At 51.4% G+C, this 267426-nt stretch overlaps 5 protein-coding genes, 3 long non-coding RNA genes and 1 other non-coding gene across 23 annotated transcripts; 4 read left to right on the top strand and 5 right to left on the bottom strand.

Annotated features, from left to right (window-relative positions):
- Nucleotides 1-4158: 4158 nt before the first annotated feature.
- KPNA6 (karyopherin subunit alpha 6) lies at nucleotides 4159-35132 on the bottom strand. Of its 3 annotated transcripts, none has more exons than XM_029080606.2 (14): nucleotides 35061-35132; nucleotides 18438-18571; nucleotides 17720-17812; nucleotides 16775-16877; nucleotides 16028-16122; nucleotides 15580-15711; nucleotides 15173-15261; nucleotides 14510-14609; nucleotides 13964-14127; nucleotides 13321-13399; nucleotides 12525-12650; nucleotides 12211-12338; nucleotides 11626-11804; nucleotides 4159-10594 (listed from the first exon to the last, which is right to left on the bottom strand). In XM_029080606.2, the coding sequence occupies exons 1-14, from the start codon at nucleotides 35062-35064 to the stop codon at nucleotides 10401-10403; spliced, it is 1620 nt and encodes a 539-aa protein (XP_028936439.1). In that variant the 5' UTR covers nucleotides 35065-35132; the 3' UTR covers nucleotides 4159-10400. The 3 variants fall into 3 exon arrangements, with proteins under 3 accessions (XP_028936439.1, XP_028936440.1, XP_028936441.1); XM_029080607.2 differs by having other exon boundaries at nucleotides 16775-16874; XM_029080608.2 differs by lacking the exon at nucleotides 35061-35132 and adding an exon at nucleotides 25400-25524.
- Nucleotides 35133-40330: 5198 nt separating this feature from the next.
- On the bottom strand, nucleotides 40331-49346 carry TMEM39B (transmembrane protein 39B). 3 transcript variants are annotated; one of them, XM_029081565.2, is made up of 9 exons: nucleotides 49243-49346; nucleotides 46474-46663; nucleotides 45273-45492; nucleotides 43507-43590; nucleotides 42886-43040; nucleotides 42311-42647; nucleotides 41886-42073; nucleotides 41519-41639; nucleotides 40331-40787 (listed from the first exon to the last, which is right to left on the bottom strand). In XM_029081565.2, the coding sequence occupies exons 2-9, from the start codon at nucleotides 46599-46601 to the stop codon at nucleotides 40551-40553; spliced, it is 1470 nt and encodes a 489-aa protein (XP_028937398.1). In that variant the 5' UTR covers nucleotides 46602-46663; nucleotides 49243-49346; the 3' UTR covers nucleotides 40331-40550. The 3 variants fall into 3 exon arrangements, with proteins under 3 accessions (XP_028937398.1, XP_028937400.1, XP_028937399.1); XM_029081567.2 differs by having other exon boundaries at nucleotides 46474-46594; XM_029081566.2 differs by lacking the exon at nucleotides 49243-49346 and adding an exon at nucleotides 48890-48910.
- Nucleotides 49347-60212: 10866 nt separating this feature from the next.
- LOC120638878 lies at nucleotides 60213-63909 on the bottom strand. The gene is made up of 2 exons (XR_005660900.1): nucleotides 63777-63909; nucleotides 60213-60992 (listed from the first exon to the last, which is right to left on the bottom strand). It is a non-coding gene; the product is annotated as an uncharacterized LOC120638878 (long non-coding RNA).
- Nucleotides 63910-70317: 6408 nt separating this feature from the next.
- Nucleotides 70318-104193, bottom strand: KHDRBS1 (KH RNA binding domain containing, signal transduction associated 1). Of its 2 annotated transcripts, XM_029080744.2 has the most exons (10): nucleotides 103762-104193; nucleotides 83448-83572; nucleotides 80946-81062; nucleotides 79209-79355; nucleotides 76935-77068; nucleotides 75694-75895; nucleotides 75154-75213; nucleotides 74629-74696; nucleotides 74176-74234; nucleotides 70318-71738 (listed from the first exon to the last, which is right to left on the bottom strand). In XM_029080744.2, the coding sequence occupies exons 1-10, from the start codon at nucleotides 104156-104158 to the stop codon at nucleotides 71641-71643; spliced, it is 1407 nt and encodes a 468-aa protein (XP_028936577.1). In that variant the 5' UTR covers nucleotides 104159-104193; the 3' UTR covers nucleotides 70318-71640. The 2 variants fall into 2 exon arrangements, with proteins under 2 accessions (XP_028936577.1, XP_028936578.1); XM_029080745.2 differs by lacking the exon at nucleotides 75154-75213 and having other exon boundaries at nucleotides 103762-104191.
- LOC114817234 lies at nucleotides 103723-123421 on the top strand. Its single transcript, XR_003765081.2, has 4 exons — nucleotides 103723-103834; nucleotides 111192-111373; nucleotides 122799-122925; nucleotides 123285-123421. It is a non-coding gene; the product is annotated as an uncharacterized LOC114817234 (long non-coding RNA).
- A 12365-nt stretch (nucleotides 123422-135786) lies between these two features.
- Nucleotides 135787-164410, top strand: PTP4A2 (protein tyrosine phosphatase 4A2). 2 transcript variants are annotated; one of them, XM_001506653.3, is made up of 6 exons: nucleotides 135787-135882; nucleotides 149675-150375; nucleotides 152572-152664; nucleotides 158909-159039; nucleotides 160676-160750; nucleotides 161905-164410. In XM_001506653.3, exons 2-6 carry the CDS (start codon nucleotides 150280-150282, stop codon nucleotides 162011-162013), a joined length of 504 nt encoding a protein of 167 aa, XP_001506703.1. In that variant the 5' UTR covers nucleotides 135787-135882; nucleotides 149675-150279; the 3' UTR covers nucleotides 162014-164410. The 2 variants fall into 2 exon arrangements, with proteins under 2 accessions (XP_001506703.1, XP_028936383.1); XM_029080550.1 differs by lacking the exons at nucleotides 135787-135882; nucleotides 149675-150375 and adding an exon at nucleotides 155094-155227 and having other exon boundaries at nucleotides 152578-152664.
- Nucleotides 164411-176778: 12368 nt separating this feature from the next.
- LOC114817318 lies at nucleotides 176779-256387 on the bottom strand. The gene is made up of 4 exons (XR_003765178.2): nucleotides 256225-256387; nucleotides 197568-197752; nucleotides 183495-183630; nucleotides 176779-177007 (listed from the first exon to the last, which is right to left on the bottom strand). It is a non-coding gene; the product is annotated as an uncharacterized LOC114817318 (long non-coding RNA).
- On the top strand, nucleotides 180352-212327 carry SPOCD1 (SPOC domain containing 1). 9 transcript variants are annotated; one of them, XM_039914299.1, is made up of 16 exons: nucleotides 180352-180470; nucleotides 180827-182571; nucleotides 190027-190080; nucleotides 193792-193914; nucleotides 197752-197808; nucleotides 199008-199104; nucleotides 201364-201505; nucleotides 202274-202433; nucleotides 202819-202935; nucleotides 203893-204018; nucleotides 204299-204410; nucleotides 204891-205068; nucleotides 205636-205795; nucleotides 206895-206984; nucleotides 208116-208302; nucleotides 209940-212327. In XM_039914299.1, the coding sequence occupies exons 2-16, from the start codon at nucleotides 180874-180876 to the stop codon at nucleotides 211376-211378; spliced, it is 4740 nt and encodes a 1579-aa protein (XP_039770233.1). In that variant the 5' UTR covers nucleotides 180352-180470; nucleotides 180827-180873; the 3' UTR covers nucleotides 211379-212327. The 9 variants fall into 9 exon arrangements, with proteins under 9 accessions (XP_039770233.1, XP_028936727.1, XP_007668675.2 ...); XM_029080894.2 differs by having other exon boundaries at nucleotides 180352-180571; nucleotides 180827-181929; XM_007670485.4 differs by having other exon boundaries at nucleotides 180352-180571.
- On the top strand, nucleotides 239267-239404 carry LOC114817599. The gene has a single exon (XR_003765460.1). It is a non-coding gene; the product is annotated as a small nucleolar RNA SNORA7 (small nucleolar RNA).
- Nucleotides 256388-267426: the final 11039 nt, after the last annotated feature.

The following is a 267426-nucleotide window of genomic DNA, read 5'->3' as shown; positions in this document are numbered from 1 at the left end:
ATTCGAACCCATGACCTCTGACTCCCAAGCCCAGGCTCTTTCCACTGAGCCACGCTGCTGCTCCCTGCCCAATGACGGGCTTACAGTCTCCTTCACCGTGTGACCTTGGAAAAGTTACGAAGGCCGACCATCTTCCCCTCAGTAGAAGGGAGATGGTAGCCGATACATCGGTGAATAACCTTTATTGGGCACCTGTGGACCGAACACCACACTGGGTGCTAGGGTCGGTACCGAAGGATTAGTAGAGAAGTAGTATGAGAAGCAGCATGACTCAGTGGAAAGAGCCCGGGCTTGGGAGTCGGAGGTCATGGGTTTGAATCCCAGCTCTGCCACTTGTCAGCTGTGTGACTGTGGGCAAGTCACTTAACTTCTCTGTGCCTCAGTTACCTCATCTGTAAAATGGGGATTAACTGTGAGCCTCACGTGGGACAACCTCATTACGCTGTATCTACCCCAGCACTTAGAACAGTGCTCTTCACATAGTAAGCGCTTAACAAATACCAACATTATTATTATTATTATTATTAGACGTGATTGCCGGCCTCAAGAATTTTAAAATCTAGCAGGGGAGACAGACACTAAAACAAATCACAAATAGAATTACTAGCCGTTGCTTCACTAGAGTTGCGGATCCAGGCCCAGTGTCCCTATATTATTTTTCTCCTAGCTTAGAAACTCTATGAAGATGGGGACCGTGGCTTCTGGCTAATCCATCTACCCTATAGGTCTTGCCCAGGGGTACCGTAGATGTGTTATAGGGGGAGTAAGAATTGCTCTTTAAGCATCTGTAAATCGTTTGTCCAGTTCCCCACTATAGATTATAAACTCCTTAAGAGCTGGGAATGTAGATCTATCTACTGTTGTACTTTCACGATAATAAATATCATTAATATTTAAACATTAATATTATTAAATTGTTTAACTTAGTAAATATGATTCAACTGTGGATTTGTTAAAGCGCATACTAGACCACCAAACCCTGGTCCAACTTCTGGGGTAGAAGCTGCACAATCGGAGAAGCTCCACGGTGTCCCCGCCGGGCTAGGCCACGTCCACCGGGGTGGCGTTTTCGTGGAAGGGACCCCCACTATCGTCTCCTGCCCCCTTACCCTCTTCCACCGTCCACCGTCATCGGTCGGAGCCCCCCGCCGGGGCAGCCCGTAGGGGCGAGCTCCAGCCCAGGCCTCGGGCCTCCGGTCGGCCAGTCCGCAGCTCGACCCAAACCCTCCCGTCCCGGCGCCGCCAGCCCGGGGCTTGGCTTGGCTCCTCCAGCGCACTTACCCAAAAGGCTCACGAACGTCCGGTCAGTTTTCGGAGGCCCAGACCTCCTCTGGGGCCCCCCGGGCAGCTCCTCCCGTGCTCGCTCCCTCCCCCATTTGCGTGTGCCGCTGAAGAGCCGTAGCTACAAGTGGCGATTGTTCTCTTCTGTGGTGAGGTTGCCTCATGGAATCTGCATCGGGACAAACCTCACCCCGGTAGTAAGTTTGTTGCAATTCCCTACACACAGGCAGTCTCTGTGTTCTCAAGGGGTGGGAGGCGGCGGGGCTTGTTCACCGAGGGAGGGGTGCAGATCGACTTGGCTCCCGATCGCCCGGCCCCCGCCTTACCTCACTGGGCTCCCTCCAGGCCGGCTTCTGCTCTGCCCACCTCTCCAACAAATACTACTATTACTGAAGACAGACTTCTTCTAGACTGAGCCTGTTGTTGGGTAGGGATAGTCTCTAGCTGTTGCCGAATTGTACTTTCCAAGCGCTTAGTACAGTGCTCTGCACACAGTAAGCGCTCAATAAATACGATTGAATGAAGACAGTGTTTACTAAGCGCCATGTACCAAGAGGAGAAACGGAGTGATCTACTGGTTAGAACACGGGTCTGGGAGTCAAAATGGCCTGAGTTCCAGGACCAGTTCCACCACTTCTCTGCTGTGTGACCTTGGGCAAGTCATTTCACTTCTCTGGGCCTGTTATATCATCTGCAAAACCGCGATTAAGACTGTCAGTCCCACGTGGGACAACCTGATTACCTTGTATCTACCCCAGCGCTTAGAACAGTACTGGGCACATAGTAAGCGTTTAACAAATACCATCATTATTATGGATTGTGCCCAACCTGATTACCTGATGATGATAATACATAATGATGGTATTTATTAAGCACTATATGTCAAGCGCTGTTCTAAGCTCTGGGGTAGATAGAAGCTAATCAGGTTAGACACAGTCCCTGTACCACATGGGGATCACAGTCTTAATCCCCATTTTACAGATGAGGTAACGGGCAAGTGACTTGCCCAAGGTCACAGAGCAAACGTGGTGGAGGATTAGAACCCAAGTCCTTCTGACTCCCAGGTCCATGCTTTATCCTCTAGGCCGTGCTGCTTACCTTGCATCTACCCAGTGCTTAGAACAGTGCCTGGCACAAGGTAAAAACTTAAAAAATACCATTAAAAGAAAAGTGCTAGGCTACATCCAAGATTATCAGATCAGAGTTAGTCCCTGTCTCCCCTGGGGCTCCTAGTCGGAGAGGGAGGGATAACAGGTAACTGATTCATCATAGCTCCACGAGACACAGTGAAGAGTTGATTGTGCTGACTTGCAGGGATGGGGGAAGCCCCACAGCCCAGGAGCCAGATCTTATGGGCCATGGTTTCTAATCCCAGCTCCGCCACCTGTCAGCTGTGTGACTTCGGGCAAGTCATTTGACTTCTCGGTGCCTCAGTGCCCTCAGCTGTAAAATGGGGATTAAGACTGTGAGCCTCAAGTGGGACAACCTGATTACCCTGTTCCTGCCCCAGCGCTTAGAACAGTGCTCGGCACATGGTAAACACTCGATACCAACATTATTATTATTATGATGGGTCTCGGCTTCCGGGTCACCTATCTTGGATAAAGCAGGACTTTGGGCCGGAGCAAGGCTCGTCGATGTTCGGTGGGCCTGGCACCCCCGCCTGCCCCGGCCTTCGGGGGGGGGGGGGGGGGGGGGTGTTGTTACACCAAGGAGAATGGGCCACGTGTGTTTTGACAAAAAAAAAAAGCCCAAATCTAATCTTGGCGGGCCACCTGTAACCAATCGATCGTATTTATTGAACACTTACTGTGTGCAGGGTACTGTACTAAGCACTTGGGAGAGTACAGTATAACAGAGTTGGTAGATACATTCCCGGTCCACAAGGTGCTTAGTCATTAATCTAAATAAATGATTACAAATATATACATAAGTGCTGTGGGGCTCGGGATGGGGTGAATAAAAGGAGTAAATCTAAGTGCCAGGGTGACAGAAGGAGAAGCAGCGAGGCCTAGTGGATAGAGCACGGGCCTGGGAGTCAGAAGGTCCTGGGTTCTAATCCCAGTTCCATCACTTCCCTGCTGGGTGACCTTGGACGAGTCACTTCACTTCTCTGTGCCTCAGTTACCTCATCCGTAAAATGGGGATGAAGACTGAGAGCCCTAGGTGGGATGGGGACGTGTTCATCCCGACTTGCTTGTATCTCCCCCAGAGCTTAGTACAGTGCCTGGCACATAGTAATTGCTCAACAATACCACCATTATTAGTTATTAGAAGGGAGCGGGAGAAGAAGAAATTAGGGTTTGGTCGGGGAAGGGCTCTTGGAGGAGATACGCTTTCATCTTGCCCCAAGTCACACAGCCGACGAGTGGCGGAGCCGGGATGAGAACCCACCTCTGATTCCCGAGCCCACGCTCTTTCCACTTAACCACGCTGCTTCTCATGGAAAGACCACGGGCCTGAGTGTCATGGGACCTGGTTTCTCAGTTCGGTTCTACCACTTCCCAACTGTGTGACCTTGGGCAGGTCATTTAATTTCCCTTGGCTTCAGTTCCCCATTCTCCCTCCTACTTAGACTGCGAGCGCCATGCGGGACAGGTACTGGGTCCACTCTATACATACCGTATCCACCTCACTCCTTAGTAGACAGTCGGGCGCAAATACCAGTTATTACTCATTAGGACGGGTTCAACTATAGCACTTCATTCTCCAGAGAAAAAGGGACACAGACACGGGGACCTACTCACCCAGAAGCACCCAGTCATACGAGGATACGTGGGGAGAACCCAGGGAGACCCCCGGGGCTGTGTGAACCCCCCGCTGAGACCCTTCCGCCGTCTCAGCCTCTCAGAAAGGATCCGGGCCAGAGAGCCAGAGAACTTTGCAAACAGGTTTTTTATTTTTGCATTATATCAGTTACAGTGTTCGAACCCTAAAGAAATACATTTCTCTCTCTTCAAATCTGGATGTGTATATAAATATCATTTCTGTTAAGTCTGCTCCAGTCTCACTCCGCCCCCGCTGTCTCTCGGGGCCTGTGGGCACCTACTCCAGCTATGCCAAGTGATGGCAAATGTCCTCCCCAGGACCCCCAAGAACACTGGAAAAAAATAGCCAGAATTGTTTTAATTCATAGAAAAAAATAAACATCTCCCCTCCCCCCCAAAAAAGGAAAAAAAAAAGTGAAATTAGCCAACATACCCAGGCAGGGGCCTGGGCATCCAGACCTGGGCCCGAGGGAGAAGCTGAAAGGGGAGGGGGCCCTTGGCCTCTCTCCCCTCTAGTGGTTTAGGAGCCGACCCCCACGGAAACTGGTTCAGTAAACAAAATCAGGCTGGGGCCACGGGACCGGGCCCCGTCCCCTCCCGTTCTGTTTTTAGGTTTCTGCCTTGACATCCACAGCACAGTTGAGTTCGGAGGGGAGCTGACCAGAGAGGTCCGGTTCAGGATGCCGGCCTACCCGCCCCAGCCGCTGAGCACTCCAGCCATTAGGTCAACACCAAGAGGATTCTTCCCAGGTGAGTCTCCCATGTTGGGTGAGGCCACCTCGACAGAGGGCAGTTGGGTGCCGGCTGAGGAGACGGGGCCGCTCGGGGAATGGGGGACGGGGCAGGGCCAGTTTTAGCTCGCCCCCGCTTGAGGCTTCGGGTACCCTCTCCTCCGCGGAGCTGACGGGGAAAGGGGTTGAGCCCAGCCCTAATCAGGGTCGCTTCCCGCCCGACCCGAGTGGAAATCTCTCCCTCAAATCCTCTCCACCGTCCCAGATGGCCGGGCCTGGAGACGGAAGCTGGAGGCCGTGGGGAAACAGGAGGAAACCGTCCTCGTGGATCAGGCTCTGACTGCCAGGATTCCATCTTGACTTGTCTAAGCCCCCCGACTCTAAATTCTGGAGGAAGCTAAGGGGGTGGGAGGGAAGGGAGGAAAGAGGACGGGGTGGACACAGAGTATGCCATGAATTGAGTCCAGGCTGAAGCTTGGAGGAGAGCAGGAGACACACGTACACAAGCACACCCACGCATACCAACACAGACACACACTTCCCTCACGCCCCCTCCCCCTAATCCATCCATGGAGGGTCAGAGTTGGGAGCTCGTTCCAGTCTGCTTGTTGAGTGACATCTCAAACCAAAAGCCAAAACACCCAGGGATTCTGGCTGTGTTTGTCTGGTATGCTGTGCCCTAAAATGGATATTCTTGGATCATTCCAAAGGAGCAGTCCTGGGCCAACTTGCTTTCCTGCCTGAACCGCGCCCCCATACACACACACACACACACACACACACACACACACACACACACACACCCCACCCCCCCGCACTCTCTCTCTCTCCTTCCCCTGCAGGAGCTCAGGTCTGAATGCAGTTACAGCCCACCACTGCGCTCAGGAATGCAAATGCGCTACCATGTTGGCAAAGCAGGCTGTACACCAAGGCTCCGGGGAAGGAGAGTGCCGACAAAACAAACACACACACACCTCCCCCTCTCCACCTCCTGCCGCTACCTTCCAAGCCTCCAAGGAACCTGCTTCTAGGCTGGTCAAGCTCTAGCTTGACTTCCCCGCCTGAGCCAAGAACGTTTCCACGAGACGCTCGCAGAGATGCAGAGGAAGCCGCCGTGTGGCCTTCCGAGCAAGGATTCGGGAATCTTACCCGTGAGAAGGGCCCGCCTGGGAGGGGCCGCAGTGGAGGCGAAGCAGACGCCCGGGAAGTCAAAGGGGATGACGGGGGGGTGGGGGGTGCCGGGGAAGGTAAGAAAAAGGAGCTGGAAAATAAACTAAGAGTTGAGGGCGGGAGAGATGGGTGCAGAGGGTCTGCAAGTCAGACAGTACTCATTGAACATCTGATCTCTCGACTCTGCTGGCTAGGGTGGGGAGTGAGGAGTGAGGGAGGAAGAGGTAGGAAAGGCGAGAGGACAGTGAGATCCCACCAGCTGCTGGTATGACACCTACAACCCCGCGGAAAGCAGAGCTGCAGGTCAGTATCTTCGGAGCCAGGACCCTCTCAGCACGTCACCGATCCCTGACATCTGATGCCCTCCTGGGCCAGTGTTCTGGCTCCACATTCCTGCCCCACCCAAGGCAGCTCTCTAAGGGTGAGGCCCGAGAGGGCTAGCACTTATACAAGGGAATTGAGGCTGCTGGGCCCTGGAAGATGGCAGATGCGTGGGAATCCTTTATAGCCAGAAAGGCCACAATCCCCCAGGGTTCAGCAAAGATTGTGAGCACGGTGGAAGGAAAGAGAGTGAGACATAGAGGGAGAAGCAGAGACAGAGGAGGAGAAGGAAAGAGAAACACCGAGAGAGATAGAGAAGAGGGAGGAAGAAGCAGAGGGAGACAGAGGAAGAGGGAAAGGGAATGCAAGCACGGGCTTGATCTGAAATAGAATTCAGAACCAAAGTTCTTAGGGACGACTGAACCACAGCCCGGCTTCCCCGCCACCCCCAGGGTTCGTGGGCCCTTTGAAGTAGCCCCAGAAACCCAGGCAGCGTGGCCCGCTGACCACCTGCTTGCTGATGAAAGACGTCACCAGCTTTGGATCTCGGGAAGGCCGACGGTGAGGCCGGAGCTGGGCCCGGGCTAGGAGTGGGCACCAACCCAAACGGGGAGCCACCGTGCTGCCGACTCAAAGGGACAGCGCGGGACCAGGGAAGACGCGAGCCAACACTGGGAGGATAAGATAGCTTTGCTGGTCCGGTTGAAAATCCCAGAACCGCAGGCTGGACCGGCAGCGCCCCACAGAGCCTCTGTAGGAGGTCAAAAAAATCATTTTGCTCTCCTCCCTGCCCCGGGGCCAAGCGGGCAGGGACACTTCCAAGTGGAGGCTTGGGCGTGCGCCTGCCCGCTATGAGGTCAATCAAATGTTACGAGAAAGGCCCATTTGAGGTTGGCACGTGGGCATCACCTGGCCAGTGGGTCCGTCTGCTGGTATCCCCGAGCAGAGGGGCACTCTCTAAAGCAGAGTGGGAAGTCAGAGAAGAATCTTCTGACCCCTGGGAGTTTTACCGTCGGCCGGTTTGGCCGGAGGGGCGGGGTGGGGATCAGTCCAGGACTCCTGCTGATCCTGGAAAGGCCGAAATTGGGCTATGGGCTGGGCGAAGGATGTGGGGAAGCAGATAGGTGTGAGCCCTGCCTCCACGGGGCCCCGAGGGGGCCCGCTCTGGCCGGAAGACCCTCCCTGCCTGTGGTTGATGGGGAGGAAGGGGGAGGGGAGCAGCTCAGATGCAGCTTCCCCTGGAGCGCAGAGTCACAGTTTGACTCCGGTCCTTTGCCATTCGATCTCGAGGCACTACTCGTCCCAGGCCTCTGCCTCCCCCACCCTCACCGATACCCCTCTCAAAACCCCAATGGCCTGAAGGGAAGCCGGCGAGAGGGCAACACCCCCCCAAACCCAAAACCCAGCTGTGGTGCCTAGATTCCTTTTCCCAGATCCAGGTGGGAGGAGAGGGGGAAAACACGGTGCCCAGTGCCCCTTGGCATCTTTAGATCTCACGCTACCGCCCCGTCTGATATCTATTTTGCCTGCCTTCCCGCCTTTCTGCACCTAGGTGACGGCAGAATGGGTCCTCTCTCAAACAATCAGCGATGGGAGGCTTCCATTTGGCTACAGGTCAGACCTCCCCTCCACCCCCCGCTTCCCTGCCTCATTTCAGACTGTCGAAGGCTCACCTCTCTTCCCAACCCGACACACTCAGCCTGCGTGTTTCCATGGAGACACGCGTCGCTTCAGTGGTTCCCGGCAGCAGCCGCAGCGGCGGCCTCTTAAGATAGCTCGGTGGCTCTCCAGAACCAAGCCCCAGAGCACTGGGACCCACCGCTTTCTCATTCTCCCTGGGGGGAGAGGGCCTCGTGCCGCAGGGATGCTGAGGGGGAAAGGACAAGGACAGAGCCCACACTGGATAAATACGACTGATGGATAATTCTGGCCCCAGGGCCGGCAGGCCACACTCCCACCCTTACAGTCAAAAGGCTCGGGTTTCCAAGAGGGGGAGGGGGAGAAAAGGAGCAGCAATTCGGAGGCAGAAGTCTCCTCTGCTCTGACCCTCCGAAAAGGGCAAGAGGCCAGCCTCGTTCTTTCCCCGGAGATTTCAAGTGAAACTAGTCAACCGCTTTCTCTAGGAAGCGCCAACCTCGAGGGGGCAGATGGAGCTCCGCGCTGGCTCGGTCTCCCCTCTGGAACCTCATCCTAGGGCGGGGCAAGACTCGCCAACGGCAGCCGCCTTTCCTCCCCCGAGGGTCCCCTTCCAGGCACCCAGACAGATGGAAAACAAAGAGAAAGATGTCCCTGCACACCCCACAGTTTGCCCCAGTTTGACAGGCTTCCCAGATGAGAGGACGGTTTCTGGAGATTGGGTCCCCGCTGCTCCTACTTGCCAGCGCCTTGGTGTTCCCCCCCGAAGTCAGGGGTTGCGGGGAGAGCGAGACAGGGTGGCCCAGGGCATGACTACATTGAGACTTCCATGGGTGGGAAGGGGAAGACCTAAGAGAAGAAAGGAGCCAAAAGGACGCCACCTACCCTAACCCGACATCTTAACCAGGCTGTGGTGACCCAGGGGTCCCGGCTGGCCCCTCTGGCTGCCCAGCGCTTCCTCTGCTCTCTCCCTTCCCACCACCAGGCTGGCTCAGCACCGGCGGCTCCGGGACTCTGTGGCACGGCGAGGGATGGGGGACGGGGATGGACTGGAGGTGAACCGGTGCAAAGCCTGGGAAGGGAGAGGAAGAATGGGAGGGGAGGTTTCTCCTACTTCCGCCAGGCCCAGAGCCTTTGTGCTTCCTCCTTGCTCCTCTGTGCCATCCCCAAAAGAGAGTGCCCAGATCAGGGGGAAGAAGGCAGCAATGGGTATGTTACCCTCTGCCTGCCCTACGGGATCCTATTAAAACAAGTCAGAGTCGCTCCTCAGCTAGATCTCCCCTGGGAGCCCAGTTCAGACCGACCGACCGACCGAACACAACGTAGAAGACGCAGAGCTCTGCCATTCTCCCCTGGGGGTGGCAAATGTACCCGGCCCAGCTGTGAGTTGGAAGGCGGCTGCATGGCCAGACCTCTAACTTTCCCGACTCCCACCCCTCATCACGGGTCAGCAGATGGGAGGCCTGTTCCCGTTCCCCCCGAGAAAGGTAGAGGTCATTTAGCTCTCCAGGCTGTTGCTGGGTGCCCAGGAGAAAAAAAAGGGGAAAAAAAAATGCGATTAAAAAACCGTCTCCGCTGTGTGGGCGGCCAAGGGAAACTTCAAGTAATCAATGGAGCCCGGGGACATGGGATCAGTAGCGATGTCTGGGGAGGGCGTGTGGGAGCGGGGCATGACTCCACCCTCTTCCTTCTCGGACCAAAACCTTAGGAAACCTTGAATGACTCCCCCAACGGGGTCCGGGCGTGAGGGGTGAAGCAGAGCGGCCGCACCCCTTCCAACCAGACTGCCGGGCCGACCGTTCCCCAAGAGACCCCCGGCGGCTCCAACGGGGCTTGGGGCGCTTCCCGAAACCTCAGCGCTCCCGGCTCCCGGGAGACTCCTCTCAGTCCGAGTTCGATGTGCAAAAGGAAAATTAAAAAAAAAAAAAAAAAGAAAAAAATTGGTTTCTTTTTTAAAAAGAGGAAATTAAATAAATTGATCCAAGCTTCCATGATGAATATTCTATCGGAGCAAGAACATATTTTGGATTCCACCCCGTCCCTCACTGGAATATTTCAGTCTGCTTGATACCCTAGGTAAGAATTAGAGAGATCGGGGCTGGGGTGTAGAGGCTGAGGGGAGAGGGAGGGCAAGGGCAGGAAATCACCACAAAAAAAAAAAAAAAGAAAAAAAGATTGGGATGGGGAAGGTGCAAATTGATTACCTCTGTCCTCCTTTTACCACCCCTGGCTCCTGGGACAAAGACAAGTAATGCAGCAAAAATATAAAGTGGGTAAGGAGAAACAAACCCTCAACAAGTCCCCTTCTTTCCATGAAAGCAAAGCGTTAGCGTCTGTCTGTCCTGGGTTGGGTGGGGAGGAGGAGGGTGGGTCCCATCAGGGGGTGTAGGTCCCGGAGGGGAGGGGGGAGCGGGCCCTGGCCAGTTTGTGGTGCCCTCCGCTGCCCCGCGCCACCTCTCCCCCGCCCCTCCCCGCGCCCCCCGGGGGGCGGGCACTATAGCTGAAAGCCCTCCATGGGGGCCTCGGGCTGCTGGAAGATGAATTGCTGCTGGTTGGCGTCCACCTGGGGTGCCAGGCTGGCGGCGGCGGCGTCATCCTCCACGCCGAAGTAGTGCTCGATGAGGTCAAAGGCCTTCTGGTAGATCTCCTGGTTCTCGTGGCTCTGCAGGAACTCGATCTTGTCCAGGCCTGAGGCACGGGAGGCCGGGGAGCGGTCAGGGGGCCGGGCCGGCCGCCCCTCCGCCCGAGCCCTTCCCGGGCGCTGGCTGTGAGCCTCCCCCTCCTCCAGGAGGCCTCGCCCCGCACCCACCGACACTTCCTTTAACCCACGCCCTAAGCGTGTGCGCGCCTGGACGTGTGTCTCCGATGTGACAAGCTACTCATCCCCACGGCATCAGGGAGCTGAACTGAGCTAGAAAGAACTAAAAATCAGCCTCACGCTTCTCCAGACTCCATTTCCTCAATCGCCCCCCGCGGCCCAAAGAGTCTGGGTAAACGACAGGCTGTCTTTTATTTTGACTGTGGCTTTGATCGCCCTACTGCCCCTCATCCTCAAGCTTCTAGAGAATGTGGGGCCGGGAGTCAGGAGACCCAAGTTTTAGTCTCAGCTCTGCCACCTTGGGCAAGTCACAATCTCTCCGGTCCTCAGTTTCCTCAACTGTAAAATGTGGATAAGAAACCAACTCTCCCTCTCTCTTAGGTGGTGGGCCCCGTTTAGGGCAGGGACTGTGTCTGATCCAACTATCCTGAATCGACCCCAGTGCCTGGCACAAAGTAAGGGCTCGGAAAATACAACAGCAACGACACCTCATGATGACGACGATGACGTGAGCCCCTTAAGCAGGACAGGGACTGCGTGCAACTCAATTGGCTTGTATCCACCCCAGCGCTTAGGACAGTGACCGGCATATAATAAGCGCTTAACAACCACCTCAATTATTATTAGTAGTAATAATACTATTAAGCCCTTACTTTGTACGGAGCACCACATTAAGAGTCGGAAGAGAAGATACGGGGGGAAACCTATGTGAGGAACGGATGTGACTGCCAACTCTGTTGCACTGTATTCGCCCACTGCTCAGACCACAGTAAGTGCTCAATAAATTCTACTCATTGGGGAACGAGAGTCCGACAGACCCAGAACCAGGCAAGCCTAGGTTGGGGGTAGAGGTGGGGTGGGGGAGGAGGAACGGTCCAGTGAACCGCCGGTGGCCACGTACCGTAGGCTTCCTCGATGAGGCCGCAGTAGGGGTTGGCCCCGTTGCCCGTCCGCTTGGCCTCCTGCTCCCCGAGCCGCAGGATGTTCTCCAGCCCGTTGAGGGCCACCTGGACGATCTTCGAGTCCATGACGGTCAGCAGGTCACACAGGGGTTTGATGCAGCCCAGCGAGACCAGGTACCTGGAGGGCAACGAGGAGAGGGTCAGTCTCCTAACAGGTCCACCCCACGTGCCCCCAGGCACCCGCCCGACGCTTGGCCTGGGGTGGACAAACGTGGGTCACACCCACGACCAATGCTCTTGGAAAGGCTGGGCGAGGTGGATTCCTGTGGATAACCGCAGCCGGCAGGAATCCAGCACCCGGTGCCCTCCGGGACAGGGAAGACCTTCCCGGCCTAGCCCTGCCCTGAACGCTCAGCCTCCGGCCCAGCCTTCCTCCATTCCCCTCGGTGGTGTCATCGAGCACCTCCTGGGAGCAGGGTCGGTCTTCTGCCCGCGGGGAACGGCTGGGAGGGAAGTCGAACTGAGGTGGTAGTTCTCCGGGGCCCCCAGCCGGCGAGCCCGGGGTGGGCAGCGTCACGTGGTACCTGATCTGTTCCGGGGTGCCCCCTGACGTGGCGTTGGTGATGGCCCAGGCCGCCTCTTTCCGCGTACGGAACTCGGCCTTCTGCAGGATCTCGATCAACACGGGGAAAATGTTTGCGTCGATGACCGCCTGGAGGAGAGGAGGACGGCGGAGAGCCGGGAGAGGCGGGTGGGGGTTGGGTCCCACAGTCTTCCCCACATCTGGGAGACGCGACCAGGGGGTGCCGCTGGCTTCTGTGGGGAGAGGGCGACACCCCTGCCTCCAGCCCGGCTCTAAGCCCCCCAACCTCCCCCAGAGGCTCCCGGGGGCCTCTACCTGTATCTGAGCCCTATTTCCAGCTGTGATGTTTGAGATGGTCCAGCAGGCTTCCTTGCGGATCGATTCCTTGGGGCTGCTGAGCAGGTGCAGGAGACACGGCAGGGCTGAGCAGTTGAGGATCACCTGGATGGGGAAGAACCCGCGATTCAGTTCCGCACCTGGCTTGGGGCCGAGTGCCAACGGCATGCTGGGGGCCATCGAGGATTCACCCTGAGCCCTCTGGAAGTCAATGCTCAAGGTGGGATTTTCCCGTCCCGGCAAACCAGGAGAGCCACACAAGAAGGAAGCTTTGGCTCCGTCTGTTCCCCGCAGGTGTGGGCTGCTGGTATGGATGCCCGGCTGGACAAGGTGGGGTGGTCTTCCCCCACCCCGAGCCCGAAAGCTGACTTCTGCCGGGGCCGAGCGGCAATAGCCCTGCCTTGCCCCAAGCCTCCCTAGGGGGCATCTGGGCTGACGGCCTGGGAGAAGGGGATTCCCGTGGCCTCTCCCAGCCTGGTTCTGTCCACCTGGAGAGCAGGAAGAACCCACCCAGTTCCACACCTATGGGGCAGATGGGAAGACCCTGGGAAATTCAGGGAAGGGACGGGGACAGGATGAGTTCCGAAAGGGTGGCCTCCCCAGAACCCCCCAGGGCTACGGAGCCATTTATCTCCCAAACTGGAGATGGTGGTGGGGCTAAGGGGTCTCATCACGACAGGCTCTCATGGTGGCGGAGGCTACAATGGAGTCCTGTTTAGGGAAAATGTTTGGCTGAGAGGGCTCCGCAGACACCCCTCCCGCCCCTTAGGTTCACCTGGGTCTGGATGTCGTCACCGGTCACGATGTTGCCCACGGCTCTTAGGGCGGGAGATGCCACCTTGTAATCATTATGCCTGCAGGGAGAGAGGGGAGGCCCCAGCGTGGGCAACAGTGGGATTGGTCAAGGCTGCTCGCCCCCAGGACGTTCCCATCCCCATCTCCCGGAGGAGGAATCCAACATAATAACAATGTTACGTGGTTACAACCTGCCAAGCAATGTACTGAGCCCTGGGGAAAATCAGAGTATATGCAGACCGGACATAATCCCTGTCCCACATGGCTCACAGTCTCAGGTACTGAGCCTCATTTTATAGGTGAGGAAACTGAGGCAAAAAGAAATGACTTGCTTGAGGTCATGTAGTAGACAAGTGGCAGAGCCGAGATTAGAACCCAGGCCCTCTGCCTCCCAGGCCCATACTCTTTCCGTTAGGCCCCGCTGCTTCTCTTCACATCAGAAGGCACTGAGCACCCCAGAGTGTGATGCTGGCGAAACCCCACCTAGCCCCACAGCGAGACCAGAATCTGTCCCCGAAGCCACCGAACGAGGCGGGGAGGCCACCAAACCAACCAGCCTCACTCCCCGACAACCCCCCGACTCGGAGGCACGCCGGCCCGTCCGGCCCGAACCGGGCACTCACATCAACAGCTCCACCAGCCGCCGACACACCCCGGAGTCGATGACGGCCTGGATTTTCTCGTTGGGGCCATCCGACAGGTAGGACAGGGCCCAGCAGGCATCCGCGAGCAAGTCTGAGTCGCTGCTGAACAGCAGACGCGACAGCACCGGCAAACAGGGAGACACCTGTTCGGGGCCGAGGGGAAGCCCCGGCGGAGTGGTCAGGGGTGTACGGCGGGGCTTCGCAACCACTCGCCCCTGCTCCATCGCCTTCTGACTCAGCTTGTCTCTAACCGTGAAAAACCCACTCTCCTTCCTCTCGAGGTCCGGACCCAAGGGGCGCTGAGCGCGAGAGAGCAGTTCAGCTCAAGGCCCGGCTGCCAGGACGGGTTGGCCCTTCGGTGGCCCTGCAACTGCGGCACTGCTGGACCCCGGCCGGGCACTTCACGCCCCGCTGGGATCCCGGGCCCCCGTTATATAGACCCCCCAACTCTGAGAGCTGGTCACGGCTCTTTGGGACCCTCCGGCCCCCCACTCACCCAACTGGAGGGGCACAGGCAGCTCTTACCTTCCCAAACTCGGGGGACGGGTTTTTCCCCCGGCACAGGTTGGACAGTGCCCAGACGGCGTTCCGTGTCATGGTCAGCCTCATCGACTTGGTGAGGAGCCTGCGGAGAGCCAGCAGGCGGGTCAGGCGCTGGTCCCTTTCAACAGCTGGCACATTACCAGGGTCACGCTCACCCCCAACCCATCCTTCTCAGCCTGGGCCTGGCACACCACACCTTAAACTCTCTTCCCTTCCCAACTTTTCCTCTTTCCCAATCCTGAGATGCGCCAGGATCTCAAGGGCCGAGGAGCCTGGCTAAATTAGCCCATCTCCCCATGTCTGCAGAGGGCCTGCCTCCCTGCTTCTTCTCTCCAAAGGGCATAGCACGAGGTGAGGAAGGCAGGCATAGTTCCTGGGCTAGGCTGACGGAGAAGCCGGGGAGTTCCTTGACTGAAAACTGGAGGAGAGGTTCATCTACTCGGATGGGAGTAAATGATGCCTCTTTGGTGGGGGGGAGGGCGGGGATGCTAAGATGAACTCTCCAGGGTCACCTCGACCTTTCAGGGCTCACGGTGATGTGATGTCGAGCTACTCTGGCTCCCGGTTCCCGAGGTGCCAGCCCTCCACACCTGTTCCCGCCCCCGAACCACCCACGGACATGCCCAGAGGCCGAGGGTCACTCACGTTAACAACGGGGGGAGGATGTTGCAGCTCAGCACGTAGTCTCGGCAGACGGCACTGTCACCGGCAATGTTCCCCAGCGCCCACACGGCCTGAGAGGACAACGGTGGCAAAGTGCCCACCTGCACGTCGGCACAGCCCGCCGCCCCCCCATTCTGCCCTCCCTCATCTCCCATGCCAGGTTGAGGGGGCTTGCCCCGCTTACGACTCTCCCCGTCTCCCAGAACTCTCTGTGACTCGCCAAGCAGGTTCGGGGACGCCGGGGTCGGGCCGCCGGCGAGTGGTCCTCAATCCTGCCCGGGCCCGGGACCCTGTGTCCTGTCAGCCGCCCATCCAACCCCACAGAGCCTCCTGGGGGAGACTGTCAACCCCAGGGGGCGGTTCGGGCCGCCACAGGGTGCCCCCCTCACCTGCTCTTGCACGTCCTCAAAGTCGGAGTTTAGCAGCTCTATGAAGATGGGGACGGCCCCGGCTTCGATGACGATTTTGGTTTGTTGGGAAGTTCCTGAGGCGATGTTTGTCAGGGCCCAGGCCGCTTCAAACTGGAACGACGCAGAGCGACGGGTTGGGGGCCGGCTGCCTTGCGGGGGGTTGGGGGCTGGGGGGGGAACTACATGCATGACCCAAATCCGATGCCCAAAGAGGGAGGGAGAGAACAGAGGGACCCTCAGGGGATTTGGGAGGTGGAGGGTGGCGGAGGGGGGCGGCGGAAGTCATCTGGGACGCCAGCAAAGACCTCTGGCAGGGATTGCCCTGGGTAGCCCGTTTCTGGGGAAGCTGGCCCCTGAGGCCACCAACCTCTTTCCTAGCGGTAGCCACCAGAGGGCCCCAGGTTCACACCCGGCTCGGGGCCCTTACCTGTAACGTGCAATTCTCGCTCCTCTTCAGGAACTCTACAAACCGGTCCACCACTCCCGGGGTATTGATCACTTCGTCTATCGGGGGATTTGGCTCTGAGAGGAGAACGGGAGCGGGGGGAAGGGTTGAAGAGGGGTCAGGCTACCCCCGGTGGGGCGAGGGGAGGGTAGCCCCCGCCAGCACCTTCAGCCTTCCCTTCCTCTCTACACAGCAGCTACATATTAACTTCTCTATGCCTCAGTCCCCTCATCTGTAAAAGACGGATTAAGACTGTGAGCCCTGGCTGGGACAGGGACTGTGTCCATCCCGATTACTCTGTATCTACCCGGCGCTTACAACAGTGCCTGGCACGTAGTAAGCACTTAAAAAATACTGTTTTGAAAAGTCATCACTGAGCTTGCTATGGGGCGACCTGCCCCTCTCCAAGTTAAAGTGCTGGCCCGGGTTTGCCCCATCTGCTACGACGCCCCCAGACCACCCAACGGGTTTTGGCCCGGTCTCGCCAGGTGTTAACACCCTCGGGGGGGAATGCTAGGAAGCCATCTTCCTCGGGCATCCCCTGCACTCCCCGCCGCCCTCCTCGTTCCCCTGGCCCACGGGGTCAAATTCATGTTTCGGCACCGCGAGAGCCGCCCGGACCATCCCCTCACGGAGCCTGCGGAACCACCCGGCGCCCTGCGCACCTCGGCGCACCTGGGAGACCTGGAGTTCTCTCCGTTTGCCCCCGTCAGCCTCCGGGCTCCTCACCTTTCGAGAGCAGCTTCCGGAATTTCTGGGTGGTGGCCAGCTGCAAATCCGAGTCCTCGGAGAACAGCATCTCCACCATCTCCCGTGAGATGACTCCTTCCTGCTGGGGAAGGACAGGGCCGGGGCGCTGGCGAGGGTCTATCGGACCCCGGGGCTCCCGCCCCCTGCCCCTCAGTGCTCCTCAACCATGTGTATTTCAGAAGAGATGCGAGCTACAGTACCTCCTCTGACCCCGGGAGTCGCCTCCAGGAAGGGACAGGAGCAGGAAGCAGAATGACCCAGTGGCTAGAGCCCAGGTCTGGAAATCGGAAGACCTGAGTTGTAATTCCAGCTCCATCATCTGCCTCCTTTGTGACCTTAGGCAAGTCACTTCACTTCTCTGCACCTCAGTTACCTCAATGTAAAATAAGCAAAATACCTGCTCTCCCTCCTTCTTAGACTGCAAGCCCGATTAAGCACAAGGACTGTGACCAATCTGCTTATACTGTATCTACCTCAGCACATAGTAAAGAGTTTGACACGTAGTAAGCACTTTATTAATAATAATATTTACAGTATTTTTTTAAGCGCTTACTACATGCCAGACACTGTACTAAGCACTGGGGTGGATACAAGTAAATTGGGTTGGACGCAGTCCCTGTCCCACGTAGGGCTCACAATCTCAATCCCCATTTTACAGATGAGGTAACTGAGGCCCAGAGAAGTAAAGTGACTTGCCCAAGATCACAGAGCAGACAAGTGGCGGAGCCGGAATTAGAACCCATGACCTGGCATGTGCTCTATCCGTTATGCCATTCTCCTTCTCACTTTACAAATACAATAATAATAACTAGAAAGGCATCGGTCCCGTGACCCCGTGACCCCATGGAAAAGGCGCAGAGATGAGACTTTGGGCTCTGAGCCTTCCCTAGGACAGGGCTCGGCCAGGGCGGGGCTGGGCCTTACCCCGGGGGTGGAGCTGATGTAGGAGTCCATGAGGAGGGTGTCGAACACAGCAGCATCTTCGTTAATCAGTTCCACGTTCCTTCGTTTGAAAAGCTGCAATGGGAAATGGAGGAGGAGACGGGGAGATGAGGTGTGCGCAGGGGAAACCTGCAGGGGGACCCCGGGGGGCCACGGGGCGCGATAGAGGGATGGACAATCCTCTCTGGAAAGCAGCGAAGTGGCTGCTGAAAGGGTCTTTGGAGGGCTGGAGAGGCGAGAGCCACTGGTAGCTCACCGAGCCCCAAACGCAACCCCAAAGGGGCCAACGCGCACCCGCTACTGGGACCGGTTTCTGCACCTTCCTGTTCTCCCAGACTTCCAGGAGCAGCTGGTCTCCTGGACCCTGGAGGTCTCTCCCCTCCACGGCCCTTTCCCCCATAAGTAGCCTCGGGCATTCTGGGAGAGACAGACCCCTGAGGGAGAGATGAGAGGAGTGAACGGGGCACCCGGTAGGGAGCCTCGGCCTCCACCTCCCCATCCTGGGGAAGCCAATTTAATCAGTCCATTAAATGCTGGGTGCAGAGTCCTGTACTGAGCGCTCGGGAGAGGACACTAGAATAGATCTGGGAGACACGTGGAGGCCCCAGGGTCGGCCCCAGCCAGGCGACACCCCCAGGCTCCATCCCCTCCACCTTGTTGGGACAACGGCCCTCCGGCCAGGGGCCATCCAACCTCCCACCTGCTGCTCCCGTTTCTGCTTGCGGAGCTGGATCCCTTCTTCCTCCCGCCGCCTGCGCATCTCCTCCGGGTTCAGCGCCTTGTTCTTGTAGCTCTTCATCCGGTAGTTATCCTTCCCGGGGCTCGCCATGGTTTCTGGAGGCAGACGAAACCACACATCCCTGATGGGAGAGAACCGTCGCCCCCTTGCCGGTGACTCTCCCCTATCCTGCACCTCCAACAGCCTCGAGGCTCTCCTCGTCCTCTTTACTCTGCCCAACGACCCCCAAGAGCTTCCTGCTCTTGGCCACCCCACCTCAGGGCTCCCCTGGCTCGTCTCCTCCCTTCCCCGGAGCCCTCCTTTCCCTCGGTTTCAACAAACCAGGTCTTGCCCTCCTTTAAAGCCTCTCCAAAAAGCCTGCTCTGCCGGGAGATATCCCCGTTTAAACCCTACCTCCCTCGTCGGGCCATCCCTTCGGCCACTTCAAAACTCGGGCTTCCGGTGTTTTATTTAAGCAGCCACACTCATACTTTAGCATCCATTCTCGCGTTGGCCGCTCGAGGCCACTCCGTTTCCCAGAAGGCACAAGGTTCCTTTCTTGACTGACCCCATGAAATGGGCACGGAACCCACACCGCTCCTCACATCTCATCGCTTTCCCCCCGAGATGCATGTTGTTGGAAAGGCCTCCCCTGAATCCCCAATGGTGCTCTGAACCAAAACAGGTTGCGAAAACCCACCTGGTGGAAAAACTCAGTGTTTGATCTTCTGTCTCCCTGAACTAGACGGCACATCCCGTCAGCACAGTACATGTGCCTGTACTGAGCACTGGGACAGATAAAATACCACTCATTCAATTGCATTTATTGAGCGCTTACTGTGTGCAAGATGGAACACAGTCCCTGCCCCACGTGGAGCTCACAACCTAAGGAGGGAGAACAGGTACTGAATCCCCATTTTCTGGATGAGGTAACAAAAGCCCAGTGAAGTGATTGGCCCAAGGTCACACAGCAGGCAAGTGAAGCCAGGAGAAGCAGCGTGGCTTAGTGGATAGAGCAAGGGCCTGGAAGTGAGAAGGATCTGGGTTCTAATCCCAGCTCCACCACTTGTCTGCGGGGTGACCTTAGACGAGTCGCTTAACTTCTCTGTGCCTCAGTTACCTCAACTGTAAAACGGGGATGAAGACTGTAAGCCCCATATGGTACAGGGACTGTGTCCAACCTGATTAACTTGTATTGACCCCAGAGCTTAGAACAGTGTACATAGTAAGCACTTAACAGGTACTATTATTAGTATTATTATTATTATTAAGCGGTAGAGCTGGGATTAGAATCCAGATCCTCTGACTTCCAAGCCAGGACTCTTTACCCTAGGCCCCTCTCCCGACCCCACTGAGACCCTCCAGAGCCCCAGCTGTCTGGATATCCTCTCCCCAGGGCACCGCCACTGGACAGGAGCCCCAACCCGGCTCGCCCCGGGGCAACGAAGGAACCCAGTGTTTCTCCAGGTTCCGACGTGAGGGAGACGGAGGGAGAAGAGGGGGCGGGCTCCGGCGGCTCCAAGAGTTCCGCTGGGGCCTAAAAAGTTTTCCAAGCTTCTTCCAGCCGGCTGATCTGACTCAATGCCGAAGTCCCTCCGACTGGCCGGGGCCTGGGGGGGCTCCGGGGCGGGGGAGGCCACCGCGCCCGACTCTGAAAGCCACCCAAGGCGCCGCTGAAGCGCTCCTCCACCCCCAGGTGCCGGAGCATGTTGCTTCCAAACAGCTTCTCCTGGCTGCTGGCCAGAGTCTTCCTCGCTGACTCACTGCCGAGCTCAGCGGGCTGATCCAAGCCCCGGCCTGCTGACTCAGGCACCCTGCGGGCTGGAGGGCGGACAGACGGACGGATGGACGGACAGGAGGAGCGGCTCTGGGAGTTCAGGAAGACAGAAACGCTGATAGATGGGGGCAGGGCTGCTGGGTCTCAAGAAGTCACCCACGCTGAGGTACTGTATTCTCCCAGGCACTCAGTCCAGGGCTCTGCACACAGTAAGAGCTCAATAAATACCTTCAACGGATTGACTGACCGAGAGCGGCAGCAGGGGATGGTCTGAGGCCTGCTAGGCTATGACTCCCTCCCAGCCCGGTCAGTCCCCTGCACCATCACCACCGGCCAGCCTCGAAGTCGGGGAAGAATAGGGCCCCGGGCCCCTCGGCAGCTGAGGGGTGGTCTGCTTCTCAAGCGCGGAAACTCCTCTGTCCTGGGGTCCAAGACGGGAGGTGGCCGTCCCTCCTTCTGGGGTCGGGGGGCTCGACCCTGTTCGTTCATTCATTCATCTTTATTGAGCTCTTACTGTGTGTAAAACACGGGATTACGCGCTTGGGAAAATACAAATAATTCCCCCCCCAGACCGTAAGCTCGTTGTGGTCAGGGAATTCGTCTGTTTATTGTTGTAATGTATTCTTCCAAGCGTTTAGTACGGTGCACACAGTAAGCTCTCGATGAATTCAATTGAATGGATGAAAAGACAGATTCCCTGCCCACAATGAGCTTATAGTCTAGAGGCATTCTGAAGCTCCAGGCCCCTGGCGACCAGTCCCGGGGAAGGCGGAGCTCAGCAACCTCTCGGAGTGTGCCGGTCCCGCTGAGCATCTACCTCAGCGCTGAGCACAAGGCTCTGGTGCAAAGTAAGCGCTTAATAAATATCATCAATGTTATGACGGTACAAGCTTTCAAAGCACCCAAGGCCCTTGGCTTCGAAAGGGCTGTAAAAGCCACTGTGACTCTGTACCAGGGCACCTTGCTGATCGGGGCTGGCCGAGGTTCGGGGGTGCGCACTAGGGCTCCTGAAACCGCCTCGGTGGGCGGGGCCCGGATCGATTAAAGCTGGAGTCCGGCTTGCCCTGGCCCAGCCCGGCGCCGCAGGTGACCCCGATCCCTGCTGCACGAGGGCCACTGGCCCCAAAGATGCTGGGAATTGTTGGCTCAGCAGTTCCGGGAACACCACCTCCCTAGAGTTGGCCTGGTCCTCGATCCCACCCTGGCCCGCAGGCCAGTAAGTGACTAAACAACCCGGGCCAGATGGGTGGCTACTCTTTCCTTAATCAACTCCTGGGATGGAGCCTCCGCGGCCTCCCTTAGTAGCCTGCTCCATCTCCCTACTAGCCAAGGTTCCCTCTGGCCGACGCAAATCTTTCCCGCTTAAATGTACGCCCATTCGGCCCTCTGTGGAACTAAACTGCTCGGTAACCACTCCCCAGAAGTCCTTCATAGTCTTAAAAGACACCCCTCCGCCTTTTCTTCTCCGGGGTCGACAACCTCTGACTTCTCATAGTCTGTCCACTGTATTTACTGAGCGCTTACTTTGTGCCAGGCACTGTACTTAGCACTGGGGGAGATACAAGATAATCACATTGGACACAGTCCACATCTCAGATAAGCTCACAGTCTTAAACCCCATTTTATAGATTAGGAAACTGAGGGACCAGAGAAGTGAAGTTACTTGCCCGAGGTCACATAGTAGACAAGTGGCAGAGCCAGAATTAGAACTCAGATCCTTCCGACTCCCAGGCCCAAGCTCTATCCATTAGGCCAGGCTGCTTACTTTCAAAGCTCCCAATCCTTCTCTCGCTCATGCAGCCTGGGCCCATGCGGGCTTCTTTCATAGCGGCGCTGCCCCACTGAATCGGATTTACCCTCCAATATTTTTTTTTAAAGGTATTTACTAAGGGCTTACTAAGGGCTTGCCAAACATCGTACTAGGCACTGGGGCAGACATAAGATAATGAGGCTGGACCCAGTCGCTGTCCCACGTGGGACTCACGAGCTAAATCGGAGGGAAGAGGGTTTAGTCCCCATTTTACAGAGGAGGTAATTGAGACCCAGAGAAATGAAGAGACCCGCTCAAGGTCACACAGTGGACGAATGGCTCCCAAGTCCGTGCTTTTTTCCACTAGGCCACGCTGCTTCCCTGCTTCAGAAAAATGGAGCATTCCGGGCCACGGGAGTGGAACGAGTTACTCTGGGCACTGGAGGCAGAGGATTTGGATTTTCTTGTCACGATCAGCCTTGGGCAGGTCATTTCACATCTCTGTGCCTCAGTTACCTCATCTGTAAAATGGAGATAATACTGTGAGCCCCATGAGGGACATGGGACTGTGTCCAGCCTGATTAGCTTGTATCTACCCCAGCATGTAGTACAGCACCTGGCACACAGTAAATGCTTAACAAATACCACTTTCAAAAAGTACTTACTGAGTTCTTACTGTGTGCAGAGCACTGTACTAAGCGCTTGGGAGAGTACAATACAGTTGGTAGTTATAATCCCCGTCTTCAAAGAGTTTACAGTCTTGGAGGTGGGGGCTAAGGCAGATACTAAAATAAGGTATGGGTGGGGGAACAACAGAGTATAAATACAGATTCGACTGACTCCATTGTACTCTCTTGGGCATTTAGCAAGTGCTCTGCACACAGTAAGTGCTCAATAAAAATCATTAATTGACTGCCAAGTGCAACAGGGGAGGTTTGAGAACCCAAGTGCTTAGGTGACATAGAAGTGCTGAAATAACAGCTGAAGGGGACTTGAAAGATCAGTTTAAGAGCCCCTGGTGGAACTCGTTGTGGATAGGAATGTGTCTGTTGCTCTATTGTACTCTCCCAAGTGCTTTGCACACAGTAAGCGCTCAATAAATACAATCGAATGGCGATGTGATTTTGGAAGGGCCTTGAAGATGGGGAGAGCCAAGGCCTGCCGATGTGGAGAGGGGAGGAAGTTCCAGAAAGGAGGGAGGGCGCGAGACAGAGATTGGTGGCAAGAGCGATGAGATAGAGGATCGCTTCCAGGAGAAAAATGAACAAATACACCCAGTGGTGGGGGGACGTGTTGGAGGACGGATTGATTTTGGTTAGGGTCCAGACAAACCTGGTTTGGGAGAGAGCACTTTGGACATTGGCCCCGAAAAGCTGCAGCCGTGATGGTCTCCGGATGGCGACTCGATAAGAGGAGCAAAGTCCGCCGGGACCCCTTGGCTGCTAATCCCTTCGGGAACAATAGCGATAGCCTCCTTTCGGGCCCAAGTGGTCCCCGAGAGGGCAGGGAATCAAGCCCGGCCCGGGTCAACACTGAGGGGATTAGCAGCGCTTGGGAGAGTACCGTAAACATAATCCCTGCCCTCGAGGAGCTTTCCTTTTAGTGGGCGACTTTGGGCCACTTAGGAGCTCAGGTGGCAGGGCAATCCCGCCAGCCACCGGAGGGTTCTCTAGCCCGGAACTGACACCTTCCCAGCTGGACGGGGGCCCTCACTCGCAGAGATGGTGACTCTAAGACACACCGACGCAGAACCAGACCTCCAGCAACGTGGGGGCCGAAGCCAGGCCAAAGCTGGAGCCGTGGTACCCCAGCCCGGTTCAGATAGACGACGTGTCAGGCCGAACCCAGATGGGCACACGGGGGCCCAAAGTCCCACCCATATTGCCCTCGATGCAGAGTGAGGGCACGACTCACAGTGGACCTGAGGGCATCTTCCTCTCCAAGACCCCCAATGGCAGAGCAGTGGCTAACTCCACTCTTTGGAGTGCTCGGGCTGAGGCCGAGTCCGAGCAGTGAGTAAGAGCACCCTCGAGGATCTTCAGAGATGGGTGACTGGAGTGGGCGAGGATAATCCAGAAGCCTCCCTGCAGATATGAGTTTTGACGACCTCCCTACCCAATCCGGTCCCCGGAGCCGCTGGCAGTCAGCCAGACGTACCGGCTGGAGCTTCTCCTCGTACCTCCTCTCGAATTGCTTGTGTGTGGGAGGAGGGAACCATGCAAAAGCAGGCTATCAGAGAGGGACGGAAGCAGGGAAGGGTCTGGATAATCCCCTGAGCAAATAATGAGGCCGTGCGCCTAGCGGAAAGGGCAGAGGCCCAGGAGTAAGGAGACCCCAGTTCCAATCCCAGCTCTGCCACCCATCTGCCCTGCGATTTTAGGCGAGTCACAACCTTTCAGGGCCTCAGTTTTCTCCTTCATAAAAAGGGAACAAGATCCCTGCTCTGGCTCCTGTAGACTGCTTACCCTGAGGGGCACTAGCTGAGTCTCATCTGATTACTTACTCTAGTGCTGAGCACAGTGCTTCAGCACACAGTGAGCATTTAATCAACACCAGAAGTGGGAACTAGCTCAGTGCAGGGAGTGAATGAAGACACACGGGAAGAGCCTAGCACGCCGTGTTCGGCCAGAACGCTCGCTTCCACAACGAGTTTTGGCTGGATGGCGAGGGCTGAAAGGGGGAGTATTCTTCCGCCTGCCCGTCCAGAGAAACGTCCAGCAGCCATCAATCAGTTGTATTTATTGAGCGCTTACTGTTGGCAGAGCACTGTTCTAAGCACTTGGGACAGTACAATATAAGAGATTTGGCAGCACATCCCCTGCCCATGAGGAACTCACAATCTAGAAGAAGTAGGCAAAAAATGACAAAAGTACAAAAGTACTTTTGTATGTACAAAAGTGTTGCGGGGCTGAGGGTGAGGTGAATAAAGAGTCCAAATCCTAGTTCAAGGATGATGCAGAAGGGAGAGGAAGTATGAGACAGGAGGGCTTAGTTGGGGAAGGCCTCTTGGAAGAGAAGTGATTTTCATAAGGCTTTGAAGGTGGGAACAGTGATGGTCTGTCAGATATAAAAGGGGAAGGAGGTCCAGGCCAGAGGCGGGATGTAGCCGAGGGGTAGGTGGAGTGATAGGCGAGAACGAGGTACGGTGAGTAAGCTGGTGTTATAGGAGGGAAGAGAGGCTGCTGCGTTGTAGAATACAACCGACCGATTGACTGTCAAGAAGGAAATCAGGGAGGTAAGATAGGAGGGGAAATGGTGCTTTAAAGCCGATGGACAGGAGTTTCTATTCCAGCAGGTGGGCAACCACTGGAGGTTCTTGAGGAGTGGGGAAACAGGGACTTAAAACTTTTTTTTAGAAAAATGATCCGGGCAGCAAAGTGACATATGGACTAGAGTTGGGGAAGACAAGCCACATACCTAAAAAATGAGTCTGGATGCTGATTCTCCCCCAAGTTCCTGAAGAACTGGGGTCACCGTCCAAGTACAGGCCAGCCTTCGGGAGGCCGCCAAATGGTCTGTGGCCCAGTCGATGCCTCCGGACCAGCCCAAGGTAATGCGGCCTTTGATATACGTTCACCTTATTGGCTGAGCTGGCTCTTCCTCAAAAGCAAGTCAATTCGTCAGTGCCACGTGTGCCGAGCTCTGAGCCATGCCTCTCTGCCTTTCTCCCCACGATAGTATGATTTATCTAATTAGAAAATAAGAGCGGGAGACACAAGCACCCTTTCCTTTCTAGCGGTGGACTCTTCATTGGACTGGCAGCGCCTCAAGGGGAGAAATCACGGCTTCTCCATCTCTCGTAGGGTCTTTGAACATCCAGGGCCTCCCCCGGCCCCCAACACGCTCAGTCCAGCCAGGTGGTGGTGGAGCTGCTGCAGGGGAGATCAAGGAGATGCCGATGAGAGCCTCAGGAACGGGTAGGTCTTCCTCCCCTCTCCCTGTCACTAGTTTCCTGGGGAGGCACTTCCTTCCCATCCTCACCTCCGAGCTGACCACAGTGGCTTTCAAGGCTGACTTCGGGGAGCCCGGGGCTCTAACACTCGCTTGACCGCTCTCCCTCCGGAAATCAGTGACCTCGGCTTCTCATCGCCACAGCTGCCCTGGCCGCCCGAGCCTCTCCTTTCGGGCCAGGGTCCCGGTTGGGCTGATCCCGGATGTCCCTCCAACATCCATCAGGGAGGAGCAGCTCCCTGGTCTGGCTGCGGCCTTCAGGCAGTGAGCGGAGGGAAGAACAGGGTACGGCTGCGGTTCTTGACTGGGTCGCCTCCTCCAGGAAGACCCAGTTCTAACCATCGATGCAAGGGCTGACCAAAGTCACACTAATGTTCCTCACCAGACACAGGCTGGCGGCAGGGTCAGCGGAGGGGGTGTTGGGCCTCTCAGGAGGCCTCACTTTTCCAAAAAGATTTGGGCTCGGTACCCAGGTGCATTGGACCCCTGAAGACCACACTGGTGGGCTGGGGGGATGCTCTCGGGATCTGAATCTCCAAGACCCCACCGCAACAATCTGAACAACAAAAATGGGAGCGTAGATTCCCCAGGAATCAAGGCCTGGCTCCTCCCTCTCACCTCCAAAAGCGCAGGAGGCCGGGCACTTGGAGTAACATGCAAGTCACTTCCCTTCTCTGGGCCTCAGTGTCATCTGCAAAATGGAGATTCAATTCCCGTTCTCCCCTCTTTCAGTCTGTGGGACAGGGACTGGGACCAATCTAATCATTTTGTATCTATGCAGCCCTCAGGACCTAGTAAGCCCTTCACAAAAACCACTATCATCATCACCATCATCATTATTATTACAATTATCATTCCTACTCCAGAGTGGCGAGGGCAGTCAGCCGGAACTACTAGCCGCCTAAAGAGATGGGAGCCTCCCGTCCGCTGGAGTCCAGCAACAGCATCAGGGTGCGAGTGCCTAGGACCTCCGGCTAGCAAGCGCGAGTGGGTGCTGACTCCGCAGGCCAGTCAAGGTAAGTGGGTGGCTCAGACATTAATTTATTTATATTAATGTCTGTCTCCCCTTCTAGAAAATAAGGGTAATAGGAGGGTAATGTAGGAGGGTAATGTGGGAGGGTAATGTGGGAGGGTAATGTGGGAGGGTAATGTGTCCTTCTACTATAATATTGTACTCTCCCAAGTGCTTACAACAGTGCTCTGCACATAGTAAGAGCTCAGTAGACAAATAATTGACTGACGCTCCGAGTGCCAACTGCCCGGCCTGCTCTCTGTCGATCAGCTGATTAACAAAACTCATCGAGGGCCAGACTGGATGCTTGGGGCAGTAGCAGCAGGGGGTGGGAAGAGTCTCTTGCTCAGAAGGCAGGCAGCACTACTCCTGTCGGGCTTGGGGCCCTGGGGCCCTTCTTCAAATGGATCCTTGGGGCCCAGGAAATTCAAGCTTCCAGCCCCTCTGGAAGCCCACGGAGATATCCAGCAAGTGCCTGCTCCAACTGGGGTGATGGCAGAGTTGGGGCTCTTGAAACCTCCGAGGAGGGAGGGGGGAATACCTTCAGCTGAGAAGGAGTGTGACCTAGTGGGAAGGTCCTGGACCTGGAAGTCAGAGGTCCTGGGTTCTAATCCCAGCTTCATCACTTGTCTTGGTAACCCTGGCCAAGTCATTTCACTTTTCTGGGTCTGTTTCCTCAGCTGGTAAATAGGGATACAATCCCTGTTTTCCCTTCCCCTTAGATGGGGAGCTCTGTATGGGACAGGGACTGTGTCTAACCTGAATACCTTATCTTGTATCTGCCCTAGCGCTTAGTACATAGAAAGCGCTCTCGCTCTCAGTCGTATTTATTGAGCACTTATTGTATGCAGGGCACTGTACAACAATATAACAAACACATTCCATGCCCACAATGAGCTTACAGTCTAGGGTCTCTCTCTCTCTCTCTCTGGATATAAAAAATCTATTAGTCGTCCCTCCCTGAAAGGTCCCCAACCATCCCCTCTGCCCCCCTACACGGTCACCATGGCACTTGCAGACAGCAGCCACTTGTTCCGACTGATATTTGGCCAGCCGCCCAGAACGGTGTGTTGCCAGCCTGCAGTCATCTGCCCGAACCTAGAGCTTGTCCCCAGGACCACTCCCGACACATGCCCCTTCCAGGTCCCCAGGGACGAAGGTTCCGCTTCCGTGTCCCAGAAGCTGAGGCGGAGGGAGGCTGCCCGCCGAAGATGATAACTCCAGACCAAAGGCACCTGGTGTCGTAGCGGTGGCGGCCAGAGCCGCTAAAAATTGCAATTGAAGGGGACAAGTATCCCCCTCCCTCACCTCCAGCAACTCCTAGTGGCTTTCCCGATTTACACCAGAACGGCAAAGGAGCAGAATTCTCCGAAGGACTGGTGTCACTTTCCGCAGGGAGGAAAGAAACCAAGCTTTGGGAGAAGCCAGCCCCAGGTTCTGGGTGGAAACCAGGTTAACCCTGAGGCTTCCTTGGCACCGTCACCCTCGGCAGTCTTCTGGGAGGAGGTGGGAACCCTCCCATAGCCCTTTTTCACCCCCTCTGCGTTGGGAGGCTTCCCCACTTTGACGTCTTTCTGACCCCAAAGGTGGGGCTAGCTAGCCGAGCCCCAATCTCTCCTGCCAGACTCCCTCTCTTTCCCGACACCTTCGGCTCCCCAACCCCTGTCAAATCAAAAGCTGAGGTCTGCCCCCAGCCCACCCTACCTCCTTGTTAACTCCAGAGTCCGCCCCCGGGGCCCCCTCTAGTCAGCAGGGGGTGACAACCCTCTTGTGGGTGGGTGGGGGGGTGTCACACTGTCCCTCCCTTGATGGTTGCTGCTCCCCAGAGGGGCTAGCATAAAGCGGGGAGAGGGAGAGATGCTGGACGGAGAAGGGGCCGGGGTGGGAACCGGCCACTTCCCCGGACTGCAGGAGCCAAACCCGGGGAGCATTCGGGGTCGTGGACCTCGGACTGGACGGCAGAGCTCACCGGTGGTCCGGCCCACCTCCCCGGCTTAACAGGAGGGTGCCGAGCTGAGGCCAGATGGACCGTAAAGGATCATCGTCAAGGGTATTTTACTGAGCCCTTACTGTGTGCAGAGCACTGTAGTAAGTGCTTGGGAGTGTACAATGCAACAGAGTTGGCAGGTGGGTTCTCTGAACAAAACGAGCTTCAACTTTAGAGGATACTCCAGGTGCCCTGTTCGCCTTCCCCCAACGTGTTCGGAAATTCAACCATGTGCTCTCAACCCCACTCCTGAGCCCTCACATTATGGAAAGACTATAAGAGCTTTATTTTATGTTATCTCAGATAAACGTGAGCGTCTCAAGAAGTTTTCCTTCCCCACGAGGGACTTCTATACCACCACTCGCCCGGCCCAGTTTGATGGGCCAACGCAGTGGACGGATGGAGGGGCAGGCGAACCGAGGGCGGGCACATGGTCGGCAGCCTGGCACTGGTACCCTGGGGGGAGGGAATCAGCTGAGCTGTGGGAAACACTCAGGAGGAGGGCTACAGTCTGATGACCGTAAGCCCCCCGTGGGCAGAGATCCATGGTTCAGTCTGTGTCTAATTCCCTCTTTTATGCTCAGGAAAGGGTTTTGCACCCAATAGGTGCTTAACAAATTCTATTACTCCATAACAACGCTCTGCACACACTAAGCGCTCAATAAATACCACTGAGTGATCATTCGGAGCGAGAGACCAGGAGAGAAAGTCAAGACTCTGCTCTTGAGGAACAGGTGAAAAGCGAGGAATAGCAGCAGGGACAGACAGCTAGAACGGCTCCCTGCCGATCTTCCCCCTCCCCCATAGAGGAACAACAATTAAGGGTCCTTATTAAGCACTTCTTCGGGGCTTGGCACTGCGCTAAGCGATCGGGTAGACACGACGGAATCTGATCCGACACTTTCCGTCCCGTGGAGCCTCCCGATCCAAGTGCTTAGCCCCATGGTACAGATGAGGCCCCCGAGGCCCAGAGAGGTTAAGTGACCTGCCCCAGGTCACACAGGAGGTCAGAGGCTGAGCTGGGACCAGAACAGGGTCTCCTGACTCATGCTTTTTCCCCCATGACCTCAAGCACAGCAGTGGCGGGTCTCTATGAGGCCAAGGAATCACTCCTAGGGCCCAGTGAGTCACTTCAGGGAGTTTTCCAGCAGAGAATGGGAAGAGATGCTAACCACCCAGAGCAGCCTGGGCCCCACCTGGTAACTCCCAGAAGGAATTCTAACCCGCTTCACCCTAAATTAGCAACACGATTCTCCTGGAGACTGGAAGACTGGGACACGTCAACCCTCCAAGTCGCTCGCTGACTCTAGCAGCGAGGCGGCCGACGACACACCGCACAAGGCCGAACCCTCCAGCTCCGACACAAAGAACTTGAAAAAGACGCCGGGATCCCGGAGAAATCGTCGTGCCTCTGCTAGTCCATCAGGCTGGTCCCTTTTTCACAGGGTGAATTCCTCAGCTGGATGCTCAACTGTCCATCCCAGTATCCCCTGCTCTCGACCACAAGGCCCCATATCCTGCTACTGCCTCGTTTAGGGCCTGTTACTTTTGGATTCTGCCACGAGATCAGCAAGATTTCAATCCTTCAACCCCAAAGTTTTCCTCTCTGGGTCAGAGCAAAGGGCTGGGCTGGTGACACCCTGACATCTTACTCTTCCCCACGAGAGGGAAATTTCCACAACCGCTTTGATGATTATGGTATTTGCTATGCGCGTACTATAGGTCAAGCACTGTTCTAGGCGCTGGGGTAGATACAAATTTTTATTTTTTAAATGGTATTTGTTAAGCATTTACTATACGTATTGTACTGTACTAAGCACTGGGGTAGACACAACCTAGTAAGTCCAACTCCCACATGGGATTCAGTCTCAGTCCAAGTTTTACAGATGAGCTAACAGACACAGAGAAGTTAGTGACGTGCCCGAGGTGAAAGAGCAGGCACGTGGCAGAGCTGGGATTAGAACCCAGGTCCTTCTGATGCCCAAGCCCGTGCTCTTTCCTCGAGGTCACGCTCTGCCCTTCTGCAAAGCCGGTTATCTTCATTGTAACTTTCTGTCACCATTTACAACAAAGCAAACAATTCCATTTCTCTCTATACTTGCGAAGGTAGGGAAGAGGCTACAGCCAACAGGTCAAAAGGTCACAATTTCTCCTTGGTTCTAAACTCAATGTCCACTTGGGCCTTCTTAACCGGACACCACAGCTAACTCGGCTTGACTCTGAAGTCGGCAGGACCCCAGAGGGAAAATTCAGGAGGATGCAGAAAATTGAGGATGCTGCATCCGCTCACTCGCGAGAGACTTTCACCGTGCCAGGCCCCCCAAAAGCTCCGGGGGGTGGCAGCCGAACCCCCGCAACAAGTTAACGGGGGTGTCCCAACCCTCTCCGGAGTCAAGCGCCACCACAAACGGCTTGAATGTGGGCAGCAAACCCGATCTACCAAAAACACTCTCACCCTCTAGGTCCCACACACCCCAAAGGGTCTGCACCCCCTGCCCCAGATTTCGCCCCGCGGGGAGGAGACATCTCCTCACTTCATCTTTAATAATACTACTGCTAATAATAATGATGGCACCTATTAAGCACTTACTATGTGCAAAGCTCTGCTCTAAGCTCTGGGGAGGACACAAGGTGATCAGGTTGTCCCATGTGGAGCTCACAGTCTTAATCCCCATTTCACAGATGAGGTCACTGAGGCACAGAGAAATCAAGTGACTTGCCCAAAATCACAGAGCTGACAGGTGGCCGAGCCGGCATTTGAACCCGTGACCTCTGGCTCCCAAGCCCGTGCTCTTTCCACTGAGCCACGCTGCTTCTCTTTAGACATTTCATCTGTAAATGGGGATGGAGACTGTAAGTCCCACGCAGGACAGGGGCTGGGTCCAACCCGATTTCTCTGTAACCACCCCAGTGCTTAGTACAGTGCCTGGCACATAGTAAGTGCTTAATACCCTGATTATTATTATTACGAAGATGTCATCTGGCCAGACCAGCCCCGTCCCCACCCAAGGAGGCGGCTCCACTCCCCAAGCAACATTGCCCCCCATGCTTGCCCATGTGCAGGGGGGTCCCCCCTCCCCACACCCTGCCCCGGGACCCTCAGGGAAACTTTCGGGTTTCAAATCCAAACAAGACAGACGGACGAAACACACTCTCGGCCGGGAGCAGAGGTCCCCCACCCCTGGGTCCCTGCTCCGCCCTTGGGAGTCAGAGGTTGTGGGTTCCAATCCCGCCTCCGCCTCTTGCCGGCGGTGTGACTTTGGGCAAGTGGCTTCGCTTCTCCGGGCCTCAGTTCCTTCCTCCGTACCATGGGGATGAAGGCTGGGAGCCCCACGTTGGACAACCTCATTGCCTGGTATCTCCCCCAACACTTAGGACAGTGCTTGGCACATAGTAAGCGCTTGACAGATACCATCGTTATTATTAGTGCTTTGAGAAGCAGCGTGGCTCAGTGGAAAGAGCCCATGCTTGGGAGTCAGAGGGCATGGGTTCAAATCCTGGTGTGTGACTTCGGGCAAGTCACTTCTCTGTGACTCAGTGACCTCATCTGTAAAATGAGGATGAAGACTGAGAGCCCCACGTGGGACAACCTGATCCTCTTGTATCCTCCTCAGTGCTTAGAACAGTGCTTGGCACATAGGAAGCGCTTAATACATGCCCTTATTATTATTATTCTCAGTGCCTCAGTGACCTCATATGTAAAGGGGAATGAAGACTGGGAGACTCAGGTGGGACAACCTGATTACCCTGTATCTACCCCAGCACTTCGAACAGTGCTTGGCACATAGAAAGCGCTTAACAAATGCCATCATGATTATTCTCGGTGCCCTCATCTGTAAAATGTGGATGAAGACTGGGAGCCTCACTTGGGACAAGGCTGATCCCCTTGTGTGTCCCCCAGCGCTCAGAACAGTGCTCGGCACATAGGACGAGCTCAACAAATGCCATCGTTATTATTATCCTCGGTGTCTAAGTTCCCTCATCTGGAAAACGGGGATTCAGACTGTGAGCCCCACGTGGGACAACCTGATCCCCTTGTCCCCCCCCGCAGCGCTTTGAACAGTGCTTGGCACATAGGAAGCGCTTAACAAATGCCATCATCATTATTATTGTCGGTGCCCTTCTCTGTAAAATGGGGATGAAGCCTGGGGGGCCCCACCTTCTGACCCTCTATCCACCCCAGTGCTCAGAACAGCGTTGGGCACATAATAAGGGCTTAACGAATGCCAACATTATTAATCCCTGTCAGCTGGGTGACTTTGGGCAAGTCACTTGACTTCTCTGGGCCTCAGGGACCTCATCTGGAAAATAATAATAATGTTGGTATTAGTTAAGCACTTACTATGTGCAGAGCCCTGTTCTAAGCGCTGGGGGAGATACAGGGTAATCAGGCTGTCCCACGTGAGGCTCACAGTCTTCACCCCCAGTTTACAGATGAGGGAACTGAGGCCCAGAGAAGTGAAGTGACTCGCCCGCAGTCATACAGCTGACAAGTGGCAGAGCCGGAATTCGAACCCGTGACCTCTGACTCCCAAGCCTGGGCTCTTGCCACAGCCACGCTGCTTCTGGACGAAGACTGTCAGCCCCATCTGATGACTCTGTATCTTCCCGCCCCCCGCGCTTAGAACAGTGCTTTGCACATATTAGAGAAGCAGTGTGGCTTAGTGGGAAAAGCCCAGGCTTGGGAGTCAGAGGTCGTGGGTTCTAAACCCTGCTCCGCCACTTGTCAGCTTGTGACCTTGGGCAAGTCACTTGACTTTCCCGTGCCTCAGTGACCTCATCTGTCAAATGGGGATGAAGACTGTGAGCCCTCCATGGGACAACCTGATCCCCTTGTGTGTCCCCCAACGCTTCGAACAGTGCTTGGCATATAGGAAGAGCTTAACAAATACCAACATTATTAGAGTAAGCGCTTAACCAGGAAAGAGCCCGGGCTTGGGAGTCGGGGGTCATGGGTTCGAATCCCGGCTCTGCCACCTGTCAGCTGGGTGACTGTGGGCAAGTCACTTCACTTCTCTGGGCCTCAGTTCCCTCATCTGTAAAATGGGGATGAAGACTGTGAGCCTCACGTGGGACAACCTGATCACCCTCTATCTCTCCCAGCGCTTAGAACAGTGCTCTGCACATAGGAAGCGCTTAACAAATACCAACATTCTCTGGGCCTCAGTGACCTCATCTGTAAAATGGGGATGAAGACTGTGAGCCCCACGTGGGACAACTTGACACCCTGTCTCTCTCCCAGCGCTTAGAACAGTGCTCTGCACATAGGAAGTGCTTAACAAATACCAACATCCTCTGGGCCTCAGTTCCTCATCTGTAAAATGGGGATGAAGACTGTGAGCCTTATGTGGGCCAACCTGGTGACCCTGTCTCTCCCCCAGCGCTTAGAACAGGGCTCTGCACCGAGGAAGCGCTTAACAAATACCAACATCCTCTGGGCCTCAGTTCCTCATCTGTAAAATAAGGATGAAGCCTGGGAGCCCCACGCGGGACAACCTGACACCCGTATCTCCCCCAGCGCTTGGCACAGTGCTCTGCACCTAGTAAGCGCTTAACAAATGCCAACATTCTCTGTGCCTCAGTGACCTCATCTGTAAAATGGGGATGAAGACTGGGAGCCCCAAGCGGGACAACTTGACACCCTGTCTCTCCCCCAGCGCTTAGAACAGTGCTCTGCACAGAGGAAGCGCTTAACAAATACCAACATGCTCTGGGCCTCAGTTCCTCATCTGTAAAATGGGGATGAAGACTGGGAGCCTCCCGCGGGCCAACCTGGGTCTCCCCCAGCGCTTAGCGCGGTGCTCTGCACAGAGTAAGCGCTGAACCGATACCACCCTTATTATTGTTATCACTGTTGTTATGAGGCGGAGGGTCCCCCGGGCCGGTGGCTGGGGTCCGGACGACAGGGGGGAGGAGGAGGAGGAGGAAGGGCGGGGACGGGGCCGCAGTGGGAGGGGGGGGCCGGCGCCGGGGGGGGAGAAGGACCGGCCGACGGGCGGCTGAGGAGAAGGGGGAGGATGAGGAGAAGGAGGCCGCCCTTCGCCCTCCCCCGGGCCCGGAGGGGTCTCCCCGCGCCCCCGGTTCGGTTCGGTCCGGTCCGGTCCCTCCTCCCGGCCCGCGTCGCTCACCCATCCCGGCTCCGCTCGCTCCGGACGCGGCGGCGGCTCCAGCGGACAATATGGCGGCCGGCGGCGACGGCGGCCGGCGGCGGACAAAACACCCCGGGCCCGGGCCCCGCGCCGCACAGCGCCCCCCCTCCCCTTCCCTCCCTGCGCGCGCTTCCCCCCCCCCTCCAGCCCGCCCCGGACGCGCGCCTCTTAAAGGGGCCCGCCCCGGACGGAGGCTCCACCGCTCACAATGGCGGTGGTATTTCTTAATAATAATGTTGGTGTGTGTTAGGCGCTTCCTATGTGCAGAGCACCGCTCTGAGCCCTGGGTAGATACGGGGTCATCGGCTTGTCCCACGTGAGGCTCACAGTTAATCCCCATTTTCCAGATGAGGGAACTGAGGTCCAGAGAAGAAGAAGAATAATTATGTTGGTATTTGTTAAGCGCTTACTATGTGCCGAGCACTGTTCTAAGCGCTGGGGTAGACACAGGGGAATCAGGTGGTCCCACGTGGGGCTCACAGTCTTAATCCCCATTTTCCAGATGAGGGAACTGAGGCCCGGAGAAGTAAAGTGACTCGCCCACAGTCACCCAGCTGACAAGTGGCAGAGCCGGGATTCGAACCCATGGCCTCTGACTCCCAAGCCCAGGCTCTTTCCACTAAGCCATGCTGCTTCTCGAAGTCACTACTTAAGTGACTTGCCCACAGTCACACAACTGACAAATGGCAGAGTAGGGATGTTGGTATTTGTTGAGTGCTTACTATGTGCAGAGCACTGCTCTAAGCGCTGGGGGAGATACAGGATCATCAGGTTAGCCCACGGGAGGCTCACAGTCTTCATCCCCATTTTACAGATGAGGTAACTGAGACACAGAGAAGTTAAGTAATAATGTTGGTATTTGCTAAGCGCTTACTAGGTGCAGAGCACTGTTCTAAGCGCTGGGGTAGACACAGGGCAATCAGGTAGTCCCACATGGGGCTCACAGTCTTAATCCCCATTTTACAGATGAGGTCACTGAGGCACAGAGAAGTGAAGTGACTTGCCCACAGTCACACAGCTGACAAGTGGCCGAGCCGGGATTCGAACCCATGGCCTCTGACTCCAAAGCCCGTGCTCTTTCCACTGAGCCACGCTGCTTCTCTAAGTCACTGCGTAAGTGACTTAAGTGACTTGCCCACAATCACACAGCTGACAAGGGTCTTAAGTGAGCACTGCACTAATAATAATAATAATGGCATTTATTAAGCGCTTACTATGAGAAGCAGCATGGCTCAGTGGAAAGAGCCTGGACTTGGGAGTCAGAGGTCGTGGGTTCTAATCCCCACTCCGCCTCTTGTCTGCTGTGTGACCTGGAGCAAGTCACTTCACCTCTCTGGGCCTCAGCCACCGCATCTGGAAAAATGGGGATTAAAAAATGGGAGCCCCATGTGGACCGATCAGATTACCCTGTAGCTACCCCAGCGCTTAGAACAGTGCCCTGCAAATAGTAACAAATACCATAATTATTATGTGCCAAGCACTGTTCTAAGTGCTGGGGGAGATACAAGGTGATGAGGTTGTCCCGCGTGGGACTCACAGTCTTCATCCCCCTTTTACAGATGAGGGAACTGAGGCGCAGAGGAGTTAAGTGACTTGCCCAAAGTCACACAGCTGACAAACGGCTGGGTCGGGATTTGAACCCACAACCTGTGACTCCCCGGCCCGGGGTCTTTCCACTGAGCTACACTGTTTGGTGAAGAGTCGAGTCTGCTCGTGCTACGATGAACGGGGCACAGACACGCCCCCCCCCCCAACACTGCCTGCCCAAGCGGGACCTTCGACACCAAATCGATCAGGAGGAAAGCGGCAGGCACGTCCGGGAGGAGAGTAGCTCTGGGGGTGGGGATACCAGTTCGTCAGGTTGGTCCACGTGGGAATCTCATTTTTAAAACCCCTTTTACAGAGGCCCGGAGAGGTGAAATGACTTGCCCAAGGTCACACAGCGGACCAGTGGCGGACACGGGATTAGAACCCACGTCCTCTGAGTGATCCAAGGTCATCAGGTCATCTCCTCCTCTCCCTCCTCACCCTCTGCTCTTCCCTCTTCCCCTCCCCTCAGCACTGTGCTCATTTGTATATATTATTTATTATCCTATTTATGTTGTTAATAAGGTGTACATCTCCTTGATTCTATTTATTTTGATGATGTTGTCTTGTTTTTGTTTTGTTCTGCTTTGCTTTGCTGGCCTTCTCCCCCGTTTAAACTGTGAGCCCGTCCTTGGGCAGGGATGGTCTCCATCTGTTGCCGAATTGTCCATTCCAAGTGCTTAGTACAGTGCTCTGCACATAGTAAGAGCTCACTAGATAAGATTGAATGAATCAGGTTATCCCACATGGGTCTCACGGTCTTAATCCCCCTTTTACAGATGAGGGAACTGAGGCACGGAGAAGTGAAATGACTTGTCCAAGGTCACATGGGGGACAAGTGGCGGAGCTGGGATTAGAACCCACGTCCTCTGAGTCCCAAGCCCCTGCTCTTTCCACTAAGCCACGTATTTGTTAAGCGCTTACTATGTGCCAAGCATAGTTCTAAGAGCTGGAGGCTGTTCTTAAGCGCTGGTCAGTTGATTCCACTAATAATAATGGTATGTCGTTTAGACTGTGAGCTCGTTGTTGGGCAGGGATTGTCTCTGTTGCCAAATTGTCCATTCTAAGCGCTTAGTACAGTGCTCTGCACATAGTATGCGCTCAATAAATACCACTGAATGGATGAATGAATGTTAAGCGCTTGCTATGTCTCTACACAGTCTCTAGACCGTGAGCCTGTTGTGGGCAGGGAATGTCTCTCTTTATTGCTGTATTGTACTGTCTAAGCGCTTAGTACAGTGCTCTGCACACAGTGAGTGCTCAATAAATACGATTGAATGAATACGTGCCAGGCACTGTTCTAAGGGCCAGGGTGGAGACAAGATAATCAGGTTGGGCACAGTCCCTGTTCCACATAGGGCTCACAGTCTTAATCCAGTAATAATATTAATAATTAGAGTATTCGTTAAGCGCTTACTATGAGCCAGGCACTGTCGTAAGCGCCGGGGTGGAGACGAGCAAATTGGGTTGGACACGGTCCCTGTCCCACATGGGGCTCCCAGTCTCAATCCCCATTTCATAGATGAGGTAACTGAGGCCCAGAGAAGTAAAGGGACTTGCCTAAGGTCACACAGCAAGACAAGTGGCAGAGCAGGAATTCAAATCCATGACTTTCTCACTCCCAAGCCCTTGCTCTAATCCACTTCAAGCCCTCGCTCACTCACTCACAGTTCATCAATTGTATTTATTGAGCGCTGCTTCTAAGATGAGCACTGTACTAAGAGCTTGAGAGAGTACGATCTAACAGTGGGTGGACAATTTCCCTTCCCACAGTGGTTTTACGGTATAACGCAGTCCAACTGAAGATTGGAGTCTGGGATGTAGTGGGAGAGAAGAGTGGATAAGAAGGGACTGAGGTCATTAAAACGCTTCAAAGCCCATTAATGGTCAAGAGTTTCCTTTGTTGGATTTGGTGGTCTTTGAGTTGGTGTATTTTTGAGAGAGCAAGACATATGTTAGGTGGTATAAAAAGCCACAGCCTCCGCCCACTAGGGAGATTACACACCCAGGACACTTCATCAGAATAGCCTTGTTTAGGGCCAATCCTGCTCCGAGGCAGGATGACCTTTCCAGGTCCACTCCACCCGCACTACCTTAATAATAATTAATAATTATGTGACTTGTTAAGCACATACTACGTGCCAACCACTGTTCTAAACGCTGGGGTAGGTACAAGTTAATCAGGTTGGACACTGCATGTCCCACATGGGGTTCACCGTTTAAATAGAAGGATTTAATCCCCATTTTACAGACGGGGTAACTGAGGCACATAGAAGTTAAATGACTTGGCCAAGGTCACGCAGCAGACGTGTGGCAGAGCGAGAATTAGAATCTCAGGCCTGGGCTCTTTCCTCTAGGCCTCGTGGCTTTTCAAGGAACCTCAGGTTCCTAACCAGCACCAAGGCAGACTGATCTCCACAGGGAAATTCAGTGGAGCCAGGCGAGTGACTCCTGGTAGAAGAAAAAACTGCAGTGACCCGATCAGGTCACTGACTTTTGACATTGGCCATCAGATTATTTATCTCCCAAGCCGAACAGGAGCCTTGGCATCCCTCTAGCCTGTAACCTCCTTGTGGGCAGGAAACATGTCTACCAGCACTGTTATATTGTCCTCTCCCAAGTGCTTAGTACAGTGCTCTGCACAGAGCAAATGCTCGGTAAGAACCATTGAAGGGAGATCAGTTGGTTCTCCCACAGAGCAGTGTGGAATCAGGACGTGGCATCTAATCCCTGCTCTGCCACTTTGCTGTGGGACCTGGGGTCTCAATCACCTCATCTCTAAAATGGGGATTTTAAAGCCCCATGTGGGACAAGGTTTGCGTCCGACGAGTATCAAGTTCAGCACTTAGTACCGTGCCTGGCACATAGTAAGCGCTTATCGAGCATCATGAAAAATTAAAATAGTAACACTGGAGCCCCTGGAGTCTGACCTTCGGAGCCTGAGAAGCACCCTCGTTTCCCTCAGGAGCTCATAGCTTTGCAGTGGATCTGGGAGTTCTGGGTGGGCCGACGGTGTCATCTACTGAGTGCTTACAGGGCGCAGAGCACTGTGCTAAGCGCTTGGGAGAGTATAACGGTCTGCAAAGAGCTTACAGTCTAGGGGTGGAGCTGGGAGCTCCGGCTCCTGGACTGGACCTACTCTATATAAGCGCTCCTTGGGCACAATCACCACTTTCTCTTCACTCTGCAACCTCTGGAAGTCAGAAGGCCCGGCTTCTAATGCCCCTGGCCGGCTTGTGACCTTGGATGAGTCACTTAATTTCTCTGGGCCACGGTTCCTCAACCGTGAAATGAGGAGGCAATACCTGTTCTCCCTTCTACTTACCCTGTAGGCCTCATATGGGACCTGATTAACGTGTGTCTATCCCAGTGCTTGGCACAGAGTAAACACTTAACAGATACCATTTTGGAGAAAACAAAAGCACCTCTCCCAGCACCCTAATGGGGCTTGATATATTTATTAGCAAAAGCCCTCCAAGAGTGGGGAGTGGGTGACCTTCGATACACCCCAGCCACTGCCCAACTCCAGGGAGAGGGATCCCAGCTCCCGTGACCTACCCACGTCTGGAAACCCGGGATCTCAGTTCCCAGCCTACCTCTCACCTCCCCCCGGCCGATCCCGGGAGTTCGGCCAGGGAGAAGAACCACACGACACAGGGTGGTTGGGAGTACAAAAATATGTTGTGGTTTCTTTTTTTTTAATTTTAATTACATCAGTTATCAAAGAAAGAAGCAAGTGGTAACAAAAATACAGAGCTCTGGGTTTGTGGGGATTTTTTTTTTCTTTTTGGGGGATGGTTCTGTTTTCTTTCCCCGCCCTGACCCCCCTTCCCCCGCCCGCTCCCATCCCGTCCTGTGCCCCCTCCTCCGCTGGGCCCGGGGTCAATTTAGCATTTGCTCGGCCTCCCGGCTGGCCGAATAGGAATAGGCCTTGCCCAACACCAGGCGGTCCCGCAGCAGTTTGAAGAAGGCGTAGTAGTTGGAGAAGAGGATGAGGGCCAGGGAGATGGTCTGATGCCACTTCTCCGAGGAGACGAGGGAATACAGCTGGTAGAAGATGACGGCTCCTTCCAGGAGGAGGAGGATGTTGAGGATGCGCAGGGGCTTACTGAAAAAGAACTGGGCCCAGGCGGGAGCCAGGGAGGGGAGGAGGGTGGGGGAATATAAACTCGTTGTGGGCAGGGAATGTGTCCGTTGGTTGTTACGTTGTACTCTCTCAAGCGCTCAGAACAGTCCTCTACACACAGTAAGCGCTCAATAAATACGACTGAATGAATGACCCAGGCGGCGGTCGCTGGAGCACAAATTAGGTCCGATCGACTTCCGCTGCCTCTACCCGGTGCCTAGTATGGGGCTGGGCGTGACCCGTCAATGGGCAGGGACTGTCTCTATCTGTTGCCGATTTGTACATTCCAAGCGCTCAGTACAGTGCTCTGCACATAGTAAGCGCTCAATAAATACTACTGAATGAATGAAAGTAAGCGTTTGACGGATACTGCCTTCTCAGCGACGCTCCGGTGGCCACTCCCGGCCCCGCTCCCCCGTCTGTCCCGCCTTGGGATTTCAGCCTGGTGGGAAGGAGAGCCCTCTAGACTGTAAGCTTGTTGTGGGCAGGGAATATGTCTGTTATATCGTACTCTTCCAAGTGCTTGGTACAATGTTCTGTGCATAGTAAGTGCTCAATAAATACAACTGACTGACTCAAGACACACGGGGGGGCCATTCGGCCCCCAAGCCAGGAAGCGGGGCCCCCGGCTTCCTGGGTCGGCACCGACGGGCTGCCATGGCCGGGCCCGCCCCACCGCCCGGCCCCCAGCCAACTGGTCCCACGTCCTAGGCCCGTGACTCACGTGGAAGCGGAAGTGGGAGACGTCGGAAGGCACGGCCACGTTGTAGTGGCCCACGGCTTTGTAGACGTTTTTACTGTGCTTCACCAGGACCCCCTGTGGCCACATGCACTCTTCCGTCCACCTGCGGGGGCAACAGGCTCCGGTCGGCTCGGTCCAGCCCGCCCCCGGGCTTCCTGGGAGGAGTGTGGGTGACTAAGAGGGGTGAAGGGGAGGCCCCTCAGAGGCTGAGGAGACCCCTGAGCCCCAGGGACCCCCAACCGGCTGGATATGACCTGGAGGAGCCAGGGAGTGAGCGTCAGCCCCTCCGGTGGGCACGGGAGATGGGTGGGGGACGTGGAGGAGGCGAGGGCGAGCGGGCGGCCCTTACTGATGCTGCAGCACATTGGAGCAGAGCGCGGGGTCCACCTTCTGCCAGCATCCTAGGTGGGCGGCCGCCTTGTGCAGCAGGTCGCAGTAGCGGGCGGGCAGCAGGTGTTGCATGAGGATGACCGACGTGCTGACGGACACCAGCAGGAAGAGCTCGCACGACCAGCGCTTGTCGTAGTAGTGGGTGTTCTGCGGGGGTGAGGGGGCGGGTCCAAGAGCCGACCCTCGCCCCCGTCCCGGAACGCCTCGGGGCAAAACCACCGCCCCCGATCCTGGCATCTTTCCACAGCTGGCCCCGCCGCCAAGTTCCGGCAACTCCAGCCCCCCCGGGGTCTCGCCCCCCGTGTGCCCTCATCCCCGTCAGCACCGGATCCCGCTTCGGCATTCAGCCCCTCCCCGGGCCCGCCCCGGCCTCCCGCGGCGCACCTTGACGAACCAGACCGGCACGAAGGCCACGTAGTAGGCGCTGAGCATGGAGCTGAGCAGCACCTCCTTCATGCGCCAGTTGAAGTCCACTTTGAGGTCCTCCACCTCGCTTCGGATCAGGCCGGGCGAGAGGCAGCAGGCGTGCGTGGGCATGGCCTCTGCCCCGGACAGCTGCCGCGTGTGCTGCTTCCACGTCTCCTTCAGCACCGTCAGGTAGTCCCGGCCCCGGGCCGCCCCGTCGCCCGCCTCCCGCGGCCCGACGTCGGCCGCCGGGGAAAAGAAGCCCGCCTTGCGGAAGTCACAGTTGAGCTGGAGGAACGGGATGTACATCCCGAACCTGCGGAGGGACCGGGAGGGTCAGGACAGAGGCGGCGGCGGGATGCCTTGGCTCCGCGCTGGGTGACCGGAGTCAGCTCCTTTCCCTCTCTGAGTCCCTTTACATCAGGGGGCCGGGGAGGAGGGTGACACGATCGGGAAACCTCAACCGCCCGCGTCCAACTCAACCCCCAGGGGAAGCCGCCGGCCGGGGGTGCCCTGTGCCCCTCGATGAGGGTCCCTGGGGAGGGGATGCTCACGGGTAACAGAGGAAGAGCAGGTTGAGGAAGGAGTACGTCCGGAAGAGGTGAATGACGGAGCGGCACAGGCTCCAGCCGGTTCCCGTGAGGACGGCGAAGCGTGTGATGACCAGGAAGATGGAGTGGGGCAAGGACACTTTGCCGCTCTGGGAGGCCTGGGGGTGGGTGGAGTGGAAGGTCTGTCAGGGGTGTCGTGGACCACAAAGTCCCCCGGACTTCCAGAGCCGCACCTCACCCCAACCCCGCCTCACCCTTGCATCCTCCCCCTCAGAAACCACCCCCTCCCGGGAGGCTGGGGAGTGACAGCAAATGGCGTCCACCCCTAGGAGCGGCCAGGTGAGGAAGGGGACGCACCACTGAGGGAAGAGGGCGGGACAGAGGAACAGAGGAGAGCGACTCAAGTGAAGTAAGTTTACTGTGGGCAGGGAACATGTACTCTCCAAAGCACTTAGTACAGTGCTCTGTGCAAAGTAAGCACTCAATAAATACGATCCACTGATTGGTGCACAGGAGGGGTGGGGAGAGAAGGCTCGCTGCTAAGGTGGCGGGCTGTGGAGCTGGAAGAGAGCCCCCCTCCACCAGCCGGAGGGCACCCTCACCAGCCCCGCCACCCCTGCTCACCTCTCTGACGATGGCCCCGATGAGCCTCCGCCCCAGCACGATGGTGGTGACCGTCAGCACGTTGAAGTCGATCAGGTGGAAGTTCTGCAGGGGCATAGAGGGCACGGTCAGGGAGTGTGGATGACCCAGGAAGGCCCCATCTTTCATTCATTCATTCATTCAATAGTATTTATTGAGCGCTTACTATGTGCAGAGCACTGTACTAAGCGCTTGGGATGAACAAGTCGGCAATAGATAGAGACAGTCCCTGCCGTTTGACGGGTTTATGGTCTAATCGGGGGAGACGGACAGACAAGAACGATGGCAATAAACAGCGTCAAGGGGAAGAACATCTCGTAAAAACCAATGGCAACTAAATAGAATCGAGGCGATGTACAATTCATTAACAAAATAAATAGGGTAACGAAAATATATACAGTCGAGCGGACGAGTACAGTGCTGTGGGGATGGGAAGGGAGAGGTGGAGGAGCAGAGGGTAAAGGGGAAAAAGAGGGTTAAGCTGCGGAGAGGTAAAGGGGAGATGGCAGAGGGAGTAGAGGGAGAAGAGGAGCTCAGTCTGGGAACGCCTCTTGGAGGAGGTGAGTTTTAAGTAGGGTTTTGAAGAGGGAAAGAGAATCAGTTTGGCGGAGGTGAGGAGGGAGGGCGTTCCAGGACCGCGGGAGGACGTGACCCGGGGGTCGACGGCGGGATAGGCGAGACCGAGGGATGGCGAGGAGGTGGGCGGCGGAGGAGCGTAGCGTGCGGGGTGGGTGGTAGAAAGAGAGAAGGGAGGAGAGGTAGGAAGGGGCGAGGTGATGGAGAGCCTCGAAGCCTAGAGTGAGGAGTTTTTGTTTGGAGCGGAGGTCGATAGGCAACCACTGGAGTTGTTTAAGAAGGGGAGTGACATGCCCAGATCGTTTCTGCAGGAAGATGAGCCGGGCAGCGGAGTGAAGAATAGACCGGAGCGGGGCGAGAGAGGAGGAAGGGAGGTCAGAGAGAAGGCTGACACAGTAGTCTAGCCGGGATATAACGAGAGCCCGTAATAGTAAGGTAGCCGTTTGGGTGGAGAGGAAAGGGCGGATCTTGGCGATATCGTAGAGGTGAAACCGGCAGGTCTCGGTAACGGATAGGATGCGTGGGGTGAACGAGAGAGACGAGTCAAGGATGACACCGAGATTGCGGGCCTGAGAGACGGGAAGGATGGTACTGCCATCTGGTACTGCCTGCTTGATGCCCGGGAATCCAGGCAGGGGAGCTGCAGTTGGGGGAAGGATTCGCTCCCCAGAGCAGAAAAAGCAAACCTGTGGGGGATGGCTGACTGGACCGAAAGCTCCTCATGAGCAGGGCCACAGGGACCAGGTCACTTGGTGGCTAAGGACAAGGATGGCAGCTTCCCCTGAGGACGCAGGCAGAGAAGCCACGTGGCCTAGTGGAAAGAGCCCAGGCCTGGGAGTCAGGAGACCTGGTTTATAAGCCCGGCTCTCCCCTTGCCTGCTGTGTGACCTTGGGCAAGTCACTTCGCTTCTCCAAGCCTCAACTTTCTCATCTATAAAATGGGGATTCAAGGCCAGTTCTTCCTCCTACTTAAATTGTGTGCCCCGGGTGGCACAGGGGCCCTGTCTGACGTGATTATCTTCTATTTATCCCACCGCTAAACACAGCGCTTGGCACACTGTAAGCGCCTAACAAATACTGCAGGCCAAGCGTGGAGAGGCACGGGAAGCGGGCGGGGGGCAGATCAGAGAGTAAGAGAGTAAGTAACCAGGGTCAACCGGCAGGGAACCTACCAAGGAGGTGTGAGACGGTGGATGCGACGGTGGGTACCACCACACGGTCTTGTAGATGTTGATGTAATGGACGAAGAGGGCGATGAGGTGGCAGAAGAAGAGCTGGAGCTCAAAGAGGACGCTCGGCTGCACCGGCAGCTCCGGGATCTTGCAGTGCCGCAGGGGCACCACCGTCTGGGTGGCCAGCGGGGGGCTAGAGAGGCCCGGGCCCGAGCTGGTCCTGGGGAGGTGAGCCGCAGCGTGAGCCGGACCTCGGCCCGGGCCGCCAGCCCCGCCGGAACCGGAATTCCGGGGACGAAGGGCTCGAGCATTTGAACACGGCCCCGGCGGCCCTCCCGGCCAGCGCGGCCCGCTGGGGGATCGTAGTGCGCGCGGAGGGTGCCCCTCAACGTCTTCTGCCACGGAAGTCCTGGCAGCGGCTCGGCGTCTGAACCTGAGTCACCTCCCCGCCGCCCGACCCGAGGCTTCGGCTTGCCCGAGCGGGCCTCCGGAGGGAGGGAGTCCAATACACTAGAGGCCCGCAGGGTAACGTCACAGCCCTGATGTGCCTGCCTTTCCCGCACCCAGGATGGGGTTCAAAGCAGGCTCCCCCCCATCCCTCGGTCCTACAAGAACAATGGCAGGGATCAGCTGATGTCAGGAAAATTCCTATGATGCCAAGTCACCAGGCAGGGCCTTCAGGGACGGGTGAGGTTGCGCAGGTTGGCACCGGGAGAAGGGGCAGGGCTCGCTGTCAGTGAAGTCTGCTCCACTCCCACCCTCCCCAATCAAATAACAGTATTTACTGAATGCCCACCGAACACTGCTACTGAATAGTACTTATTAAATTCCTACTGCGGCAAAAGCGCCGTAGGAAGAAGTTCAGGGGAGTGCAGTACGATTAATTAGTCGACACGGTCCCTGGCTTCAGCGAGCTTACAGTCTAGCGGCAGTGCCAGCTCCTCAAAGCCCAGATCAGGCTCGTCAGCTCCCGGCCGCCTCTTCCAGATGGATCTCCCCCATCACCCTCTACCCTCTTTGGCTCCGGCGGGGGCGGTCCCTCACCCTCTACCCTCTTTGGCTCCGGCGGGGGCGGTCCCCTACCCCGTCCCCCCTCACCCGAGCTCCGGCTCCCGCGCACACGTCCGGCGAGGGAAACTGGACGGAGGCGGGCGGCTCTTTGACCCACTGCCCCGGTGAACGGGGGCGGGTCCCGGCTTACCTGGTGCGGGAGCGGACCCCTGTGACGGAGGCACTGGAGGAGTGACCGGAGCCGCCGGCGGGCCCGGTCTCGCAGAGCGGGTTGCGGCAGTAGGACGTCCTGTTGGAGCCTCTCCGTCCTCCTGCCATAACAACACAGGGCACCGAGCCTGACCCCGGGGCCGGCCACGCTGGTCCTCCAGCCCTTCAAACTGAGAACACACCGAGGTTACCGGTTGGGGAGGTTCTCCTGGCGTCACCTGCTCTGAACCCCCGCCCCCGGTACTGTCCGGGCCCAGAGATACCCGGGGATGGGGCATCGCCTGCTCAATCGATCCATAAATCAATCAATGACATTTATTGAGCATTTACTGCACGCTGAGCACTGGACTAAAAGCTTGGGAGAGTACAATATAACAGAGCTGGCAGAAACATTCCTTACTCACAACAATCGTATTGAGCGCTTACTGGGCGCTGAGCACTGTACTAAGCCACTAGGAGAGTACAAGAGATTTGTTCCCTATCCATAATGATCACAATAAGAACTTATTATATGCAAAGCACTGTACTAAGCACTTGGGAAAGGACAATACAAGAGAGTTGGTAGACCTGCTCCCGGCCGGCAACGTTCATATTAAGTGCAGACTCCCAAGGACGGGCTCTTGCCACTGAGCTGCGCGGCTTGAATCCACCCCAGCGCTTAGAAAAGCAGTGTGGCTCGGTGGAAAGAGCCCGGGCATGGGGGTCAGAGGTCATGGGTTCAAATCCCAGCTAAGCCATTTGTCTGCTGTGTGACTTTGGGCAAGTCACTTTACTTCTCTGTGCCTCAGTTACCCCAACTGTAAAATGGGGATGAAGACTGTGATCCCCACATGGGACAAGCTGATGACCTTGTATCCTCCCCAGCGCTTAGAACAGTGCTTTGCACATAGTAAGCGCTTAACAAATGCCATCATTATTATTAGAAGGGTGCTTGCTCCAGGAGGCCTTCCCAGACTGAGCCCCTGCTTCCCTCTGCTCCCCCTCCCTTCCCACCCTCTGCTCTTCCCCCTTCCCCTCCCCTCAGCACTGTGCTCATTTGTGTATATTACTTATTACCCTATTTATTTTGTTAATGAGGTGTATATCTCCTTGATTCTATTTATCTTGATGATGTCTTGTTTTGCTTTGCTGTCTGTCACCCCCATTTAGACTGTGAACCCCTCAATGGGCAGGGATTATCTCTATCTGTTGCCGAATTGTACCTTCCAAGTTGTTTAGTACAGTGCTCTGCACAAAGTAAGTGCTCAATAAATACTATTGAATGAATGAAGTAAGGGCTTAACAAATTATCCATTCCAAGCACTTAGTATAGTGCTCAGCACATAGTCAGTGCTCAATAAATACTATTGAATGAATGAATGCAGTAAGGGCTTAACAAATTGTCCATTCCAAGCGCTTAGGATAGTGCTCTGCATATAGCGCGCAATAAATACTATTGAATTAATGAAGGGCTTAACAAATTGTCCATTCCAAGTGCTTAGTATAGTGCTCAGCACATAGTCAGAGCTCAATAAATACTACTGAATGAAGTAAGGGCTTAAATAATTGTCCATTCCAAGTGTTTAGTATAGTGCTCAGCACATAGTCAGCCCTCAATACTACTGAAGGAAGGGCTTAACTAATTGTCCATTCCAAGCGTTGAGTATAGTGCTCAGCACATAGTCAGCGCTCAATACTACTGAATGAAGTAAGGGCTTAACTAATTGTCCATTCCAAGCGTTTAGTATAGTGCTCAGCACATAATCAGCGCTCAATAAATACTATTGAATGAATGAATGAAAGGCTTAACAAATTGTACATTCCAAGTGCTTACTACAGTCCTCTGCACATAGCGCTCAGTAAATACTACTGAATGAAGTGAGGGCTTAAATTGTCCATTCCATGCGCTCAGTACAGTGCTCTGCACATAGTAAGCACTCAAATACTATTGAATGAAGTGAGGGCTTAACAAATTGTCCATTCCATGCGCTTAGTCCAATGCTATGCACATAGTCAGCGTTCAATAAATATGACTGAATGAAGTGAAGGCTTAACAAATTGTCCATTCCAAGCGCTTAGTCCAGTACTCCGCACGTAGTAACTGCTCAATAAATACTGTTGAATGAATGAAGGGCTTAACAAACTGTCCATTCCAAGCGCTTAGTCCAGTGCCCCACACGTAGTAACTGCTCAATAAATACTGTGGAATGAATGAGGGGCTTAACAAATTGTCCATTCCAAGCGCTTAGTAATAATGCTGGTATTTGTTACGCGCTGACTATGTGCCGAGCACTGTTCTAAGCGCTGGGGTAGATACAGGGTCATCAAGTTGTCCCATGTGAGGCTCACAGTTAATCCCCATTTTACAGATGAGGGAAAGTCCAGTGCTCTGCATGTAGAATCTGCTCAATAAATACCTGTTGAATGAATGAAGGGCTTAACAAACTGTCCATTCCAAGCGCTTAGTCCAGTGCCCCGCACCCAGTCGGCGCTCAATAAATACCACTGAATGAATGAACAAATACCACCATCATCATCGTTATTCGCATTTCCCGACTTTCCAGGCCCCGCCCCCCGCCCGCGTGCCCGCGCCGAGGAGGGCGGGGCTCCTCGGGGGCGCGCGCGCCCGTCCTCCGCCCCCCCCCCGTCCGCGCAGGCGCGCGCCGAGCTCCGAGCCCCGGACGGCGGCTTCGGGCTTCGCCCCCGCTCCCGCCTTCCTTCCTTCCTTCCTTTCTTTCCTCCCTCCCCCGACGGCGGCGTCCGGACTCACCCATGTCCCCGGCGGGCCGGGCCGGGCCGCTCGGCGGAGCCGCCGCAGCCCCTGCGGACAATATGTCGGCGGCGACGGCGGCCGCGACAGGACAAACCACCGCAGCCGGGCCCTGAGCGCCCCCGCCGCGCGCCCCCGCCTCCTCATTTGCATAAGGGGCGGGGAGGGAGGGCCGGGGACGCGCGCCTCTTAAAGGGCCCGCCGCCTCGGGAGGACCCCGTTCCCTCCACCGCCCTGCCTCCCTCTCATCGCTTCCATTCGATAGTATTTATTGAGCGCTTACTATGTGCGGGGCACTGGACTAAGCGCTTGGGAATGGACAATTCGGCCACAGATAGAGACCAGCCCTGGCCGAGGACGGGCTCACAGTCGCTCAGAGAAGCAGCGGGGGTCAGGGGAAAGAGCCCGGGTTGGGAGCCAGAGGTCCTGGGTTCAAATCCCGGCTCTGCCCCTTGGCAGCTGCGTGACTGTGGCCAAGTCACTTCACTTCTCTGTGCCTCAGTTCCCTCATCTGTAAAATGAGGGTTAAGACTGTGAGCCTCACGTGGGACAACTTGATTCCCCTGTATCTACCCCAGCGCTTAGAACGGTGCTCTGCACCTAATAAGCGCTTAACAAATACCAACATTATTATTATTATTATTACTCTCCCAAACGCTTAGTTCAGTGCCCTGGACGGCTCAGTAATATTGCTTAGAACAGTGCTTGGCACATCATTATTATTATTGACTGACTGATAAACAGTGCCTGAGCACTACTGATTTAATAATAATAATAATAATAATAATGGTGGTATTTGTTAAGCGCTTACTATGTGCCAAGCACTGTTCTAAACACTGGGGAAGATACAATGTAATCCGGTTGTCCCACATGGGGCTCAGTCTTCATCCCCATTTTAGAGTTGAGGTAACTGAGGCACAGAGAAGTTCAGTGACTTGATCGAGGTCACACAGTTGACAAGTGGCAGAGCCGGGATTAGAACCCACGACTTCTGACTCCCAAGATGGGGCTCTTTCCCCTGAGCCAGGCTGCTTTGTTAAATGCCCTTTGACAACCAGTGGTCAATAATTAGCATTTATTAAGCACCTACAATGTGCAGGCCACTAGACTCCCCTCATTCTGTTCCCCACAGGCAGCACACCTTGTACCTCTGTTCACACAGCGTTCCAACTTCTACTCACTTGGCTTTTACACTTACTTCTCTCTCTCTCTCTCTCTCTCTCTCTCTCTATTTTTTAACATATCCTTTTGCTTTTTTGGTTGACCTGCATTGGACCCAAGTCCCTCAATCACCCCCAGGGAGCTGAAATCCTTGTTCAGGCAAAGGTCTCGGGGCTACCAGCCTAAGTTGGAGAGAGAACAGATCTTGAATCCCCATTTCATAGATGGGGAAACTGAGGCACAACAAAGTTAGGTGGTCACAGAACAGGCAAGTGGCAGAGTCGGGATTAAAACCCAGCTCCTTTGATTCCCAGCTCGGGACTGCTTCTATTAGGCTAAACTACAACTCATTTACTAGTATTTATTAGTATGAAAGTAGCACAGGTCTATCCACCAAATTATCTTGATAATTGAGGACTAGAAATATTTTAGCCTGAACAATCTGTTTCAAGCTCAAATATCCCATTGCCTGAAAATCTGGCTAAATAAAGCCAAAAGTCTAAAGTACGCGGATCATTGCTTGGGTAAACCTGGTCCTTGCCTTATTCAGAGGGGGTGAAATTTGCCTGTGTGGCTGAAATTCCAACTGGCTCTCTCCCAAGCGCTTAGTACAGTGCTCTGCGCAGAGTAAATGCAGTTGACTGATTGCTTGGCTCCAATCCCTCCAGTCACCTGAGGGCAGAAGCTGGATGTACTTGACTTGATGGGGCATTGCCATCTCCCTTCATCTTTTTCCCTGATCTTGGGACAATCTGACAATAATGACATTTGTCAGTAACAATCTGGTATTTATTAAGCACCTATGGGGTGCGAAGCACTGTACTAAACGCTGGGGGACAGAAGTACACAGGTCGGACCCTGGTCCCTGGCCCCCAAAGGGGCTTCCAATCTAAGAGAGGGGAGCGGAGGGTATTGGCGACAGACACATAAGGAAAGATTCATTCATTCAATAGTATTTATTGAGCGCTTACTATGTGCAGAGCACTGTACTAAGCGCTTGGGATGAACAAGTCGGCAACAGATAGAAACGGTCCCTGCCGTTTGACGGGCTTACGGTCTAATCGGCGGAGACGGACAGACAAGAACGATGGCGATAAACAGCGTCAAGGGGAAGAACATCTCGTAAAAACAATGGCAACTAAATAGAATCGAGGCGATGTACAATTCATTAACAAAATAAATAGGGTAACGAAAATATATACAGTTGAGCAGACGAGTACAGTGCTGTGGGGATGGGAAGGGAGAGGTGGAGGAGCAGAGGGAAAAGGGGAAAATGAGGCCTTAGCTGCGGAGAGGTAAAGGGGGGATGGCAGAGGGAGTAGAGGGGGAAGAGGAGCTCAGTCTGGGAACGCCTCTTGGAGGAGGTGAGTTTTAAGTAGGGTTTTGAAGAGGGAAAGAGAATCAGTTTGGCGGAGGTGAGGAGGGAGGGCGTTTCGGGACCGCGGGAGGACGTGACCCAGGGGTCGACGGCGGGATAGGCGAGACCGAGGGACGGTGAGGAGGTGGGCGGCGGAGGAGCGGAGCGTGCGGGGTGGGCGGTAGAAAGAGAGAAGGGAGGAGAGGTAGGAAGGGGCAAGGTGATGGAGAGCCTCGAAGCCTAGAGTGAGGAGTTTTTGTTTGGAGCGGAGGTCGATAGGCAACCACTGGAGTTGTTTAAGAAGGGGAGTGACATGCCCAGATCGTTTCTGCGGGAAGATGAGCCGGGCAGCGGAGTGAAGAATAGACCGGAGCGGGGCGAGAGAGGAGGAAGGGAGGTCAGAGAGAAGGTTGACAAAGTAGTCTAGCCGGGATATAACGAGAGCCCGTAACAGTAAGGTAGCCGTTTGGGTGGAGAGGAAAGGGCGGATCTTGGCGATGTTGTAGAGGTGAAACCGGCAGGTCTTGGTAACGGATAGGATGTGTGGGGTGAACGAGAGGGACGAGTCAAGGATGACACCGAGATCGCGGGCCCGAGAGACGGGAAGGACGGTCGTGCCATCCACGGTGATAGAGAAGTCTGGGAGAGGACCGGGTTTGGGAGGGAAGATGAGGAGCTCAGTCTTGCTCATGTCGAGTTTTAGGTGGTGGGCCGACATCCAGGTGGAGAAGTCCCGGAGGCGGGAGGAGATGCGAGCCTGAAGGGAGGGGGAGAGGACAGGGGCGGAGATGTAGATCTGTGTGTCATCTGCGTAGAGATGGTAGTCAAAGCCGTGAGAGCGAATGAGTTCACCGAGGGAGTGAGTGTAAATGGAGAACAGAAGAGGGCCAAGAACTGACCCTTGAGGAACTCCGACAGTTAAAGGATGGGAGGGGGAGGAGGCTCCAGCGAAGGAGACCGAGAATGACCGGCCAGAGAGGTGAGAGGAGAACTGGGAGAGGACAGAGTCCGTGAAGCCAAGGTGAGATAAGGTATGGAGGAGGAGGGGATGGTCGACAGTGTCAAAGGCAGCAGAGAGGTCAAGGAGGATCAGAATGGAGTAGGAGCCATTGGATTTGGCAAGAAGGAGGTCATGGGTGACCTTAGAGAGAGCAGTCTCGGTAGAGTGGAGGGGACGGAAGCCAGATCGGAGGGGGTCTAGGAGAGAATGGGAGTTAAGGAATTCTAAGCATCGATTGTAGACGACTCGTTCTAGGATTTTGGAAAGGAAGGGTAGTAGGGAGATAGGACGATAACTGGAGGGGGAAGTGGGGTCAAGAGCGGGTTTTTTTAGGATGGGGGAGACGTGGGCATGTTTGAAGGCAGAGGGGAAGGAGCCCTTGGAGATTGAGTGGTTAAAAATAGAAGTTAAGGAAGGTAGGAGGGCAGGGGCGATGGTTTTAATAAGGTGAGAGGGAATGGGGTCCGAGGCACAGGTGGAGGGGGTGGCACTTGCGAGGAGGGAGGAGATCTCCTCTGAGGATACTGCAGGGAAGGATGGGAAAGTAGGGGAGGGGGTTGGTGGGGGGGAGGGGAGAGGCGGAGGGGTGACTTTGGGGAGCTCAGACCTGATCGTGTTGATTTTCGTGAGGAAATAGGTGGCCAGATCACTGGGGGTGAGAGATGGGGGAGGGGGAGGAACAGGGGGCCTAAGGAGAGAGTTAAAGGTCCGGAACAATCGGCGGGGGTGACGGGCATGGGTGTCGATGAGGGAGGAGAAGAAGCTTTGCCTGGCGGAGGAGAGGGCAGAGTTAAGAGGGCAGGAAAAGATAAATTTGAAGTGTGGAACACGACACCGGAGCGAGGAGGCGGGGAGCTGGGGCCGGAGGAGCAGTATCTTCGACTCGTCGCGGCTCAGCACCCCAGTCGGCGGTCAAAGATGCCGCCTTGGCCATGGCCGTCCTTCTCCGAGTTCTGGATGTTGAGAGGATCTCGGGGTTGGAGTTCTTCTGGGCCTGGAGCAGCAGTCAGTGACAGGCCTGATGCTGGGTGAGGTGAGGGACAGGAGGGAGAAAAGAAAGATGGTATTTGTTAATACCTTGTAGACTGTGAGCCCGTTGTTGGGTAGGGGTGGTCTCTATTTGTTGCTGAATTGTCCTTTCCAAACGCTTAGTACAGTGCTCTGCACACAGTGAGCGCTCAATAAATACGATTGATTGAACGAATGAATGAAGTGCTTACTATGTGCCAGGAATTTAGGTGGATAAAAGCAAATTGAGTTGGACACAGTCCCTGCCTCGTGTGGGGCTCGCAGTCTCAATCCCCATTTTACAGATGACGTGATTGAAGAAGAGGGAAGTGAAATGACTTACCCAAGATCACACAGCAGATAAGTGGCGGAGCCGGAGTTAGAACCCATGGCCTTCTGACTCCCAGGTCCTTGCTCTATCCACTACGCTACTTCTCATGGAGAGGAGGGGACAGCAGCTTCTCTCCCGCACGGTAGGGTCCGAGTCCTTCCCGGACTTTCATGGTCACAGTGGGCAAGAGATCAATTAGTCCGACAGAGTGCCGAGCACCGTATTAAACTCTGGGGAGGATCCACGGACATCGCGGCCGGCAGCTGGGGGAAGCTTTGTTCTCCCTCTGGACGGAGAGCGGCTGGTGGGCAAGGATCGTGTCTACCAACTGGAGTGGATTGTTTTTTCCCAACAGATTAATACAGTGCTTTGCTCACTGGAGGCTGTAAACTCCTTGCGGGGAGGGAACTCGTCTCCCAATTTTATTGGATTGTTCTCTTCCAGCTGCTCAGTACACCACTCGGCACGCTGTAGACTGTAAGCTCCTTGTAAGCAAGGAACTTGTCTACCTACCCTATTGAATTGCCCTCTTCCAAGCGCTTAATACAGTTCTCTTCACACAGTAAGCGCACAATAAATACCATTGAGGCGACTGATTAGGGGGTTGGGTCCTTTTCCCTCATCTCTAGGCTGTAAGCTCGGTATGGGCAGGGAGGGTTTTGTGGTGTAGTCTCCCGAGCGCTTAGTACAGCGCTCTGCACATTGTAAGCGCTCAATAAATACCGCTGATTGATTGATCGATTGATCTCTGGCAGTTCCCCGGGCCCAAGTTTGGACTTGGAAGTGTGCGCGCCTGGCAGCCAGCAGAGGGCTCCAGTGGCCAGCCGGGTCGGCTCCGGCGGCTGCCCGAAGGAAAATTATTATTATTATTAGCAATAATAATAATTGCATTTCTTAAGCGCTTACTATGTTCCAAGCGCTGTTCTAAGCGCTGGGGTAGACACTAGATAATCAGGTTGCCCCACGTGGGGCTCAGAGTCCTAATCCCCATTTTCCAGTTGGGGTAACTGAGGCACAGAGAAGTGAAGTGACCCCGACCCACGTTTTTCCTCTGGCCTGGAACGCCCTCCCTCCTCACATCCGCCAAACTTGCACACTTCCCCCCATCAAAGCCCTACTGAGCGCTCACCTCCTCCAGGAGGCCTTCCCAGACTGATCCCCTTTTCCTCTGCTCTTCCTCCCCTCGCCCCCTCTGCTCTACCCCCTTCCCCGCCCCACAGCACTTGTGTATATATGTACGTATTTATTATTCTATTAATTTTATTAATGATGTGTATATATAATGCTATTGATGCCTGTTTACTTGCTTTGATGTCTGCCTTTCCCCTTCTAGCCTGGGAGTCCATCGTTGGGCAAGGATTGTCTCTGTTGCTGAATTGTACTTTCCAACTGCTTAGTACAGTGCTCTGCATAAAGTAAGCACTCAATAAATACGAATGAATGACTAAACTGCTGGGCCTGGTGAAGGTGCAGGGAAAGCAGAAAGGAGACACGGGCTCTGGTTTACTCTCATGACCTTCTCCTCCTTCCAACCCTGAAAGGCCCAGCAGAGCACCCATTAATAATGTTGGTATTTGTTAAGCGCTTACTATGTGCAGAGCACTGTTCTAAGCGTTGGGGTAGATACGGGGTAATCAGGTTGTCCCACGTGAGGCTCACAGTTAATCCCCATTTTACAGATGAGGTAACTGAGGCACAGAGAAGTGAAGTGACTTGCCCACAGTCACACGGCTGACGAGTGGCCGAGCCGGGAGTCGAACCCATGTCCTCTGACTCCGAAGCCCAGGCTTTTTCCACTGAGCCACGCTCCTTCCCATAAGTCACTCAGTCAGTTGTATTTATTGAGCGCTTACTCTGTGCAGAGCACTGTACTAAGTGCTTAGGAGAGTGCAATACAAGAATAAAAAGACACATTCCCTGCCCACAGCTGTGTGATCTTGGGCGAGTCACTTCCACTTCTCGGTGACACAGTTACCTCCTCTGTAAAATGGGGTTTGAGACTATGAGCCCCGCATGGGACGGGGACTGTGTCCAACCCAATTTGCTCGTAACCACTCCAGTGCCCCCCTCAGCGGCCCCTCCCAGTGGGAGATAGATCAATGGGTGGGCCAGAGCTGTTGGTGCGAGCCAGGGTTGGCACTGGACACGGTTTAATGACTAGATCCCACATCTCAGCCAAGTAAATATCATCATTATTATTACATAATCATATAATATATAATCACATGATATTATATAACATTATATTATAATAATATAATAATAATAATTCCCGCTCTGCCGCTGCTCCGCTGTGACCGTGGGCAGCCGACTTGGTTTCCTCCCTCCTGTCTTCCCTTGCCATGAGTGGACAAAAAGCCGCGTGAGCGGGATTTCTCAGTCCAGAGCCCAAGAGCCTTCGGGACGTCTGGAAGGGAGAGTCTGAAACTGGTCCAGTGAACTCATCCCACTCCCACCTCACCCCCAGGCCTCTGCCATTCCTTTCCCCACCAGTCCGGCCCCAGGGTGGCCTCCCTCCCAGCCTCACCGGCTGCCAGGGCTGTGAGGCTCCGGAGAGGTGCAGAGCAGAGCCCAGTGTCAACAGCAGGTGTGGGGCAGCAGACAGCCAGAGACAGACCCACGACCGCTCCCTTCCCGACCCCTGGGAGAGATGTCTCTGGCACTCCCAGCTGGCAGTGCCAACCCCAGCATGCCCAAGAGGCACACGTCTCTATTTCCTAGACCCGGGGGAGGTGGCTGCTGGGTCCACCCAAGCCCCAGCTGGATAAAACTTCGGGGGCCGGTGGGCGGGAATGGGGATGGCCTCCAGGTGAGTCGGGGTGGGCCCACCTCGCCGGGGAGCCAGACATCCGCTGCCACCGGACCCCAGCGCGAAGGGCGCCTGCCAGGGCACGGAGAAGGGAGCCAGAAAGAGCTGTGGTCTTCGTTACCGTGGCAACAGCACGGCTGAACTATTTATAGTTTTGTCCTGGCCCAACCCGGGGCTGCTGCCATCTCCCCACAGGCAGGAAGGGGGGACGAGGGTGAGGGGGTGGGCAGAGATCAGCTCTCCACCCGTGTCCCCGCTCCAAGGACAGGGTGTCAACCTTTCATGAGGCGAGTCGGGGTGGGGAACCGAGTGGAGCGGTGGGCTTTGGTTCCTAGCTGGGGAGCTGCGTAGACCACGGTCTTCAGGGGCCGGTACAGCCGCGGACGAGCCAGGCCTACGGAGGGAAGGAGGAGGTTGGCACTGCCCAAGGAACAACCACAGGGGCTGGAGGGGGTGAAACCCCCTCGGCATCGGCCCCAACCCCTCCAGCCCCAGCCTGAAGGTCACCTCTCCTCAGTAGACCCTCCTCCATTAACCTTACATCCTCCAAATTCAGCCCTTCCACTCCACCTAAGAAAACATTCAATCAGTCAATACTATTTACTGCGAGCCGATTGTATGCAGAGAATGATGCTAAGCACTTGGGAGAGTACAATCCGGTAGAATTGGTATACCTGGTCCCTGACATAACCCTGAGAGACATCTTATCTCCTCTATCACTTCCCCTATCTGTAATTTATTTTAATGTCTGTGTCCCTCCTCCTCCATCCAACAGATTATAAGCTTTTTAAGGGCAAGCTTTCTTCTGGACTCTCCCAAGCTCTTCACACAGTGGGCGCTCAGTAAATACTGTGGATCAACTGGAAGGCCTAGATCCTAACAGAGTGGGGAGAAAATCAGCGTCACCCTGGGTGGGTGGGAAGAGGGAGCCCTGAGCATCTGGTTGCTAACCAGTTGCCCTGCAGAAACCAGACTACTTCGTCCCAGGGACTGGCATGGGACTGCAGCCCGCTCGCTGACTTTGTTGGCCGGTGCCCGGTGAGATCCGAATCCACAGCCCCTCAACACAGCCGGTCAGGCCACAAGGTTCAGGGTCCAGCTTGGGGGTCCATCTCAGATGTGTAAACTCATTATGGGTGGGGAACATGTCTGCTACTTCCGTTGTATTGTACTCTCTTAAGTGCTTAGTACAATGCTCTACACATAGTAAGCGCTCAATAGATACCATTAATTGATTGAAGAAGCTGGCTGGGGCAGAGGGTAGGGCAGGCCTAGGTACCTGGAGGAGGCACAGGGAAGAAAGTAACCCTCTTTTTCTTTATTGCACCCCAGGCTTGAGGAACCTGTGAGACTCATTCAGTCGTATTTATTGAGCACTTACTGTGGGCAGAGCACTTGGGAAAGTTCAATACAACAATAAACAGCAACGTTCCTTGCCCCCAAGGAGCTTACAGTCTTGGGGTGGGCAGGGAGACAGACATCAAAACAAATAAATAAAATTACAGATATGTACATAAATGCCGGAGGGCCGGGAGTGGGGGAAGACCAAAGGGAGCAAGTCAGAGAGATGCAGAAGGGACTGGGAGATGAAGAAAAGCGGGCCTTAATCTGGGAAGGCCTCTTGGAGGAGATGTGCCTTCAATAGGCTTTGAGGGAGGAGAGCAATTGCTTGTTGGATTTGAGGAGGGCCAGGCCAGAGGCAGCAGGTGGGCTAGGGGCTGGAGGCGAGACAAGTGAGATAGGGGCAGTGAGAAAGTTAGCACTAGTGGAGTGAAGTGTGTGGGCTGGGTTGTAGGAGAGAAGTGAGGTGAGGTAGGAAGGGGCAGGTGAGAGAGAAGCATACACCCACAGACTGTTTAAAACCCTAGGAACTAGGACATCGCCGAGGAATGTCATCATTGACAGGCACTCCGGTTTTTCCACCGAACCCCTCTTAATAATAATAATGATTATGGTATTTGTTAAGCGCTTACTATGTGCAGAGCATTGTTCTAAGCACTGGGGTAGATACAGGATAATCAGATTGTCCCACGAGGGGCTCACATTCTTTTAACCCCACTTTTGCAGATGAGGTAACTGAGGCACAGAGAAGTTAAGAGATTGCCCAAGGTCACACGGCAGACAAGCGGCGGAGCCGGGATTAGAACCCATGACCTCTGACTCCCAAGCCCAGGCTCTTTCCACTAAGCCACGCTGCTTCAATACAGAGCAATACAGAGCCGACTGGACAGAAGAAGTGGGGGAACCCAAGCAGCCCTGGATGGGGAGGAGGATGGCAGTGGGGGGAAAGAATTCAAAAGAATTCTGTCCTCCCAAGCAGAGAGACCCAGTGGAATGAGCGCGGTTCTGGGAGTCAGAGGACCTGGGTTCTAATTCCAGCTTCTTGTCTGGTGTGTGACCCTGGGCAAGTCGCTTAACTTCTCCGTGCCTCAGTTTTCTCATCAGCCAAATGGAGAGTCAATCCCTTTTCTCTCTCCTACTTAGACTGTGAGCTCCAGGTGCGACCTGATTATCTTGAATCTATGCCAGCACTCAGTACCGGGCTTGACGAAGTAATAAGCGCTTAACAAAGACCACAGGTATTATTAGATTGTGGGCACCGCTGGGACCGGAGCTGCGCCCAAACTGATAATCTTCTATCCACCCCAGTACTTAGTACAGTACTGGGCAGTGAGTAAGCACTCAACAAATACCACAATTACTATTATTGTGGATGGAGGACAAAGGGGAACACCCACCGGGGGGGTCTCGGACCACGGAGACTTGGCAGGGGGGTAGAGTCAGCTTTCAGTCGAGGGGAGTCTTGGTCTGGGGTCCCCAGCAGGAGGTCAGACTAAGCAACAGAGAGTGTGGCTCTCAGCACCCCGTGCTCAGCCATCTGGCTAGTGGTCACGTACACCAGTGAGGAGGTAGGTGGTCCTCGCCCCCGAGAGTTGCCGCAGTGTTGCCGTGCCTACGCTCTCGCCTCCGCCTCTCAGCCAGGTGAGCAGTCCCGCTGGCGGGATTATCCTAGAATGATGAAAAACCCTGCTCGGGGCAAGGACCCACCTCTGAATCGGGGCCTCAGCTGCCTCCCCGAGCTCCTGGGCCAGTGCTGCTGTCCCAGAGCAGACTCGGGTGGAGAGGGACTCCCTTCCTCTGCCTACAGACAGTCCCTCTGGCCCCTGTTCCGAACAAGGAGCTGGTGGCTGCTTGCTCAGCGGTGAGAGATGGAGGGAGGAGCCCGGACCTTTTATCCTGGCTCCAGCCCTGCTATCGACATCTGTCCTTTATTCGGACAAGCTGAAAGAAGTGACCGCACAACCACATTCGCATGGTTTATTTACATTTTGGGGGAGGACTGGGGGTGGGGAGGCTACAGAGGCTGGGCAGTCAGTCAGGACCGTCCCCTTTTCCCTCCCTTGGGCTCTCCATTTGAGGGGGTTGGGCCAGTCAGCATTTCAGAAAGCAAGCTCCTTGAAGGGAGGGATCCTAGCTCCTAATCCGAGTATCCTTGGTCCAGTGCTGGGCACTTGATAGTCGCTATGCAATTAATCTCAGATCCCCATGGAGTGTGCCCTCAAGGGCTTGGACCTAGGACTCAGAGGACCCGGGTTCTAATTCTGACTGTAACTTGCCTGCTAGATGACCTCGGGCAAGCCGCTTCACTTCTTCGGCCTCAGTTTCCTCACTTGTGAAATGGGGGTTCCGCCTGCCCGACAGACTGAGCCCCAAAGAGGACAGGGACTGCATCTGACCTGAGTATCTTGTATGTACTCCAACGCTCACTACAGTGCTTGGCACATAGTAAGCGCTTAGCAAATATAATTTCTATTATTTCCCCACCTCCGGATTTCCAGTTCCATGAGGCTGGGGCTCTCAGCATCTGGAGTTCTCCTCTCCGTCCCCGTTTCTGTCCCGCCAGGACCCAGAACTGTAGGAGGGGAGCATGGGCTGGACAGGTGAGAACGCCATTTCCCCAGGACCTGCTTGCCTCTCTTGGCTCAGCCTGGCCCTGGGCTCTCTGGCGTGTGCCGACGCCAGCCCCTTAGCGGTGTAGCTCACCCGCTCTGTCCTCGTCCTCAGGGGGCCGGTTCGCGGCTTCCTGTCAAGACATAAGTCACATTGAGAAGTTGGAGGCCTTACCTGTCCTTCGGGAACCAGCGGTCACAGGTTGATTCATCCCCAGACTCCTCTGGGTCCTCCGGCTTCTTCCCTGCCCCAAACTTCCTCACCTCCTCCCTTGGCAGCAAGTACTTTATTGGACAATATTTTTATTTTCTATCTCCCCTGTTAGAGTGCAAACTCCTAATGGGCAGGGAACGGGTCACTCCTTGGCTATGTAATGCCTAGGGGCTCAATACTGTGCACTGCACCTAGTTGGGATCAGGGAATACTATCGCTACTGTACCTACGCTGTCCTGAACTACTCCGGGGCTGGAACCTCAGAGGTGCCCACCTTTCCAAGGTCCCTACTCCTCAAACCAGGAAGCAGAACCTTGCCATCTCCTCTGCCCCCGTCTGGAGAGGAACCAGGGGTTTGCATGCCTGCTCGTCTCCCCTAGTGATATTTATTGAGCGCAAATTATATACAGAGCACTGTACTGAGCACTTGGGAGAGTATAATACCTGTAAATTATTCATTTATATTAATGTCTCCCCCTCTCGACTATAAGCTCGCCGTGGGCAGGGATTCTCTACCAACCCTGTTATAATGTTCTCTCTCAAACACTTAGCACAGTGATCTGCACAAAGTAAGCGCTCAGTAAATACCATTGATTGAGTGTAGCCAGCGCTAAGCTCCCTGGGCCCTGCATTAGCCAATTCAGCCACGTAAGCACCTGAATATCACCATCAATGGTGCCTTTGAGCACTTCAGACCGCCCACACACACCCACACTGCTCAGTAACTAGCGTGAAGCGGGGGAATGGATGAGGGATTAAGTCAAAGAAACGGAAAATCTTGTGGTCAGGGATCTACTGAGTGCTTAACCCAGTGTTCTGCACACAGCAAGTGCTTAATGAATACAATTAATTGGGAGACCTGCCTGTTAGTCCCGGTTTCCTGCTTGGGCCGATTTTTTGCCCTGGAGCTGTCCCTGCTCCTTCATTATTGTAAAAATAGTATTTGTTAAGCACTTACACCCATGCTGAACACTGTGATAGATTCAGTTAGATCAGAAACAGTTCACGCCCCACATGCGGCTCACAGTCTAAGATGCAGCAAAAGTTTTTAAGCCTCATTTTACAGATGAGGAAATGAGGCACAGTCAAGTGACTTACCCAAGGTCACATAGCAGGCAAGTTGAGGAATTGGAATTACAAGCCAATCCTCCCTCCGTCTCTCAGGAGGAGGGTGAAGATGAAGAACCAGACCCTAAAAGTCGATGTGTTTTGAGCTACCGGGAGGGAAACTTGAGTGCCTAAGTTTCAGCATCTAAACCCCTTGTGGGATGGAAATATGTCACTTCTTTCTTTGCACTTCCCAAAGGCTTAGTCTGGTGTATTGCCCCCATGAGCGCTCAATAAATATGATTTTAACAACTGCTGGAACACCCCCTGCCATATTTTCCCCTCAAGCTGGTGCGGCAGGGGAGAAGAGACTCAATCTCAGGGTTCCGGATTCACCTCTGTCCAAACGGCCAGAGGTCGTGATATAGCCTCCCCAGCTCCCTGTCCGAGAGAGTGGAGCCACTCAGTCAATCGTTTTTACTGATCCCTTACTGTGTACAGAGCACTGCTTGAGAAGGTGCGATGTAACAGTAAACGGGCACATACCCTGACCACCATGAGCTTACAATCTAGAGCCAGGCCCAATGTGGAGTCCGCAGCGAAGCTCAAAGCGTCTCGGCTGCGAGCTGCTTTCTCCAGCAGCCAAGGCCCTCACCCCCTCCGCATGTGCTCTAACGATTTTCAGCCGCTGCTCGATTCCCGGGCGTCCACCCGCCCGTGGCTGCCGAGGGCCGGCTCAGCCAGCCAGTCAGCCCGCAGCCGCCACCTGCTCCCGGCAGATATGCCCAGGGGAGTCCCGCCAACCTCTTCCCCGACCGCAGGAAGTACAGGAACGGTTCCTCCTGCTGATTCACAACCAGTAGAGTCGAGGGCGGGGGGAGAGGGCTTCTGGGTAATGCAGCTCAATTTAGAGGGGGGCCAGATTTCATCACAGAGACGGAAACCCCCGCGGGACGAATGGGAAAAATGCAAATCTGACCCAGCTGGGACCTGCCCCGCTGGGTGACCGGGGCCTCGGCCGACCTGCCGATGCCAGGTGGAATCTCTCGGCTGATTCCCGGGCCCTAAATACGCCGACCCCCAGATCGGCTGCTGCTCCTGCAGCCGGAGAGGAGAAGCTGCTCATTGACACTAGTGAATAACCCATTGCCTCCTGAGGGGAGGGATCTCTTTGGCAGCTGCTGAAACACAGCTGCCCCTGGGGTGATCTGATCTTATTCTAATGGTCACATATTTCAGGAACCAGAGGCTGGGAGTCGGATGGACATCTTTCAGCCGCAGGGAAGAGCTGAACATTCCAGCAGAGCCCGTCTTTAGCAGCTCTGAATCTTGAGTTCAATCCAGCCACCAGGACCCTACAAGCAATGGCAGGGACAAGCCCAAAGCGGGATTCTGAAAGTACCCTCTGGCCACGCTCTGCTCTCCTCTTGCCCGGACATCCCGGGGAACACGGAACACGAGAGGGCGGGGGAGGGGAGCTTTCAGAGCTGCCGAGAAGAGCTGAAGCCCCCAGACATCTGTTTCCACTCCGTATGCTCCGGAGTATTAAATATTCATCAGCTCCTCGCTCCCTCACACACGCACGGACTATTAATTTGGTAGGGGGGAAGGGTTCAGGCAGAAGAAGTGTGGGCTTGGGGTTCCCAGGACTCCTTACCTGCCCCATAGGGGTGGGTTAAATCAACCCTCCTAGAAGCAAGCCTCGCTGCCTCCTGTTCACCAAGGGACTGTGACCAGGTGGCCAGCCGATCAATCAACGGTGAGCACTGTACTAGATGATTGGGAGCGAACAATACAGTAGAATTGTTAGACATCTTCTCTGCCCACGAGGAGCTTGTAGACATTTAAATCAATTATTTATAGGGGAATGGGAGAGTATGCACATCCGATGCTGGGTGTGGGGCTGAGGTGAATATCGAGTGCTTTAAGGGGTACAGTCCTAAGGGCAGAGGCAGATGTTCAGAAGGGAGGGAAGAGGGCCAGGCCTGCGTTTTCCGTACTGCTTCCTGAGAAGCCCAGGGTTTGACCTCACAATCTCCAATGCCCAGCAACCCAAAATGCTTAGTACAGCCATTTCCAGGAGAGGCAGAGGAAGTGGAAATTGCACTTGGAACCTCAGGACTGAACCCTTGACTGATCAGTGGCTCCCTGCTGGTCTCCCCCCACATAGAGAGGGAGATCAGGATCCAAGGGAGGGGGATGAGGAAACATGAGGATCAAAGAGCTTCTCCACATACCAGCCCACTCTTTTGAACCCTGGAAACATGGAAGAGAGTCCCAGAAACACCGTCAAGGAATATCTCCATCTTTGATTATTCTTGACATATATTCCTTGGACAATCCAACAGATCCAGCACTTAGAATAGTGCCTGAAACATAGTAAGTGCTTAACAATTACCATTATTATTATCTCACACCTCCAAGATTCCCCATCAGAGGCTCCCCATTAGCCACAGGACTGGTCTGCTCAGCTCACTCACACTGTGAGGCTCTGTTCAACATGACTAACATGAATCTACCACAGCTTAGAACAGTACTCAGCACATAGTAAGTGCTTAACAGACACTATTATTCCATCAGCTCTCCCTGTCCCAGGCCCTCTGGGGAAGCAGGAGGAAGCAGGTAGGGGGCCAGAAGGCTGCTTAAAAATGGAAGAGAAGAGTAGGTTCTAGTTAACCTGGAGTTTTCCGATAACACCCACACCCTCATAATTTCGGGCAGGATACATGGAACCAGTCCACAAAGGAGCTTACAATCTAAAATGAGGATAGAATTTTTATGTTCCTTGGGAGTAGGGACTCTGTCCACCAACTCTGGTGCACTTTCCCAAGCCCTTTTTGCACACGGTAAGGGCTAATTGACTGACTGATCGACTGTTTTAAAATGGCAGACTGTTCACATTAGAAAAGGTGTGGAATTGGGAGTGGGGTTTAAGGGTAAGATTGTTTGTAGCTGAATAGAGTTCTAGAGCTAAAATAAAGCCAAGGATTGTAATAGCGAGGGCAGTGATTTTAATAAAAAGGGGTATAGTGGTGGGGTTTAAGGTAGCCGGGTTAACGTATGAGGTTAGAAGAAAGCCAGCGAGGATGCTTCCGATGGCGAGTCGTTTGATAGAGTTAACGAGTAGTGGATTATTTGCATTGATTGAGCTTGCTGCGGAGAATCGTTGCTGGTTAAGAAGGGCAAGGAATATCACTCGTGTACTATAAACAGCAGTAAATGTAGTGGCTACTAGGGTTAAGGATAAGGCTCAGGCATTTGTATTAGAGGTGTTTAGGGATTCAATGATTAGGTCTTTAGAGTAGAATCCAGCTAATCCAGAATTAGAATTAGAATCCAGTAGGTCTCCATCCTAGGAGACCGATGATGAGCTGAAGAGGTCGAAGGAAGCTGGGGTAGAAATGGCTCAGAATCCCAGAGAACAGAGGTTTACCTGTTCACGTTAAGAGATTTCTAAAGGGAAGTTATCTGGACCATCCCTTTTCATAAGGAGTGATGTTCAGGAGGGCAAACATCACAACAGTCTGTCCAAAAGGCCTGGGGCCAGAAGGGGAATCCTGGGCCGGGTGGACCAGTGGTTTGATGGTCCTGGAATCATACGACCCAAGGTGAATCACTGCTGTGCCTCTGCTTCTCCCAACCAAAAAATCTACAGCGCTGCCTATCGGAAAGGGCTCAGAACTGGGAGGCAGGTGATCTGGGTTCTCATCCCAGCTCCATCCCTTGCCTTCTCTGTCACCTTGGGCAAGTCACTTAACTTCTGTGCTTCAGTTCCCTAGTCTGTAAACTGGGAGGTAAATATCCTTTCTCCCTCCTCCTTGGACCCGAAGCACCACAAGGGAAAATAACAGTCTGATCTGACTGCACTGTGGCTTTCCCAGTGCTTACCACTTGACTAATGCCACAATTATTCTTATTGTCACCCAGCAGGGAAGAGGTCAGGGATCTGGGTCAATAAGAGGGGAAGGGCAAAGTCAGACAAAAGGGAGAGAACATTTTAAGTTCAAATCCGCTGGAGGAGACAGAGAGCGGCATGTGGGGGCGACACTTGATGCAAGCAAATGGTATGCAAATGACAATCGGCCTTCGCTATCTCATGCAACCAGATGTGCCTTTCGGGCAAATCCTAGGAGACCGATGATGAGCTGAAGAGGTCGAAGGAAGCTGGGGTAGAAATGGCTCAGAATTCCAGAGAACAGAGGCTTACCTCCGCTAGGCTAACCCCCACCATTCCGCTTTTACTTAACCCTTCACGTGTGAGCCGAAGGCTGGAGGGGCGGGGGGTGGAGGGAGGTGAAACGGCAGCTGCCAGGAGACCGAGGCAACGGAGGACTGGAGGCCAGGGGACCACCTGCTGCTGTCATTTAAGCTGGAATCCCAGCCCAAACCGGGCAGTCCTTCCTCTCCAAAGCAGCTGCAGGCAGCTGGGGGCACACATTCCTGGAGCGAGGGGCCTGCCGGGGAGGCCTTGGCAAGTCTTGTGGTTGCCGGAGAGGCTGTCCAATCTTAGGAAGTGAAAGGTAAGAGAGGTCTGGGGAACAAAGTGACACTTGGCACACCTCCAACGGGGCTTTCTAATCTCGGGAGCGAGATTCCCTCCAGGCACCAGATGGGAGTCTGTAAGCTGGACCTATCTGCCTATTCTGTTGTACTGTTCTCTCCCAAGAACTTAGTACAGTGCCCCGCACACAGTAAGCACTCCATAAATGGCACCGATTGAGCGAAGCAGGCTCCCTCCCTCCACTCCGGAAAGTTTCAACTTCCACAGTCACGCTCCACAAGAGGACCTGATCTCATGGCCGTAGCCTCGCCGGCTGGACAGCACTGAGCCCCTCCAGGTCCAAGCTCCCCTCTGGCCTCATTCTGACTCCCAGCCCCAAAGTGAAGGAGTAGTGGAAGGGGAGGTTTGTTTCACGGGGACTGGAATCTCCTTTTCTTGTAGCTGCCCCAGTGTTTTGCACAGGGCTCAGCCTACAGTAAACGCTTGATAAATGCCATCCCCACCACCACCTCTGGTGGACCCTGTGCCCGTCGGGGCCTCCCAGGTTACGGGGAATTTGTAGGGGGCGAGGAAACGTAAAGCCTTTTCTTGGAGGAGATGCGCGTCGGTTGGCTGCCTGCCACCTCCGCAGACGGTTGCGTCAGCCCCCGGGCGTGCGGCTCCACAGGGGTCAGCACGGGTGGCCCCAGAATCCTCTGGGACGGTCCCCGGCTCCTCCTCGATTAGGTCCTGGGAATTGAGCCAGTCAAGTATAAACAAAACAAAAACAAACAAACAAAACCGACTTCAGAGCTGTTCGAAGATCCTCATCCTTCGGAAAACCGGGCGGGAGTTTGGGGACTTGAGGGGCGGGGGAAACGTCTGCCAAGTGGAAAAGGGTCCCCGGAAGAAAACGCTGAGGAGCCCCGGACCTCAGCCTGGCTGAGAGAAGTCTGCCGGTCTGTGCGATATCGAGCCGGGGGGAGCCTTGGGGCGGGAAACCTCCAGCAGAGAGAGATCAGGGAGGAGGGGGCAGGCTCTGCTCTGGCCTCTACCTCTGGGGCGGACTCTAAAGCGCTTGCTGGCCTGGCATGTCAAGCGTGTTCTCCCTCGACATCATCTTCATTAACGATGGCGCATTTATTAAGCATCCGCTGAGCGTGGAGCACCGTACTGAGCGCTGGGGAGAGGAATCCATCAATCAGTGAGGAATCCATCAATCAGTGGTATTTATTGAGTGCTTGCCGGGTGCACGGCACTGTACTATAATCGCTTAGGAGGGTGCGGTACAACAGAAAAGCCCAATGGCCTAGTGGATAGAGCACAGGCTCGGGAGTCACAAGGACTTGGGTTCTAGTCCTGGCCCTGCCACTTGTCTGCTGTGTGACGTTGGGTGAGACACTTCACTTCTCTGTGCCTCGGTTGCCTCCTCTGTCAAATGGGGATTAAGACTGTGAACCTCATGTGGGACCTGGACCGCGTCCAACCTGATTAGCTTGTACCTACCCCAACACTTAGTACAGTGCCTGGCACATAATAAGCGCTTACCATATACCATTAAACCGCCCCCCCCCCGCCCCCCCAGGGATTGGTAGACATGATCCCTGCCCACAAAGAACTTCCAGTCTGGAGGGGACAGCAGAAGACCATTCATTCATTCAATAGTATTTATTGAGCGCTTACTATGTGCACAGCACTGTACTAAGCGCTTGGAATGTACAATTCAGCAACAGATAGAGACAATCCCTGCCCATTGACGGGTTTACAGTCTAATCGGGGGAATGATCCCACCCTCTGGGAGTTTATAATCTCACGGGGCGGAAACGTAAATTTCCTGACTTCACCATCCCCCATGGCAGCCTTCTTCAGGCAGGCCACTAAGCCATCGCCACCCCTGCACAGGCCCTATCGAAAAAGCCTCCTCCTCCCCATAAATCGTCACGTTTCCCTCCATCTTCACTAACTCCTCCCAGATTTGGCCTGTGGGCACTTACCGGCGAGTCCCCCTCCCCCAGATTCATTCGTTCAATCATATTTATCGAGCGCCGCGGGCGGACCACTGTACTAAGCGCTTGGGAAAGTACAACAATAAACAGACACGTTCCCTGCCCACAACGAGCTTACAGTCTAGAGCGGGGGAGACACATAAAGTTCAACATACCCCGCGAGGACTCCCACCGGCCGGCCGATCCCAGGGAAACTCCCAACGGGGTCTTCAGACGCCTGAAAACGGAGAAGAAGAAAAAAATTCAGTCAGTCCTCTCCCCGGGAAAGCCCAGACTGAACATCTTCAAAAAGAGCTCCTGCATGCAGTTTACACAATACAGGAAAGGAACATGCAACTTAAGCTGAAATTTAAATAGCATTGCGCTGTGTATATCAATACTGGGCCCTAGACTGGGGCATCCTTTTACATTTTAAAATAACTGAGCAGAAATCTTTTCTCTGGGAGCAGCGGTAGTTCTAATCTACATTCGTTGTCATTTTACATTGTCATTTAAGGTGTCAGAGTCTCTCTTGCCCAGATTCCATTACAGTCCAACTTTCGGCGGGCAGGATTATTAAGAGTTATGGCTAATTTATGCGGCAGCACGTGGTTTTTACAGCTACTTTTAAACAGTTTTTGCCAAGTTTTACATTAAAATGAACAGCTGAAGAATTGTTTATGCAAGTTGCTGTCACAGTTTATGTAAAAGAGAAATATGTGCTATTAAAATCAGACATTTAGGTTACCTTTGGTTTTTTGCGATGCATGTTAGCTTTACACATCCTGATTTCTCCTGCGATAATTTTCCTTTAAAAAGGGGGGTATAGAGTGATCTCTTTTCATCAAAACAAGACATTAGGCCCTGAAAGCTGTCTCCAAACCCTGGTTGAAAATTCAGTTATTTGCATTTTATCACAATCTACAAATACAAGTTTTTGTTGGTGTGTTTTTAAAAGAAAAAAAAGAATTCCATCATGCACTGCTGCAAGCAGCTTGGATCTAAAATACAAGAGCAGATTTTTCACCCCCGAGCAGTTTGGTCTGCTCCCTCCGGGACGGTGCGAAAACACAAACTCGCCGGCGGGATAGGGACACGTAGCCGACCACCTCGTCTGTCTCAAACGCGGTGACCTGGATGGGCCTCAGCGCCGAGGGGGCAGGGGGGCGGGGGCTTAGGGACAGGAGGGGGGCGGTTTGGATCACCTATCACAGACAGCTGCCGGTTGACCGGGTGCAGGCAAGTGATGCTGAGAAGCATCGCGGCCCGGTCTGGGCTTCGGCTGGACTTCCCGATGGGCGAGAGGGAGGGGGAGAGGGTGGAGAGCCCCTCCTCTCCCCGCTCAGCTTATCCAGGACCGTTTGGGACCGTTTTGGGGGGCAAGTTCCACCGGGTTTTTATGCCGGCCGACAGGCGGCTTCTTTTACTTTTGGATGTTTGACGGGAACGTCTCTCGGGCTCGAACTCGGCACGGGTTCGGAACATCGAGACCCTTTTGTGGAAGCTATTTCCAATCCCCTTTTCCTCCCCAGAAATCAGATTTCTGCAGCACGGCCGGTTCAAATGACTCTTGCCAACTTCCAGGGGGTGAAAAAGCTTTTGTGGTTTTTAACTAAAACTTAACATCTCCATAAACTTTTTTGGTAAACTTCAAAAAAAAAAAAAAAAGAAAAAAGAAAAAACCACCATTTTTAAGAATGTCTCCAAAATTTTAACAAGACCATTAACTTTAGAGTTAATTTAAGTTTATTTGAAAGAGAAAACTATTTTATTGCCAGCAAAAAAAAAATGACAATTCATCACATTTACCTTGATTAAAAAAGGACTAAACTTTATTGACAAACTGCTGCAGACATTTTGACATAAGTTTTAGCTACCTATTTAGGCAGACTTACACATGTAGCATTTATCTTCAAGAACAAAAAAAGGGAGGACAGTACCAATCCAATTAGGACTTTAGCCTATGTACAAAATGGATTTTTTTTTTCCTTTCAGCTGCAGTGTCCCTTTTTAAGTAACGCTAGTGTTGAGACATACTTGAACAAGCCACTTGGAAGGGTCAATCTCGACCCAGTGTTCAATTCGCTTGAAACGCCTCAATCGTTTTCGGCCCCAGCGCGCGGGAACCGCCAACCCAAAACGTAATACTTGACCGTCTCACGTCAAATACTGGATTATCCGATGTCGTGGTTTCAAATTGAACCTCGGCCAAAGAGCGCTACGCCCTCCGTTCAGCTGCCTCCCTCCCAACTCCTTTCCGGGGCCTGCTTCCAAAGTATCTCTCAACACTGTACGGTTTGGGGCTAGATTTCAAAACCCACATATGGAAAAAGTCAATTTTACACACCTAATTTGCTGCTGTTTTAATCAATTAACTCTTTTTTATATAAAAAAAGAAAAAACCACACACAAACTATTTAATTCATGAGGATCTTTCATATTAAAATTTAAAACTTAAGATTCAACCGCCATAGGCTTTTAAGGAAATAGGTTTTGACAACTGAGCTCTTTTTTACACGGTGGCACCTATTACCATTATAACTTTATGACTTTTAAATCTTAAAATCAGCCCTGAATTTTGAAATGTAGCCTAGTTTGGGATCCTGCAACTACGCCTTTTCGGGTTGCCTCAGACCAAAACTAAGAGAACGGTAAACAAACCTCAAGTCCAGAACCCTTAAGCAAGCAATGTCACTTTGGAAACTAACAAGTCTTGAAACTCAACTTTTGTTTTTGTTATAAAAAGGTACAGTTGTTTTGAGAGTTAAACAACAAAGAAAAAAGCATCTACACACTTTAAATTCCATATTCCTAAATCTATTTTAACTCATTTTTTGGAAATACTACGTACAGAAGCCAGAATGCGGGGTGGGGACGGAGGGGGGTGGGGGGAGAGGGAGGGAGAGAGAGAGGCTGGGTGGAGAGAGAGAGGATCACAAAGAAAAACACTGAGACAATTACTTGTCTGTTGTGGGTAAAGCAACAGGAATCCTGGGAGATACAAGAAATGAGTAACAACTTTGCTCATAACTGATATTTTTCCCTCATGTTTGTTTTTAATAGCGTCCATATGGGTGCTCTCTGTATGCTCCCTTCACCGGCCTTGCTGGAGGTGCCTTCAGGGAAGGCCTGGTGCCATTCCAGTCATCTTGACCTGCAGGGAAGTAAAAAGACCGTAACCACGGGGCCCTTGGGCCAACGGGCCATCGGACTGACGAACCTGCCCCTGTGCTGCCCAAGCACTCGGAGGCCAATGAGAGCCCTGAGACGTCCAGGAAGCCTCAAGCCAAGATCGGGGAGGTTGCTTGGGCCACTTCCTTGAAGTGCGAAGAAGCTGTGTTGCCTACTGGATAGAGCCCGACACTTGGAGTCGGAGGACCTGGGTTCTAATCCCGGCTCCGCCACTTAATTACCTCACCTGTAAAATGGGGATTATGACTGTGAGCTCCACGTGGGACGTGGACTTCATCCAACCTGATTAGCCTGAATCAACCCCAGGGCTTAACACAGTGCCTGGCACATAGTAAACGCTTAACAAATACCATTAAAAAAAACTAAAAACAGCCAGACTGGAGGCTGGGAGGGTCCCTTCACAGATTTGAATCTGGACCCAGTGGCGAATGTATCTGATTCCACTCATCCAAGGGAGGAGTCTTTCACCTTGATGGAATCGTTGGGGGGCCTCTCCCGCCCCCCAAGCAACCTGGCCGGGGTGAGGGGGATGGAGAGCCCAGACCTCAGGGAGCCGTTTCCCTTCTGGGCTGGGTAGCCTGCGTCCATTCAACACTACCTTGGCTCTGTCGCGGGGACGTCCCCTCCCCCCGGTTGTTGACCCTCTCCCAAGCCGTGCCTGGCAGTAGTGGCTTCTACACCAGGGGAAGCCCTCTGTATCTGCTGCTCTGCCTTCTGGCAGGTCACTGTGATCTGCCACTGTTGCCAGCAGCCAAGAGATCCAATTGCACCCAAAATGCCCTATCGCTTGAGGGCCTGTGGCCAAACGGTTCACACTTACAGCCCAAAGCCCGAGTTTGTGTGTCCACAATACTGTCCCCTTGTCATCAAAGACCTCACACCCCGGGTCGATCCCCGCCTAAATCTTCTTGTTCAACTACGACTCCCACCTGGCATGCTGGCCACTGTCCCGACAAATCCCCACTCACTGCCATTTCATGGCCACCCCACATAGCTGACCCACCTTCCCCTCCCAGCACGCCATGTGGTCTCATCTCCTCAGACACCGTGACCTCTGAGGGCCAGCGACCCCATTTCTTTTTCTAATTATGTTTTGGGGAAAGGGGAGGCTGCAGGAAATGACTGTGGATAAACAGATTAGCCGGAGGGCTAGCGTGCCAGGCGCACCATGAGCCGCTTGGCCTTTCCAGCCAGACCGACTCTGCTCTTCTCCCTTCGAGCAGAAACGCCGGTCGATCGCGCGCTAGGACCGCGTTAGGCCGTGGCACTGAGGGAGGTGACCAGTGGGGCGTTGAATAAAGCGCCGCTCTAACCGGCGGCAGCAGGAAAAGATGCTCGGCATTACCGACGGCTGTCTGAGCCACAGTGGCTCAGTCCCTGGTAGGGAGGCAGTCGGTCTGGTGCTGCGCTACATAGAGTGTCAGAGGGAGGGAGGGACGGTCTTGTGTTGTTGGGGGGATTCCCTGTGGAAACTCCGCCACCTCCAGGCACAATTTCGGGGAGGATTAACTCAGTCCCTGAGCACTCTGGTGGGCAGGGCACCTTGGGGAGCTGAAAATATCTCCCTCTTCCCAATACTCCACTCTCCCCCATTCCCAACACGCTAGGAATGGCAGGGTGGGTTAACACCCAGCGCTCCCTCGAGACCCCGTGAGCCCTGCACCTTGACTGGCTGGGAAGGCCATGACGGAGCACTGCCCTTTTAGGCTGACCTTGCTTCTGTTGCCGTTCCGGTCTAGGCCAGTTTGGACGGGAGGGAGAGGAGAGGGTGGGGGAGGAGGAGGACCACAGGATGCAAACCATTTCCCAAACAGCACTAGGGTTTTCCGTCGCTGCTGTACTGGAACCAATCCAGACCTTCCGCCCACCACATCCTCCTGCCGCCCGGCTCCACAATGGGCTTTGTCCCGCCCTCCCGAGCTGGCTGCCTTCCCGTGTTTATACTCTCCAGCCCTCTCCCTGCTGGGCGCCTGGCTGCCTATTCGCTCTTTTATACACCAGAGTGACCACGTCCACGCTCCCACAAAAAGTACCCTGGGGACAGAGCGAGCCATTGACTTGTGGACCCGAGCAGGGAAAGCCCACCTGAGCAGGGCCCCAAAGAAGGGAGCTTGGGGGTCTGGCAGAGTACCCAGACCTCGGGGCTGGTGGGGGGGGGGGGAGGGCGGCCACCGAGGCCGCTGACTAGCCCGAACAACCCACCGGCCCCCAAGGAGCCTCCTGAAAGGCCGTGATCGGGCTGGAGAACCAGGGTCCTCAACTGACGGGTCTTGTCTGAAAACGCACTCTCGATAAAAATATTTCCAGGCGGCCAGCTGACCCCTTCCCTTCCACTGCTCTCTATCTCCAGCCCTCTCCCACCGAAGTGCTCCTTCCTTTCAGAATCCCATCAGACATACCATAAGCTTCGTAGGAATCTTGCGCCTCCCCGTGTCCATAGTCATAATATTCTGAGTCCCTGGAAGGTAAAAGTTAAAAGACAATCAGCCCGATAGCTAGCGACGCCTTGTCCCTTCTCCGGTGCCCCCCGGGCACCGGTTATTCTGGGGCTTTCACGAGAAGGGAGATTCCATCGCCCCACCTCCCATGTCAATCACCAAGGTTCAATCGCTATGCTTTGCCAAGAGGCCAAAACTTCAAAGTGCCTCTCTCCCTTACTCCTGGACCCTAAATTCACACGATACAATTAAGGGGGTGCCATGCTCGGCAAATATCAGGGCCACCGGGGAAGAAGATGAGAAGTTATTAAGGCTTTCGAGTCCTTTGCTGTACGATCATCCTTGACCTCTTGATCGCCCTTAACCGTCGGACCCGCCATCCCGCAGTTAAACCAGTTCTCTTTCTCGACTTACCCTTGGCCCTGGCTGTAGTAGCCTTCATAGCCCTCATAGCTCTGTTCTGCATACGAATCATCGTAACCCTGAAAGGGAGGTGAGAGAGACAGGGTGTGAGAGACGAGAGAGAGAGGGAGGCTTAAAACCAAAAGGGTATCAGTCAGTGGGGAAGAGCCAGTAGCCTACCGGCAATGGCAAGCGAGGTCCATTCTGGGCTGACTGGGGCTGGCAAAGTGATGCTAAATTTAAAGGGGTTTTTTTCCCTGTCATTCAATTGTAACATAAGATACAGGAGTAGACACGTGGCTTCTAGCAACGAAATCTCCACTTCCAGTCACTCAATGGGATAAGTGGAAAGCACGGTGCAGGCAGGAAGTGGGGGTGTCATCACCAAGTCCTGGGATCGGGGGGGGGGGGGGGGGGGGGGGGGAGGGGCCCTCCAAACGAGCTGTCGGTAAAACCCGGGACCCATCAGGATGCACGTCGTCCTTTGTCTCTGGGCTACCTGCCGAGCTGTGTGGGGCACAGATCAGGGCCTTTTACCTGGGAGAAGAAGGCGAGTGGTTGCTGGTCTGGAGGCCTGGGGGGCAAGCAAGGATGGCTCTGTTGGGTGAATTTAAGCCAGTCACTTATACTCTCTGGAACTGATTCTTCATCAGTCAACTGGGGGGCGGGGGAGGACAAATGGCTGCTCCTTCCTGTTTCACAGGAGGACCATGCCGGAGAAGTGCTTCGGATAGAAGAGCGCGATCGATATTAACTATCGTGGTTCTTCACAGCCTCCCCGGGTGCGGAGAAGGGAGCCGACGCCTCCTTCTGGGCCCCCGAATCGAGAATGGGAATAGCCCTGGGAGTGCCAGGTGTCACTGGTCCATAGCTCGCATGGCAGCGGGGACCCCCTGCCACAGAGCTTCCAGGGGCATTCCCCGGGAATCGTTCCTGTTCCTGAGAAGCAGAGAGGCTCGCCCCACTAGCGGCTGCCTGATACCTAGGGCCAAGATCACTTTATCACATAACTGTCCGTGTCAACACATAGCCTGCCTCCCGGTTTTTGGCAAAGGGTACATTGTTCGAGTTGCTTACATATTCTTCGTAAGTCTCTGGAGCTGGGGGCGGAGGGAGAGGTATTCTCTGGATGCCTGCGGCACGAGCTCTGGGGGCAGGTGCTCCCCTAACGGCTGGAGGCGGCGGTACCCCGCGGGCCACGCTGGCGCCCCTGGTGATAGCCCCTCTCACGGGGGCCCCACGCACCAGGGCGCCCCGGGGTGGTCCCACGCCCCGGCCCCTAGAAGAGAAAAGACACTCAGCATTCTGAGGTAGAGAGTCCCGAGCCCCAAAGCTAGGCCGTCTCCAGGTCATGCTGAGGGTCCGTCCGGCCCAGTTCTCCGCTACCGGTGGCTACCTCCGGGTGCTTGTCTGCCTCCCTAAAAACCCATGCTGGGATGGCCTGGAGGCCACGAGGAACTTGCCCTCTAGTAGCCCACGGTGGACCTTTTGCCCAGAAACTTAGCCCAACTCCCCTCGGGGCTCCCTGCGCCCTCAAGGTTTCAAGGAGGCCTAACTGGAACACCTCCAGTTCCCATGGGAAGCCTTTCATATGGGGCTGATGAAGAAACTGGGTCCCCTGGCTTGGGTTGGTGCCTGCCTACTTTCCCTTTGGGCTTACACTTATACCGTTGCCCTGAGATTTTCCTGACGACCGAACCCGACGAAAAACCTGCTGGGCCGAAAGGTCTTTACAAGCAGGGATCTATGCTGGAGGAGGCCTTACACTGGGGCACCCTGGGGGCCCCCAAATGGACCGGGGATAACGGCCAAGAGCCCCGTCTCGGGGATATGTGCAGCAAGGCCAAGCATTCGACCTAGCCATGCCCTGGAGGCAGAGGAGTGCAGAGGCAGGCCTGGATCTGCCCTCTGGGCTTCGACGGCCCACTGAGAGCATCAGGTTAAACTCCAGAGTTTGCTGGGACAACTGCCCGGGAGCCATCATACCCTCCGTCTTCTGGAACTGGGCTACGATGTATGTGTTCGTCCCTGCCAGGCTCACGCTAGAAGGGAACGCTTGCTGCTTTCAAATTCCAAATACCTCCCAAAGGCCCTCCTCCAAATTTCAGTCCGACGAAAACATCAGACCATGAAATCCGCCAGAACCCACAGCACCGCGCCCACCACTATCTGATCCATCTCTTGCCGTAGCGGGCAAAACCCCCGACAACAAGAATTCAGCTTGAGGAAGCGGAAACTGAGGCCGCAAGACACCAGAGTTAGCAACCCCGAACAAGCCTGCCTAACTGCCACCCTGTAACGTCCATCTACAAAGTTACCTGGGGACAGGTGGAGGGGGGGGAGCTGCCCCTCGTCCTCTCACTGGCACCCCTCGCCCGCGCGTGGGTTCGGGGACTCCGTTCAAGTACGACAGTTCCAGAAACTGTTCCTGGCAGATGTCGTCCATCATGTCCTGGGGAGTGGAAAGGAGAGGAGACCGGTGTCAATTAAATGGTCCCTCCCATGCCAGCACAATGGAGAGAGGTCCCCCAACAGGTGGGCACCCAGCAGCTGCACCAGCTGGAACAGCTCTTGCTCAGATCACCGCTCTGACTCCAGCCACCATCCGGTTGTTGGAAACCAAGGGGATGCCTTTCCTGAGGGGAAGTGACGAGAGCAAAGACCTGGACAATATGGGAAGACCCTGGACTCCACTCACACAAAGACCCCCCCCCCGCCCCATCCAAACAAATGGACTGCCCCCATCCCAATGACAGGGAGCAGACTCTAAGCTCCTTGTGGACGGGGAACATGTCTATCGACTCTGTTGTATGGTACTCTCCCATGTCTATCTGTTTCTATCTGTTACCGATTTGTACATTCCAAGCGCTTAGTACAGTGCTCTGCACATAGTAAGCGCTCAATAAATACTACTGAATGAATGAATGTCCAAGTGCAGTGTCCTGCACACAGTAAGCACTCAGTAAATACCACTGACCAACTGAGTTGGCCCCAAGCCACGGAAGAGCCAGGGACAGCTCACAAAACACAGCTGCCTCCTCGCCCCCTTCCCTCAACGGGAGTCCTCCAGTCTTGCCGCTTTGTGCATTTTCTGACTTGGATAGATTGCGCTTCGGGAACTAAGCGAAGATTCTTCTAACTGAAGAGAGGCCTGTTTTCGGCTCTCTCCACCCGCCCATCCTCCCACCCCCACCCCCTAAATCCTGCCTGACACACATTGGGGAATCAAGTTACCAATGCCAGCCTGTCTGCTCAGATTCCTCCCGGCTGCCACGGCAACCCCGAGCAGAGCAGGGCTTCTCCTGCCAGGCAGGTCTTTCAAAGGCCCAATTACTCCGTGGGATTCTCTCAATCTACTTCTGTTGAGAAAGAGGGCGCAGATACATGACGACCGGGCGACGGCCCCCCGGGAGACGTTTCTCTCTGACTCGACCGGGCTCTAACCGAGGATCCCTCCGAGAGCTCGGAGTTCTTCCCTCGGTCGGCGGCTTAAACTTGTCTGTTTCCCGCAAACACCCCCGACGAGAGCCAAGGGCTATGAATAGAGTGTGGCCGCTCAGATTTGAGCTCACCGGAGATGGTCTGGGACTCGCTGGTGCTGTGCGCATCATGGTTATTAATGGCCTGCGATCGGCTGCTGTGCCAACCTCTCTCCGGGGGGAGATCCGGCGAGGGAAGACCCCAGAAAGGACCCACCCGTGTCTGGCTTAAAGACAGCATGACAGTCGCAGACTGTTTCCTCGGAGAAGCACGGGATAAGGGTGCTAGCTTTAAACCTCGACCAAGAATGGAATCCCCAGGACATTAAGTGTCTAAACAAGGTCAGTCAGAACACCACCCCCTGACCTTACTCTCTGAAGTCCTTTTCCCTGGACTTCAAGCTTTCCAGCAACTGACCTACCGCCAACCTTCATAAAAATCTACAGAGGTTTTTCCCAAGCTTGCCACTCCTTTACCCACCTCCACAAGAGTCGACTCTAACTGCTTACAGGACTTTGATTTCTCCTCAACTGCTGCATACGCTCAGTCCCGTCATATTTTCCCTACTCGCTTGGGAGAGGCCCACGTCGGAGAACGAGGGAATGTGTGTCTGTCAACGGGGGCCTGTCTAGACATGGCTCTTTTTTTGATAAGGAATTTCGCAGGAGGGCAACGCCCAGTTTATAGGAGAACTGGGTACGCTGTCATTACAGATCTGCTCGTCGCCCCTCACTGGAAGGTCAACCCCTCAAGGCCTGGCATCTTACCTTTCCCTTCTAAGGTATCTTCTCCAAATGCCAATACCTGATAGTCACCCTACGAACTACTGTTGATGGCGGTGCTTCACTGAGAAGCAGACAAATCTGTGGAACTTAACTACTTCTCTGAGACTTAGAGGAGGGGAAGGGGAACGTTGCCAGGCTTTGTGTGGAAAAAGCCTTAACAACATAGAAAGAACTCAGGAGCCGATGTCAGCGGTGAGGCCGACGGAAAGGTGGGCTCTACCGCCTCCCGGCCCTGAATGCAGCCTCCCACTGGGGCCTGGCACGGCCGCTGCCAACTTGACCCCCGCCCTTCTCTCGGGGTCGGATGAGAACTTGGGAGTTACCTACCGGCACAAGGAACTTCTTGACTTCTTCCATGGCATGTGCCATGAGGGCATAGGCCTCACAAGGGGGTCCAAACACTTCAATGAAGACATGCAGATCCATGTTTAAATGGGCATATTTGGGGTCCCCACCTTTGCGAAGTTCCTCCTCCTGGGGAAAACAACCAGCACAGTCAGAAACACAAAAGTCAAGGGAGCTAAGGAAAATAAATAAATAAATGGCCTGTCACTTGGCAACCGTTTTTGGTTTTTTGAGTACCACTCAGGTGATGTAGGTCCCCCACTTTTCCAAAGGTCTTCCAGTGAGGCCCCCTGCCCTTCATTGAATGGACAGAAATGTAAACAAAAGTTACGTTGGCCCAGCCCATAGTTCCTTATCACTGAAGAGACTCCACTGCTCTATCTAAAAAGCATGGGGTCTCCCCAGGAGTGCCTATCTAGTTTGTTCACAGGGCCGAGTACCTCTGGGGTGGGGTGGCGGGGATTGGGACTGATGGGTTCATTGAGAAAGTAACCTGAACGTCTTGAGTGGTAAATGGCAACTCGACAAAAGACGTTTAAAAAGCTACCGTAAATTGCAATTTAGCACACGTTCTCTCAAGTTCGTTCTTGCCTCGCCGGAAAAAGAGTAGCTGTCGCGAATAGTGCAACTGCTTTCTGCACAATGCTAGGTTACTGTGGTACCACACTGGTAGGAGGGACAACAAAACCCTCAGCTCAGGCCTCTTGGAGGAAAAGGCGTCGATTGCCAACTTTCTCCTTTTACTTGAAACTAAGAGTTGCTAATTACGAGTTCCTACGGATTAAAGGGTTGGATCTCTAGTACCTGTTTTAGCATTAACATTGCGGAACAAAGGAAAAGCACTCTGGAAAGTCTTTTTTGCTAGAGAAATGGGTCTCAATCCATACTGGCTTCTTTGGGGAAATGGCCCAACAGGCAACTTCTCCCAGAAAATGTGCCCAAGGTGGGTGGAGGCGGGGAGATAGAGGAAGGACTGTCTGACCTGATTATCTTGTACATAACCCCAACGCTTTGTAGAGTGCTGGACACATAGTAGCATTTCATATATACTATTATTATTTTGGTTCTAGTGGCTTGCAAGTTTCAGAAAGCCTTTCCACTAGGGTATGGCCAACACAACAGTTTTCTCCCCTCTTGTAGGAGGCCACAGCTCGTCATGCTAAAATAGGCACTACCCTGTGACTCTGGCTCCTGGATCTGCTTGGGCCTCTCTTGTATTAATGCCATCAGCAGGCCCCCTCCACACTGTCAGGACAGAGTTGAACTACAATGCCTGGCACACAGTAAGCGTTTAACAAATACCACAGAAAACAAAATCCATCACGATGGCAATAATGTTCCTCTTCGCCCAGTTGTTATTAATAGGACAAGAGTTTAACCTCCCAGAACTTTGGCTTTTTTTCATTCTGATGAAGAAGGCGGCATTTCCGGGCTTAATGCAGAATGTGGTGACTAATTCTAAGCACTTCCAGGTCTGCCCCCAACCCCTCCTTCACCCAAGGATATGTTTAGCGACGGAAAGGGGAATGAGTGAAGCAACTTCTCCGACACCCACGTGGCTTACCAGACCCAGGGTTCCGGCACAATAGAACGCCACTCCCACGTTGGCTAAGTAAGTTCTTGGTTGAAAACTTCAAAGATTCCCCGCTCACCCTCCCCCAGTCCAGATGGTTAGGATTCCAGTTTCACCGCACAGGATGAGGGGTCGGGAGACCTTACCTTTGCCTTGTCTCTCATCGAGCCTTTGCCCAGCACCGAGATCTTAGCGCCTGTCTCTTCCTGCAGCCTTTTGATTGTGTTCCCTTGAGGGCCGAGAATCTTCCCCACAAAGTTAAACTGGAGGGAGGGGGGGACAAGAGGACAAGCGTGAGACTCTGCCCCCAGATGGCTTGTTCGGATTTTCAGAAATGGAGGAACTGATGGGACAGATGCTTGCCGCCCCGATGGGAAGCCCCGGCCTCTGGGGGAGCCCCCGTACCATGCTGGAGTTCAGCGGGAAGTTGTCCAAGATGACATTCGGAAAGGTCTCCTTGCCTTAGTGGATACTGACAACCCGCTAGCAGCAGGGCAGGTCACCTCTCTTTTTACGCATGTTCGTTTGATTTTTGATTTTTTTTTTTTGACTCCCATTACCCTTCTGCTGGCTTAGCTGGGTCACGCGTGGGCTTTTGGGGAAGTATGATTTCCCTGCCCTTTTAGGGTGTCTTTGCCCCTTCACTCTTTAGAGTGAAGTCTGTCTGCGCACTTTTCGAATCTCATCACTCTTTCACTACCTACAACCGGCGCTTTCATTCCTGGACCCCTCCTAACTGCCAATGCGCTGCACACCAGTAATGAGCCTCACTCAGCCATAGCACACAAAATGGATCCAGTTAACAGGAGGGTAGTCAGAAGGGAAAGCCATTTCCCTTCTTCATGTGCTCTTCCCCAAGCTTGACCCAGAAAAAGGGTTTTTTCTAGGGGAAGCGGCCGTCCCCTGCTCCTGGACTCCTGGCTGGAATGGAGTAGAGCGGGGTGTGGAATTTTAAACTCTACATCAAGTGCCACATGGAGACAGCATTGGGCCTGGGAGTCAGAAGGACCTCTCCCCCGATTAGACTGAAAGCCCGTCAAAGGGCGGGGACTGTCTCTATCTGTTACCGATTTGAACATTCCAAGCGCTTAGTACAGTGCTCTGCACATAGTAAGCGCTCAATAAATACTATTGAATGAATGAATGGTTCTCATCCTGACTCTGCCAACAGCCTGCTGTGTGACCTTGGGCAAACCACTTAACTGCTCTGTGCCTGAGTTTCCTCAACTTTAAATGGGGATAACCTGTTCTCCCTCCTACTTACACTGTGAGCCCCATGCAGGACAGGGACTGTGTCCAACCTAATCAACTTGGTCCTATCCCAGAGTTGAGAACAGTATTTGATACACAGTAAGCACTTAATACTTATAAAAGATACCCCAAGTGCCAGCAAGCCACACCCCTTCCTATTCAATAACCCCCACATACACCTTTATCCTCACTCTAGCTGCCTTTCGACTTGCTCAATAGCCTTAAGAGCACAGGCAGGCACCCCGGTGTCATAGCTTCATCATCGCACAGTGGAGATGACTCTGGGGGACGGGGGCACAAAGGGGTCTTTCCTCTGGAGCCCAAAGCCTCCCATCAGGGAAGGAAATCAGTGTTCTTGCAGCAAGGCCCAGTGGAAAGAGCCTGGGCCTTGGAGTCAGAGGATCTGGGTTCTAATCCCAGTTCAGCCACTTGCCTGCTGGGTGACTCTGGGCAAGTTACTTCACTTCTCTTGGCCTCAGTTTCCTCCTCTGAAAAATGGGGGTTAAATACCTGTTCTCCCTATCCCTTGGCTTGTGACCCCCACGTGGGACAGGGATAGGTCTACCCCATACATCTATCCCAGTGCACGGCAGAGTACTTGGCACACAGCAAATGCTTAAATACCACAATTATTATTACTTATTATTAGGGGTCATCAGCTTCTAGTACAGACTTTCAGTTCCATGGACTCATCCAGGGACTCTGGGTTGCTTCCTCTGAGCTTCCCTGGGGATTAGGAGGGGCTTTTCTGGATGCTCTGTGCTAGGTTTCAAAGTCCATGGCCATCGACGGTGATACTAAACTCATCTCTTCCTTGCCCTTTTAGGCAAAGGAGAGATGACTTCCACCAAACATGCACCAGGTGGGTTGCCTGGCCACAGACGGATCTGTAATTAGGCTTTCCCCTTCTCTAAAAATGTCTGAAGCCATTTTGCTGCAATGCACCCAGGTTAGAAAATAAAATTAATGAAGCAAATGAAAAGGCGCATCACTAGAAGAGGAACCAGGTTTCTACCCCGGATTCATGCTAAATTAACTCTAAATTTATTTAGCTTTAATGACTTTAGGCTGGCATTTTTACGGGGAGCGGTTCTCGAGGGTTGTGGGCTGTTTTCCAAAACTTGGGAGCCTGAACAAACACCTGAAGAGGAATCTCCTGCCTGAGAGGGAAACGCTCTACCTTCCTTGATTCTGGAACAGTTTTGTGCTTTTGGGTTGTCCCACAGATATCCTGGAAAATGAGACACTGGTGGGAGGCCAGGGAAAAACTGCCAGGGCACTAGAAGTCAGACTTCGGGCCCAGAGACCTATTCGCCGCGGGCCCAGCACCCACACAGATGATTTGGGGCTGAGAAGAAAGCAAATCTGCCAAGAGTGTGGGCCAGGCTCTGCCTCACCTTTGGATACTGTTTGACAGGGATGAGAACCCGCTCCTTCAGTTTCATGTTCTTGTGAGAAAACAAGTCCAGGTAGTTCTCCTCGTCATCTTTCTTTGATTCCCCTTTCTGGATCTTCTCAATTTCTAGAATAAACACAGCAGAATTTACTTGTCTTGAATACTGCATCAGCCTCTTTGCTGACCTCCCTGCTTCTTGTCTCGCCCCACTCCAGTCCATACTGTTCTCTGCTGCCTGGGTCATTTTTCTAAAACCACATTCAGTTCATGTCTCTCCTCTTCACAAGAACCTTCAGTCACTGCCCATCCACCTCTTCGGCAAACAGAAAATCCTCACCAATGGCTTTACTTTGCTGCTTTCCTACTACGACCCAGTCCATACACTTTGCTCCTCTAATGCCAATCTACTCATTGTAAGCTCTCCGCTGACCCCTTGCCCAAATCCTCCCTCTGGCCTGGAACTCCCCACTCCAAATTCAATGGACCACCACCCTCTGCTCCTTCAAAACCTTAATGAAAAATCACCTCTTCAAAGAGGTCTTCCCCAATTAAGTCCTCTTTTCCCCTACTTCCTTGTCTACGCTCTTGGATCTCTACCCTTTAAGCATTTAATATTCACCTCACTCTCGGCCCCACCGCACTTTATATTAATGTCTGTCTCCCCATCCAGACCATAAGCACCTTGTAAGCATGGAACCTACCAACTCTACAGTATTTCACTCTTCCAAGAGCTTAATACAATGGTCTGCACACGGTAAACGTTCAATAAATACTATTTACTGATTGAAAGGTAACCAAAATCAAGTTCCTTCAGTCGGCTTAGTATCAAGGCAGCACATCCAGCCTTGAACATTGAGTGAGCAGAACAAAGGACTAAAATAAATGCGTCACAACCAAGAAGTTAACGCACATCCTGAAACACAGCTAATTTTGTCAGGCCTTAGAGGGTGGTTTGCCACTTTCACCATTTCCCCCAACAATTAAGAGTCCTGAGTCACATTCTGTCCAACCCAAATTGATCTGGAGCAAGAATGTCATCTCAGACTGAGCACTTCCCACCTTCCCACCTGGAGGTCCAGGAAAACAATCATTCCAACCCAGGCTTCCTGCTTCCAACTCGCTGACTACTTTCACCTCCTGTCAGCCTCTTCAGGGGGGATATATTCCCACTGACTCTCACCCCGCCTTTTAGCTGGACGTTAAGGCTCCTGTCCTCGATCCACCACTCTCCCCACCGACAAAGCCATATTAAAATCTCATCTCCTCCAAGAGGCCTTCCCCACTAAACCTTCATTTCCCTACTCACTCTCCCTTTTATCTAGCTCTTGCACTTGGGTTTGAACACTTTATTCACGCCATCCTCACCCCCATAGCACTTATGTACATATCTGTAATTTAATGTGTCTCCCTCTCTAGACTGTAAGCAACTGTACCAACTCCGTTGTATTGTACTCTTCCAAGCGTTTAGTACAGTTCTCTGCCCACGTTAAGTGCTTAATAAATCCCCCTGATTGACTTGGCACCATCCTCCCTCTCCCCACCAAAAGCAGGCTCGGGCTGCCCTCCCGTCCTGGATCGAGCTGACACGCTGTCCCAGAAACACAGGTACTGTGCCCCTTGATGATGAGCCCGAAGGCGGCTCAAGAGGGGAGTGGCCAAGCAAGGACCGGCAGCCAGCAGGACTGACTTCCCACATCAGTTTCACTTGGGCGCAGGAGGTATTCCCCAACTGTTTCACTTTCGTGCACTTAGCACTTATTTATAAATAGCTTTTTGTTGGGCCAAATCCAACAGGGGAGAGAGAAAAGTGAACCTTGGTGATTTCTACTCTAATTTTCAGGTGTCGCCACCAGTAACCTACTCTTATAAGGCTTAAGTCCTGGAAACTGAAGGCCTTTGTCTATTCACCAGGCAGATTTGGAAAACACATTCAGCACCCAGAATGCCTGATGACTCAGCCTATGACCTCTATTACTTCCTCAAGCTAGAATTTGTTTTAGTGTCTGTCTCCCCCACTACACTGCACGATCCTCGAGGGAAGGAGTCGTGTCTACTCATTCTTTTGTATTCTCTGACATTCTGCTGTGTTTAAGCTGCATGGTTGCTTGGAAAGAGCACAGGCCTGGAAGATAGAGGGCCGAGGTTCTAACCCCAGCCTCCACCACTTACCTGCTGTGTTTCCTTGAGCAACTCACTTCACTTCTCTTTGCCTCTGTTCCCTCATCTGTAAAATGGGGGTTCCTCCTACTTAGACTGGGTTCTTCCGGGGACTGTGCCTGACCTAAATAACCTGTTTCTACCCCAGTGCTCGGCACATACGAAATGTTTAACAAAGACCACACATTCTGTTGCCGAACTGTAAATTCCAAGTGCTTAGTACAGTGCTCTGCACACAGTAAGCGCTCAATAAATACGATTGAATGAATGAATTATTACGATTATTCCAAAGGGCTTAGTTCACTGCTCTGCACAGAGTAGGGACTCAACTGTACCCTTCCCTAAAATAAAGAATACAGGTTAATCGCCCAGAATAAAGAGCGACCACAGGGAGCTATCCCAGGCCAGTGGGCTTTGAGAGCTATCATGCTCCCCTTTCTCCCCAGTTTCTTTGCCTTTCTGTCAGGCCCAGGAAAGAAAGTGGGAAAAATGCCTAAGCCATTTTGTAGTAATAGAAGACTAGTATTTGGGTTCAATGCCCTGTACGATGGGGAGGGAGGGGAGGGGAGAGGAGGGGAGGGGAGGGAGGGAAGGGAAGGAAGGAAAATGCCCATTTTCCAGGACAAAGAGAGATTATTATGAGCCAGAGAGGGGCGGAATTATACACCTAAACAGGACAGACTCTTGCCTCTTCAGCTCGGCTATCCAAGCGCTTAAAAGACTCCAAGTCAAAGCCTGAGTCAGCGCTCATTCCATTCTTCATGACTTACCTTGAGCCCAGCCTATGCAAGGCAGTGACATTCAAATCAGAAAAGAAACCAGGATGTTCTTTGAAGGAGGCCTCTGCACCGGCCCTCCCCTGAAGATCCCTCCCTTGACTCTAAGGGAAGAGGGACTGGATGCAGTCCAGTTCCTGGAACTATTCAGCAATAGCAGAGGGAGGAGACGGGAACAAAGGGGAAACCCGAGTGAAGTGAGAGCAAGGAGAATCCCAGGACCGCTCCCCAGGTACCACTGCTGCTCCTGGGAGGTGGTTCCCTGGGGAACAGGTGGGAGAAGGGAAAAGGTGAGAGGAAGGGAGGGCATTCAGACGGAAATGTGGGGCTGCCCCAACTGCACTGATCCAGTTGGGTTGCTGGGCAAAAAACCAGAATGTATTTGGCTTCCACCTGGATATCTGGCCAGGCTGAGGATGAACTACATATCCAGCCCAATTCCCATGTCCACTGACTGTCAGTGCCCACTTTCCCATGAAAGGAAACTGGAGTGAAAGGATTCTTCTTCAAAACCCTTTTGCCTACTCCTCTCAATAGACCAAACCTGGCATTCAGCCACTCCTCCGCCGCCCACCTCCTCACCGTCCCTCGATCTCGCCTATCCCGCCGTCGACCCCTGGGCCACGTCCTGCCGCGGTCCCGGAACGCCCTCCCTCCTCACCTCCGCCAAACTGATTCTCTTCCCCTCTTCAAAACCCTACTTAAAACTCATCTCCTCCAAGAGGCTTTCCAGACTGAGCTCTCCTTCTCCCTCTACTCCCTCTACCGCCCCCCCTTCACCTCTCCGCAGCTTAACCCTCTTTTCCCCCCATTTCCCTCTGCTCCTCCCCCTCTCCCTTCCCATCCCATCCCCTCAGCACTGTACTTGTCTGCTCAACTGTATATATTTCCATTACCCTATTTATTTTGTTAATGAAATGTACATCGCCTTGATTCTATTTAGTTGCCATTGTTTTTACGAGATGTTCTTCCCCTTGACTCTATCGCCATCGTTCTTCTCTGTCCGTCTCCCCCGATTAGACTGTAAGCCCGTCAAACGGCAGGGACTGTCTCTATCTGTTGCCGACTTGTTCATTCCAAGTGCTTAGTACAGTGTTCTGCACATAGTAAGCGCTCAATACTATTGAATGAATGAATGAATCCCTGAAAACTCATTCCTGAGCACCGCTCCTTCCCTCCGAACCCCACTGTCCACAAACTCTCCCCACGGCTCCCCCTCCACTCCCGCGCCCCAGATTGAGGCTGCCTCTTCCTTTCTCTCGCCTTTGGAGGCAAGCAGATGTGTAGATTTTCAAGTGTGAGGAAACCCTGAGCTTGGGATGGGGCAAGCAGGACAGACCTTGGTTCAGGACCTAACCCTCCACCCAGCGCTCAAGGCAGTGCTTGGCACATAGTAAGCATTTAACAAATGCTTACTTTATAACTTAATTTAGCTTTATATAACTATTACTTTATAGCAATAAACAAATAATTATAATTAATACTTATAATACTGATTTAGACTTGCAACTGTCTTACGTGAGATACGGTTTTCCAGAAGCCCATTATGCACTAAGTCTAAGGACCATCTGTACTGAATCTGGAGAGGTAAAACTTGAAATTTTTATTAAGTCTTCCCTTGAATTTGCAGTCTATCTCCCTACCCCATCCCAATCAAGCAAAGGCACTCACTGAGCCCTTATTCTGAACAGAGCACCACTTTGAGCACTTGAGGACAACAGAGTAAGTAGACACAATCTCTGTCCTCAGAGAGCTTACACGATCTAGCAGAAGAGAGAGAGATACTATAAAATAAATTGCAGGTAGGGTAACCATCCAAGTATAAAGACACATGCACTTAAGTGTTATGGGGGGCAGGTCCTGCTCTCTAGCTTTCCAATCATTTGCCAAGTGCCGTGGTAAACTGGTTTCCTACAATATTTCTAGAGAGTGGAGGATCATAGGAAGAAGAGACATTATAGCGCGAAATAGTTTTCCAGAATGTATGCTGAATGGAGACCCCACGTTTTCAGATATTAAACCTTGGATGGATTTATTGGGCTGAAAGGTGTTGACAACTCAGATCAGCAATTCTGTTAATGCTCGATACCACCATCTACCCAACATATCTCTAGTCTATCTCCCACTGACCACACTGAGGGATGTGTGTTAGCCAAGGCTTCTTTAGTGATGGAAGGATGTTTCAAATAATGAAGGGGTAGAAACTCCAGACTTGGAGTGCTCTTTTCTTAATGGGTCCATCTCTTCTGCATCTGTCAATTACTAATTCAAGTTCTAAATTAGATCTGGAGCAGGCTAAACAATCAGTAGCTTTGACTGAGCACCTATTGTGTGAGGTACTGTACTAAACGCTGCAGAGAGGAGCTTTCAGTCTCATGGTGAACTTAAAATGTCGGATGATTTGAAAGGCTATTGGTCTTTCTTGAGATACGCCTCATAAGGCGGCCAAAATGATCAGCCTGCCAAAAAACTACCTCTCCTCCAGAGCTTTTACGGTAGGTACAGTGAAGACCGTGAGAGCATCAAGCCCAAAAAAGTGCAGAGAGGATGCAGGGGGACATGCAGATGTGTAAGGAAATAGTCTGAAGTCAGGCATAGTGGGGGCTACCCACTTTTGGAAGTGGTTTACAGGTTTCACACTGCCAGAGAGAAAGCAGTAATTGTCAGTTGCAAATGGAGGGGAAAGGGACCCCTTTGGTGCTAGAAGGACAAGTGCTCAGGATTTTGCCCTGGGTCTCAGAAATGATGGATTTACTCCACACCTGCTTTCCTACCTCAGTCTTCCTCTGGCCCCAGAGACTTTCAGGGTTTCCAGTGCTTGTGAGGATGGTTGAAGGAAGCTGCTAGAAAATCCTGCTGGCACAGTTAATTTGCCCCTGGGAAAGTCATTAAAGTAGGCCCCTAATCTTCCTAATGGGCATTTTTCAGCTCAGCACAAAGCTAAAGGTCAATTCCCCAAGTAGGGGGCGAGGGAGGGGGCAAGGGCCTATGAAATTGAAAGTCTCAGGACTGATTTTTGAGTTTCTTCTTTCTGATCTGCTCACTCCTCCAGCAGTGATACGTCTGGAGAGTGAAAAAGTCAGAGGAGCAAAAGGGGTAGTCAAGCACTCCCCTCAGCCCCCCAACAAAAACCCAACATCCCAGAGAATCACAAATTGATCTTTTCTCTTGCATTTGCCCAAGCACCTATCCCCAGCAACGTAGGATCCTTGAGGACAGGGATTGCTGTCTACTTCACTGTCCTCTCCCAAGTGCTCAGAATGGTGCTCTGTACAGTGTAAAGGCTCAATGAATACCATTGCTTGATTGACCGGGGGCAGGGAAATGCAAATTCAAGGAAAGACTCAATGGAAATCCCAAATTTTACCCCTCCAGATTCAGTACAGATGGTCCTCAGATTTGCGACACAATGGGCTCCTGAAGAACCATGTCTTCATTTGAAAAGTTGCAAGTCAAAATCACTACTGTAAATGGAGGGTTGGGTCCCGAACCAAGGTCAGACACCATATTTTTTACAAAAATTACCCAGGGTCTCACACTCAATCTATTATAGAGGAGTGGCATTGGTTCCATTAACGTTCATCCCAAGATAGGGTAGCCAACTTCCCTGGAAAAAAAATTGACAATTTGATCCTCCTGTTGATTCCACCTGGCCATCAGGTACATTTCCCTGATCCCTGCACCACCAGCCTCTCCTCTCCTGCCCTCCTTAAACCCCGCATTTTCCTCCCCAATGGGAAGAGTTTTTTAAATATTGTTTCCCCATGATTCTCTGCCCCTCTCCCAGACCGCTCTTGCCCCAAGAACTAGCATCATAAAGGAGGTTAGTGTTGTAAAGTTGAAACGGATGCAGTACAAGGCTGGAACAGAAGGTAAAGTTAGAAATCTTCCAAGCGCCATTTGTATTAACTCAGAAGGCCTCAACTCAGACTGTCCGTATTCAAAATAAAAGCTGGCAAGGCACACATTGACGATAATCACTATTTCTCTCATGTTATGATTAGCAATAAACTGAAATTAAGCTCTTTCCAGAGGAATATTTCCATCCCAAAGAACAAATTGTTTAATGACAAGCCACACGGATGCAAGAACATCAAGTCAGGCCATGTCGCTTAACACGCTGCTGCTCCGGATAAATCTGCAGGAACATTTTCACATGGACAGGCTTTGGAGCAAATTTCTCTGATTGCAAACAGTCCAGATAGATTGTGTGTGGGCAGCGTGAGTAACACGTTAAGGTTAATCAAAAGATGCTTCCCATTTGGCCTCGATGTCTGTTACTTTTCTGTTTCTCTTTCGAGTCGTAGGCTTGAGGGAAATGGAACAAAGGAAGCAGCAGCATGCTTCCCACAATTATGTCCCTCTGATAAGAACGCCACCAAAAGCACCGACAGGCAAGGGCTTTGCTGGTGGGACCATGGCACTCCTAGCTCTCCCGATAAGTTTGCTATCGCCAAAGAAACCTTTGTTACAACAATACCATAACTGGAAACAAACACAAAGCAGATGGGTGGTGGGGATACAGAGAAATCAGAGCTACCAGGTGATTGGACAGGGCTGATCGGGGAGAGTGCCGGTCTCCAGACAGAACAAAGACTGCCATTTCCATTCTCAGTTCGGCTCCAGAGGCAGAACACAAATTTGACTAATTGCTTTTGCCAGCGAGGCATCACACTGCCCCTTCTCCATCCTTACTTGTCCTTCCCGAAGGGAATGCAGAAAAGGCCACCAGGTCACCCTGCCCTTCTCTCGGGCTCGATACTAGGCCTCTAGTGAGAGGGGAAAAGGCCGGAGGGCTCGATGTCCCTTCCCTCTGGAGGCACCTCGGGTTCCCAGTGGGGGTGGAGGAGACCCTCCCCATGACTCATTATTTGGCCCCTGGCTTGCCTAGCAGATGCTGGGGGGGGGGGGGGGGGGGGGGGGGGTCGGCGGCCTTTCCCTCAGGCTGATCCCAGACCTTTGGTCTGAGGAGGAGAAGCCGGAGAGCTCCATGTCCCCTCTCTTTGGAACAAGCCTATGTCCCCAGTGGAGGGATGGGGCGGGGGGAGAGACCTTCCCCAAGATATGGTTTTTTGACCCCTGGCATGGAGAGTGGGTGCTGGGGTGGTTGGCGACCTTTTCCTCAGGCATGAGCTTAGGCCTCCAGTATGAGGGGAAGAGGCCGTAGAGTTTGGGGGGGTTGAGGTGAAAGGTCCTCAAGAAGATCATCTTCTTGAACTGAATCGGGAAACGGTGGGGAGATTGGCCCACTCAGGCCTTCAGGAACCTGCCACTGTTGGTAGAAATATTCCCTGCAGTTACCTGGCCGTTTGTTGGGGTGAGGTGTTCCAGATCAGCCCAGAACTTTTCTGTCCCAAACAGAACGGGCAGTTTGGGAGGGATGGGGACAAGCCATTTCCCACTGCCACTATGCTGAGCAGCAGTTGGTCTAATGGAAAGAGCATGGGCTGGGAGTCAGAGGGCCTGGGCTCTAAAGCCGGCTCTGCCGTGTGGCTGCTGCGTGTCCTTGGGCAAAGTCATTTCACTTCTCTGTACCACAGTTACCTCATCTGTAAAATGGAGATTAAATCCTGCTTCCCCCCTACTTGGACTGTGAGTCCTATGTGGGACGAGGACTGTATCCCACCTGATTAACTTGTATCGACTCCAGGGTTTAGAATAGTGCTTGGCACACAGCGTTTAACAAGTTCCATAATTATCATTACCTCCTCCCCAGTGCATAACTCGTCTGGAGATATTTCCCTCTGCTCACGAAAGGCCAATAAAACAGTTCCGGGGGCCAGTTTCCTGCCTCTGGAGCAATGAACTCTTCTACCAGAGCAAGAAATCCAACACTGCCCCCTCGAGCTTAAGATTCCAGAGCGGAAACCCCCCTCTGCCCAGGGGGAGCCAAGCTCCACTTACTGCTGGAATGTGTCACAGTTCCAATCCCAGCGGCAGCAGGTCTGGATCACGACAATCCCAGCAACAGTGAATCTCTGGGCCCAAGTGGAATCCGAGTCAGGGCTGTGGGGGTTTTACTTAGCTCCATCAGAAGCAGAGACATGCAGGGAGCGGGAGGAGGGGAAGGTGAGAGCAGCAGGGAGGACCAGCTTGAAGGAAAAGAAAAAAAAAAAATCAGAGGGTATGTGGGAAGGGACACAGGTCTCATCTCGCCCGGGACCATGGGCCCCAGCCCAGAGCCCACTCCCGGGGCTCTGCCCTGCTCAGGCTTTCCCCTTCTGTGCTCTTCAGTGGGATCTGTGAAGTCCTCTCGACCGTAAGCTCACTGTGGACAGGCAAAGTGTCTACCAACTTGTATTGTCATCTCCCAAGCCCTTAGTACGGTGTGTTGCACGCAATAAGCCTTCAATAAATACCACTGATTGATTGACTGACGGGCCCGTCTCTTCTGCCAACACCCTAGTCATACTCCATTCATTCTGTTCTATATTCACTGCTGGGGGTGGGGGTGCTCGAGAAACCCAACGGCGGCCCAAATCTCAAACCTGCTGTGAGAGAACAGCCCGTCACCACCAATCAATCCCTGAACGCTGAGAGAGTGCCCGGCCATTGTGTGCCTCTCGCTCCTTTTCTGCTCCCTTTGTCACCATGTGTGTGACTGCCGCTGCTCCTGAATAATGACAATATTCCAAACCCCCAAGGATTTGCGGTGCAAAACGCGAGAGACCTGTCCACTCCCCCACAACCTATCCAAATCAGGCAACTCTGTGGAACCCAAAAGTCTGGTTCCCTAGGAGCCGTGGGGTTTAACACCGCACAATTTTTTTGCCTTGGCAACCGAAGTTCCAAGTTCCCTCAGTCGGCTTAGTACTAAGGCAAGACGGCCAGGCTTGAATAGCGAGGGAGTCAAAACGGAGCGGAAAAAATTGCACCCAACGCAGAAAGTCTATGCTCTGAAACACCACCGACCCGGGCAGGACTCAGAGAATGGCCTGCCGTCTTAGCTGGGCAGTGAGGAGCCTGTTCTTGGCCCCATCCTCCCTCTCACACCAAAAAGCAGCCTCGGGGTGTCCTCTCACTCCAGATCGGGGTCAGGCAGGCGCAGCCGCTCCGTGTCGGCCGACATGCCGCCCTGGAAGCGCCGGCAGCACACCCCCTCGACGACACAACAGCAGCCCCTCGAGTGGGGAGTGGCCAAGTGAGGACCAGCCGCGGACCATCCCCGCATGGAATTCTGGGCTGCCAGCCAGACCGACTCCCGATGTCACCTTCACAAGGGAGTGTGAGGTTTTTTTTCTCCCCACCTACGGTTTCACTTTCGTGCACTCAGTTCAGCTATATAAATAGCTTTTTGTTGGCCCAAATCCAAATGTGGGGAGGAGAGAAATTCCATGAAGCACCCAGGTAGGGGGAGGTGATTCCAACTCAAATTTTCCGATTTTTCCATAAGTACGTGCTATTTACAAGACTCTCTGGGTCTCTGTCTATTTACTGGGCAGATTCAAAAGCATTTTCAGTACACGGGGTGCATGATGAGCCCTCTTGGAAGGTCTGAACTACAAATAACAAAAACACTTCTGAACTGGGCCCTTCCAAATGTTACAACACAGGGGAATCACCAAAAACTAAGAATTATCTAAACAAAGTTCTTCTAGTCCATTGGGCATTCAGACTATAAGCTGCTTCCAGTCTGGAAGATCTCTGTGGGCAGGGATCGGTTGGGTCTTTTTAAACTGTTGCACTGTCCTCTCATTCATTCAGTTGTATTTATTGGGCACTTACTGTGTGCAGAGCACTGTACTAAGAGCTTGGGAGAGTATATCAATAAACAGACACATTCCCTGCCCACAATGAGCTTACAGTCTAGAGGGGGGCTGTACAGTGCTCTGCACAAAGGAAGCGCTCAGACATTCTACCCTTTTATCAGGCTTTTTTAATGGTATTTGTTAAGCACTTACTATGAGTCAGGCACTGCGCTAAGCACTGAGGTAACTCTAAGATAATCGGGTTGGATAGTCCATGTCCCACGTAGGGCTCACAGTCTTAATCCCCAGTAGGACTCATAGTCTTAATCTCCATTTTACAGTTGAGGTAAGTGAGCCACAGAGACGTTGAATGACTTGCCCAATGGTACACAGAAGCAAATGGCAGAGCCAGGATTAGGACCCAGGTCCTCTGAGTCCCAGGCCCGTGCTCTTTCTCCTAGGCCATGCTGCTTCTCATTTCTGCGTAGTGGGAGAAAGAAATGTTGATGGATAAATGGCTAAAGGAGGATCCTGGATTTCAGCTGAGATGCATCACTGCCCGAGGTTTGACTTTCTAGCATCCCTATAACATTTCCCTTCTCCTCCCTGCTTTCAGTTTCTCAATCCCAACTCATTCTACGGCAAAGGTTTGGGTATCCTATTGTCATTCATTCTCCTCATACGCCCCACGCAGAACAACTGCACCGAGGAGAGCTTAGCTCGCTGTTTGGGATTTTGTCTAGGCAGTTGATTTTGAGTACAAGTCGTGCGGGATGCAGGCAGAACTGCAAGAAGTCAGATGCGGTTCCTGTGAGGAGCTTGGGTCTCCTAGGCGTAGAGAAGGTTGGCTGGCACCACAGCTCTGAAGACCTTCAGCTGGGTCTTGTGGAATGTGTCTGCTTATTAGTGCATTGTGCTCTCCGAAGCGCTTAGTACAGCACTTTGCACACAGTAAGCGCTCAGTAAATACAACCCTGCAGTTGCCGCACTCTGTTTAACCGTCTGCCAAAGGATGCGCTGGACTCGGTTGGACTTTCTCCTTCCTGGTCCCTCACCATACCCTTGGCCAGAGGTCTGCTTGGAAACAGAATTCGAGGGGGTTGTATGAACTCTGTTTTGCCGATGTGGATTTTCGGTTGTCTGGAAGGCTTCCCCGACACAGGCTGCTACATTATCTCTTTCCTTTAGATTTATCATCAGCCTGCAACACCTGCCGGATTAAACGAAGCAGTTTGTGATCATTTGCATGTCATCTTGGGGTTTTGCCTCTACGGTGTGGGCATCTGCAGAGAGTAGTTCTTGAACGTCAACAAGATGCTCCAAATCTGTTGACTGGGAAGAGCCGCCTTCGGGGGCAAGAGCATTGTCTGAAAACTGCATCCAGGTTCTTTGCTGCATCTTCCAACTGCAAATAGAATAAACTGAGACCAGGCCCACTCCACACGCTTGTTTTACTCTGTTGACTCTGGGGAATAGGCCCAACAGGGCGACTCTAGTAAGTGCCAAGAAATTGTATCAGAATCTCGGTGAACTCCTCAGGGCGGCCTAATTTACCACTCCAATTTCCTGAGTCTGGATTTACTGATGGTGTCAGATGCTTTCATACTGTCTACAGAAACCATACAGAGGTCTGGGTACTGCTCCTTGTACTTCTGACATGTCTGACGTTCTGCAAAGATCACGTGTTCTGGGCCAAGCTGTCATGTGAACCATATCCTTACCTCAGCTAGCATCTCGCCGGCCACGGAGAGTAATCAGATGCCCTGATAACAGCCGCGATCCTCTCACCCTTTTTCCTGAAGACGGCGATGCTGGGCGCATCTCCTCGGTGTTCCAAAGGTTGAGCAAGAGCTTGTTCACGTGGTTTAAGCCATTTCCCCTCCAACGGACCTCAATGGCTAGGCCACCAGGTCCAGGAGCTTGGCCAGGCTTCATGGCTCTGACTGCCACAGTGACTTTCTCCCTAGCAGGGAGCCATGCCTTGTCTTTGCATGTTGGAATGTTTTCTATGTTCTGGAGGGCCTCTTCTTCATTAGCAGGTGCGCCAAAAAAGATATTGACTTGCCGTGCTATCTTTGCTCCTCAGGGCTACCGTTAAGGCTTGTAGGGAGACTTGTTAACATCTTTAATGATATGTAGCTCTTGGTTTCATGGCAGTCTTCGTGACCTCAAAATCTCTTCGGCTTTTTCATCCTCCACTAGTCACACATGATCTTTAACTTGATTTGCCTGTCACCACGTCAGTTTCTGTAAGCCCCCGTTTCATCTGAATCCTGAGGTGCTGCAAGGTGTCACCGGTTCCCTAACTGCTCTGTTGCAGGTAGACGTTTTTAAAATCTCTGAGCCAGTTACTCCAAACCAATTTTGGTGACTTTGCTTGGCCATGCCCAAAGTCTGCACAGGTGCTTGGTAGATGGGGAGACACGTTCATTCCTTGTCTATCCTGTGGATTGTAGGTAGAATTTCCTGTTAGAACGGGCTGTTGTAATATTGCGGTGGAGCTCAAAGTTGAGCTGTCTTGGTGGCTTGGAGGTCCCTTTCCAACGCAGTGGCTGTATTGTCACTTTGAGCTTCATCAGGTCAGACAACAGCCTGACAGACATTTGGCTCCACAAATGGCCGATGTGACGTGTTCATCTTTCAAGTCCCTCTGCCACACTATGGTACTGTCAAATATGTGACAAACACGGCCATGATGGGAAACTCATTTACGTGGTTTGTCCGTCATTCTTGGAAGGGCCAACTTGGCTGGGATCCGGCCAATTGGAGTCAGAGTGTGAGACACAGGGGAGAGGAGAAGGAGGAATAAAAAAGCAGTCATGGACACACTGTTCTCTGCCTCACTGCTCCAAAACAGAGCAAGCTCGCATTACAACCTTGGGATCACTCAAGTCATGATGTTGGGCCTTCCACAAGGGGTTAAAATGTGGGCAGTGCTAACTTTAGAGTATGTAGGTTATATTAAGAACCAGCACCAGACTAGGGGTCCATCTGGGGTTAAGGGAGAATTTTATTGCCTAAACTACTGATGCTGATCTGTTCCTTCACACCCAACTAAGCGGGATTTAAGATTTGACCTTGGGTATCTATTTATACAGTAAATATTTCTATCTCCTTTACATAGGGAAGACCATGCTATCGTTGTGGGAAGGGAGCTGAGACAAGTAGCTGTTTTCCCTGACAGTTGCTGAGCCCCTAGGGTGCCAACCAGCATTGACAACCCCCCAAAACTTCCTGTACCCCTTGGGGGAATCCATCTCATCCAGTCATAGGATGGTAGTGGCAAATTACCTAGACCTCCTCGGGGCTCACTAGAAGTAGGAGCTATTCGGGAGCAGATAGGGAAGGCAAAGCGATCCAAGAGATGATTTTGGAGGCAGGGAGGAGGGTGAGGAGAGGCTTTGCCGGCACTGCCAGACTGACACAGAGCAGGTAACGCAGTCCTGAGGCTCCCAGGATTCAAGTTTCCCAGCTGGGTCCTGACAGAGCTCTGGGAGGTCACACAGGTGGGAGCAATTTGGCCCCAAACTGTCCCGCAACCATGAAAAACCGCCTTCGTAAGTCCCGGAGTCAAAACCAGGGCAAATTCAACCACATTCATAAGTTCTGGAGTCAAACCCAGGGCAAATTCCTCTCTAAAGTAGCAGGGAAATCTCACCGGTGCAGTCACTTGGCAAAAGTAGGCTGTTGCTTTTGAGTTTGCCACTCCCGTGCGGCTCAATGACTTTCTTCCGAGTGTGGGCAATGCTACCAACTCATGCGTTAAAACTACTCATTATGATGATTTTATCTAACGCTGGCATTCCTGTGGTGAGTTTTTCCACAGCTTTTTAGAAATGTTCTTTTTTGTTGTTGCGGTTCATCAGTTTGGAGGCATATGTGCTTATGACACTGGCATAGCACTTTTCGTTTCAGGAGCAGGCAGAGGATCAGCTGGTCACGTATTTCGGGACAGATTTGGAAGGCCTAGAGAGTGTGGATCCAACCCGATGCCCGTTATTCCGAAGAGAGAAAGGCCTCTCCTAACAAACATGCATCCAGTGCCTCTCCCCGAGGGCTGTCCTCTCACTGGTAGTCTTGTTTCCGTTAGAGATGCCAAAGCGGCGCCAAATCGGGCCAGGTCGTATGCAAGTGGAGCTTCTTCCAGGCCACTGACTGTTCTGTCATGTAACATCCTGGCATTCCATGATGCGATGGTTTTCTTCGTGTAGATTTCTGCACCCAAGGTGTACAGCTCGACTGTGGAGTCCAGTTTTGTTTGCGAGAGGCAGGAGAGTTTGAGACGCCTCTTCGAGCACCCTTCCCCACTGGGGATGAGTGGTGCACCCCTGATCAGGGATTGACACTGAGCTGCCTCTCTGGAGGCCAGAAAATGGAGATCCTGAACTTCTTACTTTCGCAAGCTTTACTGGTGTGTGCGGTATGAGTATTCTACCACCAACAGGACTTGAGTTATCAGTCCGTGTGATGATTTGTGCCGAGCCATCCCTTGCCAACTTCCCTCGTAGCTAGTAGCATGGCTTGCAAGACGGTTGGCCATGGCCCAGCACCTCTCCTGGGACAGTTCTCAGGGGCAAGCCCTGCTTCGCCCTCATCCGATCCGGACACCGTTGAGATGCTCACATCTGCTTTGGGAAATCTGTGCCCCCAACTGGTTTATACAAAGTACTGGAGACCAATGAGGAAATGCCAGTTAAATACTGTGAAGGAGTGGACTGGAAAAGGATAAAAATGTAATGCCCATCCTACTCCACATTAGCCAGGAGGCTGGCAGCAGGGGGCCGCACGTCCCCCAGAAATCCCCTCTTTCCACGGCCAAGCCAGTGGAGGGTCAAGGAAATAAAGCAAACCAAGAGACACAAATGACAGACTTACCTTGCTTGCTGCCCTCCTGCTGCCTGGATCTAAGTCTCTGGAGAACTACGCATGACAGATCCAAGTCCTATAGTCCAGAGAGTGCAAGTGAACCCATTATTTAGTAAAAAGGAAACTGGAATTTAAAAAAAAAATCTCCTTCAGCAAACATTTTGCCCTACAGTCTCAAAAGATCAAATTTGGCACTCAGTTCTGAAACTCATCCCTGACCACCACCCCTTAAGCTTTCCAATAGTCACCCCTTCCTCAGTACTTATGCACAAAACCACCCTGGAATTTATTTTAAAGTCTGTTTCTTCCTCTACTCTGTAACCTACTTGTGGGAAGGGAAGACCTCCACCAACTCTGTTGTACTGTATTCTCCCAAGCGCCTAGTACAATGCTCTGCACCCAACAAGTCCTCAACAAACACTGCTGATTGATTCACTCTGAACCCCACTGGCAACAAACTCAGCCCTCGGTCCCCCCTCCACCACTCCCACCCCGGGCCCCACGGGGACCGATGCCACCTCTTCTTCTCCCTCCTTTGGCAGCGAGCGGCTGTGCGGAGCTTCAATCGTGGAGGGGCTTTGAGCAGCTTTGGCCTAGGCTCCTCAACTACCCTAGGCTTGAACAGTGCCAGATATAGAACTTGGGCAAACGCAAATGAAAGATCCGTTTGTGATCCTCTGGGTTATTTCGGGCACCTTAACTAACTCTCTCACTGGTCCCTTCAACGAGGAGTGGCTAAAGCATGTTTTAAAGTTGGGAACGCTGGGTTCCAGTTCCAGGGTCACTCCTGGTCTACTGTGAGACCTTGGGCTCGTGGTTTCATCTCTCTGAGCCCACGTTTCCCCAGGGGCAATATGTGGATAAATAATACCTGCTCCTTCCTCATACGAATGTTGGGAGGCTAGAATGAGATCCCTTGTGAGAGCACTTAACAGAAAGATTGATGCTCTATAAATTCAAGGTATCTTATTCTCATTATTAATATTACAGAGAATTCAGGTTATCGACGGCTTCCACGTATCTTTGCAAGGTCCTCCCTCATTCAAAAATTAAAAGTTGGTTTTGCAGTGATGTGAAAAGTGCCTATGGATAGGTTCTCCCGGACCCCTGTTGGCAGACAAATGTGGAGATGGGGTTATCTTGCCAGCTCACCCAATGTCCCTTGCAGACCCCGGAGTCTTCAGATGTCTGCCAGGTTTACAGAAAGGCTGAGACGTGAATGCAGACAGAGAGCAAATATGGCCGGCAGAGGAGAGCAAATCCTATGGTCGACTGGCAACGCCAGGCTTAAGATTGCATTTCCCCTGTGAAACTGCACCTCATGACTTTATATCGGCAAACCAAAGTTAAAGAGCTTAGCGCTTATGCTCGGGGCATGTAAAGTCTGTTTCTGGGACAGCGCGGTGCTAAGAGAGCTACCGCTTTCAACTTCAGAAAACAGAACCGGAAAATGCACGAGTTATGAACTAAGGACTGAGAGTCTAGGTAAGTTGGAAACTCGAGGGTCTCAGCTAGCTACATGGATTACCATGACATCAGGTCAGGTGACAGGCCCCAAGGTTGTTGGCTGGGATTGTCCAACCTGTTTGGCTGGAATCTAGCCCAGCTCTTAGTACAGTGCCAGGCACACAGTAGACACTGCCTGGCAAGGTTGCCTTCCCACCCGGTTCCCCCCTGCTCCCAGTCGGCCTCGGATGCCAGTCTCAGGGTCCGTGCTCCGACTGGGATTCCTGGAACTTCAGTTCAGGGAGACCTCTACAGTGCGGGTCCCAAGCCAAGAAAGAATATTACAAAAAATGTACATCTCCTGCACCGGTTGTGTACTACTTCCCGACTGCTCATACTTTTTGACAACGGATGCATTTATGCTAAGAGACGTTGGAGAGAAATGAGGAAGACTCTACAGGCTGATCGTTGGGGATGGCTTATGAATTCTTTAAATTATCTGTCTAATTGGCTGGTTTAGGAGTAGCCTTTTGACACAAACATTTGCAATTCCCATATGCCTCTAATTTTACCCTGTGATATTAAATGAACAGATTTAAAAGCTAAGTGTATCCAGTGAAGAGGCACCACTGAAGACAGAGAAAAAGATAAACAAGAAAGCGCTAAATATTTAGCATCTATAATTCTTGGGGTCATCTGAAATCCCCCTTCCATCATTTAAGAATGTTCAGGTAAAATATAGACTTCTTTCTTCCTGGCCAATAAAAGATTTGAAAGGAGCAGTAGCCAGGTCCTGCAAAACTCCAGGAAAGAGTTAAAGCCTGGACACAAAAAGGTGGGGGGGGGGGCGGGGGGCAAGCTCCCCTAAACAGACCCTCTGAGAAAATTTCAGGCTCAATAACGTACCTATTTCCTGTAGAAATACTTTGGGAGGCAAAAGTTAACAGGTCAATTCCCCGGCTCTTTGGAAGGGTTACAGTGCCCCACACCAGGTAGCAAATGCAAATTTTAGGTGCAATTCGACGTAAACGTCAAGTTTCTCTAAATGTTCAAAATAAAACCTGGCACTAATAACCCTTAATATGTTGCTGTGCGTAGCAATAAATTATGAAATTAAAACTCTTTCCAGAGCAACATTTTTCACTGCAAACGAAAACAACTGTTTAGTGAAAATTCTGTACACCACACAGACGCCGACAACATCAAGTCGAAGCCCGTCACCTAACACCCTGTAGCTCCGGGTAAATCTTCAGGAACATTTTCACACGGACAGGCTTCGGAGCAAATTTTCCTGATAGTCCAGATAGATTGTGTGTGGGCAGCGTAAGTAATATGCTACGGTTAATCAAAAGATGCTTCCCACTCAGCATCAAGGCTTTTCTTTTCTAAGTAAAAGCTCCTTACTGGGCTTGGGGGAAAGGGAACAAAGGAAGAAGCAGCATGCTTCCCACAATTATCTCCCTCTGATAGGAACCCCGCCAAAAGCATGGACGGGGGCTTAGCTGGTGGGTCCCGGGCACTTTCAGCTCTCTTCGATTAGTTTGCTATCGCCAAAAAGACCTTTGTTACAACAATACCATAACTGGAAGCAAGCACAAAGCAGATGGGTTGCGGCGATACGGAGAAATCAGAGCTACCAGGTGATTGGACAGGGCTGATGAGGGAGAGTGCCGGTCTCCAGACAGAACAAAGACTGCCATTTCCATTCTCAGTTCGGCTCCAGAGGCAGAACGCAAATTCAACTAATTGCTTTTTCTCGGAGGCATCACATCGCTCCTCTCCATCCTCACTTGCCCCTCTCAAATTGGCGAAACCCATCTAGCCCCCCTGCCCTCCACCTCCACCCCCTCCTGCCCCACTGAAAGCTCTTCTGGAGACAATTCTCTCCGATCGTGTCATGCTAATAATGAAGTTCCTGGGGCCAACCTTCTTCCTCCCCACCAACGATCGATCCATTTTACTGGGGAAGGCAATCCAACACTGCACCCTCCGGCCCCAAATCCCACAGAGGTTAACTCCCCCTGGCCCGGGGCGGCCAAGCTCCAACCAAGTAAATTTAGTTACTGCTAAATTTGTCCCAGCCGGGCCTGTCGAGCGAGACCCAAAGACGAGCCATTAAAGACCTCTTCCAGACCGTCGGTAATATGGAGCCCCAATCGGGGTGGAGACCCAGGCGGACCCCATGTGGCTTCCAGTGCGGGGGCTCCCGGGAAGGGGGCCTTGAATTCATCCATTCATTCATTTACTCGTATTTTATCGTGATTATGCTGTCTTGTTTTTGTCCATCCGTCTCCCCCGATTAGACTGTAAGCCCGTCAGTGGGCAGGGATGGTCTCTGCTGCCGAATTGTCCATTCCAAGCGCTTAGTAAAGTGCTCTGCACATAGTAAGCGCTCAACAAATACTACTAAATAGATGAATGAATTTACAGGGCGCAGAGCACTGTACAAAGCGCTTAGAAAGTACAATACAGCAACAGAGAGAGACCACCCCTGCGCATCTGTCCCGAGTGGCCTCGTCTGCCGGGGGAGGCCAGAGAGAGGAGAAGAGAAGGAAGGAGAAGTGAACCAGCTCCATCTCCTTCTTCGCACCCTCCGGTGGGATTAACTTGGGCGGACCTGCCCCCGACCCCCCACTTTATCCTTAAATGCCTTTCCCCTGGAAGGCTTTCAGAAGGGGTCGGGGGAAGCCTGGGAACAGAGGTGGCTCTTTCGGGGCCGCTACAGAAGCGTAGCATGACTGAACCCTGGTCCTGGAGTTGCCCTGTAAGCCCATCAATGGGCAAGGCTGGTCTCTATCTGCTGCCCAACTGTCCATCCCAAGCGCTCAGTCCAGTGTTCTGCACATAGTAAGCGCCGATTAGACTGTAAGCCCGTCGTTGGGCATGGCTGGTATCTATCTGCTGCCCAATTGTCCATCCCAAGCGCTCAGTTCAGTGCTCTGCACATAGTAAGCACCTATTAGACTGTGAGCCCGTCATTGGGCAGGGCTGGTCCCTATGTGCTGCCCAACTGTCCATCCCAAGCGCTCAATCCAGTGCTCTGCACAAAGCAAGCGCCGATTAGACTGAAAGCCAGTCACTGGACAGGACTGGTCTCTCTCTGCTGCCCAACCGTCCATCCCAAGCGCTCAGTCCAGTGCTCTGCACATAGTAAGCGCTCGATAAATACGATCGAATAAATGAATGGAGGAGATTCTGGGCGCCCCCTCCTCCTGCAAACGTGGTGTTGCCGTTCGGGGTTAAAGTTAACGGGTCCCCGGCAGGTCCCTCGCGCTCCCCTCCTCTCAACGGCCCGGCGGGGGGGGGGGGGGGGGGGGGGGGGGAGGGGAGGGAAAACCGGGACAAAGCCACGGCCGTCCTCCGTCCACGGCCCCGCGCTTACCCGCGGCCAGCAGCTGCATGGCGTGGGTAAAGGACGGGTCCAGCGAGTCCTTCTCGGCCATGAGTTCGGGCAGGTACTTGTTCTCGGGCTCCATCCTGGCGGCGGCGGTGGCGGAGGGCGGCAGGAGCGGGGTGGGGGCCGGGGCCGCGGCCGGGCCGCCCCCCGCGTCGGGTCCCGCGCCCGTGGCCGACGGCGGGAGCAGGGGCGGCGGCTGCGCGGTGGGCGCGGCGCGGGCCCCGCCGCCCCGGGGGCCTCCCCCGCCGCCCCGGGGCCGGGGAGGCGGCGGCGGCTGGCGGGGCGGCGCCTGCCGCGGCGGCGGGTGGACGACCGAAGGATCCTTGGCGCCGCGGCCCGGGGCCCGGCTCAGCCGCGAGGCGGGGTCGTCCCGGCGCTTCATCGGGCCGGCGAGCAGCGGGCCTGAGGAGAAGGGGGGCGGGGAGGCCCGCGCGGCGGCGGCGGTGGCGGCGGGGGGCGCGAGCGGCGGGGAGGCGGGAAGGCCCGGCACGACGGCCACCGGACGGCCGCGGGACGATCCAGTGAGGGCGAGAGGCTCCCGGAAATGGCGCGGCGCGCCTGCGCAGTCCCGCCCACGCCCCATCCCTCCCGCCGCCGCCAACGCCAACAAAGTCCCCGACAGCCCCACGACGCCTGCGCCTCGCCGCCGCTCCATGGTCGTCCCCTCCCTCCGCGGGCGACGGCGCCTGCGCGGCCCCCGGCGGAGGGAGGGGGGGCGCCCTGCCCTCCGCGCAGGCGCGGCTCCCTCGGGCGCCCCCTCGCGCTCGCCCGCCCACGTGACCCGCCTGGAGCCGTTCGCCGGGCGCGGGGGCGGTGGAATGTCTTTGTCTGCGCGCGGCCCCGCCCCCGCGCGCGCGATCCCGTCCCCGAGAGCGCGCGCGGGGGTGGGGGCGGGGCCCAGAGGACCCGGCGCGGCCCGGGCCGGGACACAGTGCTGGGCGCACAGTAAGCGCTCAAGAAATAATCTTTGTTGCATTTGTTAAGCGTCGACTGTACCCCAAACACTGTTCTAAGCCCTAGGGTAATAATAATAATAATGATGATGGGATTTGTTAAGCGCTTACTATGTGCCAAGCACTGTTCTAAGCGCTGGGGTAGTAATAATAATAATGATGGGAATTGTTCAGCGCTTACTATGTGCCAAGCACCGTTCTTTGCGATGAGGTAATAATAGTAATAATAATAATGATGGTATTTGTTAAGCGCTTACTATGTGCCAAGAACTATTCTAAGCGCTGGGGTAATAATAATAATGATGATGGTATTTTGTTAAACGCTTACTATGTGCCAAGCACTGTTCTAAGCGCTGGGGGAATAATAATAATGATGATGGTATTTTGTTAAGCGCTTACTATGTGCCAAGCACTGTTCTAAGCGCTGGGGGAATAATAATAATGATGATGGTATTTTGTTAAGCGCTTACTGTTCTAAGCGCAAGGGTTATCATAATCATGGTAGTTGTTAAGCACTTACTATGAGAAGCAGTGTGGCTCAGTGGGAAGAGCCAGGTCTTGGGAGTCAGAGGTCATGGGTTTTAATCCCAGCTCCACCACTTAACTGTGTGACTTTGGGCAAGTCATTTCACTTCTCTGTGCCTCAGTTACCTCGTCTGGAAAATGGGGATTAAGACTGTCAGCCCCACGTGGGACAAACTGATCGCCTTGTATCCCCCCCCACCCAGTGCTTAGAACAGTGTTTTGCACATAGTAAGCACTTAACAAATGACATCATTATCATTATTATTTTGTGCCAAGCACTGTTCTAAGCGCTGGGGAAATAATAATACTGATGGTATTTGTTAAGTGCTTACTATGTGTCAAGCACTAAGTGCTGGGGTAATAATAATATTAATAATAATGATGGTATTTGTTAAGAGCTTACTATGTGCCAAGCACTGTTCTAAGCACTGGGGTAAATACCCAAGTTAAGCAGGTCTGAAACTAGGCCTTGTCCCACATGGGGTTTACAGTCTAAGTAGGAAGGACTAGGATTTAATCCCCGTTGGACAGATGAGGTAACTGAGTCACAAAAAAACCAAAGTCACCAGCTCCAAAACTGGGATTATAACCCAGGTCTTTTGATGACCAGGCCTGTGGTCTTTCCACTAGGCTGCACTGTTTCCGAGCTAGTGACAACGGGGAATGACTTGTCCCCTGTACCTCCCAAACCAACTGTTCTGCGGGGAACAGAAAAGTTCTGGGGACACCTGGGGCACCTCACCCCATCAAACGGCCAAGTCACCGCGGGGAATGTTTCTGCCGAGAGTGGCAGGTTCCCGAAGGTCCGAATGGGCCAATCTCCCCGCTGTATCCTGTTCCACTTGAAGAAGATGATCCTCCTGAGGACCTTTCACTTCTCTGATAATGTGACTGATTGCATAGAATTAAAATACCCATGTTGCTAGGGTTATGAATTCCTTTCACGTACAGTACTATCCTCTTCTCTGGCTTGGACGTGTAATTGCCCCGCACCTTAGTCATCTTCCCAAAATCAATCAACAAGAATTTAGAGCAACCACAGTGGCCCCTGACGGCCTCGGGAAAACACTCGGGAATTGTCGAGGGGTAACTGAAATGATTGGTGTGGCCTGAGTGAAATGGATTATATATGGGAAGAGTGGATAGAGCTGGTGAGTTTTGAATAGAGCTGGGACAGTTTCTTCTCATACAGTCGCTCCCACAGGACTTTAATCTGTGAGCCAGTGAGCCCCGCCCTCTTTCAACAAAGGAAATTGCAGGGTTGTCGTCAAGGCGAAATATCCCTTGTAAAATTCATAAAAGAGGTTAAAAAAAGCCCACCAGCAAAACACCTCTCGTTCAAATCATCACAGCTTGAGATAGACCATGGAAGATACAGAAATAGCTGTGCTAATCACAGCCAAATCATTAACATGCATACGCTGCTATATTCAAGACCGAACACCTAATCTTTTCCGAGGTTAGCAGAACCTTGTTTCTGCTAACTGGGCTCCCTCGTTTCACCGTTGTCAATGAGTACTTATTGTGTCCAGAGCACTGTAGTATACGCTTGGGAGAGTACAGTGCAAGCAAATTGACTGAAACGTTCCCTGCCCACAACAAGCTTAGACTCTAGAGATGTTTTATCTGAACTCTAGTGAGTTGGTGAATTAATTTATGAAGAGGTCTGATGCCGACACTGCTACCCCTGACTGTCCATCTAGCCTAGACAGATCTCTATCAGTGAAGCTAAAATATTCATTAATTGCAGTTATGACACTTATTAAGTTCTTACTCTACACAAAATGCCAGAGCAGATACCGGGTTATCAGATTAGATGCACGGGGCTGAATCTATTATCCTGGCATTTGCCTTATACCAGTTTGACTACGGCATAAGTCGCCTTGCTCCAGTTTCTCCCCTGGCTAGTCCCGACTTCAGTTTACGGCCCTGATCCTTTCTCTAAAACATCATACTGCGCACATCCCTCCACTCCTCAGAAACCTTCAATGGTTGCCCACTCCTCTCTGCATCAAGCAGGAACTCTTGTCCACTGGCTTTAAAATATTCTATCAGCTCTCCCCGTTGTACCTATTCTCTCTCTCTTTTCCCTGTATCCCCCGGCTCTACGACTTCTCAAGCAACTCACTGTGCCCCATTCTCATCCCTCCGCACCCCACACCCTTTTGCTCATGCCCTTCCCCCCGTGTGGAACTCCTTCCCCCTTCACACTCAACAGGCCATAGGTCTCCCCATTTTCAAAATCCTCTGAGACCACACCTCCTCCAGGAAGCCTACCTTGGAAATTCTTAATCTTCCCACCTTTTATCCTCACCTGATGTAAGCTCCTTGAGAACAGGAATCATGTCTCTGCACACAGTAAACTCTCAATAAATACCCTCGATTGATCTCCCAGCTTCCACCTCAGCCCTACCAAGTAACTCAAGTGCTTAAATCCCGATAGCAATTATGTACATGTTTTACTCCCCATTCTGTAATTTAAGTGTTCGTCTCCCTCGCTTAAAGTAAACTCCTTGAGGGTAAGCATCAGGTCTGCTAACTCACTTGTACACTCCCAAGTGCTTAGGACAGTGCCCTGTACTTACACTTAAGAATATTACAGATAGAAGAAAGTTATAGAGTATATAAGATATGTACAAAATAATAATTGTGATCTTTATTAAACACTTACTGTGTGCCAGGCATTATACTAAGTGCTGGGGTGGATACAAGCAACTAGGGTTGGACACAGTCCTTGTCTCGGGTGGGGTTCACCGTCTCAAGCCCCATTTTACAGATGAAGTAACTGAGGCACAGAGAAGTTCATTCATTCATTCAATTGTATTTATTGAGCACTTACTGTGTGCAGAGCTCTGTACTAAGCACTTGGAAAGTACTATTCAGCAACCCCTACCCAACAACAGGCTCGCAGTCTAGAAGGGGGAGACTTAATGTTGGTATTTGTTAAGCGCTTACTATGTGCAGAGCACTGTTCTAAGCACTGGGGTAGACACAGGGGAATCAGGTTGTCCCACATGGGGCTCACAGTCTTCATCCCCATTTTACAGATGAGGTAACAGAGGCACACAGAAGTGAAGTGACTTGCCCACAGGAACACAGCTGACAAGGGGCAGAGCTGGGATTCGAACTCATGACCTCTGACTCCAAAGCCCATGCTCTTTCCACTGAGCCACGCTGCGAGACTTGCTCAGGGTCACACAGCAGACAAGTGAAGGAGCCAGGATTAGAACCCATGATCTTCTGACTCCCAGGCCCATGTGTTTCTACTATGCCATGCTGCTTCTCGAGTGCTACTTGTGATTGAGAGCGCATACTTAGGTGCTTAGGTGTTGCTAAAATGCTGACATGTTTATATGGGGGACATGTAAGGTGGGAAGATTAGAAATTAATCTGGGAAAAACGCCTGGAGATGTGATTTCAGAAGAGCTTTGGAAGACAGGGAGAACTTTGGTCTATGGGATCTGAAGCGGGAGGGAATTCCAGGCCGGGGGGAAGGTGTGAGCAAGAAGTTGGCGATGGAAGAGATGAGAATGAGACCCATTAAACCATGACTTGGAGAGGGTGCTGCTCCTCTCCTGAGTGACGCTTCTGAACAAGTGCTTAATATTAATAGCAGCCTCCTGGCTCTGCAGCCAGTTTCTCCTAAGAACCTGCATCAACCCGCTGGGGATAGATTTCCATTTTGGGAAGAAACTGGTAGTTGAGCTCAGCTCAGGCCCGAGACCGGCTGGCACTTCGAGCTGTTCCCGAAATACTAGTTTGGAGCATCAGGTCGACTTAGGCCCTGACTAACCCTCACCCACTTGTCTTTTGCCTGTGCAGTTATTATTATTATGGTATTTGTTATTAGTTGAACTCTTACTATGTGTCGAGCACTGTTCTAAGCGCTAGGGTAGACAGAAGTTAATCAGGATGTTCCCGCCTCTTCCAGCTCCCTGCCTCACGGGTATCGATCCTTGCCGCTCTCCTATCTACCCCTGCACCTCGACCAGGTTCCGTGACGCAAGCGACAACCTCCTGTCTCTCCCCACTTCGGTCCATACTTCACTCTGCTGCCTAGATTATCTTTCTACAGAAACATTCTGGGCAAGTCAACCCCCTCCTCATAAAGCTCCAGTGGTTGTGTATTAACTTCCGTAGCAAACAAAAACTCCTCACTATTGGCTTCAAAGCTCTCCATCACCTTGCCCCTTCTTATCTCACCTCCCTTCTCTCCTTTACACCCCAGCCTGCACATTTCGCTCCTCTGGTACTAACCTTCTCATTGTGCCTCGTTCTCACCTGTCCCACCGTGGACCCCGGCCCACATCCTACCTTTGGCCTGGAATGCCCTCCCTCCTCAAATCCACTAATCACACTATCCCCCTTCAAAACCCTACTGAGAGCTCACCTCCCCCAAGAGGCCTGCCCAGACTAAGACCCCCTTTTCCTCAGCTCTCTCTCCCCTCTGCATCGCCCTAACTCACTCCCTTTGCTCTACCCACTCTTCCTCCCCCACAGCACTGTGTATCTATGTACATACCTATAATTCATTCAATAGTATTTATTGAGCGCTTACTATGTGCAGAGCACTGTACTAAGCGCTTGGAATGGACAAATCGGTAACAGATAGAGACAGTCCCTGCCGTTTGACGGGCTTATAGTCTAATCGGGGGAGACAGACGGACAAAAACAGTAGCAAAAAATAGAATCAATGGGGTGAACATCAACAAGGTCAGGGTGGGTTAACCCAGACATACAGAAGACACACAAAGCTGACTCCAGAAAAGACACCATATACACATTCACATACATGCATACCCACCCCCTTTTGCCCCTCACCTGACCTCCACCTCCCGATGCAGAGGAGAGGAACCCGATTTCAAAGTGAACCGCTAACCTCCATTTTCATGGGAAAGCAATGTCCTAAGCCACTCCAAGAGATCTCCATGTTTTATACTTAATATACAGAGGCAGAGGTCTGGAAGTCTACCTGCCCATACAGGAGCTTCTGGGCAGGGTCGGAATGGCTTGGCTTTAAGCAGCCCCTCCTCCTCGCCTCAAAATCAGCAGCTGCGTCAGGTGGGCAGGAGTAAGCAGGAACTGTCTGGCAGGCTGGTGGATTTTCTGAACTGATGTTCATGGCCACCTTAGCACTTTGGGAAGGGAGAAATCAAATCCCAAACTAACAGCCCCCTAACACTTCAGAGACCAGAACTCTTCTACACCTAACTCGCCGATCAACCCTAGCAGCGTTTTCCAAATAGGTTACCCACAGATACGACTCAAATGACAAGGATCGACACGCAAAACTGCGGCAGCGGGTCCTGACTATAATTCTATGTATTTATATTGATGACTGTTTACTTGTTTTGCTGTGTATATATCTATATCCTATTTATTTATATTGAGGCCTGTTGTTTTGCTATCTCCCCTCTTTGGGACTGTAAGCCCTGGGTGGGCAGGGATTGTCTCTCTTTATTGCTGAACTGTACTTTCCAAGTGCTTAGTGCTCTGCACACAGTAAGTGTTCAATAAATACAATTGAATGAATGAATGAATAAAAGATGCCAACTCTGAAGGATGCTGAACCTGGTGGGAGGAGAGGGAGGCGTGCTCGGTGACCACGCTAATTTAAGTGCCGAGGTCCGTAATTTCCTTTATTCATTTACATGTCTAGACTTTAAGTTCATCGTGAGAAGGGAGCATATCTAGCAACACTGTTATATGGTACTCTCTCAAGCCCTTAGTAAGTGCTCAGTAAATATGGCTGATTGACAGAATACCATAAGCGAGGCTGAAAAGACCCCAGATTGGGTCTTTCTACCCTGTTGACACTTCTGAAGCTCGTCCCCCCAGATCAAGTCCCACTTTACTTGCTCCCCACTAAAAGCCTGACCCTTTGCTTCTACTTTTCCCCATTTTTCTTCCCTCATCCCTCACCACTCCCCTCTGCAGACTTGTATATCGTGTGTCCTTCAGGGGACTTCTGCAAAGGGACACGCCGATTCTGCAGCTGGAACCAGGTTTCGAGTTCCTCCAGCACCCGTGGGCCATGCTGCACAAGGACATTTTTAGTGCCTGAGCCACAGCTTAGATCATGCCTCAGCCAAGGTTCCTCCACTTTGGGAAGGAAGCAGGTGAGTTAAGCCTTCACCGTCCTATCCACCCCAGCTCTTTTATAAAAAAATGTTAATGCCTTCTCAGTCCTCTCCTCCTCTTTCAGTCCCCAGTGACTTTTCTGGATCCATCCTATTAAGCCTGGGCCTAAAGTGCTGTGAGCTACTGCCCTCTTAAGGCTTAACGCAGGCTGATAACCGACTGGATCAGGGTTCCACTGCCCTATATCCACGCAGCTGTCTCCAACTTGGGAATTTCAGGCAGAAAATTTATTTTTTTAAAAAATGGTATTTGTTAAGCACTTTATTATGTGCAAAGCACTGTACTAAGACCCAGGGTAGTACCTCCCTCCCTTTAGACTGTAAGGACGTCGTGGTCAGGGAATTGTGTCTGTTTCTTAGTAATAATAATGGTATTTATTAAGTGCTTACTATGTGCCAAGTACTGTTCTCAGCGCTGGGAATACAAGGATATTAGGTTGTCCTACGTGGGGCTCACAATCTTAATCCCCATTTTAGAGATGAGGTAACAGGCACAGAGAAGTTAAGCAACTTGCCCGAGGTCACACAGCAGACAAGCGGCAGAGCCGGGATTAGAATCCACGTCCTCTGACTCCCAAGCCCGGGCTTTTGCCACTAGGCCATGCTGCTTCTCGTTTCTGCTTTATTGTTGTATTGTACTCTCCCAAGTGCTTAGTACAGTGCTCTGCAGACAGTAAGCACTCCACAAATATGATTGACTGACTGATTGACAAATTAATTAGATTGGACACAGTCCATGTCCTGCATGGGGCTCACAGTCTTAATCTCCGTTTTACAGATGAGGAAACTGAGTCCCAGAGAAGTCAAGTGACTTGCCCACAGTCACCCAGCTTACAAATGGCAGAGCTTGAATTGAAACGCTGACTTAGTGGATAGAGCATGGGCCTGGGAGTCAGAAGGTCATGGGTTCTAATCCTGACTCCATCACTTGCCTGCTGTGTGGCTTTAAGCAAATCACTTCACTTCTCTGTGCTTGTTACCTTAGCTGTAAAATGGGGATTAAGACTGTGAGCCCATTTGGGACAGAGATTGTGTCCAACCCGATTTGCTTGTCTCCACACCAGTGCTTAGTATAGTGCCCGGCACATAATAATAATATTAATAATTATTATTCATAATTATGTTAAGTGCTTACTACGTGCCAAGCACTGTTCTAAACACTGGGGTAGATACATGATAATCGGGTTGGACCCAATCCCTGTCCCATATGGGACTCACAGTCTTTATGCCCATTTTACAGAAGAGGAAACTGAAGTGCAGAGAACTTAAGTGACTTGTCCAAAAGTCACACTTTCATTCATTCATTCAATCAATCGTATTTAATGAGTGCTTATTATGTGCAGAGCACTGTACTAAGCGCTTGGAATGCTCAATTCGGCAACAGAGACAATCCCTGCCCAACAACGGGCTCACAGTCTAAACAGCGTGGGGAAGCAGCATAGGGAAGCAGCATGGCTCAGTGGAAAGAGCACGGGTTTGGGAGTCAGAGGTCATGGGTTTGAATCCCGGCTCTGCCACTTGCCAGCTGTATGACTGTGGGCAAGTCACTTCACTTCTCTGTGCCTCAGTTCCCTCATCTGTCAAATGGGGATGAAGACTGTGAGCCTCACGTGGGACAACTTGATTATCCTGTATCTACCACAGCGCTTAAAACAGTGCTCTGCACATAGTAAGCAATTAACAAATGCCATTATTATTATTATTATTATTATTATTATTATTATTATTATTATTATTATTATTATTATTATTATTATCCCAGGGCTCAAACGAGCCACAGCATCAGGAGCCAAATCGGGCGGGCGGCTCGGTGCCATGGCGCTGGCCGGCCAGGAGAGGGCACTAACACCACGTCGGCTCTCTGCTCCGGGAGGCTCAGAGTCAACTTAAATCATCAATAATCATTAATAATAATCAACTTAAATCATTAATAACAAGCATTAATGATAATAATCAATAATAATAATAATTCTTAATCGCTTACCGTATACTAAGCACTGCTCTATGCGCTGCAGTAGGTGTCGGACACAATCCTTGTTCATTCATTCAATAGTATTTATTGAGCGCTTACTATGTGCAGATCACTGTACTAAGCGCTTGGAATGGACAATTCGGCAACAGATAGAGACAATCCCTGCCCATTGACGGGCTTACAGTCTAATCGGGGGAGACAGACAGACAAAAACAATAGCAATAAATAGAATCAAGGGGATGTACATCTCATTAACAAAATAAGTAGGGTAATAAAAATATATACAAATGAGCAGATGAGCACAGTGCTGAGGAGAGGGGAAGGGAGAGGGCCCCTTGTCCCACATGGGGCTCGCAGTCTAAGTAGGAGGGGGTGGGATTTAATCCCCATTTTACAGATGAGGTGAAGAAGGCGCAGTGTGACTTGCCCAAGGTCACACAGTCGACAGGAGGCGGAACGCAGGGCCTCTGACTACCAGGCCCATGCTCTTTCCACTAGGGCATGCTGCATCTCTAACTTTAGGGCAGTGTTCCTTAAACCAAGGGCCAGAACCCCCAGAGGGAACACCATGGCTTCGGGTGAGAAAAAATGGGGTATGGGGTAGAGTGAGTGTGAGGAGGCAGTGTGGCCTAGTTGAAAGAGTATGGGGCTGGGAGTCAGGAGGCCTGGGTTTCAATCCCAACTCTGCTATTGGCCTGCTTGTGAACTTGGGTAAGTCACTTAACCTCTCTGGGCCTGTTTTTCTCATCTGTAAAATTAAAGTGAAGATACCTGCTCTCTCTCTCTCTTTAAATGGTACTTACAGTGTTAAGTGCTTACAATGATCCAGGCAGTGAACTAATAAGCACTGGGATAGGTACAAGATAATCAGGTTGGACAACGTCCCCGTCCCACATGGGGCTCATAGTCTAAATTGGAGGGAGGAGAGTTTAATCCCCATTTTACAGATGAGGTAACTGAGGCTCAGAGAAGTGAAGTGATTTGCCCAAGGTCACACAGCAGGCAAGTAGTGGGGACGGGATTAGAACCCAGGTCCTCTGACTCCCAGGACTGTGCTCTTTTTCCATTAGGCAACAATTATGCTATAAACCCTATGTGGGAAAGGGACTAGGTACTAGATCCAATCAGATTAGCTCATTGTTTGGCATATAACTCTAGACTGTAAGCTCTTTGTAGTCAGGGAATGTGTCTACCAACTCTGTTTTATTGTATCAATCAATAAATCATTGGTATTTATTGAGCACTTATAATGTGCAGAGCACTGAACTAAGGGCTCAGGAGAGTACAGTACAACAGAATTAGAGGACAAGTTCCCTGTCCATAAATAATTTACACCCTATAGTCTATTGTACCCTCCCAAGCATTTAATACAGTGCTCTGCACACAGTAAGCACTTAATAAAAACCATTGATTGATTGACTGATAAGTGTTTAATAAATATCCCAATAATAATAGAAAAAGTAAAGTGGCCATTCTTTTGGTTTTCCATCAGCAGTTTGGTTTTCAGCTGACCTGTCCCCTGACAGGTTCTGGATGTGGGGGTGGGGAGGGGTGATCAGTTTCTTGAGGGGCGTCCATGGCGAAGCTAGTATCGGGAGGGACGGGTGAATGAGGGTTAGGGGAAAGGGGAAGGAGAAGTCAAGAAGGAGAAGTCTACAGGCAGCGATATGGCTTTCGATTTCAATGCATGAGAAGAGCACAGCCGGAGGCAGAACTTAGGAGAGTCTCTGCTGGTGCTGCGAAAAAGGAGGCGGACACATGAGTGGATGTCAGTGAACCCTGGGGGAGCGGGGGCGCCGAGTGGCGGAAGCTGCATTTCCGCCTGAGCAAGAACACGCCAAAAGCGTGGCCTCCTTGCTGTCGGCTGTTGTGTTCACTACTGCTTCTGGGTTGTGGACCTTTTCACCTTCCCTTCCCACCCCCCCACGCTCTACAAGCAGCCCATAAAGGTCAAACCAGCCCCGCTTGCCCTGGGGGAAGCAGCGTGGCCTAGCGGATACAGCCTTCTCTCTGACCTCCCTTCCTCCTCTCTCGCCCCACTCCGGTCTATTCTTCACTCCGCTGCCCGGCTCATCTTCCCGCAGAAACGATCTGGGCATGTCACTCCCCTTCTTAAACAACTCCAGTGGTTGCCTATCGACCGCCGCTCCAAACAAAAATTCCTCACTCTAGGCTTCGAGGCTCTCCATCACCTTGCCCCTTCCTATCTCTCCTCCCTTCTCTCTTTCTACCGCCCACCCCGCACGCTCCGCTCCTCTGCCGCCCACCTCCTCGCCGTCCCTCGGTCTCGCCTATCCCGCCGTCGACCCCTGGGTCACGTCCTCCCGCGGTCCTGAAACGCCCTCCCTCCTCACCTCCGCCAAACTGATTCTCTTTCCCTCTTCAAAACCTTACTTAAAAATCACCTCCTCCAAGAGGCGTTCCCAGACTGAGCTCCTCTTCCCCCTCTACTCCCTCTGCCATCCCCCCTTTACCTCTCCGCAGCTAAAGCCTCATTTTCCCCTTTTCCCTCTGCTCCTCCACCTCTCCCTTCCCATCCCCACAGCACCGTACTCGTCCGCTCAACTGTATATATTTTCGTTACCCTATTTATTTTGTTAATGAATTGTACATCGCCTTGATTCTATTTAGTTGCCATTGTTTTTACGAGATGTTCTTCCCCTTGACGCTGTTTAGTGCCATCGTTCTTGTCTGTCCGTCTCCCCCGATTAGACTGTAAGCCCGTCAAACGGCAGGGACTGTCTCTATCTGTTGCCGACTTGTTCATCCCAAGCGCTTAGTACAGTGCTCTGCACATAGTAAGCGCTCAATAAATACTATTGAATGAGTGAATGAGCCCGGGCCTGGGAGTCACAAGGACTTGGGTTCTAATCCCACTCTGTCACTTGTCTGCTGTGTGTGACCTTGGGTAAGTTGCTTAACTTCTCTGTGCCTGAGTTACCTCATCTGTAAAAATGGGGTTGAAGACCATGAGCCCCATGTGTGTCCTGATTAACTTGTATCAACCCCAGTGCTTAGTGATGTGCCTGGCACCTAGTAAGCGCATAACAAATATATTTTTTCTAAAAAAAAAAAGCCCCATGTGGGATATGGACTATGTCCCACCTGAATAATTTGTATCTATTCCAATGCTTAGAACAGTGCTTGACACATAGTAAGCGCTTACTTACTTGTAAGGGTACCCACAACTTCTCTAGAATACCTTCCCTGACTAAGCTCTCTTTTCCCGTACTCTCTATCTCTTCTGTGTCACCTACGCACTTCGATCCGTACCCTTTAAGCACTTGATAGTCACCCCATCCTCAGCCCCACAGCACTTATATCCCTATCCGTAATTTCTTTAAATATCTGTCTCCCCCTCTAGACAATAAGCTCCTTTATGGGCAAGGAAACCTGTCTACCACCTCTGTTGCATATTATTCTCTCAAATGGTTAGTCCAGTGTTCCGCACATAGTAAGAGCTCAATAAATGTCATTGATGGATTTCTTTTTCCTAATGTTTTTTACTGAGCACTTACTATGTGCCAGACACTGTACTAAACTTGGGGGTAGATACAAGATATGAGGTAACTGAGGCCCAGGTAACTGAAGAGACTTGCCCGAAGTCACACAGCAGACAAGTGGTGGAGCCAGGATTAAAACCCAAGTCCAGGTCCTCTGACTGAATGCTCTGCACACCATAAGCTCTCAGTAAATTCCATTGATTTATAGATCACCCATCCCCTGACTGGGCTGGGGCAAGGCAGAAACAGCATGACTGAAACAGCATGGCCTAGTGGGTAGAGCATGGGCCTGGGAGTCAGAAGGACCTGAGTTCTAATCCCAGGCCTCCACTTATCTGCTCTGTAAGTCGCTTCACTTCTCGATCCCTCAGTTATCCCATTTGTAAGGATGAAGATTGTGAGGCCGATGTGGGACAGAGACTGTGTCCAACCCCACTACCCCAGAGCTTAGTATAGTGCCTGGCACATAGTAAGTGGTTAACAAGTACCACTGTCATTAAGGCATCACATTTGTGGGACTCAGCTTGGGACAGAGCAGGGCTCTAGGGGATTGGATGGAAGAAGGGAATAGCACATGCCTAGAGAGGCCTCTCCTGCCATCACTGGAGCCAGGGCCCAGAATTCCTGTCCTTAAGGGTACCTCCCTCTTGAGCAATGGGGCTCTGGCCTGGAGTCCCTCTGATGTCACAGCCGGAGAGTGGCGAAGTGGGAGTTGGGAAAGCTGGTTTTCCCGGGCAGAGTAGAGTTGAACATATTCAGCACACTCATGGGGGTACTTAAAGCAAGTCAATCCAACAGTGATTTTTTTGGGGGGGAGGGAGGGGGTCCTGAGGGTACAAAGAGCTTGGGAAAAATACAGAAACAAGACTCGCTCTAGGAGTGTATCTGCCCTCAGAGGAGCTTACAGTCTGAAGGGGCAACTGGCAAAAATGAATTATAAAGAGTGTGTTTTTTCCTTGTGTTTGACTGGAATTTGGACTAATAGCTCTGCTGGGATCAGTTGAATCAAGCCCTTCTGAAATCAAATCTGGGAACAAGTCTACCAACTCTGTTGTACTGTACTCTCCTAAGCACTTAGCACAGTGCTCTGCATACAGTAAATGCTCAGTAAGCACCACTGAATGATTGAAATCTCCTCCAGATCCTCCCCAATTAGTTTCTAATCTCCCTCATCCCCCCCTTGAGCTCCCCCCAACCCCAGCTGCCATTTTAGCACTTCTATTCCACTTGAGCACCTTGCCGTGGTATTTTATGTACATATCTCACACACCCTATTACTCAAGCACTAACTCCCTTTTCCTTCTTCCGCCTACTGGCAATCCTTCTCTAGCCTTTAAGATCCTTGAGGGCAGGGATCTTATCTACTCTCCTGAGCTCACCCAAGCACTCAGCACGGTGCTTTACCCCCAATGGGTGCTCAATAAATGCTCTTGATTGATTAGGTGGTGCAGAGAAGACTCTAGGATGGCTTGAGAGTGCACATGGTAAGTGGGTTTGAAGGTGGAGCTGGAGGGACCAAAGGGGTCAGAAAGGAAGATGGAGTCCACTCCAGTCAGGCAGTCAATTGTATTTATTGACCGCTTACTGTGTGCAGAGCATTATACTAAGCACTTGGGAGAGTTCATTATAACAATAAACAGACACATTCCCTGCCCACACAAGCTTACAGTCCACAGATGGATGCAGGAGGATTTGGGCTCCGGCCTGGTGAACCACGTAGGAATCAGAGTTGGGGTGAGTAAGGAGTAAACCCAGGCAGATCAAGGCTAGTGGAACATGATTCCAGTCACTTGCTGTCGATATGGACATCCCTGAGCCTGCTTGATTTGGTCCAATCAGTAGTCCTGATTCAGTCCCTCTAGATGGTAAACTCATTGTGGTCAGGGATTGTATCTGTTATATTGTTATAATGTACTCACCCAAGTGCTTAGTACAGTGCTCTGCATGTAGTAAGCGCTCAATAAATACGATTGATAGTATATATTGAGTGCTTTCTGTGTGCAGGCCACTGAACTGAGAGCTTGACTTTGGTGTACAAATTCCCTGCCCACAGGGAACTGTCCCTCTGGTTGGGGAGAGAGACACTAAAATAAATTACAGTTATGGACATAAATGCTGTGTGGCTGAGAGTGGGGTGAATAGACTGTGAGCTCCTTGGAGGCAGGGGTTGTCACTATTGTTGTATTGTACTTTCCCAAGCACTTAGCTCAGTGCTCTGCACACAACAAGCGCTTAATAAATATGATCGAATGAATAAAGGGTGCAAATCCAAGTGCAAATCCTTCCCAGCCTGGCTTCTCTTGCAGGAATGACTCTGCAGGGATATTTATAATAATAATAATAATGATGGTGGTGGTGGTATTTCCGGGCTGCTTGGCATTTCCCCATGCAGATTTGGTCCTGTGGAAAAGAGCTCAATCCTATAATTGTGGATGGAACAGCCCTTTGGTCCGAATTGAATCAACAGGCAAATGAACAGTCAACAGAATCGAGTCAATTGAGAAGCAGTGTGGTCTAGGGAAAGAACACAGGCCCTGGAGCCTGAGTTCTAATCCCGGATACGCCACTTGTCTGCTATGTGACCTTGGGTGAGACACTTAATTTGCCTCAGTTACCTCATCTGTAAAATGGGGATTAAGACTTTGAGCCCCATGTGGGATAGGGACTGTGTCCAACCAGGTTATCTTGTATCTCCCCCAGCACTTAAAACAGTGCCTGGCACATGGTAAGTGCTAATAAGTCCCATAAAAAAGAAAAAACAAAACCCCAAACTGTCAATTCTGAGTACTTCTTGGGCATGTTGTCCTGATAGTGTGTGGGGGGGAGTTAGAAGAAGGAGGAAACACGGTCCCTGCCCTCTGGGAACTGGCAGTGCGGAAAGACCAGACGTGCATGAATGCCCAAATGCCCCGAGAAACTTTAAATAGGATGGCAAGAACCAAAACTACAGTTGACGGAAAAATACGTCAGCATGGCATAGTAGACAGAGCACAAGCCAGGGAGTCAGAAGGTCATGGGTTCTAATCCCGGTTCTGCCAGTTGTCTGCTTTGTGGCTGTGGGCAAGTCACTTCACTTCTCTATGCCTCAGTTACCTCATCTGTAATATGGGGATTGAGACTGTGAGACCCACATGGGTCAGGGACTGTGTTCAACCCGATTTGCTTGTATCCACTCCAGCACTTAATACAGTGCCTGACACATAGTAAATGCTTAACAATGCCACAGTTATTATTATTATTACATAACAGTGAAGGGGTACCTAGAATGGTTAGGATGACTAAGCTGAATCAATCCGGGAAGGCTGTGGGGAGGACGTGGGCTCTTAGTGAAGTTTGATGGCCCATATTTGAAGGCCCAGAAGTTAACTGAGGCCTAAAGGGAGTGACTTAGTCCTTGGGTGGGGACAAAAGGCAGAATCCTATCTCCTCCCAGGGGATTCCTGTTCAGAAACACTGGAGTAGCCGGCCCTCTGTGCGCCTGGTTCTTTGATCCTTAGGAGAGTTTCTCTGGATGATTCAGAGTTTGAGAACAGGTTCTGCAGGCTCAGCCTTGGTGGGCTCAGGGTTCTCGGCAGAGGCCAGGAGGGGAGATGACAGGGGCAAGCGAGGAAGGAGGGGGATTCCTTCCTGATCCCTGAGGATGGTGTGCCACTGTGCCAGCCTCAAGTGGGAATTGGGCAGGGTTTGGGGACAATCCCTGCTGAGAATTTCTGGGTCTAGGCTGCCCAAGCGGGTGACCATTGCTGCCTCCCACCCTGTCAGAGTTAGTTTTTTTTTTCTCTAATGGTATTTGTTAAGGCGCTGTACTAAATGCTGGGGTAGATACAACTAATCAAGTTGGACCCGGCCCCTGTCTCACACGGGCCTCTCAGTCAACCCTATTTTCTGATGAGACCCAGAGACTTTAAGTGACTTGCCCAAGGTCAGACAGCAGACAAGTGGTAGAGCAAGGATTAGAACCCAGGTCCTTCTGACTCCCAGGCCCGTGCTCTATCCACTAGGCCTCTCTGCTTCCTCCTCCAGGAGTGGACGGTCCTTAGGTCCCGTAAGGAGGGCGACCTCCTGGTTCTGGCTAGGGGCAGGAGGGGGAAATGGTGGGATGGCCAACTCCGGATGGTGCAACAGAGAGGGGAAATGAAGAACCTCACAGAAGCTGGAGGTAGCTCTGCCAGAGAAGAGAGGATCTCTGCCAGGAGCAGTGGGATGAGATCCTGCTCGGCCCGTTCTCAAACTCTTGAGTCACCGTGGCCCCCTTCCTCCACTCCTCCCCCTGCCACCCCCCAGAACCCTTGATCAAGGCATCATTCATCTTCCTCCTGCACCATCCCTGGAAGCCCGCCATCCAAACCAGCCTGCAGCTTCTCCCCCTCGCAACACCCCGCCACCCCTTCATGTGCCTCCCGTCTGCTTGAATTCCAGGCCTCTGAACCTTTCCCCTCCTCTCTCCCTCTCCGATCCCCCCCCTTCTCTCCCCCTTCCTCTCCCCTCCCTGTCCTTCCTCCCCCAGCCACCTCCCCCGCCCCCCTCTCGGCCCCGCCACACGGGATGAATCCAGAATCCGTTTCCATCCCCCGCAACACCCCAAGCCAAGGCTGCGACCAAGGCCCAGGGCCGTGTGTAGGATCGGCTACCCCATCGAGTGCGGAGGGTCCCCCGGGCCCCGGACCGGTGGTTCCATGGGCCCACCCCCACAGCTGGGGCAGATTTCCAAGTGTTCCTCTGGAAGCCGAGCTGGGGTAAACACCCGGAGAGGAGGAAACGGGCCAAGCAAACAAGCCCAGCGATTGCATCAGGGAGTCGGCTTTCAGGGAGCCGTGCTCATTGACGCACTCCCTGCCTTTTTCCCTACCTCGGCCCGCTGAGGCGAGCACACGTGGGCCTGAGGGGGAATGGATGCTCAGGGGCAATTGCATGAGGTGCCGGCTAACCCTCAGTGCCCTGGGAGCTTGGGGGGCTGCTACCCAAAGGGGGAGACTTTGGCTAAAGTGGATCTAGGAGGGAGAGAACTCAGCTGCCCTCTGGTTAATTCCCTCCCTCAAAATTCGCCTGGAAGGGAAATGTCATTTTCAAAGCAGAGGAAAGAGAATCAGAGGCAGGAAGTGGCTGAGAGAGAGTGTTACCCTGGGAGGGAGGCTATAGGCAGAGGATAAAAAGAGAGGGACGGGAGGGGGGATGGAGGGTCACCCAGTGTGGCCTAGTTGCCCCCTTTTAGACTGTGAGCCCATTGTTGGGCAGGGATTGTCTCTATCTGTCTTCGAAATGTACATTCCAAGCGCTTAGTATGGTGGTCTGCACACAGTAAGCGCTCAATAAATGCGATTGAATGAATGAAGGAATGAATAGAACATGGGCCTGGGAGTCAGACGGACCTGGGTTCTGATCCTGGCTGTGCCACTTGTCTGCTGTGTGACCCTGTGCAAGTCACTTCCAGCGTGGCTCAGTGGAAAGAGCACGGGCTTTGGAGTCAGAGCTCGTGAGTTCGAATCCCAGCTCTGCCACTTGTCGGCTGTGTGACTGTGGGCAAGTCACTTAACTTCTCTGTGCCTCAGTTCCCTCATCTGTAAAATGGGGATTAAGACTGTGAGCCCCATGTGGGACAACCTGATTCCCCTATGTCTACCCCAGCGCTTAGAACAGTGTTCGGCACATAGTAAGCGCTTAACAAATACCAACATTATTATTATTATTACTTCCTCTCTCTCTCTGTTATTTATCTCATCTGTAAAACGGGGACTAAGACTGTGAGCCCCATGCTGGACATGGACTGTGTCCAACCTGACTACCTTGTACATATCTTGGTACTTAGAACAGTGCTTGGCACATAGTAAGTGCTTAATAAATACCACATATATGTATATATAAGTATATATATAAAAGGCGATTTCCACTGTCCTGATGGGCCATCCCAATACCATATTTTACTGTCAAGTTTATTGCAGTATGTTAGCCTTCCTCCCCCGTCTCCCTTCACCGCAGACAAGGAAACAACCTTGTGAGAGCCTAAAGACAACGCAATCTGAACAAATCCAAACCCCCAAAGTCAAGCAATGCAAAAGGTGAGTGGTTGTCATGGTAACCACACTGCCAGTTGTGCCCGTAAATATATAGTTTTCTCTTCAAAAGAGCAGGGTGAGGGACTTCACAGCCTGAATGTTTGTATTTTCTGGCTGAGGGGGAACCTATATTTCTTCAGCTAATGGGAAATGGAGAATATTTTTGCATGTAATATTCCTCCCTTTTTTTTTTTGTGGAGAGGAAAAAAATTTTTCACCCTCCATCCTACCTGCTCAAAACCACAGTAGGCTAGAGTGCAGCCCTGATAAGGTATGCTGCATCTCACTGCATTATTTTAAATGTTTTTGAAAACTGCGCAAAATTGATTTTTCCCCATCACTTCTGCTTTGTATTTCTGTAGGTTTTTTTTTTCCCTCCAGAATTACCCAGGAGGCTTAAAGACGCTCAGACACCTGGGAAATGTCTGCATGGAAACTTTAGCTGCTATCTGTGCTTCACAGGAAAAAATAAAAAATAAAAATAACTTTTAAAGTGGAACATAAAAATTGTGTTTTTCACCTGGGTATAGCTAACAGGATTTGGCTCAAATTTTCCAAACTAATTTGGCTCTAGGTCTTAACCACTCACTGCCAGCTGCAGCATGAAGGGAACAGGTTTTCTGGAACGTAACAATGTCACAAACAAGTGAAAACAGGAGCTTATAATGGAAGCCCACGGCCTTAACTAGGATGCTTGTCACCCCCGATGCAGCATAATCTGTTGCTTTTGAACACTGGGCTTGTCAGATGCAGGTTTCTCCTACAATTAGTGGTACGTATTGAGCACTTTCTGTGGGTGGGGCACTGTAAAATTTTTAAAGCATTTAAAAATTTTTTAAGCCTTTTAAAATGTTTTATGGTATTTGTTAAGTGCTTACTATATCTATTAAATGTGCTGGGGTAGATATCAGGTTGGACACACTCCACACACATCTCACATGGGGCTCACAATATTAATCCCCATTTTACAAATGAGGTAACTGAGGCAGAGAAAAGTGAAGTGATTTACCCAAGGTCACTCAGCAGATGAGTGGCAGAGCTAGATGTCGGCCCGCCACCTAAAACTCAACATGAGCAAGACTGAGCTCCTCATCTTCCCTCCCAAACCCGGTCCTCTCCCAGACTTCCCTATCACCGTGGATGGCACGACCATCCTTCCCGTCTCTCGGGCCCGCGATCTCGGTGTCATCCTCGACTCGTCTCTCTCGTTCACCCCACACATCCTATCCGTTACCGAGACCTGCCGGTTTCACCTTTACAATATCGCCAAGATCCGCCCTTTCCTCTCCACCCAAACGGCTACCTTACTGCTAAGGGCTCTCGTTATATCCCGGCTACACTACTGTGTCAGCCTTCTCTCTGACCTCCCTTCCTGCTCTCTCACCCCGCTCCAGTCTACTCTTCACTCCGCTGCCCGGCTCATCTTCCTGCAGAAACGATCTGGGCATGTCACTCCCCTTCTTAAACAACTCCAGTGGTTGCCTATCAACCTCCGCTCCAAACAAAAACTCCTCACTCTAGGCTTCGAGGCTCTCCATCACCTTGCCCCTTCCTACCTCTCCTCCCTTCTCTCTTTCTACCGCCCACCCCGCACGCTCTGCTCCTCTGCCGCCCACCTCCTCACCGTCCCTCGGTCTCGCCTATCCCACTGTCGACCCCCGGGCCACGTCCTCCCGCGGTCCCGGAACGCCCTCCCTCCTCACCTCCGCCAAACTGATTCTCTTCCCCTCTTCAAAACCCTACTTAAAACTCACCTCCTCCAAGAGGCCTTCCCAGACTGAGCTCCCCTTCTCCCTCTACTCCCTCTACCACCCCCCTTCACCTCTCCGCAGCTAAACCCTCTTTTCCCCCTTTCCCTCTGCTCCTCCCCCTCTCCCTTCCCATCCCCTCAGCACTGTACTCGTCCGCTCAACTGTATATATTTCCATTACCCTATTTATTTTGTTAATGAAATGTACATCGCCTCGATTCTATTTAGTTGCCATTGTTTTTACGAGATGTTCTTCCCCTTGACTCTATTGCCGTTGTTCTTGTCTGTCCGTCTCCCCCGATTAGACTGTAAGCCCGTCAAACGGCAGGGACTGTCTCTATCTGTTGCCGACTTGTTCATTCCAAGCGCTTAGTACAGTGCTCTGCACATAGTAAGAGCTCAATAAATACTATTGAATGAATGAATGAATGAACCCAGGTCCTTCTGATTCCTAGGCTCAAGCTCTATCCATTAGGCCATGCTGCTTCTCATGCACTTGAGAGAGTACAATCTAATAAAGTTGGTAGTCTTGATTCCTGCCTTCAAGAAGCTTAGTCTTGTTTACAATCAAGGGCTGAAAGGGAGGTGTGGTGCTGTGTTTTTGAATCTGGCCTTATCGGGGAATCATCACTCTTCAGGGTAGGGCTGGGCAGTGAGCTTTAGTTCAGTGTTTTCCCAATCAATCAGTGAGTGATGTATATTGCACACTTTCCGGGTGCAGAGCTCTGTACTAAGCGCTTGGGAAAAAACAATACAACTGATTTGGTAGACGTGATCCCTGCCCACAAAGAGGTTACAGATTACTGAGCGAGACAGACATTAAAATAAATTACAGATAAGGAGAGCTGATAGAAGCTGAGAAGCAGTGTAACCTCGAGGATAGAGCACAGGCCTGGGAGTCAAAAGGACCTGAATTCTACTCATGACTCCACCACTTATCTACTGATGTGTCCTTGGGCAAATCACTTATTAAATCCTCTAGATTATAAACTCTTTATGAGCACGGAACAAGTCTGCTAATTCTGTTGTATAATACTCTCTTTAGCACTTAGTACAGCCCTCAGTAAATACAATTGATGATGTATTTACCTCATCAGTAAAATGGGGATTCAGACTGTGAGCCCCATGTGGCACATGGACTGTGTCCAACCTGATCACCATGTATCTACCCCAGCACTTAGAACAGTGCCTGGCTTATGGTAAGCACTTCGCAAATGCTTCTAAAAAATAGTAAAGGAAATAAGGAAATAAGGAAGGTCTAGGGTGAATATATATCAAAATATTTGGGGGCAACCCAACAGGAATGGCTAATGAGGAAATGGGGGCTTAGTCAGGGAGGGTCTCTTGAAGATGTGAGTAGGATAGTTTTGAAAGAGGGGTGAGCGGTAGACTGTTGACTCTGAAGGGGAAGGGAGTTCCAAGCCCGAGGGTGGACGTGGGCGGGGGTCAGTGGCCAACCGTTTTTAGTGATTGTCTGCCTGGGAGACCAGGGTCCTTGTCCCCATCCTACCTGTAGCTGGCTAACATGAGAAAAGACCATACATGCACTTTGCACTGTGCCGTACCCCCGCTCACTCGGTCACTCATTCCCCTCCGTGATCCCAGAAGGACAGGGCTGCCAAGGAGCTGAGAATGAAAGTAGTGTTGCACAAGCCACTAGCACTATAATCAATTCCTCTGCACAGGCTCTTAGTTCTAAAGCCTCAGGACTGAGGTCCATCTGTCATTTCTGGTGGGAGACCCTAGCACGGTCTTCACAAGCTAGCCCGGGTTGGGCAGGTCGAAAATATGCTTTCAGTCAGTCGTATTTATTGAATGCTTATTGGGTGCAGAGCCCTGTACTAAACACTTGGGGAGTACAATATAATAATATGCCAGACACATTCCCTGCCCACAGTGAGCTCACAGTCTAGAAGGGGAGACAGGCATTAATATAAATGAATAGATTACAGATAAGTACATAAGTGCTGTGGGCCCGGGAAGGGGGAGTGAATAAAGGGAGCAAGTCAGGGGTGATGCAGAAGGGAGTGGGAGAAGAGGAAAGGAGGGCTTAGTCAAGGAAGCCCCCTTGGAGGAGATGTGCCTTCAATAAGGCTTGGAAGGCAGGGAGAGTAATTGTCTGATGGATAAAAGGAAGGCATTCAGGCCAGGGGCAGGTTTTGGGAGAGAGGTCAGCAGTGAGATAGATGAGATTGAGGTACGGTGAGTAGGTTGGCATTAGAGGAGTGAATTGTGTAGGCGGGGTTGTACTCGGAGAGTAGTGAGGTGAGGTAGGAGGGGGCAAGGTGATTGAGGGCTTTAAAGCCGATGATGAGGAATTTCTCTTTGATGCGGAGGTGGTTTCCCTCACCTTCATCAACCCCCTCAGCCTGGGCCCCAAAAGAAGGCTTGGGGAGCGGGGGAGGAAAGGTCTGTGTCCTCCTGCCAGGTGGTGAGTTCCCCTGCTTGGGACATCTCCATGGAGGTGGCCCCAAAACTGTCTTGATCCCCAGTTGGGGGGCTTCCATCTTTGATTCACCTGCCCATGGATGGACCTGCTCCTGAGTGGAGGAAACCAAGGGCACAAACAGGGTGAAATTGAGAATGGTAACCTGGGAAAATTCCTGGGGCATTCCTGGAGTTCCTTGGCACACTCGTTAAGGAACATCTCTCTAAACCCCAGATTGACTTTGGGCACGTTTCTGACCTTGGGCTTCTTCCCCTCTTCAAAGCCTTATTGAAGGCACAACCCCTCCAAGAGGCCTTCCCAGACTAAGCCCCACTTTTCCTCATCTCCCACTCCCTTCTGCATCGCCCTGACTTGCTCCCTTTGCTCTTCCCCCCTCCCAGCCCCACAGCACTTATGTACATATCTGTAATTTTATTATTTGTATTGATGTCTGTTCCCCCCACCTCTCTAGGACTGTAAGCCCGTTGTAGACAGGGAATGTGACTATTTACTGTTGTGTTGTACTCTCCTAAGCCCTTAGCCCAGTGCTCTGCTCACAGTAAGCTCTCAATAAATACGATTGAATGAATGAATGACCAGATGTGTGTAGGCTGTAAATTCCTTGTGGACTGGAAATTTGTCTACCAACTCTATGACCTCGGGCTTGGGGGACATACAGATAGCATTTACTATGTGCCAAGGATTGTACTAAACTCTGGGGTAGATGAATCTATCATCTACTATCTGAATCTATCCCAGATCTTAGTGCTGGGTTTAACACACAGTAAACACTTAACAGATACTATTATTATTATGATTTTCTTATTATTGGGAAAGTACAAGAGTGGCAGACATGATCCCTGTCCCCGAAGAGCATGCAGACAACAGTGATATTGGGATTTGGGCTCTTTCGATTGGGCAAGCTCCCTGTTTTAAACAATCCCTTGAATATTTTTTCTAATGACCCGAACCAGCTTTCACTTGGCTAACCAATCCATTCTAAGCAGCACCTCCCCCCTCCACCCCTTCCATCCCCCAGGGCCTCTGATCTAATCACACAAGTCACATTCCCCTTTTTTTGTGGTAATCCGCCCATACCTGTCCCGGGTAACACAGCCCCATTCGGAAAGAAACTAAAGGGGATGGGGGGGAGGGGGGGTCGTTTCGCTGAGAGAGGAATTCCTGGGGTGGGGGGATTTGGGAAATCTTTCCTTTCCTGCACTGCTCTTTCACATCGTCATTATCCCCAGCTTCCCAGCTCCTGGGGAAAACCTCCTCTGGGTAAACAGCAAAAGCCCTGACGTCTGAAGTATTTTTACAGTTCTCCTCTGCTTTCCCTGGCTGGGTTTTCCCAAACACCGAGGACCCCTGGGGTTGCCTTCTGCTTTGAAGGGGAGTAATTGCTTGGCTCGAGCAGACGTGCAGTTGTGCAGGGCTTCCGAGGGCAGAGCAGCTACACTCTGGCAGAAGCTGCCGGGCCCGGGGGAGAACAGGGCGAAGAGAAGATTTATAAAAATTCAGGATTTCGGATTAGAGGTTGGAGATGGGTGGGCCCCCGAATCGGTATTCCCGCCTTTCCCTCCCCTTCCCTTCTCCGTGGGTTATCTTCCTGGTAGGGCGTGGGCCCATTAACAGATCCTTCTGACTGCTGGGGGAATTCCAGACAGGCCAGAGGAGTTGCAGAAGAGGGAGCCTCCCTTCTCCCTCTGGGGATGATCTCGCTTGGAGATGAGATGGGTTTTCATAGAGGTTTCGCTGACCTTGGGGAGAAATCATCAGCCTCAAGAACTCTCTCTGGTAGAGGTGAACCCCTTCCCCCCTCGCTCCTTTTTGAATTTTTTTTTCCTCCTCCTAAAGATAAAATAATCATCCGGCTCTGTCCACCTCCACCGTGGCCCAGTGGATAGAGCCCGGGGCCTGGGAATTAGAAGGTCCCAGTTCTAATCCTGGCTCCACCACTTGTTTTCTGTGTGACCTTGGGTAAGTCACTTTGCTTTTCTGTGCCTCATTTACCTCGTCTGTAAAATGGGGATGAAGACAGTGAGCCCACTGTGGACAGGGACTGTGTCCAACCCAATTACCTTGTATCTACCCCAGTGCTGAGTACAGTGCCTGGCTCATAGTAAGTGCTTAACAAATACCACCTTCTAGAGCCGACTTCCCTGTTGGAATTAGGCCTGGTCCATTCCGCTAAAACCAAATTACAGTTTTGTTTGTTTTTAATTTATGGCATTTGTTAAGCACTTTATGTGTGCCAGGCACTGTACTAAGCCCCGGGATAGATACATGATAATCAGGCTAGATCCAGTCCCTGTCCCACAAGGGACTCACAGACTTAATCCCCATTTTACAGCTGAGGGAACTGAGGCACAGAGAAGTAAAGTGACTTGGCCGAGGTCACACGCAGATAAGTGGTGGAGCCACGACAACAACCCAGGTCCTTCTGATTCTCAGGCCCGTGCTCTACCCACTAGCCCGTACTAATTCTCTGGTGGAAGCAGCAGGAGGGCAGGATTCCTGACATCCTGGCTCGGTTCACTGACCGTCCCAGCTCTCAGCCTCAGTTTCTCAGTCACATCATTACATTTTACACGCATCGAACACCCACTGCGTGCTAAGCTGATGATCGCTGGTGCCTTAGCCCGGGCATGGTTTGGCCACCCCCACCCCATCCGCTGGCATCCTTCCCCTTATATACACTACCCGGCTGGGCACCATCCTGCCCGCTAAAAATATCTCTGAATGCTCCCATAAATCTTCTTTCCAACTGGGTCTCCCTAGGGGCCGTGGGCACTGGTGAGTCTGAAGCAGTTGCACCAGGGATAATTCCAGCCCCTGATTGTATTCGATACAACAGATGGAAGTCAGGGTCCCTGCCCTTGGGGAGCTATCGTTCTACAAAACAGGCCAGTGAACGGGTTGCCAGCTACCCTACCTCATAGAATATTGTGAACATTAACAAGCTAATGGCACTTGGACCTCTTTAGAGAAAGGCGCTGGGTAAATCCAGGGCATTTATTATGTGTGAAATTCATTGCCAAGTATGATTCACACAGTGTAATACATGGGCCTGGAGCACAGTTCCCGAGCTTCCTGAGGTGTGGAGGCTAACTGTGCCACAGCTGGGTTTGGAAACCATTTCTGATCGTCACGAATTAGGGATCAGAGGGTCCCACTCCCGAGCCCGGCACTCTGCGCACCCTTTGGGACCTCCGTGTGGCTACTCTGTGTTGCCCATTCCTATCAACTGATCAATCAGTGGCATTTAGGTAGGCATAGTCCCTGTCTACAAGGAGTTTTCAGTCTTGAAATTCTTGCCACTGGCCTCTCCCTGTAGAATGGGTGACCTTCCTCGTCCCCCTTCCTGAAATTCCCAGGTGTTCCCTCAGCAGAGCAAGGGGAGAGAATCAGGCTCTAAACCCTTTCTCAGTCAATCGATCGATCAGTAGTATTGATTAATAATAATAATTATGGCATTTGTTAAGTGCTTACTATGTGCCAGGCACTATACTATACTATACTATACTATACTATAGGGAAGCAGCGTGGCTAGGGAAGCAGTGTGGCTCAGTGGAAAGAGCCTGGGCTTCGGAGTCAGAGGTCATGAGTTCGACTCCCAGCTCTGCCACTTGTCAGCTGTGTGACTGTGGGCAAGTCACTTAACTTCTCTGTGCCTCAGTTACCTCATCTGTAAAATGGGGATTAACTGTGAGCCTCACGTGGGACGACCTGATCACCCTGTATCTCCCCCAGCGCTTAGAACAGTGCTCTGCACATAGTAAGTGCTTAACAAATACCAACATTATTATTATTATTATCATTATTATACTAAGCTCTGGGGTGGGTACAAGCAAATCGGGTTGGACACAGTCCCCATCCCACGGGGGGCTCCCAGTCTCAATCCCCATTTTACAGATGAGGTAGCTGAGGTCCAGAGAAGTGAAGTGACTTGACCAAGGTCACACAGCAGACTGAGGGTGGAGCTGGGATTAGAACCCATGCCCTTCTGACTCCCAGGCCCAGGCCATGCTGCTTTATTGAGGGCTACCTGCGTGCAGAGCACTGTACTAAGTGCTTGGGAGAGTAAAATGGAAGAGAATTAGCTGACACATTCCCTGCCCATAAGAAGTTACAGTCTGGAAAAGTTCTGGGTGTCAACCTGGTGGTTCAGGAAGTGAGCAGCAGCGCTTCCTGGAGCCAGGTAGGGTGTAGGTAGAAATTGTGCCAGCTTTCTCTTTGCCGCCCTGTCAGTGCACCTCCGTCCTGACCTGCAGCACCTCTTGCTATTCCAGACGACTCCCACGCAGCCCCGTCAGCCTTGTCCTGGAATACTCCCTCCCAGGGCCTCTGGGCAGAGGTTGAACTTCACTGAGGTTTCGGGATGTGGCTTGACAAAGCAGAGCCACGTGACCTTAAGATCTTCCTTCGGGAGCTGAGTTTGATTCAGGGAGGAGGGAGGCCCAGACTTCCAATTAATCAGTTAATAAATGCTTTCTGGGTGTGGAGCACTATATTAATAATAGTAATAATAATGTTGGTATTTGTTAAGCGCTTACTATGTGTACAGCACTGTTCTAAGCGCTGGGATAGATACAGGGTAATCAGGTTGTCCCATGTGAGGCTCACAGTTAATCCCCATTTTACAGATGAGGTAACTGAGGCACAGAGAAGTTAAGCGACTTGCCCACAGTCACACAGCTGACAAGTGGCAGAGCCGGGAGTCAAACCCATGACCTCTGACCCAGGCTCCTTCCACTGAGCCACGCTGCGGGGCCCGGGGAAAAGACCAGGGGCCTGGGAGTCAGGAGGATCTGAGTTCTAATCCTGACTCCACCACTTGTCTGCCGTGTGACCTTGGGCAAGTCACTTCACATCTCTGTGCCTCAGTTCCCTCATTTGTAAAATGGTAGTTAAGACTGTGAGCCCCAAGTGGGACAGGGACTGTGACCAACCTGATTATCTTGTATCTACCCCAGTGCTCAGTAGAGAGTTTGGCACACTTGGCTTAACAAATACCACAATTATTATACTAAGTGCTTGAGAGAGTACAGCTCGTAGACTCTAGACTGTAAACTCTTTGAGGGCAGGGACTGTGTCTCTTATATTGTCATAGTGTACTCTCCCAACCGCTTAGTACAGTGCCCTGCACATAGGAAGCGCTCAATAAATATGATTGATTGACTGACTAGACACAATTCCTGCCCTCAAGGACTTACAATTTGGTGCAGAAGGCAGAAATTAAAATAAATTACAGATAGGGGAAGCAGCAGAGTATAAGGATCCTATATGTAAGTGCTGTGGACCTGGGGTTTTTCATTTGTTCCAGTCCAAGCTCCTGTGTGGCACACCATTTTCTGGTAGCTTTCGGGTTACCACTAAGGTGCTGGGTGAGGGTAACAGAATAATAATAATGATAGTAGCATTTGGAAGGGTTTACTATGTGCAAAGCATTGTACTAAGCACTGGAGGGGCATACAGGATGATCAGATCAGACACAGTCCCTGTCCCACATGGGGCAGATGATCTAAGAGGGAGGGAGAACAGAAATTTTATTGAGGAAGAACAGATAATAATAATTATGGTACTTGTTAAGCGCTTACTGTGTTCCAGGCACTGTACTAAGCGCTGGCATATTTTATCCCCATTTTCCAGGTGAGGTAACTGAGGCACAGAGCAGTAAAGTGGTTTGCCGAAGGTCACCCAGCCAGCAATTGGTGGAGCCGGAATTAGAACCCAGTTCCTCTGACTGCCAAGCCTGTGCTCCACCCAATAGACTACTCTTCTTCTAATAGAAGGCCACAAATCCTGCTTGGCGTGTGCATCTACGGCAACCTTTCGGGCCTCTCCCCAGGAAGAGCGAGAACCCTGAAGGATCCTTCTGAGAAGCTCCCACAGCTCTCTTCAGTTTCCTCCTGGGCTGGTAGCCAAATAACTTCTCTTGAGGGCAGCTGGCAATTAGCCCAACCAGTTTATCTCCCCTGGAGGCAGCCCCTTAAGGTTGGGAGAGGATTATTGGGGGGCTCTTGGCCTGAGTCCCTGGGGGCTTCAGGCTGGGGCCAGACTGCCCTTGAGTGGGAGGAGAAAAGATGAGGCCCCCTTGACTTAATAATAATAATAATAATAATAATGGCATTTGTTAAGCTTTTATTATGTGCCAGGGCCCTGGGGTAGATACAAAGTAATCAGGTCTCACATGGGGCTCAAAGTCTAAGTAGGAGGGAGAACAGGGATTGAATCCCCATTCTGCATGGGAGGGAACTGAGGCACAGAGAGGTTAAGTGACTTGGCCAAGCTCACACAGCCGACACGTGGCACGAGGATTAGAACCCAAGTACTCTGACTCCGAGGCCCAGGGTCTTTCCATTAGGCCATGCTGCTTTATAAGGGAAGCCGCTGTGCATCCTTGGGGAAGTCACTTCACATCTCTGTGCCTCAGTTCTCTCTTCTGCAGAATGGGGATTAATTAAGATTAATTAGAGAAGCAGCGTGGCTTAGTGGAAAGAGGCCGGGCTTGGGAGTTAGAGGCCTTGGGTTTTAATCCCTGCTCTGCCACTTGTCAGCTGTGTGACTTTGGGCAAGTCACTTAACTTCTCAGGGCCTCAGTTACCTCATCTGTAAAATGGGGATTCAATCCCTGTTCTCTCATGTGAGACCTGATTACTTTGCATCTACCCCAGCAGTCAGTACCCTGGCACATAATAAAAACTTAGCAAATGCCATTATTATTAAATCAAGGGGGCCTCAGTTACCTTACCTGTAAAATGGGGATAGAGACTGGGAGCCCCACGTGGAAAACCTGATGATCTTGTATCTACCCCATTGCTTAGAATAGTTCTTGGCACATAGTAAGTGCTTAACAAAATACCATTATTATTATTATTATTATTAATAAGACTGCGAGCCCCATGTAGGGTAGGGACTGTGTCCAAACCTACCTATCCCAGCGCTTGTATCTCCCTTAGAACAGTGAGCCTGTTTTGGGACAGGGATTATCTCTATCTGTTATCGGATTGTACATTCCAAGTGCTTAGTCCAGTGCTCTGCACATAGTGAGCGCTCAATAAATACGATTGAATGAACAGTGCTTGGCACATAGGAAGCACTTAACAAATACCATCATTACTTAACTTCTAGGTGCCTCAGTGACCTCACCTGTAAAATGGGGATGAAGGCTGTGACCCTCACGGGGCGGGGCGCTAACCTGATTACCTTACCTTCAGAGAAGCAGCATGGCTCAGTGGAAAGAGCCTGGGCTTGGGAGTCAGAGGTCATGGGTTCTAATCCCACCTCTGCCACTTGTCTGCTATGTGACCTTGGGTAAGTCACTTAACTTCTCTGTGTCTCAGTTACCTCATCTGTAAAATAGGGATTCAAAACTGTGAGCCCCATGAGGGTCAGCCTGTTTACCTTGTATCTACCCGGTGCTTAGAACAGTGCTTGGCACATAGTAAGTGCTTAAGAAATACCAACATTATTATTATTATTAGTACCTGACACATAGCACTTAACGAATACCAAAATTATTATTACCGTATCTACTTCAGCGCTTAGAACAGTGCTCAGCACAGAGTAAGCGCTTAAGAAATACCAACATTATTATTACTGTATCTACCCCAGCTCTTAGAATAGTGCTCGGCACATAATAAGCGCTTAGGAAATACCAACATTATTATTATTGTATCTACCCCAGCGCCTAGAACAGTGCTCAGCACATAGTAAGCGCTTAAGAAATACCAACATTATTATTATTGTATCTACCCCAGCGCCTAGAACAGTGCTCGGCACATAGTAAGCGCTTAAGAAATATCAACATTATTATTGTATCTCCCCCAGCGCTTAGAACAGTGCTCGGCACATAGTAAGCGCTTAAGAAATACCAACATTATTAGTATTGTATCTCCCCCAGCGCTTAGAACAGTGCTCGGCACAGAATAAGCGCTTAAGAGATACCAACATTATTATTATTCTATCTCCCCCAGCGCTTAGAACAGTGCTCGGCACATAGTAAGCCCTTAAGAGATTCCAACATTATTATTATTCTATCTCCCCCAGCGCTTAGAACAGGGCTCGGCACATAGTAAGCGCTCAAGAGATACCAACATTATTATTATTCTATCTCCCCCAGCGCTTAGAACAGTCCTCGGCACAGAGTAAGCGCTTAAGAGATACCAACATTATTATTACCAGTGGCTGGCACACAGTAAGCGCTTAACAAATACCATAAAAAAACTCAACAGCACCCCAAGGGAAGGGGGCGGGGCCTGTTGCCGGGGCAACGCCGTCTGAGCCAATGCGAGGCGGTGGAACGTCGGGGAGCGGAGGAGTCGGCAACGGCTCCCCGCGTGCGGCCGGGGAGCCTGGCAGCGCCCCCTGGGGGCCGTGGGGAGGAGGGCGGGAAGAGGCGGTTCCGGTTGCGCGCGCAGCCCGAGCCCTAACCGTCCCCCCGGCAGCCGCCCCGCCAGCCGCTCCAGGAGGCGCCGCCGCAGTAGTCGCCGTCGCAGCAGTAGCCGCAGCCTCCGCCGCCGCCGCCGCAGCAGCAGCAGCAGCCGGCGCGGCGGGAGCAGCAGCGGCGACGCCACAGGGGCAAGCAGTCACCCGCGCAAGACGGACTCGCCGGCACGCGCCGCCGCCTCCGGGCCGGGCCGGGTGTCGCGCGCCGAGGCTGGGGGGGAGTCGCCGCCGCCGTCGCCGCCGCCGCCGTCGCCGCCGCCGCCCAGGTGACTGAGGACAGGGGCGCCGCCGCCGCCGCCGGACTTCAATGCCCAGCCCCCGGCTCGCCAGCGTGAGTGCGGGGCGCGGGGGGCTCGGCCGCCGGCTCGCCCGCCCCGGGGCCTCGGGGAAGGGCGCAGGCCGCAGCAGCAGCAGCAGCAGCAGCGGCCATGAGTCCAGGCCGCAGACACGTCCCCGGAAGGACCAGCCCCGGGAAGTGTGGACCGGGAGGGGTCGGGGGGCAGCCTCCAAATCCGGCCCGGGGGGCTTCTCTCCTGCAAGCCCCGAGCGAGAGGAGGGGACGGGGGAGGCTGGAGTCCCACCCGGCTTGGGTTCGGGTGGTAAAGCTACGGTCGGTTGCGGGGGGAGGGTGCCTCCTTTTTCCTTTCCCCTTTTTCCTCCTTCCTTTTCCCCTTTTCTTGTTCCTTTTCCCCTCGCCTTTTTCTCCCGTCTCTCCGCCGAGCCCCTGGAAAGTTTGCTAAGGATAGGGTTGTCATCTCTTCTCCATACCCCCCCGACCCCCGGGACACGCAGCGAGGTAAAGCCCCACATCGACTGTGAGCCCCCTTTTAGGCAGGGATTGTCTCTATGTGTTGCCCAGTTGTACCCCCTTGTTAGGCAGGGATTGTCTCTATTTGTTGCCCGGTTGGACCCCCTTCTTAAGCAGGGATTGTCTCCATTTGTTGCCCAGTTGTACCCCTTTCTTAGGCAGAGATTGTCTCTATTTGTTGCCCAGTTGTACCCCTTTCTTAGGCAGGGATTGTCTCTATTTGTTACCCAGTTGTACCCCCTTCTTAAGTAGGGATTGTCTCTATTTGTTGCCCAGTGGCACCCCCTTGTTAGGCAGGGATTGTCTCCATTTGTTGCCCAGTTGTACCCCCTTATTAGACAGGGATTGTCTTTATTTGTTGCCCAGTTGCACTTCCCAAGCGCTTAGTCCAGTGCTCTGCACGCAGGAAGCGCTCAATAAGTACGACTGCATGATAATCGCGGGCCTCCGGAAGGCGTGGAGGCCTTTGCCCAGGCCTCCCTTCTGCCCGCCGCCGCAAAAACGTGGCCTTCCCCCACCCTTGGGCCAGCGCTCGTATAAAGGGCACTGAAGACATTTTAGAAATGCCGGTATTATGTAAGCAGGTTTCAAGGTGTCTCTTGCCTCGGAAAGTCGGGGCGTGAGCTGGGCAGGTAGTAACTTTCCCAAGCCCAAGGCGTCCAAGAGGGTAGTTGGGCGGGCTCCCCCACCCTGGGAAGGGTCTGCGTTAAAAGTGTCCTTTTCACCCCCGAAATGAAATGCGGAGCAGCGACTGCTGGATGGGAACATGGCAGCTGTTTAAGGAAACATGGCATTAGCAGTCACTGACAGGAAATGAAGGAAGTTCTGTCGAGTTGAAAGTGCAAGGGCAATTTAAGGAGGCCGGTTGTTTTTCCCCGGCCTTCAAAAATACCCTTGCCAGGACACTAAGGGCGAGTTCGTTTTTGGACAGCAGTAAGAAGTGTCCTGGCCAATTCGCTCTTTCTTTTTGTCTTTAGGCGGCCCGATTTATTCTTCCTATTTTGATGATTATTTTGAATGGGATACCCAGGGCTTGGTCAGAGCTCCCGGCCTGGAGATAGGCCGGTGCTGGGCATTTCCAGAGTTTGGGTTATTTCAAAGTTTTGAGAATTTGGGGGCTGGTGAGGAGCAAGGAAAGCTCTCTTCTGCCCTCTGCTGTGTGTGTTCTTAGAGGAAATATTCATCTCCCCCCACCCCCGGCTGTCTAGCCTGGTAACCAACCTCAGGGGAGTCGGGCCCTTTTGGAAGGTGCGGTGCCCAGCACATTAGATTACCAACCTCAATGATGCAGAAAGTTGCCCGAGGTTGGTGGATTTACCATCCCTTCCAGAGGTTGGATCGGACCCGTCCCCAGGGCATCCTGTTTTTGGCTGATGTGTTGCTGGGGCCAGCGAACCCTCTTTTATAATTCCCCTCAGCGCTTTAATAAGAGTAATGGCTTTTCTTAAGCGCTTACTATGTGCAAAGCACTCTTCTAAGCTGCTGGGGGGGGGGGGGGATACAAGGTGATCGGGTCGAAGCACGTGTGGTTCACAGTCTTCATCCCCATTTGACCGATGAGGGAACTGAGGCACAGAGAAGTTAAGTGGCTTGCCCAGAGACACCCAGCTGACAAGCGGCAGAGCAGGGATTAGAACCCATGACCTCCGATTCCCAAGCCCGGACTGTTTCCACTGAGCCATGCTGTTTGCCCAAAGTAGGCCCCCCCCCCCCAAAAAAACCCAACAACAAACCGCCGTTGATTGTGGCGGTAGAAGTGAGGCACCCACAACAGCTTAAGTTCCTCTAATGCCTCGTGACTAATTGCCATTTGTGTTCTCTCCTAGAGCTTAGCACAGTGTTCCTCACACAGAAATGCTCAGTTAATGGTATCACTACTGATAGGGTGGGCTCTTGGTTCATGCTGACTCAGAGGAAGAAATGTCCCCTTCTGAGTCAACAGCACACGGTGTGCCTTGTGCTGTCACAAGCGAGTTTTCTTTGGAAGAACCTTATCCTCATAAAGCTAGCTGTGGTCTGACGGAGTCACCTCAGATGGCGTGACTAGATCATTGCGGCCTGCCAGTATTCTCGTTGCCCCCCAGCCCTTAGTACAGTGCTTGGCTCCTAATAAGCGCTTACCAAACACCCCGATTATTATTATCAAGAATAATTGAACTAGAGGCTTCATGGGGTCGAGGTTGGATTTGTTAGGTGATGTAGCCAGGAAGCTTTTTGGGGCCCCCCAGGGCGTGTGCCTTGAGGTGGCCGAAGATGGTTTTAAAAGGGAATTGGAATGTGATCAAGGAACAAAGTTTGTTTGGATTTTGGGGGCAGGGGAGTAAAAGAGGGTGAGGTAGTTGGTCCTATGGTACTTAGAAGTGGCCTTTTTTTCCCCACTCTAGGCTCAGGTCATGTGTGTGTGTGCACTTGCATGTATTAGGCACAGTTTTCCAGGGCAGTGATGTAATTGCCACTCTCAGAAACTGGGAAAGGTTGTCTTTTTAGTATACCTTAGTGACAAATAATTTGGGAATGCAGAACCTGGTACCTTCTGACTCAGATCTGCAGAATACCCCTCCTTCTATGACTCAGAGTAGAGTAATATTTAATTTTAATGAACCCAGTTGATGGAAAGAACCATCTACAGCATAGGCTTTAAACTCTGGTGACCTTGAAGGTAAAGTGCTTCATACTGATCTTACAAGGGAGTTAAAATAAAATAAAAAGAAAATTAAAAAGTCCCCAATCCCCTATTCTGTTTTCTCTGAACTGTCTTCCAGGAAATTCAAGCTTTCCTTTCCTAGGGGTTAGCTTGGTGCTAGTCATTTACAATTAAAACCCAAAATGCTAGCTTGGAAGTTATATGAACAGCCTTTCCTTTAAGGGAGCAAAGGTGAAGCAGCTAGAATCTATTTTATAGTTTTCTGCCTTTGAACTTTGCCCTTTTGTGTTGGAATGTGGTGTTGGTAACTGAAGTGAGGCCTCCGAAGGCATATCATTGCCGTGCTTCGCAAGGGAAAGCCTGTCTCAGGGGTTTACCCTGAAGCCACAGGTGGTTCTTTCGAAATTTCAACACCCTAGAGAAAAGGTTTCATTTTGTAAGCAGTGAATGAATTATTACCCTCTCCTAAATGGTACAGACTGCTCTCTTTCTTGAGTAATATTGGGATGAAGGGCTTAGTTGCTTTCATGATGTGCAGAAACTTGTGATCTTAATACTTTTCAAACCCACCGCCAAAAAAATTAGGACTTCTAGTTTGAGTGGCCTTTTTTTTAAAATTTGTATTAAGCACTTACTATGTCAAATGCTGTTCTAAGCGCTGGGGAAGATACAAGTTAATTAGGTTGGACACGGTCCCTGTGCCGCACGGGGGCTCTTGCCTAGGAAAAAGTACCCGATAACGGCTAGTCCTGGAAGGTGAAAAAGTTGGTGGGTTTTTTTGTTGTTTATTTCAGAGGTTATTTGCATCCTTGGTAGTGCTCTATTTTTAGTTCCTCCCAGGCATTTTCACATAAGGAGGTGGTGTAGGAGGTAGGTCAATGGGTGTTGTAGAAATTGGCCTTTTCCGTCGAATGTTAGCTGTTGAAATGTGGTCCTTCTAATTTTAATTATTTAGGAACCCTGCCTGAGTTGCTCTGTTTTCAGTTCTTGAAGATGCATATTACCTAGAAAATGATGCTTGGTCTCTAGTTTCGTAAATTACATGACTTTGATGCAAAAATTTGGATAATTTGACACCGGGTTTTTTTTTTTTTTAAAAGCAAAGGAAACAGTTTGGGAAGCCTATTTAAACTCTAGCCAGGCGTACATTTGTAATGTTGGCATAATGCTGACTTTTTCAATTTAGCAACCTTTAAGACCTCTCCTTTCTGTAACCTTTCCATTAGGTGAACCTACTGGTTCTGGAAAGAAAACATCTGACCTTTCGAAGGGGCTTACTTATGCTCTAGGTTAGGAATCTATTTCATTAATTTGGGGGTTGAAATGTACTTTTCATTAAAAATACATACCTATATTTGCTCTAGAATAAAGAAGGAATTGATTATTGCTGAAAGAGAGCAAACATAAACTGTTTATTTAAATATTGCATTAGTTTGACCAGAACTCAGATTCTGGAAAGCGTATACCGAATATACTCTCTTCTGGAATTAGCCCATTTCCATCAGAGCGTTGAGTGGCAGTTTAAATTTGCCCTGTTTTACAAGAAACATTAGGTAGATTGCTTTTACTCTGTCACTGTCGTCTTTGCTTAGTTTCCAATATGAGTATTTGGTATTTATTACTTTTATTATCAAAGCAAGTTGACATCTGTTTTCTACTTTCCATTACTGGTGAAGTCCTATCATAAAGGAACAGGGTGACTTGGTTAGGGAAGAAGGAAATGAGTCACCGGCAGGATTTGTCAGCAAATTGAGAGGGAGCTGATGGAGAAACAATAGACTTCATGACATTATCCTTCACTGCACGTGTACTTACAAACAAATTTCCTTTTAGTAATGATTTTAAACTCTCCCCAAAATCGGGAGGTCTCTGGGGGAAAAGGCACTATAAATCCAAGTTATTAAATATCGATTGTCTTTATGGTGAGAGGGCATCTTTAAAAATGAAGTCTTTGCAGGTTTCAAAATCATTTGCCACCTTTAAATGAATTCCTCGTCCTGGAGGTAGGCCATTGATATTGGGCAGATTGGTAAGGCTGTACTATTTCTCAACCAGGAAATGTAGTTTCCTTGGCATGTAACTTTAAATAGGATTTCCTAGCGGGACCTCTTAGTTGTCAACCATAGGCGGTGTTCCTGCAGAGATGGTGGGCCTTTAGGATGGCCAGATATTTGAGTTGGAGCCCAGACTGAACGAGCAAAAGATGTGTCGAGTGGGCTCCCTGTCCGGTATAGGATCCAGGGGGCATTTAGTGCTGAGGAAATGAAACAGTTGCTATTTTCCTTCTTCAGTTTTTCACGTCTTGGAAGGGAATGAACCAGAAAAGTTGGTGAACCCCACTCAGTCAATTGTTGAGTGTTACTAAGTGTAGAGCACTGTACTAAATGCTTGGAAGAGTGCAATACGGCTCCCTAACTAAGAAGATCGAAGGAAGTGGGATAAGATGAGCCATAGGTAAAAGGCACGCTTGTGATGTGGCCCTGTGACCAATTCTGGGGAAGGGAGTTGAGCAATGCTTCTCTATGGCACACCGTGCCTTGATCCATCTCTATTAGGTGAGCTTGCTGTTACTTGGATTCGAAGTATCTTTAAGTTGAGATGTGCTCTCCTAGAAGGACAGGTTATGCACAGTGCAAATATTCATTCATTCATTCCATAGTATTGATTGAGCGTTTACTATGTGCAGAGCTCCGTACTCAGCACTTGGAATGTACAATTCGGCAACAGATAGAGACAATCCCTGCCCATTGACGGGCTTACAGTCTAATTGGGGGAGACAGACAAAAACAATAGCAATAAATAGAATCAAGGGGATGTACATCTCATTAACAAAATAAACAGGGTAATAAAAATATAAATAAATGTTGGTATTTGTTAAGCGCTTACTATGTGCAAAGCACTGTTCTAAGTGCTGGGGTAGATACAGGGTAATCAGGTTGTCCCACGTGAGGCTCATAGTTAATCCCCATTTTACAGATGGGATAACTGAGGCACCGAGAAGTTAAGTGACTTGCCACTGTCCCAGAGTTGACAAGTGGCAGAGTAGTCATGTGATTATTATCCCCAAATAGCCAGGTATCATGCTTTGGGTTTGTAATAATTTCTGCCTTACTGTTGGTCCAGTGCTAAAGGAACTGCTCAGGACACTCCCAAGCATTAATACAGTGCTCTTGCATACAGTAAGAACTCAATAAACCCCACTGATTGATCAAGGTCTTTCTATGTGCAGCTCACTGTACTCAGGGTTTTGTGAAGTACTCCACAGTAGGATCCGTTGATAGGATCCCTGACCAGAAGGAGCTGACAGTCTTCAGGGGCGACAGACATTAAAATTACAGAGAGTGAAGCTAGCAGAGTACAAGGCTATGGACATAAGTGCTGTGTGGCTGGGGTGAATTTCAAAATGCTTAAGGGGCACTCAGCCGCCTGCTGGGCCGTGGTTTTCCGGCCCCGCGTGGGTATTCTGCCGCCGTCCATGACTTGGGCTGGGAGAGGGTCTGGTGCCTTTTCCTTTTCCCGGTCTCCTCTCTGCTTCCTTGTTCACTGCACTTCGTGGTCCAGGAGAGCGTGACTGGCAGGGCGAGAGCATGAATGGCCCTGGTCGAACCACCAGCTATCGTTTCCATCGTGTAAGTACAACAGGAGACTCCATCATCAACGTCGTCATCATCATCATCAGAATGGCATTTGTTCAGCGCTCTGTGCCAAGCACTGGAGTAAGCGCTGGGGGAGATTCAGGAAGAGCAGACCTGTGTCCCAAATGGGGCTCCTAGTCGAAGAGGGAGGGAGAACAGGGATTGAATTCTTCATCAGTTTCTATACATTTTTAGTGAGATATCCTGAGGTTGCAAGACCTCACCATCACCCCTGTAGTGGAGGATGTGTGGTGAAGTAACCAACTTCAGGGGACACATAGGCTAATGTGCAAATGACGCAGGAAAATATATGGTAAATATAAATATATCAAGGGGGCCGCTCAGTGACCTGTTCTCACTACGCTGTTTGAGAGGTTTGACCAAACTTTATCAAAATAAGTGCAAGGTTATTGCTTATTTCAGCGACCCAAAATGCTGGTTAGAAAAATACAAAAAGTACCCCTGGATTTCAGTGGTATTGGCTAATTACAGATTAGCAACTTTGCGCACGGGTCCTGTCCTCTGGATTATTTTGAAAGGTGATTCAAATAACCTTCTTCCAAGTATGTATTTTGTAACCCTGAGGAGCTTGCAGCTGCTGCAGTCTGTCTCACTCTCCTGGCACAGCAAAGAAAACACTTTAAAATGTTGATATGGAAAGGGATTGGAGTTAAATATAGCTGTTTTTGGATTCCCCAAAGGTGGAGTAGCCCGTCAGAAAGTGGATTATGCAGTGTTCTCCGATTAATCCCTCAGAAAGCTAAAGATTATTTTGCTTTTAATTGTGGACCTTAAAATTGTTCCTTCAAAAAAAACTCAAAACTTTGGAAGGAAACAACCCACAGTGCCAGGATGTCATTCGCCACAATGCAGCCTTTGAGGGAGCAGGTCTGAGAGTATTCAGCAGGTAACATTTAGGAAAAGTTTTTGCCTACTTGTATGTGTAAAAAAGACTGAAGATCAGTAAACCAGTCTTCAACCCATGTTCACTGACAGTGAATGTGATGCCATGGCTTGGAATAACAATAACAACAATAGTAATAATTATTAGAGTACTTGTTAAGCGCTTACTGTGTGCCCAACTCTGTTCTGTGTGTTGGAGTACATAAGTTTAATTAGATTGGACACAGTCCCTGTCCCATATGAGCCTCATAGGAGGGAGTAGGATTTAATCCCCATTTTACAGATGAAGTCACTGTGACACAGAGAAATGAAACGACTTGCCCAACGTCAAGTAGCAGAGCCAGGTTTAGAACCCAGGTCCTCCGACTCCCAGACCCATGCTCTTTCCTCTAGGCCGCACGATTTCTGTGGTAATGGAAGCATGAGCAAATAGAATCAGGTTACTAGACCTATTAAGCTTAATTTAAAAAATCACAGAAAACACTCGCTACCTAATGTAAGAAGGCAGAGCGGTGGCCTTTCCAAGTTCTCATGGTTCTATTATTTTAATTTTATTGCATGTGTTTATCTCAGAACTCAATATACTTTTGAAAATTTCTGGCATGAAAGCTAGATATGGCAATGCTATCTTGTCTCTTTTTTTAAACAAAGAAGTTAATTCATTGTGTTTGGAAATGTGGTTCATTTTAAGGACCTAACCGATTCTAAAGAAACCAATGAATAAAGTCCTGAGAACCTCAGAAAGGAAGTACCATTTTGAAAGAGGCACAAGAACGTGGAGCCTGCAAAATAGTTTTTAAAATATTTAGCTCAATTGTCATGTTACAGTTCATGGTGTCAGTGTGGATGAAAGGCAGCTATTGCTAATCACTAGAAGACATTCAAAATTTGGTAACCACTCCCTTTTGGGGAGGAGGGACAAGGGGCCAGGGCCTGTGGTAAGTAACTGAAACTGTTCTCGAAGATCGGCCTAGTGGTTGCCTAATTGGCTTTTCTATCTGAGCGGCAGGTGAAATCTTAGGTTAGTTCTGATGTGTTGACATTTTCTCCCCACTCTAAAAGTTTGTGTGCTTTTTTTTTAAAAAAAAAAACACACACACAAACGTTTGACTAATGATCTCTATAGGGACTCGTGACTCTTGAGAAGATTTCCCTCCCCAAATGAGGAAGTGGAAAAGTGGGAATGTCTGAGGAGAGCAAATTCATAAGATTGGGTTTGATGGTAGTTAAAGCTCAGAGTGCTGTACTAGAGGGTTGCATGATTGTGGAAGCTGAGCCGACTTTAGAATTTGCATGACTTCCTGTCAGGCAACTTGGTTGGAAAGTAATGCTCTGATCGCATGTGAATTTGATCTCCAGGCTTTGCTTTTTGATCCTATGGCCTCAGACTTGGGCTTCTTTGCATGATAGCGTTTAGCTGGAGTTGAAGAATAATGTGAGGTCCACCAACCTCTTCCCATCCTTTTCTTATTTTTGAAATATCTGTGAGGTGGCTGAGAGCTCAACCTCAGTGCTGGACACAAGTGTTTAATCAATACCATCATAACTTTTAGTATTGTTTGTGATAAGTTAAAAAAAAACCAAAAAACGACAGGTTGGCACATCTAAATCCTGCTACAGCGACATAAGGTTACATTTAATGAGGTTGCCTTACCAAAAAAAAATAGTCCCAGTAAGAAGAATTTAGCTCTGAGAAGGTTGTGAATATTTGATTGCTACAGACTTTTCAGAATACGGGAGGATAACTGTGTTCTGGCACGCCTTGTTCACAGCCGTAACTAAGAGGAAAGGGAATGGCCAAGGTGACCTCTTCCTATCAAAGGATGGGAAAAGGCCTTGATGTCATACTGTAATTTTAAGGAATTGGTAGACTCCTTGATCACCCGGTATTTTAACAGTTTCATTCTCACCCAAAAATGGCTCTGCAAATTCCTATCCCTTAAATAGTTTCTTTTCAGACCAGAGGTGAAATGTTCCCTCTTTCAGGGTTCAGTTGAGTAGCAGGCAGAGCACTGTTGACTTAGAGAGCTTGGAACTCAACTTTGTATCTGGCAGAACCCTGCAGGGAACTCCTGGGGCTGTTCTCTGCCCTCCTGGTTATAATCTTAGCCCCTCTAGACTGTAAGCTCCTGGAGGGCGGGGATGTGTCTACTAACTCTGCTGTACTGAACTCTCCCAAGCACTTAGTTTGATTGATTGGTCAATTAATGCCCTTGATTGATTGGTTGGTTGATTAGCCCTGCTGATGGTCCAGTGGAGAGAACACTGCTCTGGGAATCAAAAGATTCATTCAATCAGTCATATTTATTGAGCTCTTACTGTGTGCAGAGCACTGTACTAAGCACTTGGGAGAGTACAGTGCAACAGTGAAAAGGCACATTCCCTGTCCACAACCAGCTTACAGTCCAGAGGGGGAGACAGGCATAATATACATAAATGACAGATATGTACATAAGTGCTGAGGGGCTGAGCCGGGGGGGATGAGTAAAGCAAGCAAGTCAGAGCGATGCAAAGGGAGTGGGAGAAGAGGAAAGGGGGGCTTAGTCAGGGAACACCTCTTGGAGAAGATATGATCTGGGTTCTATTCCTGGTTGTGCCTTAGACACAGTCAAAGACCACCCACCCACCTTTCTGCTCATTGCATTATGGACCCCAAGGGAATTGGATTGGCAGGAGGAAGAGTTGAATGTCGCTACCCCTAATCTCTCTACGCAGGTTCTCAGGCCCGAAATCTCAGGACTGAAGCTCATCCGTCATTCCCGACGGGAGACTCCATCCTTTATAAGTCTTCTCAGCTACAGTAGGCAGCTGATTATCTTATCGCCGATTCTGTGAACCAACTTGCTGAATGGAGATTGGTGGGGTTATTAAAAATAGTAATGAAAAGGGCAGGCTTGCGTGCAGGGAAGTTTGGTTTAACTGAACTGAGACGAACCAGAATTGGACAGCCTTCCCAACTTTCGATTATCTGAAGTAGTCTTTGTTCTAATTAGTTCAGATAATCATGTGCCAGCTCTACCATGATTGATCCGGCAATGAAGTTACCGACCGTTGTTTAGTTCCCAGACCACGCATTTTGATATTTTACCAGAGCCCCAAATTCAACCTTTGCGTAATTGCCAAATCCAATAGGAGAAGATGGATTATGAGGGAGCATTGCACAAAGCTAATTAGGCCATGAAGATGGTGTTTGAAGCTGCCAATGTGATTTTATAGCAACTGAGAGCTGCTTAATGGAAAAGACTTAAAAATCACTTCCTTGTAGATGAAGAAGTCAGGATGTAATGTAACCCAGCCTCTTCAGCCACTCCGTTGACTTTGTCTCACTCTACCCATAAATGGAGGAATTTTGTGTTTCTTCCAGAAAGGCAACTTTAGAAGAGAGGTCTTGGCAGAGGGGTTACAGGTGCAGAGTGTATGCTAGCTCCACTGTGGGATTTGGTAACAGCTGTGGTCGTGTGTTTGTGATTTGACAGCGTGTTTTGCTTTGAATTCTTAGGAGTTGCAAGGTAGTTATGATTAGTTTGTGTAAATTGACAGGTGCAAGAATTTAACTGTTGACACAAAGCAGAACTCTTCTTTTCAGGAATGGGACCAGGAGTTTAATTGTTTTTATACCAGGCCTGTTGACACGGATGAAGCTGTTTCTTTGTGTCAAGAATAAGCAGACACATTCCCTACCCACAACGAGCTTAGAGACTAGAGGAGGAGGAAACAGACATTAATATAACAGCGACATACCATCATCATAGAAAATGGAATGTCCATTAGGGTTATAACGTGGGGCCTGCGTTCTTACAAAGGCCTGGGTTAAGGAAAACCTGTTCTCTAGCACTCACAGTGTCCGGCACCACGTGCAGGAGCACAGTTTTTTCTGACACCACGTCTCTAAGTATCCGAGCAGGCTTGGTTGTTCCCGAACAGCGTTCTAGCCAAAACACTCCATGAAAACATGTGTTGTGGCAGAACTGAGTGTACTTTCAAAATGAGGCAGGAGGAGCAAATAGGAGAAAGCCTGCACTGTTGCCTAAGCAAATACTGGAACCGTGCAGAAAACTTTATTCTGAAATATTGACCTTTAGAGCAGGGCCGTCAGTACAGTGCACTCTTTTGCCTTTTTCAGGCACACGTTAATCTTGATACAGTCGGTGTTCCAAAAGGAATTCAAAGCAAGGTGAAAATTTCCTTTCGTTTTGCCATTTAAACCGTTCTGGTGATTGATTTTTTCTTTTTTTTTTTTGGGTAGTTGCTGCCTTTAGGAAACAATCAAAAAAAAGATTTGTAGATTCCCAAAATAACAGCTGAACAAGTAAAACAAGTATCTCCACTGGAAGAAAGATTGTAATGATGGTGGTGATGACTTTTCCTTGGAGATTTTGTTTTCAGGTTTAATATACCCCAGTAGTTTCTAAAAGTTTGTAATTTTCCACACGATGTTTTCATGTACATAATTATTATTGAGAAGTGGTTTGGGTATTGTTCTTCTGTTCAGTTTAGGTGTAGAATTTAGAAGCTGGCAGCTTTTGTTCTGGTGGTTAACAAGTTTATTCTGCTAGGGTAACATTTTAAAGTAGTTCCTTTTTTAAAATGTTGATGTGTGTGTGTTGGGGAATGTTTGAGCTTAAACTTGTGTCCTGCGGGTAATTATGAAGAAGTAGTTTTTAAAACTAAAATAGGAAAGTGTCTTAAAAGAATCAACTGGGGAGGCAGTTTGGATTAGGAGGGGGGGACAAGACCTGGATGTTAAAAGGCTAGCGTAGCTATCTTGGCTCTCTCACTACAAAGCTTTGTGACTAAAGACCAATCACATAACCACTCTTGCCTGTTAAAAAGACGGATAACTTGAAACAGTCACCTGCTTCGCTTTCTTGGGGAGCTGTGAAGTTCAATGAGCAAGTAAAACAAGTCTTTTAACCACACAGTTCAACATTGACTATACCCAAGGAAGCTTTGAAAGAAAAAAGGGCAGGCGATCGAGAATGCATTTTCAAAACTCCTTGTCATTACTTTGAATCAAGTTTTCCCTGGGATTGGTATTGTGGACAAACTTGGAAATTGTGGCTTGAGACAGGTGCTTACTTTTTTAGAATACACTTAAGTACGGGTAGATGTGGCTTGGTGGATAAGGGTGACATTAATAATTGTGAGAAGGGCCCCTGGGTAGTTTTTGGGCTGCTAAAGCAGTCTCAAGAGTGAAGCATTTTCCAGTATTGCTTTCAGCAGAGAGTTGATAATAATAATAATCATGGTATTTGTTAAGCGCTTACTATGTGCCAGGTACTGTACTAAGGCACATCTCCTCCAAGAGGCCTTCCTCGACTAAGCCCCCTTTTCCTCAGTTCCCCCTCCCTTCTGCATCACCTTGACTCACTCCCTTTGCTCTCTCCCCCCACCTCCCACTGCCCCACAGCACTTTGTATATATGTACACATCTGTAATTCTTTTTATTTATACTGATGCCTGCTTTCTTGTATTGATGTCCATCTCTCCCCAACCCCCAACTGCTAACCCATTGTGGGCAGGGATTGACGCTCTTCATTGCTGTATAGTACTTTCCAAGCACTTAGTACAGTGCTCTAGACACAGTAAGTGCTTAATAAATACAATTGAATGAATGAATAAGCACTGGGGTGGTTACAAGCAGATAGGATTGGACACAGTCCCTGCCCCATGTGGGGCTCACAGTCTCAATCCCCATTTTACAGATGAGGTAACAGACACAGAAGTGAAGTGATTTGCCCAGGGTCACACAGCAAACAAGTGGCAGAGCTGGGATTGGAGCCCATGACCCATGATGTGTAAATATGTAATTGTACACCAAGATCACTTAAAACTTCAGCATCAAGAATGTTTTGAGAGATGCCAGTCAGTCTGTAGTATTTGCTTGCCTACTGGTGACAGAGCCCTGAACTATCAGTTGATCGATGGCATTTATCGAATGTTTACTCTTTGCAGAGCACTGAACTAAGCACTTGGGAGAGTACAGCGCAGCAGAGTTGTTAGATCCGCTCTGCCCACAAGGCCCTCAAAGTCTAGTAAAAAGTGCTCAAATGCTGGCAGTAAGAGCATTCTGTAGTATGGAGCTATGAATTATGGGTTTCCTCAAATTTAAATCTTTTTCTTTTCTCCACAGGCTTTCCGTTGGAATATCCGTTGCACATTTATGGCGATTCTGAGCGTGAGGGCAGACTTCTGCCAGGCTCAGCACAGCGTTTGTGCTGACAAGTGAGCTTGGGAGTTCTGTGTGCCATAATTAGCATTGCCTTGAAGATTCTGGACACCAAGATCGGCCTCAGATATTTGGCTTTTTTTTTTCTTCACATTGGAAGCATATTCCTTTTACCGACTCTAGCAAAAGTCCTCATCAAGAAAAAAAAGTGGAGAATAAATCTACCCCATTCACTTGCCTCACCTGTGCCTAAATGGAGTAAAGGCTGTTTGTCTTGAATGCGATTGGATTTTTGGAGTCCGAAGAATACCACCTGCAGTGATTGAGGCCCAAGTTGAATTTGAATTCAAGTGGATTCTAAACAGATCTACTTATCCTGAAGTGAAAAGCTTCTAAGGAACAAACAAGTCAAATAGAGAAAACACTGATCGATAATAGGCATTTTAGTGGTCTTTCTAATGTTTTCTGCTGTGAAACGTTTCAAGGATTATTGATTTTTTGTTTTTGTTTTTTGTTTTTCATTTTTTCCCCTCCACTTTCACAACCTCACCCTTCTTTTGTCTGCCATAATGAACCGTCCAGCCCCTGTGGAGATTTCCTATGAGAGTATGCGTTTTCTGATAACTCATAACCCAACCAATGCAACCCTCAACAAATTCACAGAGGTAAGCTTCCCATGAAATACAGCCTCCTTTTCGGACTCCTTTTGCTTTGAAATGTGAGTCTTATTTGAATTCCCATTAGAGTAAAGTCCTCAAAAAAACTCTCCTGAGTACATACTTTCAGAGGTGCTTTTGTCAAAAAAATAAAGAGCTCCATTAACAATTATTGTACATTTACTGCTTATTTGCGTTTGTAATGCCCTAAGCCGAATCGCTTCCTGTTTGTACTCGGCTGGTGCCCCGATTTTGGCATATCACGAGTCTCATCAGGAACTCCCTCTAGGCCTGGCCACACCTCATTCTATTTCCATCCTCTCTGGACTCAGTGGTTGGGGTCAGAAGTGGCATAATGGTCAGGTAGTTGTAACGGGCCAGGGGCCTTTGACACTTCTGGCGTGTGGTGATTTTGCATCGCACATGCTCAGAACCCACTTTGCCGCCCACATTCCCAACATGGATGGCTCGCTGTAGCTTATTGTAGCGAGACTGTTGAAGCTTGTAAAAAAGTTAGTTTGTATCATGTGATTCCACCAAATGTTGTTACTAGCCTTTCTCCTGTGTCTCCACGTGTGGAAGGAGAAGAGTCTTAAGTAACTAGATGGGTGTTTATTTGCCAAAAGCTTTTCCAAAGAAAATATGTTTTGATGTCATGGTATAAACTTTTGCTTTAAACTAAGGTTGACAAAAATTTAGCAGTCAGGGAACCTAGCAGAGGAGGAAGAAGTCAGTATTTCCTGTTTCCTGTTCAGATTTAAAGAACTAGAGAAAGAGATAATCAAAGGAGATTAAACCGAACTCAGCACACACCTGGAGACACACACAGCCATGGAGAGATTCACAGCCAGAGGGGGCACTGTAAGGATGTGCAGAGCCTAAGATGGGTATCACCTCCACTGCTTTATTCCCCCTGAAGCAGTCCCATCCTCGTGATAGGTTTCCATCCATTTCCTCTCTGCCACATCATCGGTGCTGTTCCGACTTGATGGAGACAGATAGCAGTGTAGCCATTAGAAGGCAGCTTTGTAAGAGGGTGAGGTGGGGGCAGGGGGTGTGGGGGAAGGGAAACAGGGCCAGGTAACCAGGTGGGCATATTGGCTTGGGTCCAGCCTGGTTTTCAGGGGCTGGCCTCGCAGCAGCAGTGGCCGTGGGGGCTACCTTTTCTGGGAGCCCCCCATACCTTTTCTGCCCTGCTCTTTCAAGCATCCACTGCCCGTTCTTAGGCTCTTGATGGAGGGCTTGGGGCTATTGGCAAACGTGTTCTCCCATTTTCCCTCCTTCCCCTCTGTTCTCTCAGCCCTGGGAGTGGGGATTTATTGAGCACTTACTACTGTTTGCAGAGCACTGTTTTAAGCGCTTGGAAGAGTGTGCCACAATAGGGTTGGTGGAAATGATCCCTGCCCTCAAGGAACTGACAGTCTAGTGGACTCTCCTCCCAAACCAAATGGATGTATGTGTGCTGAGAAATAATAATGATAACAATAATAATGGTACTTGTTAAGAGCTTACTATGTGCCAAGCACTGTTCTAAATGCTTGGGTAGGTGCAAGTTAATCAGGTTGGACACAGTCCCACTCTCACATGGGGCTCACACTCTTGATTCCCATTTTACAGATGAGGTAACTGAGGCCCAGAGAAGTGAAGTGACTTGTCCATGACAGCAGACATGTGGTGGAGCTGGGATTAGAACCCGGGTCCTTCTGACTCCCTGGCCCTTGCTCTATCCACTAAGACACGCTGCTTCTCTGTGAGAAGGTGAGAGGCACCCAGGCGCAGAGGAATATATAGCTATTTTCCCTTTTAAATGCACTGTTCACAGATAGTTGTCCAAATATTTATTTAATTATTAAAGAAATCTTGAAAAATAAGCCCCTTTACTCCCATTAACCTGATTTATGGAACACACTTTCATATTCTATGATGCTTTCCAAGAATCAAACCACAGTATTACAAGGGATTTTTATGTATCGGTGTTATTAAGAACTTGTTTGTGCTCATGCACCTGTAATTCACTTTTGTCATCCAGGGAAATGAAAAGTGTACTTCATTTCTAATCTCAGTCTTAATCTCCATTTGAAAATTTATAATGAGAAAGTCAACTTCTGAATGTATTGTTTGTGGATGACCCAGTTGTTATTTTGTAATGGAAATCACAGATCTCTTAATCGGATAGTAAATGTTGTTTTTATTTGTGTTTTAAAGGAGCTTAAGAAGTATGGAGTGACTACCTTGGTGCGAGTGTGTGATGCTACATACGACAAAGCTCCCATTGAAAAAGAAGGGATCCAGGTTCTAGTGAGTGTGGAATTTCAAACTGGAATTTTTTCCGAGCTGTAAACTCAGTAATGTGGCTTCTACTTGTAGGTTAACACATGGGACCCTGGCCTAGATAAACAAATTACTCTTCTGGATTAATGAATTGGCCCAACTCTGCTCTCTTGAAAGAATAAAAAAGGAACTAAAAAAGCAGAATATTTTAAAATTAATAATGCAACAAGCAAAAGCCCCTGTATTTTTAGCAAATATATATTTGCATTTCTTCTAGGGAGTTATTTAGCTTTTATTTTTAGGCTACTTGTTTGACTCTAACGGGTAGCAGTTTGTATCACACTTATAACTTAGATTTGGAATAGGATCTCTCCTGTTTCATCACTCTAAGGTTATTTTCTTCCTATGCCTGATCGCTCAGGGAGGAAAATGAACTGGTGGGGAAAGAAAGGGGAAGGCAGCCTACTTTTTTGAAGTCATTTGATCTTTTCAGTCAGCTGATATTTTAACAGTTTTTGTTCAGTTACTAAGCAGGTCAGATTACTTTTCTTTGTTTAACCTTGTAGAGTGTCAGTATAACTGAAAATGCCAGCTTTCTCCTCCTCCATATGAATTTATAACTGTTTTGGATGTACGGTGGTGTAAACTCTCTAGACGACAGTCAGACGTCATAGACTTGGGGATGTGCTTTTTGACACATCTCAGTTCTCTAAAGCGGTCTGGGCAATTTGCAGATGAAGCCGTTAAAAGTGTGTGACTTCCTGCAAGTTCAGGATACTATTATTATTATGATGATTATGTGTCGAGCTCTGTTCTAAGTGCTGGTGTAGTTACAAGTTAATCAGGTTGGACACCGTCCCTGTCATACATGGGGCTCGCAATCTAAATAAGGAGGGAGAACTAGACATTAGAATCGATTATGGGAAGGGCACAGGACAGTGGTGTCTTGGAGTGGGCGAGGAACTGGGAATTTTAGTGGAAGTTAGAGGCTAAAAGGAAAGCCCATATTTCCTTAGATACAATGAATTCCCCAGATATGGCATAGACCCCATTTCCTGCCAACTTCTACGGGCGGGAAAAGAAAGTTCAGGCTGCACATCTTAGGGGATGTTTGAGTCCCACTTCTCCCCTTATCAGAGAACAAGGGGCGCTCCCAGAGCTCATACCAGGGTAATATTAAGTAGATCTCGGTGTCCTTCCAGTCCCAGGTATGGCTACAAGAACTACTGGACTAGCTTTTAGCCTGTGGCTCACTCGAAGTTTGGGACTTCAGTGGAACTAGGGCACACGAAGTTCCTACTGGAGTGAGATACCGTTAGTCCTCAAATGGCAAACAATTCCCGAGTTTAACAGCAAAAGTAGAAGAGAAGTGCATGAGGCTTTCCTATCAGTTGGGCAATCAGCCAAACCTTCCACCCAGTGGGTGGTCAGCTTCTCACCAGTGTGAGTTTATCCTGCTGGATGGAAAGCGGTGTTTCTCTGCTCCACCAGTAGGGAAAAGATCATTTATCTCCTGGCCAAAGGAATAAATGCAATCTGTTTTTCATTCTTGACTCAGAAGCCTTCTTCAGCTCTGCCCTGTGTCCTGGGACAACCGGGTTCCTTTGCTTTAAAATTCAGTTTCCAGGAAGTTCTTTGAATTTATAGTGAGGGCAGGGGAATCCCAGTACCATCATTCCATTTCCAAGCTTTGCATGGATTGGTGGCTCTCTCTGGTATTTTAGAGGATGGAAAAAGGCGTACTAACTTCACCTCTGTGTCCGACCTTGTTTATGTGCTCAAAAATCCACTACTGTCACATGGTCACGGTGGTGTAGCGTTGCCTGACAGCGTCTGAGAAAGTCGGGCCTAAAAAACCCACTCTTTGTTGACCAAAACAGTAATATTAGATGTAAAGGTTAGACTCTGTCAAAAGCGAGAGGTCAAAAGACTAATCTTCCGCTCTCTGAAACTGAATTTTCCAACAAGTCTCCTCTTGTATTATGGAGGTTAACTTACATGCCAGGCAAATCAGTGGGTTATGAACAAATGTCAGCTTTGCTTGACAGATGGCAGAGTGAGAAAACAGGGAGTTGAAGATTGGTTGTAGCCTGTTCGAATCAGTAGTGTTGGTAAACAACTGCATGCAATAAAGGGATTAAACTAAGGACCTAGAACAGGAGTTGGAGAGGATAATGGTAGCTGTGGAGTTTGTGCCAGCCCTTTAAATATAGGCTTGCCCTCTTCTCTTTCTCTCTCTCCCTTTCTCTGGCTCTGTCGCTCTCTCTCTGTCTCTACCCCCCCCCCCCATTTTTTTAATAGCTGTGATCAGATAAAATTAAAGGTCTAACATAAGGTTGGAAAAAACAAGGACGTTTAAAGTCAAAACCGGAATTCTCTTCTCTCCTTTTTAACCTGGAGGGTTTACGGTGGGTTATTGCTCTGTGAAGCTTACTCCCATAATTTTGCATTTGCAGGTCACATATTAAAGTTGATGAGAGTTCTGCACTTTAAGGGCAGTGTCTCAGGAGAATGCCAAAAGTTATATCCACTGAGTCAACACCTCTGGAACAGTGAGGCAAAAATACCAACATTATTATTTAAGTTAAAGGTAGTTGCAGTCCTGGTTTTTTTTAAATCCCCTTTCTTTTGTGATTTGTTGATTTCTCACGCATCGTGAATATTGCATGCAGTAAAATACAAAATGAGCCATTATCACAATTTAGATCGGGGGTTCTTTTGGTCCCAGCATTCTCAGAGTAATAATAAAAGTAATTGTGGTATTTGGTAAGTGCTTCCTTTGTCAAGTACTGTTCTAAGTGCTGGGGAAGATACAAGGTCATCAGATCAGACATTGGCCCTGCCCCACACAGAACTCATAATCTAAGTAGGAAGGAGAACAGATATTGAATCCCCACTTTGAAAATGAGGAAACTGAGGCACAGAGAAGTGATTTACCCAAGGTCTCCTCGGAGGCGTGTGACAGAGCTGGGATTAGAATCCAGGTCCTCTGACTCCCGGGCCCTTTTACTTTCCATTAAACAACTTTCCTCCTAAGTAGAGTAGTCTGGGCATTGTATAGGTTTTGTGTAAAAATTTAATTCTTATGGTATGGTGTGCCTTCTGTGCTTAAATATTGCAGCTGGACTGTATGACTTTTCTCATAGTAATAATAATGATGATAGAAAGTGCATTCTATGTGATGTTCGCCAGGGTGCATACCAAATCATCAAATGGGATAGAGTCCTTGTCCCAATTGGGGGTCTCAGTCAAAGAGGGAGGGAGAGCGAAGATCTTATCCCCGTTTTCCAGATGAGGAAACTGAGGGCCTGAAGGGTCCGCTAACTTGCCCAGGGTCACCCAACCTACCAACGACAAAGCAGGGACTAGAACCCAGGTCTCTTCCCTACCTCCCAGTGCCTAGCCTTTCTGTGTCACTTCCTTCAGAGCCATTGAGCAACATTCATTCAGCTAGTGAAAATCGAAGAAGGATGCTGGGCTGCCTTGCAGATTAAATGTGCTGCTTCAGCAAAAGGCTTAGCTTCTGTCAGGAAGGGACCTGAAATCTGCACCCTAATACCGGATAGCAGTCATGCTTCTAAGCCTCCTGGTTAGGCTTGCGTTGTAGTGAGGACTGGAGGTGTTGGGGGCTGAGGGCAGGGGAAGGGGAAGGCGGTATTTCACCTTTCAGCTTTGCATGTGTACAGTATATGGATTGCAAGGAGAATTTTAATGTGCAGTCGGGTACCTGTAATTGAACATTGCAGTAGAAGAACTTGAGTTTTAGAAGCTCTGAAACTCTCATTTAGTGATATATGGTGCCTTGAGAGCCTTTAGCGCAAAGTGCTGTGTAAGTCAATGTAGCCTGCTTTATATTTCAATTTCTTTGTCTTCTTTCATGTGCGTTTGGGGACATACGAGAGGAAGTGAGCTCTAGACCCAAGACTTTTCAAACCCAGCCTACTGAGTGTGTTACAGGTAGTGTAACTCTGTGCAGTTAGGCCTTTGGAAAAATGGAATTGGAGCATAATGGAGCATGAACAGACCCTTAATTATGAAGAGGCATCGATGGCTCAAAACGAAGACGCCAGCACAGCTAATGGGCAGCAGAGAAAGGGGTGTGGTGGCCGGAATGAGTGCAACTTCCAGTTCAGAACTCTGTCATTTTTCCGGTTTTCCTGTTTTCCTTTTTCCTCAGCGTGCCTTGTAAGTGTCCTTGGCAAGCCCTGAAGAATCCCTTGATCTTTTTCCTCTTCCTAGGGGAAGAGCTGAAATCTAGCCTAGGGTGTTGGTGCCTGAAATGTAAATCCTCTTCTCCTGGCCCCCCCTTTCTGTCTCAAACACGGAGTCTGCTATTTTAGGATTCCCGCTCTGCCAGATTGCATGGAGAATTCAATCTCTGTGTGCCTACGGGTGGGCTCGTGCACACACGCGGCTCTCGCTCTCATTCTTCTTCCTCCTCCACCACCACCTGCCTCCCCCCTTTTAGGGCTGCAAATAAAAAGTGAAACAAAAAAAATGTAAGGATTTAGAAAGAGAATGGTGGGAAGAGAAAAGTCCTTTCTCGGTTCAGATGTTCATATTTTTTTCCAATTCAATTTGGTCGTATTTATTGAGCACTTACTGTGCAGAGCAGTGTACTGAGCGCTTGGCAGGGTGCAAGGCAATAATAAACATTTTATATTCTCCTCAAGTGGAAAGCCACTAAGACAGGGTTGTGGGCCGAGTGTGGTTTAGCCCTCACTCTCCAGATCTGGACAACATGTGGCTTAATGGAACATGCATGGGACTGGGAGCCCGAAAAACTGGATGCTGGTCCCACCTCTGCCGCTGCCCTGCTGTGTGGCTTTGGGCAAGTTATTTAATCCATGGTCTTTATTCAGGGTTTACTATGTGCAGAGCACTGTATTAAGCACTTGGGAGAATCCAGTACAGCAGAGCTAGCAGACAAATCCCCTTCCCACAGCAAGCGGGGCCTCAGGTTCCATTTCTGCGAAATAATAATAATAGTTATGGTATTTGTTAAGCACTAACTATGTGCCAAGCACTGTTCTAAGCCCTGGGGTAGTTACAAGGTAATCAGGTTGCCCACAGTCCTAATCCCCATTTTACAGATGAGATAACTAAGGCACAGAGAAGTTAAGTGGCTTGCCCAAGGTCACACAGCAGACAAGTGACGGAGTCAGGATTAGAACCCACGTCCTCTAACCAAGCCCATGCTCTTTCCACTAAGCCACGCTGCAAGGTACCTCCTTTTATGTTGTGACCTCGGGAGGGATGGGAATTGTATATGATATTTGATCACCTTGTATCTACCCCAGTGCTTAGCCCAGTGCCTCATACCAAGTAAGCATTTTACTACATACCATAATTGATATGCCTCCTGGAGCCATCGGGACAGGATTTTTCTTCGGCAGGTGGGGGGTCCTATCTCCCAAGTAAGGTTTCAGCTGGGCTCCTAGTCATCCCAGCCCTCCCCCAACACACACCCACACTTTGTTCTGCCTTTGGAGGAGGACTTCAGTCCTTTAAATCCTGGCACCTTTTGAATGAAAGTTAAGGAAGAGGTTGAATGGCCAGAGAAAATGGCATACGCTCACGTTCGATGCCAACGCTTCGGTTATAGAATGGAATCCGGGCAGGCCCTCTTCAACCCCTTTTCTTTTTGAGCTAGGACAAGGGAAACGGTCTGACCACTTGGTCACTTTAGACTTCTGATCTGAGGAACGAGGAACCCATTCTAGTGGAAAGAGGTGTCTCTGTTCTCTGGAAGAGGAAGCCAGTCAGATCTTGCTTGCATTAGGCATTTCTACTTAGCAATTACATTTTGCCAGCGAGAACTGTTAGTATGTCTTTTCCTTCTTGTTCTAGGTCTCGTGTTTAATTACAGTTATCTCGATTATGTCTAATTGCTACTGTACATGATTGTAATAATATTTGAGAGAACATTCTGCTCTGCTTTTTCATAAGGTCGTTATTAGATCTCTGGGGAAAGCAATTTCTTCCAGATTCAACTTTTGTTCTGCTTTTGAAGGTAATCATCTTTAAAAAGCCCATTCTATCAGAACAGATTTTTAAGAAAACTTGTTTTCATTTTGATCCCAGAGCTTTTTTGTTTTAGCAGAGAATCAGGGGAATAGATGCAAAAAGCAGCATTTCTAATACAATCTAACGCAGTTAGCGTTTTCCCATTGAGAATGACCAGCTATTCCACAGGGTGCCGTCCCTCTCCGGGGAACAATCAAATCAATGTAAACATGTGAAAATGAGCTTTTTTCCCTCCTCTCCATAGGACTGGCCATTTGATGATGGCGCTCCACCTCCCAACCAGATAGTAGATGATTGGTTAAGCCTATTAAAAAATAAATTTCGCGAAGAGCCAGGATGCTGTGTCGCCGTGCACTGTGTCGCAGGGCTGGGAAGGTAAGTGCTTTGCTTTTTCATGGTGAATTGGTTATCATGCCTCAGCCAGCCAGCCACAGACTTTGTCTTGGCAGAAATTGGCATTTATTAAGCAGTAATGAGTTTCCCAAGAGGAAGGAAAGTGAGGGAGGGCTGGTTATGATGCCTCGACCACTTGATCTCAGGGTTGGGCGGGTCTTATCGGGGCCAGCTGATTCTGTGGTTTAGGAGATGACAGGGAAAGTCCAGAAAGTCTCCTATCAGGTTAGTGCAGTCGTTCTGAACTTGCGGACTAGAGATATGATGTTGCAGTTGTGTAAAGCTAATTATATGCTGCATTCTCCCACGTGCTTAGTACAGTGCTCTGCACATAGTAACCCCTCAGTAAATGTGATTGATAAAACAGTACCTTGCCTCTTTTCGGTTAATAGTATTTACTGAGCGCTTACTGTGTGCGGAGCACTGTACTAAGCACTTGGGAGAGTACAGTAGAACAGAGTTTGTAGATGTGTTCCCTACCCACCACGAGGTTACAGTCTAGAGGAGTCGCTTAAAGTCCTTTTATATAATTGAAAGTCCAAGTTGCTAATTAAGGCCACCCAAATTTTAAGTTTATAGTAGCATTTCAGCTCGAGGTTTACCGTTCAAAAATGCATAGACAGATTTATTCTTCTAAACTCTCAAAAGTGGATTTGAGGGTTTACCTTCCATGGCTATAACCATAATTTTCTTTTGAGAATGCCCCAGATGACTTGGTAGAGTTTTGAGTACCAGCAGATGAAATAGTTTCCTTACGATGTGCGTTTTTACTTGTTCTTTCAGCTCTGGTGGTTATTGGTCCCGGACAGTGAGCGACTTAAAATGTTTTGCCTTTTTTTAATGGTATTTGTGAAGTGCTTACTTTGTTCTGGTCACTATACTAGTGCTGGGATAGATACAAGCTGATTGGGTTGGACTCAGTCCATGTCCCTCATGGGGTTTACAGTCTTAGTCCCCATTTTACAGATGAGGGAACCGAGTCTCAAGATAAGTGAAAGACTTGGGCACACAGCAGGAAAGTGGTGCTGAGGTTAACACCCAGGTCCTTCAGACTCCAAGCCCTGTCCATTAGGCTACGCAGCTTCCTGCTTTCCAAAGTCCTTCCTTGGGCTGTCACTATTTTCCCTCTGGGTACGTTAGTGCCTGGTTTCTTCTCTAGGTGCCCGTCTGTTTGTGCCCTTTCCCCTGCGGCTGAGGCCAGTTATTGCAGTGTGATTTGGGATGTGATAAACCCTGTAGGTCTTGTGTCTTAAACAATAAGGTGCTAGATTTACCTCTGAGGCATGTTGTCCAGTCTTGTACCTCATAAAAACCACATTCAACTGAAGCATTGTGCCACTTTTAAAGTATCAGATGAGGGAAGTGAGATACCGCCTTCCAAGTTAAAAAAAAAAAAAAAAGTGTACCCGATGATTGGTTTTACTGTGACCATGACCTGGATGCGAAATTTAAATTTTTTATGGTGCAGTGGGGTAACATGCAAAATTCTTGCGCTCTAGACTTAATGCTATCTTAGAATTCTTCAGTTTTTGTTTGGGTAAACTTGAGTTTAAAGTCCTCCGATCTCTTAAGAGTTTACAATACGTACCTTCTTAGAGGCGTGGTTTTTTCCTTGCAGGGCCCCCGTCCTGGTAGCTCTCGCTTTGATTGAATGTGGAATGAAGTATGAAGACGCAGTTCAGTTTATAAGACAGTAAGTAAAATGGCTTATCCTTTGTGTTCAGCAGAATGTAAGTAGCAAGGAACTGTAAGTAAGTAAATAAGTGAAAACTGAGGTTGGTAACCTGGGTAGATCAGGAAGGGGAGAAGTTGAAAAGAGATTTGGACATTTCCTAAACTACATAAGCTGGATGTCTGTAGAGATACCTGGTGTTGAAAAAACAGAGGTCTTGGGAAAGTAAGAGATTCACAGGCAACCCTGAAACTCGAGTTCGTTGCTGTCTCCAAGGCCGATTTGGATCCTTGCAAATTTAGCTTATGGCTTGCTTTAAAGATCAACAAGTCTATGAATACCGAGCCCGGTAGTTAAGTTAGTAGCATCTTGTCCTGGTGCCATGCCCTCGGCTAAGGAGTGCAAAGTGTACTGCCAGCTTCAGGCACCTCTCAGAGCAAGCCCCGTGACAAAAGTAAAGGGCAGCGATCTCGCCTGTCAGGAGGGCATTCCAGACCAAGGAAGGTAAGGGATTTGCCCACTGTGACAAGGTCAGGAGAACGCCAACACAGAAGCCCAGTCTCTTGACCCTCCTACCTCACACGATGGTGACTCCCTTGGGTTTGTAAGAATATCCCAGCAGCCATCACCTTGCCCTTTTCCCAAGCCCTTCGCCAAAGCAAACGGGTTTCCCAGGCGAAGGAGGATTTGGAAACGTAGCCCAGCGTCCGTAACAAGAACCAGCAGGTCTCACGGGTGTTGTGAGGGCCGGCGCTCCTTTGCCCGTCCCTCTTTCCTGCTTGGCTCTGCTGCTGGGGAGACCCATTCTAGGCTTCCTTATTCATTCTCCAGCTGACAGGAAATTGCAGGCTAATCTTGTAGGGGAAAGGTGAACATCTATCTCGCCTCTTAAAACTGCCCTGCCCATCTCGGTTCATCTTTAAATGGAAGCCCAAGCAAGTCTAGTCTTTCTCGGTCAGAGCAGAAGAAATGAGCGTTTTCTCTCCCGCCTTGTCGGGGAGGCCCTGAATTATCCAACCTCCGTTTAGTGTCTTCCTTTCTCGGAGAGCTACAGGGTGGGAAGGGAGCCAGAGCTCCGTTGAGCCGGGTGGGAAAGGCCTTGGGCTGCAAAGAATGTTACTCAGTGAGCAGAGCCTCATTTTGCACATATTAAGTAGCCGTTCTTCTATTTCCAGAAAAAGAAGGGGAGCCTTCAATTCCAAACAGCTGCTTTACCTTGAGAAATATCGACCCAAGATGCGGTTACGCTTCCGAGACACCAACGGGCACTGCTGTGTTCAGTAGAAAGGAACCTGAACGAAGGCTGAGTTTATCGTGGCTTTTTAGGGGAACTCTTGGCACCTGGAAATGTGAATCTGGAATCTAACTGCATCATCAAGATAGTGGTGGAGTCAGTGCTCCTCAACCTCTGTCCTAATGATTTAGAAAACAAAAAAATGAGAAAACCCTCTCTAAAAGAAATAAAACCTAAAAAAGGAAGAAAAGGGTGGGGGAGGAGGTGGGGGGAGGAATTCAGTGAAGGATGGTTTTCTCCTAAGTATGCAGTTTGAACTGCTGGGAGAAAATAGGTTGCTTAATTAACCTGTATTTTTTCTTAACTTTTTCAAAATGGGTCTCTATGGAAAACCAGCAGAATATTGGCCCGTGCAAAATCCATTCGCTTGGGGAAGGGCATCCAAAAACTAGGTCCCGGCATGTGGATTTCCTTATGGGATTTCCTTTTTTAAAATTTTTTTTGTTGTTGTTGGGGTTTTTTTTTTTGTTTGCTTTTTTGTTTGTTTCTGTGAGAGCTGGTAGACAGAGAATAGGAGGAGCATTTGTTGCTGTATGTGTGTGCAGTCTGACAGCCTTAAGCCCACTTGGGCATTCTTAGAAAATAACAGTGGCATTTGTGTTGTGTGTCCCAGGTGGTTCTTAGTCTTTCCTGATGATGGGATGTTCCTCTTTCCTTTTCCTGAAAATTCTACCTACAAATTAGGTGAAGCAGCCAAGAGCCTCTTTTTTTTTTCTTCTTAACCTGGTGGGGATTGGTATTTTAAGAGTAGTGCGTCTGTTATGTGTGTGTGAACATATTTGTCCAAAGAACCTAGATGAAAGACAAAACGCTTTCCTTCTACTACCTGAAATGAACAAAATTAAACAGCACCTACGCAACTCCGTGTATTAGAGGAGGAAGAGCCGAGCAGTGTCAGTCGTCCAGATTTGCCTTTCAAGCGTGAAACTCCAGGCAGGGAGTTAGCACCCTTTCATGCATCCCAGAAAGACCACCATGGTCATGATCCGGATTTTCCGTCAGACCGCACCAGGGCACAGTGCTGGTGTGAACAGCCCATTTCAGGACTCAGTCTCATTTGTTTTGGAGGTGAGCTCTCCCGAACGGTCAAGTAGACGGGACGGACACAGTATTTTGGACTTGTGAATAAATGCCCAGGGTGGGTAGCCCCCACTGGCCCTCATGTACAGTTCAGTTGAACCACTGATTGCCTTGTTCTTTTCTTACTGAGTTCTTTTTGAGATAAAAAAAATCACTGGTTCCAAACCAACAAGGCCGACCGGATCTGCGTTCCCCAGGCCAGAACTGGTGGGGAAGGGACGGTCATGCAGTGCTTTGGATGGACTCTTTTGTGTGCAGACTGGTGTAGCGTTATTTTGTGCAGATTCATCACCGGGTTCAGTGTGTCATCCCAGACGAGCTGCTTCTCCGCCCCTTTGCCAGAGGTGGCCCCAGCCAGACTCGTTTTACGAAACAAATCTCGGGCCCCGACCGATTAGCCGTGGCCCTTGCCCGCTTTTCACCTCAACTGGGCGTGTCTGACATTGGAGCCGTAGAAGCGGAACAGAGACAGGTTTAGGGTCATCCCGTCCCTTCGTCCTGCTGGGCAGAGCCAGTAAAAACCGTTTGCTTTGTCTGTTGGAGCAGCTGGGCCAGCAGGTTCAGACCGGTACCTTGTCTCATATTGATACCTCAGATGCCGGCTATGGGAACTGCCTATTTTCCTATTCCCAGAGTTCTGTTCTGATTTTTAATTGAACACAAAGACAGAAGGTTTTTTCCCTTTTCCAGAAAACACAAAATAATGCATTTTAAAATTGTTTCTAGGGTTTTAAAGTTTAAAGAACAATGATGGTACTATCCTAAATTCCTCGTTTCAGAAAACATGCCAGTAGATTCCTCTAGCATAGGCTCAAGACAGAAATAGCACATTCTCGGAAAGCTCGCGTATACTGTATGTTCACCCAGAGTGTATTAATACCATAACAGACCCTGTCTTCCCTCTAATACTCCCATGCTTGATTTTGTGGTTGGTGAAGCGGCAAAAGGGTACAAGCCAATATCAGTACCTTCCTGAGTTGCAAAAATAAAAACAAAACAAAACATTTCTGGTTATGTCTGATGAGTAGAGGGGTGTATAATGCTGTATTTAATACTGGCCCTCTTTTTATTTTTGTGAACTACAGACTAATGTTAATGTCCTCAGAACTGGATTTTTTGGGGGGAGGGGCAAAATTAAAACCTTTTTTTTCTTGAAATGAATGAAGTATTGGTAGTTGAAGCCAGTTTGACAGATGGTGTGAGAGAGAAAGAGAGAGAGAGACGTCGGACTGATTGAGCAGTGTGCAGCCTGATTAAACCAAACCCTAAACCCTTTTAAAAAAACAATAAAAAATATTTTACATGCATTATGTCTCACTTTGCATATTTTGCTTCCAACCTCCCCACCATGTCTGCTCATAATTTTATATCCAGGGAACCGTTATTTGGGGCCATGCAGTCTGAATGACCATGAGAATTGATTCAGATTAAGGCCTAGAAGTACAAAGTTGCCATACAACCTAGGTTGGGGACACTGGGACAGGCATAACTGCGGTTCAGACCTGCCTGGCCCGTTTTCTAGTTACGTTTTGGATTCAGTGCAGAGGGAAGGCGACAGTTCATTGTTTTATCTCATCGGTTTATTATTTTGTCTCAGAATTGCCCTTCACTTGAGTACCTAAAGGACAGTAAAGCCAGGTTGATGCCAGGATCATAGGAGGGGAGAGGAAAGCAACCCTGCCTGTGGAGGGAATGACACTGAAAGTTGTTTTTGGTTTTTTTTTAAATGGTGCTTGTTAAATGCTTACTATGTGCCTGGCACTGTACTGAGCGCTGGGGTAGATACAAGCTCATCAGGGTGGACATAGTCCATGTTCCACATGGGGTTCACAGTCTTAATCGCAGTTTTACAGATGAGGTAACTGAGGCACAGAGAAGGTAAATGACTTGCCCAAGATCACATAGCCATGGGACAGAGCCAGGATTAAAACCTAAGTCCTTCTGACTCCCAGGCCCGTGCTCTGTCCACTAGGCCACACTGCTTCTCAGTTAAGGGATGTCTGCTCAGGTGACTATCCCCTTTCCACTAAGACATTTGGTTTCAGAAGTGGACAGATAGATGCCTGAGTCCTCTTCAAGTTTCTCTGACTCAATTGTATTGCATAATTTGCTCGAGCAGCAAGATTCACAAGTGAAAGGTTGTGGGCAAATGAGCTTCCTTGAGCCCCGAGTATTTTCTCAGAGGATATTGGATATATGTGTATAAAAGTGAAATGCCCAACCACCCATCAGCACTCTTTGCCTTGGTTCCTTGAGTGCAGGAAGGAGCTTTGCTTCTCCCTTAGGAGAGGAGGGAAAGTGTCTGCCCAGAGGTGAGGGTGCCTTCTACCATGCAAGTCTATTTTTAGAGAACTGAGTCCTGGCTAATTGAGTGAATCTCTGCGTAAAGAGTAGCAGTGTAGTCTAGCCAACAGATTTAAATTTAGGAAACACATCGGACAGGCGCCTCCCAGATACATATTTGAACATTTGCTCATAATGGCGTGTAGTTTACCCGTGATTTTGTGTTTCTGCTGCTTAGCTCTTCTTCCACTCACGCGGGCCACTCCAGAATTGGAATTAGAGTTAAGAATATTTCAAATTGATTTTCTATCTGCTCTGCATTAATGCACTCCCTAAATTCCGGCAGAGACATCAGATAACAACCAGTCTGAACACGTCTTACCAATCACAACTGGATCTGGGCCACTGATGAATCAGGTTTTATTCTGTGTAAATCAATGGCTTTTTAGAAAGCCCTTTTGTCATTTCCCTTCAGGATTCTGGGGGGCGGAGGGTGTCCCTCAAATGTAGTTCCCTCACAATTAGACTCAGTCATCACACTTCAATAACCGTGGAGAAGCAGCATGACCTATTGGAAAGAACACGGAGCTAGGAGTCAGGATCTAGGTTCTAATCCTGGCTCTGCCACTTGACTGCTGTGTGACCTTGGACAAGTCATTTTACTTCTCTGTGCCCATTACTTCATCTGTAAAATGGGGGTTAAGACTGTGATCCCTAGGTAGGACATGGACTGTGTCCAATCTGGTTAGCTCGTATTTACCCCAGCACTGAGTACAGTGCCTGGCACATAGTAAGAGCTAACAAATACTTTTTTTTTTTTAAAGTAAATAGAGATTTATTAACAGTGATAGGCTTAGCTATAATTTTTGGAACAAGGGTGGTTTAAAAAAATTCCTGAGTTCAAATTTAGAAATGAGCCTAATTTTCAGGGGTTCAAAATAGTATTGCTTTTCAAGATAGGGACATGTGAAATTTTATCCCACTAGAATTGTATAACAGCAGCCGAGCACGGTATTAGGCAACTTAATGTAGATTAACATTTATAAATGTTTTCAATTAAAATGATTTCAATCCTAGAATTGAAGATTGGATCCCAGCTGCATGAAAAATGCCCATCATCTCCTAATGCTTTTATGCAAATGATTGTATTTGATGTTCCTTTAGATTCACCATTAACATCTGAAACTAAGATTGATAACAGGTAAAACTTTATGGCTACCTTAATTAAATATTTGAATTACATTTGGCCTAATGAACATTCAGGACTTTATTTAGTACTATGATCTTTTCTGGAACCTGAAGATCACAGGACCTGGGAATAGGGTAAGACTAATTCAATGCTGCTCAATCTTTTTCTCCCATGATTAGCACTAGATTGGCATTAGGGATGATGGAGGAAGTGCTAATGTTTGTATGTATTTCTACATCCTCTTAATTTCATTGGCATAGGTCTGCAAATATTATGGATCAGTCGACACTGATGCATTAGGGCTTAAATCCTGTCATATCTATATTGTGTTTTCCTGGAATACGCTGTTCTCTAACATGAAGACCATGTTCTTGATGAGCCCCACATTAAGGTGAACTCATTATAGTATGCACCCCCTGACCTTTGTTCATGCACACCTCTGTTTCTTCCCACATTGCATCACATTTTCTCCAGAGAGCCATATGTGGCCTGCCAGGCATATCCCAATTCCCTTCTTGCTTTCCTATAAGAAAATCATGGTGAAACCCACTTTACGGAAGAATAGGGAAAGCAGTGAGGCCCAGTGGATGTTGGTGGGCCTATAGGTCAGAATGACCTGGGTTCTAACCCTGACTGCCACTTGTCTGCTGTGTGACCTTGGACAAGTCACCTAGCTTCTCTGTGCCTCACTTCACTTGTAATATGGGGATTAAGACTGAGACCCAGGTGGGACCGAGACTGTGTCTAACCTGTCAGGTGTGCATCTACCCCAGTGCTTAGTACAGTGCCTAACACATAGTAAGCGCTTAACCCAAACCAAAACTGAATATGCTTTCCTCGTCTCCTTTTGTTGTTTGTTGTCTGACCAGAGAATTGATGATTTTTCTATCTCCCCAACTCCCGCCTGCTGTGGATGTTTCTCAGAAGTTACTGTGTTCTTTAGTCCATCTGAGGACTGGAAGGAGGCTTTCTGTGCTGCCTACTGCCTTCACTTAATTGGATATGCCCTTTCAAACTACATGCCCCTACATTGTCGCCTTGAGGAGGTAAAAAACCCCCCACAAAAACTGTAGTTAATGTGGTCTAACAATCTCTCTGCAAGAGTATTCATTAACTACTAACTGAATTCTTGTCTTCCTTAATCACTCAGGTCAATGCAGGTAGTGGTCAGGCACGAAACGTGTTTGACCATGTGAAAGAAGGTGATTCTAAGGTGAAAATATGATTATAAATTTTTTTCACTGGTATTTGTTAAGCACTTACTATGTATCGAACACTGTTATAAGTGCTGGGGTAGGTACAAGTTAATTAGTTTAGATACAGTCCACATCCCTTGTGGGACTCACATCTAAGTAGGAGGAACAATAATAGCCAGCACTGATCATACTAATAATAATGTTCTTAGAATATAGGCACTCTCATTCAAAGGAGATCATAGCATGTCATCTTATTTATTCTTTACTTTCTCAGCAATTGCTAAAGGCTGTGATTGTTCCGTTTTGCGGAGAGCGGATCAAAAGCCTAGCGAGGGTACGTGTTTTACCTTGATAGCGCTGCGGGTCGGAACCCGGTTTCCTGACTCCCTGGCCGGAGTTCTCCTCACTCGGGTCGATTCCCGTGGACAGGGTCCCTGACCCATGGTGGGAAGTTTGTGCCTCTATTCTCTTCTATAATGGAAGCGGTTGAACCAACACCTCGCCACAGGCTAGGCAGGCTGACAGGAGGATAAAAGGCTCCGGCACTTCAAATTTCACTTCAAATTTCACGAGACATCAAGTGTGATGGAGAAAGGGAGTGTTAGAGTGTTAGTTAAACAAGAGCCGCTCAGTGGGAGGGATAGTCTGAGCTCCCCTCCGCAGCATTTCTTATGGTTCAGTGATTGAAATCATCATCTTAATAGTTCTATGATCGGCACAAGTGGTAGGTGCTGTTGAGCGCAAAAGATTGTTATCCTTGCCCTCCAAATAGACCAATCCCCATATGCTTGGTGGTGGGGTAGTTTGGTTTTCCTTGAGAAGGTCCGAGTCAATGATATATACCTACTGAGCACTTGCTGTGTGCAGAATACGGTAGTGAGTTCTTGGAAGAGTACAGTAAAGAGTTGGTAGACATGTTTCGTGCCCATATTAAGCTTACAGTCTAGAGGATCCACACAAGAAAGCGATTGGTGTGGGTTATTCTTAAAGTCTGACTCAAGCAGAGGGGCAGGTGATGGGGTATGGTTGTTAGCAGAGCTGTTTGGGATGGATCTGGCAGTGCGATGTGATTAGGCAATTTGGCTACAGGAAACAAGTATTCTGGGAACAGTATTTGTGCCCTGCCATTCGCGCACACAGCCTTCTTGCCCTTCATTCTGCTTACAGCACTGACATGTCAAATCTGCTCCTAGAGCCTTTTATTCAAGGCAGTGAAGCAAGAATCTCTGAATCCCATTCAGTATGGTTGAACTCCCTTAACTGTGCACCGGATAAAGAAAATCAACTGCTTAGCTGGCTAACTTCTGTACCTCCATGCCTCGTTTCCTATCTACTGAGCTTTTGGCTGAAGATAAAGTTAAACCATTTAATCCTGTCCTGAGAACCTGGTTACCAAAGTAACTGAGCTTAGAAATTTAACCACTCTTGAAGCACTTCTTTTGGAGGTTCTTATTTCTGTCAGAAAATGGGGTTCAGGGTGTGAGGTTAAGTTGCCAGAGTCCTTGGATAAGCAATCAAGAAAAACTGGGAAGCAATTTTCTCTCTATTTCATGTTCACTTAGAGAAGTGGTGGGGCCTTGTGGATAGACCCTGGGCCTGCAAGTCAGAGAACCTGAATTCTAAACCTGGATCTGCCACTTGCCTGCTGTGTGACCTTGGATAACTTACTTAATGTCTATGTACCTGAGTTTCCTCATCTGTAAAAAGGGAACCCAGTGCCTGTTCTTCCTCTTACTTTGACTTGTGAACCCCATGTGGGACCGGGACTTTGGCTGGCGTGATTATCTTTTATCGACCCCGGTGCTTAGTACAGTGCTCGGCACATAAGCGCTTTAACAAATGCCACAATTACTATTAAGCATCTACGCTACTGTAGGAAACATGACAAAGTCTGGGCTCAAAGGCAAGGCACACCCAAGATACTCTTATCTAAAGAGAAGGAGATTTTGTTCTCCCGGTTTTTAGATTCCCATCATCACCCCCATTCATTTGGGTGGTGAGGAGGGAAAGGAGGAGTAAGAAAAGTATGCTTGATTGTAAGTGCCTCCTGCAACCTCAAAGGGATCTTCTGGCTTTCTATTTTCTTCATCTTTCTCTCGTGGTGGCTGATTGGGAGGCCTAATAATGTTGGTATTTGTTAAGCGCTTACTATGTGCCGAGCACTGTTCTAAGCGCTGGGGTAGACATAGGGGAATCAGGTTGTCCCACATGGGGGCTCACAGTCTTAATCCCCATTTTACAGATGAGGTAACTGAGGCCCAGAGAAGTTAAGTGACTTGCCCACAGTCACACAACTGACAAGTGGCCGAGCCAGGATTCGAACTCATGACCTCTGACTCCAAAGCCCGTGCTCTTTCCACTGAGCCACACTGCTTCAGGTCCAACAGGTACCCCCTGATTGGCGTTTAGACTGTGAACCCTGTCACTGGGCAGGGATTGTCTCTATCTGTTGCCGAATTGTACATTCCAAGCGTTTGGTACAGTGCTCTGCACATAGTAAAGGCTCAATAAATACTATTCAATGAATGAATTGGCTGCCCTGGGGGATGCCACAAGCAACCACACTCTCCAGAGTTAGCTGCAAAAAGAACTTCAGGTATGGTCCAAAGGAGTCAGGGATTGTTGGGTCCTCATTCTTTGGTCTGTGTCCTCCAGGTCTGAGAAACCATTTACTTCGTGCTTGGCTGGAGGAGGCCTGGTTTCAGCCTGTGGGATCAGGGGCACAAGAGTCTTGGCTTACCTGGGCTCTGGGCCGGGGTGGAGAAGTCAAAAATCGTAGAGAAGCAGTGTGGCCTTGTAATTAGAAGTCAAGTCATAGAGAAGCAGTGTAGCCTTGTGGGTAGAGCATGGACCTGGGAGTCAGAAGGACCTGCGTTCTAATCCCGGTTTTACTTGTCTGCTGGGTGACCTTGGGTAAGTCACTTAACTTCTCAGTGCATCAGTTAGTTCATCTGGAAAATGAGGATGAAGACTGTGAGCCCCATGTAGGACATAGACTGTGCTATAATGGGAGCGGTTGAACCAACCCTTTGCTACAGGCTAGGCAGGCTGAGAAGAGGATGAAAGACTGATGAGCTTGTATCTATTCCAGTGCTTAGTAACGTGTCTGGCACATAGTGCTTAACAAATACCATTTCAAAAAAACACAAGGTAAGTCTGGCGATTGCACTTTGGCAACACAGAAAACTCCATCCTCTGATTTGCTTTGCCTTAGAGACAGCAGAGCCAGGTAATTAACTTTAGCGCCTTGAGGAGGATGGCTGACAGTGTAGACCTCATCTTGCCGTCGCACTTGGGCCTGCCAGTAACTAATTTTGAGTTTGATCCCTGGATCTCCTGGCCTGAGAACAGACCCTGAGTCTGCTGCCCACACAAAAAAGAAAGAATTGGTCCCTTAATTGGAATTAAAGCAAGCTTTCTTGAGGGGGAGAATGGTTCAGCGATTTTGTGTAACCAGCCAGGCCCTAGAAAACCAAAGAAAACTGGCCAGATGCAGTGCCAGCCACAGGAGGTGGTGGGCTCCAAAAACATTATAGGTCTTGGTGGTTGATTGACGAGAAGAACTTGTTTAATTACAGCATGGGCTCAGAGCCCAACCTAGTGCACTTATTCATCACTTCTTGAATAGCCAGCCAGCTTAACTCAAAAAATGTGGTTCAAAATTTTAAAGAGAAAGAAGGCAACCACAAAATGCCACCTCCGTTTTTCTAGGTAAAGACACCCGGCGTTTCAAAGTAGGAAACTCCCTTTTCATTCCATTTCGTCCCTCCCAAACTTGAGTTAAACCCATTGTGCCGGCATCTTGCTCAAAGATGCCTAATAGGATAACCCTGTGGCTTTTTGGTCCTGATTTGTGAATGCTGGAGAAGCAGCACGGCAGAGTGGATGGAACACGGGTCTGGGAGTCAGAAAGTCATGAGTTCTAATCCCAGCTCCACCACTTGTCCGCTGTGTGACTTTGGGCAAGTCATTTCACTTCCCTGTGCTTCAGTAACCTCATCTGTAAAATGGGGAGTGAGACTGTGAGCCCACTTGGGACAGGGACTGTGTCCAACCCAATTTATACCCACCCCAGCGCTTGGTATAGTGCCTGGCACTTAGTAAGCACTAAATGAATACCATAATATTATCATTAGGGTGTTGAGACTAAATGGCCAGACACCCTCTTCTGGAGTCAGAACCCCTTATGAGGTAAAGCTTTGTGACTGGGGATAGAGTTCGCCTTCCTGGAGACCAGCTGAAGCCCCAAATAGTGCGGTGGGGAAGCCCTATACTCTTTGTAATTGCAATGTGATGGTGTGTTAACAGGTCACCACTGGGCCTGGCTCAGTTGCTTGTCTCCTTCATGATATAGTAATAATAATTGTGGTATTTAAGTGCTTACTTTGTGCCAGGCACTGTACTATGTGCTGGATACAAGCAAATCGGGTTGGACCCAGTCGCTGTCCCACACGGGGCTCACAATCTCAATCCCCATTTTAGAGCTGAGGTAAATGAGGTCCAGAGAAATGAAGTGACTTGATCAAGGTCACACAGCAGACAAGTGGTGGAGCTGGAATTAGAACCCATGACCTCTGATTCCCAGGCCCGTGCTGTATCTGCTATGCCAGGCACTGACTTCTCAAATCCATGGGCATTTGCTTCTCTCCTTGAGCACTGCCCTGCTCCTCTTTCTCCTTACAGCCATATTCCGGATACAAGCGTCCATCGACACCGGTGGCTGAAGCCGCAGCAACCACACCCAAGCCCCATGAGGAGGAGGAGGAGGAGGAGGAGGAGAGAAATCCGCTCAGTGACCTCTACCACCGCGGGATGCACGAGGACGTGGCTGTGGATCGGCGGCTGCCGGGCCGGTTTCTACCTGTCGGCTCGGAGCCGGCGGGAGGGAGTTGAGCGGGGCCGGTGGGGGTGGGGGAGGCAGCTGGACAGGAAAGGAAAGAGGCAGCAGGCGGCATTTTCCCCTTTGATCATCTTCAAGGACAAACTGGGTTACCCAGAGCGGCAGGCGGCTCTCGGATTTACTATATAGGGCAGAGCTGCCTTGGCCCAGCCGTGGAACAAAGAGAAACACCAGGAGATTAGCTAGCGTGCATGTGGAATGTTCTCAGCAGGCTGGCAGCCGCACTACAGAAACCCTGATGCATCGATGTGAGGGCAAAGGCCTGCAAATTCTGGGGCTTAAAATGAGCAAGGACCCTTGGGGAGGACGGGTATCTTGCCTGTCACCTGGATCTGTGGCTCTTTCCCAAATCAGGGGTCCGTTATCCAAAAAGCATCTTCCAACCTTTATGGGGAACCTGATGCAGGCCAGGAATAATGCTGTTGAGGAGGATGGGACCAGCCTCATGAGTCAGTGCTGGGAAATATTTTGGGATATCTTCCAAACCTGAAGGATGGTGGTTGGGGGAGAGGAGGTGGGGCACTCAGTCTGGGTCGAAAGACTCAATTATTTTTTTACATTTTAAGCAGTTCTCCAGGTCACTGACAAAGAAATGGTCCAAGATGACAGGCGTCTTAGAAAAGAAGAAGAAATGCTTTTGGATTCACATGATTGAGGTGAAAAAATCAGAAGCATTTTTTCTACCAGGGTGAAATGGCTGTGAGGGGTAAAGCTCTGGGTATTCACTTGATTCAGAACCTAGAGACCTCCATTTAAAATACCTATGCAGTGCCTTTGAAAAACACATTCCTAGAAAATCCTTTTAAAATCAGGTTCTATTTAATGCCATGAGGCTTTCTGGGAGATTGATTTTAAATGGGCCACTCAGTGCATCGTAATACTGCAGATTTATTAAGTCTTTAAAGCGACTGGACTTTTCCCCTGTGATTTATTTCCTGTGAGAGGTGGAAAGCCACCCACCAAAAGGGCAAACTTTGCATTTACAATACCTTTTCTGGTGGTTGAATTTGCAAATTAGTAATAGTTAATAGTATTAAGTGTTACTGTGCGCAGAGCACTGTACTAAGCCCCGGCAGCCAAGGTCCCTGTCCCCAGGGTGGGTGGCTCACAATCTAAGAGTTTTTACTGAGAAGAAGAGATTGGAGATGTCTGTAGTGTTGAAACATTAAAACACAACACAAACAAATTCACAAAAGAAGCTTAAAGTCTAGGTTGTGATGGGGAAGTCTGGGAGCAAGTGGGAGTAGCTTTTATCCCAGGTCTGGTGCTCCTGGAGCATGCCTGGTTGGCTCATCTTCTAACTTTGGGCTTCAGGTGGGTTGCAGAGCACAGTTGCTCTTGAGGGTATTTATTTCATCGTCTGTGGCCCTGATGGCATGCAAGATTACTCAGTGACAGGGAAAAGAGGAAGAATGCAGTCAAAGCGCCCCTTTTGGACTATCCAACTCATTCTCTTTTCTGTTTCAAGTGAAAGATCTGCCGTGGATGTCAACTGGAAGTTTTGTGCAGGTCTGAGGATAAAATGTGGCCCTTAGGTGGTAGCAGGTTGCTATTGCTATAGGGTTATTACCTGCCTTTGTTTGGGCCAAAATGGGATTCTGGGTGTGGGTCAACCTCGGGATATGGCTCTCAGTAAACTCAAACGCTGGTCTCGCCATCTCTCAGTGGGAAAATGAGGCTGAGCTGAGTTATGGTGACCGTTATTCAGTTCATTCAATCGTATTTATTAAGTGCCTACTGTGTGCAGAGCGCTGTTCTATACTGTAACAATACTGTACTTTATTATTCCTGTTCTGTGTTTCTCCTCTGTTTGGAAAGAAGTCAATCGGTAGTACTTACTGCGCACCTACTGTGGGCACAGCACTGTACTGTGTGCTTCTGAGAGTACAGTGAAATCAGTAGATGTGATCCCTGCCCTCAGAGGGTTTATAATTTAGGAGCCCTGTCTGGCCTTGGGACTCTCTCTCAAGTGTTCCCGTTTATTCTTTTTCAAGCTCTTTGGCTATTTCTCCCTTGTCCCCAAGTTCCTCTCCCTTGGCCCCTTTCTTTTGCTTTATTTCCTTTTTTGTACTCTTCCAATAAATTATTGAGTCCCTACTATGTGCAGAGGATGACTAAGTGCTGTACTTCCCCTTGTTGGATTTTCTTCTCCTCCCCACCTTCTCTCTCCCTTTCCCCTACCATCTCTCTCCCCTCCACCTTCCCTTTCTCTCCTTTCCCTGAGGCTGGTCTCGCTGACTCCTTCTCTTCTTTTTCTACATTCCTTCCAATGCTCCTCTAACATTTCTCTTATCTCCGCAAGGTCTCAGTGAAGTAAACCAGTCATCCAGTGCACCCGACAGAGAAATTGGATCAATTTTTTTCAGCCTCAAACTTTGAGCACAAAGCTGACTGCAGAGGGAAAAAGATTGGGTGATTGTTTGGCCGGGCGTGAATGCGCTACAATTCCTATATCAGCAGCTTTTCTTGGGAGTGAACGGCTGTGCAGTTTTAAAACAATTGGGCACTTACGGTGTGAATAAGTGCTCTGGAGCGTCAAATACACAGAGTTGGTAGACACATTCCCTGCCCATAAGGAGCTTACCGCCTAGAGGGGGAAAGGTTCAGACAAGTGCCTCTTTGAGGCTAAGGGTTTAACACGCTGGGCTTTGTGGAGAGGGTGGCGAGAAAGGGAAATCCCAGAGGAACAGAATAGGGAAATGAGTGCTCCATTTCCCTCCTACTCCCTTGTTGCCTAGGCGTAGGGCGCTGGAGTAGGCAGGCCCTGATCGTTAATAGCTAGGAAGGTTGACTTTACAGCTCCTGAGACTCAAATCTCTTACCTTTCGACATCATCATCAGAGCTAAGGTTGGGGAGGACAACCCTGGGGTGGATGGGTCCAGAGGCAAGGGTACATTTTAGGTTCTTCTTTAATTACAATCAACATCTTGTTCAAGGAGGCAAAAATCTGCTTACCCGGGGTGGGATTGAGTCATTGAAAGGGAAGGTCGATTTATTAGGGAGAGTGGTTTATCTGCTGTCAGCGCAATGCCTGTTAGCGATACCTAAACAAGAAGTTCTTTTTGTTTAATGTGTTTTCTTCTGTCTTCCATGTGCCTGCTGCTGCCAGCGGATCAATACTCTGCAAACTGCTCAAATGAATTTCTGTCTCCGTTCCCTCACGCTCCTCCACTTTGCTTGTTTAAGCCCATAGAGGCAGGAAGGGGGTAAATGGTTTGGAGAGACCCCCGGCCTCAGAGATGTGTGTGGTGGAAGGGGTGGTGGTGGGATGTGTGTGGGTGGTTTCTTTCAAAATTATTGCAGGAAGGTAGCCCAACCAATAGCTCTTGGCAACACAAGAGAGCTAGGTTCCTGTTTTGTGGCCCAGGTGGTTTCTTAGGGCCTCAGTATCATAGTCAAAAGTGTGGGAAGTCCTACTCACCCTCAAAACGTTCATTCATTCAATCAATCGTATTTATTGAGCGCTTACTGTGTGCAGAGCATTGTACTAAGTACTTGAACATCTCTCATGCCGTTGCCCTCCTTTACTTCTCCTATCCATTCTGTGTGTTTGGCTTGCTTGTTCCTTCATAGGCGATTTCATTCATTCAATAGTATTTATTGAGCGCTTACTATGTGCAGAGCACTGTACTAAGCGCTTGGGATGAACAAGTCGGCAACAGATAGAGACAGTCCCTGCCGTTTGACGGGCTTACAGTCTAATCGGGGGAGACGGACAGACAAGAACAATGGCACTAAACAGCGTCAAGGGGAAGAACATCTCGTAAAAACAATGGCAACTAAATAGAATCGAGGCGATGTACAATTCATTAACAAAATAAATAGGGTAACGAAAATATATACAGTTGAGCGGATGAGTACAGTGCTGTGGGGATGGGAAGGGAGAGGTGGAGGAGCAGAGGGAAAAGGGGAAAATGAGGCTTTAGCTGCGGAGAGGTAAAGGGGGGATGGCAGAGGGAGTAGAGGGGGAAGAGGAGCTCAGTCTGGGAAGGCCTCTTGGAGGAGGTGATTTTTAAGTAAGGTTTTGAAGAGGGAAAGAGAATCAGTTTGGCGGAGGTGAGGAGGGAGGGCGTTCCGGGACCGCGGGAGGACGTGACCCAGGGGTCGACGGCGGGATAGGCGAGACCGAGGGACGGTGAGGAGGTGGGCGGCAGATTTCTGCGGGGGCATTTTGGGCTTCAGTGTCTTCCTCATCCTGTCTCACTCTCCCGCGTTTGATACTCAGAGGAACTGGGTCGGACTTCAGTCTGGGCTGAGGCCCTGTAGAAGAAGTTGTCAAGTTCTCTTTGTCGATAGGTGTTCTTTTCTCCCAGAGAAATTGGTGGGAAAGAAGATCTAGAATAGGTTGAGATTTGTGTTAATCTGTTAAAATGCCCCAAGAGGATGATAACAAATACGATTTTATGTTGGAGAAAGAACCGAGTCCATCAATTTCCTCAGCTTGAGAGTCCAGCTTTCATTTGCTGGTTTATAGAGAACTTTCCCTCCCCTGGGCCCTTGGTCTTATTTTTAGAACCTGATGCCTTTTAAGAAGGCGAGCCATGTGCTTTGTGAACTCCTCTGGCATAATCTACTTAGCAGATGATAACATAAACAGAGTTCGACCTAGAGAGGAGAGGGCAAAGCTAGCCCCCGTGACTGGATAGCTAGAGCCAGGAAACAGGAGCGGGAAGAAAGGGGAGGGGATTTCCTAAACTCCTATCATCACATGAGTTTCTCTCCCAAAAAGGAACTCCTATTTTGTGACTTCATCTTTTAAAGTTAGCCTTCCCACTGCATATATTGATAACCTAGAATTACCCTTCATCCATCTGACACCATGCTCTACCCAAATCCTGGAGCATTGACTCAGGAAGTCACCTTTGGTGGCATCAGCTTCACTCTGAATAAGCAATCAATCGATGGAATTTATTGAGCACATACTGTCCACTGAGTAGTGAATTTAGTGCTTGGGAGAGTACAGTACAAAATGGAGTTGGTAGACATGATCCTTGCCCTCAGGGGGAGGCAGATATTAAATTATGGACAGGGGAAGCAGCAGATTATAAGGCTATGAACTTAGTGCTGTGGAGCTGGGGGAGGAGTATCAAAGAGTTTAAGGGGTACAGCCCCAGTACACAGGTGATGCCCACCCAGAGGGTCTGATGGCCCCTTGAGAACTGTATAATTTACCCCTGAGCCCCTAGGAAAGCTCTGCCTGTTTTTAAAATCGTATTATTTTTATATTTATTAAGCACTTACTATGTGCCATATACTGACTAAGCCCTGGGGTAGATACAAGCTAATCAGATTGGACACAGTCCATGTCCCACGTGAGGCTTACAGTCTTAATCCCCATTTTAGATGAGGTAATGGAGGCACAGAGAAGTTAAGTGATCTGTCTAGGGTCACAGAGCACAGAAGTGGCAGAATCAGGATTAGAACTCAGGTCTTTCTGACTCCCAGCCCCATGCTCTACCCACTAGGCCACAATGCTTCTGCCTCTTCTGGGAAGGGCAGTGGCTATCTAAAGGTGGGGAGATGGGGTAGCTGGTTGAAATGTGGTTGAGTCAGGTGACCAGGTGTATAGGAGGGTCCCTTGGACTTCTTTTTGGGCACCTAAATACATTTCCCCTCTCAATCAATCGCATTTACTGAGCACTTATTGTGTGCAGAGCATTGTTCTAAGTGCTTGGGAGAATACAATACAACAGAGATGATAGACACATTCCCCGCCCACAATGAGCTCCTATTCTTTGCTCACCCTGTGTGGCAAATTACATATTTAATTTTCTTTCAATGCTCTGCCAGTGTCTTTACTTCTTTTCTCCATCTCTGCACCCGCTATTTATATCCATCCTGTAGGGGTGTGTGTGTGTGTGTGTCAATCACATTTACTGAGTGCTTACGGTCTGCAGAGCACTGTTCTATGCGCTTGGGAGACTACAATATAACAGAGTTTGTAGATACATTCCCTGCCCACGATGAGTTTACAGTTTGAGGGAGAGACAGATACTAATATAAATTAATAAATTATATGTACGTAAGTGCTGTGGGGCTGAGGGTAAGGTGAATAATCCGAGCAAATTCAAGTGCAAGGGCAAAGAAGGGTATGGGAGGAGGAAATGAGGGCTTAGTCGGGGGAGGCCTCTTGGAGATGTGCTCTTAATAAAAGTTTGAATGTGGGGAGAGATTGTATGTTGGATATGAAGGGGGAGGGAGTTCCAGGCCAGAGGCAGACTGTGGACGAGAGGTCGGCAGTAAGACAGATGAGGCCAAGATAGAGTGAGTTTGGCATTAGAGGAGCGAAGTGTGTGGGCTGGGTAGTAGTAGGAAATCAGAGTATGGTAGGAGGGGGAAAGATGATTGAGTGCTTAAAGCCATTGGAGTTTCAGTTTGGTGCGGAGGTGGTTGGGGAATCACTGCAGGTTCTTGAGGAGAGAGGAAACATGGACTGAAAATCAGTGTTATTTGAGTGCTGTGGTATACAGCCTTGTTCTAGATGATGAATATTTGAATGAACGTGCTTCTACTCCAATCCCACTGGTCGTGAATATTTCTACATATGCTTTCCCCATTAGAGCATTAGTTCTTTGTGGACAGGAAATGTTTCTTGGACTTTTCCAAGCATTTAGTACAGTACAGAAGCACGGCATTCAAGCAGTCTTCTAACACTACAACTCCTTCTCAACTAAATGGTTTGGCCTTGCTCTCTTCTCTTCAGGATATCCCCTCATCACTATTCTTATTTTACACCGGACAACTTAATCTCTGGTCCTTCCCTCCAGCTTCCTGCTCAGCAGGTTAATTGTGGCCCCCATGAAAGGGTCCCCAGGGTGAGGGGTGGGAGTTGCTCCCTGCCTGGCAATGCCCATCGACTTTTTTTTTCTGTTTTTTTTCCACAGAACGTTAAGGACAAGATTCCCTCCGCTGAGGTTCAAGGAGAAAGTGGTGGTGGAGGGGAGCAGAAGGCCGGGATTTCCGGAGGCAGCGCCAACTGTTGATTCAACTGGCCAGTGAAACTGGGGGGGACCAAAGAAGCCCCCCCAGGCTTCAACGCCAAGCCTTTAAATTGAAGCCAGGGGCAATGTCTTCAGCCAACGGGGACATAGTCTTTGGCGCTCAGGGGCGGTGTCACGAACTCGCAACGACGTATTCTTTTATGTGGGGCGGATCTCGTCCCTCACAAGCGGACCCCCCTTGCCTCACTCCTTCCTGCTCCTCCAATTTTTCCTCAGAATCCCCCCCCCCCCGCCCCCGACGCATCCACCTGTGCCCCGCCTCGCCCACTTCTTCCCGTCTCCTCAGCCCCTCGTCCTCCATTTTTCTCCCTCTGCCCCCCGCCCCCCCCCCCAGAGTCAGCCTTCCCCCTTCCGGCTCTCCACAGCCCTCGTTCTCCCCCGGCCCCCCTTGATTGCCCCCTGCTCCCCCAAGACGCCACGGGCTTGAGCGGGGGCGGCCCCCTCCCCTAGGAAGCGTCGCCGCCCCTAACGGCCTTCGCCATCGCTCGCCTCCCTCCCCTCCCTCCCCTCCCCCATCGCCCGCGCGCCGCCAGGTGGAGGTAGAGGATCGCTCCCCCTCCCCCACCCGGGGGGCCCCACCCGGTCACGTGCCGAGCGGGGGCTCCGCGTCTCGCGCGGGTTGGGGGAGTGGCGCGCGCATCTCCGATCCACGTGCCCCTCACCCCCCTCGCCGCGCTAGCCCGCCGAAGCCGCCCGGTCACGTGGTGGAGACGATGCCCAGTAAATCCGTTGGGGCGGGGCCAGGGCGGCCGTTGAGAGTGCGGCGGGGGTAGAGGCGGCGACGACCGAGGCAGAGGGTTGGTCCTGGGCTAATATTGGGGCCTGGGGGCGCCGAGGGCCCGGACTTTGGGGAGCGGAGACCCCCGGGGGGTGAGCCGGACGGGAGCGGACCCCTGAGGTGAGGACGTAGAGCCGCGGGGGTGGGGGTGGGGTGGGGTGATCCCCGAGGGGGGCCCCCCGCTCCTGAGGAGAGATCGGCAGTTCCCTAGGCAGCGGCCTTGGAAAACTCCCAAGGCCCGCCTCAAGATCTCCTCGGGAGGAGAGGCCAACGCAGAGAAGACGGGGGCGGCCCCGGGGAGGTTCCCCCCCACCCCCCCCCCGCCCGCCACCGAGCGCATCCCCGCTTAACGTCTCCCTTCGTCCCTCCTCACAGCTTCGATTTCTCCTTCGACTCGCCGAGAGGCCGACCCCGCCTTCGCGATGTCAAGCGGCCAAGCCGGGGCCCCGAAGAAGGGCCGAGGCCCTTCCGCCGATCCCGGCCGGGAGGAAGGCCCGACCGGGCGCCCCTCCGCCTCCGACGGGGCGGTGGGTGCGAAGGGAAGAGCGGCTTCGGGAAGGAGCCGAGGCCGGGAAGGCGGGAGGGAATCGCTCGGTGAGCGAGCCGCCGAAGCCGGGAAGTCGAGCCTCCCGGGGACGGCTTTCCCCGGGGAGCTGAGCGCAGCCGGACGGATGGCCGAAGATTTGAGGGGAGCAAGTGACGGGAAGAGAACGGAGACCATTGAAATGGAGACCTGCCTCACGGTCGTGAGGCCGCAGGACAAGAGGAAGGGCCAGAATGCCGAGCCGGCAGCTGTGGGCACGGAGAAGAAGACCGAGTTTTTGGAGAAGCTTCACTTTGTCCTCCACGATGCCTTATTTGAAACTTGCTCCAAAAAACTGAAAGCCAAGAGTGAAAAAGACTCCTCAGAGACGGTAGAGGAGTCATCCCAAACAGAAGGCCCCCCGGCAGTCGAAGGCTCCCAAAATGAGGAGATCTCAAGAGGGCCGAGTCAGACGGACGCCGCTCAGGGAGACCCGCCCGCCAATATGCGAGGCTTTGAGGATAGGATGGATTTTCCCGATAGTCTCTCCGATCTGTGTGAGCAGGGTGTTTTCTCCAGGTTTGCCATCGTCGAGGACGAGCCTTTGGCCTCCGCTTCCAATTTGCCTGAGGGACGCAAGGAGACAGAACGGCCTGAGAGACAACAGCTAGCCAGTATCAGAGCTGAGGATGGGGAGGAGAAAAGTGGGAAGGCCCTGGCCTCCATGAAGACCAAGGCCAGCAAGAAGAGGTCAGAAGAGCGTTCTAAGAAGGAGGAGGAAGGTTCCGGTACCAGAGAAGAAACCGAAAGTGCCAACGACCTGAACCAATCCTTCGGAGATCTAGACTGTGATGTCGATAACCTTTTCTCCCCAGGACCTTTTCTGGATAACTATCTCTTCTCTGAAAAGGATGCCGAGGAAGAGAGGCATCAGTCCATAAGCGACGCAGATAAGGTTTGCACCTCTTTCCTTAATCAAGATTTCTGTAAGAGTTCTTTGGAGCTGGAAAAATCAGGAGTGCCTCAGGATCCCCTGAAAGACCATCTTTGGACTCCTTTGAAAGATTTGCATTACTCCAGCCTCCAAAACCTGAGTCCCGAAGCGCCAAAAAAAATTTTAGTTAGGCAGTTGGTCTATAAAGATAGAAAGCTAAGCACCGTGATGTCTCCTGGTACCAACTTTGAGGAATATCATGGAAACTCACGTTCTCTGTTAGATATCGCGGGGGACCTAGACTACATGGAGTCGGTGGAGGGTGCAGACGGTTTGGAGGCAAGTGGGAGTGAAGGACAAGAGAGAAAAGAATGGTCGAAGGGGATCAAGGATCTACCAAAAACAGGGCAATCCCTTGGGCCACCAGCTCCAGATCTTACTGCGGCCAGGCCTTCTGCTCAAACCAAAACCCCGATGCGGGGACGGGCAGCCGGCAGCTCCTTCCCAGACCCTGAGTCCAACGAACCCAAACCTAAACTTGGCAAAAAGCAAACGAAGAGGGCGTGTCCTCCTCGCAGACAGGTCCGAGAGAGACAAGCTAACAGCTGGAAAGAAAATGCCAAAGAAACTCCTGATGCAGCCGGAGGAACCAGCAGTAAAGGAGTAGGTTTGCAATACGGGTTTAGTGGGTAGTAATCACGGGTGTTAGAAAATGGGAGGCCCCCAAAATAGCCGTGGAGGCTTTCCTGATGCTTTGGCTGCTTCCAGCGGGATCTAATTGGAAACTTTTAAGTTCCTTTTGTTAAGCTTCTGTCCGTGGCAACCGGAGGGGTTTCAGGCTAAACTAGGAGCCAGTTAAAAAAAAAAAATATATATATATATATATATATATCCACTTTTTTTTTTCTAGATACGAGATTTAGAGAACCGGGTGAGATCTCTTTCCCCAGAAGTCTGCAAAATTGGAAAGGACAATTCCCTGTCACCACCCTCCTCCCACTCTTAAGGTGGCCAGATTCCCAAGTGAATAGCCTCCAATTTCCCTCTATCTGATTCTCAGGTGACCAGCAGCAATAATGACTAATAATTGTGGTTTTTAAGTGCGAAAAGGTAGGTTCAGTGTAATCGGAGAAGCAGCATGGCCTAGTGGAGAGAACATGGACCAGGGAGTCAGAGGGACCTGGGTCTGCCAGTTGCTCTCTGTGTGACCTTGGACAAGTCACTTTTCTGTGCCTCAGTTGCCTCAGCGTAAAATGGGGATACCTGTCCTCCCTCCTATTTAAATTGTAAGCAACCTAATTAACTTGAACCTAACCCAGCACTTAGAACAATGCTTGGCCCATAATAAGTGCTGCACAAATACCATTTAAAAAAATAAATCAAATTAGAGTCCCTGTCCCCACATGAGGCTCAGTCTACGGGGCTCCCATACTAATCCATATTACAGATGAGGTCCAGAGAAGTTAAGTGACTTACCCAAGGCCAACAGCAGACAAGCAGAAGAGCTTGGATTGGGACTCAAGACTCCTGACTCCCAGTTCTGTGCCCTTTCAACTAGGCCACGCTGCATCTCAGTAGTGACTCACCTAAAGGTCTGATGTTTGGCCTGGTCACGTTCAGAGCGCAGCCTCCTGGTGATTCTCTACACCGTTGCGAGTTGACAGTGGCCCATCTGCTGGATTGGAGCGGCCCGGTTTCCATCCCGCCTGTTTTTCCTCCCAACTGTAATTTGAAGATTTTTTAATGAGCTTCTCATGCTGAGAATCAGCCAGTTGGCCTGCCAGAACAGTTTGGCGAACTGCATGTTCTCCTCGAGTCTTGTTTCGGGCAGCTGAGAACTCCACAGCCTCACTCCCAGCCCCGCTAAACGGTAGCATGTAAGTCTTGATCCCTTGTGGTGCACCTGGGAGCATCCAGAGGAGTCCAACTCGAGCGTTCTTGACTTTTCCCGGGGAAGAATCAGTGACCCAGACAGAGCCACGAAGCCTGGCGTGTTAAAGTTAGGAATTAGCATTTGGCCCAAAGCTGTTCGCCAGCTGGTGGCTGTTTCCCCACCGCACTTAGCTAGTCTACTGTCCCGGTCTGCGGTCGGTTTTGTTTCAGTCCACAGGCCTAAAAGCCTACTGGCCGCGGGAGGTAGGTGACGGTGATGGGCGAAGCCTCCAGAAGGGTAAGAAACATGTGGGACCAGGAACCTAATCTGTCGTGGCCCTGGGGCAGTTTGGGGCTAAGGCTGCCTCTACAGACTGCTGCACCCGCCAGGGGCAGATGCTTTGTCTCATTCATTCAGTCGTATTTATTGACTGCTTTCTGTGTGCAGAGCACTGTACTCAGCACTTGGGAGAATACAGCAGTTAATCAGACACATTCCCTGCCCTAAACGAGCTTACAGTCTAGAAGGGGAGACAGACATTAATATAAATAAATTATAGCTATATACGTAAGTGCTGTAGGGCTGGGAGGGCGGATGAATAAAGGGAGCAACTCAGGGTGATGCAGAAGGGAGTGGGTGAAGAGGAAAGGAGGGCCTAGTCAAGGAAGGCCTCTTGGAGGAGATGTGCTTTCAATAAGTCTTTGAAGGGGAGAGAAACTGTTGGATTTGAGGAGGGAGGGTGTTCCAGGCCAGAGGCAGGACATGGATGAGGGGTCGGTGGCGAGACAGGCAAAGTGGAAGAACGGTGAGAAGGTTCGCATTAGAGGAGTGAAGCATGCGTGCTGGAGTCACGCCCTCCATCCCTTCCAAATAAAAGCAGAAACTGTCCCAGGAGGCCTGAGAGACTCCTTGGCAGGGGAATGCATCAGTCAATCGTATTTTATCGAGTGCTAACTGTGTGCAGAACACTCTACAAAATTCTTGGGAGTACAATAAACGATATAACAGACACATTCCCTGCCCACCAGGAGCTTCCAATCTAGAGGAGAAGACGAACATTAATATAAATAAATAAATTACAGATATGTCTGTAAGTGCTGGGTGGGTGAATGAAGGGAGTAAATCAGGGTGATGCAGAAGGGAGTGGGAGAAAAGGAAATGAGGGCTGAGGGAGTGACTGAAATGGAGGGCTAGCAGGAGAATAAGATGGCTCCCAGGTCAGGGACAGTGCAATGGGTTTGGGGTAGGTGTGTGGGGGCCGGCTCCATGGGGGAGGTGGTCCCCAAGGCTTGAGTAGCTGGAAACCTAGCCTCACTCATCCCAGTTCTCTGACAAGATGGACTGTAAGCTTGTCCTCTAGACTCTTTGCTCATTGTGGGCAGGGAATGTGTCTGTATTGTATTCTCTTAAGCACTTACTACAGTGCTTTGCACTCAGTAAGCACCTAATAAATACAGTTGACCAGGACTGACTGAATAGCCTCACAGCGGTGGGTTTCCAGCTGGCCTGTGGGCTCTGGAAAAACTGCCCCCTCCCAGGGCACTTCAGTCTTTCAGCCTTGCTCACTCACAGTGAAAACTTGGGTAGGGGTACAGTCTAGATCAGTGGCTGGGTAGTTTTCCTTCAGCTTTCCTCTGACCTACCAACAGTATTTTTGGGGGAAAGTACAGCAAAGGTGGTAGATGCAGTCTCTCCCCATTGGGAGTTTAAAGATTGTTTTCCAGAAGGGGTCTGGTTTGTAAATCTAATTGTGGACTTTAAGCACTTAATATATGCAAAGCACTCTACAGAGCTCTGGGATTGATACGCAATAAGTGCCTTGGACCCAATCCCCGTCCCACATGGGGCTCACTATCTGAGAGGGAAAGAGAACAGGTATTTTTATGCCCATTTTTACAGATGAGGTAACTGAGGCACAGAAAAGTGAAGTGACTTGCCCAGGGTCACACAGCAGGTAAGTGACGGAGCCAGAACTAAAACCTAGGTCTTCAGACTCTCAGGCCCAGGCTCTATCCCTAGGTCACGCTGCCGTCCCCTAGGGACTTGGGAGCACCGGACAGAGCGGGAGGGAGTTAATTTCCTGGGAGAAGATGGGCTAATCTGCTGAAAATTTTGTCTTTCCTCTGTGATGCCTTTATCCTCGTGATGCTTTACCTAGAACAGTGTTTAAAAAAACAACCGCCACCACCCCAAAACCCTTCCTGCCCTGTGGTGTTCCCATTTCCTGACCTCAAGCCGGGGAGCTTCTTAGAGGAAGCTCTGCCCCCTCCCCAAACTCTAGCAGGGGTCACCCCTGACTGACTATGTGCCTGGGCCCTCAGCTCTAACCTGGCCCAGGATAGGGCTGGAGCCCCTCTGTGGCCTTTGGGCAGCAGCTTCATCCCAGTCCTGTCCTTGAGGAAACAGAAAAGCTGATAGCAAGGATGGCTTCCCCAAAACAATTCATTCCCATGGCAACCAGCGGGAACTGCCAGGGCCTGGAGAGAGAGATGAAAGCTGGACTAGGAAACAGCCTCATTTCATATGCATGGCAGGATTAAGTAGGGGGCTGGCAAGGGAAAGCTGACATAAACGACAACGGGGCGTGCTCACTGCTCTCAGCCAGGCTGGGGCTTGTTCTGGACTAGGACAGGGCACGACACAGGTCCCCGATCACGCAGACTCGGATTAAAAAAGAGCGAACTAACCACTCCCCGGCCTCGGCCGCCTTGGTTGAGATAGTCAAGCGGCAGCAGGTGTCCCTGCTCCCCTAAGCGGGCTGGGGAGGCACTCGAGTTCATCGGCTCAGACCCACCTTCCCGAAAGCCCAAGGGCAGCCCCGTTGCAGCTTGCCCGCCTTCCCCCATGCTCCCCTCCCTGTTGTTTGGGGGTCAACTGGAGTCCCCCAGACCCATCACTTTCCCTTGGCGAGCCTCCACTCTTCTGAGTATTGTAGCTCTTTCAAACACGCTCAAGGTCCTGAGCCAGATACAATCCATCCATCCGGGGGAGAGAGGAACATCCTGGCACTGGCCGTATTCTTCGCGCTTCTTTTCAAGGCCCTCGCTGCCCGTGGAGGTGGCTGTGTGGGAAGGCTTCCCAGGAGGTCAGTTGCTGTTTTCTAGCTTGGCGGGTGTGTGCTTGCCCCCCTGCCGGAGACGGACTCTTTATGCTGCAGTGCCTTCAAACAAAGTTTCGGGCTCTCCTTTGAAGCTCTGACCCAGTGTCTCAAGCCCTCTCTTCAACATTCATCCCTAAGTGGCCTAGCATTCGTGCCCTACAAGGACTTTTTTTTTTATTGTCCTCTTCTCCAAATAATCCCCAGGTTGTTCTTTCTCGAGTCTCCCTACCGCCCTCTTGGCATCTCCCCATGTGAATGGTGAAAGATACCCTCCCCGCCACCCCAAATCCCACTCTTGAGAAGAATCCCATCCCCCTTCTCCTCCATGAGAAGTTTCCCTTGCCAGTGAAAAGAGAAGGGGGTATACAGGTGGGGCTGGTCTTCCTGCCTGCTCAGCTGCTAAGCACTGCCTGCATTTGTGGGGGATTGGAGGTTTGAACCCTCACAATGTTTTGAGGTTGTGGCCAGGAATGAAAACTGTCTTCAGGGAGGTTGGTCATTAGCTCCAAATGGGCTGCCCCCTAACAGTGAGAACCCCGAGGAGGGGAGTTTTTCAGAAACTCTTGCTTAGAGTCCTCCCATTTTGAGGACCTTCTCCAAGCAGTATCAGAAGGGGGAAAAGAGGAACCCGACTGTTGGTTTTAGTAGTTCTCTTCCTCGTTTGGGGCCGATGTGTTTTTCAGTGGGGAATGAACAGGGTTCAGATATGTCTTCAGAACAGATCTATCGCGAGAGGTCCTCTTAGCAACTGAATAGATCCTCATAGTCGGCTATGGAGGGGAGCTGTTTACTTTCATAGAGGAATGATGGAAAATTGAGTGGTTCATGCAGACAGTGCAGGAGAAAACAAGCCATAGCACCTGAAAGATAAATCTAGATTTCTGGTTACAGCAATTCCTGGAACAGTTCAAAATATCCTCTGGCCCTCCAGTGACCTCTTCAGTTTAAACCCAGGAGATGAGAGCACTTTGATTTTATGTCCTTGTTGTGCAGGTGAAATATTAGTGTCTAGATAGCACTGATCTCATGTTGTGGGAGTAGCCTGTCGGAGATTAAAGATTCAGGAGGCAGTTAGTTTGCCACGCTGTATTTTGGCCATAACAAGAAGTGTGACCCCATTTTCAGAGAACACCTTAAAAGAAAACTGCAGCGTGAGGTGAGGGGTTTTGTTTGGTATATCTGGATGCAAAGAGCCATTTTCTCATCCCACATAGCTCAGACTCCACCAGAGAGCCAGATTGGGGTTGGGAGTAGGGGGGAGGCGATGCCCGCTCCAGAGGGAAGGAAATCATCTTTTCAAATGCCTAAGCGAGTTTCAAAAAAGTTTGAGCCACTCAAGGAAAAGAACAACCTTCAAAAATAGGGTGACAGGGTCTTGGCAGTCACATGCTTGTGTGAAGGCACAGGAAATTCAGAGAGGTTGGAGGATAAAAGGGAATTGAGCATCCACCAAGAGACGCTGGGTTTTTCCTGAAATCGGGACAGCGATGGGGTGGTTCCAGTGCCTAGAGTTAGGGGAATAAATATGGATGTCTCCTCAAAGCCTCATCCAGCTGTCCAATTGTATGAGAGTGAAAACAGCGGGACTACGGGATCAAGTATCATTAGGACATGGAAAGCCCAAGGTACCAACAAGCCTAGGGGTTACTGTTCCCCATAGGAGCCCACTCCTTGGGGGCACTGGCACAGCTGTGAGAGTTGGACCCCCACCCAGACTAGCCCCTCCCAAGGCTCTGAGGACACCTGAGAGTCTCCTATCAGGGCTACAAAGACCCAAACGGTTAGCTTTCCAGCCTGTCGGGTCAGAAACCCGAAGGGGAGAATCAAGCAGCCCTCAGCTCACTGCTTTCTCCCTCACACCTCTAAGACTGTTCTGTTCCTGCCTGACGGTTGGGCTTGGGCTGAATTCAGAGTGGCTAGGGACTTCCTTGAAGGGTCCACATTGTACACAGTGGCCAGTAGGAATCTGGACTAGCCCCGAGAGACTCCCGGTATCGGACAGCCTGGGGATTCAAATCCCATTCGTTCTCTGGCCACTTCTCCTGACTCGGAGCTTGGGTTGCTGGCCTGGGATACTGGCTTGGTGCCTGTCAAAATATCCCTCGACCCTCAGTTTTTGTCCAGATCCCTCTCACGGCATGGGCTTCCTGGTCAGGGATGAGGACATAGAGCATTGGAAAAGGTTGGCTGGACCCTCCAGTTTTAAGGAACCCAGTCCCTCCCTGGACATCCAGCTGCACTCCTGAGCCTGAAAGTGGCCCTTCACTGCCTGATTTGATGGTCTGCAGAGGCTAGCCCAGGGTCACATAAATATCTAGAACCGCACCTGACGGAGCATCAGGCCAGAGCCACTGCTTATCAACAAGGGCTTCTCAGGGAAGCCCAGGCCTGGCAGGTAGTATTCCGAGCTGAGGACTTTGGACTGGCCTGTGGAAGGGAACCAGTAGCGGGACCACATCTGACTTGCCTTTTCCAGACCCCTGTTGGGGGTGTTCCTCCTGCATCCTCTGCCGCTGCTGGTCTCCCAGGCCCCCAAGAGTCAAGTTAGACCCAGTGGAAGCTCCCTGTCCTCCAAACGTCTGAACGCACCCTCACTGTGACTTTGAAATGTGCGTCATTTTCGCAGACCCTGCCCCAGGGTTCACTTCTCTGAAGGTGGAGCGGGCCAGAAACCCTGGGTCTTGGTAGGTCGTGTCAGCCTCTCGGCATTTCATTCGCTCAAGGGCGGATCTCCTCTCTCAGCCTCATTCCGTCTTTGCGACACTGGGGGGTCAACGTTAGCAAGATGGAAGGTAATGGGGGAGGCCAGCAGCTGTGAGTTGCCAAGCATATGCTAGGTGAATGTACAAGAGGAGAGATAGGAATGCTAAAAAATTCAGGACTTAGATATGCCCATGAGGGCTGAGGTGCCTGATAAGAGTGAGGTGATTAGGAAGGAGAGGGGCTCAGGCAGGGTAGGCATCTTGGAGAGAAAATGGGCTTTTTCAGAGGGCTTTGAAGGTGATCCAGGTGCCAGCATTAAGGAGGCATTCATCCTTACGTGGAAAACCTCTTGGGGAATCTTTACAGTGCTGTTGCCCACCATTACTGCCGCTTTCCTCTTAAAAGAGATCTGATTATAATGCACGTGTTCTTTTTCTCCAAGGAGGAAGAGAGGACATTGGTTCACCAAGCAAATGGTGTGAAAATGATGTATTACGTATGTTTCCTGTTTTCATCATTTCTTCCCCCTCTGTTTTATTCTCCTGGGTTTCCTTGTTTGAGGGCAGTTGAGGTGGGAAAAGAAGGAATTCATTACTTGCCAGTCAAAGGGAAACTCAGCCCCTTCCCCTGGCTTCCTTTACTTGATTCCTCAATTTATCGGGAACACTGGTGGAAGTCCCATTAGAATAATGTGAGTCTAGTGGTTTTCAGACTTTTTCCTACTCTTGGGCATCGGCATTTCAGGAGTCCCTTTCGCCATCTGAATACATTTTTGAAATTCTCAGGCAGTGCACACCCCTTGGTCTCTTTGCTTCCCACCCCTTGTCCTCTGTCAGTTTCTTCAGGTTTTCTGCTTTTCCTTCCGTCTCCTTCACCCATGGTCTTGCCCAGTTCCTGTCCTAACACTTCCCTTCTCCCCTGCAGACCCTGCTGCCTCCTCCCTTGGCTCACACTCTCTCTCTTTTTTTTTTTTTTTTGAGAGGTGAGTTGCCAGTTCCAACTTTGGAAAGCACTCAGTTTGGGGGGCGTGGGAGCCATACCACCCTGGACCCCTGGGTCTCAGTTCTTTCCGGGTATGGGTTTAGCGGGGGAACTAACGTGCCAGTTGGCACAGCAGCGGAGGCGGTGATGGTTGACTCATTGCCTTGCTGTGGGACCTTCGGCTAGGAGATGGTGGTGTAGAGCAAAGTGGTCAGGCAGCAACCCGTCCAAAGGGACGTGGCGGTTCTCTGTCTGAGCGCCGCTCTTGTGATGTTACGATAATCGCGACCACCAACATTTCATTTATTTAATCGTATTTATTGAGCGCTTACTGTGTGCAGAGCACTGTACTAAGTGCTTGGGAGAGTACCTTATAGCAGTAAACCGACACATTCCCTGCCCACAATGAACTTACTGTCTAGAGACATTTGTGGTCGCGGTCCTCTGCAGAGGACCGGGCTGAGTGCCGGGGAATGGTTCAAGGATATTGACTCAGATTTGATCCCGGGCTCACAAGCCAAAAGGTTGAGGATAGGATGGCCTCACCGGGGCACAGGCAACTGGGCAAATTCAGTTAGCAAAAGAGGCAGTAGGCAGCAGTAGCAGCACATCACTGCCTAGAGGGAACGGGCTGGGAATTTCCTTGGCTCTTAGTCCCAATCTGCCCAGTCTCCTACCACTGGGAAGACAGACTGGGACCTGACCCCCGGTGGGGCATGGGGTGAGAGGAGAAGAGAGAAAAACCTGCTCTAGGTCTGGGTGCCAGAGGATTCAGACACTTTGCTCGTCCCCACCCATTTCACTATGCCACCATGGTGTCTAAGAAGCTGGCAGCTGGCCCATGGGTTTGGGTGGACAGGGCTTGTTAATTCTGGGGTCTCATGGGCCCTGGCCTCTTTCTAAAGGCATGCTGCTCGGTGGGTCAGGGAAGACTGCCAACATTGTCTGGGCTCAGATCGGGCACTGTTTCTGAGCCCTGGCCAAGTATTGCTCCAGGGTGAGAGAGGGGAAGGTACTGGCTCAGGTAGTGGTAACCTCTGACCCCTGCCCCCTCATTCTAAGTGGGGAGACCCCTTAAGAGGACACCCTTTGGACTGAGGTATGGAAGTAGCCATTTGCCCTCCAACTCTGGCTTCCAGGAGCATTTCTGCCACTTGTACTCTACTATTTCCCCTACCCCGAATCTATTTTAGTGTCTGGCCCCCCCTATAGATGATAAACTCCATCTGGGCAAGAATTGCGCCTCCCACCCCTTTTGTATCGGCCATTCCCAATTTCTCAGCTCGGTGCTCTTCACACAGGAAGTGCGCATTAAATGCCACTGGTGAATTCCCCTTCTGCCAGATGCCACTGCTCAGGCTTCCCGGCCTCCTACTGCCCAAACAGAGCCAGGCCTGGGCAGGGGAGAGGGATGACAATGATCATGACAACCCAGAAGAGGCAGTGGCGGGCATGGTAAAAGTGGGGCAGGAGCCCCAGAGGAGTGAGGCCTTGGGTAACTCCCTGGGCCAGAGGCCAGCATGAATACCCCCAGGGGTTTTGGAACCAGGGCTGGGAAATGCCCCTCTGGTTCGGGAAAGATTCAGAGTTCCTTTTAAACTGCTCTAGGCTGCTCTAAGCCCTGGGCTTGGCATTGAGGGGAATTACTGGAGAGATGGGAAAGCAGGTGTTTGCCCGAGAGCTTAAGTTCCAAGGCGAGATGATAAGTAAATGTCAGTCAGTGGAATTTATTGATTTCTTTATGGAGCATTACTTTGTGCAGAACACTGTACTAAGCACGTGGGACAGTTCGGTAGAGTAAGTAGGCAACAATCTCGGCCCTCAAGAATGCAATCTAGGCAGGGAGACTGGCGTTAAAAATAAATTACAGATAAGGAAGCAGTGGAGTGTCAAGATATGTATGAGTACTGTGGATACCAAAGTGCGTGGCAGGGTATAGAACCATAGGAGGGAAGGAAAAGACTGATCCTAGCACTTAGGTTATCCTGCCTTGACTGCTGCCCATGCCTCTTTGCTGATCTTCTTGCCTCCTGTCTCTTTCCACTCCCGTTCATACATCACTCTGCTGCCTGGGTCATTTTTCTAAACCATTCAGTCCAGGTCCCCTTAATCCTCAAGACCCTCCAGTGGTTGCCCATCTCCCTGCATATCAAACAGGAACTCTTTATACCCTCGCTCGGATCAGTTCTTCTCCTCATAATAATAATATTGGCATTTGCTAAGTACTTACTGTATGCAAGGCACTATACTAAGCCCTGGGGTGAACATTCATTTATTCATTCATTCACTCGTACCAGCAAATCAGGTTGGACACACTTCCTGTCCCGCATGAGGCTCACAGTCATAATCCGAATTTTACAGATGAACTAACTGAGACACAGAGAAGTTAAGCGACTAGCTCAAGGTCACACAGCAGACAAGTGGTGGACCCCAAGTCCTCTGATGCCCAGGCCTGTGTTCTATCCTCTAGGCTGCACTGAGGGGCATCAGAAACTAGCAAATTGAAAGAGGAATGCTGGGAAGCTTTAGGGGATGGCATGACCAGGGCTGCCAGGGGCAGGGGGTGCAGAGCGGGTTTTCAGTAGCCTCTTGGAGGTTTGGCAGTTAGACTATGGAAGGCCTTCGGGGCAGGGGCGGCCAGAGAGAAGGTCAGGTACAGGGGCAGAGTGGCGAACAGGAACTCATGTATCGTGGCAGAAGAGACTTGCCAAGTAAGACGTTGATTCGGATTCATTTAGAAATCAATCAGTCAATGGTCTTGAGTGCTTACCGAGCACTGTATTAAGCGCTTGGGAAAGTGTAATGTAACAGAGTTGGTAGACGTGATCCGTGCCCATGAGAGGCGTACAGTCTAGAGGTGGAGGCAGATACTAAAATAGATTAGCAATAGGGGAAATAGTTTTAAGATTATTTAAGTGCTCCAGGACTGGGGTGAGTATCAAAGTGCTTAAGGACATACGTAGCCATTGCCTAGTTGACGCAGAAGGGAGGGTGGAAGGGGAAATAAAGAGCCTAGTCTAGGAAGGCCTCTTGGAGATGTATAGTATCCCCACTGAAGAAGTGGGTTGTCGATGGAGACCAGAGATGATGTCTTTTCAGTGGACTAGAGAAAGAGCTGCCCTCTTCCCACCTCTTCTACCAGGGGAAAGGGATTTTTTTTTTGGAAGGGTTTCCTGAACTGTTTTCTTGTCTTTCTAAAAAGCCAATGTCTTTCTCCCTCCTTCAGTTAGTGTCTGGATCTGTGGTCAGGCTCCTGAGAGCTGCAGACCGGGGGTGGGAGTTGCATGAGCGGCAGAAGCTGGAGAAGCGGAAGGAGCAGTCAGATCCTGGTTTGTCTCATCCTTCCCAGGTATTTCACCGTCCACTTTGACCTCCCAGGGTAACGGCAGGGCCGGGCCAGTCAAGTAGCCGGAGCATGACTGTTTGCCCCCCACCAGCCCGTTATCACCTAAGGTCAGCCGTCAACCGGCGTTGATCGGACCTCCTCACAGAACCCCAAATTCTAACCTCTTCTGTGATCCTAATCCCTACCTAACTCTAGTGCCCCTGAAGGTTTGAGGTAATCGACATTGCTAGTGTCTAAAACCCGGTTTCTGACCCTGTTGGTGAAACATACCCGTAGGCGCTCAACCACCATTCGTCTCCTTCCCGGCGATCGGGGGAGGTCAGAAGCGTGAGATCCACAAAAGGGCACGGCCCCAGGAGTATTGCCACAGGGTGACGCCACCGGTAGCTAGCTCCGCTAGTTCTCTGCCAGCCCTGGCCTCTAGCAGCCCAAACTTAATTGCACTAGGGGAAAGCAACCTGCTTTCTGTGGGTCCCTCACGGGGGCTGAGTCTTCCTGTTGCGATGTGGACAACTCAGGGACCCATAGGGAGCAGAGAGGCCAGGCACTTCCTTAACAGCATGTGGTCAGTTTAACTCGCTTCAAAGAAGAGCAGGCAGCGAGCATGGCCTCAGTCCATCAGGCGAGCCCGCCGATGTCCCTGGAGAACCTGGGAATCTGGTGCTCACATCCGTCTATCCTCCCCCCCCCCCAAAAAAAGGCTCCTTCCCTTTCTGCTCCCCTTTTTTGGAATGTGTTACTTGAGGACATTTGCCAAGTTAATTGCTTTATTCACTAATGAAAGTGAGGAGTGAAATTGATAAAGAGCAGTGGGTTTTGAAATCGTCTCCTCTTACTCCTCCTCTTCTTCCTTCTCCTCCAAGTCGAGTTTCCCCACGGCCAGGGTCATCCTGCCCTTTTCAGGCTCAAATGGGATATTCAGAGCTACTTCTCTGACCAGCCTCTCTGCCTCAGACTTCAACGCCCCCTGCACCCCCCCCCCCCCGCACCGCCTTCCTTTCTTCCCTCCCTCTCTCTCTCTCTGCCAGAGAGTCTGAGAGAATTCCCCCAGGATCCCTGGGGAATGAACGGTTTTGATTTCCGTTCTTTCTCATCTGACCCTTCCAGATGTATTCAGCTCCCCATCGCCCACCTCCCTTCTCCTTCTCCCTTTCACCAGCCTTGGCTGGATTTTTTCTTTCTTTCTTTTTTTTATTTAATATATCTGGGGTCAAGCCCCCATGGTACTTGATTTGCAGTAACTGTCTGCTGTTTTGACTCATCTGAATCTGCTTGCCGTTTCCTACATAGAAGCCCACAGCTTGCCCGGAGTCTCTCTTCTTTTTCCACACTTGCAAACATTTCTTCTGTTGGCCATTATTTTTCTGGGACTGTTGTCGCCCGCTCCTCTGATGGAGAGAAGGTGGTATTTGATGTCATCCCCCTCGAGGAGCTGGCCAGGGGACACAGTGTTCACATTCAGTGTCGGGGGTCCTTCAGGTCTGAATGCTCTCTTCCCATGTTGTGGCATTGGTTTAGAAACACTGAAAGACAGCTTAAGTGCCAGGAAAGAGGGGGTGCTGGGTATGTGTGTGTATACATACGTGTATGCACACGCACACCTGTGTGTTTCCTCCCTCTAGGCTAAGTGATTCTGCTTAGCCATGCTGCTCTCTTAAGGATAATAATTAGCACTCATACATTCAAATTACCAATTGTTAATTAGTCTATTTCCATGGCATGGAGGAATGATTTCCTGTGCTCATCCCTTTTGTAGTTTGGTTAGGCCCTCCAATTTTCAAAGGAGATGATTACCGCCTCAAAGGGTTTGGGATTACCTTTCATGTAAACACCGCCTCTCTGCAGGGAAATGAGAGCCCTTGACACATAATTTGCTTCATTTTCCCCACATTTATGGAAACTGTGTAGGGGCGGCTGCCTTAATGGTCCCACCTTATAATCAGTCAATCAGTGGTATTTATTGAGCATCTACTGTAGGCAAAGCACTGTCCTGACTTGGGAGAGCACAATATAACAGAAGTGGTAGACCGGTTACCTACCCACAAGGAGGTTAAAATCTGGAGAAGAAACTTGCAGTCTAGAGGATAACAGGAGTTATCAAAGGTCACACACTGAAGTAACCACAAGATGGAAATACATCCAGGTGTCGAACTGGAAAATGAGCCAGTTTTAGTCATAATTCCCTCGGCTCAATCAACTAAGGGTGTGTATGGAGCGCTTACTGTGTGCAGAGCACAGTTGAGGTAGTAGACATAAACCCTGCCCTCAAGGAGTTTACATTCTTGCGTGGAGATAGGTGCTTAATGTAATAATAATAGTAATTATATTTATAGTACTTGTTAAGCACTTACTATGTTCCAAGCACCGCTCTAAGCACTGGTGTAGATACAACTTAAACAGGTGGGACACAGTCCCTGACCCACATGGGCTCACAGTCTAAGTAGGAGGGAGTAGTGTTTTGTCCCCATATAACAGGTGAGGTAAGTGAGGCCCAGTGAGGTTCAGTGACTTGCCCAGGGTCACACAGCAGACAGGTGGCAGAACTGAGATCTGAACCCAGATCCCCCAACTCCCTGGCCCAGGCTCTTTCCACTAGACCACACTGTTTCTAGTGCAGGTCAGAATGACTACCCAAGTGGTTAAGTGATTCTGAAGTGCCAAAGTGGCAGGATGGGGAGCTTAAGAGTTTAAATCAGGGAAAGCTTCCTGGAGGAGATGTGATTTCAGAAGGGCTTCAGATGGGAAAGGGCAGTGACTTGCTAGATGCAAAGGGGGAAGGAGTTTCAGACCAGGTAATGTGAGCAAGCTGTCAGCATCAGCAGGAGAGAGACAGGAGAATGAGGCACAGTGAGTAGGTTGGTTCTTCTGTTCTACCATACGGCACCACCCTCAGGGCGAACCGGAAATTTCTTTCCGGAATGTCGCCTCCACTTCTCAGATTCAGAGAGGTCTTCTTTCCCTGTCTTCTCCGGGCCCCTTCTCCTCTCCCCCTGCTTCCTCTTGTCCCTTCATCACTTCAATTTTTAGAGAGACGAGATTGTCTCACTTCAGCATCCGATCATCTCAATAGCAGCCTGCTAAGTGCAAGCCCCGCTGCTCCTGACGACCCAGCTCAGCGTGCGACGGGCAGTTCGAGGGCAAGAAGTGGAAATAATCGGCCAGAGTGTGCAAGAGAATGACCCATTGCCCTGCCAGCTGAGAGTCTGCCTGTCACCCCCTGGGAGTCCCCTTGCTCAGCGTGATGCTATTTTATTAGCCTAGTTTGAGCATGGGTTCTCTTGCCTGACAAAGGAGGGAGCTAGGGCACTTGGTGAAGCATAATGAAGCCCCACACGGTCCGGGGTCTGAGCCGCTGCTCTCTGTCTCCCCTCAGGAGGCGGAGTGGAAACTCATCTAGATTATCCCCCAACCCCCGCCTGCCCCTAACAGTGGGGTCAAACCCTGGGGAGACTCTGCTGGAAATGAATTCTGACGATCCCGGATCAGAGTGATGAAACAGGCGATGAAGTTGCCTGGACTTGGGAAGAGGAGTTGAGAGGTAGCTTTGGTGGGATATTCAAGCTGTAGGAACAAGGCTAGGGAGATCTGGGTTGGCTTCAGTTTAAAAAACAATAGGATAGGCTGAGTTTAGGGGTAATAGGGAGAGAGATCCTTACCAGAGTCGAGCCTGTGAGATCCCTCTTCTGGGAGATGTGTGACGGTGGCCTCAAATGGGGTTTTGTTGAGCGCCCAAAATGGATTTGACTCTAGGAAGTCCCTCCCCTCTGGTTGCAGACCCAGTAGGGTCTTGACCGGGCTGAGATGGCTCTGCTTTCATTTTTCTGTGGGTTTTTTTTCCAGGCTGCGGAAGAAGGGAGAAAGAAGTCAAGAGGTAGAAAAGACTTGGCTGAAGATAAGGTAAGTGGGGAAAAATTTAGACTGTGAGCCCCCTGTGGGACAGGGACTATATCCAACCCGATTAACTTGTATCAATCAATGGTATTTATTGAGCACTTATTGTGTGCAGAGCACTGTGCCAAGCACTTGAGAGAGTACAATACAACAGAGTTGGTAGACATGTTCCTGGCACACAACTGGCTAACAGTCTAGAGGGGGAGACAGACATTAATATAAGTAAATAATTATTTAGAACAGTGCTTGACACCTAAGTGCCTAACAAATACCAGTGGAAAAAAAACCCCTCTCCATTTGCATTCAGCCCTGGAAGCCTTGCTGGAGGAGAGGGGCTTGGGAGCAGGGGCTTGAAGCAGCAGGATGAGTTGGTCTGGCCTGGTAGATGAATTGGAAACAGTCTCAATCTGACTGAGAGCAGATTGACTTGGCCTGGAACAAAGGTTTGGGGGAAGGAGAGATTAAGTCAGGATGGACAGGGAGGTAGAGGCAGATGAAACTTGAGAAGCAGCATGGCCAAGTGGAAAGACCACAGGCCTGGGAGTTGAGGGACCTGGGTTCCGGCCCCAGTTCCGCCACGTATCTGCTACGTGAACTTTGGCAAGTCATTCAACTTCTCTGTGTCCCTGTTACCTCAGCAGTGAAATGGGGGTTGAGACTGTGAGCCCCATATAGGACATGGACTGTAACCACCTTGATTATCTTGTAACTACCTCAGCGCTCAGGACAGTGACTGGTACATAGTAAGCCCTTAACAAATACCATTAAAAAAAAAAAGTGGAGAAGCCAATTCCCCAGGAGAATTTTCCAACTCCTGTCTGGAAGGCCTTAGGGCAGAGTCCAGAATCAGTCAGTCAGTAGTGTTTATAGAGCATTTATGCGTTTACTGGGTGCAGAGCACTGTGCTAAACGCTCAGCAGAGTACAATGCAGTGGAGTTGGTAAACACGATCCCTACCCACAGGGAGCTTCAAGTCTATGGAAGGGAGGTTGCCGACTTGTTCATTCCAAGCGCTTAGTACAGTGCTCTGCACATAGTAAGCGCTCAATAAATACTATTGAATGAATGAATGAATGAATGAAAGAGTGTCGCTGGTTCAACAGAGACTAGTTTTAGCTCACCTCTGAACTCCAAGGCTCCTTTCACCACCACCGTTCTCTGTTTCCTCCCTCAATCCTGAACGCTGGCTCCTCTTGCCATTGCAGAAGGAATCTGAAGTCACCCCCAGTGACCCGCGCGAGAAGAGAAAACCCTCAAAACCACTGAAAGCTCCCAACCCGGCCAAGAAGCCCAAGAGCTCAGGTAAGCCATCAGCCGGCTCCCGCCCGTGCCCTACCCAGGCGCTCTCCTTCCCCCACCCCCAAATACCTCAGTGGTCCAGGCCTCTACCCTGGGGCCTGGCACGCCTACCGCAATAGGGGCTCTCTCTCATTCTGCTGCTTTTCATTCACTTCTCCGGATGAGCCGGAGTGGCTGGCAGGCTTGCCCTCCTGGAACAGGATCTCCAAGGGGGAGCCCAGCTCTCTGTTGGCTGGGCTGCAGGGAGGGAGGGGAGCCAAACCTTGTTTGGGTTTGGAGGAGCCAGCAGGGACAACATAAAGGTGGAGGGTGCAGATACAGGCAAGGAAAGGGAGTCATTTAGGCCATTTTACCCAGTTACCAGCCTGATTATTGTCCCCTTGCACATCAGCCTTTGGATGCTCCTCCTCCTCCCATTGTCCCCTCGCTCCAATTAGCAGGGAATTTTACTCCATTTCAAAGGCCTTGCGCAGCCCCCCAGCCCCCATTCCCACCCCAAATGTGTGAGAATTACTAGCTCTCCAGAATAATGTCTTCCCAAACTCTCTGGGTTCTGTCCTCTCCAAATGGAGACCTCGGCTGCTCCTGGCTGCCTTCCTGCCTCTAAGAGCCAAAGAGCCTCTCTAGATTATCTGCCTTTAAAAATAAAACCATCCTCCGAGCTCACAAACAAACCAACCACCCAGCATTTCTCAGAGCCGTTCTGAAAGCGAACCTCTCTCCCACTCCATTTTGCTACCGGCCAGGTCGCTTTCACTGTTGATGCCTCTCCCTGTCTCCTTCTGTTTGGTTCAGGAAAAGTGGCTCCCTGTTCCCCTGCACCCTCTGTAAACCCTGAAATTCTCAGGACTGCTGGAGTTGAGCCAGTGGGTCAACTGAGTCTTTCAGGCTGGCCAAGGGGGAACCTGGAGCTAGGCCAGTAGGTTGGGAGAGGATCTCAATCCTGGACCTGAACCCCCAGGAAATAGGATGAGGCATGGGATAGATGGAGGAAGCCCCTCAGCCAGGGGGTACAGGGAAAGCAGATTGTCAGGACTGCATTTCCACCAGTGGTTTTTCTCTTGGTGGCTTAGGTTTGCCGGGGGCTGGGAGAGAAGCTCAGAGGAGATCTGGCCGCCCCCGGGGGAGTTGGTGGCTTTGGTCCCATGTCTCCCCAGGTGGCCATTGTCTGGCAGCAGTGAGTCCTATGTTCTCATATCACGCCCGGGCTATCCGGAGAGTGAGTGCCTAATCCAAGCATGCCATCACTCAGTCCTGCCGACAGGCTTAACCCGGGTCAAGAGAAGCCTTTTTTTTGGCACTTGGGGAAGAACGAGCCAGTATACCCTCCCCAAATTCCAGCGAACCTAGTCTGGCAGGAACAAAGGGATGGGTAAGAAGTGAACTCTGTCCCCTCCTATATCTGATTTGACTTCCAACCCCTGTCCTGAGCAAGGCTCCCTGGCCTGTGCCCCACCCAGAAGGGACCACCATCTCATGGCACTGGGTAGAGGCAGGCCCCCATAGTGGAAGGTTGGCTCTGGGGTTCTTCTCCCCTGTCCGTGCAGTTGTTGTCAGCTGAGCCATCCATTTTACGGGAACATCTGACTGGTCTTGAGGCGGTGGAATAGGACTGTCTTCTTAGGGAAACCCCTAGTGAGGCCTGTCACCGGAGAGGGTAGAACTGAGGCTGTCGAAGGCTTTCGCCTTCAGAGAACTTTCCGTTTGGCCCTGTTGGGCTGATCAGGGAGGCTTGGGAGCTGGGAGAGCATATATCCAATCAATCGATTGTATTTATTGAACACTTAGTGTGTGCAGAGCACTGTCCTAAGCACCCAGGACAGTGCAGTATAACAGAGTTGGTAGACATGTTCCCTGCCCACAATGAGCTGACAGTCTAGAGGGACTTTTCTTCAAGGTTTTGAGCAGCAGAGATGGAGTCTTCTGCCTTTGTTCACCAGCCAAGATGCTTGCCCGGAAAGACGCCCAAGTTAACATAGAGAAAGGAACCCCTCGGTTGAAATAGACCCCAGATTCTCCTCATTCGTTCATTCAATAGTATTTATTGTGTGCTTACTATGTGCAGAGCACTGTACTAAGCGCTTGAAATGTACAATTCGGCAACAGATAGAGACAATCCCTGCCCATTGATGGGCTTACAGTCTAATCGGGGGACCCAAGGGGAAGCCAACCCCTTTACAAGGTCTGGAAGTGCATCCTGCCGCCGTCAGACTGATGGGCTGGGCCAAGCACAGACGTTGGGCTCTCTGGTTTTGTTTTCAGTCAAACCCCCCACAAAACCAAAGAAGAAAAATAATAGTCATCCCCAAAAAGAGAATTCTAACCCTACGACCACTTCGGACCATATGGGAGAGAAAGTGCGCATGACGGTGCAGGAGTCGCTGAGTAGAGTGCTGGTGAAGAGGTAAAGCACCCCCGGCCCCCTTTTCCCCTTCCTCCCCCTAACCTCAGCCTCCCCCGCTGATCCCTCTGAGCTGAGCTTCTGCCCTCCAAAGCCCCCACTTCTGCCCGAATTCTGTTGATGGGAAGCCTCCCCCAGCCGGCGAGTTCAGGGCTCAGTGTGCTGGAAAGTCGGCCTAGTGGGATCCACGCTCAACTGGGAGTCAGGAGAGCCTGTCTCTGCCTCCGGCCTGCTGTGTGATGTGCTTGGCCAAGTCCTTCACCTCCATCTAGGCCTCAGTTTCCATATAGGCACAATAGGGAGAAAGTAGATTGTGAGTCCCGTGTGGGGCAGGGACTGTATGTGTTCCTGATAAACCTCATATCTAATCTGATTTGCTTGTGTTCTCCCCAGTGCTTAGCACAATGCCTGGCACATAGTAAGTGCTTAACAAATACCTGTCGTTGTTGTTATTTTTATTATTATTTATCCTGGCACTTAATAAATGCCGCAGCCGTTATTATTACTATTATTATTATTATTATGCATCGGCTCCCCACGAGCTTCTGGAATTGAAACAGTAACTGCACTGAATTGTCCAAAGGGTTTCCCTGGGTTGGGCTTGTCCTGGGGAGGGGCCCAGCAGGTGAAGCGTGGTTCAGACCACCATTTGCAGCCCTCCAGGGGCTTAGTCTATTGATCCCAACCAGCGACCCCTCCCCACCCCCCCGCTGTTCGACTCACTGAGACGTGGCTAGTTCCGCAGAGCTTCACTCCCATCTGCCATCCCAGGAAGGAGGAGGCCCCGGACCTGACCATGAGCGAGGAGGCGGTGGCCGACATTGCGACCAACATCGAGGTGGCCTTGTTCAATCTCGGGCACAACACGGGTAACCACTACAAGAACAAGTACCGGAGCCTGTTTTTTAACTTGAACGACAAGAAAAACAAGGTAGGGAGCAGGGGCCCCGGGAGGCTGAGAAGAAGCTTCGGTTCCCCACGGAGATAAGGAGGGCTGAGGCAAGGGGTGGGGTGCCCAGTTTCTGTTAGAACTAAGGGTCCCGGACACGGAGTGGGGAGAGTGAGGAGGGGGCAGAGTGCTATCCCACTTTCAGCAGCAGCATCATTCCCCTAGCCCTCCTGCCACCGCCGCTGCTGGCCCAGAAATAGTTCCGTGCCCCCCGGCCAGGAGTTCTAGTCCTGCCCCACAGAGCCTCGCAGCTCATGGAGGTGCCACCAGCACCATCTCGAGAGGCGTTCCAGGTCTCGGGCGGCGGGATGGGGCTACTCGCAGGGGTTCAGGGGCCTGGGTTGTTTAACCTTGTTATTGCTCTTAGGACCTATTCCACCAAGTGATTCAGGGCGAGATCACCCCAGAGGACCTTGTTCGCAAGAGTGTTACCGAGTTAGCATCCCAGGAACTGACAGAATGGAGGAACCAGAAAATGAAGCACGTGAGTCCCGGAGAGAGGAGTGAGAACAAGACAAAAAGGGGAGGGAGGAGTCTGTCGTCCCCCCCCCCCCCCCCCCCGCCTTTTCTCCGTCCCTCCCTCGCAATCTCCCCTGGGTCTCGGTCGGGACATTCCAGGAAGATTGACCGGTAAACGGAAAATCCAGGAGAGGGTTCTGGCCTTTTTCACAAGAAGGCGAATGGGACTGGCGGTCAGGAGTCCTAGGTCTTTTCTTGGCTGCGTTCCTGACTTTGTAGGCTTAATCAGTCAGCCTTGCATGGTACCTTGGGCTCTCAGGCCCAGGAAGAATAAAGACGGTACCTTCAAAGAAATCGGGCTGCAGGCAAGAAAGCACTTTAATGAAAAGGAAAATGCAGCCAGCCGCCTTGGTCACGTCTGTTTTCCAACTCCGTGGTCTCTGGCCTCTGACACATCATTCCCTGGGTCTCCCCTTAGCAGGGGACCGTCTTCTCAGCCGATTTATCCCGAAACCTGCCGGGCCGGCTGTGGGTGTTAGAGGTGTGCAGCCTCCTTTTAAATCCTGCAGAGAGATTGGGCTACAGCCGAGTGTTAGCCGGGCACTGTGGGTGGACAAGGCATCGTGGATCAGGAGACCGAGCAAAGGTCTGGCAGCCGGAGGATCCACGTCCCATTGCCAGCCCTGCCCCTGGCCTGCTGGGCAGCCTCGGACAAGGCATTCCCTGGGCCTCGGTTTCCTCATCCAGAAAATGGGGAGAATACCTGCTTCTCCCTAACTCCCAGTCATGTCAGGGGGCCAGAATGGGCTAAATGATGTCAAAGCGCTTGGGAAAAATAAAAGTGCTGAACAGATTCAAGGTCATTTTAATATTGTTGGTGTTGGTGATGGTGGTGTCCCCAGTGAACAGCCAACAACCAAGGCTGTGGGCAACAGATGGGCCCTGGGGGCCGGCAGGGTGCAACCCTTTCTTTTCCTTTCAGGACCTGGAAATCATAGAAAAGGAGCAACGGGAGGCCCCCATTCGACGGATCACCAAAATTACCCACAAAGGGGAGATAGAGATCCAATCAGACAATGACCAGGATCTGACCCTGGAGCACCTATCGGTGAGTAAGAGACTCTCGCTGCACGTGCCAAGTCCAGCAACTCTACGGCTGGGGAGGAGTGGAGGTCAGGGACGAAGGGAAGGATAAATCAGTCAGTGGTATTTATTGATCACTTACTGTGTGCAGAGCACTGTGCTAAGCACAACTGAGCTGGTAGACACATTCCCTGCCCACAGCGAGCTTACGGTCTAGGTAGATGAGCTGGAGAAACCCTCCCCGCCTCATCAGACGTAACTGCCGGCAGCTGACCTCCTTGTCCTTCCCTACCACCCACCCACAGGAGCCCGTGGTGTATGTAGATCGCAAGCTCCGCCCCCAGCCGGTCCTACAAGGAGACAGAACTGAACAGCACGAGAAACACTTTCTAGATCCCAGCTGCCGCATCTGCACAGGTAGGATTCCAGGAGAGGGATGCTGTAGAGGAGTAGGGAGGGCTGAACGGAGCTGTGGATCCCAGAATGCAGCCCTCGCCTGGCCCAGTCCCCATCACCCATTGCTCTCCAGATGCTGCCCCAGTCCTGCCTTCGCTATCGGGTGTGGGCGGCGAGGATGCGAAGCCCAGCAGTTTGTCGTTAAGCCCAGGAGAGTCGACCCCGGTGTTGCCCTTGCAGTAAGCTTGAACACCTCCCAGAGCCCTGTTCCTTGCCCTTTTAGTGTCCTGAAGAACGCATGATAGATGTGGGCGCTGGCGAGGAGGAGGAGGAAGAGAAGGAAGGAGGAGAGAACTGAGTCTGCTGCAGGTCCACGGGCAGCACGCGCACAACTGTCCTAGCCCCCAGACTCTGGCTGAGTCTGGGCTCCCTGCCCTTGAAAAAAAATAAAATTCCTCTGTCCAATGAGTGGACCCGGCTGTATGTCTGCTGTCTTTACAGGATGGCAAGCCCCTCGTGGGGAGAGGGGCTTTAACCCCCCCCAAATGATCCCACCCTCGAGGCCGAATACAGTTAACACCTCCAAGAGCACCATCACCGACCAGCTGGCCCAAGTAGGCCCCCCGGACGCCGAGCCCACCAAGACAGACCAAGGCCAACGGACTGAGCCCCCAGACAGGTCTGAGGAGGGAGCAGGAGGGGACTTAGGCCTCATTTGACTGGCATTAAGGTTCAGGCAGCATTGTCTCCTAGAGGTCATTGACTATAAGGCTGGGGACCCCATGCCCTTGGTAGAGTACTCTGCACACGGTAGCCCTCATCCCCGCAGAAAATGGCTTGGACTGACTGATGAGGTCCATGCTGAGCTCTGATGCTGACCAGAGGGAGGCTGGTACTGACTCTTCCCTGGATTCCCCTAGCAGCCCTTGAGGGGATATGCATCTCCCCTAAATGGGAGTTTGCGGTTAAGGGTGCTTTGAGATTCTGGGGAGTCTCTAGGGACGTAAAGAGTTGTATGTTTGCCAGGGCACCCAGCCTGACGGTCACAGTGGGTACGAGGCCAGTGTGGGTTATTAATTCATAGCTGCATCCGTGGGAGTGACCATAAAAATCTTCCCTCACAAAAGGGCCCCTTACGCAACGACCCCCACCTCTCACCCTAAGCCACTGTGGGCAGGAAGGAGTTGGAGGGAAGAGCATACAGGGGGTTGCCTGGCAGAAGGAGCTGAATGGTCTTCTGCCTCAGCCTCGAGCCCTCGGCTGCCCCGGGGAATGAGCCCGGTGGGCTGAAGCCGAAGCTGCCCCAGTGGACGACCTTGTGGGAGGGAGCCTTCAAGATGTTCTGCATTGAGCAGTTTGGGGCCAAAATCTATCTCGTCTCTGGGTCCGGCAGCCAGTTAATTCAGGTAAGGATCTCTCCTACCTCTCCTCGCTCCGGGCCTGCGGCCGAGCTGGGGCCCACCGGCCAGGCGGAGAACACTGACGGCCCTCGGGCAGTCGTTATTGTCCCCGCCCCCTCCGGTCTGGTGCCTGGGCCTGGAAAGGAGGCCCAGCAGCCCTTCCCAATCTGGCAGCGCTCCTGCCACATCACCCAGGTGTCTGTCTCTTCTCTTCCTCCCCATCCCCGACCTGAGCCCGTACTGATTCCTGCCTGGGTTATATTTCAGGTTTGGATTGGGCTGGTCGAAGATATCCCGCCAACCCTGTTTCAGCCCCGTTAGGGGCAAGGGGCCGTGCCGCGGACGGGGTGGGGCCTCGGGCCATATTAGGTTCTGTGGTCCCCCTGGCTTGGGAAGCCTAGAAGAGGGAGCAGTTGAATCTTATGGAGGGAGGCAAGTGGGGGCTTAGAAATCTGCCGTGGCTAATCCACAAATGGGAAAATGCCCTTGGTGTTGGGGGTGTACAACAGTGCTTAACAAATATCATTATTTTGATGATGATGATGATTACATAGGGGCTGGGATGTGCTTCCTGGGGCATGGGCTGGGAGGATGCCGGGGCCTTCCGGAAGCCTCTCTTCCTAATGTCCTGGTTTTCCTGGCTAGCCAGGATGGAGCAACAAGCGGAGCAGAGTAGGGGAGGGGAGGTAACCTCCTCCCGGTCCCCCTCTGCAGCCTTCTCTCTTACTTTCCATCCTCGGGCGGGAGGCATAGGAAAGCATTGGGCCACCAGGTGCTTCCCTCCCCATCTGCGGCCGTGCAGCTCTCCTTTGGGTCCCAAGTCATCATCTCCTGCACTGTCCTTGCCTCTGGGCTTGCTGAGAATGAATCCCTCACCTCTTTTGCCTCTACCAAATTGAGCCCTCCCCAACCCAAGGTCCGGATTTCTCCCGTGATGTGCCAGGCCAAACCCTCCCACTCCCTATCCCCCACCTTCCACCATGCCCAGCCTAGGAAAAAGGGCTGAAGGATGACTACTCCCTCATCTCAGCCTCTTTCCAGAACATCACATTGACACGAATGGGTTCCACTCGCCTGCTCCCCTCTGCCCCTTGTTCTCCCGCAGAAACTTCCAGCAGTTGTCCGGTCCTCCGGCTTCATCCTCCCCAAGGTGGCGTGGGAGAACTTGGACAGGATCTGGCCGACAGAAGCCCAGGTATCACGGAAAGAGCCTTAGGCACTGAGGCTCTCCCATCGCCCCTGGGCTGATGTGAAGGAGTGTGGATGCTCCCCGGGCTGGGAACTGAGGGGGTTGGGGAACCGGGGTCCCGGGATCCTCCAGGTGGTGGGAAACCAAGGGGCTTGCTTATCACTCAGGGCTCCTGAGGGCAGGAGGGGATCTCAGGATTTCCCTCCTTAAGTCATCGTTGTTATGCTCCAGTCTTAATAATAATAATAATGATGATGATGGTTTTTGTTAAGTGCTTACTACGTGCAAAGCACTGTTCTAAATGCTGGGGGTGATACAAGGTAATCAAGTTGTACCACTTGGGGCTCACGATCTTAATTCCCATTTTACAGATGAGGTCACTGAGGCTCAGAGAAGTGAAGTGACTTGCCCAAAGTCACACAGCAGACAAGTGGAGAAGTTGGGATTAGAACCCATGTCCGCTGACTACCAAGACCGTATTCTTTCTACTAAACCAAGCTGCTTCCCAAGTCTTGCTTCCTCAAGCTCTTGTCTCACTTCCTTTCCCCTCAGGGCCCCTGTAGCCAGTTCGATCTGAAAGGTTGAGCTGAGTGAGACAATGCTATTTACCCACTTAATGCTCCTCTCTGGAGTTCTGTCTCCTCCCCCCCATCACCTCAGTATTTGTCCCTCTCGGCTTCTCCCTGCTGCCCGTCTCAGCTCTACCCTTTCTCCGTCCCTCTCTCTCCTCATTCACGGTCCCCAGTGAATCCCAGGCTCACAAGCGCTTCTCAGGCTGCAGGTCTCCTCTGTGCTTGAGAGGGCCCTTTTCTCCCTTTCTGCAGGCTCAAGTTTGCGGGGAATGTGTGTGTGTGTGTGTGTGTGTGTGTGTGTGTGTGTGTGTGTGTGTGTGTGTGTTGGGGGTGGGGGGCGGGCGGCAGGAGTTAGGCTAAGGGTGCTGCCATTCCTCTCTCCAAACTTGAAGGGAGCAAGGTCTGCACGTGAGCTAATGCCCTCGGCCCCCAGATTTGGTCCCAAAAGGTGATGCTTCAGTCTTCAGATGTTTCTACCACAGTCCCCTATGCTAACTCAATTCTTCCTCTTACTACTTCTACTCTTTTCCTCCTCCTCCCCATCTTCCTCCTCCTCTTGGGCCAGAACATCTGTCTAGTCCGCATCGCCCCACAAGGGTCCCACAGCTTCAAGTATGGCAGACTGCTCTACTCCTTCCTGAGTGAAAAGCAGTGCTTCGGCGTGGTCGACAGCGAGGAGCTGGATATGTACATTATGCCACTTCCTGCCTCCCAGCAAGTGCCCTTCAAGCTCTACCCACTGCGTGGCCCAGGTAGGCATTCAGAGGGTCTTCACTCCCAACTCCTGTGGGTTGTCCCCTGGGGGTGGTGGGGCACCCTGCAACGAATGAGGATTTCAAGATCAGAAATTCTGCAGGTGACTAGGGTGGCAGTGGGGAGAGCCTGGCTGGGTGGGCCTCTCCTCCCCCAGCTAGCACCTGGTTTCGTTCTCCCTGCCAAAGGGCACGGGGGTCGCGAGATCTGGTCTTGGGACTCTGGACACTAGGGGAGGGCGCAGGTGCTGTGGCTTTCCCTCTGACTCTGGTCGGAGGCCCGGCCAGCCTTGTTCCCAGCTAGCCCCTCCTCACGGGATCCCGAGGGATGTATCACAGCTGGAAGGCCAGATCTGCTCCTGTCTGAGTTTGAACTCAGCCCTGGGGGGACTTGACCCACAGCTTCACCTCGAGGGGGTGGGGGAAGCAGGACGAGCAGGGCCTGGGGAGCCTCGTCCCTGACTTGTCCTCGACTGAAGTAAGAGGCGAATCAGGCCGAGCAAGCTTGGGGAAATAAAACCCTTGCTCAAACAACCTGCAGACACCCAATTTAGTTGTCCCCATTCTAGCTTGGGAGAGGCACTCAGCGGCAGCCCTGGTTCCTTTGGTTCTGTTTTTATTCCATCATTATTATTATTATTATTCCCCACCCCTCGCCCCCAAATGCTTCTCTCTGGGTAAGCAGATGGGAATTGGCCGAATGCTTCATCATAGACCCCCAGTGACTGAGGTGACCTTCCTGAGCTGAAATTGCTCATTTTCATCTGTCAATGAAACGGTTGAATAGGAAGGAGGTCCCCCAGGGTCTCTGGGCCCTTCTCTCCTCGCTCCCTAATTGGTCAAATTGGGCAGGGCCAGAGGCAGAGAAGAATTGGGGGCTGGGAAAATGTAATCAGAAACTCCCTGGGGAGGAAGAGTTTCTGGCTGAAACCCTCCAGGCCCCTGTCTATTTAGGAGGTGGCAAGGCGAGTGTGGGTGGAGCTCTGGTCTCCAAGGGACAAATTCAGGCTTCAGTGCCAACTTCGCTGCCCTGGATAAATTTCTCCCCCTGTCTGGGTCTTGATTTCCCTACCTATAAAGCAGAGACAATAATGGACCTTGAATAGAGCTTTGACTTTTGTTTTTTCTCAAAGCTCTCACCTAATTTATCTATTTCTCATCCCATCCCTGGGATTTGACAGCTGAGAAATTGGAGGCCCAGAGAGGTTAAGTGACTTGCTCCAGGTCCACCGACAGGCCAGTGGTAGAACTGGGACTAGAACCCAAGGCTCTTGTCTCCTAGACCCAGGCTCTTTCCTTTGGTTAAACTGCTGGACTCCTTGAGCTGAGAGGAGATCAGGAGGTCATTTTGTCCATCCCTCTGTCCCCAGGCAGGGCTACCCTCCCCTATTCCAGCCTGATTAGAATCCTGCTTCCAAAATACCTCCAGGGAAGAAGATTCCTCCCCACCCTTCCTTGACTACCTGTTCCACAGTTTGTGCCCTAGCTTTCGGAATGTTCTTCTGTATGTTGAATGCAAATCGCCCTGCACCAGGGGCGCCCCAGCCCTGCTCACATGCCAGAGGGGCCCCAGAGCCAGGTTTCTGCAAACTGTATCTCCTTTGGCCTTTTCTCTTCTTCTGGCTTTGCATCCCCAGTGCTGGAAGCCATGAACTACAGCTTGCTGTTGGGTCTGATCCTCCCCAAATCTCCACTCAATGAGCCCGGGACCACCAGCCCCCCAGCCGACACCCCAGAGATGACACCCGATATGGTCACTGTCGAGGAGCAGACGGAGATGAAGTGTTACTCGCCTCCTCGCAAGAGGCTCAAGAGTCCTGTGGCAGGCAAGACCTCCGAGCCCCTTCCTCCCGAGGCCCCTGGCACAGGGCAGCCCGCACCCTCGGAGGAGTCAGGCCCCAGAGACCCCCAGGCGAGCGCCTTGGAGGAGCAGCTAAGAAATGACGTCCGAGAAGGGGGCGACTCGGACCTGGGGCCGCCCTCTCACGGGGTTAGTTCCCACCAAGGGGCAAGTGCCAATCCCAGTCTGCCCAGCTCTCCGGAGAGTACGGACGCTGGTTTGGGAGGCAAACCGGGCCTCCCGGGCCTCTCCTTCTACCCACGCAGTCAGTCCTCTCACTGGCCGGTGGGGCCCCTGGGCGGGCCGGCCCCCAAGGAGGACCCGGGAGGGCATCTGGGTGCAGGGTGTGAGGAGAGGGTGAGGTTATCTGGGGAAAGGGGAGCCTCTGGCCTGAATCCACCCGGCCTCCAGTCCCTCCACCCCAGGCCCCTTGAGCTGTCCTCATTCTACTGTGTCAACCATGGAGCAGCCCAGCCCTCACCCCATGCCAGTCTGGCTGCTCCCCAACACCCCACCCCACCATCCTTCCAATCCCACTTGCCTCTTGGGTCCATGTCGTGTCATCAGTCAGCTTTCAACTTAGTCTGTCATCTGGAGAATCTGGTGAAGATGAGCAACCAGATTAAGGCCTCCCTGCAGCCGGTCCAGGCCTCCCTGCAGCCGGACCAGGCCTCCCTGCAGCCGGACGTGGCCTCCCTGCAGTCGGAGGTAGCCTCCTTGCAGCGGGTGGCACTGCGACTGGCCTCCGTCAATCGGGCGGCGCCAGATCCAGCCTCCCTGAAGCAGGTGGTGCTGGACTTGGCCTCCCTCGACGGGGCGGTGCCAGATCCAGCCTCCCTGCAGCTGGATGCGGCCTCCCTGCAGTGGGTGGCACTGGACCCGGCTTCTCTGCGGCGGCTGGCGCTGGACCCATCCTCCCTGCAGCGGATGGCTCTGGATCGGGCCTCCTTGAAGCAAGCAGTCCTGGATCCAGCCTCCCTGCAGCGGATGCCGCCTAACCAGGTCTCCCTGCAGCGGATGACCCTGGATCAGTCCTCCCTGCAGCAGGCGGTGCCAGATTCAGCCTGGATGGTACCGAACCCGATCTCCCTGCAACCGAAGGCTCCGGACCCGGTCTCCGTTCAGCAGGTAGTACCGGATAAGGCCTCCCTGCGGCGGGCGGTGCCGAACCCAACCCGGATGGTACCGAACCCCGTCCTGCCACGGATGGCTCCGGATCCCATCTCCCCGCAGTAGGTGGCACCAGATGGCACCAGATCAGGCCTTCCTGAAGTGGGCGGTTCCGGATCCGGCCGGCTGGTGCCAAACCCGATCTCTCTGCAACAGATAGCTCCGGACCTAGTCTCCCTGTAGCAGGTGGTACCGGATCAGACCTCACTGCAGCGGACGGCACCGGACCCGTTCTCCCTTAAGCGGGCGGTGCTGGATCTGACCTCTGCAGTGGACAGCTCTGGATCCGGTCTCCTTGCAGCGGGCGGTGCCGGACCCGGCCTCCCTGTAGGGAGCTAGCTCAGCTACCCCCAAGTGCCTCTGAGAGCAGTTTCGTGTACCCTTTGTGGGGGTCGACTCCAACTGTTTCTTGTGTCCTTTTGTGGCTCACCCCCAAGCCCCTGCTTCATCCCACTGTTGCTCTTTGTTCAGGCCCAAGGGCCTTCTGTGAATCTTTTAACATTGACCCTAAAGGTGTGTCCTCCAAGTCAGGTTACACATGGCGGCCTGTCTACTAGGCTTGCCACCCAGAGGAAATAATTTCCCAGTTTCCATTACCCAAATCCAAGACTATGGGGCTTCAGAGATCTCTGATGCCATCAGCCTTCCTCTCAGAAGGGGAGGGGCAGCCCGAGCGTGAGGCGAGGCTCTCAGAAATCTAGGGTCGGCTCCTCCCCCCACCTCCCCTCTCAATTTCTCCCACAGCCACAACACACTTCCTTGCCCCCTTCTCCCGGCTGCCCCCCCAATAGATTTGTTTATCCCAATTTGGAGGAGCCCCAAGGCTTCCCAGATTGGGATCTGGGGGACGGTGGCCCCAGCAGGGGGAGGTAGGATGATCCCACCCCAGAAGGCCTGTAGCACTTTTGGCCCGACTTGGAGGAAACCCACCCAGGGTCTCTGTAAGTTTCAAGTTTTACATTCCTTTTACATGTTAAATGTTTGTGACAATAAAAAGAGTTAAGCACACCCTGCACCTTCCTCGTCCTGATCCATCAACCAGACAATCCTTCATTAGTATTTATTGAGCACTTATGGTGCGCAAAACCCTGTACTAGGCTTTTGGCAAAGTACGGTGCAGTAGTTGGTAGACACAATCGATGCCCTCAAGGGGAGACAGATGTTAAAATAAATTGCAGATGGGGAACAGGGCAGAGTATAAAGATAGGTACTTAAGTGGGCTAGGAGTTATCAGAGTCCTTAAGGGATACAGGCCCAAGTGCATAGGTGATGCAGAGGGGAGAAAGAGTAGGGTGGGAGAAAGAGGTTAGTCAGGGAAGGTCTATTGGAGGAGATATGCTTTTAGTAGGGCTTTGAGGATGGGGGGAACAGTGATCTGTTGTGAAGGGAGGGAGCTCCAGGCCGGAGGGAGGACATGGGCCAGGGTCCATGGTGAGAAAGAAGAGTTTGAGGTGGTTAGTAGATTGGCGTTAGAGGAACGAAACGTATGGGTTGGATTGTAGTAGGAGATCGGCCAAGATAGGGTAGGAGGGGGTTTGCTGATTGAGTGCCTTAAAGCTGATGATCAAGACTTTTTGAGGTTTTTAAAATTTTTTAAATGGTTTTTATTAAGTGCTTACTATGTGCCCAGCACTGTACTACGCACTGGGGGTAGATACAAGATAATCAGGTTGGACTCAATCTCTGTCCCACATGGGAGTCCCAGTCTTAATCACCATTTTACAGATGAGAAAACTGAGGTACAGAGAAGTCAACCTAGACATCCTCCTGGGGTCCTGAGGAGAAACTTCCTGCTCTCCACATCCAGGCCTGGGTTCCCCTTTCTGGCCTTTGTGCAGGCCTGGAGGCCCTGGCACACTTCAAGTCGGAGCCCCTGCTGACTGGGATGGGGATGATGGTTCTGGTCCCCAGGGACGAGAGACTCATTCATTCATTCATTCAATCGTATTTATTGAGCGCTTACTGTGTGCAGAGCCCTGTACAAAGCGCTTGGAATGTACATTTCGTTAACAAATGTCCTGTCCCATCCCCTCTCCTCCTCTTCCCCCAAGCCTAGCCCCGACCCCAGCGGTCCCTAAGGGCCTCTCTGCCTCCTGAGACACAGCGTGGAGGGGAGGGAACGGGATTCCGGGGGGATGGAGGAGCTGCAAGGGCGGAGAGGGACGGGCCATCCTGAGCCTGAGTGGCCGCACTGCCTCCGGCCAGCAGCAGGGGGCGCTGTCACCCTAGGGGTGTGTGTGTGTGTGTGTTTAGTAGTAGTAAGCGCTCACTATGTGCCATGCACTGGTCTAAGGGTAGGTAAAACTAATCAGATTGGCTGTAGGTAAAGCTAATCAGAGTCCCTGTCCCAGCTGGGCCTCATAGTCTTAATGCCCATTTTACAAGTGAGGGAACCGAGGCACAGAGACGTGAAGTGACTTGCCCAAGATCACAAAGCAGACAAGTGGCGGAGTCTGAATTAGAACCCGGGTCCTTCTGATTATCCGTTAGTCATGCTTCTTCTCATTTGGTGGCTACCCCCTCCTGTGCAGGGGCCGGGGAGGTGGGGAGAGGGAATGAGAACCCTTGCCCTCCGGGAACACTTGGCACGCCCCTCATTCAGCCGGGGCTGGCTCTGGGGGTGCTCATCATGGTGCAGCGAGGACACACGTGCCTGAGGTGCCTCTCCATCAGTCAAGGGAGTCTATTCACCTGGGCTGGGACACGTGGGTGGGAGGGACACTAAAGACCGTGGTCGTGTCTGCTCAAAGATGGCCCGGCTGGGCCGTGGGCTGCAGGACACCAGTAAAGGGCACGTTTGGGATTGAGATGGGGAGGACAGGGGGCCGGAATGGCGGTGGGACAGGGCTTCTCTGGGTCAGGGGCAAGAGGTGAGAACTGTGGAGTGGAAAGGGGAGGAGGGGACCAGAGGCTGGAGGAGGCTGAGCGACAGTGTTGAGGGGAAAGGAAGGCGGTCCCCACCCCCTGCTTTCCAGGCCTGCCACAGCTGCCGAGCTCCCTGGGGAGCGCCATCTTGATCCCCTCTGTGCTGGGTCACAGCTAGTTCAGGGTGTTCATTTTCTTGGTGGACAGCTAACAATAATGTTGGTATTTGTTAAGCGCTTACTATGTGTAGAGCACTGTTCTAAGCGCTGGGATAGATACAGGGTAATCTGGTTGTCCCACGTGAGGCTCGCAGTCTTCATCCCCATTTTACAGATGAGGGAACTGAGGCACAGAGAAGTTAAGTGATTTGCCCACAGTCACACAGCTGACAAGTGGCAGAGCCAGGGCTCGAACCCATGACCTCTGACTCCCAGGCCCGTGCTCTTTCCACTGAGCCATTCAGCAGACCCCCCTTCCAATTAGGCTTCTCGCCTACTGGGACCGTTACAAAGACTGTCAGCCTCTGGAGGGAGGGTTGACCAGAGGCAGGGGGATGGATGAGATGACCTAGGGGGGTTCCTGCCAGCAAAGGTTCCTGCAGGTGGACTGCTCTGACTAGTTTGGAATTTCCCCTTCCCAAACCCCTCAGGCTTTCCACCTTCTGTCCATCCATCCTGGCAGAGACTGGACCACATCCTGCCTCTGTGTGAGATGGACGTGTCTCCCAACCAACCTGATCCCTCTCTCCCTCTCTGGCTGAGGACCACCCCAAGCCCTGGAATCCTCTGTTGCTATGGTTGCCAGAGGGGGTGTGGCCTCTAGTTACTGGGAATTTGGGAGGAGAGAAGATGCTAGGCAATGGAGAGTAGGTGGGGCTCTGGGTTGCCCACCAAAGCCATGGGGGTGCGGGGCAGAAGTCTTTTTTGCTGAGTGCCACGGGAAGTGTTATTGCTAGGGGCAAGAGGGAGGCAGCACAAGGAGGTTGGAGCGAGGGAAGGAGGCTACCGTGGGTTTCTAAGGCAACCGCCTGTCTCATGGAGGACCTTTGATTCTCCCTCCCAACCTTGGCGGTGCCCCAGCCCCTAAGGAGACCCTGGCTGCAGCCTCTGGCCACTGCCTACCCTTCGGTCTTTGCTTCCATGTCCCCTCCCTCTGCCTCTGGCTTGGCTGGGTTTCCGGGGGAAGAGGTGGATTGAAGACTGAGCCCGTTGTTGGGTATTGAGGAGGGTCTCTCTCTGTTACCGAATTGTACTTTCCAAGCGCTTAGTACAGTGCTCTGCACACAGCGCTCAATAAATACGATTGAATGAATGAATGAAGAGCAGGACTGCAGCTCGGTTCCAGAGGCGATTGACTCTAAAAGAACCTGTGTGTGTTCCAGTGCTCATTTGCATGATTTTTTCATCAGGTCCCCATTCTGTTCCCATCTGAAGGACTCCCAGTTTCAACCTTCTCCTGAACCGTGTTGTCCCATGCTTGGTATCCCAGGATCGTGGATCCAGGACTTTTTTGGATGTTGGATCCCAGGATGTTGGTACAAGAAAGGTGCCCAGCTGGCACTTAGAGGGGTTGGGAGTTTGGGGAAATATCACTAGGGCCCAGGAACAGGCAGGATCCCAGCAATAACTGTTGGAGTGACTGGCATCAGTCCAGTCAGGACCAAAAAGGGAAGGAGCCTGGAAGAGGGGGGTGTCCCCTTCTGACTCACTAGCCTTCCTGGATGCCCCGTGGTCCCCTTCCTGTGGCGGCAGCATCCGGCCAAGCCCACCCACCATCCTATTCTCCTGCCTCTCCCCCCTGCCACTAAGCTTTGCCTTCCCCTCTCCTCTTCCCCAAACTGCACTCCCCCCACTCCTTCTTGGGGAAGTGAGAGGGACGTAGGCAGGAGCTTGGACCAAGCTAGAGCCAGTTCTTCCAGCTCCTGGAGGTTCTGCTGTGCCACGGTGGAGAGAGGGGACTGCTGGGTTGTGGAGAAAGAATGGAGGTGGCGGAAGGAAGCTTGTTCACTTGGGAGGCTCTTCCTTGGCCTGTTTAGCAGATAATTAAGCTGCAATTAGCTCTATAAACTAATTAGTTATACAAGACTCCTTTCGCCCCCTGCCACCTCTACCTCAGGGCTCTTTCCCTGGCAAGGGGTAACTGGCATGTGGAGCACCAAGTGGCAGTCTTCTGGACTTGGCAGGAGGTGGGCCCAGTGGCAGTTGCCTGCAGTCTCACTACTATCCCTCCCCACCCGACTTGGTTGTGGTTTGGCACTTATTTCCAGCGGGCCCCGAGGATGGGGCCGGGGGGAATGCAAGAAGACAGGTTGGGTTGGCAATGCCAGAATCTTTGGGCGCTGTGGAGGCAAGCAGCTAGCACCTCAGAGGTCCTTCCCAGGGCAGAATTCAGAGGGTCCAATCAGCCTGGGAGCTGATGAAATTGGGCAGTGCCGGTGGGCACACCTTACTGGACCGAACAACTTGGTTTGCAATAGGGTGTAAGTCCCTCGTGGGCAGGGAACGTACCCTTTTTTTTGTACTTTCTAAGCATTTAGTACAGTGCATTGCCCCCTGTGGTCATGCAGCAAACGCTATTACTCTTTCTGCTATTGAACACTGGGAACAGGTGAGAGACTGGGAACAGTAGCAGCTGAGGACTCTTGAGTTTCACATGAGACAAGGGTATATAAAAGAAAGAGAGGAGCTGCTCTAGTCTCATCTACCTTAGTCTCTGCTGCCCTAATTCAGTTTGCCTGTTTCCTCTGGCCCCTGGTGCTATCTCTCTGATGGGTGAAATGTCATTTTGGCTTTAGTGGTGGATCTGGGTGGGAGGGAGACAGAGACCCAGGGAAGAGACTGAGGTGGGGGGCCAAAGAGGTGAAATGAGGCTTCACATTCTGAGATTACCCAGAGTTTGGCATCTCACCCTGCACCATCCCCTGCTGAGGCAGAAGATAAAATGGACTGGAACAGCAGCAGGAGGAAAAAAGGTGAGAAGATTCCAAGACCCTGGACCAAGGGATTCTGAGTAACTGTAACATCTCCATCCCTGTAGATCCCCAGAAGGAGGTGGAGGTAGGGGGGATGTTTGAGATGATCTGTGGATGAAGCCTCCTGTTCTACATTTCTGACCCCTCTGTGAGGGTGAGGTCACACAGAGGTGGGGTAGGGGAAGGAGGCCTTGGAAGCCCCTGACAAAGCCATTTTCTCTCATCTCTTACCCACCTTTTACCCATCTACTACCCATAGTATTTCCAGAGACATTTCATTATTCCATTGCCTCCTGCTAATAGGATTTCAGGACCATGAGCTGAAGTGAAGACAGGGTGATTTGGAGCACTGGTTGTCCTGCATGGGATGGGCAGATGGGGGGCAAAGTGCCCAGGCTCCCACTCAGCCACACTCTCTGGGGCTGAGGGGTGGTGAAAACAAAAATGATTCTGGTATTTAAGAGGTGCCAAGGGCTTGGGTAGCTAGGAGATAATCAGTTTGGACACAGTCCCTGTCTCACTTGGGGCCAGGGAATCACAGCCTAAGAGGCAGGGAATTTATCCCCAATTCAGAGAAGAGGAAACTGAGGCTCAGAGAAGGTAAGTGACTCTGAGGAAGAAAAAGAAGGGGAGAGGCTGGAGCAGTGACAGACCTTCAGGAAACTCCTCCTCAAGTCTAAACCTCTATCCTTCCTCCCGCCATCATGGGCCTCTGCTACAGACTAGCAGTGGCCTCGGGCCTTAAGACTTCAGCCCATCCCCAGCCCAAGCTCTCTGGAGGCAATAAATGGGCTCACAGAGCTTACAGATGGCCCCGATTAGCTTGAATCTGTCCCAGTACTTAGTTCAGTGCCTGGAACATTGTAAGCACTTAACAAATACCATTTTTTTAAAAAAAGTTTGAGTCTCCCTCTCTAGGCCCCTCCAGGAGAGGAGGCTGACTCAGGCAGAGATGTAAAGTACCTATCTGGTCTGCCTTGAGGAACCACCTGGCTCTTTTTCTCTGACGTGCTTGACTCAGTGGCTGGAAGGCAGGTCCAGGGTGAACGGTGAGGCCCTGCCCAGAGAGTGCCAGCCAGTGCCTCCGAAGGCAGGAGCAGGCAGGTGGGTGGTCCCACTCCCAAACCCCCTCACCTGTCTGCTCCACCTCCCTAGAACCCCAACAGCACTTGCCCTGCAAATCCTCAACCTTCCCCGACAAAAGTTAACAAGGCAGCAAACACCTGCAGCTATGGAGACAAATTAAGAGGAGCAGTCAGCATAATACAACAAACAGATAAGTGAGCAATTAACAACCTGAGAAAGATTAATAGAAGCAATTATGGGCCAGCTCTGCTCCCCCTCTTGCAGTAAATATATCTCTCTAAATTGGGCCAGGCACCCCTTGCCCTGCCCTCTTCCTCCTTTAAGTTTCAGTGGGAGGGTGACATGGAGAAGCTGGACAGAAGGCGGGATAGGATGTGAGAATGGATAATGGGAGGGGGCAGAGTAAGAGAGGAGGTTGGGGGATGGACAAATAGTAATAATATTTATTGAGAGTGCCTACTGGGTGCATTCAATGTCATTTGTTGAGTGCTTACTGTGTGCAAAACTCTGTACTAAGCCTTCAGGTGCTTAAAATAGTTATTAGACATTATCCCTGCCCTTCAGGAGCTTACAATCTAATGGGTTGGCAGATATTAAAACATTATAGATAGGATATCTGTACATAAGCATTGTGGGGCTTGGGGTGTAAAGAGCTGTATTAAGTGACTGGGAAGAATAAAACATCCTAGGTGGGAGAGAAACAGAAACAGACATTAAAATATTTAGAAAAGCAGCACGACCTAGTGGAAAGAACGTAGGCCTTGGAAGTCAGGGGACCTGTGTTCTGCCAAGCTTTTTTTTTTTAAGTGGTATTCATTAAGCACTTACTATGTGCCAAGCGCTGTTCTAAGCACTGGGGTAGAGACAGAATCAGGTTGGACACAATCCACAGTCCCTGTTCCATGTGGGGCTTACAGTCTTAATTCCCATTATACAGATGAGGTAACTGAGGCACAGTGAAGTGACTTGACCAAGATCACACAGCAGGCAAAACAGCGGGATTAAAACCCAGGTCTACTGATGCTCAGGCCTATTTCCACTAGGCTGTGCTGCTTCTCTAAGCTATGCTTCTTCCCATTCCTCCTCAGGAGGGCCTCTTCTCTCCCCTCCTTCCCGGTGCCCCGCTGTCCCAGCAATCACAACCCTGGGGCCCCTCGACAAGATGCCCTCCCTCTCCACCCCTCCAGAATGCCCCACCAACTCCCCCCATGCCCCTTTGCTCTCCTATGCCCTCCCCCTCCCTGCTCAGGGGGCCAGGGACTTCAGGTCGGGTCCAGAAGTGCAGCTCTACCTGCTTGATATTCCACTCACATGCTCTCGCCTCTGTCTGTTCCCCTCGCCTTTCCCTTTCCCATCACAATTATTCTTTCCATTACAAAAAAATAAAAAGAGAGTGAGAGAGAGAGGGAAAGGAGGGGCAGGGAGAAGCCTGTGAGTGCTGGGTCTGGGGCTACTGTGGTATTAACCCTTTGGCACTAGTGGACACCCCCCCCCCCCCGGCTCCACTCCCGCTGTGGACTCGGGGACTCTGGGCCGGTGACTTCTGGGTCCGAGTGTCCTGGGTTTGCCCCCTTGGACATGGCAGGGGCTGTTTCCCTCCCCTCTTTCCTCCGCCTCTCCCCAGCAGACTGTCAAGGTAGGGGGTTGATTTACCAAGCCTCCCCAGAGCTCTCCCTTAGGGGGACAGGAGTCCAGAGCTTCCAGTCAGTCTCCCCCATGGGTCCTGGTGGTGTCCTCTGGGCGGTCCCCATTCTTTCCTGCCCAGGGTCCTCTGGGCCCCGGGGGTTCCCCAGTGTCCCCTTCCGCCTGGCATCTTCTCTGGGCCCCTGGGATTCCCTAGTCCCCCACCTGTCCACTGTCCTCTTTGGGCTCCTGGTGTCTCCCATAAACCTCCAGCCTGCCTCCTGCCCGGTGTCTGCCCCCGGGGGTTAAGGGCATTGGCAGCTGGAGGTAGTCAAGCCGTCCGGCCCGGGCCCGTCCCTATCCCCGTCGTTGATGGAGCCCGCAGCGCTCCTGCAGTCTGCTCTGGCAGGAGCTGAGGCCTCCCCGGCTAATGGGGGGAGGCAGGCGGGGTCCTGCAGTGCCAGCTCCGCTTACCCACACCATCGATTGCTGGAACCTCGCCCACTCGGCGGCCGGGAAGGGGGAATGCCGGCTGGGGGCAGGGGTCCCCTCCCACCCCAGGAACAGGGGGCTGGATCACATGGCGGGACCCTCCCCACTCTTCCCCACCCCATTTCTCCACTTCGGCCCTACCTTTCATCTTTGTCTTTTCTGTATTCCCGGCCCGAGGGCCTCCCTGAGTGAGGGAGAGGGTCTTCTCTTCGCCGGTTTGGGCTGTGCAGCTACTTCTGGGGTGAGGGTTCCCGGCCTCAGCTAGCTGGAACTGGTTAGGAATGGAGAAAGAATGCCGGGCAAGGGCTGGTGTGGAAGTGGGTGTGGGAGGGTACTGTGGGGAGGCAAAATGGGGGAAAAGGAGTTTTGGGGGCTGGGGACTAAGCAATAGTTTTCCTGGGGAGCTCTGGGTGTTGCCTTGAGCAGGAGGGTCGAGAGATCTGGATTCGAGTCCCAGATCCACCACTATCATGCAGTGTGACTTTGGGCAAGCCATTTAACTTCTCTGGGCCTCAGTTTCTCCACCTGTACGATGGAGACTTCTCCCTGCCTTTTCCTTCCTTTCCTCTTGAATTGCCCCCTCCAGGGGTGGCGCGAGAGCCGAAGAGCCCGGGAGAAGAGTGCAGGAGTCCAAAATTGTTTCTGGGGATCCGGGAGGATCCCTCTATGTGTGAATGGGGAGCCAAAACCTAGAGAGGTCCATAATTTATATTAATACCTGTCTCACCCCCTAGACTATAAGCTTGTTGCAGGCAGGGGATGTGTCTACCAATTCTGTTATATTGTACTCTCCCAAGGGGTAGTACAGTGCTCCATATGCAGCAAGTGCTCAATAAAAATGATTGATTGATGGGCCTCCTCAGCTTTCCTGTTGCCTCTGAATCATTGTGCCTCAGTTTCCCTTCTCTGCCACTCTGGGACCCACAGGGACTGACTCCTCCATTTTTTCCCAGGGAGGCAGTCCGAGAGTCCTCCTACTTCCCCCAGGGAAGCACTGCTGCTAGTTGGGGTCATCCTGGCCCCTTCCCAACTCCCCAAGGCCCTCGCCTCTCCCTCCTCCAGTTAGCCACAATTTATGCTCACTGCGCTGGGCCGCCTGAGGGAGAGATAAATTAGAATTATTTTTAATAAAATGGAGATCATTTTTAATGACACTTAAGTTATTTTTCTCGAGCCGGTGGCTGGGCCTGGATCTTCCTGAGAAATGGGCAGCTTTTCCCTCCCAACGCGGGGAAATTAATCCCCCCCGACAGGGCTGCTGCTTAACGTCGATGATAACTATTAGTTCTATGCCATCAGTGTCTCTTCTCTCCAGGGCTGGGGTTTCGATCTGCCATCTCTCAGCCTGGAGGGTGGGCGGAAGGGTTGGAGTAGATGGAAGGGAGACTCGGGATGCTGGTGGGGGAGGTGTCACTCCACAGGGGGCCATGGGGACAAACGCCCCCAAAGCTGTCTAAGCCAGACTCCCAGCATCCCCCTGGGGTAGATCCTCAGAACTGAAAAGACTGAAAATGGCAGGTCTCTGGCTTGTGAGCTCTTTGAAACCTGCCCCCTCCCTGGTCTTATCTCCTCCCGCCCCCCAGCTAAAATCCTCGCCCCTTTAGCTTCCTCACACAGTGAAAAGTGGACTCTGAAGTAGGAAGGGGGGTGCCCAGCAGCTGGTTCTTGCTTCCCTTGGGGTCCCCACCAGCTCCTGGGGTCCCCTCCCCACCATCACAACTCCAGGAAGCCCTTCCCAGGGCACCCCATGACAAAAACAAAGCCTTGTGGAGCCCAGATCTGTGTGTGGGCAGTGTGGACATGGGGGCAGGCTAGATTCTGCTTTCTACGGATTGTAAGCCCCTTGAGGGATGGGGTCCATGTCTGAGTCCCACTTGCGTACTCTTTCCCAGCATTTAATACAGTGCTCTGCACACTGTAAGTGCTTAATATATATTACTGTGACTACTAGGCGGCTGCCTGGAGAGGGGCTGGATCAGAGAAGGCAGGGGAAGAGCACTGTGCTGGAAATCAGGATACCTGGGTTCTAGAGCCAGCTTTCCCCTGGCCTGCTGTGTGACCTTGGATGAGTCAACCTTTTATGATCTCAGTTTCTTCCTCTGCAAAATGAAGACAAGATCCCCAGCTCTCCCTCTTAGATTTGGGGTAGGACTGGGTCAGATCTGGAGATCTTGTTTTTAGCCCAGCATCTGACATGTTTTTTTTAAATTAATGGTATTTATTAAGCGTTTACTAGGTACCAGGCACTGCATTAAGCTCTGGAGAGGAAGCAAGATAATCCAGTTGGATACAGCCCATGTCCCATATAGGGCTCACAGTCTTAACCCCCATTTTATAGATGAGATAACTGAGGCACAGAGAAGTGAAGTGATTTGCCCAGGGTCACACAGCAGACAAGTGGAGGACTCAGGTTTGGAACCCAAGTCCTGCTGTCTCCCAGGTCTGTGCTTTTAACAGCTCGGGCCCGCTGCTTGTGAGCATTTCTTCGATCCCATTTTGAAAGCAAGGAGATGGATGCTCTTTGGCTTTTCACTACTGTGGTTCTATTTGGGATGGGTGGGGAGAGGCAGCAGCGATACCAGCCCCATTGCCCCAGATTTTCAGGTCTGGCACTGGGTAGGGCAGATCTGCTCCCCAACCCCCGGGGCTGGAGGGCAGGAAGTGAGTCGAGTGGACACTGGACCAGGCAGGTGCCCACTGCTCGGACACAGGTTCGTCTTGGGGCTTTGCTGCCAGGTGGCTAGCGGGCCGGTGAGCGGGGAGATCGAGGATGGGGCTCTTCCGCCCCCCCGGCCAGATGGTGTGGGGAGGGGACTGTCCGCCAGGGCCCTGGGGAGAGTCCTCCATCAGGGACTAATCTGCCCGCTGACAGGCGCAGGACGAGGGCCTGGCACACCTGTCCCAGGGCTGGAAATGTGAAGTTAATGGGGCTTGAAAACGGCCCCCTGACCCCGCAGATTTTCCCGTCCGAGGTTCCAGGACTGGGCCGCCAGGCCCAAGGGGGCTGAAGGTCGGAGAAGCCCCACCTCGGCCGGAGGGCACGGGACCCCTGGGTCCTTCCTGTCCCAGCGCCCCTGGGGATGAGGGACAGGCCAGGCCCTTTGGGACGGAATGGGGCAGGGTGGGCGGATGGGGCTGGGGAGGAGTGGGAGACGGAGGGGAGGGGGGCCAGGGAAGCCCCCACGGGGGATCGGCCCGGACTAGCCACCAGATGGCGGCGTCGCTCCGTGCTTCTGCCCCTCCGGCCCCGGACCCCCGCACCAACCTCACCCCTCGCCCCCTTTCTGCCCCATCAGGCTCGGGCCCTCCGCTGGGGTCGGGATTCGAGCGGCCCTCAGGCCCCACTTGTTCGGGAGGGTGGCCAGGTGGCGCTGGGTGATGTGGGTGCCTCACAACCTCTCTGGTTTTCCCTGTAATCATTCATTCATTTATTCAATCCTATTGAGCACTTACAGTGTGCAGAGCACTGTACTAAGCCCTTGGGAGAGCACAATCCAACAGTGAACAGACACCTCCACTTCCCCCCAGATTCAGGTCAAGGGCTTTGAACGTGTCCTCCAGAGACAGGTGGGAGAGACCGGTGACAGCCTCAATTAATTTATCATCATTATTATTAATAATAACAATTAGTAAGTACTATGGCAGTGTGGTTAGGCTGGGTCTTCCAGGATTGTAGTGTGAGATGATGTGTGTAGGGGACTGCGGTGGGTTCCTGGACTGAAGATTGAGCTTCAGGTTAGGGGAATACCCCCTTTGATTGGGCTGAGGGAAGGCCTGTCCCGACCAGAGGCAGGGGGAGGTGTGAGGTAATCCCTGGTGCCACCCCCACCCAGGGTAGAAGGTGATGCAGTTTTGGAGAGCTCAGGTGGCCTGAATTGGCTTGTCTTTGTCCCACGCGATCTCCAGATAGTCAGTAGCCCCTCCTGGCGTTCAGAAGGAACTGTGAGACCTGAAGCTTCCCAGCTGGGGATGAAACCCAGGCGCCTGGCACCCTGCCCATAGCCTGCTTTTACTATTTCTGGTGGCTGCAGGACTTGCTGAGGTAGAGGCAGAGATTCTCTCAGGCCCTAGATTGATCAATCAATCAATGGTATTTATTGAACACTTACTACGTGCAGCACTTAGAGAAGCAGCATGGCACAGTGGATAGAGCACGGGCCTGGGAGTCAGGAGGTCATGGGTTCTAATCCCGACTCTGCCACTTGTCTGCTGTGTGACCCTGGGTAAGTCACTTCACTTCTCCGGGCCCCAGTTACCTCATCTGTAAAATGGAGAATGAGACCGAGAGCCCCACGTGGGACAGAGACTTTGTCCGACCCAATTTGCTTGTATTCCCCCCAGAGCTCAATACGGTGTTTGGTATTTAGTAAGGCTTAACAAATACCACAATTATTATAGTTACTGTTATGTGTAGAGCACTGTACTAAGCACTTGGGTGAGTACAATATAACAAGATATCCGTTGCAAGGCTGGCCGTTGGCCCCAGCACAGAGAGCCCCACCTACCAGAGGTCCAGCATGACAAACTAGCCTAGTCTTCCCGGGAGCACAACTTCTGGGGATGGACTGAGATGTGCTCATCCAGGGGGAGTCATATCTCCTTTTGGGGTGATCCAATCACTGGGAAAATAATAATAATAGTGGTATTTGTTAAGCACTGCTCCAGGTCACTCGCAGTGAGTTGTCTCCACCTCAGGGCTGAACAGAACAGATGCTCAGTCACTGCAGCAGGAAGGATTAAGGTTAAACGGAAGAGCTTCTTGGCCGGGAAGAGACTGAACGGGCAGGCTCTGGACTCTACTTTGTTGCTTGGGGATATTATAGGGTGGAGGAGACACTGCCCCGGAGGGCTGAAGGAAGGGTAAGACTGCCCAGGGGCAGGGGGATGGCTAAAATAACCTTGAGAGCCCTCTACTCCCCGCATCCTCTGGTTCTACAATAGAAGGGAAGAGAGGTCAGTAACGTCTGACCCCCTGTACCCAAGCACCCAGCTCCCCCTTCCCCGGGAGACAAAATCACGTCTAATAAATAGCATGTGGGATGGAAATGTTGGAGTAAATGGGATTTAATTATTATTGACAGGCGGGAAAAAGAGAAACTGGAATTACAGGCACTCAGCCAATTACCGTCTTTATTCTCATTTTCAATAGCAATCGCCGAGCGGCTGCCCGAGGTTCCCTGGGACTTGGTAGAGGGCCGAGGGCCCACCCCGGTTTAGGGCCATGTGGCCACGGGGCGACGCTGTGACCGAGGCTTCCCAGCCAGGGGGGTGCTCTGCTTCTCCGCCCCCTCCCGCCCCCACCCCCTGGCTCTCCGCTCCAGGAGTCAGGGCAAGTTGGGCCGGGCTCTGGGGTCAAATTTGGCAAGGGTGCTGAGGAGCTGTTTGACCTCTGGAAAGTCATTCGACCTCTCTGTGCTGGGCCCCAGCTTACAGCCAGGGAAAAGCTGGGGTGGGACAGATGTTGAGGGTCAGGGGGAGAGTGGGGAGTGAAGGGGGACTTGGAGGAGGAAAAAGATGTATGGACCCTCCAGAGGTTGGGTTATAACACCCCCATCCCTCAAGCTGATGATTTGGGGTCACAGGTCTCGGCTGTTCTCAGATGTTCCCAGCTGCGTGAGGGGTGCCAGGGATGGGGGTGGCGACAGTGATTCCCCCCAAACACACACACACTTCAAAGCCTTATTGAAGGCCCATTTCCTCCAAGAGGCCTTCCCTGTCTAAGCTCTCCTTTCCTCCTTCCCGCTCCCTTCTGCTCCCTTTATTCGTCCCCCCGTTCCAACTCCACAGCACTTATGTCCTTATCTGTAATGTATTTGTATTAATGTCTGTTTCCCCTTCTAGACTTAAAGCTCGTTGTGGGCAGGAAACGTATCTGTTTATTGTTGTACTCTCCCAAGTGTTTAGTGTAGTGCTCTGTGCACAGTAAGCGCTCAATAAATAAAATTGACTAACTCACCCTGGTTTGGGATGGAGAGGCAGGGGTCGGCTCTCTCTCCTCCACAGTCCCCCAAAACACCCCACACTGCCCGGAGAGCGAGGGGAGGGGCATAAGGGATGGGAAAGCTCTGGGGTGGGGTTAGGCAGGTGAGTGGGTGTTAATGTCTCCCTAAGCGAACTCCCTCCAGCTGGACTGGCCTGTTTCCCTGAAGTGGGAATTTCAGACTGGCACATGCCTTTCTCTGTTAGCAGTCATAATCCCTCACTAGGGCCAGGAGGTGGGGTGGGAGGGTGGTGACAGGCAATCGTATTTATTGAGTGTTCACTATGTGCAGAGCACTGTACTAAGATCTTGGAAGAGTACAATATAACAGTAAACAGATACATTCCCTGCCCACAACAAGTTTACAGTCTGGGGGGGGTGGGGGGAGACAGACATTAATATAAATAAATTACAGCTATGTATATAAGTACTGTGGGGTGGGGAAGCAGCTGCCACCTCAAGGCTGTGCCAGATTTTCAGATAATTTTAATTTGTTCCAGGGTTGGGGACCAAGACCTCAGCAGAGGATGGTGGTGTGTAGGTGTGTTTGAAGGAGTGGGGCTGTGGGCTGCCCACACCCCAGGTTAGTTCCCTCCTCACCCTCCTGGGAAGGGGAATCCTGTCAGCCCTGAGGGGAGACAATTAATTAGCTAATGGCCATGAACACTTCAAACAGTGAACAGCGGACCCTGGGGGACCCACTTGCCAGTTGCCTGATTAGACTGTGATTTTTTGCCTGCGTCCTGCCTGCCTGCTTGGCTGGGAGGCTCAAAGAGCAGGGACTTGGGCAGAACTAAAGGGGGCCAAGAAGAGGAGGGAGCAAAATGCAGCAGAAGGGATTGAGGTTGGATTGGATTCAGAAGTCAAAGCCTGGAGCTCCTGAGAGAGGGAGCTGTGAGGGTGTCTAAGCACAAGTGAGGCATCCCGGTTTGGGCTGAGTCAAGAGCCCCACTCCTGGAAAGTCAGGAAGGAATAGGGAGGGCAGGAGAGACCAAGGCCACAGACCAGTTGGGCAGCCCTTCTGCACAAGGAGATCCAGAGAACCAGGCCCTTTTTGCTGTGTGTTCTTATCAAATCCCTCACCCTCTCTGTGCCTCACTTTCTCTAGCCCAGGTCCATCTATGCCCCAATCCCTCCCACTCTCCAGTCCCACGGCATGACAAGAAGGGTTGTGGTTAGACTCTGGCAATGTGTGGGAGACTGTGTGTTTTCTGGATTTCACTATGTACATGCATGTGTGTGTGTGTTGGGGGGGTGTATGACATCTTTTCATCTATCTGTCGCTTGAGCAAATACTTCCCCATTGATCTGAGAACCTCTATCGATTTCCCATAAAATCTGCAGTGCTGCAGAAGGTGCGCGCTGCTTTGCCCTCTCCTCTCCTGAACTCCACATCCCTGGCCCAAGTTCCCCTTCCCCCTCCAGCTCCACCTCCTCTCTCTGCCCTCCACCCAACCCCGGGCTTCCTGCGCACCTACCTCTGGAGCCAGATATCCTGCCTAGGATCAGCAGAGGGCAAAATTTTGGCCCCCAAAAGCTTTGAATTTGGAACTCTCAAGAGTAGGGCTGGAACTGCCCGGCCCCCAGGCCTTAATTAGCAGCATCAGCTGTTGGGCTGGGGGGCTAGATCAGGACCTTGCTGGAGTGAGGAGTGACCTGCCTGCATTATCCTCATTTGACAAATGGGGAACCGATGCCCAGAGAGGTTAGGAGATATCTACCAGGCTATACAGAGGGTCAGTGGCCCAGGCAGCATTAGAGCCCAGATCCTCTGACTCCCAAGGCAATGCTCCTGCCGCCAGACAATCTCCCATATCCATTGAGATGACTCTATTGGTGTAATTTTAAGGGTTTCTGGTTCTGGCGTTTTTGTTTCATGTCTCCATATTGATGGTGTCTGGGGCTTTCTTGTTTCCCGATTAAACTTTTTTTAAAAAAATGATATTTGTTAAGCACTTACTATGTGTCAAACACTGTTGTAAGTGCTGGCGTAGATACAAGCTAATTAGGTTGGACACAGTCCCTGTCCCACATAGGGCACACAGTCTAGCCTTCCAGGACCTGAAGGATGGGGGATCGTGCCTTGTCGCACTCCGCATTTCCCGTGGGTCCAGCATAGAGCTCCACTCCCAGAGGATACTCAGGACAGGATGTTGACAGGCTGATTGATGAGTTGGCTGGGAGCAATCAATAAATTCATCAACAGTATTTATTGAATGCTTAGTCTGTACAGAGCACTGTACCAAACCTTTGGGAGAGTACAGTACAGTAGAGTTGGTAGACATGTTCCCTGCCCAAAATGACTTTTCAGCCTAGAGAGGGAGGCAAATATTAGTTTAAAATAATATTGAATAAATTACAATTATGTACATGAGTGGGGTGGGGTTGAGGATGGGGTGAATATCCTGTGTTTAGCGGTAACATTGCTCCCTACCCTCTTCCATCCCTTCTGTCTACCTCTCTGTCTTTGCTGGGCATGCCCTTCCCCAGAAGTCCAAACAGCTGCTTCCTGCAGGACCTGGGTTCCAAGTCTGGCACTGCCATTTGGCTGCTGTATGACCTTGGGCAAGTCTATTGACTTCTCTGTGTCTGTTTCTTCATCTGCAAAATGGGTATTCAATATCTTTTCTCCCCCACTGGCCCCGCCTTAGATTGAGAGCCTCTTTTGGTCCAGGGACTGTGTCTGACCTCCTTATCTACCTTAGCATTTAGTACAGTGAATGGTGGTACAGTCAGTGCACATTTATAATCCAGTAGGTTGCTAGCTCCCTCTAAGCTTTAAGGTCTTCCAGGGCAGTGACCGGATCTACCAAATGTATTGTGTTAGACTCTCCCAAGCTCCCATGTAAGCTTGGCACCTGTCTGTCCTGAGGCTCCAGGTGCCTGGTAGAGAGCTGGTTGATGCCATGTCCAGAGCGGGGCAGCTGCCGGAGCTTGGCTGGCCCTTCTGGCTCCCTCGTGCCAGTTCTGCCTCGACAATCCTTGCCCATCTTCCCCGGCCAAGGGAGGCCAGATGTTGGAGGCTCTGTCCAGGGAGGCGAGGAAACAGGAAAGGAGGTGATGGAAAGTGGGGTGGAGAGAAGGAGAGTGGAAGGGTTAGAGGAGGCAAAAGCCCCAGAGGAAAAGGGAAAGAGTCAGATGGAGCCAGTGGGACACTCCCCAGTCTCTCCCGGGAGCCTTCTAGGAGAGCCTTGAGGGAGCAAACGGGCTTCCGTTGCAGCAGGAGGAATTCGGGTTTGACACGAGGAAAAACTTTCCACCTGCTAGGGTGACATTGGCCCAGGGACAAGGAGCGGAGAGAAATCATCCCCTTTAGGAGGTAGGGGGCTGCCCGAGATGACCCCAATGGGGCCCGGCCATTCAGAGCAGTCCGGAGGCAGTGAGCCAGCCAGTGGGGAGCCAGGGCAGAGCAACAAGCAGAGAACTAAACTTGGTTGGGGGGTGGCTGCAAAAGGGGTCCCTGGAAACAGGTCTTTTGAGCACTGCTGGCTTCCTCCGCTGCCACCAGCCAAATGCAAACAGAAAATAATTTTTTCCAGCGTGTAAACAGATTGTCAAGAGAGCTCGGGCCCTACCCGCCCCCTGCCTCAAAGGGCTATTTGCTTGCTAGAGGGAAGTTCTTGCTCCTCCTTAGACTGGGGGGCCCCTTTAGTACAGGGACAGTATCTGACCTGATTATCTTGTATCTACCACAGAAGTCACAATTATTAAACTCTCAAGGGAGAGAGATTGGGGTGCTGGAAGGTCCATCCCTGACTTTGAGGATGGGGGTCCAGCAGGGCAGCCAGCAGAACCTCAGGTGGTTTTTTTTATATTTAAGTGCTTACTATGTGCCAGGCATGTGCTAAGTGCTGGGGTAGAGACAAATTAATCAGGTTGGACACAGTCCCTGTCCCACATGGGACTCACATTCTTAATCCCCATTTTACAGATGAGGTAACTGATGCCCAGAGAAGTCAAGTGACTTGTCTAAGGTCACACGGCAGGCAAGCGGCTGAGCTGGGATTCTGATTCACTTCTCGTGGATTGATGGATTGATCATCTGTCTGACCCAGGAAAGGACTTGAGTGGGGACCAGAGTCCAGCACCAGGAGTCCTGTTCCCTAGGCCTAGACCAAGGCTCTGCAAAGCAGTGTGACCTAGTGGAGAAAGCCCAGGCTTGGGAGTCAGGGGACCTGGGTTCAAATCTTGCTCTGCCACTTGCCTGCTATGTGATCTTGGCAAGTCACTTCATTTCTCTATGCCTCAGTTTTCTCATCTGTGAAATGGGGATTAAAAACCAGTTCTCCTTCCTACTTAGACTGTTGAGATCCATGTGGGACAGGGATTGTATCCATCCCGATTATCTCATATCTACCCCAGTGCTTAGCACAATGTTTGGCACATCCTACCCTGGGACACCCTCCCTCTTTTGGGGACTGGAAAGCTGGAAGTCTAATGAGCACCTGTGCCCACAAGCTGCAGCCAGGCTATTTTCCCCTGTGACAGAATCAGACAGATGAGGAGGGAAGTAGGGAAGAACTGCTGAGCCAAGATGGAGAAGCAGATTGGCCTAGTGAACAGAGCCTGGGCTTGGGAGTCAGAAAGGCCTGGGTTCTAGTCCCAGCTCCACCACTTGTCTTCTGGGTGACCTTGGGCCTCATTTACCATATCTGTAAAGTAGGGATTAAAGCTGTGAGCCCCATGTTGGATATTGACTGTGTCCAAACTGATTATCTTGTACCTGCTCCAGCACTTATTATAGTACCTGGCACATAGTAAGTGCTTAAAAAAATCACCCCCCCCCCAAAAAAAAGGTGGAGTAGGGAGAGATATAAAACGAGGAGCCAGGAGAACCAAGGGAATATGTCCTGGATGGACCCACCCCATCTGGGATTCTGGCCCAGAGCCATCCAGGGCTGGTAGCCAGGGGCCTGGCTCTTCCACTGTAGGCCAGAAGGTCTGAGGGCTGGGTTCCTCAGGGATGGAGGGTCAATGACCCCCATGGCTGGCATGGCCTGAACCAGGTGGGATTAGGGAGTGGGGAAGTCCAGCTACTCACTCGGACACACCCAAGGACAGAGAGAGTAGCTGCAGCCAGAATGGGTGAGGTGTTGCCAACCGGTTCTGGGGTACAGGCTGCAATTAAGGTGGCAGAGTGTCAGGCAACAGCGCCTGGCAAAGAACCTAATTGTGGGTTCCGGGGGCGGGCAGAAAGGCTGAGCAGAGGTGCCAGCGGGGTCTGTGCGGGGGTGGGATTTGTAACAACTCCAGAAGGGGAGGGGTCCGGCTGTCTAAGCTTGTAGTAGAGATAGGACCCAGGGAGGGGCAGCTCACTCCTTCCACCCCCTCCACCCCATGCTGCCTGGGTGGTGGGTGAATATCTTGTGCCCAGCCGGTTTGCCCCAGATGCTCTCATGTGCTTCCAACTCTGAGACCTTCATAATCTGGACAGAGCAGAGAGATGGACCATCTTATCCGATGAAGATGATGACGGTATTTTGGTATTTACTAGGGACTAGAAGCAGCGTGGCCTAGTGGAAAGAACACGGGTCTGGGAGTCAGAGGACCTGGGTTCTACTCCCGGCTTTTACACTCGCCTGCTGTGTGACCTTGGACAAGTCACTTAATTTCTCTGTGCCTCAATTCTCTCATCTGTAAAATGGGGATTCAATCCCTGTTTTTCTCCTACTTAGACTGTGAACCCCTTGTGGGATCTGATTATCTTGTGTCTACACCAGCACTTAATATGCTGGCACATAATAAGCACAAATACAACAGTTAGGTACCAAGCACTGTATTAAGCACAGGGGTAGATAGAGCATATGTAGATCAAACACAGTCCCTAGCCCTCATTAGACTCATAGTCTAAGGAGGATGGAGATGTACCAAATGCCCATTTTACAGATGAGAAAACTGAGTCCCACAGAAGTTGGGTGACTTGGTCCCACTTGCCCGAAGTCACATAGCAGGCAAATAGTGAAGCAGGGATTAAAACCCAGTTCCTCTGACTCCTAGACCTGTGCTCTTTCCATTAGGAATTGAGTCCTTCAGGGTGGGCAGGGCCTGCCTCATTTAGCATGAAGACCTTGGGTTTCGGGGGGTCTTAGGGCTGGGGAACTCCCTAAGCCTATATTTTTGAGCGATCCCAGGCAGGAAGGAGTTAACCAGGATAGGTAAGCACAGAGCTTGGCGGAGCTGACTTTACCTCTCAGGGGAGCTTTTTAGCAATAATAGTAATAATTTCTTGAATGTAGATTGTGCTGTTATTTCCCCAAACACTTTCAGATCATTTGTCTCCACAACATCCTTGAAGGTAGGGGAGAGATTGGGTTATTGCCTTCCTTTTTCAGATGAGGCAGCTATGGCCTAGAGAAGCCAAGTGACATTCCCTAGGTTGCACAGCAGGCCAGGGGCAGAGCCAGGTCCAGAACTCAGGCCTCCTGACTCCCTGATTCCTGCTCATTCCATTAGTTAATAATAATCACACTTACGGTATTCGTTAAGTCCTTACTATGTACCAAACCTTGTACTTAGTGCTGGGTAAGATATGTAATTGCCAGATCAGATACAGGCCCTGGCACACATGGGTTCACAGGCTAAGTAGGAAGGAGAACAGATACTGAATAACCCACTTTTCACGTGAGTAAAGTGAGGCACAGAGTAGTGAAGTGATGCCCAAGGACACACAGCTGCAAGTGGCAGAACTGGAATTAGAGCTCAGGTCCTCTGACTCCCAGGCCCCTGCTCTTTCCACTAGGCAATGCTATTTCCTAAAATAATCGTTGCATTTGTTAAGCACTTACTGTGTATCAAGCACTGTACTAAGCACTGGAGTTACCCAGCCAGAGGAGGAGACAGCCAGCAGTTCCTTCTCTGTCTCCATCCCAGAGTCTTTCAGACTTTGATCCCTGGTGGGATTCTGAAATCTGTCAGGTGTTGGGCAGAGAAGCAGGAGTGGGTGTGAGAGAAGACAGGGGGAGGGCCCCCCCATCGGAACTTGGATCTAGCCTGGCTTCCTCGTAAGAAATCCAACAGAAGGAGCTGACCGGAAGCACCCTGGGGGATGAAAAGGACATCAAAGCAGTGGGAAGCCCGGGTCAGCCCGCTTGCGCCACCCCCGCCGTGGTCTGGCACAAAGGAGGGCTGGTAGGATGGGGGCAGGGAGGGACAGGTGGAGGCTGGGATGAGGGTTCGAGGCCAGAGGGCACGTTGGGTGCTCAGTCTCTGCCCAGGGGATGGAAATGGACTCCTGATCCGACTGGGGTTTGGGAGGGGCAGAGCCTCACACATACACACTCTCACTCATTCATTCACTCACTCGCTCCCAGAAACACACTCACTCCCCTTCTTCCCCTCCTAATCACACACAAACACACACATACATTCTCCCTCTCACAAATACATAAACTCACCTCACACCCCCAGTCCCCTGACATCACACATTAGACACAAACAGTTATATACACACCTTCCCAGTCACCCACGCATATTTCTTGCTCTCAGAGAAACATAAATTCACCCTTACACCCATTCCCTTGACATCGCACACTTACACAAACACATTTACACACACCACACACACATATCTCCTCCCAATCACACACATGCACGTTCTCACTATCATAGAAACAAAAACTCACTGCACGCCCCCAGTCCCCTGACATCACACACCACACACTCCCACACTTCTCTCCGCAAGCACACAGGTCATGCGCTCGCTCACACACACACACTCTTACCTACACCACACACACACCTCCTCTCCCAGTCACAATCATGCACGTTCTCACTCTCATAGAAACGTAAACTCACCGCACGCCCCCAGTCCCCTGACATCACCCATCACACACTCCCACTCCCACATTTCTCTCCACAAGCACACAAGTCACGTTCCCACCACACATACACACACATACACCCCTCTGCCTCCAATACTCACACACGTCACACATCGCATGTCATCCACACCCATCAGAGGACTGGAGATGGAGAGGGAGGAGCGGGAGAAGGATGGTGGAGGCGGGCCGGCTGTTTGACTTGAGGCACCTGGGGTGGGCTGACTCATTTGCTTAACAGGCGACTGTGAAAGTGTGTATGCTGGGGGAAGGGAGTGGTGGTGGAAAGTCCCTGGCCTAGAGGTGCCTCCGAACCCCAGCCCCCTCATCAGCCTTCTGTGTTCACAATCCTCCCTCTCTGGAAGGGGCAATAGGAGGAGAAGGAGTAGTGGGGAGGGAGATAGTAGGTTGTCATGGAGAAGGAGTAGGGGTGGGGAAGGTGTAGGGGGAGAAAAGAGGAGAAAGAGGGGAGGGGAGGGAAAGAGGAGGAGCACTGGAGAGACCCAGTGAGCTCTGTTAGCCCGTGTCTATAACTAGGAATGGGGCAGAGATCTGGTTAATGACCCAAATCCTGGGAGCTGAGCTGCCAGAGTCAATACCTTTGGAATATCCAACTAGCTGACGGAATGGCTGAGTGTGACCTGTTTTCCTTCCAATTTAAATACCTGAAGCACTTGTCATATCTTGGCTTGATTACTGGATCAGCTCCTCACTGACCTCCGTGCCTCCTGTCACTCCCCATTCTAGTCCTTACCTCACTCTGTTGCATGGGTCATTTTTTAAAAAAATGGCATTTGTTAAGAACTCACTATGTGCCAGGCACTGTACTAAGCCGTGGGGAAGGTACAAGATAATCAGGTTTTAATTTTAAATCTTAATCCCCATTTTACAGATGAAGGAACTGAGGCCCAGGCAAGTTAGATGACTTGCCCAAGGTCTCACAGCAGACAAGTAACAAAGCTAAGATTAGTACCCAGGTCCTTCTGACTTTCAGGCCCATGCTGTATCTGCTAGACCACGACACAGTTTTCTGCACACAATCATCAATCCACTCCTCGGGAACCTCCAGTGGTTGCCCATCCGCCTCCCCATCAAACAGAAACTCCTCACCATCGACTTTAAAGCACTTAATCAGCTCTTCCCGATCTACTTTACCTCACTGATTTCCTACGGCAACCCAGCCGGCTCAAGCAGGTAGGCACAGTATCTATTAACCAATCAATCAATCATGTGGATGGACCTTCAGGGTTCTAGTCCCTATATCCTTGTCCATTCCACCCATCATGGGGGAGGCTGTTCTGCATTACTGATGGGCAGGACAAGGGAAGGGGGCCAGAGAGGTCTAAAAGGGTGGGCAGAGCTGGAGGTGTATACTGCTAGGAACGAGACTCCTCTCTGGGTCCTGAGTTTGAATCAATGCCTCCCCTGCAATAGGGGGATGGTTTCAGCCTTGTGCAGGGCAGATTCTGACCAATCCCAGAATCTGGTGCCATTTCACAGGGGACGTGAGCTGGTTTAGGAGGTGGGAGGGAAGAGGGAGGGGGTGGGTGGGCGTAGTGAGCTGGGCATCATTGATCATCCCATGGGGCAGGCTTCTCAGGTCTAGTCTGGTAAGGGCATCAGGTGGTGGGGGGTGGATGGATGCATCCACACACAACCACACGCACGCACACCCACACACCTCCCTCTTCTGCCAGGAGATCTGGATAGGGGGAGAGGAGGAAGGAGCTTTATTAGATAGCTGCAGATTGAGTCTCTGGTGTTTTCCAGAGGAATCGAATTAGTCCCACATGTGAAGATAAGCTGAGTGGGCATTTCTGTTTGAGCAGCCCCTCTCCTCCGCATTCCTCCGCCTTCCTACACTCAGAGACTTCCAGGCCTCAAAGAAGTGAGCTCTGGCCACCCCCAGCATAGGCTTTATCTTCTCCCTGGCCCTCCACTCCCCGCCCATCCCATGATATCTCATTGGCCCTCTTCCTTACCCCAACTCCTCTCCAGCACCCGGGATAGTTCAGGATGGCCAGCTAGAGGGAAAGGGCTGGGCATAGCAGGTCAGGGTTTTACCTAAATGTGGCAGGGCCCTTTGGAGGTTAACTTTCCAGTCCCCTGCCTCCACACAGGTGTTGCCAGCACCCAGCCCAGTCTGAGGCAAGAAGGAGAAAGGGAGAGACCAGAAGTTTGTTGGAAGTGATGAGGGGTATGGATTGGGGGGATGGGGGGGGGGCTGTGCCATACCCCACCCCGGACTGCCTCTGAATCAGTTTGCCCCCCACTCCTGTCAGATATGGACACCCTGGCTCAGCTCCCTGCAACTTCTAAAAATAAGAACTGCCGAGAGGCGCTCTCGGATTGGCTATGTGGGATGCTGGTTGCCTAGGCAACCCCTTATGGTGGGTACCTCCCCGCCCAGTCCCTGCAGTCGGACTCTCCTCGTTCCCAAGGCCAACTGTCTGTCTGGCCTTCAGTGAGGTTGCTGGATGTCCGGGCAATAGTGAGGATGGCCTGGGAGGGAAAGGCCGGGTTGGGAGAGATGAGGGGAGAGAGATTTTAGCTCTCGCTCTGTTAATTCCCCAAGTCTAGAAGCCTCTGGCCCCAGAACCAGGCGATCAGCTGGCCAGGCAAGCTGTGAGGAGCCTTCAGGACTCTCAGTGATGATATGTGGGGAGGGTCTCAAGTCTTCTCATTTTAGCAACCCCTCCTGCTCCCTTGGACTCCTCAGATTGACAGGGATCTCATTAATCAATCAATCAATGGTATTGAGAAGCAGCATGGCTTAGTGGCAACAGCACGGGTTTGGGAGTCAGAGGACATGGGTTCTAATCCCAGCTCTGCCACTTGTCTGCTGTGTGACCTTGGGCAAGCAGCTTAACTTCTCTGTGTCTCAATTACCTGATCTGTAAAATGGGGATGAAGACTGTGAGCCCCACGAGGGACAACCAGATGACCCTGTATCTACTCCAGTTCTTAGAACAGTGCTTGGCACATAGTGTTTAACAAATGCCGTAATTATTATTATTATTTATTGAGTGCTTACTATGTGCAGAGCCTTGTACTAAGCGCTCGGGACAGTAACGTTCAACAGAGTCGGTAGATACATTCCCTACCCACAAGGAGTTTACAGTCTAGAGGGGGACATTATCATGTCCATCTTGCCCATCCCTCTGCCTCCAGGTTGCTTGGACCTTCCCTAAGGTCACATAACTGAGAGCCCCATGTGGGACAAGGACTGTGTCTGATCTTGGATTATCTCAACATCATCATCACCAGTATTTACTGAGCGCTTACTGTGTGGTATTTGTTTAATAATAGTGGGATTTGTTAAGCTTTTACTATGTGCCAGGCACTCTACAGAGCACTGGGGTGGATGCAAGAAAATCAGATTGGACACATCCCTATCCCACCTGAGGCTCACATCTCAATCCCCATTTTACAGATGAGGAAACTGAGGCCCAGAGAAGTGGAATGACTTACCCAAGGTCACATAGCAGAGAAGTGGTGGAGTAGGAATTAGAACCCAGGCCCTTCTAACTCCCAGGCCCACACTCTATCCACAATGCCACGCTGCTTCTCATGCACTAAGTGCTAGAGAGAGTTGAATACTGTTGTCCCCTCAGTTCCCTCCAAGCAACAGGCTGCCAATCCATGCCAGTGTGGATGGGGGACCAGGCCCTGGGCATCGGTGACCTTGGAGGAAAGAGCCCAACTAGAAAGGCCACCCCTGAGGCAGGTGGCCAAGACTGCCAGGCAGTGCCCATCAGGACCAGCGAGGCCACTCGGCCACCTCCACTCCAGGAGCCCTGGCGGGCTGGGCCGGTGTCCGGAGATGGGGAGGGAGGAGCCGAGGATGTCCCTAGCCCAGCAGAGCGAGCTGGAGCTGCTATTTAAACAGATGGAGCTGACTTCGCAGCCGGCAGGCCCGGAAAGGGATGGGAGAGGCAGGAGAATATTGAGATGATGTATCGGGCAAGGAGACAGAACCCACGGAGATCTTAATACGGCCCCGTCTGCGGCTACTGACCCTGATCTGGCTATTTGTATAAATGCTCCCAGACCTTTGCGGAGCGCGCTGCCTGCTTTCAAGCCTCATTAGGACGCTGACAGCTTTCCCCCGGCTCCTTCCTCGCCTGGATTTATCTCCGCTCCACTCCCGCCAAAAAAGCAGGAGGGAGGGGCCGGGGCTCCCCGGGGTTGGCACTGCAGCTCTCTTCCCAAAAGCGCCTGAGCGCGGGACTCCCTGAGACAGATGCTCATTTGCATACCGTGACTCTCCTTTGCACGAGGCTCAGTGGCGAATGGTACAGAAATGTTTCCCCCCCATCACCTACCCAGCCCCCTGCCCCCCGAGGGACCCCGGCTTGGGTCTCCGGCCTCCAGTGTCTTTGGATTGGCCTCCTCCCTCTCCCCTCTGGCCTTGCAGCTCCTGGTCTGCTCTCCCCAACTCACCTCTCCAACTCCCTGGGACCTGAGGGGAGACAATAATAATAATAATGTTGGTATTTGTTAAGCACTTACTATGTGCAGAGCACTGTTCTAAGCGCTGGGGTAGATATAGGGTCATCAGGTTGTCTCACGTGAGGCTCACAGTCTTCATCCCCATTTTACAGATGAGGTCACTGAGGCACAAAGTGAAGTGACTTGCCCACAGTCACACAGCTGAGAAGTGGCAGAGCTGGGATTCAAACCCATGACCTCTGACTCCCAAGCCCGTGCTCTTTCCACTGAGCCACGCTGCTTCTGCAGTAATAATGTTGGTATTTGTTAAGCGCTTACTACGTGCAGAGTACTGTTCTAAGTGCTGGGGCCTTGCCTATTTTCTTGCCTATTACAGGGTAATCAGGTAGTCCCACGTGAGGCTCACATTTAATCCCCATTTTACAGATGAGGTAACCGAGGCCCAGAGAAGTGAAGTGACTTGCCCACAGTCACACAGTTGACAAGTGGCAGAGCGGGATTCGAACTCATGACCTCTGACTCCCAAGCCCAGGCTTTTTCCACTGAGCCACGCTGCTTCCCACAGAGGGGCAGTTTGTCCCTTATTGAGGGAGATTTAGAGCACAAGGAGGGAGAGGGATGGGTGCTGCTCCAAGAGGTAGGGATTCCTCCCCCACCATAATCAGAATCACCTCTCTGGGTCGCACCTGGAGAGTTTCCAGTACTCTACCAGTCTCAATTATGGGAGGGAGAGTTAAGCAGAGGCATATCCATTCCATTCCTAGCTTGGCCAGTGGCTAGCGAGTGGAAGGCAATCTGCTACAAGTCAAAACTTATCCGTGCTGGGCAGCAGTGACATGGGAGAGAGTCGAGGGCAGAGACTCAGGTTTACTGTGTGGAAGGAGGCAATGCTAAATCGCTTCCTTATTTTTATCAAGAAAACTCTGTGGATGCACCACCAGAATGATTGCAGATGGATGTGGGGCGTTCGGGGAGAAATGCGTCCATGGCGATGCTATGGATCAAACATGCTATGGATGGTGTAAGACAACAATGACATAATCAGAATAGGAATGACCACTTACTGTGTGCCAGGCACTGTACTAAGCACTGAGCTAGACAGAGCCCAAACAGGTTGGACACAGTTCATGCCCTATGTGGGGCTCACAGTCTTAATCCCCATTTTACAGATGAGGTTACTGAGGCGTGGAGAAGTTAAGTGACTTGCCTGAGGTGACAGCAGTCAAGTGGTGGGATTCGAAACCAGGTCCCTTCAACTTCCAGGCCCATGCTCTGTCCATTAGATTGCTCTGTTTCTCACACTGGTTCCGTCCAGGGGGTTGGTCTGGGGAATGAGCACGAAACGGGTGACTGGAGAGGAACTAAGACTGCGAACTGTGATGTGGTGGGAGAAGTGAGTGGAGAAGCAGGAGGGAGAGTGTCCCAACCGAGTGCTTTAATGGCAAGGGGTAGGTGTTTCTCCCTGATGAAGGGAGGAAAAGGAGGCTTTTTGAGGAGTGGGGAATTGTGTGCAATTTAATATTTTTGAAAAATGACCTGGGCAGCAGAGTGAAGGAAGGACTGGAGTGCGGAGAGACGGGCAGTTGAGAGGTCAGCTGCTGCAATAGTCAAGGCGGGAAATGAAGAGTGCTTATTTATATCAATGTGGTAACAGTTTGGATAGAGAGGAAGAGAGACGGATTCTGGAAATATATTGCAGAGGCAGGACGGACAGGATTTGGCCACCGAATGAACGTGGGGGTTGAAAGGGAAGCAGCATGGCCTAGTGGATAGAGCACAGACCTGGGAGTCAGAAGGACCTCTTCTAATCCTGGCTCCACCACCTGTCTGCTGTGTGACCTTGGACAAGACACTTCACTTCTCTGTGCCTCAGTTCTCTCAACTGTAAAATGGGGTTTAAGACTGTGAACCCCATGTGGGACATGAACAGTGTCCGACCTGATTAACTTGTACTTATCCCAGCATTTAGTTCAGAGCCTGGCCCAGTGCTTAAGAAATACCATAAGATAAAAGGACAGTCAAGAATAATGTCAAGGATGAGGGCTTGAGAGATGGGAAAGATGGTGGGGTTATCACCTGTGACGGTAAAGTGAGGTCAAGGGGAAGATTTTGCTGGAGGAAGATGAGGACATCTGTTTTAGAGACAGTGAATTTCAAGTGCTTGTGGGGTATCCCTGTAAAGATGTCCCAAGGGCATGAGGAAATACAAAATTGCAGAAAAAGAGATTGGTCCGGAGCAGTGCAATGGATTTAGGGGCCTTCTGCACAGTGGTGGTAGCTGTAGCTGTAGCAGGGGGTGAGCTTCCCAAGACAAGCAGTGTGGACTAGTGGATAGAGCACAGGCCTGGGAGTCAGAAGGGCCTGGGTTGCTCTGCCTCCTGCCTGCTGTGTGACCTTGGGTAAGCCATTCACTTCTCCCTGCCTCAGTTACCCCACCTGTAAAATGGAAATTGACTGTGTGCCCATGTGGGACATGGATGGTGACCGAGCCGATTAGCTTGTAATTACCCTAACACTTGTACAGTGCCTAGCACATTGTAGGTTCTTAACAAATACCATACTAGAAAAAAAAAGAGTGAAAATTTGAGAAAAGCCTTGAGGGACACCATACAGGCCCACCCCTGGTGGAGGAAGTCGGGAGACTTTTCCAGGAATGTCCAGTTTATCCGGCATGTTCCCACACTGACCTCCCTTCGAGCCCCTCTGCAGAGCGAGGGGCATTCAGTGCATATTTCCTGCAGTGGGAGGGATGGAAGTTAGACCCCCACAGCAAAAGAAAGCACCAGGAAGTGAGGAACCGAGTTCCCCTTCCCCTGCACAATTTTAGAGCTGCTTCTGGGCTGAGGGAGGGGTTGGCTCTCATGGAGGCAGGGGGATGGATGAGATGAACTGGGTTGGGTGGCAAGGATGTGGAAGAGAATGGGAACTGGGGGCCAGTAAGTGAGAACAGGAATAAGAGAGGAAGCCCAAGGCTTTATCACTCCTCTCCTTCCTGGCTTGGCTCTGGTTCTGTGGCCTCTGTTTTGCTTTCCATCTGCTGTATTATTTCAGTCTTTAATTATTTACCGTGGAGCGTGGGGGCGGTGGCTTGTGTGCAGTAGGCAGCGTGGAGCAGGGACTCTGGCGGAGGAAACTGCCAAAAGCAGACACTCTCTCTCCCACCCCCGTCACCAGCCCACCCCACCTTCCCCACCCCCAGCAGGGAACTACCCCGCCCCTTCAGGAGCCGAGGGGCTGTGGAGGCAGCAAACAGTAGAGGGGAGAGTTACAGGAGCGAGAGCGGGCTTGGGGTGAGGGGAGGATAGGAGCACTGTGGGAGGGGAGAAGAGGGGGTTATATGAAGATCTCCAAGCACCTTGTGATCCAGGCAGGGTGCGAGAAGCCAGCAGGGGGCTGAGAGAACTCCCACAAAAAGCTTCACAGAATAAACTGGATTTGGATTTGTTGGGAATGGCCCAGAGGCAAGGGAATGGTCCTGATCAACCAACCAATCAGTGGTATTTATTGAGCACTTTACTGTGTGGCAGGAGTGAGGGCGGCCAGCCCTGCCACTCATCTGCTGTGTGACCTTGGGCAAGTTACTTAACTTCTCCATGCCTTAGTTACCTCATCAATCAATCAGTCAATGGTATTGAGGGTTTACTATGTGTAGATCACTGTTTTAAGCGCTTGGGAGAGTACGATACAAGAGAATTAGCAGACATGTTCTCTGCCCACAGTGAGTTTACCACGTCTGTAAAATCGGGATTGAGACTGTGAGCCCCATGTGGGACATGGATATGGCCAACCTGATTAGCTTGTATCTACCCCAGCTCTTAGTACAGTGCCTCGCACATAATAAGTGCTTAACAAATACCATTTAAAAAAAAAAGTGACAAGGTCCTGGGTTCTCCGATCAGGCCAGGAAATGTAGATCAGGTTTGTCAGACTGAAAATGATCTGGGCGTCTGGACGGGCTGTGGTGGTTCAGGCCCGTTGGAAACTCTGCCAATGATCCAGGGCCAAAAAGGAATCAAAGCCTTCATTTGCATATTGTTTTGCATATATTTGTAAGCTGGGCCAAGAGGCCCTGATGTGAAATTTTAAAAATATAAAATAAACACTCTGAGACTATCTTCTCCTTCACACCCAACCTTCCGGGTTGGCTCCCACACAGCACCAAAAGGTGGAGAAACTCAGCCATTCCGTCCCATCGAGGTCTAGGAGAGAGACAGAGACTTGGGCCCAGAGACAGAGACAGATACGAGGAAGAAACCGGGGAACTAGCAGAGCTCTGGCTGCCCTGATCGGGTGATCCCGCAGAAGTCCTACTCCTTTAGGTTGGACGGGTCTGTGGATGTGTGATTGACAACCCAGCCTCCACCGCTGCCCCCGAGCTTCATCCCCGTCCCTTGATGGTGGTGTTCCTGAGCTGAGCTGAAAGTGTAGACTGGATTTATGAGGCTGCTCTGTGGGCCTGGCCTGGCTCCCGGCATCCTTACACGTCCGCTCCCATGACCCCACAGACACCGGGCGATAGGCATCGACAGCTGGCGAGCATTGGCCCTCGGACCTGCTCCATCCATCACCCCTGGCACTTCCTCTCTGCTCTCCAGCCTCTGGGAGTGCCCCATGCCTGCAGCAATAACTTCCTTACCCTGCCTGCAGCCTGGCCCATCTCTCGGGGAGGGGGGGGGGGAGGGGGGCGATGCCAGACCAACACGATCCCTCCGGCCCTACGCCTCCCTGTTTGTGGCTGAGATAATCATAATAATTATGGTATTTGTTAAGCGTTTACTATATGCCAGAATCTGCACTAAATGCTGGGGTAGATAGAAGCTAATTATGTTGAACACAGTCCACATCCCACATGGGACCCACAGTCTTATTCCCCATTTTACAGATGAAGTAACAGAGGCACAGAGGAATGAAGTGATTTGCTCAAAGTCTACAAGGCAGACAAGTGGGGGAGCTGGGATTAGAACTCAGGTCCTTCTGACTCCCAGGTCCGTGCTCTATCCACTAGGTCACGCTGCTTCTCATGGGTGTCCCATCACCCTCAGGGTCCAGGGCAAAACAGAGGGCTGTGGTGGTGGAAGAGGGTAAGAGGGCAAAGTGGCTTTACCTTTGACAAGGACAGAGTGGATCAAAATCCCTACCTTCTCCCTAGGATGTATGCTTCTGTCATACCACCCAGTAAACATGTCACTGTTGTAATGTACTTTCCCAAGTGCTTAGTCCAGTGCTTTGCACACAGTAAGGGCTTAATAAATACCACTCAATGAATTGGGCTTCTCTTTCTCTGGCGGGTTTTATTCCTCGATCTCATCTCCTTGTTTTCCTTTTTCCTCTCCATTCCGGGCTTCCCTCTGCTGCCCGTCCTGTCCAGCCCCATCGCCCTGCTTGCTGAAGATTGTACACTTGTTGTAGGAGGGAACATCACTTAGTAGGGTGCTTTGCACACAGTAAGCACTCAATAAATATAATTGAACTGTCATAGTGTACTCTCCCAAGCACTAAGTCCAGTGCTCTGCACATAATAAACACTCAATAAAAATAATTATTTGATTGCTGCTTTCTCCTGCCCCTCAGGGGTGCAGGTTGAGGGTAGGAATAATTCCCCTGCAGCGGGTCTGCTCCGTCCACTTCACCCCGGGCCCCGAAACAAGTGCTTCCATTCCTCTGACCCCCGACCTCTCCCGCACCCCCTCTGCTCAGGGCCAGGTCCCCTCCCCTCAGTATCCAGATCAATAGTGGGCCGGCTGGAGGTGGGGAGAATACACCTCAAGTCGGGATCCCCCTCCTCCAGGGGGGCCCAGCCAGGGGGTCATGTGGTGCTAGTGGGGAGTAGCTGAGGAGGAAAAGAAGGGGAGCAAGGGTGGGACAAATATGGCTTTTGATTTCTCCCACTTCTCATCCACTCAGTGGTCTCCCCAACCCTTCCCCCCATGCCCCATCGTGGTGTCCCATGCCCAGCTCTGCCCCTCTGCCCTGCTGCCTGGACCCCTCCCCAGAGAACCCATGTGTGAATGTGCGGAGGGGTGGGGGCACGTGTGTATACTCGTGAATGCGTGAGTGCAAGGGAAGAGGCAGTTGGAGGGTGCCCATCTGCCCCTCTCCCGGAGGTCAGGGGGTCAGGAGACCCAGGAGTCCTGTCAGCCCCAGGTGGATGCATGCCGCCCGCTCCAGGCTTTAATTAAAGGCATGCACGGACCTCAGAAAGAGAGAGAGAGAGGATGTCCAGGAGAGCAGGGCCATCTGGAGAGGCCGGGGGAGAGGCAGACAGTGGTGGAAAAGCTGCAATGCGAAAAGAAATTAATTAATTAAACGCAGCGGTCGGAGAAAGCGTAACTGGGCCCTCCTGCTGCTGCTCCCGGAGTCCCTGCTGGAGTCGGGATGTTATTAAGCTCACAAGGGGGCTTCAAGTTTGAATCTCTTCACTTCTACTAACTCCTTCTGTGGCCTTGGCCTTAAGCTCGCTCCACCTCCCCTTCCTACCTCCCTTCCTCCCTTCCCCCATGCCCCCACCTTTCCAAATAGCGACCCTGCCTGAAGGCTGTTTGGTGTCCTCTGGGACCTGGCAAGACGCTACCAGACTCTCGGGGTGTCCTGGAGAGGAGCACAGTCTGCCTGCTCCTTCCCTGGAGTCCTGGTCACTTGCCTTCTCTCACAGAGGAGGTCAGCGGGGAGGAGAGGGGAGAGGGAGGCATCAAAAAGCTGACCCCACGCAAATTCTCTAGGCTCCAAGTCACCAGGTAATCAATCAATCAAAAGTATTTATTGAGCACTTACTACTAATAATAATTATGGTATTAAGTGCTTACTAAGTGCCAGGCACTGTTCTAAGTACTGGATTATTATTATTATTATTATTATATTATGAGGATGATATTTGTTAAGCACTTACTATGTGCTAAGAGTTTGCGAGTGTAGATTATAACAGGATTAGCAGCCATATTCCCTGTCCATAACAAATTTACAGTCTAGAGGCCAGCCTTGCCTTTCATTTGGTACTGTTTCCCTCCTTTAGATCCCAAGCTCCTTGAAGGAAGCATGACTTAGTGGCAAGATTCCAGGTTGGGGAGTTGGAGGATCTGGGTCTTAATCCTGGCTCTGTCTCTTGCCTGCTGTTTGACTTTGGGCAAGTGACTTAACTTCTCTGGGCCTGTGTTTCTTCATCTGTAAAATGAGGATGACACCTGTTCTCTCTCCTACTTAGATTGTGAACTCCATGTGGAATGAGGACTGTGTCCAACCTGATTATCTTGTATCCTGATTAATTTGTATCTACCCAAGCATTTAGAACTGCGCTTGACACATAGTAAGTGCTTAACACACATCATCATAATATAACCTTCTCTAGTGCTTAGTGCAGTGATTGGCACAGAATAAACACCTAACAAAAACGACAGTTATTATTAAAAGGCACAAGATTGTTTTTCCATGGGCCTAGTGTACAAAAGAGTCTTACACCCATGGAAACATCCAAGGTTCTCATCTCATGTCAGCAGCGTCATCTTCCAACCAAAAGCCATGGGGAGACGTGTGGGGAGGTGGGGTGATCTAGTTTGGAGAAGAGATGGAGGGGAGGGGAAGACTGAATAATGAAGCTGCCACTTTGTATGAAGAACAGAGCTTGAGAGAACTCAGTAAATATTGCAAGAGAAGGATGCGTGAGTAAGCATCTGGAGAGAGCGGCTAGCACACACCAATGAGGCTGAAGCCTCTGTCTTTCCTTGTCCTTTCCCCTTCTCACCCTCCCAGCACCCCAACCTGGGACTGAAGGGCCTGGTCTCAGGCAGAGAAGAGTCAGGGAACTCCGATCCTCCTTCTCAGGGCCCATCTGGCTCCCATTCATTCATTAAATTATATTTATTGAGTGTTTACTGTGTGCAGAGCACTGTACTAAGCTCTTGGGAGAATACACTAGAATAATAAACTGACACGTTCCCTGCCTACAGTGAGCTTACAGTGTAGAGTGTGAGACAGACATTACTATAAAGTAATAAATTACAATTATGCTCCTCTTAACTAGTGGGTGAACCACTGCTAAAACCCTGAACTGCAGTGACAAGCCCAATATAAACCAATGGGCTTCTAGGTACAGCATTATCTGGCACCCAAGATGGCCTCCAGGAGTCTCGGGGACACTCTCCCCGATCTCATAAACCCAGGCAAACAAGTTCCAGTGATCTCTATACCTTAAGCTCGCTATAGGCAGGGAAAATGTTTACCAACTCTGTTATATTATACTCTCCCAATGGCTTAGTACAGTGCTCTGCACACAGTAAGTGCTCAATAAATATTATTAATTGATTGATTCACCGCCCAGCCTACTTCTCCCCCTGGCAGACAGATTGGCAATGTGATCAGTGATGTTGTCATTCTTTGCCAAGCACTTATTTTCAAATTTTCCCTTGCCAAGGGCAGATCTGCAAGAGGAAGAATGGAGGGGTCCAAGCAAGGCCTCACTGCATGCCTCCTCAAATCCCAGGTGAGCCCCTCAGAACAGAGAGGGACAGCATCTCTCCCAAAGATACACAGCTGAACTGGGACAGAAGTTCACATCCTTGGCCTTCCCACCTGGGTTTGCTGGGCCCCAGACCTCCTCTCCTCCAGCAGAGCAAGGATCTACAGGTTCCCTGGCAGGTGGCAGGGATGATCTCTAGACGCTCTTCATCCTCCTCCTTTTATCATTATTATGGTATTTAAGTGCTTACTATGTGTAAAACACTGTTCTAAGGACTAGGGTAGATTCAAGTAGATTTCTAACATGGGTTCACAATCACAGGACTGGGAGTCAGAAGGTCATGGTTTCTAATCTGGGCTCTGCTACTTGTCTGCTGTGTGGCCTTAGGCAAGTCACTTCACTTCTCTATGCCTTAGTTACCTCATCTGTAAATGAGGATTGAGACTGTGAGCTCAATGTGGGACAGGGACTGTTTCCAACCCTATTTGCTTGTATACACCCCAGCGCTTAGTACAGTATCTGGCACATAGTAGCATTTAACAAATACCCACATTATTATTATTAGTAGTAGTAGGAGGAGGAGAGAGAAGAGGTATTTTTCATTTATATTTTACAGTTGAGGAAACTGAGGGACAGAGAAGTTAAGTGACTTGCCCAGGGTCACACGGCAGGCAAGTGGCAGAGCTGGTATTAGAACTCAGGTTCTCTAACTTCCTGGTCCATGATCTTTCCACTAGCCTTTCCCTCTCCTCCTGCCTGCCATTCCTCCCTTTAGTCTGTGCTTTGCTCCCCGCTCATTTCTGCTTGGGACAGACTCCAGGGCCATGCGCCATTTAATTACACATCGCCAGTTTAATAACAGTCATTAGAGGGCTCCACATTAGAAGGCAGAAGCCAGATGAATCTGGAGTAATTGGGGGTTGCAGGCCTGAGAGAAATCGAGGGAAGCAGGTTGGGGCTCCTCCCCTCATCCTCTCTCTGGGCGAAAGAGTGTTTCCTCTTGCTTGTCTGGAACCCACTGGCTTCGGTCTGCAATGGGTGCCCGCCTGGTGCAATGGGGCTAGTGAAGACAGGGCTCTCCTGGCCCACATTCTAGGGATTTGTCCTGGTCCCCTCAGCCTCCCTCTTCCCAGTCACAGGGGCCTTCATCTGCTCTGGCTTCTCTTCCAGTAGAAGTTTTTCCATCCCCGCCTCTGGTGGCAGAATGGTTTCTCCTCCACCCAATCAATCAAACAATCCATCTATCAATTATGGCACTTATTGCACCTCATAGCTTTTCTGCAGAAGAGAAAGTCCGCTACCTCATGTTTGTGTAGAGGCTCCGGCTTGGCTTTCTGGGGGCTGGAGTTCAGAACCCGGAACCCGGAGCCCAGGGATTGGGGGCTGGGAGCCAAGGGTGGGGGGCTAGGGGCTTCTCTGTCCAGAGCCTGGGGCTTCCCTGCCCTGAGATTTGGAGTTTGATCTCAGGGACCCTGGGCTGACCCTCAGCTTCTCCACACTTCCCCTCATCGTTGGTTGGGCCTGGGCCTGTCTTGGTGCTGGTGGCCCCCTTGGAGTGGGGGTGAGGGGGATGGGACCAGGCAGATGAGAAAAGGATTTTTCACTCTTATAGAACGTTGGGGGTAGGCAGGGTCATCTTGTCCAACCCCCTGCCCTCAGGATAGATTGTGTACCTAATGACTTCTTTTCTGAAAATCTCCTGGAGAAGAACCCACACCCTTCCTGGGCAATGCCATCCCTACATCTCTCAATTGTGAAAACCAGGAAGTTCTTTCTAAAGTTTAACTTCAATCAGGTTGGCTGCAGTGTAAGCTCATCCACTCTTTTCTGGTCCTCAGTGGGGTTGCTATTCCTCTGCAATATTAGGGAAATGGGGATGTCAAGTGGGTCAGTGATTGAGCCAAGACCCTGCTTCAGCCAGTGAGTCTGTCCAGAACTGGGTACTCTGACCCAAAGGCTTTCAGGCTACCCAGCCTTTCCCCGCCACCTTTTCCATTTCCCCTTCTTCCTCTTTGGCCACAAATCCCAATTCCTCTTTCTTCCCTTCTTCAGTCTTCCCATGCTTCTTCCGAATTCCTCCTCTCACAGGGCCGTTAGTGGGGAGGCTGTTACAGATTGTACTTTCTAAGTACTTAGTACAGTGTTCTGCACACGGTAAGTGCTCAATAAATACGATTGAATGAATGAACCCCTCACTAGACTAAGCTCGTTGTGGGCAGGGAATGTCTGTCTATTGTTGTATTGTACCCTCCCAAGAGCTTAGTACAGTGTTCTGTACACAGTAAGTGTTCAGTAAATAAGATTGAATTAATGAATGAATAAATGGCATAGTGGATAGAGCACGGGCCTAGGAGTCAAAAGGTCATGGGTTCTAATACCAGCTCTGCTACTTGTCCGTTAAGGGACCTTGGGCAAATCTTTTCTCTTTTCTGTGCCTCAGTTACCTCATCTGTAAAATGGGGATTGAGTCTGTGAGCCCCACGTGAGACAAGGACAGTGTTAAACCCGATTTGCTTGTATCTGTCTCAGCGTTTAGTACAGTGCCTGGCACATAGTAAGCACTTAACAAATACCATTATTATTATTATTACTACTATTAATAAAGAGTTTCTACGAGGCTGGCACCCCTTCAGGAACCCCAAGGACGGCTTCTAGGAACGCAGTCTGCCAGTGTGGAGGAGACTTGTTTGACTCCCTCTGCCAATGCAGATTTATTTATTGCTTTCAAATTAAGCGCTAATTTGCCCATGTAATTGTCTACTAATTGCCTCAAAATCCAGCCCGAGCCTAATTTAATTAACCGTGCCCCTTATCTCTTGCCCTGCGAAAACAGGCCGAGAGGAGCTGAGGGGAGGCCAGAGGGGTGGAGGTAGGGGCGGGGGGGACAGGCTAGATTGGTTCCGTTGACGCTGTGTATCAAATAATGAAATCGGCTTTTGGCTCTGACACGGATGCAGGAAGTTGAGTGGGAAGGAGGGATGATCATCCCTGGGAGCAGGAGATGCCAGATCTGGTCATTTACTCTCCTGGTTGCCGGCCCCCTAACCACCAAAGGAGGAGGAGTCCTGGGAGAGCCATGGCTGTGGCTTCCCCAGTCTCAGAGCCAGCCCTGGGCTTGGGCACCCAGGAAAAACAAAACAAAACAGTGGTGCCCAGAAAGAAATCAGGCAGTGGGTCAAAAGGAAATCAGGTTGTAGGTAGAAAGGGGAATCCGAGTTTGCTTTATTCACTCCAGTACAAAATTCTTTGGGGACCCTGGGTCTGAGCATGTGGCCACAGCAGTCTAGAACCCAGAACTGCTAAGAGGAGAGGGTCAGGGTGGACCCTTCTCACTGGAGTGTCTGAACTCCTGCCTCCTCCAGGTGGCTTTCCCAGATTCATTTGTCTTCTCCTGAGGTCATACCCTCACAACTATGATCTCAGCACTTTGACTCTCACAACCCATACCCTCTGTTGCACTTCCGTTGCGTTCTTGTTGCTCTTTTGCACTTATTATTGGGTAAAGTCAATTGACACAGCCTACTATGCCTTTAGGCTAAAAGAGACAGGGTGGCCTGGTAGAAAGAAAACTGGCCTGGGAGTTAGAGGATCTGGGTTCTAATACGAGCTCCACCACTTGCTGGCTGCCTGACTTCGGGCATGTTGCTTTACTTTTCTTTGCCTCTGTTTTCTCATCTGTAAATTGGGGGTGAAATACCATTTCTCCCTCCTACTTAGACTGTGAGACCCCCCGGTGGGACAAGGACTGTGTCCAACCTGATTATCTTTATCTACCTCAGCACTTAGTATAATGCTTGGCCCATAACCTAACACCTAGCACATAATAAATACCACAGTTATTATTATTATAATGCCAACAGTTGTGTCCCAGTGCCGGTTTGGGCTTGGGGTCTCTGTTGGAGAGCTTCATCATCATCATCATCAATGGCATTTATTGAGCACTTACTATGTCCAGAGCACTATACAAAGAGCTTGAGAGAATACTCGTTGTGGGCAAGGAATGTGTCTACCAACTCTGTTATACTGTAGTCTCCCTAGCAATTAATACAGTGCTCTTCACATAGCCAGCGCTCAAGAAATACGATCGACTGGTTTACTGACTGATTGATTACAATACAACAGAGTTGGCAGACATGTTCTCTGACCATAATGAGCTTACAGTCCAGTGGGGAAGACAGACACTGATATAAATAAATAAGTTACACATACATAAATTCAATGCGGCTGGTGGCCACCCCTGGATGATTATGGATATCTGATTGGGAGACTCCAGCATACCTAACTTGGGACCTATAAATCCTGTGGGCTGTAAATGTCAAACTCTTTGTGGCACCAGTCCCGGTGTTCCTGCGCAGAAGGAGCCTCATCCCTATCCGTCCTCGGGATCAGACCACCCCTGCCCCAAGTGATCCTGATCTGGGAAAGTGTCCTTCCTCAGAATATTGGATGGTCCTCATGTCTGCCGGCCCGCCTCCCGTGCAAAGATCAGGACCTCTCTGAAGGCTGAGGACAAGAAGTTAATCAAAGCATCCATCAATCAGGGACCAGGTCCACTCTCCAAGGACCTACAATTGGCCCCCTCCATTGGCCTGTGTTAGTTTGCCCTGAGGTTTTCTCACCCTGCTCTGGGCTCCAGCCTCATTAGAGAAGGGGTGGCGGGGAGGGAGTCTTGCTCTCAGGCTCCCTGATCCTCTCCACTCTCGCCTCCTCCTGCACCCAGCCCCCCTCCTGTCATCTGCTAGGAGGAGGAGCAGAGAGAAATTCAGAGCTCCAGGAGCGATCAGGCTACCAGGGGGTACTTCCATTCTGCCCCTCCTGGGGCTTAACTCCAACCCCAGTATCTGAGTCCGATGAGATCCGAGCCCAGGGGGGCAATGGGAAAGGTGTCTCCATGCCAATTTAACTGGCTGTAGGCCTCCTTTTTTATTTTTTATGATATTTGTTAAGCACTTACTATGTGCCAGCACTATACTAAGGGGCGGAGTAGAAACAAAAAAAAGTAGTGGTATTTGTTAAGCTCTTACTATGCTCCAAGCATTGTACTAAACACTGAGGTAGATGCAAGATCATCAGGTTGGACTTAGTCCCTGTCCAATGTGGGGGTCCCAGTCTCGATCCCTATTTTACAGATGAGGTAACTGAGGCACAGAGAAGTGAAGTGATTTGCCCAAGGTCACAGAGCGGACAAGTGGTGGAGCTGGGATTAGAACCCAAGTTTTTCTGACTTCCAGGTCAGTGCTTTAAGCATTAGGCCATGCTGCTTCATCCACGAACTTTGCTTTATCAGCATCAGTGTTCTGGTGTTGGATGACCTTCCCGCTCCCCCCCCCCCCCCCGCACCACCCAATTCCTTCATCTACTCCCCCAGTCCATCCTGGCCATCTCCTGGGTCCCAGACTCTCCCGGCTCTCCCTGAGTTTCAGCCTAGCCTGACAGGCCATGAATTGTGCTCCACAGCCATAGTCCTGCGGGGTCGGCCCAGCCCCCCACTCAGCTGGGGGGAGGTCAGCCCCAGGAGAGAAATCCATCATTCTTGTCCTTTGAGCTGGAGGGCACTGCACTGCACCTTGCCCCGGGTGGGTTGGGACATTGTCCCCATGCCGGGTAGCAGCCAATCCACAGTGGGAGGGGACCTCCAGGAGAAGGCGGAGGAGAATGAGGAGGGGTCGGGCTGACCCTCCTTGTCCAGAGCCCTGGGGGGGAGGTCACGGCCCATAGGCTCGGCAGAGGAGGGGACCCCAGTGTCCGGCCCCAGGAATCGCCAGGCTGGGCTGAGCCCGGGGCAATGCAGATGCTATCGTGGTGAGCTAAGTGGATCTGAAGGGAGAGATAATGAAATCTGTTATTCATAACATATTATTATGGTATTACTGAGTGCCGAGCACTGGACTAAGTGTTGGGAGAGTACAATTGGTAGATACAATCTCCTTCCGCATCCCCTAGGGTCTTGGGTCTCCTTTGCAGCAGGAGGATTCAGGGTTAGAGGCAGGGGTGGAAAAAGAACTTCCAGGCATAAAGTTGGAGACATAGAATGGGTGGAGTAGTCCCTCCTTCTGGATTGTAAAATCCCCGTAGGTGGCCAGCTTCGGAAGCAGAATGGCCAATTGGAAAGAGCACAGACCTGGGAGTCAGAATACCTGGATTCTCAACCGCACTCTGCCACTTGCCTGCTCTGTGACCTCAGTTTCCTTATCTGTCAATACTTGTTCTCCCTCCTACTTAGACTGTGAGCCTCATGTGGAAGAGGAACTGTGTCCAACCTGATTAACTTCAATCTATTGTGGCACTTAGAATTGTGCTTGACCCATAGTAGTTGCTTAACAAATGAATATTATTATTATTATATCACAGTGGGCAGGGAATGTGTCCATTATATTGTTATATTGTTCTCTTCCAGGTGCTTAGTACAGTGCTCTGCACACAGTAAGTGCTCAACAAATAGCTCTGATTAATTGATCAATTGATTTCCGGGAAATTATTGGGGGTGGGGCATCAAACAGTTCAGGGAATGGAAGGGGAGTCCGGGAGCCTCTGACCGACCTGGGTACTTGAGTTGAAAATACAGCCCAGCTATTAAAGTAGATTGTCTGATCGTTCAGAATCTCCCTCCTGCCACCTCCAGCAGCCTCTAAAATTGAGATCTCTAAGACTGTCCCACTTTATGGCCCTGTCAGCTCTGGAGGCAGCTCTATCCAGTCAGAACTGAAGCTACCTAGGTGTCAGATAAACTTTTAATTTTCCCTCTTAATAAAAATTGATGTGCTTTTAAATTGCTTTCCCCGAAATTTATCCGACCGCTGTGGTCATCTCTCCTCCGTGTGGCTTTGGGTCGCTCTCGACGTCCAAGGTCCTGGAGCGGAGACTCCAGGGGTGGGGAAGGATTCTCCACTGACGATAAGATCTAGCCTGCTTGGGAGGCCCCAGAGAGGGGTAAGGACTTGTCCAAGGATGCTCAGCATGAGGGGAGAGGAATCCAGGTATCCTGGAGCCCAGGCTGGTGCTTCAGGCTGATTATTCTGTCTCTGGAAGGGCCTAGCCCATCAATTAATCATTCAGTGGTATTTACTGAGTGCTTACTCTGTGCAGAGCTCGGTACTAAGCATTTAGTACAACAGAATTGGTAGACACATTCCCTGTCCATAAGGAGCTTAGAGGTTAGAGTTCATTCGTTGCTTCGGAGAAGAAGGGGTACAACAAACAGGCCAGAGTCTTGGGCTCCAGCACCCCCCAACTCCGGACCTGCCACCTGCTTTGGCTACCAGGGGGTGCCTGTCTCATGACGCATCAGCACCAGCATCTGTGTTCTTGGTGCTATTCAGGCTTCCTGACCAGGCAGCCAGATGACAAAAACAATAATGATGATAATGATAACAATAATAACAATTCCTTGTCTTTATAGAGCGTTTTTGTCTTTCCAGAGTGTTAGCACAACGAGAACCTCATTTTGATAAATCCCATAATCATTCTTGATAATCACGCTGGCCTGGCGTACAGAACATGGGCCTGGGAGTCAGTAGACCTGGGTTCGCTTGCCCGATCTCCCGCTTGCCTGCTGTTTGAGTTTGGGCAAGACACTTTTCGCTGTGCTTCAGTTACCACATGTGTAAAATGGAGATTAAGAGTGTGAGCCCCATGTGGGATATGGATTGTGTCCGACTTGATTAGCTTGACTCTACCCCTGCACTTAGTATAGTGCCTGGCAAATAGGAATCTGGTTGATTCTGCTATCCTCCCTTTGGCTTTCAAAAGGTCACTTTGGGATTTTATTTTCTCATTTCCCTGCTGTTCTCCTTTTCCTTGACCCCCTACCCAGGTTGCTTGCCCCAAGTTCTCAGCCCTCCCCCCACGGAGAGGGCCTCTCCCCCATCAGCTGAGAGTTTGTTGCCCTGAGTTCTCAAGTAGGCTCTGCCTCTATCATGCTGTTTGACCCTGGGGAAGCCTCTCAACCTCTCTGGGTATGGTGTATTCCATCTGTTCAGTGGGCTGAGAGTAAAAGAAGAAAAGTCATCCCCGCCTACCCTGTTGTTTCCCTTTCTCCACTCCCTCTGCATCCCCCGAGGAGGGAGGGAGGGTTGGAAAATGAGGCCATGAGGTCCAGGAGTACTCAGAGAGAACAGTCCTGGGGGAGAGCTGGGCCCCCGGCCTGATCATGATGAGGAAGTGACTCTCCCCACCAAACACTGACATGTGCACAAACCCCTTTCTCATTCATCTGCATACATTTGTGTACCCATAAGTCTCCACCCTAAAACCTGCTCTTTCCCTCCATCCACACAGAGCTCCTTCACACACCCAACCTCTCTCCTAATCATACCCCCACTTGTTCACAAACACAACCTCTTCCATCCAGTTGCCACCACCCCCACCAACCCACCCCCAGCTGGCTCCGTCCAGGAGAACCTCGTCCATAGGCCCCCCACCCCTCTACTCAGCTCCCTCTATGTCCATTTCCTCACGGGGAGCTCTCAGAGGTCATTGCCTCCCCTCCCCAAATCCTCAGCACCACTCCAAGCCATTTCCAGAGGGAATTCTGGGTAAGATATCTCCTTCCCCACTGGTGGGGGACAGGGGTTGGGGAAGGCAGCCCTCTCGGGGGATCAGATCTGTCTTGGTAATTAAATAGAAAGCTCAGGTTGCCATGGCTTCAGGAAAAGGGGAAAAAACCCCAGAGTGGAGTTGGCGTACCTGCAGGGAGGTGCCAGATTCCCACCAGAGCCAAGACGGCTGACCTGGGCATTGCCCCCCCACCAAACCCCAACCCCAAGAGGAGTGTGGGTGGTGCCTGCTATGAATGCCCCCTCCCCTCCACCCTGCAGCATCCCGCCTCCCTCTCTGGGGCAGTGGTTGGGGCAGGTGCAGAAGGAATTGGTTTGGAGGGCAGAGAGGCAGCGTGCCCACTGGACTGACTGCTTCTCTTAATTCTCTTCCTCACCCGGCCATTTCTTTGGAGAGTGACTCTTAGTTTGAAGGCAGATGTGATGGAACCTGGGGGCGGAAGGGTCCACAGGGAAGGCCTGAGGAAACCAGAGCTGACTGGCCACTGAACACTCCCCCTCCCTTCCTTAACTACCCCGCCTCCCCTGCCACCGCGGCCCCCCCTGTCCCCCCCCAGCGAGAGCCCCACAGGAAGTGACTTTGGCAGTTGTATCCACCCACCTGGACCAAATGGCTACTCACCCTGGATGAGTGAGGGGAGAGACAAAGGATTCGTTCAGCTCTACTCCCCGGGGCTGGTGGGATGGGAAGCTGAGGCAGAGGCTCGGTGTGAGCAAAAGTCTCTCGGCTTGAAAGATTGAGGCGCAAGTGCTTCGCTGAGCTCCCAGCCTCAGGCTCTCCTCCTCCATCTAGGCTGCACGCTGCTGCACAGATCGTCTTTCTGAAGCATCGCTCAGCCCACGTCTCTCCTTTTTTCCAAACCCTCCACTGGCTCCCTGTGTCTCTTTGCATTAAACAAAAACTCCTCGCCATCGACTTCAAGGCTCTCCACCATCTGGCCCCACCTTCCTTATCTGCTCTCTTCTCCGGCTCGTCCCCAATTAGCTGCTTCCCCTCATCTCAAGCCAACCTTTAATCTGTACCTCACTCACCAGCTCTCCCACCTCCACCCCCTTGCTCATGTTGTTCCCCTGGCATGGAACTCTCCTCCCTGCCCCTATCAGTCAGACCCCCAGCTCTCCTCACATTCCAATCCCTTCTAAAATCCCATCTCCTCCCCCAAGCTTTTTCCTGGTTAAATTCCCAGAACCCTGAGCCATATCAGTCAATGGTATTTACTGAACACTTGGTGGAGCAGAGCACTGTAGTAAGCACTTGGGAGAGTTCAATAATCATCCCTTCAGCCAATTCTAGTAGTTATAAACTTATTTACACCCTCCTTAGCGCGCGCGCACACACACACACACACACACACACACACACATATGGACACCTTGACATCCAGAGGCCAGAGTTCATCCCGGGTATGGGCATCTTGTGGTGGGTTGAACCTGAGTCCCAGAGCTCCCAGCCCACTACATGTTACTGCTATTACTGCTAGTATGACTATTACAACTACTACTCATGACTACTATTACCTGTTCAGGGAGATTCAACCCTAGTAGAAGGAAGGATTCTGTGCAGCATCCAATCATGCAAATCTTCTGAAACAAAGGGCAGGCACCTAGGTGTCCTGCATGGTTCAGGCCTAAACCTGCCTGGAGGCAGCGGAAGGGACCAGATGACCCCTTAAGATCCCTTCCAGCTCAAGGATTCTAGGATTCCATCTGCTCCCATCCTGGACCCTCCCGACCCCTTCTTATCCCTTCTTCACCCTGATCATGTCTGTCCTGGGCCAGGCCCCAGGGGTTGCTGGGTTAATGTCGATTGGGGGTGAGAGCCTGCCCCATCCTCTTCCTCACACCCTGTTCCCCACTTCCCACCCACTCCCCTAAGGAACTCCTTGAGCCCCTCTCCTTGAGGCATGAGACAGGTGAAGGCGGAACCCTCCAGTTGCCTGCGATAGGGCAGGGGAGGAACGAGAGGTGAGGGACAGACACCTCGGCACACCTTAGCTCTCAGAGATCAGAGTTCAACCCAGGGCTGGGTGCCTTGTGGTGGGTTGAACTTAAGCCCCCACAACTCCTAGCCCCCAGCAGTCCCCATTCCAGCTGCTCCAGATGAGAACTCCCAGAGCACTTGGTATCTCAGGCACTTAGGGCTTCGTGGCCCAGCTTGGGGCCAGGCATCAACCGTGCTTTACCATGTTGCCTGTCTCGCCTCCGACCTCTAGCCCACGTCCTGCCTTAGGCCTGGAATGCCTTCCCTCCTCAAATAGGACAATTACTCTACCCACCTTCAAAGTCTTATTGAAGGCCCATCTCCCCCAAGAGTCCTTCCCTACACCCCCCTTTCCTCTTCTCCCACTCCCTTCTGCGTCACCCTGACTTGATCCCTTTATTCATCCCTCTTCCCAGTCCCACAGTACTTATGTACAATTCTGTAATTTTATTTATTTCTATTAACGTCCCCCCAGTACTTATGTACAATTCTGTAATTTTATTTATTTCTATTAACATCTCCCCTTCTAGACCGTAAGCTCATTGTGGGTCAGGAATATGTCAATTATAATGTTTTGTGAAATAATAATAATAATTATAATGTTAAGATTTATTAAGCGTTTACTATGTGCTGAGCACTGTTCTAAGCTCTGGGGTAGATACAGGATAATCAGGTTGTCCCACATGAGGCTCACAGTCTTAATCCCCATTTTACAGATGAGGTCACTGAGCCACCGAGAAGTTAACTGACTTGCCCAAAGTCACACAGCTGACAACTGGAAGAGCCGGGATTAGAACCCATGTCCTCTGACACCCAAACCCGGACTCTTGCCACTAAACCACTCTGCTTCTCTACTGTCCCAAGCGCTTAGTACAGTACCCTGCATAAAGTAAGCACTCAATAAATAGATTGACTGACAGGCAGGTGGTTGGTAAGACAGGCGGCTGTCCAGCTGGCTCTTTCCACCCCAGCTGGGTCTGACAGCAGAGCGCTTCTCTTCGCCCCACCTCCCCGCCCCCCTCAGGAGGCTGGAATCTAATTTACCGCAGATTAAGGCTACCCTCCTACTGGGGCGGGTCTTGGACTAGGCCATTATTTGCTCGCCAGCTATTTGTCAAGCGCTTACTATGTGCCAGGCATTGAACTAAGATCAGGTTGGACTCAGTCCCTGTCCCACGTGGGGCTCCCATTTTCGATCCCCATTTTACAGATGCAGTAACTGAGGTCCAGCCAAGTGAAGCGATTTGGCCACAGCAGACTAGTGGCAGAGTCGGGATTAGAACCCATGGGCCTTCTGACTTCCAGGTTCGGGATCTATCCACTAGGCCTTGTTGCTTCTCCACGTGCCTTCCCTCTCCTGGCGCCAGGGAAAATTTAGGGGGGCCAGCCTAGACCAGGAAGCTAGCACTCCAGGTCAGGGGAGGGGTGGGAGGAGGGGGAAAGGAGGCAAAAGGGAGAGGAGGCGAGGCAGGGGCTGGGAGCATATCCATCAGCCAGCTCTGGCATTATATACCTTCTCTTCATCCTCAGCACTGGTGTATATGTGTTTATTCAGTTGTGCTTTGAATCATTTATCTTGGTGGTTCTGTAAATATCTATCTCTCCAATTTGAGTGTAAGCTTCTTGTGGTCTGGGAATATGTCACTTGCTTATCAGTCAGTCATTCGTATCTATTGAACGCTTACTGTGTGCAGAGCACTGTACTAAGTGCTTGGGAGAGTACAATATAACAATAACAAAGAGCTTTTAGTCTAGAGGACTGGTGGGTTTGTACTTCCCAATGGATGCTCAATAAATACAATTTCTACTACAACTGTTTGTTCCTCTAGGTTGCAAGCTCCCTGTGGGCAGGGAACCTATCGACTCTGCTATACTGTACTCTCCCAAGCACTTAGTATAATGCTCTGCAGACATTAAGAGCTCAATAAATACCATCTGTTGATTGATAACGGTATTTGTTAAGCACTTACTTTGTGTCAAGCACGTGCTAGCGTAGATGCAAGCTAATTAAGGTGGACACAGTCCCTGTCCCACATAATAATAATAATTATGATAGTTGTTATGCACTTACTCTGTGCCGAGCATCCCCCTGTTCGACCCAGGGCTCTCACTCAGCCGACAGACCACACTCCCATGAGCAATAAATGACTACTTGCCTTTGTCCTCCCCTAACTTGTCGTCACCTAGGTGCACACACACAACCACACCCCCCGAACCCGGCTGCAGGCTTTGTTCCTCTCCCGGAGCCCCTCCCCATCCCCTCTCTCCTTCCCCCCGCTTGGCTCCTAGGCCCCCCGAGCTTCCCACTTTCAGCTCTGTCTGCAAACGTCTCCGAGCCGCCGCCACCGCCCCCATCCCCTCTCGCCGCTATTATCTGCCTACGGGTGGGCGTGGGGAAACACGGCAGAGAGACGGTGGGGGTGCAGGAGGCTCCCGCCCTGCCTCCCACCCCAGTGCTATGGGAACTGGCCGGCACCAGGCTTCTTTACCTCTTAATTCTACGCCCGTGACGGTTCCGGGCCTGCAACACTAGGTAGAGGGAAGGGGGAGAGGAGGAGGAAGGAGAGAAAGAGAGAAAGAGGGAGTGTCTGTTTTGCAGGGAGTTTAACCCGCCCGGATTTCTCCAGTCCTCCCAGAAACTCGGCCGCCCCATCCCTCAACTTCCCATTTTACAGATCAGTACACCTAGGGCAGGGTAGAGTAGGGTGGGATAGAGTAAGGAGGAATGGGATAGAGTAAGGAGGAATGGGATAGGGTAGAGTAGGAAGGCCTAGGGTAGAATGGGGTGGGGAAGAGTGCCCCGGCTCCCTACTTGAGCGTTTTGGTATTTGAATTGACAGGTCCTGTCGCCAATCCCCTGCCTCCGCACAGAATCGAGGCAAACAGCCCTGATAAAAGGCGGTTTTCCTTCCCCTTTGCTCCTTCCCCCTACGTCTCCCCCAGGTGCTGTTCCAGAACAGAGAAGCACTCCAGCTCCGCGCCAAGAGGGCAGCAGGACAAAAGAAATCAGGCAACTGAGATGGAACGAAGCTGGTCGAGTGAGGAAAGACGACGATTGGGAGAGCGAGCCAGAAGGGAGCGGGATGGTGGTGCTTGCCTTCCCCAGGCTGCAGGAAGGTCTGGGTGTGTGAGGAGAAGGGGCAAGAGAGTTGGGGGTAGGGGACTTGGGCGGGGAAAGGGGATTGGGGCCACACTGTAGGTCCTCGGTCCGCAAACGGGTGCCTCGTAGAAGGGTCACGGGATTTGGGGGGTCGGGACGTTCTGCAGGTCGGTGACTTCAACCTTCCTTCCCTCCCACCCGCACAGTGGATGCCGCGAGTGTGTCGAGAACGGACCCCCTACTGAGCTAGACAGCTTGTACACAGGGCAAGAAATCAAACGTTTAGAAGAAAAGAAATCAGGCGGTGGGGGGAGAGCACCCAAAATAGAAGAGTGAAGACTCGAGCAGCGGGATTTCTTTCTTTTTTTAATGGTATTTGTTAAGCACTTACTATGTGCCGGACACTGGACTAAGCAGTGGGGTACATACAAGATAATCAGGCTGGATGCAATTCATGTGCCACATGGAGCTCACAGTCTTAATTCCCATTTTACAGGTGAGGGAACTGAGGCACAGAGAAGTGAGGTGACTTGTTCAAGGTCACACAGCGGGCAAGTGGCCGAGCAGGGATTAGAACGCAGGTCCTCTGAGTCCCAGGCCCGTGTTCTATCCACTAGGCCTTGCTGCTTCTCTTGCTTTCCCTCCTGCCAGCCTTCTGCAGGACTCTGCTGTCCTCGTTTTTTGAACCTGTTCCCATCTCCCTGGGCTGCCCGAAGGAGGGAGGGGTGGGGTTGTTGCCGACTTGTTCATCCCAAGCGCTTAGTACAGTGCTCTGCACATAGTAAGCGCTCAATAAATACTATTGAATGAAATAAATACTATTGAATGAGTCCCCCGGCCCCTTTTTTCCTCTCCAGAATCAGTAGAGATCAAGACCTGGCAGCTGTTCTAAAATCTCTACACCCTCCACATTCCTGGAACCCCTTCCCATCCCACACCCATCCTTGGTGGAGGAGCGTACCATATTTTCTTGCCTATAAACCGCTTCTTGGAGTCTCGAGTTCCCAATCTGAGCTCCGAGGCTGGTGACAAATCCACCCTTGCAGAGAAATAAGTGGCAGCGGGGGTCTCGCTGCGGGGGGGAGGAGGGAATGAAGAGTGAAAGGAGGGCGTTGGGACGGGCTCCGGAAGCCTGCTCTGCCGCCCTCCCCCAGGGCAAAGGGCGGGAGGCGGCCTCTGCCAGGTCAAAGTCGGGGAGACTTAGGTCGGGGGGATCAGGCCCTAACGTCTCCGTCTGTCCGGCTGGGTCTGGGTTACCATGGAGCCCGTTGCCTCGGCAACCAGCCGCCAGGCCTCTTTCACACCTGTCCTGAACGCTGCCAGTCCCGCATCCCCGGAAAAGGGATGGAACGGAAATACTTCCTCTGCTTGGTTGCCTGTCCGTCTGCCCTGGCCTCGGAGGCCGGTCGGTCGCCTCGTCCGGTCTGGCCCTTCTTCTTAATCACCTCCCCTCGACCCCCACCAGACCCCCCAGATCCTGCCTCTCCCCTCCAGCTCTGACAACTTCAGAACGGCGGGGAAGGGGAGAAGGTTGGAGGAATTGGAGCGAGGAGTACAGGAGAGGAGAGTGGGATTGCACGGCTTGGAGGAGGGAAGGATGAGAGGCGAAGAAAGCATCCCTGATGACGAGGGAGGGGTTCCCCATGCCGAGAAGGTCAGATCGCTGTTCCCCATCCTCTACAGGAGCTCAGTAAGAGGAAGAGGGGCTGGGGTTGGCGGGGGGGGGGGGGTCTTCGACAGTAGCGAAAGGAATAGAGGTTAAACAGCTAGGATTTCCGTGTGAATCACCTAATCAGTCATATTTATTGAGTGCTTACTGCGTGCGGAGCACTCTACCAAGCACTTGGGAGGTTGGTGCCCACAATGAGCTCACAGTTTAGAGGAGAGGTTCCCGGATCGGGGACAGGAAGGAGACGCCGGGGTCTCCTCTCCTGTCCTAGTGAAGACAAGGGAGACGTCCTGGCTCTGGCCTGGAATGCCCTCCCTCCTCATATCCGAAAGGAAATTACTCTCCCCGGCTTCAAAGCCTTATTGAAGGCCCATCTCCTCCAAGAGGCCTTCCCTGATTAAACCCTCCTTTCCTCTTCTCCCACCCCCTTCTACGTCGCCCTGACTTGCTCCCTTTACTTATCCTCCTTCCCAGCCCCATAACGTTTAAGTACACATCTGTAATTTATTTCTATTAGTATCCACTTCCCCCTCTAGACTGTAAGCTCGTTGTGGGCAGGGAATGTGTCCGTTTATTGTTCTATTGTGCTCTCCCAAGCGCTTAGTACAGTGTTCCGCACACAGTAAGCCCTCCATAAATACGATTGAGTGAGTGAGTGAATGAATGAAAAAAGCGACATGGGCCCCCACCTTGGCTCAGACACAGGCCGGCCCGGAGGCAGGGGGATGGATGAGATGATGCCTAGGTATCGAGGGAGCTGGGAGAGAGCAGTCGGGCTCCCAAAACGGGCTACCCTCTGCCTTCAGCCCCGCGCCAGCCGCCGGCGGGAAGAGAAATCTGCATTTAAATGGGGCTATTTAAAGGCTACGATGTTGCGAGTGTCTGGGAGAATCAATTTTCTAAGTGGGAGGGTAAGGTGCGATTTGATATATTACCGGGCTTCGGTTAAAGAGGAGCCTCGCCGAGGGAGGGGGGACGGAACAAGGAGCTCCCCTCTCCCCTCGGCCCCTTCCCCTCTTCCCCCGCCCCCCGCCCCTCCTTCAGAATCACTTTCCCCTCTTATCGTCCGGGGCCAAAACCCCTTCCTTGGATCTCTCCGTGGACAAGTTTTCTGGCTCGGCCCCTGCCTGGCTCATCTACTGGTGTTCCTGCAGTGGGGAGAGGGGGAGGGGAGAGGAGGGGACGGGGCGATGCAGGAGCGCTCAAAGCTCACTAAGGGCACGAGGGTGGGGCATTGAGCCCGGCCCGGAGGGCTGAGGAGCCGGAGAAGGGGGGAGGGCGGCGGGGTCGGACGGGATCTCGGTGTTGGAGGTGGACGTTTTCAAAGTGCGATAAAGCCCTGCCTGAAAACATTTCAAAGCAGCTCCCCACGCCCAGCCTTAAATGCGGAATGAGCTGGGTTGGAGTTTGATGGGGATTTTGTCTCGTTCAGGGAGTGTGGGTGGGTGGGTGGCGGAAGATAGAGAGTGATGGGGGGGAAGGGGATTGCAGCCTCGCCATCGGGCGCAGGCACACCCAGGCGCGACTCTGCCTGGGTCCCTGTCCGTTATACCCATAGGGGTGAGGGTGGGGCTGGAGAGTTAACGGGGGTCGGGAGCGCCCCGCCTTAGATCCCAAGGAAGCTGCGGAATAGAAGTGCCAACCAGCCGCCTCTGAGTTCCCTTGCAGGGCTGGGGGCTGCCCCATGGAGCCCCGGAAAGGGGAGGGGGTGGAATGGCAACTCTGGTTGGAGCAGCTCTGTTCCCTGCTTCCCCCCGACCCAAATGCTGGACCCCTAATTGGGCCCGGCAGGCTGCTGGAACTGAAAGTAGTGCGGAGCCCTGGACTGCGGGTGGGGAGAGCCTTGGAGTGGGGGATGGGGGATCTGGAATGAGGGCATGGAGCTCTGGAATGGGGGGTGGTGTCTAGAACGACGGTATGGAGCTCTGGAGTGGGGAATGGAACTATGGAAAGGGGTTTAGAGCTCCGACATGGGAACAGGGAGCTGGATGGAGAACAGCTCTGGAAAGGGAATGCAAAGAGCTGAAAAGAGGGCATAGAGCTCTGGAATGGAGGATGGAGTCTTGGATCATGGGGATCTGGAGCAGGGGTTGAAAGTGGGGAACAGGAACATGGAGATATGGAACAGGGGACAGAGATCTAGAATGAGAGCATGGGATTATAGAAAGGGGGATGAAGCTCTGGAGCCTGTGCTTTTCTGGTTGAGAGGGGGTGGGGGGAAGAGGGACCTCAGACTCTTCTTTAGGGATGGGTGTGTCTGACTTCTCTTAACACCACCCTCAGACTCATGCAAACCTATGAATGCTCTTAATAACACACCCATGCGCTCATACAAACTCAACCCAACACCCCAGGCAGCTGGAGCAGAAAAGGAATGACCAGATGAACCACCCTCTCCCATTCACCCTCCTGGGTCCTGTTGGCTCTGGTCTCGTCTGTCCTGAGATATCTCTAGGTGGGAACTCCAAGCTGCTTATAGCTCACTTGGGCCAGGCTTGGGGTAGGGTAGGGAAGAAGGATAGGGAGAGGGGAGTCAGAAAGCCCTTCTGGCTGGCTAACCTCCATCCCTCTGCCCTCTAGGGATTGGAGAAGCCATCCTTAGCCTCCATTTCCTTTCCCATGATCCCACGGGAGGAGGCTCCAGGCAGCTCCAGTCCCTCCCCTACCCCAGATTTTAATCTCCAGAATCTTTGAGGGATGTTGGGGTGAGGGGTAGGTGGCCTTTAATTTCAAGAGGATTAAGCCAGCAGCCCCCGGTGGGATAGAAGGAAGGGAGTCTAGGAAGAGTTGGTTTTGAGCAAGATTAGCCCTTAATCTTAGAAATAAATTGTTTTCTGATGTACCAGCTCCTTCCTGCTGTTGCTGGCTGCAGGGGCGGTGGGGGCCTCTTGGGGATGGAGGAGGGAGCCATCTGAGCCTAAGGTTCAAAGGGGCTGGATTCCTTACTCAGCAGGAAAAAGGAAAGTGGCAGGAGGCTCTCCCACCCGCCCAAGGGTGGGCCCAGAGTGAGGACTTGAGCAGGAGTGCTGAACTCCTCTGCAGGGATAGTGGGGAGGACCAGAAGACATATGAGAACTGGTGGCTTCTGGGACATTATTCATTTCTAATAATGGCAGTATTTGTTCAGTGCCTATCATGTGCCAAGCACTGTATTAAATGCTGGGGTAGATACAAGATAATCAGGTTGGACACAATTCGTATCCCACACTGGGTACACAGTTTAAGTGGGAAGGAGAACAGGTATCAAATCTCCATTTTAAAGGAGAGGAATCTGAGGCACAGAGAAGTGAAGGAGTTTGCCCAAGGTCACAGCAGGCAAGTGGCAGAGCTGAGATTAGAACCCAGGCCCTCTGACTCTTCAATGTTCCCAGGCTTTCTCCCTGGCTCTGGTAAATTCCTTTCTAAGGGAGGAGGAGACCCAGGGAAGGTTTATGGGCATGGAGGCAGGGGCATGAGTTTGAGCTTTTGGGTTTTTATTTTTTATGGTATTTAAGTGCTTACTGTGTGCCAGGAACTGTACTATGCACTGGGGTAGATAGAAGCTAATCAGGATGAACCCTGTCCCACGTGGGGCTCACAGTTTTAATCCCCGTTTTACAGTTGAGGAAACTGAGGCACAGAAGTGAAGTGACTGGCCCAGCCCCAGTCAGAGGAGTCTTGGGTTGTATTAGCTGCAGAAAGGTGGGCTTGGGGAAAGGCCCTAATTCTTACCTATGTATTCTTTTCCAACATTTAGTACAGTGCTTTGCACATGGTAAGCGCTTAATCAATACTATCCCATCGATGATAAGGACCCTCCAGCCCTGAGTGGTGGTAGCTGAAGGGCCGGGTTGGATCTTCCCCCACTTATTGTGTCTAAGAGTAAGGGTAGGATGTTTGCAGCCAGATCAGAATCCCTGTCCTAAATGGGGCTCAGATTCAAAGGGGGAGGGGGAACAGTAGCAGCATGACCTAATGGATAGAACCCTGTCTTGGAAGTCAGAAGGACCTGGGTTCGAATCCCGGCTCTGCCACGTGCTTGTTGAGTGACCTGAGGCAAATCACTTCACTGTGCCTCAGTTACCTCATCTGTTAAATGGAGATGGACTGTGAGTCCTTTGTAATTCGGAGTCACTATCCAACCTGATTAACTTGTATCTACCCCAGTACTTAGTCCAGTGCCTGGCACATAGTAAGCACTTAAGTACCACTTTTTTTTAAAAGGTATCGAAACCTCATGTTATGGATGAGGAAAAAGGGAGAGAGAAATGAAGTGACTTGCCCAAGGTTCCACAGCAGGCAAAGTGGGAGAGACTGGATTTGAACCCAGGTCTCCTGACCATCCCTCTCACCCCGATCTCCCGGTCCTGTGCTCTTTCCACTAGGCCACGCCAATACTGCTAATACTGCTACAGGAGTGATATGGGATGGGGGTTGGTGTCACGAGGTGGAAGAATCCGCCTCCGTGACGCAACAACATGCTATCGGGCTTACTAATTAGATTCTATCCCCATCCCACACTCTGCTCCAAAACAAAACCACTTATCTTGTTCCCCACTATCTCCTCCCCTTTCTCTCTCCCCGTGACCCCCTCCCCCTCCGACTCTCAGCTCTTGACGCCGAACTAATCATTTCAGCCGTCACCTTCTCAGTTGACAAAATATTGTTGGTATGACAGCTCTCGGCTATTATCTCCCGGTTACAGCATGATAATTAATCGACTAATTGTGCGATTTCTCCACTGGGGTTGGGAGAGGGTGATGGTGGCAGGTGAGTTCTGCGCCCCCCTTTTGCTCCCTGCCACATAGGGGGCCATGCCCCCTTCTCCCCACCAACCCAAACTCACAGTTTTAAGCCCCATTTTACAGATGAGGTAGGTGAGGCACAGAGAAGTGAAGTGACTTTTCCAAGGTCACACAGCAGACGAGTGGCGGAGTCATGATTAGAAGGCGGGACCTTTTGACTCCCAGGCCTGGGCTCTATCCACTACGCCAAGTGCAGATACACTACGCTCATCTCCTCAGGTGGTGGGTTTCAGGCCCTTCAGCAGGGCCCTGTCATCTGGGTTTGCCACTGTACCGATTTGTTCCCCTTG

This window comes from Ornithorhynchus anatinus, chromosome 16, assembly GCF_004115215.2.
Source record: "Ornithorhynchus anatinus isolate Pmale09 chromosome 16, mOrnAna1.pri.v4, whole genome shotgun sequence".
NCBI lineage: Eukaryota > Metazoa > Chordata > Mammalia > Monotremata > Ornithorhynchidae > Ornithorhynchus > Ornithorhynchus anatinus.
The sequence above is the reverse complement of the archived record's forward strand: the minus strand, read 5'-3'. Positions and strand labels throughout refer to the sequence as shown.

Coding starts and splice junctions, on each gene's coding strand:
- KPNA6 (XM_029080606.2), bottom strand. Junction 17,813..18,437: donor AGCAGAAACGGGAGCAGCAG/GTGGGAGGTTGG, acceptor TTCCCATTGCAG/CTTTTCAAACGAAGGAACGT. Junction 10,595..11,625: donor CCTCATCGAGGAAGCCTACG/GTACGTGGCCAC, acceptor CCCGTGCCTCAG/GCCTGGACAAGATCGAGTTC.
- KHDRBS1 (XM_029080744.2), bottom strand. CDS start 104,158: ATGAAGCGCCGGGACGACCCCGCCTCGCGGCTGAGCCGGGCCCCGGGC. Junction 81,063..83,447: donor CTGTCAAACAGTATCCAAAG/GTGAGGCAGAGC, acceptor CCCTCCCTCCAG/TTTAACTTTGTGGGGAAGAT. Junction 75,896..76,934: donor CCCCCTCCACCTGTCCCCAG/GTAACTTTGTAG, acceptor TTTCTCTTCTAG/GGGCCGGGGCGTGGGACCAC.
- SPOCD1 (XM_039914299.1), top strand. CDS start 180,874: ATGTCAAGCGGCCAAGCCGGGGCCCCGAAGAAGGGCCGAGGCCCTTCC. Junction 182,572..190,026: donor GAGGAACCAGCAGTAAAGGA/GTAGGTTTGCAA, acceptor TTTTTCTCCAAG/GAGGAAGAGAGGACATTGGT. Junction 190,081..193,791: donor GTGTGAAAATGATGTATTAC/GTATGTTTCCTG, acceptor TCCCTCCTTCAG/TTAGTGTCTGGATCTGTGGT.
- PTP4A2 (XM_001506653.3), top strand. CDS start 150,280: ATGAACCGTCCAGCCCCTGTGGAGATTTCCTATGAGAGTATGCGTTTT. Junction 152,665..158,908: donor AAGAAGGGATCCAGGTTCTA/GTGAGTGTGGAA, acceptor TCCTCTCCATAG/GACTGGCCATTTGATGATGG. Junction 159,040..160,675: donor TGTGTCGCAGGGCTGGGAAG/GTAAGTGCTTTG, acceptor TTTTCCTTGCAG/GGCCCCCGTCCTGGTAGCTC.
- TMEM39B (XM_029081565.2), bottom strand. CDS start 46,601: ATGGCAGGAGGACGGAGAGGCTCCAACAGGACGTCCTACTGCCGCAAC. Junction 45,493..46,473: donor GGGGTCCGCTCCCGCACCAG/GTAAGCCGGGAC, acceptor TCACCTCCCCAG/GACCAGCTCGGGCCCGGGCC. Junction 43,591..45,272: donor CACCGTCTCACACCTCCTTG/GTAGGTTCCCTG, acceptor ATGCCCCTGCAG/AACTTCCACCTGATCGACTT.